Raw genomic sequence first — 214,560 nt, 5'->3', positions numbered from 1 at the left:
TTTGCACTAATCAAAATCTGCCCTCATGTAATATATTTAATTATATTTCTGAATCAAAGAGCCTGTCAGCAACAGGTCAATCTTTTTCTGAAATATCACGGTTATGAATTATAATGCTATGATGATATAATTGTAAGCTTTTATCCAAGTTAAAAACAAAGAAGTGAAAATATCATGTGTTCTACAAAAAAGTAAAGCGTTTTTTTTTTTTAAATTAGCATCAAAAATAAGTTTTGGGATGCACAAAAGCATCTTGGATTAAAATATACTGTTTATCAGTGTTATTAGGCTTTCCACTGATACACTAAATAAACAAGTTATTCAAGTAGACATATTGCGCCAGCTTGCTATTGGATTAGTGATCGGTTTATTTAAACTCACTGAATGGTGGTTGCCCCCCCCCCCCCTACAAATCCTGCACAGCCTAAAACCATTCCAATGTTTTTGTAGTTGCCTTCATCCTTAATTCCCCCAGTTGGCCTGACTTTCAAAGACCCAATTGCAAACCAAAGTTGATCCAGGTCCAATGTGAAACATGCTCGCTCCCTGTATAGTCAGTGGTTACAGATTAGTCGCGAAAGCCAGAGGAACGTTAGTGCTCTCTGACAAATGAGAAAAGCCTCCGTGGCCGTAGCCAAAGTGACAGCCCAAATGGAAGCAATTCTTCTCCAGGCGCCGGAGAGCAGCTGTGACCGAGCCCTGTGGTGCCACTTTAGATGGGGGGGGGGCATGACTGTTTGTATTGCATGCTATGTTTTAACTCGAAAGACTTTTGGTATTTAGACGTCTATGACCATCTACCGTTTACAAGATGGATTTGTGCTTTGGATGTTCACCTTGTTACATCATCATTTATGTCTTGTTATTGTGCCGATATGTTATTATGAGCACGCTGACTGAGAAAATAATTAATTAACACTGAACTCTGCATTCTTAAATTGGTTTGCAGGTGGAGGTTCACCTTGTTGTGCTAGTTTGGTCTCACAATGTTTGTAGTTAGCTGACAAGTCTGTCGTAACTTTTGTGACTTTATTTGAAAGGCTGAAAATGCCTTTTTGGGTGTCCTTGAATTAACCAAAATATTCTTGATAAGTATTTTGTATTTAGTGATGAATGATACTGAAATACGTCACACTATACTTTGATAGGGAGTTTATTCAAAGAAAATCTTCTCTGGTCTCCCACTCTTTGATTTAATTAGATAGTTACCCTGATTGAGACGCTTCAGAATTTAGCAATCACCAGCATGTTTTTCATACGTCTGTATCAGTCCCCTGCTGGGTGCTAACTGCTTGAGGGTAAAATTATCAACGGACTCATCAGTCAAGCTACTTGAGTTTTGATGTAGGAAGTGATGTCATTAAACAGAAGCTGAAAGACCTTTAAAGACTAAAACTGAGTCTTTCGCTGAAAGCCAGAGACATTTTCTAAACTCGACAGAAAAACGGATTTGCTCGTGAGCTCAAGAAATCAAAATATAATTAATTATTTGTACCGTATTTTCCGCACTATAAGGCGCACCTAAAACCTCAAATTTCCTCATAAGCCGATAGTGCGCCTTATATATGGACCAATATTGAGCCACTATAGCAGGCGTGTCCAAAGTCCGGCCCGCGGGCCAAATGTATATATCTTATATACGGACAAAGTTTTAAAATGGGCCATTCATTGAAGGTGCGCTTTATAATCCGGTGCGCCTTATATATGGACAAAGTTTTAAAATGGGCCATTTATTGAAGGTGCGCCTTATAATCCGGTGCGCTTTATAGTGCGGAAAATACGGTAGGTATATGTAGGGAGTGAGTTTTTCATGGGACGGCGTGTCTTGGTTCTGAGTAAAGAAAGGTAGAAAATAGTTGCCTTTTACCTCTGAGGTGTCATCTTCAGTGACCCATTACTGGCCAGATTAAGGTCAAGTCGACCATTTCCCCTTCTGCCTCTTTTTAAGTAGAGGGTATATAAACTGATGGCAGAGTGGAATTGAAAGAGAGCAAAGGTAGAAACGGCCATTTTGAAGATCTTTGAAAAAGTCATTTGTCCCTCTTGGGTATTTTCTCACAGCCTCGGAATTCGGATTGAATGTACTTGAAAGCATTTCAGCTGGAAAGTGTTTTTTTGTCAAAAACAAAACAAACAAAAAAATTGTGTGTGGAAATACAGTAGATCTTTTTGAAAGATGATTTAAAAAATATCCGTGCACATCAACATCATTTGTGCATCATTGGGTAAGCTCCTCCAACCAATCTGATCACACATTTAGAAGATAAGACTTCTGCTACTTTAACAACAGATTATGTCATTAAATCCTTCTCACATATAAGAAATCAGTGCCGCAGGAGTGGCAAGCCTGCCACTTGTAATTACAGAAACAATTGACACACAATTAAGTCTTTTGTTTCAGTCAGTCGTGCCGTCAATCAGCAAAGAGCTGCCGCCGTTTCACTAATGTGCGAGTGAATGGCCTTAACATTTTGCCTCTCCACGTGAAGGGCACAGTCACGAAATCTGCTAGCAATTAAGTGCACTAATGTGCTGAGTTGAGCCTAGTAACAAAATAGGCAGCAATTTCTTCTTCTCCTGATGAAATTATGCTTATCAGGTACCTTGCCTCAGCAAAGGTGAAAGGTCGGCCTGAGCAGGCGGACTGCATTGCTCCACATAATTGAGAGAAGTTTGGATTTAATTGTATAATTAATCTTGTCAAATTAAGTTACACAGAAGTCGGACTGCTAAATTAGAAGATCTAGAATATTTTAAATTGCCTTAATGTGAAATCAGGCTCCAGAATGCACTTTGTTCCCTTCTGATGGAGGCGAGCTTTTAGCCACGCTGAACACGCCATGTTGTAATAACCTGTTAACAGTTCTTATCACGTTGTTCCTTTTTGCATGATTAATTTCCTCGTAAAGTAATTGCAATTTCTGAAGGCGTCTCATTTTATCCAACAGCTTTTTGTGTGCCAGTGAAGTGAATGAATTAAGATAGAATTCATCAAGCAAAACTTTTAAAACATGGCAGTTATTGATCTTTTTAAAAGTTGAGGTTTAATTTTGGTACAGTGGCTTAATTTCTATTTACTTCATCGGAATGGATTTATTTGCTAGCTACTGTCAAAATTGATGTTCGTATTTTAAGAAGACTTTTTGCTTATTTTAGCATCATTTGTTTTGCCCCTGATCTGTCTTTAATTGTTCAGGGAACTCGCAAATGGGACTAAACAGAATGTAATTGCTGTTGTGTGATGATTACAAGGGGGAACTAATGATGTCCTAACACTGAGGTCAGGTAGGGTTTAATTAGCGGAGGCGCAATCAGTGTCACTCCTCTTGTTCTTGCAGCCTTCCTGGTTTTATGCCATCATGCTCTCCAAGTAACTTAAGAAAATGGATTGTTAATTCAAGAACCGAGAGGGGTCAGAAATTAATTTGACTCGGTTCTTTGTTTGGATTCGGGATGTTCTTTGTTCCAAAATTAGGCTGATTTGAAAATCGAATTCCATAAAAAATATTTGCTGTAATTTCACTCTAGTGTAGTGAACATTCCTGTCAGTCCAAAGATGATCTTTAAAAGGCCTCATTTTGACCTCACACTTTCAACTTTGTTTTTTTTTCTTCAGCCAGAGCCTGTACACGTCTTGAAGTACATGCTCAAAGATCAAACTGGATGCGGCCAGGGCGATAAAACATTGCCTCGCCTGACCTGTCCATTGCTCTGACTGTTTCTCCTGAGCTGTTGAATAGCAAGGTCCTTAATATGTGAGATCAAGAGGAAAATGAGGCTCTCCAAATGGAATCAAATCACACAGGCAGCGAGAGGCCACCCGTATCATTAGGGCCACAAATGAGATTGAGCAATTGGACCGCAATTCCTCTTTTTTGCTATTAGCCACTCATGGTTTGTTGTTTCCTCGGTTCACATCTCATCTACCTCCACCTGCTGCAATCCCATCCCGTTTTGATTCAGTCATTAATTTATAAAGAAAAACCGAATCACAAATTATTTACACAAATTGAATGTGAGACATAATAATCAATCCTTGCCATCTGAAGACTCATCTAAAAAAGTATACAATTATAGAGGAAATACTATGTAACTGTCAAGGAATCTTGGCCATTGGTGAAAATTAAGTGTAGAAGAAGTGCAGAAGATCGAAGTGCGCAAAGTACATTTATAAAGAGCTACGCACAGACCGGTGGAGGACGTAAACATTATGAAATGGACATTTGTAGACCACCTTCCACCACAATCGTTCTTGTCTTTGTGTGACACCCTCTGCATAGCTGTGCCGTCACCCAGTGAGATGTCAGAAAATAAAGATGAGGACACATTCAATGAATTGATTCATAAAATGCTTCAAAGACTTCGATACATCCCGTTATCATGAAATATGGTCACCACACGTCCACGGAGCTCAGAACCTGCGCCACAACTTAGACCTGCTTGTTGCTGTTCTAAAGATGAGTCTAATTTAAGACACCAAATGATCAAGTGCACTGGTAAAAGGAAAAACGTATAGCACGGCACGGTCTGTCAACTTCTCAAACATGGTAGACTTTTTCCCTACACAAAAATATGATAGTTTTTACATAGAAAATAGGGCCATTAGTGTTCTGTGCTTTGCTGAGTACCATCTTATTCACTATATCCTGACTGCTCACGTAAAGTATATCACAAATTTAACAAACCTTGCCTCATAGGGGTTTATTGATTTTGGTAATGCATCCACCCCTCTCCGCCTCAGCAACAGCCCATGCAGTTTGTATTAATTTCAACATTTTAACCCCCTTGCCCCTTTGCAGTAATTTCCATTCAGTCTGCTTTTTTTTTCTTCACAAAAGGCCCAATCCTATTTCTAAGGATTCAATATTTCTATAATAAGTTTGTAAGTATAGCCTGGAATTTGGGGTTCGGATTATTAGGATATTTAGACTCATGCCAGCCTGTGTGTAAAATTGTGAATGGTGTTCCACCTTGACCTTGTTCTGACACACAAGCTGCTCTGCATACCTGCTGACACACTCCATGTATGCACCTTCACCATCACGTATGCATGCGTAAGTCCTCATCTCCCTGCCCACTGGCTCCCAGAGACTCATCCATCGGTGATGCAGGAGGCAGGATGGACATTTTAACATGCAAAACAGGTACCACTGTGCGTACATATTGATCCTCGGAGAGCTCTCAGATCTGCTTCTTCCTTTCTTTGCTTGGCAGTGGAGGCCATTCATCACCCAGACCATGAGTGGAGAGCTCAAACAGTCGTCCCTGTCTGAAAATGGGCGGTATCGCTGAACTGGTGAGTAGTTTATCATCAGTAGGGATGAAGCGTTGACACACTGGCAAAATCTTCTGTCCTCCTTCTTCAAAGTCATCTATAGCTTGCTGGACAATGCACAGTTATGTCTCAGCCAATGTTTACCTGAACTGCTCTATTGGATTGCAGTGTTCTATTCATTTATATATTTATTTACTTTATTGATTTGTTGGGCTATATAAATTCCTAAAACAAGCTTACCTGATATGCAGGAGGGGAGGGGGGAGAGCCGCTGTTGTTGATGCACTTTCAGTCATTTATTGAATGGTATACATAGAAATTGATAGCACTCATATTTATCAAATGTTCAATGAAGACTACACTACAAAAAAAGTTATGCAGAATGTGTATCGTAAAAAATATAAATACTCCTGAATAAATAAACAGTGATTTACTTTACTGGTGAAAAATGTACTCAATTGGTCTATTTATATTCTGATTGACTTGTAACAAATGTGTTTGGCCACTTATGAGCTGAAATAGTTATTTTTAATTATTTCAGAATCTATTTTGTCCAGGCATGCACAAAGTAATATTGACCAAGAAGCACCTATTAAGTGTTAGCCTAGTGATAAGAATTCTTTGTTACACCACGAACGACTTGTATCTTGCAAAACCCGTAAGTGGGGTGAGTCAGATCTCAAGGCGCCACTTCTATATCATGTCCTCATTTCCGAATATCTTAGCCCATGTCAGAATCCGTGAAAGCCCCTATGAAAGCCATGTTGGCTATTGCACTTACAGAACTAACCATATTTCACAGCCTCGGAAAATGACTGCTGCAGCACTTGTACAACACTTACCACGGTGATGCCTTTGAGCAGTATGTCATAAAAAAAAGCTACAGCCAAAGGTAAACTGGGGCAGCTTGTGCTTCTTTCAGTGGCCACAAGGTGAACAAGAGGTCATGGGTGATGATTAAGAATAACCTGCGTTATTGTGGCATCGAGTCAGGAGGTCTTGATGTCTGAGAATATTAGCCTAAAGATTTTTGTTGTTGTTTTTAAAGCGCTGGCCTTTGAGCAGCATGTGCTGGAAAGGGGAGTGAGGTCATGTTTTGACTACACTCTTAGTGGATGCATCCATGCACTAAGATGTATGAGGGGGAGCTGGGTACCGAGGTTGTTGGGTGGGGGGGTGCAGGAAATAACATGAGCAATTTCATAAATGGAAGGGAGAGGCTGTGACTTCCTAAATCGTCTGTGAAAGACAGAGGGCGGGAGAGGTGGTGGTTGGGGGGGGGATGGTGAGCTAGTGGAGGGCTTGACAAGGAGAAAGATGGAGGGAAGCTTGATACAAAGTGTGAAGGATAAAAAAAGAGAGATAAGGATGGATGGGAGAGAAGAGGAGAACTGGGCTTTGGTGGCAAATGGATAGAACTGGCCGAGGACGGCAGCGGCAAAATGAGAAAGACAGAGGCTGGAGAGATGAAAAGATAAAGAGGGCAGCTTTCTCACCAGCTGAGTGAGCATCTTGCACTCTCTCTCCTCCCTTTTATGCCTCTGAGCCTTCCTCTATCTGTGTGTCCCATCAGCCTCAGTGTGGCATCCTCTCACATCAGATTAGCACCAGCCCAGCGAGACTGTTGAAACTCCTCTGTCAAAGTCATTTAAAATACATCAGATGCAGAGGCCACACTCGCCTCTGAACCCTCCCGCCATCTTTATTTTTCTCCATTTGTCCTTGTCATTCTGCAAACTTGGACAAAGGCTGGAGCAATTCAGATGGGATTCAAATCTCCAAATGGCAACTAAAGTCAGTATCAATCAAACATGAAGGCGAGTGGGAGGATCGAGGTGTGGCAGGCTAGCAGGATGGGAGACTGCACACTCAGGGACAATGTCAAACACAAAACGTCAACTGGATATTCAGATTCATCAAGTTGAGCATTCAAGGTCTAACATAAGACGAAGTCATCCGGTAATTCCGAACCGCTGTAATGTGAGAGCTCTAAAAGTTTTCCTTAAGTAATTTATATGTGATTGACAGTCCAGGTTATTTTTGTCGGTACGGTATAAACTCCAGTTCCCATGTGACCTCTGAAGAAAAAAGCTCCAGAAAATAGATGGATGGCTGTTTTCTGTCACTGAGATTTGTTTTCATCGCCATTTGTTTGCAGGATTATGCAAAAACTCGAGGGTGGGACCTGGGCCAAACAAGAACTCATTACCTTTTGGTGCAAAGCCAGGATTTCTTGTTCAGTTTTGTTCACACTGCAAGACAGGATATTTTTAGTCCATTTTGATGCTACATAAATCTATGGGAGTGTAAATATTTATGAAGCTGTATATTTTGGCGTTGATTGGATGAGGATGTTTATTCTCGACCGAGAACTAGGATGTTGACTTCAATCTTGACTATGTTGAACTTTCATTTGCATTCAGGTGGTGCTGAGTTCACGCAAAGCTAGGCTAACTTTCTAACAATATAATATAACTGATGCTTTATCCATCATATCAATTCAATTGGGGAATTTTCTGTACTTTCAATTTAGGGAATCTGTCCTGGGATGCTGGGCGATGTGTAATTCGTTGTTCCAAACAGTTTTTTTCCTATGGAAATTTCAGAGCAGATTGTTTCTAACTGCTACGTCACTACTGAATGGTGTTAAACAGAATCGAACATTCCGAGTCAGGGAGCGGGGACGGAGTGTCACATTGTGAACGATGAAAATGTCCAGTGAAACCTTGATGGAGCTTGCTGTGGGTAAGTGAGGACAGAGAGATTGAGTGAAAGGTGTGTATGAGGTGGGCAGAATGTGGCAGCCTGTCCTTGTGCCTCCTCCTCTCTCCAGCCTTCTCCACTGTGCTCTCAGCCTCTTTCTGCCTCATTACCCCCCTTTGCCAGACTTCTCCCTGGGCGACGCTGAAGAGAACTGTCCTCTCGCTGGCTCCAGTTTTCCTCCCCGACAGGCGCAGCTTGAGCGCTGCCTCGCCCTCCCGATATTAATCAACACACACATACGCAGTGCTTCAAGTGTGCGCTCCCACTCTCCGAGATGAGCCTGCCTGATGGACAGGCTGGTGGGCAGCCGTCTCCTCTCTCACTCCCTCACTTGCAAATGAGAAAGCCGACCTCTCGGAGGCGCAGGCAAGGGCCAGGATATTAGAAAACACTTAGGGGAAGGAAACATTGTTCATTATGCGGTGAGTGAGTGAGTGAGTGAGTGAGTGAGTGAGTGAGTGAGTGAGTGAGTGAGTGAGTGAGTGAGGTGGCTGCCCACCAGCCCGTCCGTCCGTCAGTGAGTGAGTGAGTGAGTGAGTGAGTGAGTGAGTGAGTGAGGAAACAGCTGCCCACCAGCCTATCCATCAGTGAGTGAGTGAGTGAGTGAGTGAGTGGGTGGGTGAGTGAGTGAGTGAGTGAGTGAGTGGATGAATGAATGAACGAACGAATGAATGAATGAATGAATGAGTGAGTGAGTGAGTGAGTGAGTGAGTGAGTGAGTGAGTGAGTGAGTGAGTGAGTGAGTGAGTGAGTGAGTGAGTGAGAGAGAAAAGAGACGGCTGCCCACCAGCCCATCCTTCAGTGAGTGAGTGAGTGAGTGAGTGAGTGAGTGAGAGGAGACAGCTGTCCACCAGCCTATCCATCAGTGAGTGAGTGAGTGAGTGAGTGAGTGAGTGAGTGAGTGAGTGAGTGAGTGAGTGAGTGAGTGAGTGAGTGAGTGAGAAAAGAGACGGCTGCCCACCAGCCCATCCATCAGTGAGTGAGTGAGTGAGTGAGTGAGTGAGTGAGTGAGTGAGTGAGAGGAGACAGCTGTCCACCAGCCTATCCATCAGTGAGTGAGTGAGTGAGTGAGTGAGTGAGTGAGTGAGTGAGTGAGTGAGTGAGTGAGTGAGTGGCGAAAAATGTGTATACTATTTGTATAGTATTCACCCTATTTAACCAGCCCTCACGTAAATCTGAGATTGTTGACAAAATGCCAGGTGTGCCCCAACCCAGGAGACATGGCCAGCCAGTGTGAACAGGCAAAGCGAAATCATACGGGCCTTGAACAAAGGCAAGATGCCAGCGTATATCTTTAGCTGAAGACAGAGCCGATCCTTGATGCTGCTGTGTGTGATATTAGCTGGCTGCCTTCCTTCCCGTCTGGACGAGGCTTCCGGCCCCGGCCCTCGCCTTCACATGCTGATTGGGTATGTGACCCGGTGTCCCGGTGACATATTCCCTGGCAGGGAGTCAGAATATGAAATGATCGCATTATTCACGTCCTACCTTTGACATTGTCTGAAGGCTATGCACTGAGGCGCGCACAAAAAAAGCATTAAAATCTGCCAGTGCTGTCCAACCAAGACAGCAGCAAAATATGTCCAAATGCAGAAAAGTGCTGGCTTGAACATGCACCCTGTGTGTTGGAAATGATATGTGCATCCAGTGTGTGTGTATGTGTGTGTATGTGTAGTCTGTCTCCAGGATGGGTTGCTGTACTAATAATTTGCTTCGACTGTTGTGCGTCTGTCTCATGGGTGTCCCTTGACTCATCCTGATCTGATGAGAGCATCTGGACGCTGGGGAGGCTTCCTCTCCATTCTCAAGCAGACTATGCAATTTAAACCTGCCTCAGGCATGTAGATATTACTCCCTGGTGAGAAGGCTGAAAATTAATGGAAATTGTTTTAGTGGAATCATTATTAACATTCTCCTTTGGATGCCCTTTTTGCGTCTCAGCCCCGTCGCCTCGCCTGCTTTATTCTCACGCTAATTTATGCAGCCATTGACATTCCTGGTGGTGTGTGCGTGCGCATGTGTGTATGTGTGTATGTGTGTATGTGACTGCTCGAATCTGTGAAGAATCAAAATAATTGGTAATTGCCGTGATACTTCACTGAGCATATACTTCAAATTAAATTAAAAACGTATCAATCATGCTTTTTGTTTTATTTTCTATTTTCACTGCCTTGTTTTTTTTCGAGCATATGATTTTTACTTTGATCACCTTCCCTTGGTGAGGCTTGCTTGTTTATAATGTAATATTGTACAGCATATGCAGCCATTTATGAAATCACAGGAAAATGCATTAACTCCCTCGCATACCCCAAGCTGGATTAAACACCCTTAGCTCTTCGAGTCCGCAGGGGAGAAAGGTACATTTCACACTGGTTTCTGGAGCGGCAAAAGCCGCTATTTAAACGGGGTGTAATATAACTGACATTTTCCAGTTCATTATGCAGCCCCTGACCTTCACAATGCCCGACTTGGATACTTCCCTGGCAAAGGGAAAGCCTTGGTTGTGTCTAATGGGAGATGTTTGACCTTGTCAGGGAATAAGGGGAGGTCAGGGATGAAGGTGGCTGTAATCGGTCAAGACAGATGGGACGCTGTTGAGGAAACAGAAGAAGCAGGAGCACACAAAACTTGGCAAACACTACATATTCAACATGTTTTGATCTGAGGAGGTAATACCTATACAATTTTTTAGATGTTGAAAGTATATTTCATGGGAGTTTATCTGCCGAAATACATTTAGTTATCTCGAATGGGTTCAACTAATCTTCAACTGGTTATTGCCTTCATGTCCAGCTGTATTTGAAAGACTCCTCAGGATTCAAGATAAATCCATCACACTTAGTCACAAAACGTAAGAGAAAGTAATCATATCAGGAGTCTTTCATGGATTAGGCTGCTATGAATGTGATTTATAATCTCTCATTTGTGTGAAGTACAATAATGTGCACTGGGCGCCTGGCATAGATAATCTTATTAACCAGTTGGCTTTTGTTTTCACCCGCTTTGCTTTTATTCCGTGTTAAAACATTTTGCTGCTAATTTGTGGTTGAGCATAATTGGGGTCTTACTTAAAAAAAAAAAGTATCCCCTGTTTGGCAGATGATTAGGAATTTCATCTTTGGGATTATGTATAGAGCACAGTGAAAGAAAGGCCCATTGCTTTCTATTATGGTTAAAGCCACTCAAGCTTTTTACTGAGAAAAATATTTTGAAATAGACCATTGTCATGTCACAAAGCGTTTCAGATGGTAGCTTCACCGATAGGAGGGATTGGATGGTTGATTAGTCCTGGTCCAATCGGGATGCTGTTGAGCTCATACTCATTAAACCAATCAGCAAGACAAAGAGGAATTATTTCTGAATTGTTAGGAAAAGCTCAATATTTGCTGTCATAGCCACAACAGGAAATATTTTGCATCTGAAATGAAATCAAACCTGGTTTTACGCCAAAGGGCACAAAGAAAGGCAGATAGAATCAAACGTTCACCCAGGAACCCTCATTGAACGTCACAAGCTTCTCATGAACGTCAGATGTTGCCTGAGAGCTTTCATCCTATGATGAAATAATATTTCACAATGTAAAATGATTCCTAGATATGCTAAAAATGCCAAAAAAAGAGAACATCGTGTCACTATTTGTACCTATTTCACCTATGGGGTCTCGTAAGTGATCACACAGGAATTAGAGGTTCCGATCCATCCTAATGGTGAGCAATATTTGATTTTATGTCAAAACATATTTAAAATTTAAGCATTGCCATTGTTCCTTTGGCACACTGCTCTCTCTCTGTGGGCCTTGTCACAGGAGGCGTCAAGGCATGCCGCGCCAATAGCCGAGGCCCGTTTCATTTTTCTGTCTGACATGTTAAGTGTGATGGTACAAAGAGGTTCCATTTTAATTGTTTGGACAGATCACTCATGGGAGAAGGGCTTTGATATTTGGTCTTGACAGAATAGGCACAAGCTTGCTGACTTGCTTTGGTGTCTATCTTTCCGGGCCTGGCACCAGGAAGAGTATTGTGAACATGCAGTTAGCTTTAGGTTCATATTTTTTTTCCCCTCACGTATTGTGCTTTCCATTTTCCCGTGTTGCTTAACCTGTGTTTGGCCCTTCTGTCTGCTGTATTCCTCCCTCCCTCCTTTTGTCCTTCTCACCCATCTGTTTTTAGTCTTAAAAGCACTATATAAATAAAGACGTATTGTATTTATGTCCCTCAAGTTTGTTCAATCTTCTTAGGTTCATTGATGTACAGTAGGTGTAAAAAGTCTACACACCCTGGTTCAAATGCCCAATTTGGTGATCTAAAAAAAAAAGCCCAAAATAGATCATTATAAACCTACCCACCATTGATGTAACCCACAGGTGTCAAACTCAAGGCCCGGGGTCCAGATACGGCCCACCACATCATTTTATGTGGCCCGTGAAGACAAATTGTGCATCAAATAGAATTGCAAATTGTCTTCACTTTTAATATCTTTTTTTTTTTTAAATATTTGACCAGTTTTTACTCGTCTGATTTGAAAACGAGTTATTTGTCAGTTTGTTTCGTAGCTTTTACTGTATATAATATAAGGTGCTCATACATTGCGGCCTCCAATGCGGCCTGTGAAAAAAATGAGTTTGACACCCCTGATGTAACCCCTTAATTTGAATGACACAGTTAATTTTACCGTAGTCAGGTGTCTCAATGCTTTTTCTCAAACAAAGTTGTGAGGCTATACATACAATGAACATATTATGACAGCTGAGCAGTTGCTGAGGCTTTTGTCCCTGTACATATGCTTTAAAAAAGAAGAATGGGCACTTAAGCAATGCTGTGCAGGGATTTGATCAAACAGGAGCCTACATAAAATGAAGAATCACCTGTTGATGGGCCATGATATAATAAAATATTCCATTTAAATGGGCGGCGACCATAATGTCACACACTCCATTAATATTCCCCTGCCGTTTAGCTTTCTGGTCTTCGGGAATTATTAGAGGACACAAGCAAACAACAATCCCCCCCTCTGCTTTACTTTCCCGCCTGCTCCTCATCGGCTCCCCTCAACCCTTCAACAGGGCTGCCACAAATTACCCACTTTGCCAGCAATATTATCAGGGCTTAATGCTGACCTCCATAATTAGAGTCTTAGTGTTGTTAGCCCCCATTAGGCTAACAATAGATCCTTGGAGCAAGGACACTTTGGGAAATAACATGTCTGAGAACACTTGACTTTTGTGAAGTGATAGAGGCGAGGAAAAAAAAAAAAAAAACATTTGAGGCCATTACTGATCCAAACAGCCAGAATGGTTTCATGGCAGGCTGACTCAATGAAAGCCGTGCCATCTCCATGGCAAAAACACATATTTGGACAAATATGGACTGGATGAAATGAAATGGCAAACAGACACAGTCATGCTCATCTTTCTACTGGAACGGTGACAGTGTTTTCCATCTCTGCACTCATTTCCCTTCGACAGAGACACAAATAAATATATCATCTCACCCGGCACTGCTTGCGTTTCAATCATACGGAGTTAGATACAGTAGCTTGCCACTGAGCTCCTTCTCAGGCTCCACAGAGCAAGTGAAGACTGAATTCTGTGCCCGAGCTCTGTTTGATCTCCATCATCGTCCCTCTAAGACATGTGTAACACTGTACAAGCAGCCGGCTTCATGGTGCGTAGGAAATATCAAGGAAGCTATTCATAAATATTAGATTAGATCAAAACAGCCCATTGCTCTCAGACTCTGAGCTCCTGGGTCAATCCATCCCCATGCCTTTGATTTTATGTTTCCTCTCAGACACAGCAGAGGATTGGGTGCACAGTGAAATTGAAGCCAGGAGCTGAGAAAATACTATTATAGGAAAAAAAAAAAAGTAAAACAACTTGCATGGTCCCATTTCTTCACTGCTAAGTTGTTAACATAGCACACATGTCGAGATTTATTTAACTTCTGATCAACACATTTGCTAATTCTTAATTGTCTTGTTTTGATTAACTTCCCCCAAAACACAGTAGAGGAAACCTGCAGAGATTAATAAGACAGCTTTTCCTCCAAACTATTCCGCTCTTCCCCCGGAACTGACACAAATTGGTGAAATATCACTTTGATCATGGCTTCTGAACAACAAACAAAACACAAACCTTATTAGTCTAATTCAAAAGCATTTCAAATGCCACCGTTTGTTATGAAAGCCTGCATTGTTTGTGCTTGTGTTAAATACAACACTTTGTTGGGCTGAGAATCATTGTTATAACCTTGCATATTCCGTGTAATGGCATGTATGATTCACCCCAAATACAATTCAGCTGTTCTAGTAGGCTTTTTCTTATTATGAAGGTAGTCATCATCAAGTGGAGAAAATATGGCATCGCATTACTAAGACCGAAACATCCTTCCAAAATTGATGAAAAAAGAAAAAAACTGGTGAGGGAGGCTGCCAAGAGACACACTGCTTCACTGTAGAAATGTCTGGCAAGTACTGGTTGTTTAGTACATGTGACAGCAATGATTGTCTTTTCCATATGTTGAGCCTTTGGGGTAGGGTGACATCCAAGCCCGGCTATATTTTTCATAAACACTCTTGAACCTTAGTCATCTCTGAGGTAATTATGAATGTTTCCGTAGATGGTTCTACTAGAACTGGTCTTGATGGTTCTAGTGGTCTTCTACATCTACTGGAAATAAAAAATAAATTCCCGGAAAAATCAGTAAATATTCAAAAGTCAATTATTTGACCTGGCACCATCCTGGGAGGTTCTGAAGATATTTCAGTGCCCTTGTGCCACCTCCTAGCTCCGCCAGTGTACTTTTGAATTCACTGATATTAAATTACATAGTGGCCTGGCCTAATCTCTCTTGGAGATATGTTTGATGATTTTGAGGTTGGAAATTTGGGGGTTATGTGGAATATAATAGAATTCGTATTTGTGTCTTAAGGCTCAATCGTAAAGCTGCACCAGTGTTGTCGTTGCTTTTGATAATTTTTTTTTTTTTTTTTTTATGATTGACTCTACCCCATCAGATCAGGAGGCCTTTCTATACATAAAGCCTGCATCTGACTCATTTGCTCTAAAAGATGACTCGCCTCCTCAGTGCCTTTGTAACAGAAGTACAGTATTTATTTTTCTTTGGGCAACATTAGCTCTGAAGCCATCCTGCATGTGAAGATTTCACTTACGCCAAGCAGCGTGAAGCCTACCTTGCAATGCTAGCGGATTAGCTCGCATCGGCGCACTAACATATGCAGTGACTGCCGGCGTGCTCTTTCCCCATTAGGTTGGCACATCAAAGGCGCTGGGAAGAAGTTCTTCATAGGCAGTTAAAAGTGGGCTCAGTGTGGATCTTGTAAATACCATCTTTTGAGTAGGAGCCTCTCCGGGGACACTTCACACACTCCTCCAGTCAGGAGAAAAGAAGGGATGGAAAAGGAGCAGTGACAGGCATCAGAAGGGGAGGATGGTGTGAAGATTTTTTTTTTTATATATATAAAAAAAAAATTCACGTAATGCATAACACATAATGTACATATATTACGTATCTCTCTCTCTCTCTCTCTCTCTCTCTCTCTCTCTCTCTATATATATATATATATATATATATATATATATATATATATATATATATATATGAGCGAGAGAGCGTGGGGGTGGAGGTGTTCTGAGAGCCCAGTCCCCTGTCACCATCAGGATCTGTGGATGAAGAAAATCACTCACTCTCCTCTGCGTCTCTATCTTCCTCTCCTGCTCTTCCTCCTCTTCACACTTCACATGATAGCTGACAGTGAAAGTAGAGCATCGCTGCTTGCTGCTTCTTTTGAGTCATGTTTTTCATAAGGCATAAATAGAGCATGCCGCAACTTGGGAATTCTGTGATTCTATGTTTTAGTATACAGGCAGACACAATAGCGTTTCACTCTCCTCTGGTGTTTTTCTTTTAAACACTTTATCCATCACAGCTGTTTGTAGGGCTCTAGTGAGGCCCTCAACTCTGCAAGGAACCGAAAGGAATGAGAGATGTCTTTTGTTTCTCATATCGCGTTCACTCCCAGGCCTCTTGTAGCTAGGTTTTGCAGCCTGATCAATGCAAATGTTGTTATTTACCCAAGCCTGAAATGAAAAGACTCTGGATCAATTTGATGCATTTGGTCTACTCACGGCGCCCGGCTTGCCTTTTGGCCCTCCCTAGCCAGTCAACCTGCTTCTTGAACAACATCTCCAACAGCACTAATGCAAATGAGGCAAGCAGGCGCTCCCTCGCGATCACAACCCACAACAGCGTGTGCATTCTCTCCATGTCTTTCTCTTCCCGGCAAACACACGCTTCTGTATCTATGTGAACTGTGTATGTGTGTGGGGCTGACCCACTTTCTTTGCTTGGCCAAGCTTCTGCTGCTGTCTGCTGTGCTGTTCTGTGCTCTGCTGCTAGGGGGAGATCCCTGCAGACTCCCCCCACCTCCGCAGCACAGACTCCAGCCCTCCTCCTGACAGACACTCACCCTGGCATGTTATCCCCCGTGGATTGCAGACCTCTGCCTCACTGCCAGCGCGTTTCACATGTACCTCCATGCAGATGCACAAATGCATAAGGCCCGACAGCATCCTTACCAATGAGAACACACCCACTCATGCACACATTCACAGCACATCCCACTCCTGTGCATTTCCATCCAGCGTCCTCCTTTCCTCCGTGTTTGTCTGGGGTTATTGTTTCAATCTTGCTGCATCAGGGGGCCCCTGAAGGTTATAAATTAAACATAAATGCAAATGCGCTGAGCCATTGCCGCCCTACACCTCCCTTTTCTTGCATATACAAACTCACCATTCAAACAGATCCGTGTGTCTGCGAATTAATGGCAGAACAGTGGGCTTTTTTTTTTTTTTTAATGAGCGGGTGAGGGAAATTAGAGTTGCAAAGCCACAGCGCAGCACACCCCGAACCGCAGCCGAGGCAACGACTTGAAAAGCCATCATAGAATATGCTAATGCCCGTGGTCCTCTCACTGTCAGCCTAGTGTTGCTCGAGATGAGATCAGAGCTGAGGCTTTGATCTGCCACTCTGACGGAAGCCAGAATCGGCATGTGTACAAAGCACACAGAGCAAGAAGTGTGTGTGCATTTGAGTGTGTGTGTGTGTGAGGCCCGTTCTAATCACAAAAGGTGCACGATTTCAGAGTTTGACACCTTACACGTAGCATCTCCATTGTTAAAAGTTGTCTGTGTCTTTCTCACTCTCTTTTTGTCTCGTTCTCTCACAAACACACAGTATAAAAAAAAAAAGCGATACGTGTACAATACATCTTTTTGAAATGTCCTATACAGTCAGATAACTAGCCATCTGGTCCTGTTGAGGCTATTATACACGGAACATAGTGCATGTGCATACTCAGTGAGCACTGTTGAGACCTTGTTGTTGGACCATAACCATGTTATGGCTTTTATTTTCTGCCATATGGACACATAAAGGCGAGTGGCTCGGACAGGTTCCCAGGGATGCCACTTGCTTTTATTTGACTCCAGTGAATGAGCTTCCATTTGCAGAAGTGGGACCACTGTTGTGGTCAGCTCTGTCATATAAATGTGTTTTCTTTTCCTGTTTTATGTTGGAATACAGCAACAGAATGTGTAGGAATTAGACAAAGCTCAGTGAGAATCCAGGATTAGCTCCACAAGTGGTTGTTCTTTCACTTGTAGTATTTTTTTTTAAGCCGTGACTGTACTGTGGGGTAGCATTGAAGAAAATGTGACGATGACAACACTACAAATTTGCATTATTACATTTATGGTGTTAAAATAGCTGAAAGTGGAACATTGCTGTCTTGGATGATCAATACAATAACATGTTAACATTAAAAATTAATTAACCTTACGTAACATAATTGCTGTTTTTAGTATTTTTGTCAAGTGACCTCCGAGGCAAACTCATCGTCTTTCTCCACAAAATGGGCAGCAGTGGCTAGTGGTCAACTTTTATTTTTTGATTTTGGCTTCAGCATTCATATGAGGAGTTTGCATGTTATTTGCACCTTATGAAGCTCTTGTACTAACACAAATTCTCCAGCAGGGGGCTTCCCTTTGTCGTGGACATACGATTTAGCTTCACACTGCAGTCAATTACACTTGCTTGTTTTGTGACCTAATGCAACAAGTAAGAAAAAATATTATCATTATAATCAGCATAACTTTCAGCACCGGTATCATCAACCTCATCATCATCACTGTCGTCATCATATTTGTCTTCAGCACCAGGGCCAGCAGCAGTTATCATCATTACCATGGCCATCCTCAGCACCACTCATCCCCAAATCCTTCCCCCTTCCTCCCCTCCTCCTCCACCACCCCTCTTTCATCCACAGCTCCCTCTGTTGATCAAATGCATCTGATCTCATCAAAGCAGAGCCTCTGCTTATTCAAGTCCCAGCAGACACCCAGCGTCTTTGCTAAGCACTATTTTGCATTCATGTTTGAATACCACTGATGGGTTGGAGCGTATCTTGTAGACTTTGGTTTTTGTGTGGTCTTAGCCTGCAGCCTGGGGTTGATTTATTTTATTTCATCCTCGCACCTCTTTTTGAAATAAATGTCTTTGTCAGTTCACACAAGTTGCTCTGGCAAGCAAATGAAATGAACTGAGGAGAGGTGGGGGGTAAATTGTCTTTATTCAAATAAAAGTTTCTTTGTAGTAGTTTTTGCAATGCATTTCTCTCTCTGACTCTTGTGCTAGTTTTTACACATATATGGCACCCCTACTGTTACAAGGTGACTTTGGTTCTTTGAAAGAAGACTACTACAGCATAGCATTACAGCTGCCATAAATTGTCAAATTCTTCTTATTCCAAAGGCTACACTTGGATAAAACAGTTTGCGTGTCCGACTCCTGTCAGAGCTGCAGAGAACTTGGCTTGGGTTGAAGGACATAGAAGGCGGATGGAGGGAAAACCAGAACTGGATAACCCCTTAATAGCTGGGCAAGTCCGGTTCGTGGTCCACTATCCTGTTTTTCAGTTCTCCCTCCTGCAGCACACCTGGTGCAGGTAAGTTCTGTAGAAGCTCGTCAGGGTGATCATTTGAATCAGGCGTGTGACGGAAGGAAACTTTTAAAACAGTCAGGACAGCGGCTCTTTAGGATCAGACTTGCCTACACCTTTCTTTAGCAACATAGAAGGTGGCATGTCTGCAGCAGTTCATTGTGCAATTATGGGATCAATTGTGGCATATGATGAGTTGTGAGGATGATGAATTCGAGGGCCAATGACTTGCAGAGGACTCCAAAATACTAATTTGGATTCAAAGTGAGTTTTTTTCTTCCTCCCACAAGACCAAAAAAATTGGAAACACCCTCGATTGTGGGAAGAAAATGGCCTCATTGTCATAATTTAAGTTGATGCACCTTCAAAGCAGTCATACCGGTATGCATGTCTTTATAGTGGAAGCGTGGCATTCTAAATAATGCGAACCTCTGCAGGTTTGTCATTAAGTCCCTGCAAAATTAAGATAAAAAATAGAAATAGATGCAAAAGCAGCCTACGTGGATCTAGACTCCACTCCGGATTTTCCATGTGCGTCGCACTGAAGCCTTGGAGGCGGATAAACTGGTCGAGCTTGCTCTCTCTCTCTCTCATCCCATGCTGGGCCGCAAGGGCTCCGCGAGACGCGTCCACATATCAGCAAGACCGGGATGGAGGAGAGAGGCGGAGGGGGAAGAAAGTTCACACCCGAAAAGACCAACTTTCAACATGACGCTGCACTGACACGCAGTTTTCCAACCACCAACACCACTACTACGACGAGAGCACCGGTGCAAGATTAAAGTTCGTGAAAATATCCTTCACCATATTTTTTTCTAGTTTTTTTTTCTTTTCTTTTTATTTTTTATTTGCAGCGTGTGCGCGCAAGGCTGGCGGAGGGTCGCGATCGCTGCGCGCTGAGATGTTGGAGTGAGTGAGCATGGCTGCGCAAGTCGCTCCCTCCAGAAATAACAACAAAACCAAGAAATTATCCAGCGGCTTGGGCACGGAGCTCAATTCGGGGAAATCCGGAGGAGGAGGAAGCGTACAGCAGCGCGGCGGGCAGATGCTGGGCGCCGGAGATGGGACTGTGAATAATGTAGACCATCACCACCGAACGGAGCCTGGCATGGTGCGTTCAACTTCCGCGGGTCAGGGCAAGGATGGGAATAACCTTACATCGTCAAATTCCAACGCTTCCTCCATGGAAACGGGACTGATTGCCAACCATAAGGTGAAATATGTCGGGAGCGGAGACCCCCCTCAGTCTCAGACACCGCAGCCGCAATTCGGCCAGTTTGCGCCGCATCCGCAGCGCCAGATGCACAGCAACAACAACGGACAGGGACCCCGAGGGACCGTGGACCACCACGGCGGTAAAGAGAACCTTCTGGGGGGTCAAGTGGAGTCACAGCAGCAGGTGCAGGGTAAAGGAGAAGGACATCTTAAATCAACAGAGGGGATGATGTCTTCAAGGTATGATCACTCCAACTTGGGGCCAGCCAGCAACAATTCAGAGTACAACAACAACTATTACTCATCAAGGTCTTACGAGCAACATGGCGGACAGCAGCAGCAAGGGATGGGGCTGTCATCTGCACATAATAGCATGGACAACTCCCATGAAGCAAGCTTCCAGAACAGCCAGTACAACCAGTACCCTCCCTATAATCGGGCACGGTACGGGACCTACGGCATGATGAGCCCCACTGGATGTAGGCAACCTGACAACTTGATGATGAGCAGCAACTCCTCGGCAAGCCACAGCAAGTCCACGCAGGGAGCCTCTTCCAGTGGCTTCCAAAGGTTCCCAGGACCAACTCAGCAGCAGCAGCATCCCTCGGGGGCGACCCCGACCCTCAACCAGCTGCTTACATCACCAAGTCCCATGATGAGGGGCTACGGTGGGGCCTACCAAGACTACAGTGGATCCTCCACGCAGCAAGGCCTGGGAAAAGATGTGGGCCCCCAGTATGGAGCCACCACGACCCACGGCTGGGGAGGGCAGCCCAGGAACCATCCACATTCAATCAGTCCAGGCAATGGAGGGCAAGGCCTTGGGAGGAGTCAGGTAAGGTCATAAAACCTTAACTCCATATTGCAGCTGAGTGTCTGACTGAGTGTTTGGTAGCAATTTTGGCACATTATTTATTGATGCATTCACATGTTCATTATTGTGTAACTGCATTGAACATTAACCAACATGATGAAAATATGGTGAGAAGAAAAAATCAACCATCTTTAATTTAATGTATCTAACCAAACGTATTTCAATAGTGACACATAATTTGCATACTGTAATGCTCCTAAGACAGTAGTATTTATTTTCCTTTCTTACTGGGATAATTATAAAAGGTATGACTGCTCTTCTATGTGAAATACATCACAACCATCCCTATTTCCATGACTATTAAACAAGATGTAGGAAAACATTGTACAGCAGTGTAGAGGTGCTTTTTAAATGGAACACAAATAAATTCCCAACACTTTATGTGTATGAAATGACTAAAAAGGTTAACGTGAAAACAAGTGACTGAGACATTTGCACAGTGCTGTGTATTTATATATTTTATGTAAAAATAATATAGTAGTGATCCCTAACACATCGCCAGAGGGTATATTGTGTTTAAACCACTCATCAAGCTAAGTAAAACACCTCCATAAAATATTAATTAAATGCTAGAGTTGGTGTTACATTCCTCTCCTCTTGTGCAACTGAGCTGAAAATTCAAACAGACAACCCATTGCCTGTGCCCTGAATCATGATCATTAGTGTGAAACTCTGTCCAAATTTTTAAATTAGGGTATGAAACATGAAACAATATGAAACAAATCTTCCAGGGATCCTAATTTAAAAATTTGGACACTAGTCATCAGGGCAGACAGCACATAGAAAAAAAAAATGCAAGAACGTTGTGGCTTGTATGGAACTTTAGGTGTGTTGCGTTCAAGACTGCAGAATTACTCACAACTATGTGACAACCCAAGTCGATAATGAGCATCTTTCTATGTTTTCAGTTTAACACACATGTAATATTTTGAAAAACAAATCAAATGTTTTTTTAGTCTGTTATTGTTCATCATCTGACTAATGTTGTGTTCCATAAAAAAATGTTATTCACATTGCTGCAAGCTAGCTTCTATTCTTGGCTGCAGCTGGCTGTTGAATGCCTTGCTTCAGGGCACATCAGTGGTGGGAGGGGACCAAGTGTTTCTAAATAATTACCCCCCCCCCCCCCCCCCTTTCCCGGCAATAGCTGTCAACATGGACTTCTCATCCTTGAAAGCGTCACTCTTTTGGGAGCGTTGTGCTGAAACACTGCTGGTGTAAGCAGTGTGGAGAACTCTATGCACACCCAGGGAAAACAGGAACTCTGCTGCAAAACATTTTTGTCCCCGTGAGACCCCCCCCCCCCCCCAGATTTATTTAGATGTGCTAAATTATGCACACCCCTAGATGACACATCTGGACAACTGGAGGACAAAGGGGTTAAATGCAGCGTGCAAAAAAATCCTACAGTTTTAAAACCCCTTACAGTTCCTGTTTTATTAGCTCGCGCCCGTCTGATTTAAATGTTTGTGCATTATTCAATTCTCCAGGTATGTCACATGACTTGGCAAGTAGCCCACAAGGAAGCGCAAATCTCCACAAACTTTCCAGCGTCCCGCATGCGGAACAGCTGCTTTGTATCAAGTTTACCAGGGAATTTGCGCCACCTTGTGGCTATTTGCCCAGTCACGTGATACACCGTTAATAAACTGAGTTCCTGGAGATTTGAATAATGCCCAACATATTAAGATTCATTCATATCTGCAGGCTCAGTGAGCACTTAAATCAAACAGGCGCAAGCACATCAAAAAAGAATGGTAAGAAGCTAACTGAAGATAATTGTTTGACAAAAAAGTTGTTTTCAGTAGTTTGCAGTGCTGCTGATTTAACAGTGCATGACAAAAAAGATAACAATAAGAGCGTATGCAACTTAGTTCCTACACACTGAACCCCAAAGACTCTATTTTTCTCAGTTGTGTTGTTGTGATCTTAAATGCATATTATTCCACCCATCCAAAAACAAATCTAGCTTTTTCTGTTCACACAACATTTGTGCAGCATATTCACGCCACAAAAGCCGTATGTTTAATTCATATTTGGAGCGCCAACACTGTTATTCTGTGCTCTGACAGGCAGTGTGAGAACGGCGAGCGGCATTGTGCATAATAGCGCATCTAAATTGGCCCAGTGATTTGACTGTGCTTCACTTCAGAGTGTGTTTGGTTGGAGCACGCCTCTGTCACCTGTTGGCACATTTTCCTCTTTCAAATTTAATTTCCCTCCTCACTGCCTCTCTTCAGGAGGGAGCAGTGAGCGAATCCATCGCACCTCATTTACACTTTTATTCCCCTCCTCCATGACAAATACACATATACGTACCTTTCACTCTTATCTGGACAACACTGGTGTAGCTAGAGGGGATGGCTGCAGGGGCACTGCCCCCCCTGAAATATGCTTGGAACTTCCCAGGATGTGCCAGGCCAGATAAATGACTTTTGGATTTTTTAATTTTTTTTCACTGTCCATTGTAAGGAACAGAATGAATCTTTCTCAGCAATTTTGAAAGAATTTGGGGGGTTTGTAAAAAAAAAAAGGACCCTCTGAGAACCCTAGTATCATCTTGCGCAATGGAAGAGGCTCAAGCGTGTGTTCACTGCTGCTTTAAATAGTTTGTTGCACGCCTCATATTCATGACTCAAATGTTGTCAAAAGTGGGTATCTTTTTAATACTATATTGAGGGTGGTTGAATCCAGGCTTTTCCTGTTTGCCTAATATACGTACATCGGGTAGCGTGCAAGAGCAGCTGTGCAATCCGAATGACTTATTAAAGTTTAAGTCATAGTAAATGACAATGTTTTCTGTGTCAGCCTACATGTGTAACAGCGATCTGTCTGTTATCCGCTAAACACACAGCGTAGAATAACAGTAATTAGTGAATAATAATGAGTACATCGGAAACTGCCGTTCCTTAGATCATTATAGCAGCAACTCAAAACATGACCCGGTAAAAGCGAAATGAAAGCACATTTACAGTTTCTACTAATATCCACTTTGCTTTTTTAGGATTCTCAGTCCATATCAAAGGCATTCCCAACCCAGTATGTGCTGCGCTTACCTTGAAATGATCCCTACTTGCGTTCCTTTCTACTGCATACTGTTTACATTTCTCACTTATGAATTATTAGTGTGATACGAACAAAGACTTTATAATGGGAGCAATGCATCAATGTCACATTGTATTATGCGCCTATCACGAGGCGCCTCGTGCATAGTGATGTTCTTAACCGTGGCTGCCGCGATTCAATTCCTGCAGATTTTTACAGGGCTTGGTGTTTGTTTGTGTTCTGGTTTTTCGTTCTATCCTGAGACCTGACGCGCCGTTGTCAGCACGAAACAGTCCGATTTCATTCCCGCCCCTTCCCTCATCCTTACCCCGCTCCTGTCAATCATTTGTTTATGTTGTGTCTTTGCTAGCAAGCCCAATGCTGATTAGCAAGACCGGGGTGAATTTTTAATTTGCTCTGTTCCGTCCGATAAGGGCCCTGCTCAGCGGTTTTCATCCTCCACAGATGAAACACACGGCCTGCATAGGTAATTGGCAAGATGGGGTTATTCCTTGGCTGCATACTCTTTTCGCTGCATACCAATTAATCTCTTTACTAAATACTCGCGTTTAAATATAGAATCGCATAACGCAGTGGAATCATGAGGTGTATGTACTGTACAAGCTTGTGTATTTTAAGTGGCTGATTAAATAATTGTGTTTTTTTTTATGGCTGGCCTAACTGTTTTTTTTTTTAAGAGTACATTGATGTAGTGTTGTTACGCTCTCATCAGAAGTCTCATTAGAAGGAAACAACGTAAACTTGATTTGGCAAATAACATTTAATTTAGGTACATTTAAGGTCTCTAGTGGCTTTTTAGTTTGATTTGATTGTGACATCCACTTTAACTTTGGCAGTTTGAGATTTGTGCAGGAACTGGCATTTTATTTATTACCACAACTTATTACCATGGTGTAGTTCCATCAAATCAACATAACTTGGCTGTTTAGATGTCATTTTGATCTAAAATAAAATGATACACTTGCTCAAAAAAGAAAGAACAAAATTGTTTTCTTCACCCTCCAATAAGATGTTGTTTTGTTTTAAATACTTCCGTTGTTTACAATTTGCACACATAGACTAGAAGGGAGACGCAGCTGCTAAAGAGGAAAGCTGAAGCAAGGCCACAGATGTAAGAATGTAGGCGATATTTGAAGTGAGTCACACGGAAGGCTGCTGACTTCTGAGAAATGTTCCAGGCTCAGTTTAGACCGAGAGAGGGAATCACTAACAGAACTCTGGCAAATGTCAACTTAGTTAGAATCTTCTCTCCCACTGGAGCTTATTGGGCTTCGGCCAGTGAACAATGAGAAGAGCGGGGGGGAAAGTGGTGGTCTCCTTCACACAACAGTAATTTAAATGGCTTCCATCCATAGTGTGCACGTGTGTCCGTGCTATGGTGGCGCCTCCGCCTCCCTCACACCCTGCCATAGTACCACCCTGACCTTCACATATGCTAATTAGCCATGTGGAGTGGGCTGTAGGCAAGGACCCTCCTCTCCCCCTCCATCCCAGAGGATGAGTGATATTTCTTTCTTGTCCTCCCGCGTGGGCTTATTTGTGTATTTGCAAAAGAAGTCTTTTAGAAACAGATGGTCCTATTTACAGATAGCTTTCAATTTTACAGGCGTCTTTTTTTTTTCACCCCCCCCTTCCCTTTTTGTTCAGTCAGTGTTTCCCATTTCTTTTCATGTGTCTCGGGCGCTCAGTTGCAAGCTTGGTCTCCCAAGGGACCCTCAGTCAGTTCAGAGGTATTTAGACAGCCTGCATCTCCCCCATTGAATATTTATACACCTTACTCCACACATCTGTGGACTATTGCGCTGCCATTTCTGCTTTAATATTACTTTCTTTTATGTGCTCTTTGACCACCCATGATGATAAAACAACCTTTCTTGGAATTGCAAGAATTAGTTTCATAGACCTTGCAAGAGAGAGTTATTTTTCAACGGTTACATATTTAGAGTAATACATTCATTTTTCATTTAACTATATATTTTTATTTAGATATTTATTTATGTTAATGTTCACACATTGGGCCCTGTTTTTGTGCCCGGTGCAAGTCGAGTGGAGTATTTTTTCTTTTGGCATTTTCATAGCCGAGCGCAGTAAGATATGAGCATTTGCGCCGTTGTGGGAGTAAACACAATCGACTAAATCTCCACATGCAGATGATGTAATGTTGACTCCTGCTTTTATACATATATTAAAGTTCATATAATAATAATAATAATAATGATAATGTGACATACACTGATGTTATGTTTCAGAATAGAATAGGATTGCATCCATGACATGTAGCAAGCGCAGAATTTGTCTTCGCCTGGATCAAATCCACCAAAATTGTTTTGTGCCACATCGTAGACCAGGTTTTACCGGATCTAAACTGTAGTCCACTTCCTGCTACCAAATTGTCAGGTGCGTCGGAGGTTTGTAAAAGTAAAAACCTTCGGGCTTCCAGAATGCCAAACGAAGCCTTGCACGTAATGCCAAACGAAGCCTTGCACGATCTGCCAAATTTCCAAACATGGTAAACTAGCATTGCTTCGGCATGAGTATGAAGATGCGCCAGCTTTTACACCAGTCACACGTACGCCTTGCTCTAAAATTAGGAACCATTGTATTTATATTTCCATTTTACTAATAAACTCACATGAAAACTGTAAGAAGCAGAGACGATCCCTGAATTTTAATTTCAACATATTTTTCTAAATTTTAGTTACATTCAATATAAAACTTTATGGACAATGGATTTTTGTGGGGCGGTTTTTGTGAGTGTATGTTTTGTGTGTAAATTTTATCTCCTTTTTTTGTGCTGCTGCGGCTCAGTGAAAACCGAGGCAGCCTGTTGCATAATCTGGTCACATCAGTCATTGCATATTCAACACATTGTCGCAGAGGGGCCTATTTGTATAGCTTTCAATATACAGTATTGTACGTGTTTGCTATTAAGCCTTCTTTTAAGAGGCTGCTAGAAAAAACATCACACTCCTCTGCATGTGTAGCTTCTTTCTTTCCCCCTCCAGAAATACTCAGGGCAGTGCTGCTCCTTGGTTTGAATTGATTCTAATCAGTGGTGCCATGATGAGATTGCATGAAGAAAAGAGAAAAATATCAAGACAGTCAATGTTAACAAGGACTGTCTGTTATGTTTGAGACAAAATGAGATAAACATAGGAAACGGAATGGGACAGACTATAAACTAGGCATTCTTTAATGAGTTTTATCTGCTTCTTCCGTTTGTTTCTCCAAGTCCCACTTTTTAAAAAATTGTTTGTCACTTTTCTGTGAGGTGAGTACAGACTCAAATAAACACTGCTCTTGTGGGTTGTTGTCATACCTCAGTGTGAACATTAGACGCACCATATAAAAGGAGTAGATAAGAGACAACTATTTTGTATCGCGAATGGATATTGTTTACAAGGAGATAGATGGATGTCGTGATGGCTCTGTGCGCTGAGCTGTAAATGAAGAAAAGAAAAGAAATGCGGATCGGCACAAGCATACCACGTAGCGGAGGGAAATAAACTACGGCATTCCCTTAGTCGCGATGAGAGAAATTGAACAATAGAGGCACTACAGATGGAGATGATCTGCTAAATCGGATGGCGTCATGTGTTTTGATATTGATTAATGGATGTACAAATTCTCCATTTAAAAAAAAAAAATAAAACTGTGCACAAGGGTTGGGCAGTAAATCAAAATTTAATAGCGATTTCATGACCATAATTGAAGATAAACGATTAAGCGTGTCACGTGTATGTGATTCTCCACTTCTTGAGCATGTTTTAAACTTTAAACACCCTATTTATAGTTCACAAAAATACAAAAAAAAAATGCACACATTAAATAGCTCAATACAAGACGTTACAAAATACTACCAGTGTTAATACTGCAATTTACGTAAGGTATAATGTGACTGACAGCCTAAGAGGAACTTATAATTGAATAACAGGATTTATATTCCTTCCGAAAATAAATATCCACACATAAATGCTGTAGGAACACATACAGACACTCAAAAGCACATATTTTCCCAATTTGTGAAAAACCTCAATTGCAATTTCTTCTACCTCATTGTGCGCACTCCAGGCATGTATGGCACCATACTGCCCCCGAGAGGCCAACATGCACACTGCAGAAACAGCATTATACTAAATGTGTGCATAGATGCAATAAAAGTACGATGTTGCAGCTTCTGGATACGCTGCAGATGGGAAGACGAGGTCATTTTGCTGCTGATGTTTTAGGACTGATGTCAAAAATATCTTCAAACGGCAACAATTCTTTCCTTTCCTTCCATTAGACAGCTCCCTGATATGGCTCGACTTGTGTTCCACATTCCAGACACTCCTTGAACTGAAACTGGATGAACTGGGTTTGATATTGGCAACCCAAGTGAACTTTACTGTGAAGTGTAAACGTCTTATTGCTTCATGATGTTAATTCGTCTGAAGATTGTCGATACTGTTTTGAATGAGCATATGTTGTGCACGCTCCACTGTGTGTAGCAGTGCCGTGTGGTGCACACACTCGTGTGCCTCAGTGTGTGTATGTGTGTGTGTCTCCTCTAAATGAACATCCATAGTTCATGTTGGCAAAACATGCAAAGGTTACTGTAATGTCAGACGCATGCCAGAGGGGAGTGTGGAATACCACATTAGCATAATCCATAGACAACTGTCCCATTTACCAAGCTTGCTGTGCTGGGCTGACCAGTACTGCACTGCAGGAGCACATGGCTGCATGTGTTTGCTCTCTGCATGAAACTGGAGTGAGAAACTTCATATTTCACTTGAAAATATTTTGACTACAATGGCATTTCTGTTGTTTTTGTTTTGTAGCTTTTTAGCATATTTGTACATATTTTTGTACTGCTATTGTATTGCTTATAGTACTGTATTTTCCGCACTATAAGGCGCACCGGATTATAAAGCGCACCTTCAATGAATGGCCCATTTTAAAACTTTGTCCATAAATAAAGCGCACCGGATTATAAGGCGCACCTTCAATGAATGGCCCATTTTAAAACTTTGTCCATATATAAGATATATAGATTTGGCCCGCGGGCCGGACTTTGGGCACGCCTGCTGTAGTGGCTCAGTGTTGATCCATATATAAGGCGCACCTGATTATACCTGTCGGCTTTTGAGAAAATTGGAGGTTTTTAGGTGCGCCTTGTAGTGCGGAAAATACGGTATTTTATTTTACCAGCAATTCCTTATATGCTCATGTTCTTGGCGTCAAACCGGATTGTGATCACTGTTATTTGTTCAATAAGTCTGAGGACTCACTGGAATAGTTGGAAGTTAATATTAACTCCAGAAAATTATAAAAAAATATTTTGATGATTACTTTGATCACTGTAATTGCATCTATAATATTGAGATACCAGTATAATGGCTTTTTATTTCATTATATGTAATCATAACTTTATGTAAGGCTATTATCCTTACCTTTCTTTGATGACAGGCTTTATTAATATTCACACAGTCACTGAAAAGGAAATTATTGCAATGCTAACAAAGGTGGAAACAACTCATGGATCTGTACCAAATTGTAATGAGTGCTTCATTGGCCCATGTAAAGTTTAGTGTAGCGCAATCCTGCAAACTAATAGAGAAAAGCTAATGAAAGCCTATTTTTTTATTGTGTAGTAAAAAAAAAAAAAAAACATATCTTGTTATAATATGCCCTTTGGGAATCACTAGCTTATTGAAATCAGTGAACTACTATTTGCAGCATTTACTGTTAATTATGTGTTTTATGATACTTGAGGTATATAATGCTTAGGTTGCCCTCTTGCGCTGAAGAAATGAGTCTTGCTAGGAGGAATTATTCTTGAAATAATTATATGCATCGGCTGCACAAGAAGCTCTAAAATGGAACATAATTGTGTTTTTTACAGCAGTTCTCTTCTCGGTGAAATGGTCTTGTTTTCAGGTAATGGCAGTTTGTACTTGCCTAACATGTTTTGTAATTAAGCTTCCCTCTCCTTGTCATGGTTTGCTTCAGACATCGCCGACTGACACGGATTGTCGTCATTGCTCATGTTTTGAGGCGAAAAAGGAGACTAATTCTACTCTTCCATCATTTCTGTTCCTCTCCACTTGTGTCCAACTTGCTGTGTTTTTGTCATTTTGTGCTAGTATCGGTTGACCTTGGATGGTGACTGCAGTGTCTGTCTACTCATTAAGTAGTAAAGATGAATGATTCTATTACGGCAAGAGGGGGAGAAAGAAGAGGAGACGATTAGTGGTAATTAACAGTGGAGAGGGTGAGGCGCACTGGAGGGCACCCTGACCCCAACTCTGGAGGCAGCAGAGGGTAATAACAGAGTGTGTGAGCAGATAAGATTTAGAAATATAGAATAGTATCAGCAGTTTGAATTTGGGGTATTGATGTTTGCATATTTGCATTGAGAGTTGTATTTATATTTTGAAACATAATTGCCAAAATTCATGTTTATATCTGTGCTGAACTTGGAAAATTCCAATTATTGCTGTACTAGAGCAATAGTAGTATTGGCTCCTTGTTTACGTTTTAGTCGGTCTTCATGATTTGATGGACATTTGCCTTGTAGGACATTGTCACATTTTGATGACAACTGTAGATGTCTTGCTTTGGGTTTTCAAAAAGACAACATACTAAAAAGCACCAGGGACATGAATCTATCTTTTAACACAGGGGTGTCAAACTTATTTTTGTCACGGGTCGCATCATAGTCATAGTTTACCTCAAATGGCCATTCAAATTGTCAACCCAAATAAATGTCTCATATTGTATATATAGTATAGGCTACACAACAAACTGATGCATTTCTAGTTTTCAAAACAGACTAATAAAAACTGTTCAAATATTTAAAAATGAAATCAAATCAAATATTTAAAAATAAAAATTATTTAAAAAAAAAGAATAATAATAAAAGTTGCTTTTTAAAAGTGAAAACAATTTGAAATTTTGGTATTGACATATGAATTCGATGCACAATTTCTTCGCGGGCCACCTAAAATGATTTGGCGGACCGTATCTGGCCCCCGGGCCTTGACTTTGACACGTGTTTTAACAGCTAGGACTGTAATTTGTATGTTTGTTTTGAAATGTTCAAGGAGAATCAGGGCTTCCTTTGACAACCAGATACAAATCTCTAGTTCTTACACAAATCAGATGTTTATCATAAGAAGATATTCAGTATAGCCTCTAATGGATCAGCCAGAAACAAGTGGAGAATGTCCGCTGAGATAAATTGTGGTGTTTAGATTTGTTTTCACACATGATTATTAAAAAGCAACAAACAGGTCAGTTTTCTCCTAATTACGATACGGTATTGTTTGTACAATTTTCGACAAGTTTGGGAAATTTTCTCTGTCCTGACAATTCATGAGGGGATCCAGTTGGAGTGCATCGAGGTGAAATGTCAACAGCCAGCAAAATCTGTGTTTGACTCTTGACCCTCAATATGATGTCACTCGCTCTTCTGGAGCCCTTTGACGTGGCCAGGGAGCTTATTAGGCACAAAGGTCTGGGAATGGAATAACCTCAAATGCCAAGTCAATACAACATCAACTCTGATGAACATATTGTGATTATTTTCCTTCTTAATTGGGGATTTTTCTTTCTGCCGATTTGCACTATTTTAGCACTTGAGCATCAAAAAGAAATTCAAGGTTACTCCTGCCGCTTGTCCTTCTTTTTCTCAGGAGCCGAGTTTGATTTATTCACTCTGCCTACCTTGCTCTTTTTTTCCCTCCTCCCCATCAGATCTTGAGGTAAATTGTCAGACATGTAATCCTTCGGGTACGACTAGTGGGGATCCCTTACACGTGAGTCACATACTCTTAGAAATGTGTGTGTGTGTGTGTTTGTTTGTAATAGCGGTGTCAGCAACAGCAGACAGCACCTGGTCTTGAAAATGAAAATCCATCAATAATCGATAAAGTGCTGTTCAATAGACTAAGAGATAAGACTACAGTCCCTTTCAGAATTCAGTGAGCATTTGTAAAAGCAGGAGATATTTTAAGGTATTTTGCAAATTGCCAAAGTGCTGCTGCTTCCTGGGCGTCTCGACGAAAATCACTATGCCTAGTAAATAGCCGGTTTGAGGAATATGCAATGTTGAAAAGTCAATTGTGTGTGCTAGGGCCTCTTTTCCATTTCGCTCACTCTGACACACACACACACACTGACTGTTGCCCTCTGTGTATTCACCTGTTCATTCTGTTTATGACTTCCTCAGCATCCCCTGGCTCATGTACAGGATTGTCTTTATGGTAGTCGTGGTGATGGTGGTGGTAAAGTGGGGGTGGATGTAAGGGGGAGGGGGGAGGCGGGGGGCATACCGCAGGGGCAGAAGCATACATCAAAAACTATTACCCTTAATGACCTCTTATTCCACACTGCTCGTATCCATTTCCTTTTCTTTTTCTGACATTTATTTTATGACTGCTTACATATCAAATATTTAAATAAACAGAATCTGGTGCTTGGGCTGAGGTTTGCCCAGGGGTGATGGTGGGGGAGAGCGAAGGAGGAAGGGGATGGATGATGACATTCATTTCGGAAATGAGCAAAGAAAAAAGAACCGGCGAGAAGGGAGGATAAAAAAAATGCTTCGCTTGGCTCCAATCAAAGCGGGCGGAGGAGGGCAGCATGTTTTTCCGCTTACGCCTTGCAGCGGCGCTGACAGACGGTTGTGTATGCACATTTGTACATGATTGCGGGTGTTGATGCGTGTTTGCAGACTGTCGCAAGGCTCATCCGTCAGCGTTTCCTGGGGACTCGCGAGGACGTGGGAGAAGGCCCTGGTGGCTCATAAAATGCAGCTCGCCGCACTGAAGCAATATCAATTGCACAGCAACCGCAAAGAGCGCCATGTAAAGTAACACGGGTGAAGGAAACATCAAGAGCATGACAGAGAAGGTGGAAAGGGGAGGGGGAGCACCGTTGGGATCATAGATTGTGGTATAGTTCTGGTTTAGTCCGCAGTTGAGTCCCGTTTTGTGTCAATTATTTACTGAAATTCACAATTTGCAGTCGGGCTTGATTTGTGTCAATGGTGTCACTCTCATCTTCATATCGTGCATCCTCCTTGGCTGACACTGACAGCAGTGCTATTGCTGTTGGCAAGTTCTTGCTCTTACTGTTAATCATACACATTCAGTGTCACAATTGAAAAAAAAGCTGAAGCCATTAGTTGTTTTTTTTTTCCCCCCTCTTGCCTTCTCTCTTCCATATTATTGTACTTTATTTTCCTATCAACGCGCCACCAATTTTGTTTTGATGTATGAGATTTTGTAGGGCCGTCAAAACAATCACAAAAGATGATTTTTTTAGGTGTTTTTAGGCTAAATTAGAATTACTTTAAATTAAAAAAAATCTGTATTAAACAATTTTTCAGGAGGCATTTAGGATGTTCTAGAAATCGCAAGCCCCAGGCAGCCCCTGAGAAAGGTAGAAAAGAATAAACTGGTAGCAAGAAGAGGTGGGTGTGCACTTTTGTGCAAACTCACGCTGTATAGAGAGCAGTTCTCAGGTTTAGGCACCCAGTCTTGCACCGGCTGGCGTCAGTGGGAGGCCCATTACTGTCAGAATAATCTTAAAATAATTAATTGCAAAGTCGACGCATTTTAAAGAGTATTGTAATTGAATCCTAAATTAGGCTTAGGAAAGGGGACGCGTCCTGCTTTGCTGCAAGTCTGTTCCCGTTCTCTGCTCCTGCACGCACACACATATGCACATCAGTGGGTCATGCTCACAAGCATGCAAAAACATGCAAAGGAAATGCTAATGAAATGCATATTTGGAGGCGAAAGGGGCCATCTATAATTTAGCTGTGCTCTTTGAATGTGAATGATGTGTGTGCAAGGGCTGTGATTTATTTTTGTTGTGCAGAGGGATAATTCTGTCAGAGTAGGCTTTTATTCTTGTAAACAAATGTGGGGAAAGAGCAGAATAAAAGTAGAGTAATAAAGTCAACAGAATAGTATGAATGCGATTAGCTGCTGGCATGAATAATTGGCAAGGGATGGAGGAGTTTGATGAAAGAAAGATGACAGATTGGAGACCCAGGGTATTGCCTGATGAAAGTGTGGCTTAGCCCCCAAGTACTTAAATCATTTATCTGTTTTCAGCGTTTGTATCCTTTATATACAAATATATATATAGTTTAATTAATTTGTATTTATTCTACTATTATATATTGTATTTCAATTTTTAGTTAATTTTGTTTGTTTGGTTGTTTTGCTACCTTTTTTGTCCAACTGCTTTTTATGGACTGGGTACCTGAGGCGTTCCAGGTAGATATAGCCCAGAAACCCAAATATTCTCCAAACCTGGATCATATTGGCCCCCCATGCTTGACATGAGCTGTTCAATGTGCTTTCACTTACACATGCCCCTACCCACATGGCTCATGCTGCTTGACCCCTCAAGAACTGCAGACTATTGAACTTTCGGGATCAAAGCTCCAGGGAAAGCTCTGCCCTCCATTAATGCCGGCCCTGCTCCATTATTCTGGCAGGAGCTTGGAAAGAAAGATGGCACTGGGTGGAGGGTCAGGGATACAGTTTATCAATGTAATAAGCACTCAACAGATGGAAATAGTTGAAAAGTCACTTGGATAATGTGCAGGTGAAGCATTTAGTTCAAGGTTTATAGACTCTAAAACAACAGCATTGGGAAAAAAACATAACTTGTATTTTTGTGGTTAAAACTATAATTTAAGTCGGAGGAAATAAATATTCAATGTTTAGATCAATCTTATATATATGGGAGTCATGAAGAACTTGAAGCAAGCACTCTGTACCTCTTTTTTGGAGAACTCAGTGTAGCGAGAGTCTTTTTGTTTTCCTCAAATTGATACTATATGTTAGTCTTCCATTTAAACAAATTTAGCATTCTTATAGCAGGAAGGAGTCCGACCGCTGCATTGACATGTTGGCCCCTGCTCATATTTACCAAGCTGTGCAGGGCCAGGTTCACTATCATTGAGACGTCTTTTTAAAATCAAAATACCATGGAATTATTTAGCTGTGCCTCAGGAATAGAATAGGGCTGCATGTGGATGGCAAATCCAACATTCCTCATGCTACGTTCCAAATGTTTGAAACACATTCAAGTCTGATTTGGCCCATTTCTGACAGCTCCAAACTTGGCTCCCAAGCTCCCATTCTCTCTCCCCTGGCTGACTGAGATGAATAACAGCAAACAGGACAATATTGTGGTCGAGCTGAGTATGGCTGACTCTTCTGCCTCTGTGATCCCTCTATCAATAAGGAACACAGGCCTGTCAGAAGGCCTGCCAAGCGTCTGGCAATGTGCTCTACACAACATCTGGAAACAGATGGTGCACACTGATCACAGACATACGCAAACACACAAGCGTGCGTGCACTCACACACACACACTTACATTTGAGAGATGCGAGGGCATATTTGTAAGGCATGTTATGACCTTACTGATTGGTTGACTTGTGTAAGAGCTCTGAGGTAACTTCACATTCCGCTCAACATATTTGTAGCTGAAGTTGAATCCACCTTGAAATTCAATCCATGTTTTGGGGGAAAAATATGGCTCTGAAGTTGCATAAAACTTGAGAGTTGGAGCAGTCATCATGGATGGCATAAATTTGTTTTTATATTTTGTTTTTATTTGCGTGACAGTTTATAACATTAATAAAAATGAGATATGTGAATCAAATTGGTGATGCAACTCCCTGTCGTCATTAAATTTGAGAGTGGAGATCAGTATGCATGTTGTAAGAATATGTTCATACGCACAGAAACAAACATGTCAAGATTTGACCTCACTTTGTTTTGTTTTTTGCGGTACCAGAAAATGTTGCGTCGTAAGATTGAGCGTAATAATTTCACAGATTAGTTTTAGTCATGCTAGAGTGTGTTGTTGGGTTAACCGAGCTACTGAAATGCATCAACAGGATTGGACGAGCAAAAAAAACAGCTATTATTTATTTTAAAAAACATGTAATGAATAACTAATAAAAAAAAACAACACAAAAATTATTGATCACCTCATTGTAGGCCTTTGCTTACTATGTCAGTTTTCCTTCCTTAGTTGAATTCATCCCCGTTTTCTCTCCACCATGTTATTACTGTACATGCAGCCTAGATACGTATGTTGCCACACCTGGGAAATATGTACTACCCTAATATGTCTATCCATCTATTTTCAATACTGCTTTGCCTCATTTGGGTCCAAGGTGAACTCGAGCCTATCCCAGCTGACTATGGCCAAGAGGCTGGGTTACATACTGAACGTGTTCCTAGCCAATCACAGCCTTGAATATGTCTCGTTAAAGACACACGCACACGCAAAAACATACTGTAGAAGGTCACTGAAGGTCCACTTATTCGGACCACAATCATAGTTTGGACATTTTACATTCACTGTGTGGTTCCACTGTTGTTGAATCATGTCTTGAGTAAAAGTACGTATGCCTTTGGGATTCTTAAATCTCATAATAGCTATTGGTAACAGTTGAAACAGAGGATGATGTAAACAGTAATTGAGTAATTCAACCCAGCATTGATTGTTAATTTGAATCAGTTTGCTTGTGAATATTTTTTTATATGGAGTTGTGTGCTATAGATTAAGATTTCCCACTGAGTCTTGACAGTGAAGGAGGCGGCCAATGGTGGTTTTGCAACAGAGCCCCCGCAGGCCTGGAGCCTTTTCCGCCGATCGACCCTGCTCCCCCACCTCGCGTTCCTCCAGACTTTCTGTGATTGATTCTCAGTCAAGGTCAAGGAGATGGAAGGCCTGGCTCAGACTCACAGGGCCTGGAGCCTCCCACACGGTGACCTATAGGGGCTGCAGTGGTGGGTGGGTGCGGTTTTCCGGGCCTCACTATCCAGGCCAAGGAGCTTTTTTTGGGTGGCGAAATTTACACAGCGGGGTGGGAGAGTGGAAGCTCACATTCATTACAGAAGAAAACCAAGGCCCATGTCTGCTGCAGCTGCTCCAGTGACCTCTTTGTGGAGGTGTGCGGGGTGTAGCAAGGTTGGGTATTGCTGGAGTGTGTGTGTATGTGTGCAAGTGGTCACAAGCTTGAAAGATACTTACTGCTAAGGTTATTATAGCCACAAAATAAGAAAAAAATAAAATATGTACTTTAAAACAAGAGCTTTTGAGGTTGATTTTAAATCTAATTTGTAACTTGGCCAAACGAAATAACCTACAAGCACATTTTTTATCCATCCATCCATCCATCCATCCATCCATCCATCCATCCATCCATCCATCCATCCATCCATCCATCCATCCATCCATCCATCCATCCATCCATCCATCCATCCATCCATCCATCCATCCATCCATCCATCCATCCATCCATCCATCCATCCATCCATCCATCCATCCAATCAACCATCCGACTATAACTCACAGATAAAAGCGAGTAGGCATTTAGCTTGTATATGTATAAAAGATGATCGTATCCATTTTTTTTCTTTCTATAATTCATTATTAAGGTAAATTTTCCAGCTGAGTTGTCGGGGCCCTCGTATGTCATGCTGGGCTCGATAATGAAATCAATTTGGTTTAAATTGTTTCAGGTGACTTTTAATGAGTATCTAATATCCGCCCGCGGTAAGGTCAGGATATCTGTTTATTTGTGTGCCTGTGTATGTGTTTTTTTTTCTAAAGTGATGGATCACCCACCGAAGAAATATGGATAGTTCCACCCTGGAGGACTGGGCAGTGCTCCAAAACAAACTGCCTGAATGTAAATCCTTGTTTTTAGTGGGGAGCCTCTTTAACTACATCATGTGTGTGACCTAGTTTGACAAATCTGTTTATAGGTGCGATGCATTTGGTATTTATTGATTATTTGATGAAAGACGTTTTCATTGAAAGCCTTTATCTGTTTTTTAGGGGTGCTAAAGAAAATCAAAGGCTGAATAACAAAGATGGAGGAGCGCTATTGTGTTGTGGCCTTAGATAACGCATTCATAATTCACAGTGCTCCCACTCCCCCAATGGCCAGCCTCAGGAGCTCGTTAAGCTTTGCCTTACAGGGCTGACTAATGGATGGCAGAGAAAGCCCCCTCAGGACCCTTTAGCATCATTTGTGTTGGTCTGCTCACTTAGTATTCACTTATGTATTTTCACCCTACTCTGAGCACAATATCATGAATAACCACGGCTAATTCATAAACACACTTGGCAATACAGGACTTGGCTCATTATTCAACCTGTAGAAACACACTTCCCCTCTAATACCATTCCATTAGCAAAGATGGTGATTCCCTTGAATAGGAGAGGAATCGAGCTTGCATGTTTAGTAGCTGTAATTCAGCGAGGATTACCGAAGACTCGAGTAAGCAAAAGGGCAGCACTTATGGGAAAAGAAAAAAGGTTACTATCTTCAGGAAAGATGGTTGTCTTGTTGGGACGATGACTAACAGTAGACAGCAAACACAAACAATGAATGACAAGGATAGAAAGAAATCGGGAAACTTAATAGAAGCAAACACGTGACTGTGAGTGGCTGAGGAAGCTGATACGAAATATAAATCAAAAGATAATCTTGACAATTTTACTTTAATGTTGATATTTATCACCTTCCTACCTTGTGATTGTTAGTCAATATTATTAGGCATTGTTTAAAAATCTTCAATTAGATTAATCTAATTAATAATAATATAGAATTTAAGGTAATCTGGGCTAATTCATTATTTCAATTTGGTACCTCTTTGAAAATATTCTAGGATCAAAGATATCACAATCAAATGTGAGATCTAGCTTTGATATTTGAGTTGGAACTGGAGGTACAGCTGTTGGAAGGTTACGCTGAACATTGCATTTGAGGCCCATTGTTTTCCTCCTCTTCTTTCGCTCTCTGTTTCACTCGGTTTCGTAAGAGCCTCCCTCCATGGGGTTCTGGGGGCCGAGGAGCACATTCCTCTCGTTCCTCCATGGCCACTAAATGAAATGGGTCCCAGTGTTGAAGCAGGCGGAATGCATCAGGCCTAGTTCATGTTAGTAAAAGACACCATGAAAACCAGCAGGCAGTATCCATATTAGTAAAACGCGAACTGAACAGATCTGTGGGAAATATGTGAAGTGAAAAATTGAAATGCATTTTGTATAAAACTGTACACAATTTTATTTACGTGACAAATCCAGTCGGAATACATTAAGCCTTACAAAACAGCATCTTTGAAGGAGATTTGACTAGCAAATTTGAGGTCTCCACTCGCGCTGTTTCCTCCCCACAGTTTGCTTTTATTTGTTTTCATTTTCTAATGGGGTGTCACTGGCATGTCAGATAGATCTCATTTTGTCATTGAGTCCCCCCCGCCCCCTCTCCTCTCTTCCTCCTATTTTTGTCTCCAGCTCTCATTCAGCAAAGGAAAAGGGCTCTGGTGACCCTTCGACCCCAATCTCACTTGAGACAGATGAAGCAGCCGCTCTCCTCCCTCCCCGTCTCTCCTCCTCCTCCTCCTCCTCCCTTCTCTTAATGACGTCTTTGTGATGGCCGTGACGAACCGTGCGATCTGCAACTTTCCCTCGCGTTCGCGGGAGGGGGCTGGGAAGGGTGAATTATGATCATGTGTGTGCGTGGTGTAAATATCGGTGTCAAACGCAGAGGGTACACCTCTCGCCAACACTGAGCGACACGGCGGAGAGAGCAATTATGTGCATTGCGCCAAACACAAAAGCATAAGGGTTGTCTGCATTACGCCAGCCTCTTATCTGACTTCTCTCTCGCTCTCAGTCTGCCTCTCATACTAACCTCCTCATTGCCAAACATGCACTGTTTATCTGGGAGCCTCCACCCACCTCCTCCGTCTCCTGCTCTCTCCTCGGATAATCTCATCCTCATAACCTATGCATGCATATTGAGCTAAAGGAGGGATCCAGCGAGCTCCTTGCGGACCGGAGCTTCTCACTGTTATTTGTTACGGGACTTTTTCCTAACAAGGCATGCGTTCTGAGATGCAGTTTATGATGCAAAGTGAATCTCGGAACGCCACCGTGCATACAGCCCGCCTATTTGCCGGCAAAATTGAGGCTCACTCACGCGACACATTTAGTCTTTAAGGTGGTATTAAAATAGGTTCTTGCTTAATAGAGGCCGGACAGGGAAGAGTTAACGTGCGGCGCTCTTCTGCTCTCCGCTTGATGACATCAGTATTGTCTCTGCATCCATGAAATTAATTTTTCTAATCTTAGTCAGCAGGAGCGGGGGAATTTGCACACATTAATATGGAACTCGATCTCGTCGCCCACTGCTCCTGTCTCTCTCGCTTTCTCCCTTCCTCCCCCATCTTTTCTCTCTCTCCCTTGTTCCTATTTTATGCTGTTTTCTAAAACAGGAGGCCCAAACGTAAGTGTTTTCAAGCCTCAAATGTCTAGCTTTGTTCTGCAGGCGAAGGCATCTCAAGGCCCACTGTGTAATAGGAATTGGAGAGTGCTTTGCTGCATGTTATAAATAAATAACATAAAAGACAAGAGTGATTGTCCCAGTAGACCGACGGCTCTGGCTGCAGCATGTTGATTCTCCAAAAAGAGACACAAGCTGCACAGAGCGCTATAGACAATAATTATCCTTATTTGTTTCTACTCCCAAATTCACACGGCTAAAAGGGTTTCATTACTCAGGAAAAAAAAAAAGGCAGGTAGTATTTGCTCCCAGAGAAAAAGAGATAATCAATAAAAAAGGTTTGATGTCTTTTTTTAGGTGACATCTAAAGCTGTTTTAAAACGATCTGCCCCGTAAGCACTCCTCATCTTGTTAAAGTATAAATCCAAGTAGCAAAAGAAGTACATTGAGCTTTAGAAAAAAACAAAAAAAACAATACACACTGTAACGATTGCAACACTCAACCTGAAAATGGTTTTATGGAGCTGTCCAAGAGGAAACGCTTACTTTTTCCACACAGTGTTAAACTGCCAGGTACTATAAGGAAACATAATAGCCCAATGAATTGCTCTTTGGAGGATTAAACCATTTCTGAAGTAGCTGTTGCTCAATAAAGCAGCTTGTAGCCCATAAAGAACATCATGAAGGTTACAGGAAGACCATCGTACCGATGCAAACATATGGAAACGCAAATGGAAACACTCAAATTTTGGCACTGGAAATTAGCTCTGTAGCTCAGTCTTTTCCTAGAAGGTCGATCATCTGCGTTTCCATGCAAATCAATATTCTCATTAACTCAACGAAAGAAGCACTTTGAATGAGAAATTGCATTTCCACTGTCTAAACCAGATAAGCTAACTTTTTAAGATTGCCGTGGCTAGACAGTGTGAGGGGCAGTGGTCGTGGATTGAGCAAACAGATATGGGGTCACTGTAAAAATAATAATGCTTATGTTGGATCACCCTGTTGCTGTGTTTCAGATCTGGATGTTAAAATGTGCTGGAGTGATGCAAGGGGGATGTAACTGTTCGCTTGGAATCTAAACTACAATACTCAAAATATTGTCATCCATGAATGAAGCTCATGAGTGGGCATTTCATAACGCTGATGTTCACACATCCCACAATGCACTGCACCAAATGTAAACGACGCCATTTTGGCAAGATAGAAAAGAAAGGAATTTTCACATTGGAGTCAGAACGATCATGGCATAGCTATAGTCGTCAAAGAGTCAGAGAGCTTTCCATCGTAAATCCTTCAGCTAATATTGCTATACTATCCTACCAGCGTGGCGGCGGAAAAAAATGGGGATCAGTCACGTGATATCCAAAGGAGTATTGGTCCGCATGTAAACACGTGTTTGTGGACACAGAACAGCTGTAAAGGGCTGATAGGAGAAGGGATGATTTTAACAAGTGTGAAGGACAAAATGTAGCAAACTATTTGTGAATAATAATAATAACAATAAAAATAATCATAATAATGATCATCATCATAATACAGTAGCTCAAAATAAAATGAATGGCAAGCATTGCCCAATATTATTTTTATGTCTTATTTCATCCCAGCGTGTCTCCTAATCCACGTTTGAGCCTTTTGTTTCTTTCTGCATAACAACTCGCAACATTAAAGCACGAAGGAGTGAAATCTGTTTTTCTAAAATAAAACTATTGTCAAATGAACTCCAAAAGCAATTTAACAGGTTTCACCCCGTAGTAATTTCACCATGTTCTGTGTAATGGCTTTGTTTTGCAAAGAAAAGATACAAGCTCCCCAGACAGAGAATGCAAGTGAGAGAGAGAGAGAGAGAGAGGACTTCATAAATTGAATTTTAAATTTAGCAGTTGAAATTCTATTGCCCCCAACTCTCCCCTTCCATTCAGAGCATGTGCAGATGAACCAAACAGAAAACACTTTTTTTTAATCTACTGTCCCCTCTGGCACAAACATGATTTTGTTCATGTCATATTCATATTTCCCCCCTAAGTACACTCATTTCTCTTAGGGGAGGAAAAAAGAATGTTTCAATTTGTCAAGAAATGTTTCTTGTGCTTTGAGGGAATCGGTGGGCATATCTCAAGGAAGCCTTCAGTGGGCTGAAATCTCATTTAGTGGAACTTGTCACGAGGGCAGATATGAGGCTGTGTTTGGGGAAGAGGAGAGTTAACTGGCTGCGTTGATAATGTCACATGTGGAAGATGGACTGATGTGTCTGCTTGCTTGTAATTTCACTGCAGCAGTTCTATTTGACAAATCCTCACTCTGTGTGTGTGTGTGTGTGTGTTATATTTGCGGGCATATTTGCGTTTAATCGAGCATCCACTTCTCCATTCCCAAAACCCAGAAGTTATTTTCTCATTCCAGTGCACTTTTAAGTGTTTTCACTTTTTTTTTTTTTGGCAAGCCAATGTTAGTGTCTGTATACACTTGGCAGCATGTGCGAGGGGATTTACTTGAGTTGGCTCAGTAGTTGTTACAAGTGGAGGAGCTCTTGAGATGTAGCTGGTGAACTGAGTGGTGTTTGGGGGGGTTAGCGAGTGCCATTATAGTTTAGCGGGGCAAGTGTATTTTGGTTGCATATAGTGAAAAGACAATGGAAGCATGCTACTGTTGAAAAGACTCGTCTTCTAGTGAAAACAAGATTTTTTTTCCCAATTATAACTCATTGGCCTTTACATATGAGACATACAGGAAATCATTTTGTAATGCAATTTTCTAATTCTCTTTCAGTATTGAATAGAGCTTTTCATCTGTTGGGCTTACTGTGAATTTATTTTTTATATGATACAAGAAGCTACAAATTAGACATTCATATTAAGATTCATATTTTCCCCCTTTGCTTTTTACTCTGGCTCATACCTTTAATGTACTCCCTTATGTGGATTTCTGACAAGTGCTTTTACATATTAGATATCAGCTTTTTCTTCTGGTAAATCAGAGACATTATGGCTTACAGAATGTAATGAAATGATGATGAAAGAGTTGTAATCATATCTGTACTGCTGAGGCTAATTATTTTTGATCGACGCTGTCTGAGAGGTATTTAAAATATGTCCAAGGTTGAACACAGTCTGCTCCAGAATACTTGAAAACATTGCTAACGTCGTCATATAAATAGAGTATACAAATTAGCAAAGCAGCAATATTACTGAAACTATGAAAGAGTGAATTTGAATGTTGCATCACAGATGCGCCACACTTATTTTTTAACAACTTTTTTCTCAGAAGAACAAGGAGTTGAGTGGAATAATAACTGCACCTTAAATTTTTGCTACCCATTAACTATGTGATAGAATATTAAACAGACTTCCTGGGTTTATCTAAAGCAACCTAGAAATAATTGACCTGACAGTTTCATGTAAGGAAGTAAAATGAGAAAATTGTAGAGGTGTGACGATTCATTGATTAATCAACAAGTCGTTAATTATTTTTGATAATTGATTAATAATTTATCTTTAAATGCAAAGTGTCCAAATGATAACTGCTCAAGTATAAATATCCGATTAATGTAGTTTTCCACAAAAGTTGGACAGATTATCTTTATGTGGAATCAAAATAAATCAATTGCTTTTTAAAAGAACAATCAACATTTTTGTCGATTTTTCTGGCATGCTACAGACTAAACCAATTAATGAATCATAATTAATTTATGGTTGCGCATCGTCAACCTAAAATAATGCCCTGTTTTGAAAAAACGATGGACATATATCACATTAATGATTAATCGACAAATTAATTTATATTTAATAAAATAATGGTTAGTTGCAGCCGTAGAAATGAGCATAATGCCAACCAGCTTGCTACATTTCTCAAAACAGCCTTTTTTTTTCCCTGATACACTTGTGAAATTCTGCTTGTGTTGACCTTTGCAAGATAATCCTCTCTCGCATCAGGCCTCAAACACCTCCATACTGCGAAACAACTTTCAGACCCCCTTGTGTTCTCTCCTCACGCCTTTTCTGGCTCTCTTTCACCATGGCTCTCACTAGCCAAACACCCTTTTGCACACACTTTTCCTTCACACACTGCGAAATAGCCCAAACTACTCCAAACACATGCCTCACTAGACAAAACCACTTTAAAAGCCAGACCGCCGAACGGTCTGCACGTAACCTGCTGAATAAAGTGCTTCCATCCCCTGACATGTCTTCTTGATATTAGCCTGGCAATATGAGGCAGTGGCAATTTCTTCTCCACACTCGACGAGGTGATATTGAGCTGGGGAGGAGGGAGTTGGCAGCGGTGGGGTGGTGTGTGTGCGAGTGTGTGTGTGTGTTATGCTCAGTGGAGACGAGAAAAGGAGAGAAGCAAAAGTGTGTGTAAGGAACAGTAGGAACAAAATGTCATAAATCACACATGATCCAACATAGTGGCAGTGAGACAAAAGGGTGAAAGCCTGAGAGGAGAAAGGCAGCGCAGGGGAAGTCGGCATTATCTGCCCGGCCGACACACAAACACGTCGCTACAGGTGACGGATTAGCCTGGACTGATCCCGAATTTTCCAGTGTCTCACCAAGACCCCCTCAAATCCCCCTTAAAAAGACACTGAAATACTCACTGTGAAATGAATTGATGACACCTTCTCTTGCAAGTGCTCTTTGGATTGCTTTGACTACTTGACTGTCGTGAATTTCCTCCAGGGCTTCCAACTTGAATTGCTTTGTCACTTGAAGCCGGTCCCTTATTTTATAATTCATAACAGTGGAATGTCTATTTTGTGCTGTTTTGCTGTAAGCAACAACAAGCGAGGTGGCGATGTAGTCAAGTGATTATTGGCCCTGTTGGTCTGCGGTTGTAGGCTATAAAGTTTTTTATTGCTATTGTTTCTTGTTGCTTTAAACCACTTTTACCGCCATTAAAACCTTTTCAGGCATTATAATCAAGATGCGTTATAATTAAATGGTTTCATTTTGGCCTTCTTCCAGCAAAGTTTCCTCCCCAAAGCAACGCAATAAACATCCTTGCTAAGTAATTCCATTTGTAGTTCATTCATGACCTGCAGACATCCATTTAAGGCCTCCAATCAACATGTCATTAGAAGATAAATCAATTGTTGATGTGGTTTAGAGGGTGTGCACTTAATTTACCTATGGCAAAGGCTTCAGCGTGCTTGATGACGGTTGAATTAATTTTATTATATACAATTACAATTACAATTTGCAATCGGAGACACTTAAGTTGTTTATGTTTCATTTCTCCTCCACAGGTGTCCTCATTGGACTTCATGGCAATGAAGCGCTCGCAACTTTACGGAATGGCCAATAATCCTTACTCGAGCCCACAGCAGCCAGCGGGTGGGCCTTACACTCCTAGCCAGCCGTATACTCCGCCTCCCTCGCATCGTTATCCAATGAGCATGCCGGGAAGAGGTCAAATGGGCATGGGCGGTATGCAGTATCCTCAGCAGCAGGTATGTTCACTAACCAACATTTTTTGTTGCATAAGGTAATGACAATGCTTTGTTAGTTTCTGTAGAAAGGATAATAAGAGATGATGCAATAGTCAGTTAATTGTCACTCGCTTCAGTACCAAAACTAGTTCATCAACATCGAATAGATTCACTCAGCGGTAGAAGAGAGACATCTGATCCAACTTTTCAACTGTCACACAGTAAATCATTTGACGTTAATATTGTTTTGGGGGAAAAAAAAAATCCTAAAATTTTGGTCTGTTCAGTTCTGGCCAGGGGCATTTTCTATTTGCTTTGCGTTGAAATACAATTTAATGAATTTTTCCAGTGTTAAAATGATTTACCTTTGTGTCTACTATTTTATTCAGCTCTCCACTGATATCTAAATAAACCTTTAATCAAAAATGTTTTACTTTTGAAGACACTGTTGCATATCAATCAAGATAAATAATTACAAACCTATAAATAATTAGATTTTTTAATCTATTCCTCACCCTTGGAATAAAACAAAGATTAGAAGGTTTTAAATGTGGTGTTTCTTGCTTGTGTATTACTGCTCACGTTCTGAGAGTATGTAAAGGTAATGCTAAAAAATAAATTAGATTCAAATGTAAAATATGTACATTTTGCTCGGATGACATTGGGACCATTGTTACAAGCTGAGATTTGCGATTCCTACATAAATGTATGTCACCAGAGACCCTCATTCATACATACTGTATGTCCTCATTCAGACAGAGTCCGCATTAACATTTCACAACATTAAAGTACAACATGTAATGTGGTGAGCGTGAAAAGATTTATGTTTGCGGTGCTAAAGCTGTCTTATAACAGTCGTTTGTGGTCGTTGTGGTTTTATGAAATGCTTCACCGTCAAACAAGTTGTTTTTTTCTTGCTCCTGGAAAAAACATAAATGTGACATCCATGGTTGTCATCAGGCAGTAACAATATATTCCCCCCCCCCCCCTTGAAGGCTTTATAGGTTCAATTTGAGACAAGGTCTAAATTACCAAGCAGTGTGTATCACAGCCTGTGCTGGTGTCACTTCTGGTCATCACTCACTTTTTTTTGGACTCCCACTGATGCTCGGAGTAGAGGGTGTACATTTCACCTTTATCTTTTTCCCATTAAGGGTTTCATTTCATATTTCTATGAGCTGCTTGCTTGTTATCAACAAGTGTTTTCATGTGGATTACTGCCCCATGGAGGCATCACAGTGCAACACAATGAGCTTGTGTTGGAGACAATGATGCGTCATAAATAAATCTTATTTTGTACAAGGATGTGAACATTTAGTAGAACATCCGCTTAGTATTAATTGCATTGTGTGCTAGTAGGTTTGTAGAACATTTACAGAATGAAGTCAAGCTTCTTATATTCTATTGACTTGTGTGTGCGCTCATGAGCAAGTGTGTGTTTGTAAGACTGAGAGGTGCACGGTGTCCTATGCTGCCGCTGCCTGCTATTTACTGTGACAGCTTGGTCGCTTCCATTGGACTTGGACAGCTCACACCGAGGCGAGTGAGCTTCTAAATATAGCAAGACCAGAGAGAGAACGAGCGGGAGAGGGAGAGGAAAACACATTAGCATGCAGATTTCTTGCATTTTTAATGAACATTAAGTAGATACGCGTGCTATGTATACTGCTTGTGAACAGTTAGACATTCTGAGAAAAAGGATTTGCAATAGCAGGCTTTCGAGGAATATGGAGATTTTCGCAACAAAATTCACAGCAGATGCCAGATTTGGCAGCGCTATGATTGGCGCATTGAACATTGACCTTAAATATTGATTTGTCATTGTTGTCACTATAGCAGCTACAGCAAATGATGTAACAAAAACAACTATCAGGGGCAATCCACATCATTTCCAAACGTCTCATTTATTCTGAGTATTAATTGTACTCAAGGATCTGGATTGTAGTCATAGCTTCTTTCGGAGGGCCATTATGACTGTCAACCTAAATAAATGTATGAGCACCTCGTATTATATACAGTAAAAGCTACAAAACAAACTGACAAATAACTCGTTTTCAAATCAGACGAGTAAAAACTGGTCAAATATAAAAAAAAAAGACATTATTAAAAGTGAAGACAATTTGCAATTCTAGTAATGACACGCGAATTTGATGCACAATTTGTCTTCGCGGGCCACATGAAATGATGTGGCGGGCCGTATCTGGCCCCCGGGCCTTGAGTTTGAACCCTGTGTTTTAGATTATGACTCAATTAAAAGTCAAATGTAATGATAAATGGCTGATAATCCAAATAAATCCCGGTAGGGTTTCCTCTTAACGCAAACATTAAGTAAAAGATATGCTCCATTAAAACTACTATGACAAGTACAATTGATCCCAAATAGTTTATTGAGTAAATGTAAAAAAATAAATGTAGCTTATTACTACCCACCTCTTATTAGTAGCACTACAAACTCACTGATATACTATTATGATGTCCTCACACTCCTAAACTTATTTTGCAGATACATTTTACTGAATGAAGTTGTGAGCCTGCAGGGAAAGAAGTTGCCGTGCAAGATGTGTGCATGCCATGAGAGCCGATGCCATAACATACTGTCACTCACACAGTCAAAAACACATCCGTTGAACTATTTCGCGTTGAGCCCCTCTAGCGTATTACATAGGGGAGGCCGAGCACCAGCATAGCAATCACGGCATAGCGCTATGGAACGTAATTAGTTCAAATAGAATTAGTTGTTCACTCTGGCTATAGCCATGGGAACTGTGCTTCTAAAGTTTCTAATTATCTGGTACTGGCTTTAAACGCAGCACCACCACCGCCACCGCATTGACTGCATTACTGCAGCTGCTAGAAATCTAGCGCACAGTAATGACTTTGGAGGAGGTTTAATTCCACACGCTCGCATGAGAATAATGAGCCTCACCTACAGAAACAAGGTCAGAGGTCACATCTGAGAAAAAAAAAATGATGGCGTGCTTGATATCGATCGCCAACATGACTTTTAATTACAACATGGTAAAATGGAGAAAATGTGGAGATGTGAGAGGACCCCCATAACTACCATATCTTGTCGTCACATGTTGCCAAAACAGTTCGGGATGTCAGCCTCGCTATCTTGACTGCGGCTGTATTGGCAACACAATCCCCCATGATGCATTGCGCCTCAGGGCTGAAACCCCAGCTTGTCACAGCCAAACATGCGGCGATGTTGCCAGGCAACCTGTCACAGATATGTGTCTACCTCTGTGGATTGCCTGCTGTGTGTATGCGGGCGTGCATGCGTGTGTGTGTTGGGGTTTAGTGGAAGGACAAAAGGTCCTCTGCTTTACACTATAATTAAAGGCAGCTAAAATTAGGCCTTTCTTTTTATAAATAACACATCTATAAAAGTGGAAATTGGTTAATCCTTTGTCTTCCTTACTGCGTGTGTATCGTGCAGAGAATTTTCTCTTTTTCAATTATTTATTCATAATACTGTACAGTTTGGATTGTCACAAAAGCGAGAACACTCCTCGCATTTTTGTAAATATTTTATGATCTATGTACGTTTTCATAACACAACACTGACGAAATTATACTGCTGCATTGTAAATTGCATGTATACAGCTTTTATGACCGTGTAAATGTTCAATTCCCTTAAGTTTACTCAACACAGCCAATGATGTCCAAATTGCTGGCAACAGAGGAGAAGAGTGAAAATGTCCATCTTCTCAGAAAAAATACAATAACATATACATAGCAAATATTTTTAATATGAGTAGTATACTCGATTTTGTAAGATATAGTATGTCTAGAGTTCTCATACGCTTATACAGGAAGTGTATCCTTGTGCACATTTCACATGATCCTACATGCATTCATGCACATGTTCTGACACATTCCTCACTCTGCAGCTCGCTGACATTTGGCTAAACCTCTCCTGGGTTGTTGCTTGGCTTAGTCCCGTAATAAGAGGCAAGCATGGACAAAGATCTTAGTAATGATGGCTCAGGAAACACACTGGCTCTCAGCCTGTGTATCATCCTGTTAATGCATGCCTGTGACTGTGTTAGCAATGTGTGTATCGATACTCAAGTATCGATACCTCAAGCTGAATGATTTCAGGATGTTTTTCTCAAATCAAGATCCAGTAATATAAAAAAACAATTCAGAAAATTTAATCAACACATTAAAGCTATTACTGTAATAATGGAAGTAAACCAAATGGGGGGTTCCATGCAGTCCTTTTGTGGTTATTAAATTAGTTTAATTAAGCAAAAACTACTTCTGGCTGTCATACAGTAGTATATAGATATAATTGTGTGTAAAAATATCATTTCAAACTAAAAATGAAATTGGTGGCAGTGAACATCACGAGAATGTGTGAGAACATGAGAACAAACTTGCAGTTTCTTAACCGTATTTGAGTTTATTTTGTATTTTAACCAAGTAAAGCATTTTGTGTGTGTTATCTGTGAGAAACGCTTCGTAAATAAAATGTACTTGGAAGAAGTGAAAAACAAAACAAAAGTAGAAGAAAGAGCAAAGCGTCTTTGGGATGAATGACAAGCCACATGAGAGAAGCGTCTACTCGGGAAGTGGAATGAAACTGAAATGCAAAAAAAAAAAAAAAACTCGTCCAATTTCAAGCATAATTTCCTGTGATGTCAAAGTTGGCAGACGAAGAGGAAAGGGAATTTGAAGGAAAGAGTGTTTGATGTGAAATAAGGGGAGGGTGGATTGCGTGGGAGGATGATAAATAAAAAACAAAAACAAATATCCTGGGCAATGAAGACAGAAAGAGTGTATGAGATCCCGTGTGAACGAAGAATAAAGGTGAATATGTCCAAAGGTTTTGAAGAAACAATCACCAGTATTGACTATTTGTTTCTTTTTCATGTGGAACAGAAACCATTTTCTTATATCACAGCTGGAGTGAATTTCATTTTCCATTGTAACTGGAACACATGCATGAATCTATTGTTACTTTTACAATCAACACCTTTTGCTTCCACCTTAGTAGCATATTTCCTGATAAAACACAAATAACATGATTGTAATCTGAGAAATAAGATTTCACGCTAATAATGTTGTGAGTCAGTGCGTTTTTGTTTTTTTCAAGCAACATTTTCCAATGTTTTTGTCAAAGAAGATTGTGTTCATAACTGTCCTATCCTCCTAACTGCCCATGGGGCTGTGATGTATTACCTCATTAATCAAGTGTTTTTATTGGCGGCAGCATCTCAACATTTACATATAATTTTTTCAGGGAATAGCAATTTCTACCTATTATAGACAGTGCCGTGAAAAAAAAATCATGTTTTGGCAGTAATTTTCCCACTTAAATGTTTAAGATCATCAATCAGTCAAAGTTAACCCAAATAAACAGAAAATCAGGCATGACTCCAGCAGTGGCGGAGCTAGAGGGGGCCCGTGGGGGCACTGTAATGCTGAAATATGCTTGGACTTCCCAGCTTCGAGACCAGATAATTGACTTTTGGGTATTTTCCGTTTTTTACAGGAACTATTTTACACTTTTCCACACATCAGCTGAAGACATATTTGTCAACAATCTTTATCAGCATTTTCTGAAGATATTGGTATTTTAAATTATTATTTTTTTAAATTCTTGTGTGGCTGTAATACGAAAGATGTGTTTGGGTTCTGGTGTTGAATCCATCAACATACGTACAAAGTTGGCAAACTTCTTTTAACCATCCAAAATAAAGTAATAAAAAATAAAATAAGAAGTATATGTTGATTAACTATAACAAATACATGAAATCAAATCATTATCGGTCAATATTGTTATAACATATCATCTATAGGTCTTTACGAAACAACGTAGACTACCATATTAGCTACGGATTGAGGTAGATTCCTAGATTTTCACTTTTTATAGTTTTTGTCTCAGGTGGTGAGTGCTATCAGAATGTAAAGCAATCTATCTAATGTAGGACATTAAAATCAATATTTTCTGCACAACATGCATGTTAATAATGTGTTTCATTTGGGCATAAAAGTTCTTCAAGTTTGCATCATAAAAATACAACTTGCAAAATCCTCTCCTGTCCAAACATCATCCTGTGGTATATTGACTTGAGCGCAAGAGAAATGAGTAATTTACAACATTGATTGCGTCCTGGAAGGAGGGGGTGGGGCGTTTTCACCATTGCGGGGAGCAAGGGCCACTTGGAAGCACTTAGGGCCCCCCGGGTGCCGGGGTTGTCTGGGGGGTTAATGCAGCCACCGCTATAGCCTCTTACCGATGACTGGGAAGCCCAGATAAATCAGCCCATCTGCCAGGAAGGCTGGAGGGGGTAGAAGGGATGGAGATACAAAAGGGACCACTCCAGCCCCTCCCTTTTTGAAAGGCTCTTGAAATATTGAATGCTTGCTGTTCAAAGTACCCATCTCATCCACGTGGTCACACACTTGTGCCTATGCTATTTTCCTCGAGAACTCAGACCTGCACTCCTTGCCGACACGCGGGAGCCTAGGCTTTCTCCTCTCACAATTACAGAACACATTAGGGGGGGGGGTGTAAAGGTGGGGTTGAAAAAGGACAGAGAAAAAGATTGAAAGAGTAGAGGACAGCAATTTGAAAAAGGCTGATTAATTAAAGGTTCCTCTCTGGCTGCGGAATAGATGAAGTTTCAGAATCAATTAATTAGCAAGCTAGCCTACGCACATCAATGGCTCTAATAGCCTGCTCTCATTTGTAACTTTTATTACCCCTCGACTGTGGAGTGGCTCTTAGCCAATCACACGTAACGCTGAGCCAATGCTGCATGACCATTAAGTGAAAGATGAGAGTGAAAATCTCTCCCATTTTACTCAGTTTAAGTGATGTTATTTATTTCAATAAAGCAGACAAGCAGGATTTTGTTTATGTCTTCACAACTCAGGTTGGGCATACACATACTGCTCCCCCCACATTTTTAAAATTGTTTTAGTTCACGCGTCTAAGACCGTAATAGCAGCTGCCGCTGTGTCCTCTAGTTAGTCTGTCTTTCTCAAAGTCAATCTGGGTTAAATTAGGGCCGCAATGATCATATGTCTCCCATTGAATAATGCAGTTTTCAGATATATAATCATATATATTTTTTGTGGGTTAAATAACAATTATGAACACTCAACATTAATATAAGATATTTAATGAATAAGAAATTGTCTTTTTTTTTTACATAATCAACTGCTTTTCTTGAATTTAAATTGTGCAGAGCACAAAACTGTATTTTTGCGTATAGAAACGTTATTTGATGAAATTTGGGGCTATGAGACTCAATAATGTCAGAAACACAGTAACATTTTTGCCTACTAAAACAAAGTGCTTTAGCACCGAGCTTGCCTCCACCGACGACTACTCGTGGGTTCTGCCCAGCAAAGCTTTTTAGGACTGCCTCGGCATTTGAGATATTGAAATTAATTTATGTTTTGCTACTTAGTGTGTTTTAATAAGGTGCAAAATGTAAATTTTCCCTCGCAAACTGTATTACAAAACAATTTATTTTGAACCTTGATAATAGGCGCAAGTGGGTTATGTCTTTTAAAAACACACTTCTCATTCTGTTATGCCTTGTATTAGTTGCTTGAACTGCAAACTCTATCATGCTCACCCAGGCAGGTGAGTTGATGTTTGGATTTAATACAATTAGTGTTGCATGCAGGCAAGGCTGTAATACATCACAAACTGCATGTTTCTGAGAGCTGCATACTCACTGCTCCCTCTTCTGTGCTCTATATCTGCCTATTGATAAGATAAAAGAGCAGTGAGATGAAAGAAAAATCACATGGGGGAGCATGGAAAATAAAGGGGGTGAAGAAAATCTGTGTCTTGCAAGGGGATTATCCCATTTTTTTCTCTCAATGAGAATTCATCTGATTTTTCATCCATACTAAAATATTCTTACACAGGTCAAATCTGACGGAGGAGAGATTTGCAAAAGCATCATTAAAACATATCTCAGAAGTTAAATTGAAATGATTCACCATTTGTCTGGCTTAGTGCCAAGCACAGAGATCCAGTTTAGGGCTGGCTTGGAATATAAAGGTTTGACAGTTGACCTAAGTATTATTAGCCCAAACTCTTTTTTTTTTTTTTATCAAGACGTGTTGACCTCAACTTGATTGATTTTGAATGTATTCAGAAAAAAATTATTGTTCATTCTTATAATTGGTAAATATGCATTTTAAACAATTTCAATGAAAATATGAGGTCATAAAAATGGGATGGAACGTAGCTGATTCTTGGTCAATCGAAGCGGAGACCTTAATGGCGAGTCTGCTGTGTTGCTCACTGGCGAAGTGTTAACAAAATAAAACAAACGATTATTGCTGATTGGTGACAGCAGTGCATGTGTGTAAGAGCCTTACACATTTTTCTTATCTTTCTTCTAGTGTCATAATTCAATATTCTAAATCATTGGCGAAACATAAAATTGTTTCCAAGAACAAGTATTTATCTCTTCTTACCATTCACTTACTAAAGGCTAAGATGAAAAACAGCACATTGTCAATTCATACCTCAGGGACACTTTACACAGCTCCATTGCCCAAGAGGACTGCTTTACTGATTGAGGACTCACAAACAGACTAATGTTGTAAAGATGAGAAGTGGTGCTACTGATCCTTTCAAAGTTGGCAGTGTCTGTACTGACCCCGAGCCACTTGACAGTTTAATGTGTCAGCATCATTTAACACATTGGCACATTCGAGTGCCAGCAACTTAGGCAGCTTCCATTGTAATAGCCTGTAGTGATGCTGGTTCACAAGCTTGTTTTTTTTAGTTTTGCTTTGTGCAACCCTCCATTCAACATCCTCTACTTATAAAAAGTTCAAAACAGTTGTATAGGGCAGTTTTGTGATAAGTAATAATGTCATAACCGAACTTCAAATAGCCTAAAAGCTTTCTTTAAATGAAGTAGCTGCCGACTCCTTCTGTTTTGCATACAGATCCGTTTTTGACTCTGAAATAAATCACATTTTCTTTCACCTTCCTCTCCCTCTTTCCTGCTTCACAACCAACCCGTCTGCCTGTTTTGGCCTCTGATTGGGGTCAGGAGTTTAGTGGGGAAAAAACATTTAGAGCTGATGGCAACGGGCCCAGAGCCGCTTGCAAAAACCTGCAAGAATAAATGGCGGTTCACTCACAGCAAGCATTAACACACAGTAAGCATTAACCTCCGTCAAAATGTCTTTTTTACAGCTTTGCCTGCAAGCAGTCAAAGCGATCCAACAACAAAACGCATCTGACAAACGCCTTTTATCCACCACATGATATCAATGTGACAAGCATTTGACCTTCAGCAAAACAAGGAAGGAATAAGAACAATGGTTCTTTAGAAATAAAAGCTGTATTGGAATTGGAGTAAACAAGGTGCATCACATATATGGAATATAGTTTATATCTGTCTGACTTGAACAAGTTCACTGTTATCATTTTATCATTATTGCTGCGCTACGGACTGTGTGTGTCTTCAATTACAGGTACATTACAGATTCGTAATTACACTGATCACTCCAGCGAGTCCATTATACTTCTGCTATGTAGTCCAAGGGCTTCATCTGCACTGAATTGAAAGGAAATGAAAGGGGCTGCTTTCAAGTCTGCTGGTCAGTCCCACTACGGCGCAAACACCCTTTTCTAACTGTGCCAGTCTATAAAAATGCAGAACTTCATCATGTAAACTAGATTTTTGTCTAAATAAATAACAAAGTCTAGGAAAAATTACATCTTATAATGTATTTAATGGGCTAACCGTAATCATAAAATGTCAAACAACTGCTACCTCACTACTTTGGTACATCATTAATATATATCTTTATCGGTCGGCAGAAGATGAATCTGATTTCATGTGCAGGCTCATGTTAGTGCTCTGCATATCACCAACGTACCCTCCCACCTGCGAGGACGCCTCATTCCTTCAGGAGTCAACCCCCAACCACTCTCCTCCATATACGAGGATGGAGAAGAAGGGATTGTGAGATCAAAAGGAGGTGCAGAGCATCAGGAGTGCCATCACCTTGGGGGAGAGATACAAGGACAATGACGAGTGCTGGTTATTTTCCTGATGTTTAATCATGAGCTTGTTGATGCAGATCAACCCTCCGCCCCCTCCCACACACACAACTTGACACGCTTTTTGTTTGGGGCTGACTATGACCCGGAAGACAGGCATGTTTCTGTCTCCAGTACCGTATTTTCCGCACTATAAGGCGCACCGGATTATAAGGCGCACCTTCAATGAATGGCCCATTTTAAAACTTTGTCCATATATAAGGCGCACCGGATTATAAAGCGCATAGAATAAATAACTCAACGTTGCTCAAACGTTAATGCAATCACAATATAGTAACACTCGAAATAGTGAAAACAATAACAATATATCAATAACTCAACGTTGCTCAAATCTTAATATCACACAACACACAAAATAAACACGTAAAGCTTACTTTAATAAATTAGTCCTCATCCACGAATCCATACTGGTCCATATATAAGGCGCACCGGATTATAAGGCGCACTGTCGGCTTTTGAGAAAATTAAAGGTTTTTAGGTGCGCCTTATAGTGCGGAAAATACGGTAGTTTTAATCTGCATTGGATAAAGGAAATTTCCTGATCATGCTGTTTTTGGATCTCTGTCAATCGTGTAACTGATGATGTTACAGTGCATATTTATTTGGATGTGCACATAAACACAGTCGAACTTAAGTGCCCTTTAGAGATGACAATGATTATTCTTTATAAACGCCCTTCATTTTTTTTCCGAGGTTTGTCCTCAACCTTGTGCTCGCCTCTCTTTCTTCATCCCTTTTCTTTCCTCGTTATGTCCACATATCTCACTGTCACCATCACTGCCTTATCATGTCAAACATCACTCCATGCACAACTATAAGTCAACATCCTCCCCATCTATCTCCTCTCTGCCTTGCGCACTGTCTCGAGTGTTTTTCATTTAATCTTTTAACCTGTCTGTTGTGTTTAGCCGTCTACGGTGTGTAACTGACTAGACTCAGTGTGTACCTGTAGTGTGTTTTGGGTTGGCGTGATCGCTTCACTGATTGGATGACCCGCAGTCAGTCCCCTGTCGCTTGCCGAATAGACAATATTATGTCTCTTGATCAATGGCCCAATTTAATTACAAGCTGTATGTTGTGCTGACTTTTAAAAGGTCTTTTGGGGGAACACAACCCATCATATCATTGGCAAAGTAACTCTGTTTTTATTCAGTTTTTCAAGACTTTTATGATTGAGTTTTTCGAAGTTTAGCAATGTTTTCATGTCTTTGGGGTTGTATATTACATCGCAGTCTTTTTGCAGTTCACGGTGAATTTGCTTTGCAGGATGCCTATTATGTGTCATTTCACACCTAGCATCTGTTGTCATTTCATTATATTTGACAGTGTATACATGCCAAGACACCTTGGGTGAAGCACACTGTTATTTGGTCTGCTGCACCTGAGTGGAGGGAAAGGAAAGGCAGAAAATTGTCTTCTTTTCAGCGCACAGGTGTTGCTTTTGTTGGACGCACCAGCACACCAGGCCAATTTATTTCTGCATGTATATTTTTCAGTCAAAGTGCATTTGTACACGCTGTTCTGTATGGGTACACTGCGTATAGGGGAGCGAACACGGCTGTGTATGTTATGGAAAGTCATTTCTAGTATTGTGCTGTTGGCTGGTCATTATTGTGATCTGCCATACTTATTATATATATATATATATATATATACATATATACATGTGTGTGTGTATATGTGTGTGTATTTATTTAGATATTTATTTGTATATGTATTTATTTATATATTTATTTATATATGTCTTTATTTATTTATATATTCATTTATATATGTATTTATATATTTATTTACATATGTATTTATTTATATATGTATTTATATATATATATATATATATATATTTATTTATTTACTTTAAAGCACATTTTATTTTGGTAATTACCCTTGCAAGTGAGTAAATGCATCAACCGGTCTCACCATTGAACCCACATTTTCTTACGATTATGTTTATAAGTCAAAGCGAGCCACCCCCGCTTCCCCATCCCCTGCAAAACAGCCTTTGTAATCGTACACGTCATCTTTCATTAATACACATAATTATTAATAATTACATGTGCAAAGTGCATTTCAGAGCATTACCAGCACAAAGTGTGTATGAGTGCGTGTGTGTGTGGTGCGTTGCCCTGGCTGGCAGTAATGAATCCAGTGGAGGTGTTGGCACGAGCAAGGCCACGCTATTAACCTCTCTGCCAGCGAGACTGATCTCACCCTGTCTGTCTCGAAGGCCTAATGACACACTCGCACAATGAGCGCTACACGCACACACACTCACACACTAACCTGTCCTTTCTAATCAAATTCGTATTGAAGTGGAATGTATTCTATATTGCCCAATCATCTCTATTGAAAGCATCATTGTGGCAATCTCCATGGACGATTTCTTTTCACCACCTCCTCAAAGGAGTTACTCTCCAGTACTATTTCCCAAGTATTAATCTCCATTTGCCATAGTGAGTAACATCATATCGTGGTTCACACCAGCCATCAGTTTAAACAGGACTTTTATGAGTGGGATTCCTTGCTAATATCATTCACAATAAAACTACAAATGTGCAGCATATGCTTTTGATCTTACAAGACCTTACTAGTTGTTACATTACGTTCATGATTATAGATATAAATCGTCTTGGAGTTTTTCCTCTTTGTAAAGAAGATTTAAGGGGACCTCTCAGGGTTTATCTCATGGAGGTGGACGTGAAGTAGGAGCTTTGCACCCAACACGAATTACAACCACTGTCGTTTTAATGAGATTTTGGCCGGGTTGTTGGTTGGATGGAGTAAACGATGGAATAAAAAAGTAACATGACATGAAGGGGGGAAAAAACATGACATGAAACGTGCTGTCATATTGCTTTACCGCCAGCTGTAAATGATGTTTAGTCATCTGTTTGGATTTTGTGTCTGCGTTTGTGTGTGAGCGAGACAACCCACACCTCCGCAGAAATCCTTCGAGGAGTGGCAGCACCTGGCTGCGTCTGTAGTCATAACAAATGACAAGCTGGGATTTAGACTACATTTGAATGTGCGCCAGCCTCTCTCATATTCTCTCTCCTAACGTGCATGTAATCCAGCAGCGATGCTTGGCAAGCTACTCTCAAACTGCACCGTCCTGGAAGGCCCCAGCTCATTCGCATGTCCCTCATTAGTGTTACGGCCTAGGACGGGCGCGTCGCACTATCCCATACACCTCATCCCAGCTGCGAGTTGGAGATAATTTGAAGAGGATGACACATTTGGCGAGCCAGAGGACATTACGTTAGAGTTCTTTGCAGTGCGAGTTCATTAGGCACAGGACTGCTGGGAGTCCACCGTCAGCCTGGTCTTGCTAAATTCAAATCCTTTAGCCAAGGGACATTCCGATGAATCAGAAAATGGTTACGAGCCCATTTGTGCTGCCCCGTGTGGGATGTTTGTGTGTTTATTTTGATCCTCCGTCCAGCTCGATCTCTTCTGAATGTGATTGACTGCTGTCCTGTAACTACCGTATTTTCCGCACTATAAGGCGCACCGGATTATAAGGCCCACCTTCAATGAATGGCTCATTTTAAAACTTTGTCCATATATAAGGCGCACCGGATTATAAGGCGCATAGAATGAATAACTCAACGTTGCTCAAACGTTAATGCAATCACAATATAGTAACACTCGAAATAGTGAAAACAATAACAATATGTCAATAACTCACCGTTCCTCAAACGTTAATATCACGCAACACACAAAATAAACACGTAAAGCTTACTTTAATAAGTTAGTCCTCATCCATGAATCCATATTGGTCCATATATAAGGCGCAGTGTTGGCTTTTGAGAAAATTGGAGGTTTTTAGGTGCGCCTTATAGTGAGGAAAATACGGTAGCTTCACTATGCAGGCACCTGCTTTCGAATTTTGGAATTTGTAGCTGACAACGTATCTGCATTGCTTTAGATTAAAAGGCAATGTTGAGTCTTTCTCATTCTGGGATATTTTGCCATGGCAGGTGGCGCCGTACAGCCAGCAGGGGATGGCCGGCTACAGCCAGCAGCAGCAGGCCAGCCAGCAGGGAACACCGCCCTATTTCAGTCCACCTCAACAGACCCCTCCCGGTCCCAACCGGAGCAGTTACCTGCAGTCACGACCACCGCCTCAGGTAACAACACACACGAGCATACACACTCACTGGATATACCCTAATTAGATCCAAAAGAAGAGTAAATATTCTCCACTTATCCAGATAACACTGTTTTGATGACACTACTAGATAATTTTATTGATAACATTTGTAGTATTGCTATTTAGTGTTTTTTTTTATTTATGATTATTGGTGTAACCAGTGCAAACTACAAACACAATGATAATAATGTTGTCAAATACCTCCCTGATAAAAATGTTATGGTAGACCATAAAATTCTTTTTAAAATTTGGAATAAGTTGAATAACTTATTTTTAAGGTATGCTGTGATTGTTTAGAAACATACATTTCTACTTTACTGCACATTCTTTCAATTTGTCTGCTCATACACGGCGTAGACAAAAAGTCATAGTTCATAAACAGCCGAGCACATACAAAACTAATCATAGTGACAAAGGACCTGTCACACATGTGAACTTATTCTAACTTGAATGGCCAAGTTCAATCTGATGCTCGACAGATTTTTTTTTTTCTCTCTGAGTCAGAAGCAGGGTTCAAGTTCATATTGTTTTGGAGTCTAATGTCGGCTCCCCATGTGTTTTCCATCCACTGCGCAGCCAGTGTGGAATGACTGTGGCCTGGATAGAAACAGAGCAAAATAGTGCAGGGAGAAATAACACAGTAAGATTCCAATGAAAATGGACAAGAAAAAAATAACTGACAAGACAGGGTGAATGAAGCAAAGCAGAGTAGATTTAGATGAAATCTCCAAACTCTTGTAAAAGATTAGTATTAGAGGTGTGGTTTTAATTCGTGTAAATTGACAATCCTAAACGTGAAACATGTTGTAGGAGCACAACTCTGAAATCCATGGCCAGCTTGACATTTGGCGATTGCATCTATGTGTTTTCATCATTAGCCGATGATGTGGCAACAGTTGACCCATGCTGACATTTATAGACCAGGTACAGCGCGTCCACTCGAGCATTCTGATTGGCGATAGCTCTTATTGCACCATCAGTGTTCTTTATTGGTCATCATGTGAATACCTATAGGTGACCAGTGAGCCTGTTTTTCCTCTATTTGTCATTGTCAAGCATGCTAAGTTTAATTTTATGATTTATGTCACGTCAAGCGCCTGTTAACATCAGCGAAAGGAAATCGGCATCATTAATGGGTGTTGTTATCAAGAAAGCCTTTCTGCTGGGTGTCAAAGCAGTTTTATTTTATTTTTTTTTTAAGAGAAAATGAACACTTTGAAACTGTGATGCAAATTATGGCCTTAAACCAAAATGATAATCTTTCCCTTATTGTTTTTTTACTCCCCTTGTTTTTTTCTGTGTTAAATGAAACAAATACAAGGTGCATAGAGTTGTCAGTTTCCAAAATAGGCTGCTGTTGTCATGTTTTTTTTTTTTTTGTAGGATTTCAAATAATCTGAAATGATTCATTGATAGAAAAGCATGACATTTTTCCACAGATCAAAAACTTAACTTTCCATCGATTTGAGTATTTCAGAGGGTGGAAATAATATAGAGAAAAAAGGCCTTGTTGTCCATTTAGGATTGAAGAGTAAACATGGCTTGAAATTGAACCTACACAGTTTATCTAGCCAGGATTACAAATAGAGGATTTGGTGGTCTTTCATATCAGAGCTGCTCTTTTCTTCGAGTGAGTCTTTTGTGTCAGTTTTGTGTTCGTGCGTCAGCGTGAACATAAATTGGCCAAATGTGCTGCAGCAATTCTGAGCTGTGAAAAGGTCAACTGGTGACCTTTATTTGTGATTCGGGGCTAAAATGAGGCATGATGTGAGTCGCGCTGAACAGATTACACATACGCACGTGCGCGCACACACGCACACAAAAAAAAAAGCGAACTTGCAACAGAATAGGATGTCATTGTGGTTTAGACCCATGCTTTTTGACCCGACATTAAATTGAGAAATCCAAGCTGCAACGTTCTTTATGTTGATCTTGGGGCATTCCGCGCCGCATCCCACAGCCCACTTCACTCCCATTAACCCTAGCCAGAGGACATCTTCACGCTGATGGAACCATTCCAGCTTCCTTTGACAAAGAATTAGCTCTGCAACCAAGCACTATTAGCTAGTTTAGTAGCAAATCGAACTGAAAATAGCACGTTTCTTTGAGTCAGTTGTACTGCTGTGACCTCATCTGATTGCAAGGAGCAGTGCAGGTTATAATGTCGAGGCTGAAAGGATAGATACAAAAATACTAGGGAGGTAAGATTTGAAAAAAAGCATGGTGTTTTTTTCTCTTTCAAATTGTCTCACCTCTTCCTGTCCATGTTGTGTTTGAGGAAAACCATTTTTCTTATGAGGCCTTTTCAGTTTTTATATAGTCATCCAGCACACATAAATGTATTTACAGCTTTTTAAAAAATGCATTATACACCAATATGCGTTGTGACTCCGTATTTTGTTGAAGACAGATTTAAAATAATGTGTTTTGGCTCATTTTATAAATGTTGCCATGAGGTTTTATTTGGTTTGTAGAAAAGCTAGCTCAATTGCCCCCCCCCTTCCCTACTTTAATGTTAATCATCAATGTTGTTACTATCTGTACGTTCAACCCCATAAAAATCTAAATGTGAGAGCATGCTTTAATTTCAACAATTTTCAGATATTTTTTTTTATGATGTTTCTTTTATTGAGCACTTAAGTGTGGCCGACCTAAAAACTTGACAGTGGCCAGCTGCCATGTTTTAACTCATAACAATGTCAGAACATGTTACTGGAGCTCATGTGAATCGTATTAGCACCAAGAAACCCCTAAATTGATGCTTGGGGAATAATTAACATGTAACAGAATACAGCTCAGTTATTTTATGGCCTAGTATAAACTGTAAAATATGTCAGAGCGTTGTATTTGGTTTGAATTTCAGGAGGCAAGTCATTCCACATGAAATCCATCTAGACTCAAGTAAAGCCCATCCATCCGGCTGTGAAACACATCCCACTTGTCCTTTCCTCTATTGGTCTTATCTATTTCCTGTTCCTGTCGTGACAGTCGCCTCTTGGGAGCTGTTTTCCACTGATTGGAGGAGACAAGCTCCCTTCATGGAAGCCTACTGAACTGATTCAGAGGTTTATCTTTGCCCCACATTTGTGCCGAGCACTGTAAACATAGCCAATCAGCAAAATGTATTTGCACATTAAAATAAAATGTGCTAATTAGGTGAAATGTGTCTAAGATTGTGCAAGAACACTCACACATGGAAAACATTGCTTTGGGAGAGTAGATTTTTAGTCCAATGCTTTGTGTTTTTGTCCATAAACACTCTTTAACATTTCAAGTTGAATTGCCAAAAGAGGATAATACAAATATTGTTCATGTCCAACAAACAATTTTCACACAGGAAATTAGTTAAGACAAAAAAAAATCAGCACAAGGTCAGATATGAAAAATTTTATTCCATACCCGCCTTTCACTATTCCGAAACAGTCTACGTTAAATTACTTCATTTTCTTTGGAAAAAGAATATTTTTTCTTGGATTAAAATTAGCCCAAAATAAACATTGCACTCGGTGTGCCGGTGAATCTCCTGCGTCGTTTCCCTTGCACTACCAGTTTGCCATTTTCCTTTTCTTTCCACTCCTCCACCTCCCCTGCTTTTAATCACACCGGGTTAATTAAAAGGTTGCCGAGTCTTTCGACAGCCTGGCCCCTAGCTTTACAACCCCCTTGCTGTGGTCTGCTGCCTCCTTCAGCTTCCCCCCCCCCCCCCTCTCGCTGCACACAAACATGCACGCGCGCTCGCACGGAAATTGGAGCTCACCTTGGCTATGGGGAGGTTGGACGAGGAGGTTGAAGGGACAAGACAGAGGAAATGAAAGTCAGCGAGGAGAGTGAAAAAGGGGTGGTGGTGAAAGTGGCGGATAAACCGCGCGTGGGAGGGGCGCCCAAAGTTCAGTGTCATTAATTGGTCACCATTTGAATATTAAGTGAAGAACTCTGTTAATTAGCGTGATAATAAAAGTGCTGCTGGCTGGAAGGGGATGGAAGGATGCGGGGACGATGGGTGACTGCAAAGGAGGGCAAAAAGCAGCCGAGGAGGAGAAGCAGAGTGAAGCTGGGTGTCGGGTGATAAGGAGGAGAGAGAGATGTCCGTGGGTAAAGGTCTGGCAGTGGTAATTTGCGGAGAGCTGCGTTAATTGTCATAACCTTTTAAATGGCAGAGTTTATCTGAGCCCTCTAAATGTCCCCACGTATCGCCACGGCAACCCAAGGCCTGCTGCATTCAGATTGGCTCCCTTTGACGAGCACTTAAGCTTGATGAATTTTACATATATGCATTGTAGGCAGCATGTCAAACCGTACTTACAGGACACTTGATTAGGGACAGAATCTAATCCCGTAGTGCAGTTTATATTCCCTTTAAAATTTAATAAAATTTTACAAATATTACTCCCATTGAAATAACATTAACAGATGCAACTGGAGAGCCGTCCCACTTAAGAACGATGACAATGATCTGTTTTGACTGCTGTATAAATCTGACAATGTGATGACAGGTTGTGCTTTACAGCTGTTGAAGCTAAATAATGTAAAAAAAATATTTTCCTTGCAGTATAGTGCAGTTCGAGTCTACATCACTGCTTGTTACTTCCCCTGCCTTTTCACACGTAGCTTTCAAAGTAGTCTGTGTTTTCCTTCCACTCTTGACTGACATTTGCTAATTGCTCGAGCGGAATCCACCTCTGTTATTTTTTTCGTCATTTTTTTCCCACCCTCTTTTTGATTTGTGTTTGTTTTTGTGTAGCTGTACAGCAATTCAAATGCAAATGACCAAAAATGAGAGAGGTGTTTTGGATTGGTTAGGACAGTCATAATGGCTTTGAACAAAGCAAGGCCAGTAGTTAGCAGCGCAGCACCCTGGGGACCTCATTTAGCTGCCATTTGTTAGGAAATACCGTTACATTTGTTCCTGGATACTGACTTCACAGACAAGGAAAGAAAACACACACACACAAAATGTCAAAGTTATGCTTGCCAATGTTCAACCATTGTTCTTCCATGTTTTAGCAAAAGTCACGTGGGTTTACGCCAGTTAGTGTGGGTGTCCTCTTTAATTTCGAGCCAAAGCAATTGAAGTTTGTGCACAATGGTACAGCAGTTTATGGGTGCATTGGTACTGATGACTGACAGATAATAAAAAATCTACGTTGTGATATTTTGTCCCACAACTTTAGAGCTGCCAAGTGTCCCGATTTTGGCGTATTTTGTTATGGGCTGTTTCCTTATGTTCTGCTCTTACGGATGAGTTGAGACTGTTCTGGAGAGGTGTGTGGTTTTTTTTGCATTTATAAAATATGTATTTTCACAATGGAGAAAAGATGAGATAAAATTGCCATTAAATCAATGTAAGATCTAATTTTGCACAGCACTACTTTGCTAAAATTGAGTTGGAATGTAGGTCATACATAATAGGTTAATTTATTAACTAGATGTTATAAATATCAGTGTGGTTTCTGGTGGTGTGTTTTGTTTTCCGCACTGAAGCACAAGCATTCTAGACACAATCTAAATATTCCTGACAAAATATTCACAGTTTTCCTGAAAGGTGATGATAGGGATTGTCATCTCTGAACCTTGTCAGTATATCTGACATCGTCTGAAGGGGAAGATTGGCGCACACACACAGCGTGTCCTTGTGTGTGTGTGTGTGTTTAAACTTGGTTTTATCTGTTTATATAGGCAGAAGGAAATGCTTGCTTGTACGTGGCTATACAGTGCAGTATTTGTGCCCCGTGGCTTCTTGTGCAAAGGTGTGGTGAATTGCTGCATTTGAATCGGTCTGAAGGACACACACACTCAGAAGTGGAACAGACCATGTTTCAAATGGACCCATTAAGATAGACACACACAGATATACACAGGCGGTTCCATGGCCATTTCCACTTTTAATGGTCACCTTTGCCGTGATGATAATAATAGTCTCCAGCCTGGCATGAATGGCTATCATTTGCATGAACTCCAACACTGCTTTTTAAAAAGCGGTCACCGCACATGAAAGTAGGTCTGCTGTTATATATTAGCATTGTATTCAAAATAATCAGTATGTAAAATATGGGTTGCTTTTGTAAAATAACAAACCATCACACAAAACATGAAAGAAAAAAATTTTAACCACACCATGATTCTTCATATTTTTTTGCAACACTGTCCAGGTCCAAGTCAGTGCTTCAATTATGGTTGGGTCAGTGTAATTATCATGGACGTGCATTTCAAAGTCAGTCCCAATATGGTTGTTGTGTGTTCATGTGTGCACGCGTGTCATGATTTTGCCAAATGGTGCATACGTGCATCCACAGAATGACTGACTTGTATCTTCCTGTGTGTTTATGTTCCCTCTCTCGCTTTGTGAGTTGGCGCCTCTCTCCCAAAGACACGCAATTAAGCTTAATGTTTAATGAATATTAATGGAATTAGTGTCAGATTTTGTGAGATGTGCATCTTCCAAGGTGCTGTGCAACAACAGGGACGACTAATTCATTTGGTAGTCATGAGGCTTGAGGGGGAGGAAGACACAAAGAGGAAGTGGGTGGGAGCTGTACTGATGAAGGGAGCAGTGGCACAAGGGGGAGAGAATTATATGTGGAGAGAAAAACAGACAGATGTTGACGGTAAGACAAGCGAATGGCACTTTCTAGATTGGATCAAAATATTTATTTTGAAAAACCCACCTATAACCCAACCCCCATTAATATTTTTAACTCTTAATTGGAAAGTGAAGAATGTTATTTAAAAAAAAAAACAATACATTGTGTTTGCAGTAAGCTATAGTGGTTTTTCTCTTGGCCACGCCCACCACGCCACAAAGTTGAGTGAAAATTGACTTGACAAAAAAGTGTATAAACATATCAAATAAGACAAAATCGATCAAAAAGTGATGATGAATAAATAAATCATACTGGACAGTTTTTATGTTCAAAGACGTCGGCGTTAGTATAAAAAAACATTTCCAGTTCTTCCCCCATGGTCTCTAAACATCATTACAATACAATAAAGGGTTATTCATATTTAATATATTCCATTAGATTAATATTCTTTTGTAAAGAAAAGTGATTGAGGCAGATGTATTGCAAGTAGCTCTTAATTTAAAATAGCAAATTTACGACTTGTTTTGTAGAATGGTGGCTCTGTCATGCCTAGGTAATGTTTTTTTTTTTCTTTTCTCTTATCTTGAATTCTGTTCATCGAGACAGGCAGCCGTGCCGATTGAAAAGGAGCCAACCGTTCACCTTCGCCTCTTCCTTAAATGCAGAGTTCAAAATTCAGCAGTGCAACCAGTCAAAAAGGCCAAGTGCATTTCTTAAATGATGTGAGAGATGAAAAATGTCAAACAGAGAAAAAAAAAAGAAACTGTCGCTATGTGATGGCTGGATCGCTTTTTGGATCAGCGATTCCTTTTAAATAACACGTCGTTTGAATATCAGACAGTTTCGGGGGGGACGCCTTTGACCCCATCCTTTAGGAAATGAACATTTTCATTTTGGGATTAACAAAGGCGAACATCACGCTAGCATACAAGCGGCATTTGAAAGCTGGAACGAGCAGGCCTCATATTCCAAACAAGTGTCAGCGTGCAGCATTTCTGAGCGTCTCATTCGCCGTCTTCCTGTGACTGAGATTAACGCAATGCTGCATTATTGATTTACGGTTGCATAAAGCCTCTCCCGGCTCTATATATTACACCACATTCAGTAGTCATCTATTCAATCAAATCTAATATTACACTGGCTCTGCACACAGCTGTCTAATAGCATTTAACTCACAGTTTGATTCCTCTGCATTCCCTCATGTACTTCAAACGCTTGCTTTCAATATCCTTCATTCGTTTCCACTACGCCAAGATGAAGTCTTTTGAAAAGCACCGAGGATGAATGAGTGTGCACGCTTGCGCAAAAAGTGTGTGCGGAGACAGGATTAGCCGTGGCCTTAGGCTTAAGGTATGGAGCGGCGGAGTGTATTTTAGAAGCTTCTAAATTAGCTGGGAAATGGGATTTTGAGACAATGGAGTGGGGGGGGGGCTCAAATGAAAGGATGCACTCGCAGCACTCCTTTCATTGCCTCTGATGTTTTACGACTTTTTTTTTCTTTTAATCAGCGCTCCTCTCTTCATCTTCTTGCTCTTCCCCTTTCTATGCAGCCGCAGTGTCACCTTACGTTTTCCCATCTCGCCCTCCGCCTACCCCACCCCTTCTCTCTCTCTCTGTCTCTTTCACCCGCTCTCTCTTTACAGTTGACAGCAATGATGTAAGAACACAAGTGTAAACAGTAGTACGAGGCTAACCCCACTTTGACCCACTTAAAACAGAAATCCCCTCGAGCATCCATACACGCACACGCACACACACAGACTTATATGCCTGAGTAAATATTGGACTTGTTTCAGCTTACACTTTGTGCATTTTCCATTCGGTTGTCTGTTCATTGCATTTTTTTTTCCATCCACGAAAGGTAATTTTGAGCACAGCCCTCTAAATAGTAACCTTCTACTAGCTTTAATTTTGTTTTATTTTTAATGTGGCAAAGGACGTTTTCATTTCAACCAAAGCTCTTTTTTTTCTACTGTTGGACCTATACTTTTCAGTTTTGTCAAAAGTGTCATTGAACAAGATACTGGACAGTTTTTCCTGATGCTGTCAAAATGCAGCCAGGTACAGAATTAAAATCTTTAGGCATGGAAGTCAAAACTTAGAAGGCTGAACAAATCATTATTATTATTGTTGTTATTATTATTATTATTACCGTATTTTCCGGACTATAAGGCGCACCGGACTATAAGGCGCACCTTCAATGAATGGCCCATTTTAAAACTTTGTCCTTATATAAGGCGCACCGGACTATAAGGCGCACCATTAATGCATCATGTCAGATTTTTAATCCAAATCAAATCATTCTCCATTTTATCTTTTTTATTTTAACTTCAGACGCAACAAATGACTTTAGAATCACAAAATAATGATCCATAGTCTTTTTGATTCATGATTCATAGTCTTCAGCGGGGGCACTTATGATTGATTTCATGACACAATGCTTCGGGCCAGTTTAAATTTAAGAATTTGGTCCACATATAAGGCGCACCGGATTATAAGGCGCACTGTCGGCTTTTGAGAAAATTTCAGGTTTTTAGGTGCGCCTTATAGTCCGGAAAATACGGTATTTAATTATTCCAAAAATGCTAGTGCCATGGGTTCAAGGAAAGATAAATATTATAAATATAAATATTAAATATACTATAAAGATAAATATTCTTATTATTATTATTATTTTTAATTATTCCAAAAATGCTGGTGCCATGGGTGCCACCTTGTTACTGCTTTTGGGGTTTAATTGGCCGATAATTGAAATGTGGATTTCCAGGAACTACTCTGGGGCTTTTAAGGTCATTACATTACCTTCTCTTAATAATGAATGAGTGAATACATTAACTTTTGTCTCTACGTGCGCGCAGTTGTTAGGGGAGCTCGCAAACTGTACATGCGCTAAAACTTTGGCGGAAAAAGTGGCAAGAATAGTAACTTGATAGCATATTTCACATGCAATCCGGTTTAAGTTCTGCATGAGAGTAATTCACCTCTGCTCCACAAATGACTACACTTTTAATTTGTTAATAATAGATTCACTCCAAGTATCTGGGTGTGAGGGGTAATCTCCTGCTGCAACATGATATCCGCTAGAGCTGCCGGGAGTATTGCCCAAATACTGCAGTCTAATCACACAACAGATAAGGTGGAGGACGAGGGGAAAACTGATTTTAAAAGTCAAAAAATGAAGACGTGTGGCGCATAGATGTGCATGTATGTATGACGTGCGGCGCCTGCCAAACTTTGTGTGTGTGCCTATCAGTTATCACTAATCCTTCCACTCAGAGCTCCATAACAAGATGGCATTGTGCTACTGACGCTTAACATGTTGGAGGAAGGACCTCAGTAGTGAATAAAGCGAAGAAAGAGAGGGAAGGAGACGCTGATATGAAGCGAGAGACTGAGATAGGGAAGGGGTGGGGGCAATACCTCCGACAATGGAGAGAAAATTGCATTACACTAGATAGGCTTGTGATTACAGAAGGAAAGAAAATGAACAATAGCATTGAATGCATGTGTGTTTGTGCGTGACTGTGTTTGGAGCGGTTCAGGCATGAATGATTTTGGGGGTGCGGTGTGTTGATGGACTGCTGATGTTATGGCCCTGCATGCGCTCTATCTGTGTTTGAGGGTGTACATTCTTTTCATCATCTGAAGAAGTCAAGCACTGTGATTGTGGATCAAGACTATTCAATGTCATACTGGGTGTAATAGGAATAATATTGCTGTGTGGATTTAAATGTATTCAAAATCCAATTTTTCATTTTGTTTCAGTATTTTTATTCAGTATCATTGGTATAATGATAATAATATTATTACTTGTGCATTTTTAACATGTACACAACTGTGAGTTAACTACTGAAATAATTGTATTTATTTATCTATTTACACAGGGCAGTACCAGTTTAATGAACACTAAAGATATAGACATATATACAAACATCCCAGTATAAAACGATTTTGTTTCAGTATTTTTATTCAGTATCATTGGTATAATGATAATAATATGATTACTTGTGCATTTTTAACATGTACACAACTGTGAGTTAACTACTGAAATCATTTTATTTATTTTATTTTATTTATTTATTTAGACAGGACAGTACCAGTTTGATGAACACTAAAGATATAGACATATATACAAACATCCCAGTATAAAACCAGTCGGAATTAGCCGGAGCTAAAACTCATATGAATACTAACGCTTAAAAATTTGAATCGACTTGACACCCTTTAACTTATTCATGTTTTCCAAATCTCTTTCTTTTAAGGAGTCACAGCAAGAGAATTATAGCACCAGAGGTCCAGGCCCAGCAAATTCTGGGAAGAGCAACAATGAGGATGGTGTTTCCTCCCAGGACCGCCCTTCGAGTCTGCCGGTGAGTTCCACAGCTTGAAAATATCTTGAATTTGTGTGTGTGTGTTTGTGACAGTCCTGTTGAGAGAAACGGGACTTTCAGCGTTTCTTCACTTCTGAGTTCTCGTCCAATCAAATGCATCTGTTTACCTCCTGGCTCGTATTTTGTGTTTTGCCTATGGTCAATAGCGAGGGTGGCGGAGGCATCTGTGGTCAAAGCATCACGCACTCTGTCTGGCAGTTGCACAACCCACAGGCAGAAGCATATGTACGATCACAAGCTCTCGTGCTGAAGCGCAGAGTCACGCATGGAAACCCACGCGCACTGCCTCTTGGCATTTGGGCTCGCTCAAACTTGTTAAACGGGCTGCCTGCGGGAGTCATTGAGAAAAGCATTGCTCAGGCCGGGATGGTCTATTAGTTTGAGTTGCTTTGATCGTTTTTTTTACTTTTTGCCGGAACTAATCAGTTCAGTTCTCACATGGCTCTTCTGCATTCTAAAGAATGGAATTAAACAACTACCAGAATTTGCTGGAGAGAATATGAAAAGCATGACATGGGTGGTTTAAACTTTTTATAAATGAACTCAGGACGTTTGAATTTGATCTTGCTTGCACTCACATGGAGAGAATGCAATAAATGTGGAATGCAGATAAGGACTTAAATTAGTAGAAGGGGGACGTCAGAAGATGTGGCTTCTGTCTGTATTTTCGAGCTACATTCCATTAAGAACACGAGCTTTCTTAAAACTCACCTCTGTCTTCATATCACACATTTTGTGATGTGTTTTTTACTTTCCACTCTGGTTTTCTTTCTAAAGTCACATCATAAAAGCAACTCCACTTTTTCCTGACAAATGACCTTGATGTATCCGAGTAAATTCCGAGCATCACCGAAGTAAAGGGGCGGGGCTTTTTAATAGCTATCACAATGTTCTCAGAGTGTATGGGATGGCTACAACTCTGAAAAACTGAATTGCTGCTACAGATGGATCTGGAACGGATCCCCTACGATAAGCAGAGGTTCACTGAATATGTGTTCCCCGTTTACACAGACATCTATTTTGGAATATTTCCCAACTTGATGATGGAAACAATTACATGCTGAACCAAAGTTTGCTGGAAACAGAGAAAGAACAAATTTGCTTGGCATCGCTATGTTCTTCAGCGGGCTGTCATGGTGCATTTACAACCTTTTTTTTTTTTTTTACTCATAGCTGTTTCTCTCCCACTCTCGCTCACGTTTGATGTCAGATCTAAAGCTGCTGTCATCTCTTCTTCCTCTTTCTCTGGCAGGTGGGAGGGAGAGCAGGTCGGCAAAGTGTCATGTTGTTGTTTTGGGATGCGTCTGCTGAGTGATGTGGCGGTATTTTTGAAGAGAGACTAAAGGGAACTTTGGTGACTTAATATGAATGCAAGTCACAGCGTCCCATGGGTCTTAAATAGTTGTTGTGCTTGAGCTATCTCAAATTTCATCTCATTGTACAGTGTCCATGCTGTTAATGATAATGACCCACTTACCATTTTTTACAGTCAGTGTGAAGAATTTGTGGGTTGGTTATGATTTATGAACTTGTTTAACATATAACATCGGAAATTGCCTGATTTTGCCATTGCTAAGTACAACTAAGCTAATATACTGTACATATTGTCAAACTAATACATTTGAGTTTAGAAATCCTGCAGCATAGAAGAGCCACTGAGAAGAACATCTGTTTAGGAAAGTTTTACTGTCGTTTTTTTTTTAACCGGCACCATCTTAGAGCATGTCTTTTGCAATTTGCCCCGAAGTATCGGACTTTTTCTGGAAATTCACAGAGTTCCAAAAACATTTACAAAGGTTACAAAGAGACTCTTGACTGCAATCATCTCTTGGAGTCATGCATTTTTTGTGCACTTTCAATGTGTTGGTTTGGTGAAATCTATTTTGAATAGCTGTATTTGTTCAAATTTAGACACATTTGGTTGGAAATGAAAAAAGTCTTTTCACTTAGAGTTGAATCTAAAAAACTCGACCAGTCATTCCTCTGCAGGCCATATTTCAAAATTGGTTTTCTCCCCCAAAAAAATGGAAATTTATCATTACAATTGCCCTTCCGTGGTGGCATCGAAAGAGCACGCACAAAATGCCAAACGCACTGAGTGGATGTCACAAAAAATTTCCTGACGTCGCAGCCGTGGCACTGGTTGCAGTTTACAGCGACAACATCAGTTTTGGAGTACCTCGACCTTTGTTTTACTGCACAACTAGAATGTGTGACAGTTGGATTTTATTTTACGGCAATTGCTCCATTTTCACAGTGCCTACCCAATATTGGGCCAGTAGCGGACCTGCTCTGCTATTTCCTGCTGTGTTTGCTCACTGTTATGACTGTTACTGGAAATTGAACAATCTCTGTGTTTGGCCTCAAGTTGCAAAATGGTAATAGTTCATGCATTGCAAAATCAGTTCATGGGAGGAACCCAACACGCACACACACGCACGCACGCACCCTTGTTCCAGTCACTGCATGTTCCCAGCTCTCCAGCGCTCCCCTGACAGCCTGCCAAGCTGCCGCGCCGCCTCCTATGCTCAGAGACATGGGAGTGGAAGGCCAGCCATGTGGAAAGGCAGTGAGGGAGGATGGGAGGCAAGAACAGGACGAGGAAGCAAATAAGGAGAAAGTGTGTGAAGCGTTGAAGTGAAACGTGCTTATCTTTTTGTCACTTGTGTGAGGTGATGGGGATGCTGCATACAGGCCATGGAGTTCTAGCGGTTGCACGTTTTTCCACTCAAAATCCGAGTTAAATATGTCTTTTTGAGCTCATTTGCCCCACTTGACTTAAAGGAAGTTGTCAAATACTAACTGTCCCTTCCGCTAGCGTCCAGCCCTGCTCTGAGTGTTAGGTCATGAATGATTGACAGGACACAGCTGGAGAGGCCAGCTAACCTCCTCACTCTCCTCTTTCTTTTTCTCTCACACCTCAATCACAAGACACGCACACACATCTTGGCACATAAACATGCATAAGTGCATTGATGCACGTTGCGTCAGCTTCACACGCACACACGAGTGTGTCGAATGCGCGCATGCTCTGTCGGAGCATTTCAGTTTGCCTCGCCAGTATGTGCCCTGACTGGCTCAGACACACTGCTGTGTTTTATTTTAGAATCCCCAGACAGGCCAGCAGGCAGCACACAGTAATGTCATCCAGCAGGGTTACATTCAGCCTCCACATTAACTCACTGGGGGAGTGCATGAAGGGGAGAAAGGAAACAAAGGTACAGAGGAACGACACTGACAAAGTCTCCCACTGCATTTCTCATAGCGGAATAACTGCAGTGCGAGATGTTTCTTTTATCCATTTTTATGGAGGTAGGGCATGTGAAGGAGAATGGGAGTTGGGCCGACACAGAGACAAAATGTGCCCTGAATGCTGCCGCCTATTCTTAGAAGGTGCAGCAGCGCCGAAGGCCACAGCAGCTCCCGGCCACCGCCGTCACCAACACGTCTCGTGTCCGAGAATAGGAGCGCTAATCTGAAGCCACTTTCACATGGAGAGGAATTCTCACGGTCAAACCACAGAACCAGAAGCAACTTGCAATTCGGTGTTACTTATAGTTAGTTAGTTGCTGATTTTTAGAATTGCAGTGTCATTATTTGGATTTGCATCTTAGGACTCCTTAACTTAAGACCCACATTTTCTCATGGGCAGAAAGTCCCGATTCATTTTTAGAGAGGCCAAAAGCAAGCGTGTGTATTTTTTAAAATGCTTTGGAAAAGCAGGTGTCATATTTTTTTAAATAAATACACACAATTCCTTTTGTAAAGTGCATTACAGAGCACATTAAAAAAAAAAATCCTCACTTCTTACAACTATACCATCAAAAATACTTGTCTTTTTTATCACCTGGATATTATGACTCCGTTGGTCAGAAGAAGTGGCTTCATAGAAAATGCAAACCGTCTAGTTTCCCGCTTGCACGCCGACTTGTTTTCTTCTGCTCCTCATGAATCATTTACCGCACACGCAGTTTCATGTGAAAAAATTTTTTCCTCCATCTTCAAGAGTAGTGAACGCGTGTTTTTGCCTGGGCGTACCATGTGTCCCCCCACGGCTTGGAATTATAGCAGCGCAGGAAGCAGAAATGATCTGAGGTGAAAATGTTTGCTGTGCCATCAGCATCCCTTCTGGAGTCTAATTAGAGTCACCAGCAGTTCGAATCCACGCTTGTATCTTTTACTGATACATGATACAAGTCAGGTTTGAAATGAAGAAAAGTTGAAAAGAAACTAGCCATTAGTTGGGCCTTTAGACTTCAGTGTTAACGCCGAATGCCTCCCTGTGCAAACCCACCGCTGACACTGCGCTCCTGTGGAGGAGAGACACACTAAAAGAAAATATCCCAATGGGGTAAAATATTTTCTTTTCTGAAGGCTTTTAGTTGTATCTTGATGGATAGACATGCTTCTACCTACTGGGAGCTCTGCTGGCCAGTGTAGGTTGTTAAAGCAAGCGGGTAACACTAGGCTGAGCAGCAGTAGCAGGGAGACGTGGGAGGTCATGTGTTTTACCAAACTACCCCCTGAAAGACCAGCTGGTGGATAAATGTGTATTTGTGTCTGTGTGTGTCTGCTTTTGCATTAGCTCCAGTATGTGACAGACTTTATGATTTGAGACTGAGGGGAAATGGAGAGGGATGAACTTGGTTAAGAAAACACTAGTTTGGTTCTACTGGCGCCTCTCCATCCGCTACAGGGGAGGAAGGAGAAGAGGAGGAATAAAAGAAAGCAGACTGACAAAAGAAATAAATGTCCCCTGAATAGATCCTTAAAAAAAAAAAATCCTGTGTGAGTTTTCTCCGAGTCTTCTGACAAGGGTTGTTTCTACTTTGTAGCTATAATGTACCGTATTTTCCGCACTATAAGGCGCACCAGATTATAAGGCGCACCGTCAATGAATGGCCTATTTTAAAACTTTGTCCATATATAAGGCGCACCGGATTATAAGGCGCACCTTTAATGAATGGCCCATTTTAAAACGTTGTCCATATATAAGATATATACATTTGGCCCGCAGGCCGGACTTTGGACACGCCTGCTGTAGTGGGTCAATATTGGTCCATATATAAGGCACACCTGATTATAAGGCGCACTGTCAGCTTTTGAGAAAATTGGAGGTTAATAGGTGCGCCTTGTAGTGCGGAAAATACGGTAAGCATACAAACAGGGCAATTTAGTACAGTGTGTACAAATATGAAGAAGAAATTAATATGACTTGAAAAATTGTTAAAATTGCTCAATATCTTAGATCATTTTGTTCATAATGGACACATTTTTTGCCTTTCTAAAAGAAAATGAAACCGTATTATTCTGCACCCCAATTGCAAATACTTGCTATGTAGATTTCATATTCAGCAACACTTAAAAGGGCTGATCTATCCTTTGGCTCTAAGCTTTCTTTTATGAATAGTGATTTTCTGTCATTACTACATTAATTTTTAAATTTGCAGTTAAAATGGTTTCAAGTGTTATTTAGCCACTTTGAGCAGAAGATTAGAAACATCCATTTTATTTTCATTAATAGTCGGACATGTGAAGTAGCCATTAGTAAATCACTTTGTGCGTGTGTGCGTATGTGTGCATGCACAAATGGAAGTATTTGAAGCTTGGTTTTCTTTCCCCCATAACATTTTCTCCAATTTTTTCCATTTTAGTGACATCATGAAACATTGGAAAATAATAGCAAAGATAAGCTACACCTCTCCGATTTTATTCATATCTGCTGTGTTTTGTGACCTCTCCTTCACTGCTTCCTCTGCTCCCTTCTCTCACTCCCTCTCTTCCTGGGTTTATTTTTATGTCTGATTCTGGATGCTTGGCATCCCAACGCATTGGCTAAAATGGAGGAAAAAGCCTACTGAGGACTGAAGGAGAACAGTTAATGAATGTCGAGGCGTTGGATGGAGGAAGCAGTCATTTAGAGGAGGAACGCTGCTGTCATCAGCATGGCTCCCTCTGGCTGCTAGGAGGCTGAAATGATGTCTAACTTTGAAGTTAAGGGCAGCAACCAGACTAGCGTTGCTCTAGTGAGAGTGTGTGCGTGCGTGCATGCCTGCGTGTGCACTACACGGGAGGTTTATTATGCATGATCCACACTGTGATGAGTCCTGATGGCACTATACAGTGCCGCTATTAATCTACTGTCATAAAAAATGTGTGTGCACTTCAAACTCCTTCAGACACACACACACATTAATTTATGCTGAAATGCATTCACAAACACCTTACTCACTCACGACCCAGTTCACAGCTGGATTCCAGCTTCACATCGGGCCTTTTAAAGATTAAGATAAAGTTTTTTGGTTTTTTTCTCGCTCGCTCATTATCTTTGAGAAGGTTTAGTTGGCTGCATACTGTGCTCACAGGCAAAACGCAAATAAAATTGCACACATAGATGCAAAGTTGCACAAATTGGAGATAGCTATGGTGGGCTTGTTTGGCCTACTAATACTCCACTGAGATCTCAGAATATTTTCATGGTATTGGAGAGAGGCTAAGTAGAACTGGGTAGATTAGCTGGATTAGTAGGAGTACATATCACAGTGCAAAGTTGATAAAAAAAAATACAATATAAAGATGCAGCCATTATGTGCAATCAATCAAACTACCGTATTTTCCGGACTATAAGGCGCACCTAAAAACCTCAAATTTTCTCAAAAGCCGACAGTGCACCTTATAGTCAGGTGCGCCTTATATATGGACCAAATTCTGGCCCGCGGGCCAAATGCGGCCCGCGTCTAAATTTAAACTGGCCCGAAGCATTGTGTCATAAAATCAATCATAAGTGGCCCGCTGAAGACTATGAATCATGAATCAAAAAAACTATGAATCATTATTTTGTGATTATAAAGTAATTTGTTGTGTCTGAAGTTGAAATAAAAAAGATAAAATGGAGAATGATTTGATCTAGATTAAAAATCTGACTTGATGCAACCTGGCCTGTTTACTGCAGTCACAAACACCAATATCACCCTTCTTATTCATACAACAATAACAACAATAAAACAAACTTAATACATCTAATAAAAAAATCATTCAACTTTCATAAAATTGTTAATTTGTTATTATTTTAATCTTTAACTTTAACTTTTAAAGTTTACTAATAAAGTAAGCTTTACATGTTTATTTTGTGTGTTGTGTGATATTAACATTATTGATATATTGTTATTGTTTTCACTATTTCAAGTTATTATATTGTGATTGCATTAATGGTGCACCTTATAGTCTGGTGCTTTACGTACTTTTTTTTTTTACGGTACTTTTACTATTAGATGAATCCTAGCACGTCCGTTGTGGATATTGCACATACAATTGACGGAAAAAATTGAGCTATTTTTTTTACTTTTCTACTTGAGCACAAGCATTGGAATCTGGATGGCTTTTCTCTTGGTGGCAGTCAGCCATGCTTTGATGACTGTCCAGTCCATTACCGCCTGTTCCTGACCTGCCAGCCTGATTACTAACAGGGCTTGCCACTGAACTACTGACTATCCAGTGGGACCAACGTGGCGCTTGAGTAACGTTTGCTTTGGTCACACAGTCATACTTGCCTGTCCAGTAAGTGTGGTCACAAACACTTGCGTACATGGTCATAGTCGGTGATGTCACTAATGGCCCGTTTTTGCGGTGTCATTGCTCTCCATGAGGTGTGCGGCCATCTGTCAGACTTGGCTGAATGATAAATCTTAATAGATAAATATATATATATGCATCCATAAATATACATTCATTACACTGAGTGATATTTGTAATATTCTACTTCTCTTATTTATTGTGTCATCACAAACAACTGTTTTGACAGAAAGTGTAAATTATATTCTTCTATATTTACACCATTTAATCATTTTGCACATCAACATACAAAGCACAAAGCTTTTGTATTCTCCTACGGGTTAATTTGCCTGTTGTTACTTTGCATAGCATTTGTCCTAATGGCTTGCGTTTCACCCTAATGTGTCAGATCCATTAGCAGCCACGTTGCTGCCACATCACGGCTTATTGGTTGGGGGGGAAGACCAGACGTCAGGATGAAAAAATCAAAACAAGAGATGGTGAAAGCTGTCTCGGAATTGAGTTATAGCCAATAAGATTTGTTGTTCTCTGTTTGTTATTTCTGTCTCATCTTTCCTGATTCTCATCCTTTTTCACCCTCAAGGCTTAAGCGGTGTTTAGACCTCTAATGAGCCACCAATGTTTCTTTTTCTTCTTTTCTTTTTTAGTTACTGTTGACTCGTGCAAGGTATTCATACTCTCAAGTTGACATTTACATCCTGTTACAGCAGGTTCATGCCAATGACATGCTTGGTGGAAGTAGCCATTGGGGCTCCGATTATTTATGCGCAGTGGCCCATTTTACCTTGTTATATCTTCTCCACCTTATCAATATGCATCTCGCTGGCAGCTTTGCACTTGACATGATTGCTCTGAAAGGGCAAGCATGTTTTATAATGCACGGAAACACAAAACACACATATCGTGCATGGTGTGGTTTGCTCACAGTTCAGTTATTTTACAAACACATACACACACTCATACAAAAGTGTGAGAAGGGAAATAATATTGAAGATAATCTGTTATAAGAGGTATTAAGGTCTAGATTTTATTATTTTGGGACACATTTTAGCGAGAGTTGAAGCTCACAGCTGCAAATCTCCAATCATTTTTCCCTTCCTCTTGTGATGACCAGTCCTTTTTTGTGTACTTGGTTTCTGGCATAAGAAGGCTTGAGGTTTTCTTGCTGAATTTGCACTTGTGTGCATGAGTGGGCTGGTTAAAATAATGTGGAAATCAAATTCACCTTCAAGTGTCCTCTCTCTTCTCACCACCCTTGTCTTTTTACCTTTACTTTGAAAAGACTGCAGCACTCAGTTCAAAGCAAGGCACCTGCACATGTGCGTGTGTGTGTTTGTCTATAGTTTGAGATGGAACAGGGTACAGAAGGAGAAAGACCTGCTCCTGTACTCGTCCAACATCCCATCTCCCCCCTCCATCCATTCTCATCAAAGAGGAGCGCCTGGCTTGGAGGAGCACTTGTCCTTCCACCATCAAGCCGCTCATCAATGAAAAGCAACGTGGGGCAGCGAAGAGGGGAGGCAAGGTCAGTAGCAGGAAAGAACGAAGGATAGGAAAGTTCTTCTTTGAGAAGGATAGAAATGAATTGATTGTGATGGAGAGGGCAGGTGCCTGAGGTGGGGATGCGTCAGAGAGACTGAAGAGTTCTCATTTGGGCTTGGTGACCTTTGACATCCTTCTCAAGATAGGAGGAATTGCTGGGGAAGGAAAAGAACAGAGATGGGATCCTTTTGATCAGAGCTCCATTTTCTACAAGGGGAATTTAAATGTTGTAACATGAGGGAGTGATGTAGCGTGTGTATGTGGTATTCATGCACGGGTGCTAGTTTAGGTTTGGCAATTTTAGTGCTTACTTATGATGCAATAGTTGAGTGCACATTGATTGTGAGTGTGATGGTGTGTTCTGTATGAGCTTCTGTGAGAAAAAATCAAGACACTTGCTGGTAGTAAGCAATCAAAAAAAAATAGTAGACTTTACTATAATTTGTTTTTTGTCATTTAATTGATGACAATCTCTGTTGGGGAAAAAAAAATGTCTGCTGTCATTATCGGGGAAGAAAAATAAAATACTTAAGCCAGTATCTAGTTTGACAACGTAAATAGCTCATCATAAATGAGTCATCTTTTTTTTTCTTTGAGTTTGAATCCTTTGAGTGATAGTGGTGTTATTAAGCACAATAAAAAACTGCAGCCATTCTAACCGCGTCCCACAAAAACTTAGCAGTAAAAATATTTGGACTCAAAGAGAATTTGCCTCCCTGTATTGCCTGGTCAAGAGACAGCTGAGCTTATACTTCTCTCACTCCATTTATGTTTTCCCATCTTTCCATATCATTCATAAAGCATTTACCCCATCGCCTATTTTATTTTTTATTTTTTTGTCTACACTTGTATTCCGTATACCTCCTGTCCTATATTTCAAGAAATGTTACTGCAAATTATTGCGAAACAAAAAACATTAACGACCAGATGAGAATGGTGTATTTTCTAAAACAGAATATTCTGAAATCTGAAATTTGAGTCTAAGAATGTCGACAAAGCATAGGATTTTATATGTAGATACATTTTACAGGTGCAGCCCCAGTTGTTCCATTACAAAGCTACTAAATGCATTTTTCCTTGCCAACTTCCCCAGTGTGTGATGACAATTTACTTTGCTTTTCCACCTCATAGTTGCACCCTGATTCCATCCGTCTTTCCCTTTGACCTCATTACATTGTACTTTCCTGTCCGAACCACTCAAAGACGTCATTTTCCCTTAAAGTACATTTGGCTTGGCTAAGCAGAGCTTTCTTCATTTTTTTTGTTACCACTCCCATTCAACCAGAAAACTCACCAGTCAGCCAGTCAGGGTCAAGTGGCTCCAAACAGGTTTTCTGAAGGCTGGTATTACTCAGTTTGTGTTTCCAATGTCTCATTTTTGTCCTACTTGCAAGCTAACACTAGACAAAGAGGGGTGCACAGGTGGTTTTTGAGTTTGCATTAGTGGTTCTGAGAAGAGTCCTCAAAAGTACCTTGGAAGGCCACTGAAGAAAAGGCGAGACAAGGAAAACACTCCAAAAACTAAATTTGAACCAAAATGAAATAGCTCAATTCAAGGAAAAATGCTTGTTTTTTGTCTGTCGCGATATTTCTTTTTACCAGCCAATTTTTATGTTCGAGCATTTAGTCTCCTTTGACCTTTTTTTAAATGTTAAAATGTTTTTCTTTTAATAATAATTCTATAGCTACACTATACACTCATTTTAAAGACATTGATTTTTTCATCCATGATTATGCATTTGTTTTAAGAAAAAGTAAACCAGATTTTACTATTGGCAGATATTTTTTCTTACAATTAGTAAGATATTTCATTTTTTTTTCTTCTAAGTAATTTGATTATCTTTATTTTTTAAGCTCAGTTTTGCACTGTAATGCAACATTTATGGTAGTAAACATTAAATCTTGTTATATCATACAAGCAGAATGCTCATGACATTCCCAAGTAGCATAATTTATAGGATCTGAGGATTGTTATAATATTCTGTGATGTACTAACCAGTCCATTTTTTTTAGCAACATTCCTATTTCCAAAGGATATATAATTTCTTCTTGGTATCAAAAGATAATGCTAATACTACTGTCGCAACGGTCAGCGTTTTGACAGATGTAAATAGTGTCATTGTAAATCCCCATACATGACGCACATCATTAGCGCAAAGCAGTCAATGAAAAGGCCAGACACAAATTCCCCTGCAAAGTGACGTGATTTGAATTTATTTGCGTAAAATATGGAAGGAAGATTAACGCAGCTATGGGAAATAATTGCACCTGTGATTGGAAAAAGGATTATAGAGTGAGATCCTGCTTTAATGTCTGCAGGACAGCAGAGGACGTTACTCAAACATTAGGCAGTCTCTACTTCTGCCTTTAATTTCTTACTCATCGAGGACTTGCCGGATATAATAAGATTTCTATCCCAAAAATATCTTTCTGCTCTTCAAAATTGACTCATGACATTCAGGTGTACCAAATTTCATAGTGACTGTGTGACAAAAGTCACAAAATTCCTGGCGTCTTATTTTCTTGATGTGCTTATCGGCGAACTTAAACCCCTTAAGAACGAAGCCGCTAATATGATAATCCGATAAGGCAGTAACGAGAATAAACAGCACCGTTTTTGCATATGCTGTATTAAACCTCTATTTCTGTGTTGTCTTCCATCCTCAGTTGCACGCTCCTGCACAAACGCCATCCCCTCGGGACGGCAGCAGCGGTGGCGGTAGAAAATGTCCAAATGCGACAACATAAACAAACAGGCAGACAGCTCTCTGTCTCTCCTTGTGAAGTGATAATGTGTTTCCCTCACTGTTTTTGTTCTCATGCTAATGAAGTGGACCGCATTGGTAATCACTTTCAGAACCTCCGCCAGGGAAAAGGAGAAAAGGCAAAAAACAAAGGCTCGAACAAATGAATGTTGGGCTCGTTTTTGTGTGTGTGTTTGGGAGTGTGGCGGGGAAATGGGCTGCCCCTGTTGTTGGGGGGAAAAAAAACGTGTACGTGTTTATACGACGGTCTTCCAGGCCGCCAGCAATGCCATGGCAGGGCCACCTATCACGAATGGGTGGACTAAGTCTTCAAAAAGATTACACGTATGAAGTAACTTCTGAATGGTTTGTAATTGCGAGCATCCCAGTCACAAATAAGCTTTAAGAACGCTTTGGTATTTTCTAACGAGACTGTATTAGCATAAAACAGCAAGTAAAGTACTGTGCAAAGCACTCACTTGTTGCGTTAATGACCTTTTTAATAGCTGTCATTTTAACACAAGAATAACGTCAATGTGGTTTCTTGTGACGATTGTCGGGATTGTGCAACATGTAACTGGTTACCATTAAAAAGAATTGTGCCACATGGGCCAATGAGGAACTCATTTGATTTTGGTGAGGAAAAGAGAACAGTGAAGATACAGGAAATGTTCATTATTTCACCTCACCTAATGTCCCCCAGAATTATAATTGTGATCTTAATTGACCAACAGATTATTTATGACAAATTATATCTCTTCTGTTGACATTTTGACCTTGGTGGAGATCGGAGGGATGAGCACAAAATGAGTATGAATAATAAATTGGTGTTTTCCCCTTGGTTGTAATGCAAAGCAATACAAATACATTTAGAAAATCTTTATATTTACCAAGCTATTGTTTTATAAACATTAAGAATTGTTTTTTCAGAGAAACCTGCAGTTTGCATTCATCCTCAGGGCTGGATTAAGTATTCTAGCAGGCCAGTTTTGGCCCACGGACTGTATGTTTGACACCCCTGGTCTGTGTTAATGGGAATGTTGTGTGTGGAACAAGTTTTGATTCCTTGTGCGTTAGTATTTGGTACCACAGTTTGCTCAGCTGCCCGATAATCATGCTGTCTGTCCCGAGGTGTACAAATTGGTATTGCGTCAGCTTTTTGCGAGTTTGGAGAGCTCGTCTGCGTCAGTGTGGTGAAGAGAAGTTGCAATTCAAAACTTCACTCAGAGTCACTGCTGGACAGCTTTTGTCTAAAGAGACCCACTTTATCTTGTTTACTAAGGAGAAATGCATTTAAAAGTCTAGCTAGTGTTGCGGGTTCAATTGAAGAAAACTCACTTATGCTACTGACAACATTACAAAACTGTTTCATGTTCAATGAAATTTGCACAAGTATTAAAACATTTGGAATGTGCAAAGATTGATTCCCAAAGCCAATTCAAAATATAATATGAGATCATTACGTCTACCTGTGTGGTACAAGTGCTCCCGGGGATTGTAGACAAAGAGCAAAGCCGAAAACACATCGTAGCTGTCAAGCCAATAACAAAATAACGTATGCATGGCTTATTCATGCTGAACCTGTTGAGGCTTCTCATATTCCATTCTGTATACAAATACTATATCTACTTGTGCTTTTGTTCATCCGTCTGTGCTGCAGCACAAGCTATTGATTGCACTGGGCCATTATGAACAACCAACAAGACGCATACGTACAGCCGGTAATGCATACAAATGTACTTTAATAATACGGTGGCCTGCAAGCATTTCTTTTCCTTACATAGACGTCTTTGTGCTGATGTTTACAATTGTTTGTGGCAATTTCTGTCAACCTGGGACAACCTATTGGACAAACTGTGTATTTTTATGGAGATACGATCATGAAACAACCTTCAGAAATGCTCCCTGTACATTCGCCTTTAGCTCTAGTGAAGATTGTGCAACAATGATCAAGGCTTTCATTAATGTTTCTCCGTCTTCTGAACCGCAGTAGAAGTTTGCCGCGCCTGCAGGTGAATTACATTACAAGACGATACATTCCTCTTCTCTCTCTCTCTCTCTCTCTCTCTCTCTCTCGCTCGATCACATACACACTCACACACACACATATGCACATGCTGTGCCAATGGCGTGATGTTCACGTCCCAAAGGTAATTAGACGGAGGCTGTTGCATGACTGAGCTACAACAGCTCAAATACCTGGAGCAAATCTGTTTCACCTGAATGGAAGGAACGCCCTTTTTCTATAAAAATGTGTGTGTGTGTGTTCTTTGTGATGGCACATGGTTCTAAAGTGTGTTTGACATGCTTTTATGTATGTGTCTGTTTTCACAGAGTTCACAGTTCTTTTGACATCGCTGTGATCTGAAATTTGAACAACAGGGGAGTATATACGATCATCGTGCCGCTGTCTTAAACAAACACACAAAGAAGCTGAGACGAAACGTTAGACGTGCGTCTTATTGTGGAGCTAACATGACAAGACTTATCTGCTATGCTCTTTATGAATATCACGAGATGGTCTTTAGGATAGATGGCAAGCTTTGATGACGGTTGTGTCACTGCTATGACATTTTGTCATTTGTGTACACACACGCGATCAACTACATAATACACCATGATCAAACGCGAGCACAATCACAAACGCGGGGATTTTCGTGCAAGCTGTCGCCAGCTTTCTCACACGTTTACACACATTTGAGGGGAGAAAAGTACGTGTGTGCCACGACATCTCATTTGTTCAAACATACACAGCTCAGTGGTGTGTGTTAGTGGGTGCTGTGAGCTGTGTTCAGCCTACTGAGTTTGGATCATTTATCCTCTTCCTGTTTGTGTTATCTCTTTTTCTCTGCTATGTTGGAAAAGGCTAGAATTGAGATCGCCTGACTCTTCGGGTCTTTGTCATCCCATACCAAACTGATTTCCCTTTATTTGGTGTCAATTTGCTACTTAACCACACGCCAATTGTATTTTTTTCCCCGGATTGATTCATTTGTACTTTTGAAGGATTAAATTAGATATGGCCAAAGGTGACAAGGACAACAAGCTAAATCTGCATGGCAAGGTGGCAACTGAAATCCAATTGGCAATTCTCAGAACTTTAAGGCAAACATGCTTCCTGCATGTTGTTATTTACGTGTTTTATGTTAATCGATCGGCTTAGGAAAACTTGCTTCTTTCCTTCCAGTGCTCGGTTTCAAGGCATGCATAAAATGGAGAGAACATCCACAAGAAAGAAAAAGAGATAAAAAGAATGGGAACAAATGCCAGTTTGTTTGCTTCCACCTGTCTCCATTTGCAAGAAAAAAAAAGAAAAAAGGAAAGAGACGTGCAGACGCCTGGGAAGACTTGAAAACGAGAACAGAAACAATAGGAAGAGAGGAGGGGAGGAAGAGATCAGATATGCGTGTAGCCCCAAAAGGCACATTGCTGTTTGAAGCCAAAGTGCTGGAACAAGCGGCGGCATTGACTTCATAGAAAATAGGTCTCCTGTAAAGAGGTTCCGTGGAGGGAGATGTTGGTATTCTGGGAATGCTGGAAGGGAAATATCATCCAAGAGTTCGTGCAGTACCGTGCACACACACGGCTATATTTCCTGCCATAGCTAAAGGATTTAGATATGTAAACAAGATGAAGCTTTTGAATTTCTCACCAGCTGATGTCGCCTATGCTCTTGTTAGTTTTGATAAACAATTGCCTACTACATTTGGTAAGCCTGGACAATTTAAAAAGAGATTTTTTTTTTTTAATTCTGCCTTGACAGAAAAAAATATTACAGATTTTTTTACACTCTAACCTGCTGTGTAAAACCCCAGAAATTTCCAAAGTGTGAATAGGAATTTGGGGAATTAATGGGACTATGTGGGAATTTACAGGAATTAACAAGAATAAACTGGACTTTTGCAAAACTGTAGGAAACAGCATTCAATATAATCCTGTTTAAGACAACCAGATGTCTTGAAAATGCAGTTTAAATTCTACAGCATACAGTATGTCTAATTTCTTCTAGATGAACTTTTTCTCACTTCAAATAACCAAAGCATGTGTCCTTGCATTTAAAGAAATGTTAGGACAAAGCATTGATATAAAAGCAGCCAAAAAAGAAAGAAAAAAATAATAGGCGAAGGCTGATGTGGGAGAAAAGACAAGAATGAATGAATAGAGAATGAAAAGGGAAAATCATTGAGAGAAGTGAGTGAGACTAACAAGTGAGAGAATTATTAAAATGTCTTTAGAGATAAAAGCACTAAACCATTTTCCAACACAAGCAGGGACGAGTCGGGGAAGAAAAAAAAAAATGAACTCAACTGAATTTTGGAATGGGAAGACATAGCCTTGCTGGTTTTTACCTTTTGCGAAAAATGAATGCATGATGTTTTGTGTGTTAAAAAAGCTCCAAAAGCCACCGACTGTACTTTCATCTCGTTCTTTCTTTAGTGTGTCTGTGATCTCAACTCTGGAGGATTTCACTGCAGCGCTTTTGAAATCATGTCCCCGTTCCCTCTCTCTATTTTGCTTTTCTTTAACCCTGCCCCTGTGCATCTGTGTACCTCATGCATGTGTGTGTGTGTTCCATGTCTGGCTAACAGCAGCAGCTACTCAGATGCGCCGATAGAAATCCAAAGGCGAAAAAGCTCTGAGGGCCAAACACATCCACAATGTGAAAGCAGGGACACGTTCACCCTGGGAGGTTGAGAAAGGACACGAAGATGAATTCTTTTGAGACGCCGTATAGCATTCTCACAGAACCACAACTATATAAAAGTATATCAAAACATTTTTTAAAATGTACCAACTTGCATACCATTTAATGTCTTTTGCTGAATTTTAAAACAAGTGAGTATGTCAACGAGCCCTTCACAAATATGTGCCTCGATGTTCTTTGCTGCTTGTCCCTCCGAGGGGCCATATCAGGTCTTATCTCAGAACGATGCATGCCCACTCAACTCTGACACTGAATATGCCCCACGCGCACACACTGGAGAGTGTATCCGCACATTATTCACACTAAATGACTAAATGCCTGCGTCTCTGCTCTTCAATGGTTGAATGCCGCTGAGATGTGACATTGAGAAGGCATTGTGAGGCTGCTCGAGTGGCTGTAAGGAACGTCTGTGGGCGCTGCTTCAGAGAAAGTGCTGTCACGTGTCAACCGGGAATTAGAAAGTGTTTTATTTGAGATGTGAACTTGCTCTACAAAGGGGCACCTTGATGTCAGAAAGAGCATTACTTAACATCATAGTAGAAAAAAAAAAGCCCAAAAAGAAATGTAAGATATAATTGAGGATCCACACCGTCATGGTTTACTGACCGTATTTTATAAGGCGCACCGGACTATAAGGCGCACCTTCAATGAATGGCCCATTTTAAAACTGTGTCCTTATATAAGGCGCACCGGACTATAAGGCGCACCATTAATGCATCATGTCAGATTTTTAATCCAAATCAAATCATTCTCCATTTTATCATTTTTATTTCAACTTCAGACGCAACAAATTACTTTATAATCCCAAAATAATGATCCATAGTCTTTTTGATTCATGATTCATAGTCTTCAGCGGGCCACTTATGATTGATTTCATGACACAATGCTTCGGGACAGTTTAAATTTAGGAATTTGGTCCATGTATAAGGCGCACCGGACTATAAGGCGCACTTTTGAGAAATTTTTAGGTTTTTAGGTGCGCCTTATAGTCCTGAAAATACGGTAATCATCTGCATTTGTGAAGCTAAGAAAATGCTGCTGTATGCTATTTTCCAGAGCAAAATTATTGACCCCAAAATAATTCCAGTTATACATTTAAAGTATTGTAGTACTGTATAAAAACCCAATCCTGCTCCTTTTCATTTTTTTTACTTATTGCACCAGTGACCTTGCCTTCTGAGCCATCCCCTGTTGAGACTTCTTGCCCTAAACCCTTGTGAACCTAAAATCAATAAGCTAATGGAAAATGCAAGTCCGTGGCTCTGTGTAACGATTTATGCGTGTCAGTTCAGAGGCAATTCGCCTCTCACAGCCCGTACTACAACCACACCGGTTATTGCTGTCCGGTAAAAGCGGGATTTGGGACGACTTAGCTGACTATTCCCATTGCTTCCAAGTCCTTTTGACCACAGCAGAGTGTGAAAAGAGCAAATAGTCACCTTAGCATTGCTACGGTGAGACATAGCTGAGAAAGGGAGTCAGCATTTTCTAGTGATGTGGTAGTATTCTCTGGAATCGCCCCACCCACCTCTTCTTTTCCAGAAAATGCTCACACACACCTTTGAAGGATTTATTGCAACCGATTAAATGTTGGCTGTGTCCAACATTCTACTTTTGGGGATTGTTTCTCCCTCTCTTCTCGAGCAGAAATTGGGATTATTGTGCCCCGCTTGCTTCACTCCTCCTCCAGCCATAAGAAACTTTGCTTCCGTCCCTTGTGTGCGGTGGCCCTGGTGGACAACTGCAAATCTGTCACAGTTACACAGATTAGATTAGAGAAGCGCTGAAACCAAATTGCCCTCTCCTGCTCTCCTTCCAACCCCGTGTACTTGTCCTCCTCTCTTCTGTCTTCTTTCCTTTTCCTATCGGGCTTACTGTCATTGTCCTCTGTTGTGTTTTTTAACCTTCCAGTCTTCATATTATTCCCTCGTCAGTTTGTCTACAATGCCCTGTTGCCATATGTTGGGAGTCCAGAGACCAATTGTAAGTGAAAGCTCAATGTTGTGTTGCAGTTTGTGTTTTATTTTATTGTACTTCTGTGTGAGGATATGTTTCGCGGCCGAGGCACTACCAAAGCTAAAATTATGAGCGTCTTATAAAGCGTGTGCCTGTGTGAGAGAATCAGACAGCGAAGTGAATTTAATTTTTGCAGGCTAGAAAAGGTGTGTGATGTTGACATTGGTTGAAGTTGGCTGCTTGAAAAGTTCTCTCGACCTTGGGTTACAAAAGTTTGTGCACCCCTGACCCGGAGGCCATCCCTGAATTAAGAACACAACTAAAGGAATATTCAAGGTCTTCTTTTAGTTAATAGAATGCTGAAAAATGAAGCAAGATGGAACATGTAACTGAAACGCTTTGCTTTTGAATCAAAGGAAAGATCACAAAGTGACTCTCTGCATTTTCTTGAGGGCAAGAAGTTAAATCATATCATTGAGATAAATCTAACTGTTTATATGTGAGTATTAATTGGCCGGAAGCCAATCATTCAGCAGAATTTTGTGTCGGCGCTTACGTATTTGATCTCTTGCTTAGGTGTTCATTAATTTGGCACGACAAAAGAAGTGTTGTCTCCTCTGAGAGTTGTCCTAATGCAATTTAGGTTTTGGCTCGAATCCCTTGCTACATTTCAACTGCCGCAAAAGCTAAAGCTGATGGACTGAACTAGTAATCGAATTTGCTAGCGCTGTAGTTGGATGTAAATTGGAAAGGAATAGTTGACGAACCAATGGTCAATTACCACTCCGTTCCCAAAAAATACCCAATCCCAATCATTTGTTTCAGTTTAAATTGATGTGTGTCTTTCATGATTCGGTCCAACCAACACTGTCATTTCAATTCTCATTTTAAAAGCAGAAAACACAGTTTTAAGTTGAAGCGTCAAAGAAAAATTCCCTTCGATGTGATAACCAGGCTAGGAGCCATTTTTTTGAGGCCCAGAGACCAACCGACAGTGGAGAAGGGCTGCAGTGTTTCTCTCCACCCCATACTGAGCTCCATTGATCAAAAGATGAAATGAGACTGTGAGGGTGAGAGAGTTTCGTATGAGAGGCCTAATTATGGGGGTCTGATCATTTGCATCAAAAATAATGAAAGTCTTGGAGAGACTCCCAAATCTCTCTTGAGTATTTGCAAGTCCCCCTCCCACATCCCCATATTTGTATCTCTTGGCTGCGTTCTTTCTCCCTTTTTATTTTTAATTTCAACACAATCTGACGCCTCAACCTAACATCGCCATGGAAATGTCAATACATCATTTGATAGTAACTCGCGATGAAGTCATATTTCAGCATTTAGCTCCAGCAGAAGTATGAAAAAGTGAACCGCTCATATGTCCTTCGCTGGCCTAATGGACCTAGAAATCATTCAGCCGTGAACATTATGCTAATACTCGCCAAGCTTGCACCCCTGCCTCCTATTGTGAGTGTCTGTCACTCTATTTAGCCTGATAAACAAGCCTGATTTTCAATTATCGCTATTCAAATGAGGCCTGCGGCAGTATTTGCTTAGAGGCGTCCAAATTGGGTATGTGTGTGTGTGTATTCATTGTGTGCTTGTGTGTTTATGACGACAACCTTGCATTCAATTGACCGGAAGCTTTGTTTTTCTCTTTCTCTCCATGTGCTTACAATCTAGATGGACAAAAAACAGGCCATTAAATGTACACAAAATGACATTATAGCTGTAACAACTTTGTTCATTCATCCTGAAGAACATCTTGACCTCAATGGATCCTGCTATTGGGTCTAAGGGAACTGCTTTATATTTTCTTTCACCTCAAATGTGTGTTTGGGGTTTATGTCAGCAATCTCAGATTTTCATGTGAAATTCTGAAACAATTACCGTATTTTCTGGACTATAAGGCGCACCTACAAACCTTAAATTTTCTCAAAAGCCGACAGTGCGCCTTATAGTCCGGTGCGCCTTGGACCAAATTCCTAAATTTAAACTGGCCCGAAGCATTGTGTCATGAAATCAATCATAAGTGGCCCGCTGAAGACTATGAATCATGAATCAAAAAGACTATGGATCATTATTTTGTGATTATAAAGTGATTTGTTGCATCTGAAGTTGAAATAAAAAAGATAAAATGGAGAATGATTTGATTTGGATTAAAAATCTGACATGATGCATTAATGGTGCGCCTTATAGTCCGGTGCGCCTTATATAAGGACATAGTTTTAAAATGGGCCATTCATTGAAGGTGCGCCTTATAGTCCAGAAAATACGGTACAGTTGACGGCCTGACGATGACGGACCAGCAAAATTTACCTCACCTCAGGCTAGCAGTAAACATTAAGTGTCTTCCGATGCCCTTAATCTGTTTTTTTGAAACACACCAACGGAAATAGCCCAGCCACAGACGGGAATAGCCATTCAGACAAACTATTATACTACTTATTGATCAGGTGCTGTTACTCCAAGTCAATCATGGAGGCACAATGTGACCCAAAGTAAGATAAGAGGCCAACATGATTCATCTTGCTTTCTTCTTCCCATTTCTAGAAGCCTTTCTCCTCTCCGCTCCTCTACCACCCCCTCCCGCTTTGCTTTCTGTCCTCTGTTTATGAATTCCCCTTGCTTGGCACCGAGGCCGGTGGAGAAGTTTTTAGTATGCAGCCTCTCTCAAGGACAGCGCCTTGTTAGAAAGCCCTATTGAGCTGCACAGCAATAGCTTGCCCTAGAAGAGCACTGTAGTCACTCCTGCCTCCCTCTCGCCCACCCTCATTAATGATGTATTAGTTTATTAGGCGTTGGATATTGGGCCGGGGACCCTGTGACGGACTTCATCACACCAAAGCTGTATGGAGAGGAAATAACAGCAGAAGGAATGGAGCGGGATGACATGCATACAGATTCCAGCACAACATACACATTGGTAAACGTGCATTAACGGCGCACGTACGTGTGTGTCAGTATTCATGAACACGAACTACTTACTCTGGAGTGATTTAGTTGGAGTGCCCGGATTATTAACTGTGCTGGTGTGTGCCTTAATGGCGGCGTAAACAATAGCATCAAACCAGGTAGGCAATTTCACGAATATGAGGTTGAAGCAAGGAAGGACAGCGTCACGTTTCTTCCCTTCCTTCCACTTCCTCCTCCCCACTTTTCTGCTAGTTTTTTCATCTTCCGACTTTAGCGCTCAATCTCTGTCTCTTTTGTTCCCGCATGGATGATTCTGTTTACCTACTTGTCATTGCTGAAGTGCTGGATCTCTCCATTTCGTTTTGAGGAGCGTATAGGTGTATGTGCGCACGCACGGAGACACACACACACTGGGCAGTGCCGCTACAGAAACACACACATATTTCAGCTCTCTGGCTGCAAAGTAGGCCTTGAATGCCAGCCAGCCAGCCCATCACATCTTACCATTTTTACTCTGTGTTCTTGGTCTCTCTCTCTGCACAAATATTTCATTCTCTGGTTTTTCTTGGTGCACTATCCTTGCTACTCTGCTCTCATAGGGGGAAAAGAAGTCGTATTTTAGGCCTAAATGGGAAGTTATGTACTCACAGTTTGGCTTTAGCTTTCATTTTGATGCCAAAAGAAAAGACTCAAGAATGTGTGTGTTTATCCAAATACTGTGGGATGTGTGTTTTACTAGTCCTAAAAGACAAACATATGACTCATTGGGGGGAAAAAAGCATGCAATTGTATTGAAGTTTTTAATTTTGGCTTGAGAGTATTGATTTTCATGTCCCGAAATATCTAGAAAGGCATTCCTTGACTTACTCAGAAGTCTGAGTATTGTTTTTGTTTGTTTTTTGTTCCCAGAATTTGTATCCATGTTGTCACAAAACGGAATCAGAAAATCATTTTGGATTTCAATTTGAAAATAATCAAATAGTTGAACCTTAAAATATATTGTGATATGTACCGAATCATCTTTTATTAGAGTGGCTTTAAAACTGTGAATCGTAATCCCACTGAGTCAAACCAAATCAAATCATTCCACGTTTCCAAAACAGCTTTGAGAATTTCTCACACAGATTCGTGGTCTCTGCTATAAGAGTTTAGTCATATCCTACATAACCGTAGAGAAGTGTCTCGATATTTCAGTTTTACAGTGAAGCTGCATATTAACTTGCTTGGACTACTTTTCATTTCCGCTTGGCTGATCCGATGCAAGTTCTAAAGTGTCTGCTCGAGCCTTGTGCAACAAAGTATTAGTCTCCTCTCTCCTTCGCTTTAAGGAACATGAAGTGTGTTCTGCTACAATGAGCCAACACATTTCGCAATGCAGCAGTAAGCCACGAAGGAGGAGAACATAACCCACTCAAACGTTAATTTGCAGCCCAACGTATGCCAATCATGCATTTGGAAATGAACTCTTCGTCTCGCACAACTGAAACAGTACGCTGTGTGTTTCTATTTTGTACGGTGTGTTACAGTCGCTAGACTCGCTCACATCGCGCTCATCAAGTATTTACCGCCTATTCTTTGGAGAGGATGAATAGCAAATTGCTTTTCCTCTGAAGGAGACAGTGGTGGGAACTACGCTTTTTTTGTTTTTTTTTTAATCGTCTCGTCAGACAAACTGGGGGCTTGGGGATGTGAGGTCGTTTTTAACTGCTGGGTCTTGAATTCTTCCAACATACTATACACAAATTATTCAAACTCAGAATATATAGTATAATTTTTTTTCTTTTCTATAACAATTATCCTGTTCAGAATTTTCAGTCATTTATTGTAATTCAGTCCCCGAAAATATCTCTTCACATGAAAATGGCCACTAGCTAAAATGTTTGGGTTCATGCTTTTATTTTCGCACAGTTAGTGGTGGCAAATGCGAAGCTCTCACTTGTCCCACTTCTCCATCTGCTTCCTTTTTCCTTGGCATGTCTGTTCATCTCTAATTCTTTAATTCCCCCTCTCTCCCTTTCCTTCTGTCGATTTCACTGACTTCATCATGCTTTCCCTTTTCTCGGGCTCTTACATTTTCCCCGGGAGACCGCAAAAGCAATAAACAGAGCTGTGTGACGGTCAGCCTGTGTAATGGCGAGAGTGTGAATGATGAGAAGTTTTCCTTCCAACAAACCACTAAAGCCACTAGAAGTATGAGAATGAAAAAAAATGGTCGTCCTTCGCATATTTTTCGTGTATACCAGGCGGTCGTTTAGCGCTTTTCTCGGCTGCATGAGAATGGTGAAATGTCAATGCAAATAAGAACAGAGCGATAGAGCAACATTGTCCCGCACCTGTTAGTCGACGCTGCCGGCGTTCTTTGTATGCGTGACAGGCAGCGGCCTTGACTTCCACTTGTAGTCGAAGCATTAAATGGATGTGCGGAATTGGTATTCACTGGCTTGTGGACGGGGGTTTGGGGAAAAACAGGCTGAGATTGGAAATGAATGTGAACTGCATGATAGTCGGCCTCCTTCCGTTATCCTATTGTTCCGTCGCCCTCCTCCGTTCCCATGTCACCCTCGCTCCTTCCTCCCTCTCTCGCTTTCTTCTTTCTGCAGAGGGATTTGACTCTAACTGGCCCTGGCGCCCGTAATGAAACCAAATCTATTTAAAGCCAAAAGCGATGCAAGTTTTAATTTCCTATTCCAGACTTAACCTTTTTGGCTGCGCTGCATTTTCACATCCACTTAATAACTTTTACCCTCCTCCTCCTCACCCCCGTTCATTCTCTCGCTCTCTGTCACTTCTCCTCCTCCATCACCCCTCTTCCTACCCCCCCCCCCTCCCATTGCTCTCAGTGGCTAGGCACAAGCTGCCTCTTCAAGGGCAATATCTGTCAAATGATTCCCTTGTGAAATTAAGACAGAGGCCATGAAGGAGGGAAGAGAGGGTAAAAGGGAGGTTGAGGGCTCATGGGGGGTGGGGGTGGGAGCGACTGGAAAATGTGTATGAGACAGAGGAAGTTCGAAAGTCAGGTGGAGACCTTCCTCATTACAAACTCTAGGAGGAAAGCAGGATAGTAAGTGCCAGCAGATAGAAGATGATGCTTGAGGTTTTGGATAAGGAAGCAGAGAGGCAAGAAGGGTAACACCTAAAACAATGGAAATGCAATTATTAGTTAATTGTTGTTTTGCTGCACACAGCATTCTGACTTTGACTCAGTTGTCTGGTATGATCAGTAACGTGTCCATAAAAGTCCGTCTTTCAAAATGTAATGTAATTAGCGCTAGAATTGAAATGGAACGTTTGGATTTCTCTTCATGTGTGAATTACACAACATAGGCTGCATTTGTAATATTTAAAAAAATATTAAAGTCCGTTCAAAATATTGCGTGTATTTTCCATGACCAAAATAAGATTATTTTTGCACTGAGAAATAAAGGAAGTCAATTTGAGGGGATTAAAAGAATAATTAAATGGTTTTCCCTATCCTTGTCGTGTTTTTTTTTTTTAATTGGGCAATGCAGCATTGTGAAGCAATGTGGCCTGAGGATCACGTTCCCTGCCTTGCTCACAACAAGGACAGCGCCATCTCCTGATGAGTTTTCATACTACTGCTGGGGAACAACAGCTCTGCTCCATTCTCACCTGCATCACAGTTGCAAACCAAACCTCTCCTTGTCATCTCACATCGTTTTTTTTTTTTCTTTCTATCTGCTCACTTGTATTCCCATAATGAATTGCTGACATAGAATCAAATATCAGGATCAAATATCTCAATTATCGGAGCTCACCAATAGGTGCACCCCGAGAGCTTAAATTTACAGCCTCATTCCGTAAATGTCTGAAATCAAATTAACTTTTAACAGGGAGTCATCTGTGGCTTTTGAGCATAGAGATTGAAGCCCCCGCAACACCCCCCCCCCCCCCCACCCTCGCCACGCGCACACCACATAATGAGAAGCCATTATTAGGCCTGTGATTGCAGTCAGGGTGCAGATATTAAAAGAGGCAGGAGAGGCAATAACAGCGCATTGTCTAATACCCTCATAGGTATGTCATATATTTTAAGACAGCTGGTCTGCTATTTATAATTAATAGCAATTTAGTCCCTCTTAAAAACTGGATGACACCGAGTAGTGAGATGTTATTTTATTAACTTTAGATTCAAAATCTGTGTCATGAGATCTATTGTATTCTGGATTGGCTGGTCCAATATAAATATATGTGTGTTTTGCCCACAACGTGATTCCTCTGATGATTCCTCGGTATAAAAATAACAACAGAAATGAAGTTGGCCTCTGAAGACACATGAATAAAAATAATCTGTCTTTATTTCTCATGCCTCGCAGTCATAAATCACTCCCTCCCCAAAATGACAGTCTTATAGGCGACGTATCACTGTGGCAAACAGCTCTATCTTATAATAGCAATGTAGCACATAGCAATATTATCTGCTGGGGGAGCATTGTAGTGTGTGTGTGTTTGTGCACATGTGAGTGTGTGTTTGTCATAGCTGTGCCCTGCAGCGTTAGCCAGATTACACCGGGCCCAGCGACAGTCTTATAATAAGACTTGGCCATTAAATCATATCAGCGCGGCTTTTTATATCCCAACACCTCAGCTTCGACACTATGAAAGTGTCGATCACGCAGAAGAGCGTGCGCGGGTGTGTTTTATGCGTCAGGCAGGCGTGTGTGTTTTAGCAAAAGTTGTTGCCTTTTGAGCCCGCATGCCTCGCCATCACACGCCGCTTCTTCTTCCTCTTTTATTAGATCATCCACACGCCGCTGTCACCTCTCCTTTCTACGGGCTTACATCACACACGCACACACATCCACTGACTCGAGACCTCGGCGAGGACGTTCTGCTTGGTTAGCTGGTGTTCGCTTCATCATGTCTGGTATAGGGAGAGGGCATCTGGGATGACTTTCCATCTCCAGTCACGGTGTGAATATGCAAACGCCTCTGATATTGATATGAGTGATGAATCAGTGTGTGTGTGTGTGTTGCGCGCTTATTCGTAGATGGAATTAAGATGATATTTGATGTTGCCGCTCTCATTTGCTGCGGTTCCATCTCCTTATCAGAGGGTTTCCAAATGTTACGTTGAAAAGGAGCCTCTAAATGATCCCATTTTTATCACAATTAAAATGCGCCTCTGAGCCCAAGGTTGCTGTCAGTTGAATTTGAATAAAACCAATTGTAATTATACGACTCCATCTCTCATTGCAATGTTTTATTTTCTTTCACAGCGCATACGTTAGCTTGCAATTGTCAGTCTCTGAGAAAGAAAAGGACTTTGAATGTGTTATCTAGCTCTGGCAAGTGAGTAGAGCCTCCTCCCAAGCAGAGTTGTCATGTCATGTTTGTCATCTGTGATGGATGATGTCAGGGGTCTCACAGAGGGAGTGTTAAAGAAACAATCCCACGCAGCACACGGCAGAGCGACTCAAATTCATTTGGACAAAATTGACTGGCATGTTTTTGTTCATCAACACTTTGTACGTCGACAATAGGGAGGGGGGATTTGCAGGCATCGCACTTGACGGCATAATAGTGACGTTAAATCTCGAGTGTGTATGAGATTTCGATTTCAATCTGAAATCTGCAAGGGTGTTGTCACCTGGCAATGTGCATCGGTGTATCATTTTGTTGTAATGTACGAACAACCATAAGACATATGTCATTGAAATTGAGAACAAGATTTTTTTTTCTACTACTACTAAACAAACCCAAATTATCCACATTTTTCCTTCAACAACAATTGAGCAACATCACATGAGAGGGATTGATGTTATACTTAGCAACCTTTCTTGAAAGTGATTCCGTTTGGTCAAATAAAAGCAGATGTTTGCAAATGTCTTCTTTTGATTGAACACAAAAGATGATCAGTCTTCTTTCATGAAGGACTCCAGAAATCAGAATACTCAGAGGATTTGGACCGTTATAAAGAAAACAATGGCTCAAAATGAAGACTTGATGATTAAAACTGTTGTCGATTAATTTGCTATTCGATTAGTCATTGATTAATCCGATAATTAGGATATTGTTGATTTTCCCCAAATAATTAGTTGATGATACATTTCCCACTTTCATCTTACACAAATGATCACAAAGTAGGATTTTGAAATTCCACTGTTTTCATGTACGGGCGTCTTTCCTGCCCTTCACAAATCTTCAGCGCACGATTCAATAGAAACATGTTGTGCGCACACACACACTCACACAAAATCAACCGCTAGACAGGCGGAGACACACATCCAACGTGACGCTGGAACATGCTGCACGTACAAAGCAATACACATGTAGACGGACAGCCTGACAGACAAGGAGACGTGCGAGCGTGCACACACACACACGTACACACACACACACACAACCGTACACAGCATCCCCACGTCTGGGTTAATCCAAGCTGTCAGTCAGTGCTTAAGGGCCTGCATGCTGCTGTTTGATTGTAATTGCAAAAACCCGGAGACAGTCGAGGGAGAGCCGGGGCTGTCAATAAGCTGGCATAGGAGTCCGCCCGCCTTACCCACAATGCTCAGCACGCCATGTGACTTTATGTCACCGGTTTGTCTCATGCATAACTAATGATTGTTCACTGGAGAGGGCGGGCTTATGTCTGCCACTTCCCAACATTTTTTTATCTTCAGCTGAATTCCAGACAAATGAAATTGTGCTGGAGGTGCTTGTGTAGCAAGGCCATTGTCTGAGTTTGTCTTTAAAAAAAAATCACAAGCTGTTCAAGACCCAGAGGTTCCCCCCTTTCCTCACCCTTTCCTCCTACAGCTCCATCTGTCTTCTAATTTAAGTTGGGGGGCCCGTAATAACTAACAGTGAATTATTTTAATGATGAACAAAGAGCAGGGCAAGGGCATCCAGTCACATTGAGAAACAAGAAATTGGAAAAAGGGGGGAAGAAACTGTTGTGTAAAGGGGACAGGTTTTCCAATTAGAAAGTATTTTTTTGTTTCGTTTCTGTACTCATGGACAGTCAGTCGCATTTGCTTTGTGGAGTGTGTGATGAATTACAGCCCTCCGCTGCTTCCCCTCCGTCTTTGTTGTGGTGAACCTCCGACTGTTTGTATCTCCAACGCGAATTCCCCATTCCTGTTTACCAAGCAGGCTGCTGTTTGAACTCCAATAGAAGAAATAGCTTTTGAAAAGTCTCTTTGATGGTGAGCCTAATTTATTTTCACCATTTAAAAGTTAGTTTAAACACTTGCAACTGTGGACTGACGCCAGTGTGCATGTGTGTGTGTGTGTGTGAACATGTAGATGTTTTTGGTGATTTATTGACCTCATAACTGTCAAATGCCCAAGTGGAAAAATGGCTGGATGTACAAGTGGCATATACTAATTGATCATTTTGTTTCATCCCTGGAAATTTGCTTTGCGCTATATCTGGTGGATTTGCGGCAAATCCCAAATAAACATGCACTTTAAAAAAAATAAAAAATGTTAGGACTTGAAATTAAAATTGCAATTGGAAATAAAAGGGATTGCAATAATCACAGAGCTTGTTCCGAAATGGCAAACATTAGTTATTAGAAGACATTCAGAAACGTTCATTTTAATTCATGTTATGTGAATAGCATTTAGCATAACTTCCATTGTCTTTAAAAAATAAAAATGGGGATTTGGAAAAAATATATAATAAATGCAGGTGATGGTATGGCAGCTTGCACATTTAATGACTTTATAGTTTAAGTGTTTAACGTTTTCTATTCCTTCCTGCTAAATTCTCATCAAGGAGTGATTCCACTGGTATATTCAGATTTTTATGTGTCATTTTTCGGAGTCTGCTGAGTTGTTAACTTTAGTAGTAACACAGTGATTGAGTGATTCTCCACTCAACTTGTAAATTATTTAAGTTAATTCTTTAATTGTTTAAGTTTATGGAATAAATAGTTGGATGTTGTTGTAAAAATTAGGGCCTGACTGATTTGGATTATTTTGTGAGGGCAGCTTCAGATATTTACCACTATAAAAATCAGACAACCAATTACTTAGCCGATTAATTAAAATAATATGAAATAAATGGGCTAATGTAAAACATGTTGGATTAGTTTTAACCCAACAGTTTAAAGGTTGTATTTTCCTGCTATATAATTGCAGTTCACTCTATGTAGAACATCACATATATCAAAAAAATGAAGACAAAATATGCCTGTGGACAGTCTTGAGTTTAACTTTATGCCAGTTGAAGGTCAAAGTCAGTCGTTAATTTTCATTTTTTCCACCCGCCTACACATATCTCTCTACGAGGTATGTCTCAGAATTCCACCGATCACATTATTGATCAGCAGCGGGAGCTGATGGATTACCGAGGCGGACACGCTGACAGGCATGTCCAATGGGAGCAGCGGGGGGAGTTTAGCATCTCTCCAGTCAAGCTGAATCTCCCCCTTCCCTTCCCTCAGCTCCCTACCCGCCTCCCTCCTTCTGATCAGTCATTTTGACAGTGATACATACACGAGGTTGGCTGGCTGACAAGAAATGCCACAGATCCCCGGAGTCATGGAATGAGGGATTAAACAGTGAAAGGCATCCCCTTAAAAAGAAATCAATATTTTCTCCCTCTGTGAACAGTGGGAAATGTTTAACAATATTCTTGTTTTTAAAGACACTTTTTCAGTTTGGTAAATAGTTAAAATGCTTTCAAAACCTCATAACACGATTGTAATGATCAGTTATTAGTATTACCACAACATTGCTGAAAAAAATATCAACAAAAAATGTTATATACATCTAAAACATTGCAGATTTTGTCTTGAGTCCAAAAATTACCGTAATTTTCGGACTATAAGTCGCACCGGAGTATAAGTCGCACCAGCCATAAAATGCCCAAAAAAGTGAAAAAAAACATATATATGTATATAAGTCGCTCCTGAGTATAAGTCGCCCCCCCACCCAAACTATGAAAAAAACCGCGACTTATAGTCCGAAAATTACGGTATATACATCTAAAACATTGCAGATTTTGTCTTGAGTCCAAAAATTATTAAAAAATCAGCAAAAAAATAAATAAATAAATAAAGCAGAAATCACTTTTTCCATGTTAGAAATTGTAAACAGCAATAATCAACCCTCTTATCTCAAGTTTGTGCCCCTCGTATTCAAAAATCCACTTGACACCTTAAATCTAATTATTACTTTCACCTCTTTTGCTATCTTTGGCTGCCTTCCCACCGTTTCACCAAGCTACCTTTGAGATGGAAAAATATCCACTTTATGCATCAAGTGTCAGCCATGTGTTACGGTGGACATTAAAGAGATTTGAGTAAACACGAAAAGCAACTGTGAGAACACAAAAGGATAGCACTGCAGGTGGGAACTAACCTTGCCGGGGTTTTTTCTGCTCCTGTACACACTTCAACACACCTCCAGCGCACCCGACTCTCTACATCATCCCTCTCGCTCTCTTTCTCTCTCTCTCGCCTTCCTTTTCTCAGTTCATCCTTTTAGTCACCATGTTCAGAGGACGCCACCAAAGCCTCTGAGGAACGGGGTGTATTAAAGCAAATGTTGTCTCACAAAAAACGGTCATTCTTCTTTGAGCAGGAAATCCAAAGGCTGTGCAGAAACTGTGCTTCAAAGCTGCCCGGAAAACTTCTCATAAAACAACTTTGATTGTCTGCTTCTAAAAGGGACTAGTGGGGGGATTTTCCCCCTGGTACGTCTGCGGCCTTTCTTGTATTCCTTGACTATTACTAACTTTTTCCCTTTGTTGTGTATTTAACGGTAATGGTTTATATAGCTTTGGACAGTCAAAGAATTTCCTGTAATCGGCCAATGGGGAAAAATTAGTCGTTAATTGTGAATGAATTGGTATCTATTTAATAATTGCCTTTTAGACACTGAGGGACAAGAGCCACAATAGCTAAATAATGGGAGGTGCTTGCTTAACTTGGATTACCTTCATTTTCTATCGGAAGAGATGAATGAAAATGTATCATGATCAATAGGAATCGAAGGATATTTATTAAATAATTAATGAGAATAAACAGAAAGTTGTTGTTGTGACTTTTGACTAGTTCCTTCTGGAATTGCCAATATAAGTTATATATATAAGTTAAGTATATATATTGTTTGTTTGGCACACCTTTTGTTCAACGGATGCCCAACCTGATGCAGTGGAGACATTTTTTTTTTTTTTTTTTAATCCAGACATGGGAAAAATATTTACAACTAAAAAAACCTAGAAAAGGATTCCTCAAAAGTATTTGAGATTTTTTTTTTTTTCCAAAGCAGTGAGTTTTAGAACTGTTCAAATGTCATGTCCTTCTAAAAATATTTTTTTGTATTATTCCGTCAATCGTAAACTCTTGAGCTTTATTTTCAAAGCGGCAATATTGACCTGAATGCCATTTTCCACGCTTTCATACTTTTTTATTTAAACAGAGAGAAAGAGAATTTTCAACAGCGTACACGGTGACAATCTTTGACCTTTTGAACAGAATAGGAATGCTTTTAATATTCATAGGGAAATAGAAGCGACTGTACAAAGGAGGAGAGCGTACATAAGACGAGAGAAGTTAACCTGCGTGTTCAAATGTATATTAGTTTGAAGTTAAGACTGCAGTTAGATGGAGTGTCACATCCAACCAAGTCATCCAACCTCTACCCTCCCACCCCCCCTCGCTCTTCCAAATGGCCCTGTCGGTGTGCCAAGGGTGGTGATTACAGACACTCTCCCCCAATTATGGGCTGATTATTCCGCTGCACTCTAATTGACTGGGGAGATATGCAAATGGGTGTCATTTGGGATGATAAAGGATGCGGGTGCTGGATGCCCCTTGCATTATTTAGCCTCGGCTGTACGCAGCGTGAAGGATGTGGCGTGTGCGTTAATTGCTGAGAAGAGAGAGGTTAAACTGAACGAGCAGCTGAATTAGAAATGAGGAATTTGGGCTCTTTATTTTGTTCTTTCCTTCCATCTCCCACATTTGATGCTGCATCGTGTCTGGAGTTCTCTCGGGTGCGTGGGGAGGCTTAGAATGGGTGGCTGTATGACATATACTATAATCCCATCAATATATATGTCAGAAAATATATTTTTTATTTTTATTGTTTATTTAATATTTTTACATATATTGTATTATATATATTATTATATATATCAAAGTCAAAGTCTGCTTTATTGTCAATTTCTTCACATGTCAAGACATACAAAGAGATCGAAATTGCGTTTCCTACTATCCCACGGTGACACGACATATCAAATATTATATATATATATATTATATTATATTGGTCCATGGACAAACAAAACATTCAAGTAAACAATACAAAAAGTAAAAACAAGAAGGCACATACAATGAACAACAATATATGTATATTTTTATATATTTAATTTTTTTTTTTTTTTTTTACTTTTTGTGTAAATTAGAATTAAATGATGAAAAAAATGTAATTAGCAAATCCAAGCTGAACATACTGCATGTTGTATGCAATTGGGTCTTAGAACTCCTCCTACTTGTCATATTATCAGTAAGAATCAGAAAAATTCAACATTAGTCTCTTGTTTGGAGACAAGCAGCACCAGATTTGAGTGTCTGCAGGGTTATGGGGCCACACGTGACCCTTTCAAAGTAGCCCACCCTGCATCACACTGGCAAGAGTTTTAAGTGCCTCAGCGCTTATCGCTCCGTTAGCCCACTATCTTACAACAAACAATAACAGCTTGTGCCAAGGAGTTAGTGTTACTATTACAAACAGATTATCTCAGTCCGTCCAAATCCTGAGCACACACAAATGTTTGCCCCTGCCAACAACATTCCTTGACATTTCAATTGTTGCTTTGCTTTCCCATTCAGGATGTTGTGCTGTTGTTTAGAGATTGTTTGGCCAGATTTTTTTGACCAGTTTTACTTTTTAGACGCTCTTAACGTGGTGTTCTGAGTTTGAGTTTCATAAAAACAGAACGGAGAAAAGAGTGTGTAATTTTTTAAAACGCCACTTTCCCTCTGTAAAGGTTGTCTGTCTCTAAATGTGCCAAATAAAAATGGCATTTTAACAGGGATGTGGAGATTTTTTATATCCCTTTATGAGATTATATATAAGCATTGTAGCATTGAGCTGTAAATTGTCAAGCGCACACACACACTCACACACACTTTCTGCCGCACGCAAAATTGCATTATTTCATTGATTCATTCTACTAATCTTTTTCTGAACAATTTTGAACAAGCATCAGTATTTACCCATATCACATCTAATTGTTTCACAACAAAACTGCTGAATGGCATTAAAACATTATTTTATAAATAATGTGGATTAAAATGCTATCCAGTTCCTTTTTTTCCTCTCTTTTCCCACTTAATAGCACTTAGTGAAGGCTAGTTCAGTTGCTGCTCTACAGGGGTGTTGCATTAAAAACCTCACGCACATACACGTTCACAAACGCACATTAAGAAGTCCATTCGGATTCATTTGCATGGCCTTTTATTTGGATTTTGCCTCCGACGACAGTTGGGCGGAGGATGAATAAACATCTTTATAATAGCCTTTCCCCTCAGTCTCCACAGCACAGTAAAGATGGAAAGCACGGCGTCCGGAGCCGACAAATGTGTGCATTGCTGCAATGAGCAGAGTTGTCCCTCAGGCCTACCAAGCATAGCTGTTGGACTTAATTACATTTCACATCATCATATTTACCCAGAGAAGAGAAACAAAGAATAAAGCGCACCTCTGTGTCCACAGAGGTCTTATTTCTGTACGTATATTGAGTACCACTGTGTGTATGTAACATTATAATGTGCTTTTACTTTTGACCCAGACAAAACGGGTCCTATGGATACATAAAAGGAGATCAGTAATAATATAAACTCTGGAAAAGTTCTCTTCAGTAGCTGCTGGAGAAGGCAATGCACTTTGTCTTTTCTGTATACACTTGGGTTGAGATCAGGTGCCTGACCTGGCTATGAAAAATATTTCATTTATTTTCCTTTAATTAGTCTCATTTTATGAAAGACAATTACATAAAATGGATGACTGCAGAATCCTTTTTAAATATTCAGTCATTGTAAAAATACTTGTGGACCATACTGTACGATCGTCTTTGGCACACTAAAAGTAAATAAATAGAGTGGATTGTGCAATATGCACTGAAATCTCAAGTATTTGGCACAGACGCGCACGCATGCACACACACACACACACACACACACACACACACACACACTTCATCTGTCCCCCTTGGCCGCATCAGTAGCCAAGCATGTCTCTCTGTGACAGCCCAGCCAGCCTCATTGTGTGTATGTCACAAACGCCCATAGAGTGCAGACACACACACACACACATACAGTCATTGTAGGCAGGTGCCAATGCCAGCAAGGTGAAGGGTCACGAGCAACTGCCTCTCCAATGTTGTGTGAAATGTGTCAATTGAAGTCTTGGGCCATTACGTACAGTGTGTGTGTGAGTGTGCGTGCATGTGTGTGTTTGTGGGCGGTGGCCATCTCAAAGTAACTTGCTATTATCACCTCGATATTTTTCTTATTATGACAATTACATGCTCCAGGAGTGAATTAAGCGGTACAGGACGCCAAGCAGGAGAGGTTGACAGCTATTTGGAGACTCAATACACAGAGCAATTTGCAGCCTAGAGCCAAACAAATTGGATTTAGGCCACTTTGGATCGGTGCTGCCGATTGTCGGGCGTTTGGATGCTGCAACAACATGTCTGTTTGGATGGTTAGCTGGCTGGCTGGCTGGCTGGCTGGCTGGCTGGCTTGTGTGACTGCAGTAGACACAAAAATCTGTGGCCTGTGACAAGGATTAAATGTAAAGGATGTGGGTTGGAAAACATTAAATGAAGAAGCACTGTCGGGTTTTTTTCATGATGGTGTTTCACTAATATAATGGGCGTATTTAGAATGAGCATTTATATAGTCAAAGGGTGTTAAGGTTTACCACCCTTTTATTGTAGTAGTTCTGCTACCCTTTTGGTCTTGGGCCACACAGCTGTGCTCAAGTGTGTGTACAATCCAAACGAGCCACTAAACAAATTACTGATACGCATTTCCCCACCCCTAAACTGGCACAGGAAAAGCTGGCAACAGCACCCAATTAGGCGAAATGCAATTATTCCCATCCATTCACATGATTAGCCCATGGGTTAACAACCTAGCAGCGGATCACGCTAGCTCGTGCTTACTCTATTTGGAAAAGCCATCACCATGGAGACGCTGGCTGTCATGGTAACCTGTATTGTGTAAGGCAGCATTCAAGCAAACGACTGCTGATTGGAAAACTAACTTCCAGTCTTTTTCGGAGACTGCTTGCTCCGCTCAGACAAACGGTTGACCTGATTGGCTGGGAAAGGGAGCGGTAACGAGGGCGAGACAGGAAAAGATGCAAGCAGGTGCCCCATGTGTGCAAGGGTAGATGATGCCAGACGACAGGCTGGCAGAGCGGGTGGGCACTCATCACAGCGGCATGATGCAAAACAAAAGCTTTGTGTTTCGCCGTTGAGATCGCATTAACCACAACAAGCAGCCGCGGACGGAAAGGCGCTTCTGTTAAAACAGAAATGACACCGCTACAATATGAATACAAAACGAGTCCTGAAGGGAAACTGGTTAGTGAAACGTGATTTGAGTCAACAAAATAATAATAATAATCATCATCATCTTTGGAATGTCTACTATGTATTAAAATGTTACAATATTTTTTGGAAGAGAAGGCACAATTAAAATTCTTTATTTTTGTCAAAATTAGACAGTGCACCTTATAATCAGGTATGCCAATTTGCCCTATATATGGAAATTTCCAAAAATAGAGACCGTGCCTTATTGCACTTTATAGTCCGAAAAATATGATAACAACCCCGACGTAAATAATAATGATGACCTTGATATAGATAGCTTTAATGTCAAGTCTAAGCTCCCGTTTTAGTTAACATTGTCTGAAAGCTATTAATTTCATAATTGTAATTGTTATAGAGGTATAGAACTGCACTTTATCATGCTAAGATGTGATATTTTATTTACTACATGAGAGTGTATGATGGAATGCAATACACTACTTCTGACTTAAGGCAAGGTTATGTTGTGTCATTTTATAAAATGATAGATAAGGCCTTTTCTTCTGTTTTGTTAAAGACAGATTTGCTACTCAACTACTTTTTTCATAGGGCACTTTAAAACAACCATTCCTGCAGAGAAAGTGTTTTACATAAGCGCACAACCATAGCAACAAGGATAGAGTACGATGATTCAGAAAAAAAAAAAAAAAAACAGGGTGACAAACTGATCTTGGCCGGTGTCACAATGTGGGCATGTGTCTCAGGTGGATTCAGACTGAAGGGTCAGCGAGCTTGTTTTAGCAGGTCGCATCAGCTGGCATTCACCCGCTACTCCACCTCCCTCAGCGAGTACTAGCCAGGAAACCGGGCTCACTCATAGGTGACTTCCCCCTCAAATTTAAGCTCAGGCTCAGCTGTCAGTCGGAAAATGTGTGTGTGTTTCACGTGTGTCTGCGTGTGTTAAGGGGGTAGCCGTCAAATCTCATCCCATCTATTTTTTTCCTCACATTCTAGCACTTTTGCTGTTCTGTTGCCACTCGTGGACATTCCCAAATACTTATGCACAATATTTATGAGGGTTCCCTGGATTGAGATAAAAGCACGACTAAGGACAAACACGTTGCTCTCTGCTCACCACAGGCAATCAAAACTGTCATTTTATTAGAGCCTGTTCCAATGAATATTGTTATGTTTTTCTTTCTGCTCGATTGAATGTAATTAAATTTACATAATTATGTTCCAATTTGTAGGACAGTGAACGAGTTGTTAGCACATTTGCCTCACAATTCGGAGGCATGTTCGAATCCCAGCTCTCGCCTCCTGTGTGAGGTGTGCATATTCATATTCATATTCCCATGTGCTTGGGTAGGTGTTCTCCAGGGTCCTCCAGCCTTCCTTCTACAATACATCATAAAAATATGTGCATTAGGTGCATGAGCCATGTTGTTAAGAAAATATTATTTGTGTAGTTTTTTTTTTTTTGGTATGTTACTGTATGCTTTTTTCGGCGGGGGAGGACGGGGTGAGACAGGCAATGTCAGCGTCAACTGTGACCGATTCCTTGTTGCCATCCTGAAAGTGTCTTGTCGAATGTATGAACTTTGTAGTATTAACTCACTGGGGGGAAAAAATCAAATTCAGACATTGCAGAACATAAGAGAGGAGCTATTCCTTGTCTTTAAAATGTCCCAACTTTGAATGACTTTTCCACCAGCTCCAAACGATTGACTATACCGATTATATAAGCCCACGTTATCACACATTTAAAGAATAAGGTTAGTTTTCCTCCAGAGGGCGGAAACCAAAAACTAATTCCCAGCCTGCCGTGCAATGGAGGCTATCGACTGGGTAATCTTGCGGCTGTTCATGGCCATGCATTTTTATTTTCTTAATGGTTGCATCACCTTTATTTAATGTTTTGTTCCTCTTTTGCAGGATTTGTCTGGCTCGATAGATGACCTCCCCACGGGGACGGAAGCTGGTCTGGTATCAGCTGTCAGCAGCAGTAGTACCCAAGGAGAGCAAGGAGGCGCCAGCACCCAGAGACAGTCTCCTTTCTCTCCCCACGCCTCGCCACACCTTCATAGCCAGAGGAGCGGACCTTCACCCTCCCCTGTGGGCTCACCTGCTGGCTCCACTCAGTCCCAACAGTCTCGTTCGGGCTCGGGGCCCATCTCCCCCGCCAGTGGCCCCACTGCTGGCGCCAACACACCAGGTAGAGCTGCCGAACTCACACCATATAAAACTGTAGCGCATCAATTTAGCATATCTAGACTTTGATGCGTCTCGTTCATAACAAGAGCTGATTCAGATTATTCCATTTCTTTTCAATGGTTCAAGAATTTGCTTTGTATCCTCTCTAAATCCAGCAATGCAGATCACACAGAGCACTTCATGTACGGCTAATGTTCCTTCTTTCTTTTAAATCGATTATATCTGGCGTATTACATGGACTAACCTTCCAAATTGGAATCAGTGTGTGGAACATCTCTAGTAAATTTCCACAAAAACGTTCCAGATATTTTCAGTTTTTCATAGGATTTAATTAAAAAAAGGATTGTTTGATATTATCACATAGGCTGAGTTGCTTTAAAACCAATCTTTTGAAAATGAAAATTTAATTAGTTAGTAGTACCTAAAATCGTCTTCAATTCACATTCATTGGTTGATTTGATATATTATAAAAGTCGCTCGGACGGGAATGGAACAACTGTGAGAGGGGAGCGCTATATAAATCTAGAACTGTTTCGTAATAAGTGTCTGTCTATGATCAAAGTCAAATCTGCTTTATTGTCAATTTCTTCACATGTCAAGACATACAAAGAGATCGAAATTGCGTTTCCTACTATCCCACGGTGACAAGACATATTACACCCAATTGGTCCACAGACAAACAAAACATTCAAGTAAACAATACAAAAAGTAAAAACAAGAAGGCACATACAATGAATAAATAAGAGCAATGATGGTGGGATCATTTAGCGCAAGGCTTCAATAAAATGAGTGTAGATTTAAGATGTGTGTGTTTGCACACACTCGTGCATGTCCATGCCATTCCAGACTGGCCTCCCTCATCATCCGGCCACCTCTCCGCCCCACCGAGCCGTTGAGCGACATATCAGCGCGCCTCAGCGCTGTCATTCAATGTGATGAGGCGGGGCAAAATGTCTTGCGTGAGATGCTGATGTCAGGCCTCCTCCCTCCTCCTCTTCCTCCTTACCGACGTGATTGACGCTAATGAAAACTGGGACAGTAGTTTTGCCTACGATCGTGCCGAGAATTTCGATTAAGGTGGCAAAGACGGAAAGCGGAACTGATTGCTGGGACATGATTAATAAGAAAATATTTTAAAGTATTCCCCGCGCCACATAAATAGTGATAAAGTGTGGAGCTGTGCGTAACATTTGGCGCGCCTTCTCGGCCTTACTACACTCACTTTGAATTAGATCAATGCTCAGCCAGCTTGGGAGAGACACACAGGAGAGCTAATGTGGTTAGAACATATCTGATTACTAAAGCCTCCACATTCTAACTCTTCATCACAAGTTAAGACACTTTCATTAATATGCTTGTTCGAGTTGGAGGGAGAGAAAGAGGAGGCAAAGCAATACGTTTTGTGTGTGTCTGCGCCTGTGTGTGTAATAAGTACATGCATAACTCCCGCTTCATTATTCAGTTTTATTAACAACAATCTCCACTATATCAACAAAACATTAATAAGCGACTTAATTAGTGAGTAAAACAAATTGTTTTACGCTGCATTACTGACTGGGCATCAGTTGTCAAAAAGTCATAACATATTTTGTGCCGGCGCCATTTCACTCCGCTTTATTAATGTCATTGCTGGCTCTGCTATGAAGGATTATGGCTTTTGAATGAAATTGCACTGATGATTGGGTGTTTTGACGCTTTTTATCTGATTAGACTCCATTGTGGTTGTGCTTTAAATGCCAACTTGGTTATTTGTAAATTACATTCACTCTTTCTGTAAAAACACAAAATGGCAACTAATGTTCTCTGAGATGACAACAGAAATCCATGAGATGCGTTGTTACAATTTGTTTTTTCATTTTATTATTAGTAGTGTTTAATGTGTGTTTTGCACTTTTCTAGCGGTTATAATTATTCAGATATAAAAAACATTGCCTGCACAGTTAAGGGATTTATGATAGGCCACATTTTGACCCTGGAACTAATCACAGTGCATCTGCAAATTTGTCAATTCACAGGAACCTATACTTAGTTTTTATTGTGGAAAACCAAACTATTTTCAGTTTTTGTGTCAAATATAAAAACATTGGCCTAGCAAATATGTTGAGTTGATGGAATTAGTTTTAACTCGTCAGTCCACAGCAATTTTTAATAAAATTGTTCTTTTCTCCATCTTGTGACATCTATTGGCAATTACCTTTTAATGGGCGTCAATAACTTGCAGGTTTTTATTATTCGCAACAGTGTAACATATATAATATTCCTTATTGGAAGCCAAACTTTTTATTTCCTAAACATTTATGGATGCCATGTTAAGTCTCCCAAGCATTTAAGCAGCAGAGTGATGTTGTCATCCTCTCTCACGTCACACGGCTGAGCTCTCACAGGACGACACGCACCATGGCAGCGGTCAGAGAGCAATTTCATCATGTCATCCTTTCACCTGGCTGTCAAACACCTACACACAATATATTTGAAAAATAACACAGCAGCTAGGCAGGGCATCGGCTTTGTAGCGGCACACATGGTTGCACATACAAATCACTTATGAATGCTTGCTTGCTGGGATGTGACTGTGATAGAGCTGCAGTCAGAGGTGAGCATGTGGGAGACTGACATTGCCTGGCTATCATACACCCATACACTTACACAAATCTATCAAGGCATGCCTGCCATTCCCACATTTTTGCGTTCCTCTCTCTTTCTCAGTCGCTCTGTGAAGAAAATCCAATACACTGGAACATTATCCGGCCCTCGCCTTGCTCTCCTGGAAACCAAAAAGCACACACTGGGCCAAATTGATTTTCCTGTTGCGCTAGATTTGTGACAATCGAGCAGAAATCACATTGCTCAAGCGCCAACCTCCTCAGTTCCACACGCATAAACAAACACCTTCTTCACACTGACTCGTGTTATTTAAATAATTGTACCCTTTTTTGAAACTTTGGGAAGAAGGTGAGAAGATATTTGACTCTCATCCAGATGAGTGCAAAGTGGAATGAAACACCACAGTTGGGTTGCTTGAAAAGAGTCAAAGATTCAAAGTTCTCAGTTGGAGTTGTTTGACATTAAGCAAAAAACATGTTTTTCTTATATATAGGGAGCATCTCACCTGTGACATTCAGATAAAATGATGTTTATATCGTTGGAAGTGTGTGTGGGCTTGGTTCTGACAAGGCGCCCCCATGGACTCGTTTCAACCAATAACGTGTTGAATGCTGTGCACAATGCCGTGAACACTAACTAGCTAGCTGACATTAGCTTCAATCGTATTACTATAAGCAAAATTATTATGCTAGTTTGAACTAACATGGAGAAGAAATGTGGCCATTGCCCTCAGACAGTCAGCACCAGTTTGATACCAAAACAACACTTTTTTTCAGTTTTAAATGGTTCCCAGATGTCTTAGGAACACATAATTAGAATAAAAAAAATTATATATTATATTTATATGTATCTTGCTATATCATTTGATCATTTTGCAGGCATGGCCCGATCTCAGCGCTTCCATTTCCATCCATCCGTCCATTTTCGATAATGCCTGTCCTAATTATGGACGCTGTATATGTTCCAATAAGAGTCTCATCTGTTCACACTATTTCCATCTTTTTAGGATATGAACCGTATTTTCCGCACTATAAACCGCACCGGATTATAAGGCACACCTACCAATCAAATGGCCCATTTGAAAACTTTGTTCATATATAAGGCGCACCGGATTATTAGGCGCATAGAATAAATAACTCAACGTTGGTCAAACGTTAATGCAATCACAATATAGTAACACTCGAAATAGTGAAAACAACAACAATATATCAATAACTCAACGTTGCTCAAACGTTAATATCACACAACACACAAAATAAACATGTAAAGTTTACTTTAATAAATTAGTCCTCATCCACGAATCCATATTGGTCCATATATAAGGCGTACCGGATTATAAGGCGCACTGTCGGCTTTTGAGAAAATTTGAGGTTTTTAGGTGCGCCTTATAGTGCGGAAAATACGGTAAGCAGATATACGGCACTGAGCAAACAAGGCTGAAGTGGTCCAATCAGTTCGCTCAAGGGTCCAACTTATTTTCCATTCCCTCTCCATCATTTCGATCACAGCCTGTGGTTTACTTGTAATTTGGGCAAGAAAACACATTAGTATTCCAATTTCTGATCATACGAGTACCGCCGATGTTAAGATATCTTTTCCGCACAAAGGTCAAGCACAGACGCCTGGAAGGGATTCAGCACAAATGAGAGCGGCATGCTCCAAGGTAGCCATTGTTGATAATGCTGCCAGTAAATGACTTCCCCGAGCACAGACGGAAACTCATTTGCAAGCTAAAGAATATCCAAGTGGAAAACATGCCACGGGAATGCTCATTCAAACTTATTTTTCCTCTGTTAGGGGTGCAAGTTATTACAAGAAGGCTATGAAAGAGAGTAGGGGGTTGAATTTTGATGTTGTGGGGAGGGAGCGGAACAGATTTTTTTTCTTTTTCCTGGTCGCACCACTCCCAAAGAGCCTTCATGGGAACACGCCTGTGGCACTGCCTGCCCCTCTGTCGGCCTCATATTACTTTCATCACGCTCTTTCTCTCTCCTCTGTTCCCTCTTGTGTCTCACTTTTCCTCGTATCCACCCCCTCGACCCCCTCTCTGTGTTTGTATTCGCTCGGAGCATTGCTGTGGTGTTGGCCTCCCACCGAGGAACCGGGCCCATCTTTCCATCCCCGTTCTTGCCTGTGTTTCCCCTCCTCCCTGTTTTCCTTCAATTGCTCCTGAAGCGCTCTTTTCCCTCTTCTGCCTTTCTGTTTTATCTTCTTCCTCCCTTTCCCATCTGCACATTAAACCTCCGACCATTTCCAATCTTTCTTTTTTCCCACCTCTCTGCCCCTCTGACCTAAAAACAGAAAAATGTCCTCCCCTCCAGTAACAAATTCACACAGCAAATAAATACATATTCGAGAAGCCATTTTGTAAAATATATTTTCGGACTCCATCCAAGTGGTAGATTCAAATTGGAGTACAGTGTTCAATTATTACGCTTTCCCCAACATGTACTTCCCTTTCCCTCCTCTCTATCCTGCTCGCTGAATTTTTAGCTTAAGCTGCACTTTTGTTTTACTTACACTTGCTACTCAGCGCTGAAAGTAATGAGGATCTCTGGAGAGTGAGAGCGCTTGTTTTGTGAGCCACTGCAGGCCTGCATTCGTCCCCTGCAGGGCTAGTTAAACTGGCATCAGCCGCTGGCTTGGAGAGACATTGGCTTATACCCATTGAGAGCTAAACCACCATTACTGCAGCCTCTTGTTTATTTTCCTCTCGCCAATAAAGTCAAGACGGAGATATTACCTTGTTGTGGGTGTGTTGGCTGCGGACGGTGTGTGTGTACATTTACAGCCGAAGGGTTGCATTAAGAGACAGTGCTGAAGCAGCCCTTTCTCTCTTGAGTTCACTGTCATGTCCTGACTTTTGGAAAAATGTCCCATGCTTCTTCAAAAGGGCAGGGTTTATCACCCACAAGAACATGTGGGAACCCTTAACCGGTACCCAGCTGTTTCCGGCTATGATTAAAATAATTGTTCCTCACGCCTCCTTTTAACCCTTACATATTGTTAATTTCCATGTGCACATATGTTGTGGGTCAATTCTGCCTGTGCAAAGAATATCCTCATAAAAAAATTCTGTATCAAGGAAGGATACCAGGTATCGGTACGGGGCTTATTTTTAGTTATTGTACACTTATGGAGGTTGCCGATACCAGCCACAATTACTTAAAATACTTAAAATCTGACACTGAGTAAGTCCTCCAAATCATCATCTGCAAAAAGTAATATTTTGTCATTGTTTTAATTCAATTTTATGTGTCAAACGTACTGGGTATCTGTACTCTGTATTGGACAGTGCTCAAAGATTATAAAAGAAATTATGATAAATTATATATTATATTTCATATATTACAATAAACAGATTATAATAAATATTAGCTCCGTTTTAGTGGACACGGGTCAAATTTGACGTGGTGCAGCTTCAGTGTTTAAAACCTAGTACTTGTGCAAAAATAATAATATTGTAATTTGTGTATTTGAGGTCATTTTGGAAAAGGTCATTAAATTTCAATAACCTTGAAGGATGTCAAAATGGGTCAACTCTAACCCAAACAGTATGCAAGGCAGGGGTCACCAACGTGGTGCTTGCAGACACTAAGTAGCCCCTGAGGACCACTTGAGGAGCCCGAGGGACTTTTTTTCAGGGCACTAACAGCACAGTATCTGCTCAGGTCTGGTCCAAAATTCTATATTGGACTTTTTATCATTGGCACGACATGCACCATGGCACATAGACTCATTTGTAGGCGCATACACGCCCTCGCAGTTACTCTGAAGCTTAATATTAGTCGAGCCCTGAAACAAAACAGAAATATGGCCACAAGTCCTCCCCCTCAGCTTTGAACTTAACAAGCTTTTGCGTTTGAAATCCTGATGTAAAAAAGCTTCAAAGACTACATTCCCTCTCTTCAAAAGAAAACTCCGCGTTGCCTTAATAGTACTTGCGGAAGAGGAATATAAAATGTGTTTTTGTGTTTTTTTTACAGAAGAGCATTATCTCCCCAAAATAAATGCAATGAACTTCCATTACTTTTTCACCCTGCTGCCTCATAGCGTAGGAAAAATATGGCGACATTGTGCCCATTAAGTGTCTTTATATACCAATTGAATTTGTGTTATTTGGCTCCTCAATGAAATACAAAATAACTCCTCGTTATCCTCCTGTTGACGCTCACACTCGGACTTTACCATGCAGGAAGTCTTTTTCATAAACTCCAACACATTAGGAAGATGTCTTCTTGATAAAATATAGCAAACGTTTAGTATTCGCCCGCAAACATGCATAGTTAGAATACACGAATGCATAGATCAGGGGTGTCAAACTCATTTTTTTCGCAGGCCGCATTGTAGTCATAGCTTCTTTCGGAGGGCCATTATGACTGTCAACCCAAATCAATGTATGAGCACCTCATTATATACAGTAAAAGCTACAAATGAAAACTGACAAGTAATTCATTTTCAAATCAGACGAGTAAAGACTGGTCAAATATTTAAAAGAAGAGATATTATTAAAAGTGAAGACAATTTGCAATTCTAGGAATGACACATGGATTTGATGCACAATTTGTCTTCGCGGGCCCCATAAAATGATGTGGCGGGCCGTATCTGGCCCCCGGGCCTTGAGTTTGCCATAGATTATGCAGGTCAGGTAAAAATATGCACAGTGAGTCTCCTACAATTGGATAAACACAAGCTTTTAAATGACACACACACGCTCACATGCAAAGCTAGTAAGACGGCAGAAGCATTTCCATATAAACTATTATTATTTTTCGCGTGTATACAGGAAATGATATACTGCTGACATTTAGTTCTCTCTCCCGGCAGCACATGGTGAAGAACTGCGTGTCAGAGATTCAGTGTATGAATTATTAATGGTACAGATTAAGCGTGCCAGGACTCACTGTGGAGCCTGTTTGTTTTATTTAAGCATAATTATTTAATGGCATTTCGGGTGAGGAGAGGCGGGAGGACAGGGGAGACGAGGTTGTCAGGGAGAGATAGGCTTTGTTTGGACACTAATTGGTAGTGAAATAATTACCAAGTGCTGGAAGCTGAAGTCAGGGAGGGGCTGAAGCTTTATCAAACTTGCGCTACTCCTTTCTTATCTGTTTGCGATGTTCTCCTCGTCATTGAGACTTTTTGTCTTGTATTGTTTTTCCATTTTCTTTTTGTCATCACACTTAATCATGCTCGCATAGATACAAAAGCCTCGTTGTTGTTGTTGTTGTTGTTTGTCTCATGTAAAGCAAAACATTGCATCGCTTTGTAGTACACGGTGCATAGAAGTGCACACACAAGCTCCAACACAATCTGCTGCCACTATCAGTCTGCCATCCAAGCAAACAGGGTCTGACAGCAAAGCTGATGCCTGGCATGCATCCCTGCGCGCAGGCACACACACACACACACACACACTCACACATCGGCAGGTCATTGCATTGTTTTGCAGGAAACGTCCACATTATCTGCCCAACTAAGCTAGTGTTGTTGGACAAATAGTAAGCAGTTGTTTTCTGTGTATAGGTTTATTAGCATGTTTGATTTTTATATATATAATATACTTGCCGTTTTGTGTAGCATCATTCTGGAACAAAGTAACAGAGTGTACATAATCCAACCATTTATATAGAAATATATAATGTGCATATGTCCACACTCATCCATTTAAGCATATAATAAACACAAAATACATAAACAACTGTATGAATACAAAATTGCATAAATAATTTTCACTTTTGTTTCCCATCCATTTCCATCCCGTTAGCACAGGGGCGTCAAACTCATTTTTGTCACGGGCCGCATCGTCGTCATAGTTTCTCTCGGAGGGCCATTATGACAATGCCTTATATTATATACAGTATAGGCTACACAACAAACTGATGAATAGCTAGTTTTGAAATCAGAGACTAGTAAAAACTTTCTAAAATTTCTAGCAATTTTTAAAAAAAAATTTAAAAGTGAAGACAATTTGTAATTTTAGTAATGACACAAAGTCGATGCAAACTTTGTCTTCGCGGGCCACATGAAATGATGTGGTGGGCCGTATTTGGCCCCCGGACCTTGAGTTTGACATCTATGCGTTAGCAGTTAAGTTTCTTGAATGGAAATGTTAGATTTAATTTCACTTGGATTCTTGCTGAAGGAACAACTTTTTTTCCCCGTCTAGTCAGACTTTGTTTTGATGGATTGATTACATTTTGAAGGAAAACAGTTTTGTTTTTCCGATTCTCTTTCATGAAACATTCATAAAACGCATTACGTACTACATGTGTGAACTCATATGGTGAACTTAATTTGTGTAAGGCCACAAGAAGAAAAACTGTGGTGTGCTTGTTAAATCAGTCGTTCATTTTACTGACACCGCTAAATAAAGTCAATAAATATCCAATGTGGGGTGACATCATCAGTGTTCCTGCAATACTGTCGTTGTGCTTCCACACAAACATTAGATGAAGTATTTTCATCCTCTACACACAGAGGCATGCAGATAACGTTTCCCCTGTTATCTGAGGGTTGCTTCAACGATTGCACACGGATGTTTTCCCTTCCCTCCTGCCACATGTTGACAGACTAACTAATCGAATATTCTCTCTTTGAAGCAGTGCTGCCGGATCCACTCATGTGTGAGGCAGGGGTCCGTGTGTGTGTGTGCGTCATTGAGATACATTTTTTGGCACATACCCAATGCCTTTGTGTTCATGTGTGTTTCCTTGTGTACTTTAGCGTGTTTATTTACGTGTGTGTGCAATTACTTTTATTACTTTCACGTGTGTGAGTGCCTGTGACTGTAGGCGGCCTGGCGGAATGAAATGTTGTTTATGTAGTTTTATGCGAAGCAATTATGTTGACTTAATTGGGTTTGTTTATGTGGAGTGTGCCACCTCCAGTCATGTATTAACGCTACTTTTGGCAGCTACAACACATACACACATAGGCACACATGTAAAAATTAATTGATAAATATTCGGTAGTTATACACATCGTCTCTGCTGCACGATCGCTTAACATCCACCGAAATCATTTTGTAAATGGATTTTCAGCCGAAGAGTGCCAACATTTGTTTTTTGTGAATTATGCGTCTCATAAACAGCCAGTTTGAAGGTGGGAAGCTGTTTAAAGGCCTGAATTCAAAAATAAAAGGTTACATTTGCGTCTCTCTCTCCTTGCTGCAAGCCAAATCAATCTACTACAGCCCTTGTCTGCCATTGTCCTCATCAGACTCTCAACTTCTTATTGGATTTCAATAGAACCTGCACAGCCTGAAGATGCACAAGCACAAATCGATGAGCCTCAAATGGCTCCGGGTTCCCACATGGGACGGTTCCCATGTGTTAATGCTTACGCAAAGTGCTGGCACAGGGTCAAAAGACTCAACATGTCCTTTGGAAGTGCATTTGATTGTGAACACATGGAACTGTTCGGATGATGATTGAGTTGAGTGCTCCGTGTGATTGTGAAAGCCCTCGTCTCTTGATAAAAGCGTACAATTCATTTGTATGATACACTGTAAGATTTCTGTATTTTCATATTCTGATTTTGTCTTCCTGAAGGCTCCACCTCTAACCAGCAGAGCTCTGGGAATGGATCAGATGGATCACGTCCACCAGTCACCCGCTCACCTATGGCTCAGGAGCGAGGTATGTACACAGTACAGACATCTAATGTTTCTAGTTCTTTAAAAATGTATATATATAATATAAAATGTAAATGTAAATATACATATAAATAAATAAGAATAAATAAAAATTCTTGATGTATATGTATATGTAAATATACATTGAAATAAATAAGAATAAATAAAAATGAATAAAAATAAAGAAAGAAAGAAAGAAAGAAAGAAAGAAAGAAAGAAAGAAAGAAAGAAAGAAAGAAAGAAAGAAAGAAAGAAAGAAAGAAAGAAAGAAAGAAAGAAAGAAAGAAAGAAATAATAAATGAATGAATAAATTATTCACTCACCAGTCTCTTCATATTCATATTACCATATTTTGTATGGGTAGGAAGAATAATGCAATACCTTCAGTGTGTTATTTTGATCAAAGTTTAGTTTGTAAAAGTTTAATATAAAGTTATTCTGTAGGTGCTTTTTGGTATTGACGGTCAACTCTCAATTTGTAGACACAGCAGTGTTCATCATTTTACACATTGCCACAAACACAACACCGACCGGGATCTAACGTAAACGGAATGCTCTCCCTGTGTCAGCATCAGTCAGACGGACAGGGGGAGTGGATGAGGGTGCATCTGTGGAAGGTTATTTCTCAGCAAGATGAAAATCCACTTGGAGATTTAATGCTGTTTTCTAATGCCTCTAAACTCTCCCCATTCCGGTCGAAAGAAAATACAATGCTGGTTAGAAAGTGCTGTTTTTTGTGGTTTCCCCGAGCAAGAATTACGCCCCCTCGCACACACAGTCACACACAGCTCTCACCCAAACACACCCACTTTGCTCAAGTGCTTGCCTCCCTTAAGAGCCTCTCTCGTCTCTTCATTTCGATAAATATGCTGAATGTCTCTTCCCACTTTTTTCCCATGCATCCTTTGCCGGGCTGCCTTCTTTGTTCACTCTGCCAGGAAGAGCGAGAGCTTTGTGTGTACTTATGTGAGTGTGTGCGTCTTTGTGTGCATACTCGGGGAGTGAACCAAGCAGAAAGACAGAAATCCTTGAATGTGTTATTTGCTTTTAGTGCTTTCTACACATTGTTCTTCTCCTCCATCCATTTTCCAGGCAATTTAAAGTGCGGTATTACATGCTATTTTTTTCCCTCCTCCACATCCTCCTCTCCCAACATCCTCTCATCCTAATGGAAGCAAAACATTACAATAATGTCCTCGCTCCTTAAACCTAACACTCGCAGCCTAAGCACTTTCAGGCCCCAATCACTGCTCTTTCCCTCCCACACACACTTTTTCTCCAACTGTCTTGGTCTCTGTCTCCCCCCCCATACACACACACACTGTATTTATTGCTGCCATTGTCTGTTATCTGCCCCCATACAGTCAGACGCACAATTATTTGCACACAAACAAGCACACGCAAACACATACTGACCAATGCATTAGGTACACACTCTGAGCAGTCTAATGCAAACCAATACATTATGCCAATAAAAAAAGAAAATAATGCAAAGTTTCAGCTGACAACCGTTGCATTTTATAATCGTGTAATATTTTACTCCTCTCTTGGTAATCTGTAAAAAAAAAAAGAACACATTTTTGGTGTTACTCTAAAAAACTAAGTTCATTTATTCAAAATAAAATATATAAAGTGTGCAGTTGAACCACAGAAATAAACATATTGATTTAATATTTTTTTTACAAATGTCTCTTGTCTTGGATTACACAAACTATTGCAAATCCCCAAACTCGCAAAAGAGTCTGCTCCTGGTTGCTCATGGAACAAAGTGGATGCTTATCAAAGTTTATGTTCAAGCGTACAAATCCATTTGCACCTCGTCCGACACACTGAGTCATCTAACACACAGATGCACACACTTTTTTTTTTCCTCTTTCAAGGGCCATTTAGCGACCTTTCCCCATTTGTGTTGGATCGCGAGACCTTTCTGTGGGTTTTAAAAAAAGAACATGCTGGCTTGAGAGTGTGGATCCCAGACGAGGATTGCTCCAAATGTCAATTTGAATGGTTGAGGCAAGTTTTAGCCTGAGAGGCTTTGAGGTACCCATTGACGGAGCGGCTTAGAATAATGAAGTAGCCGTGGTCAAATCAGCAGCTTATTCCGTACACGCAGAGCTCTTTGCCCACTTACACAACAATGTTTAAAGCCACCGTCTGCAGTGGGAGCTCACACAGTGTTTACTTTATTTCACAAGACATTGTGACTTAAATCCAGATTTTTCCAAAATCCTGATCCCAATGTCTTGTGTGTGAATAGAAATTCAGGTCAGGTGACACAAGGAAAAGTTTAACCCTTTTGTCAGCAAGTGACAAAAGCAATTTGAGATCATGAGTGATCAATTTTAAGAGCTAGAGTTGTGAGTAGATTTTTTTTTTTTGTACGTCTGAGGTTGCAACACGGCTTTCAATCGTAAAGGGCTTTTTTGACTTGTGTATGACAACATTACACGATGTTTGATGTGTGTGCAAAGTTTGGTGACTTTTTGTTCATATTTAGGGTCGCAAAAATGTATTTTTTTTTTGTCGAGAAGAATATAATCAGAATTTCTACAGAAACAGTAGAAACTTCATCGAAAGAGATAATACAAATGTATCCAAGACGGCTGCTATTAACTTTCAAGCGAGGTCACATGAACAAGTAGTTATTATTATCTGCCATATGCAACCCGCCCACAAAGGACATATTGCTTTGTTTCACAGCAAAGGGATAAAAGAATATCAGAGAGAGAGAAAGGAAAAAGGAAATCTTTCTTGTACGTGCACTAAAGCAAACAGAACACATATTCTTCTAACAATAACTTACTACACCATCCATCCATCCATTTTCTGAACCACTTTATCCATTATTTTGTAATCTAATTATAAATGCGAACATCAAACTAGACTAGGATAACCCAAATAAACATTTAAAATGTAGTTTGTGAGTGATTATGTTATTTAGGATGGGGGACTGTTAAAAGCTCCCTGCCTCAGTTAGTATTTCAATATGATAATTGATCCATCTACAAAATGTCTGTATTCTGAGGCTGTTTGGTCTCATACATGTAATACAGATAAAGTAATAATCAAGAGAATAATTATATTTATATACATGAATCATGGATATATGTTCTTTGAAATTAAGTTTTAATTGCGGTGTGAATTCCAGGGTTCGTGTCCAACATGCCAAGGAACCAGGCTGGCTCCCAGTTCCCATTGTATCCCGGGATGGGTCCCTACTCCCAAAGTGGCCCCACGGGCCCTTACGGAGCTCAAGACACCCAGTACGGACAGCAAGGTTAGAACACTAAAAACCCCGTAATTGTCTAACATCAACTCCTTGGAGATGTTTTAACTGCATAAAACAACTCCATCCGACTATTGAAAAGGTTTTTGTTTGAAATAATATTAATGAAATCCACTTCTTGTGTTGCCTTGTGTCGTTCAATCTTATTAAAGTCACAGAGGATTTTGGCCTCGATCTAATGACAAAATCATATTTTATTCTTTTATTGGCTTTTTTTGGAATTGGCCCTTAGTTGGCAATCACACTGGGTCTTGGCATGTCATTCCTTTTGTGTTAATGAGGAACATTAAAGGATTTATTTTGAAAGACACATCCATGCTCTTTTCAGCTCCCACTTGCTCACATACACACACACACACACACACACACATATACACTTTTTATACACGATCGTGGCTTGTCTTGTATGGTAAGTGTGACTCTCTGTGGGTTTTACTCTAAATATTAATGAGACATTTGAACTGCAGACTAACCTCTTGGCCCTCCTCATGCAAAGATGGTGAGGTAGCTCCAGAATGATGATGATTTTATCAAGGTTTAGCTGCGGAATTGTGCTATTATAGCCCATGTCACATGACACATTTTAACATCAGCTTCTCAGAAATTGTGACACTGTCTGATTGCTATGTGATGGTTCTTATTCTCCTGAGTTTAACGCTTTAAAGTGCACTTCAATACTTATAGTTTAATTGTGTAAAATTGTCCTTCATACCTTATAGTAGAGATAGACAGCACACAAATGGACTGCAGACTGGATGCAACATCAAAGTTAATATTGACAAAGTGTTAAGTGGTGAGAGAAAAATCTGCTACACAACACTGACCCGAAAAATGTTCGTTTAACCTTTTACAAATATAGGTCTCCATTACAATTCTTCACTGCAAGCCATTTTTAGATGCTCCTTTACCCCATCATGTGAAAAGAAATAATTATTTAAAATACATTCCTTGGCTTAAATGTCTTGATTTATAGATTTATGTCAATTGCAAAGAATGAGTAATAAATAATCTCGAGCCTCAGCTCCAACTTGGGGAAATACACGACCATTCAAAAGATTGGGGTCAGTTAGAAATGACCTTATTTTTAAAATAAAATAAAAAAAATAACAACAAATAAAAATTTCAATGAGGATAACCCTAAACTAATCAGGAATATACATTGTTAATGTGGTAAATGACGATTCTAGCTGTAAAAATCTGTTTTTTTAATGCACCATCTACATAGGTGTATTCCTGCAACCATCCCTCCAGTGTTCTATGCTCCATTGTGTTTGCTAATTGTGTTAGAAAGCTAACGGATGACTAGAAAACCCTCAAAAACCCTTTTGCAATTATGTTGGTTTTCATGGAAAACCAAGATGAACGTACGCTAATATCAGTTTTAATGTTCGACCTTAATATAAAGCTTTTAAACAGCTAAAAAAATTATCCAAGTGTTGAGGTCTACATCCATATGCAGGCAATTTCCTTATAGCACCAACTGGTGAATAAAATTGGAATTCCAGGACATACCCAGGACCCATATGATAGTAATGAATAGAGTGAACATCTGTTGCTAATTTTTCTTTCTTTGTGACAGCTCCATCTGCTTCCCTTCCCTTTCCCGAGTGCACCGACAAATTAATAAGCCATTATCCAATACAGAAAAGCTCTCCAAGTTCCTGAACTCTGCTCTTTGCTTTTCTTGGCTTGCCTGCTAGCCCGTGTCAGGAGAGTCCAATCAGTGACCAATCAGTGTGTAGTGTGCAGTTGAACATTTACAGCAATGATACATGCCGCACACATCCACAGATTGATATTGAAAATTGTTGGCTGATCCACAAGGTATAGTTCCGCTTTTTGCAGTTTTTATTGTTACAAGAAATCCCAATACAGCAGACAAGTATAACGGAATGTGAATTTTTTTGTTGATATCACGCTCCAATCCCAACAGCTGTTTTGCAGTCCTGTGCATGGTCTAGAGCCAGCACAGACTGACTTGGGAGGAAGATGTCATACCATTACAGGAAAAGTCCATCTGGGCTGTGCTCTTTCTTCCACCCATTGCTTCACTTCCTCCACACACCGAGCTACCTCACCCGCATCCCCCCACCCCCAACTTCTCCTCGAGGGATTAAGCACTCCACTACTAATGACCACGCAAGCAGTGCTTTTGAAACCTCAGTGCATTGGCCAACCTGCAGAGTTTCTAAATTCTAGCCACACACGCATCACCTAAGATGGACAAGTCATGACTCAAGCCACATCCTGAGGGAGGGAGTGCAGTATTTGGGAGAAAATTGTCAGTGTGTGGAACTCGTCAGACCATCTTTGGTTTGGACATGCCAGGAAAGGTGCTGAGGTGGCTGTAGCGAGATGTTGGAAGGAAAAAAAATACAACCCACACACATAGACACATTTTTGGTTTCTTTATTTGGGGATTTTGGCCTAACCCTGACCGCCATTTTTTGTGGAAGCTCATATTGAATCTTTTCTTTTTTAATTTGTAGGGTTTTAAAAAAAAAATCTATTTCCAATGCATTTCAACAGGTGTCAAGAATACACACATTTCTGCTATTTGTAGGCTGGCCTTGCAAATATCGGACATTCAATCGACAGCAATCTAATACAGGGTATCTTTCGTTTACAACGGAGTATGGCAACCTAAATTTTTATCTAAATTGGAACATGAATTGGTCTATCTAGTAAAGTCAGAATTACATACCACTTCTTTTCAGTTATCCATCTTTCATTGTCTGTCCAAAAGGGTGAACAGGATGTTCTTAACAAGACATGCATAGTGTTCCGGTGCTGCTGGCCTTGGCATCTACAGCACGTAGCCATGTTATCTGTTCTCTAATCTATATTGCTGGACCTCACAAATCAGGAAAGTACATCATGAACCATCACACATTGCTCCATCATAGCCTGCGGGGTGTGTGTGTGGGGGGGGAGTGTTCTTGGTGGCTGTTGATGAGTGTCTCGGCTGTTAGACATGCTCAGTCCATCCTGCTGAGGGAGCAATGGACAGTAATCTTTTTGGTCACACTTGAGCTCTCCCACGCGACTCCAGAGATTAAGACCAGGACTGAATATAGTGTCCGACCGATGCGTGACTTTGCTGGGAATTTCCATGTAATTGTGAACGAAGGACCATCTTTCTTCTTCTCCCTCCTCTTTATGCTATAAATAATACCATGATTCCCCAAAGGTAGCAAGTTGCCGAGAAGCAGGCAGGAAGTTGACAATGAGAACGAAAAAAGACAGAAAAAGGGACAAATGACACGAAAATTCTCTTTGTCCTTGTTTTCTACCAATCCTCAAAAATCTGTTTTAGTTTTTATGTGTTGCATGGAGCAAAAGGCAGCAAATCACACACATGTATGGAAGTACAGAAATATGGTTAAATTATATACCGTATTTTCCGGACTATAAGGCGCACCTAAAAACCTCAAATTTTCTCAAAAGCCGACAGTGCGCCTTATAGTCCGGTGCGCCTTATATATGGACCAAATTCCTAAATTTAAACTGGCCCGAAGCATTGTGTCATGAAATCAATCATAAGTGGCCCGCTGAAGACTATGAATCATGAATCAAAAAGACTATGGATCATTATTTTGTGATTATAAATTAATTTGTTGCATCTGAAGTTGAAATAAAAAAGATAAAATGGAGAATGATTTGATGTGGATTAAAAATCTAACATGATGCATTAATGGTGCGCCTTATACAAGGACAAAGTTTTAAAATGGGCCATTCATTGAAGGTGCGCCTTATAGTCCGGAAAATACGGTAATTGACTGGGTGTCGTCCTTCACCCAAAATCAGCTGCTCCAGATCACGTGAACCCAATGATCATCGAATCTGAGTGGTACCAAGCCCGGAAAAAAAACTATCATACCTGGCCTACAATTTCATTATTATACTTTCAGTAAGTGTCGTATCTGTCCTTGAAGACAATCTCTTGACAAAGTCACAATCCTTCAAGATGTGAGTGATTCTTGTCGGGATAGAGTGAGACTTTCAGAAAAGCTTAGCGTGAACGCTGTCTAGAAGCTGCTTTGTCTTTCTTTTGTCTGCTGAGCCAACATCATCCATGACTGGAGCTATTTAGAAGGTGCTACATCAGGGCAGCACTCTGTTTAATGACATTTTCTTTTATTTCCACTACCACAAAGCTCTGCTGTGAGATTTGGCTCCAAATAAAGACTTGTGAACACTTTTCAGACACGATAAGTCACTTTTGAGACACGTTCGCTAAGATAGGAAAAGAATGGAGATGGTCCAAATGGTACTTAGTAATCTTCGCAACTCCGTGGGAGTTATTCTGCAAGTTAAGTCTGTCTCAGGGGCCAGGAAATCTAAAATGTCCACCCAGCGTATGGCACCAAGCCATAACCTGGGGCTAAACAGCTGTCCAAAGACAGACGGCTGTGAGAGGTTCTTGACTGCGGCCTTATTCATCTGTGGCAAACTGTCCACCCGGGCTGATAGGAAAGACGCCACGAGGCTCCATTCCCAGAAATCTCCTCATTGTCTGAGCCAGTGCAAGAAAATATGTCTCTCATTATTGCAAATCTCAGACATGGTAATAATGCATTTTTATTCCGGAGACTGCCATGGAAATAAGAAATTACTGTATAACTTTCAGATTCTTCATCGAGTCAGGAAATTTTTTTTAGTCATTGATTGATAATTAAGAAATATAGAAATGTATACTCGAGATCCGTCATTGTGTGCATTGAGCGGTAACCCCTTCCTTCAAATCTTTCCTCACAAAGCAGTGACAGGCGTCAGCTTACCGGCTCAGCAAAACCCGCTCAAAAATAATTCGCTTCTTCTGCCCCCGTTTCCAATCGTGGATTTGGTTCGAATTTCTGGACAAATTCGACCACAGCTGTTCGCTTTAGGGGGAAGACTTTTATTTTGATCCAATACAAATCCTGTCTCTGTGCTTTGGAGGACAGACATTTTACCCCGCCTGTGTTACTCTCACTCTCTCTGCCTGTTAGACTTGCAGGCTTATGTCATGGAGAAAGAGAAGCCTTTTCCATTTTCTGAAACATTTTGTGGAATATTGTCATTTGGAACACCAGTGGAGGAAAAGTCTTCAGGTTTTAAAGGGACTTGATCCCCTTTTCCAGACATATTCTCAGAGGATTAAGCAGGGAGGGCCTACTAAAGTACCCATAATCAAATCAAAAATAAATAGCCTCCATCACAATGAAAGATGCCGCATTTCCATTCTATACTTTTCAAGGGATTTGTCCCAGGGTGGAAGATCTTGGTGAAAAGAGCCCAGTAGCTACAGGGCGTCACGTAATGGTCTCTGCGTGCGAGCGAGCTTTTGTGCATGTGTGTGTGTGTACTGCACTTATTGTGTTTTACTGTGACCGAATGTATGTACACATTGTCTTTGACAGGCTGGTGATTTTCTGTCAGCTCTCATTGCAGCAAATGCTGGAGTGAAACTGGGCTTTTAGAGCCAAAATGGAGGGGTTTAAGTGTGCCTTAGGAAAGCCTCTGGCTTGGCAGGCATGCAGCACACCAGGGTAGCAAGAAAGCATTTACTGCAGATTAAAGCTTGTCTCAAGTGTTTCGCAAAGTCAGCCTTAAGCTTGGCAATCGTTCCCTAGGCGAATCGGCAACCTGCTGCGATGAAGAATGTCGCCAGGCCAACAACCGCAAATGATTTCTGGCCCTCCAGTGGAGGTTGTGATGGCCGTGAATCGGAATTAAACTCAGTTCTTTACACTTTTCATTCTTCACCCGTGGAGGGATTACTAGTTTGATGGATGGTTTTGTCACTGATAGAGGTGTAAGGATGTCTAGCCAGTAAGTGATGTGTCCTACTGCTTGTATGTGCTGAGAAAAGAGAGAATGTGAAAAAGTGCATTTTATTCAACTGACCTTGTCTTCACTAGGGAACTACCCTCGGCCTTCCAACTACAGTGGCACAAACAACAGTCTGGCAATGAACTCAAGCAGCCCCATGCACGGCCACGGCCCTGGTCAGACCATCCCCGGAGGACGTAATCATGGACCGGGAAACCAAAACAGAGGGTATCCCACCGTGGCACCCAGCTCCCCCAGCATGCCTCAGCCAGCGGGACCGGGAATGGGCCCTCCTCCTTTGGGCACTTCCAACCGCAAGACACTGGAGGTGGCAGCAGCAGCCCCCATGCCAGGCCCAAACAATGCAACGCATAGCAGGTACTTGCAATTAACTATATCCTGAAAGTGAGTAAAGAAAATTGTCATACCCACAGACATGAGCTGTGATTGGATGATCATGATGCAGTGATTGCTGCATCCATACATTTTTGTCTTTGAGTTTGTTTCTAGCAGAAAAAAGTCCAATACTTCACCTATACTAAAATAATATAGTATTTCCCCTCTTACTAAAGGGAGGCTATGAACGAAAGAGTTCATTCTCAGGGGTGCAACACTATCATGAACCATTTGTCAACTATCCCTATTTTCACAAAACTAGTAAAAAAGCGTGACATTTTGATAGCAGACACTGTACACCGAGTGTCATTTCTTGCACAGAGAAATGATGGCTTGTGCGAAGCTTTGAATGCCGCACTGTCGAGACATAAAAAAAGAAGTAAACCACAGGTTACACAATGAAAACGCAAGAGACAGAAAAGCCGCCGAGCAACTTCACACGAATGCAAAGCACTTTGATGCCATAACAGTATACGAGTTTTGGGATATTATTTTTCCATCGGGGCTGAATATATATTTAGTGTTTGCAATGGTGGGGCTGTTTTGGGATCTTATGTGTGGTTGTAAACTCCTGCTGAACCTAGCCAAGGGAACTTGTGCAAACATGGCCACCTCGAGAGAAGAAGGGCTGAGTTTCCTCCTGTTGGTTTTGTAAAAACACATCAAGAAGGGAGGCAAAGAAGGTAAATTGACATTTGTGAGCATTTATTCATATTTCAAATTTGAGGTTGATTTTTGAAATCAGCGCAAATGACAAAAACACTGTATACATATACCGTATTTTCCGGACTATAAGGCGCACCTAAAAACCTAACATTTTCTCAAAAGCCGACAGTGCGCCTTATAGTCCGGTGCTCCTTATATATGGACCAAATTCCTAAATTTAAACTGACCCAAAGCATTGTGTCATAAAATCAATCATAAGTGGCCCGCTGAAGACTATGAATCATGAATCAAAAAGACTATGGATCATTATTTTGTGATTATAAAGTAATTTGTTGCGTATGAAGTTGAAATAAAAAAGATAAAATGGAGAATGATTTGATTTGGATTAAAAATCTGACATGGTGCATTTTATAGTCCGGTGCGCCTTATATAAGGACAAAGTTTTAAAATGGGCCATTCATTGAAGGTGCGCCTTATAGTCCGATGCGCTTTATAGTCCGGAAAATACGGTATGTGCTCTATGTTGGCTATGTTCGCATTTCTTTGGAGCTTCATTAGGTAAATTGGATGTTATTTTCACTGCAGCATCATTGGAGTAAAACCACAACTGAAGTAAATGTTTTGAAAAAAGAAACTCTTAAATCTGCTCGCCATAACTGTTGTTCTGATGTGCTGTCAATCATTCCGCGCTTGTGTTTTCCCTCCCCCTCACCTGTTTTTTTTTTTTTTTTTTTTTACCAGTGCTCCCAACTGTATCCCCCTCTCCGTCTCTGCTCTGTTATCCTACCCTAGACTCTTTTATCCCGTTCTGTCTTTCTTCCTCCCAATTTGCTTTTTTGTTCCTCGCTGTTTCCAGAGCTGCCTTGTTATGTTTTCCTCCCTCAGATCCCACTTTAAAACATCTGAGGGAGATCAGGGGAAAATTGGCCTTCGAAAACCTACAGTTAAAGGCTCCAGTGCCCCGTTTGCTCTCCCGGATCTCAGTGCAACATTCCGAAACGTTCAGACCTAGTTCCTCCCCGTCTGAGAAACAAGTTGTTAGCCGTTGCACATGTCGGCTTTCCCACTTTGATGAGTCGACCCCGAGTGAACTGCACAGCTGCCTGCTCCCTTTGTTATAGGCAGAGATACAAAAACAGACATCATTGAGATTCAAATTGTATGTTTAGCGTACAAGGACTTATCCTCGGTTTGTAACCCGAACGGATACTAATTTGTACCCTTGACGTTTCTTCCTTACATGCATAATATTGCACATCGACAGAATTACAACAATCAATTAATCAAATGCCGATATGGAGGAATTTTGTTTTTGGCTTTTTATGAAGGGCTTTGGAGATATGATGGCAAATTATGGAAAGGAGAGCAGCCAGAATAATTGAAAGGTATAAGCTTTTGTTGGCAGCATCTTCTAAGGACAGAATTGGCTTTTCAAATGACTTTAACGCTGCCGGCGATACTCTACAAAAAGTTCCTGGAGCTGTAGGAAAGGGCGCTGTCGATAAAATAAGCACTTAGCAGAAGAAGAGCAAAGCTTAGCGAGGAAAGAAAAGCTATAAATCAAAGGAAAATTGCAGGGAGAAAAATGTAAGAAGAGAGGAAAGAAGTGCTCCGAGGCAAATCCTTGCCAAATAATTCATTTCTGACCTCCTTAGTAAGTAAATTTCCTAAATAAATAAGAGGAGTACTTGAATGTCAGGAATGGGTATCGTGCCTTTGGCACTTTGTCGCTTGCAGTCTTGGCAGGCTTGTGCAGCGCTGTGTTTTCATTAGATGGGCCAAATAAATGGATTCTCCTCCATTCATTCTGAGCTGTTTGATGTTTGAGGGGGGGCGGGGGGAGTAGCAGAGTAGAGCGAAGAGAAGAGCAGCTTTTCTCAGGATTTAATATGTTAAAAGCTGCCTTTATTTGTGTGCAGGTGTGCACAGGGGTCCGTTTTTGTGTGTGTGTGTGTGTGTGTGTGTGTGTGTGTGTGTGTGTGTGTGTGTGTGTGTGAGTGTGTGTGTGTGTGTGTGTGTGTGTGTGTGTGTGTGTGTGTGTGTGTGTGTGTGTGTGTGTGTGTGTGTGTGTGATTTGACGCCACGAGACCGCTTGCCCTTAGAACAGATTGGCTCCATATATAATTCATGGCCTCCGGCCGATCCAGTCCATCCAGCAACCTTCTTTGTCTGGCTCTTTTTCTGACACTTTCATGCACGCACACACAGTTTTGGATCGATGGGTTGCCATCTTCACGCTTCTCGTGGTCCCACTGCATGCGCTGTCTCGTCCAGTTAGCAGCGCTGGGAGGCTTCAGCCTGGCCTGTCACCACCCAGAAAGGATGCAAGGCGCTGCCACTTGTAGAGAAAAGGAGTCAGATGGTTGGCTGGCACCTCGTAACCATGGCGATCCCTTGGCAACAGCACACACGCCACTGTGCATCAACACAAAGACGGGCACACAAACACTCACTGCACTGCCCCGCGGAGTGAAAATGGACTTATCTGATGTCCTTCACACTTTTTGTGGTTTGAGTATTGTTTGTGTTTCAGGTCACATTTTGTGATATTTTCTGAATGGTTGCTGGATTTAAAATGTCGATCTAAATGTTTGATGTAGTGTCATAAAAAAAGTGTATATTTGACTTTTTCTAAACATTTCTACTTTTTTGCAGTTTCCCAAAGTTGGTTGATGGCCAGACACCCGAAATGATTAGCTTAATGATGCTTAACCTATAAAAAAATAGATTATTTTGATAATTTAATTATGATTCAACTGTGTTTATTATAAATAGTATAATTTACATCTGTGTATAACTGCACTGCCTCAGAGCAGATTTTTCATGTTTCTTTTTTGCCTAAATAAGGAAGTAACTAAAGGTCTCAGTATGATGCAGTGCAGTTTTACAACCACAAACCACAAGCAATTTGTCAGGATCCCAAATAGCAGGCATTAAATTGCTTGTTCAGATTGTGCACGCTGTTGATGGGTGTGTTGCATATGATGAAGAAACCTAAATGCGAGCACGAAATTGCATTCAAACAGGTTGTGTGTGCTGTTAGCAAAAGGTGTAAACATGGTAGGAGACAGTCAAATATAAAAGAGAGTTGTATGATTTACTTTCATTGATGACCTTCCGAATTGTCCCTCTTTCCTTTTCTTCTCAACTCCATTGCTTTATTTTCTTTCCATCTTTCAATCCCTCCCTTTTCTGCACCAACTATTTTCCCCTCACTGGTGCAAAGGTGCCTGAGAGCAAGATGAATTCGTTTTGCTCATTTTTTTTTCCCCCCTGCCTGATAGTTATGCATGCATATATTAAGTGTGATTAAACACTGTGCGGCGCCTCCATCAAGTGCTCGCTAATGGCCTTTTTTTATGACATGAATTAGTCATAATGGGACAGCGGCACAGTCAAAAGCTTCCAACCACTGTTGTTGTTGATTTGATTGTTTGACCGCTCACATGAGACCATGTCTGCTATTGTTATGAGTGGGTGCAGAAGGGCTGGAAAAAGTAGATTCCGAGGCACTTAGCTGCAAAGAAAACATTTTTAATGCGAGAGGTCGAAAGATCAAAACTTACATTTCTGTGTGTTGACTCACTGAGGGCTTATTAAGGAAGGTAGGCAGGCAACGATGGAGTTTATATAGCCCCGATCATTGGGAATTGGGCTCAGATAAACATGGCTTTGGTGCTAGTTGGTGTCTTTTCCACAGGGGCCCCCAGTACACCTCGTCTCCTCCAATAGAGGGATTACATATGTATCATCACCCGTGCTCTATGACTAATTACATCTGTGAGATGAGATTATAGGGAGGTTTACCATGCCAATCCCTCCTCTTAGGCTAAATGTATCAGTTCCAACATGAGGCATTACGCTGTGTATGAAACGGAGTCTGATGCCAGTGAGAAATGATCTGAATGGCATAAACCCAAAGAGAGTTTTTGCTCGTCGACAAAAAAAAAAACGTAAAATCTCTGCTTGTGTTCTTCTGTACCAACTTTCTCTCTTTTCATGTTTCTTCATCTTATGCTTTTGAGATGTGAGTGTGTATGCGTGTGCGTGCGTGTGTGTTGTTTGAGGTCTTATTTATTACCGTATTTGCCGCACTATAAGGCGCACCGGATTATAAAGCGCACCTTCAATGAATGGCCCATTTTAAAACTTTGTCGATATATAAGGCACACCGGATTATAAGGCGCACCTTCAATGAATGGCCCATTTTAAAACTTTGTCCATATATAAGATATATACATTTGGCCCGCGGGCCAGACTTTGGACACGCCTGCTGTAGTGGCTCAATATTGGTCCATATATAAGGCGCACCTGATTATAAGGCGCACTGTCGGTTTTGAGAAAATTGGAGGACTTTAGGTGCGCTTTATAGTGCGGAAAATACGGTAATTATTTCTTATTTACCGAGGTTTTGCATCAATATTTTTGTCTATGTAGTGTCATGTCCTGCACTCTGCTGTCACCATATTTGCTCTACAGTTTTCCTATGAGACCATTTTCTACTGTGTCCTCATATCATGTTACATCTTTCCACTTTCACTTTAATATGGTCATCCGTGAGATTATCTTAGCTTCAGACCCCGATAGGCCAAATTGTTGCAAACAGTCTTCTATTTCAACTTCTATGTCGGTGGCTTAGGACTGCCCAGCATGTAATGAAAGATGCTGCCTTTAATCTCAACCCTCAGCCCAACCACACACACACACTTACACACACACACACACGCCGGGCCTAGCATTCAGCAGGTTGCAGATAAGCCCCTCTTATGTCGCTTGCAACGCTGCATGATGAGCCGTGAGACGAGGGAAGCTGAAGGGAGGGCGATTGAGCGGAATTGATTTTTTTTCTCCGTTACCATGGAAGCAAATAATATGCGCCACTCCAAAATCACACCTTAATTAGGTAAATTATGACCTGTGGGAGGGGAGGAAGAGGATCTGCAGAGAAGACGATAAGGGAGATAAAAAGAGATGCAGCTCAGCCGTCTGCAATCTTGTACAGGAACTGTGGTTGATCAGTTGTCATCTCTGTTTAGAGATAAAAGTTGCAACAACATCATGTGACATATGTTCTTGTGCATTTTTACAGACTGTCATCATAGCTAAAAGCTTGTTTCCTACAAAATGATCCAAATTATTAACTTGTCCTGTTTTGTATAGGCAGGGCAGCTATCAAGGACCGAGCGTCAGCCAGCCAAGCACCACAGTTCCCTACAGCCGACCAGCGGGCAACAATGTTTCAGCCATGGGCAACGCACAAGGTCCAGCCTACAGTGTGCTGCCTTCAGGTATGATGGCTAAAGATAACTAGCTATTGTGTTTATGAGTCCATATTTTCATTTTTATTTTTCATGTTGACAAAATTTATAATTATAATTGCATCCGTCCTCAGTTCAGGTATATTCAATTTTCTATATTTCTAATTGATTAGAAAGCTTTGGTTTAAGATTGAAATTACCATCACAATAGATTATACTGTAACTTGATCTTAAAACATTTTGTTTATTTACCCGACTTAAAATGGTATTAACGATTATTACTTTGATATTTTGAGTTCATCCAACTTTTTTTTTTTACAGTATTTCTTTTATATAAAAATACCTGTTAAATTGTGAATAATTTTGCACACAGCACAACCTGCTTTTGCCACTTCAACAAAAAAATATGCATGCATCCTTTTTACATAACAGTTCAAAGCTACTTTGCAAGAAGTAAGCTTTATTTTGAAGGGTTCTGATCCTAAGTGCTCCGCTGACCTACTTCTTAATGTAACATAGAATACTGCAAATTACTGGAATTAAAATTGCCCCTTGTAATTCAGGCCAGTCAAGATAAACCTCCCGATGTTGCATGTGATTATGTTGAATTTACACACATCTCAAAGAATGATGAGTGGAAGGGTCGAAGTTGAGGGCCAATGCCTCTCCACCAGGCCATCCAGCAACAATGGTTATTTTTTCAGCACTTGGTTTTTACGTGGAGAATGTCAATGTAGAAGTTTCTTTCAGCCCTTCTCCTTGGTGCATTGTGACTAAAGGCACCTCTAAGGGCATTGAATGAATAGGCCCCTTTTATTCAAAGCCAAATATTAGAATGTTTGATATTTGAGGAACTTGAAATGAGTACCAAGGTTTCACAGCAGTTTGCCCAACAAGCAGTAAAAAGCCATTAGTCTGTTAAGTCTTGCAGTGCTGCAGGAAAAAGAAAAAAAAAAGAAAGCCTGGCAACCAAGGATTCTTTATTTTGTTTTATGAGAAACGTACAGCTCCCACTATGAAATGTAGTCATTGACAATCTTTTAGCTCCTCTTCAACTTGAACCCAAAGGCAGTTATGCCAATGTCTTTGAAATGATAAGAAAAACGTCTATCGTGTGAATGCAAACCCCGCCCCCATCGCCCATTGTGGCTTCACTTTGAAGGCGAACTTTTTTATTTGGATTTCTCCCAACAAAATCAAAAGACTGCACCGGCTTTGTCTTGAGCAGCCATCTTTTAAGGAATATTTTCTTTTCCTGCACTTGTAAAGAAATAGCAGACATAGTTGAGAGCGAGGCTTTGAGAGAAACATGTCGATACAATGAAAGGCGAATGTCTACTATGACGTCATACAAGCCATTATGCTGAAGCTTTCACACCTCATAAAGGACTACCATTTTTTTCAGAAATGAATGAATCGCACAAAAACAGCAGCGGCGGAAGCAGCAAATCACTTGAGAGAGCATCGAGCGATCATGGTAAAAATCATTGATAATTTGTTTGAGGAAACTTTTTTGGTAAGTCTTTCATTATCTTCTTTAAATGTTTTATTTTTCCTTTGTGAAGGAGCCATTGGAATGGCTGGGGATAGGGTGATGAGTCCAGATGTGAAAATGAAAGCAGATGCAAAAGATGACAATGGCCCCGCCAACGACACTCACAAGCCAAAGGTAACAGAAATTATATTTATGCCCCCTCCCTCCCCCCTCTCACTTTTATCCTCTTTTTGTTTGTTCTTGTGCCCTTAATGAGTTCTGATCATGCTGGCTCAGTGCAGTGTGTTGTTTCCCTGTTGTTTTCTCACCATCCTTAATGATTTGTTTAACATTTACCATTCCTAATGTTTTCCTCGCTTTGTTTTGGCCGCCAGCTCTCTCTAGCCGGTGTTTTGGCAGCCCATGCTGAACACGAGAGCTTGGCATCTGCAGCACACACAGGCGCTTGGACACAAAACGTGCATAGAAACACAAAAAGTCACACAGCATCCTTTGACTTAAACATGGCTTTAGCTGCACACTCCCAAACACAATGCTGACCTCACATTTTGCCTCAGAGTTGCACCTTGACTTGGCTCAGCTCAGCTCAGCAACAACAAAACTGCTCTTTGCTCTTTCCTCCCTCCTCTCAATTGTTTTCATGCACCTCCATACATCCGCTACACGTCTCTTTCCTCCAAATCCCTGTCTTTTCTTTTGCTGATTACGGTAGTAAGGGATTTTTGAATTATTTAAAGGTATTTACAACAAGCCAGCGCGACCCCTCGTGCCTCCTAAAGAGATGATCTGTCTGCCAGGATTGAGTGCAGAAACACAAAGACAAGAGAGCCAGAGAAGACAGACTCAGGGAAATAGAAAGCAGGGGAAAGCAGGGAAGATAAGCTTTTGCTGACTTGGACATTCCATAGAAAGACCCGGAGCGCTTGTCAAGCTGTTGTTCCGTCTATAGCGGTGTCGTATTCATGCACATGCCTGCACACATATGCGTCTTTTTACTGGCAGATGACACACACTGATCTAAATTAAATTCAAATTCAATTTGGATATGCATGTACAGTACATGCAAAGAACACACATCTGTGTTGTATTTTCAATATACACTTGCGTATTTTATTTCAAATACATCTGGCAAAATTAGGTACTTATAAAATCGAAAAATATTTTTATTATATTCAAAACTAACTCGCCCCATAAAGCAAGATTTGGTCTTTCCAATTCTTAGTCTCAATCTCATTCAATTGTGCAAGTTGTTGGCCTGTCGGTGTCAATGCCCAAAGAGTTACGTAAACTCATATATTTGCTTTAAAGTTTAGTTTCCCATTAAAGTTGAACATAATGTATCATTACTTGCTTATATTTCAAAATGTTAACATGAATGGACCATGTCAAACTCATATATTTGCTTTAAAGTTTAGTTTCCCATTAAAGTTGAACATAATGTACTTGCTTATATTTCAAAATGTTAACATGAATGGACCATGTCCACATTATATATACATTTTGAACCATGAACCAATAAAAAAAAATTGTCATAAACCTCGATTAAAAAAGTCAAATTATTTTTCCCAGATGGCTTGCGTTGCACTGCATTCTCCGCTGTTTACCGGTACATTCACTATAACTCTCACAACTGTTGCACAATGCCATTTTTGCACACGCCAATATTGCACATCCCTCACTTTGTAGTTGTATATATTGTGTATATATTTTGTTTTATATTTTGTGTTTTTACATTGGATCCGACTGCCCTCATTTATATATTTAAGATTCGGTATGATCCAATGATCCAATTTTTCTTTTTTAATCTTCCTTACCTTGTCTGGCATGCTAACGGACAGCGAAAGAATTTCATTGTACAAAGAAAAGTGCTTTCCTTTTGTACACATGACAATAAACGCATTAAATCTTGAATCTTTTGACAAACACAAAATTCACAGTCACACCTACGGACAACAAGCATGTTTTTGGATGTACCTTTAGCCACTTAAAGTATATTTCTCTGTCTCTCTCCACACCAGTTACAAGACGGTCACACTAACAGCACCTCCGGCCCCCAGCAGTGTGCGTCTCAGCCGACCACGCCAAGCAGCGCTCTGCCGGTCCCCTCCCCACTGTCGCCCAGCCCAGCCAGTTTGTCCTCCTACCACGGAGATGATAGCGACAGCATAAGCAGCCCTCCTTGGCCAATCAAGGCCCCTCCAAGTCCAGTAAGTAGCTTGGTCAATTGATTGGTCTCACAACAGGAGGACAGTTAAAACCTGTTTTGTTGGGGTTTTTTTTTTCCTTAATTGTATCATGACATATTTATTGCAAATGGAAAATAATCATTGCTCAGTTGGTGGGTCCCTTCACACAAAAAACACAGCCCCTTTAGGCAATGTCACAAGTCCATGTTGTGAACTGTATGAACTAAATTCTTTCAATAAAGTGTTTGTTTTAGTATGTCTGTATAACCGAGAGCCATGTTGTAATGAAACTTAATGACTCCGATGGGGAGAAAGAATTGTATAAGTACAAGGTACAGCAAATAGACTGTGTAATTGCCTCTATACAATTCATATAAAATATAGGTCATTTAAGAGGCAAGAAGTATGACCATTCTTATTATTGTAGGGATCCGAGAGCTATATACATTAACTACCAGTTTAAATCACTTTCATTTTTCAATCCCCCTTCTTTTTTTACTCTCTATATTTTTTGACAGAAAGCCAACCCAAACTCATCATCGTCCAGTGGCGAGCGAGTCTCGCGATTATACGAGCTGGGTGTAGAGCCAGAGCGGCGGATGTGGGTGGAGCGTTATCTGTCCTTCATGGAGGAGAGAGGAACGCCTGTTTCCCAGCTGCCTATTGTTGGGAAGAAACCTTTGGATCTCTGGAAACTCTACATTGCTGTTCGGGAGATTGGAGGCCTTGCCATGGTAATTCTTGTTTGATGACAAACACCATCACAGACTATTTCAAAATTGATTCAGTGGAATAAAAATGATAATCCTCAAGGAAAAATGTCCACAGTCCACATTGGCCCATCTTACACACTGTGTTCATCTGTGAGGAAATAGAAACAAAATCATTATTTTAGTATATCATTACAAATCATTATTTAGTATATCATTCCAAATCATTATTTTAATATATCATTATTTTAGTACAGGGGTGTCAAACTCATTTTTTCACGGGCCGCATTGTAGTCATAGCTTCTTTCGGAGGGCCATTATGACTGTCAACCCAAATAAATGTATGAGCACCTCATATTATATACAGTAAAAGCTACAAAACAAACTGACAAATAACTCGTTTTCAAATCAGACGAGTAAAAACTGGTCAAATATTTAAAAAAATAAAAAATTATTAAAAGTGAAGACAATGCAATTCTTGTAATGACACACGAATTTGATGCACAATTTGTCTTCGTGGGCTACAGAAAATGATGTGGCAGGCCGTATCTGGCCCCCAAGCCTTGAGTTTGACACCTGTGTTTTAGTATATCCACTTTTGTGACATTTTTGGTGTGCAGTGAGATTTTCTTATGTGGTCTTTAGGTCTTGGCTCAATAAAAGTTGCGAAACATGGGTCAGAAATGACTGCTGAAATGTAGTTCAACACAACCATAAACCATACATAACAATACATAAAAAAAATAGATGGCAAAAAATAATATTTTGTCACCCTCCACAGGTAAACAAGAACAAGAAATGGCGGGAGCTGTCCAACACGCTGAGTGTGGGAACATCAACCAGCTCAGCAAGCTCACTCAAGAAGCATTATATCCAGTTCCTGTTTGCCTATGAGTGTAAAATGGAGCGAGGCGAAGAGCCTCCAGCCGACAGCAGCAGCAGCAGCAGTGGAAGCGTGGCTGCAGGGGACAGCAGGAAGCAAGTCAAGATCCAGCCTCCATCACCTGGTAAGGATTGTTCATTTCTCATCACTTCCCCCAACTGCATGCCAGTTTATCAAGTTTCAAGTCTCAATGGTCTTGCAGTGTTGTCAACTTGGTCAACTGCAGCTTATTCAAGATCGAGTGCATCTATGATGAAATATTGTAAATAAACAACATTTGATGAGATCATTTACCAGTTAATGAAGGTCAGCTACGATAGCATCCTCATTTAGACCTAAAGCCTAAGACTTGCCTTTTTTGGATTATTGTGTGATTGAGGTTAAGGGAGGTTATGCTGGTCATATGTTTGGTATTGTGAACAATTATGACATGAGGATCAGGAGTGGAGAGGAAAGAAAAGAGTTGGTGCATTAAGGGCATGCCTCTAATTTGCAACTGAGATGAGAAAGGTGACCCCGGCTTTGTGAAAGAACTTTAGAGTACTTCACCTGCATGAGATACTGCAGATTGCTTTTCCTGCTGGTGGAAAAGAGCATTGGCTCCATTTGCACAGATTACACGTACTGTATTCGTGGGCCACACACAAACACATTCCCTCGGGTTTATAGGGTCCATATTTCAGCCTCATCTCCTATGTCTTGTCCTAAAGCAAAACAATATATATAATCATATAATGGGACTATCAGAGTTAATATTTCCATGTGACATAAAACATAGAAATGATATAGAGTAGTACATGTTCATTTGCTTGTGCACATGAAAGATGACCAACATTACTTTGATGTCAGAAATTATTTTATTGTTGGTAGTATACCATCATAACTGTTGTGGAAAAAATAATGTGAAAAGATTTAGCTTTTCAAGACTCAACTAGCAGCTACTCATGGTACATAGTAGTAAGAGAAGAAAGGATGCCAAGTCGCTGCAGTTTACAGTACATTGTGTTACTCCGACATTGTTAGTGACGCAACTTTATGACAACACAAATGAGATTTGTTTGTGATGGAAGGGGGCAAAAAAAAAGTTTCAGATCCAAAACAGGGGGAAAAAAAGGTTTGGGAAAAATTGCATGTAAAAGGTTGATAATGATTGCCGGTTATTAGGATTTTAAATAAATAAATAGTTCCCTACATCAACTTTAATAGACGTTTGATACTTTGAAGTTATTATATTTAGTGTAACTTGTGCACTATGAGTTTTTAATCCTTTTAACTTTACATCATGCGCCATCTGCCTTCCGAAATCCTTGCCAGTCTATTTATAGACTTGACAGAGCAATGATGTCACAGATGGAGTGTGTCCAGCGGGTTGGTAGCGCGGGCAGAGCGTGTTTGTGTGGAGGAGTCATTAATGAGGCCTGGAATGTATAATGTAAACAAACCTGACCTCCCCGTCACCTTTCATTCACAAAAATGGCCCGGCTGACTGACTCCCACCCATAGCCCCGCCTCTCTGCCACTATCCCAGTGGATTATGTCACCCGCTGACAGATGCACACACACACACACACACACACTGCACATAAATGTCAAGCACGTGACTCAAACGCACACATTTGTCATTCTTCTCCCTCGAAATGTGGAGCAAAAGGGCACTCGGGTTCACGCTGGCGTCCATCTCCCCTCCGCCTTCTTCACCTCACAGCTGAATATTCTGTGTCAGCCTGTGTGCTCTTGAAGAATGGTCAACTTCTGAACCTTGGTTAAAGTAGCTCTTGTTTACATGCGGTATGTGAGCGAGAGATCTTCCACCTATTATAAAATAATCATCTCGCCCTCTATTTCAGCCTCTTTTTCCTTCTCTCTGTCTCCTATCATGTAGAGGCAGGGAACATCATTGAATAATTTAGAATTACCAGTATGAATTTTTAAAGCTTTGGTCTCTGTTTTTTTCCGATTGGAAACGTGCGGTGCTGTAATAGGCCACCGAGGCTGTTCCCGTGGAAGGCTTCTTACGCTAAACTGCTCATTAGGCTGTTTTCATATCCTCTCTTGGTCGTTGTCATCTTTTTAGTCAAACGGTCCTCATTTTCCATTAAACTTGCTTTAGGGAATTAGTATCCCTTGGTTTTATGAGCTTGTGTTGCCAGCCTCATGTGTACCTTTACCCCTAGAATTCACAGAATTGTGGCGTAAGAACAACTAAATAGGCTAACCTAGTTTTCCCTCTGTTCCATTGTTTGTTATATTTCATTACAAAGGAGGTGCGTAGTTTTTGTATCAATAAGGCTTTACAGATTTTATTATGTATGTTTATAGCAGTGTAGTGATTTGCATATTACTATGATGTGATGATCATGGGATCAATTCACAAAACTAAATGTGAAAAATGAAGGCGTTAGTATGAGAAGAGTGCTCGGACTTAACGATGCCAGAAAATCTTGCCAGGCTTCAGTTTATTGAGCATTGACAATTTCAGATCTGAAATTACCGTATTTTCCGGACTATAAGGCGCACCGCACCGGACTATAAGGCGCACCTTCAATGAATGGCCCATTTTAAAACTTTGTCCTTATATAAGGCGCACCGGACTATAAGGCGCACCATTAATGCATCATGTCAGATTTTTAATCCAAATCATTCTCCATTTTATCTTTTTTATTTCAACTTCAGACGCAACAAATTACTTTATAATCACAAAATAATGATCCATAGTCTTTTCGATTCATGATTCATAGTCTTCAGCGGGGCACTTATGATTGATTTCATGACACAATGCTTCGGGCAAGTTTAAATTTAGGAATTTGGTCCATATATAAGGCGCACCGGACTATAAGGCGCACTTTTGAGAACATTTTAGGTTTTTAGGTGCACCTTATAGTCCGGAAAATACGGTAATAGGCGGGTATATAATTTGTTAATCTTATTTAATTTATGTAAAGTATATTCATTCATCATTTATACTGTACAATAAGAGCTATGCATGAAGCCCGTTGACATCACCTCAATCTTTGTGACTCCTACATATCAACTAATGGACAATATTGTTTTGAAATTAGAACAAATTGTAATCAGTCAAACAACTTGAGGTGTGATTGAATGTTGCGCTGTGACTTTATTTTCCTCCCAAATCTTTGCCGTTCCTGCAGAGAAATTCATCTCTGCTGTCTTATCTGCCCTTCTCCCCCACCATCGGCCTTTCATTAACAGCCATGTTGTTCCCATATAGTGATGCCCATATGTGGGCTGTTTGCTTCAGCTCACTTGTCATGTGGGTCATTACTGCCAGCGCTTTGGCCTCAATTCCAAAGTATTCTCTCTAATACGGAACCTTTGTTGAGCCAAAGCCCACGTTAGGAGTTCTGTGGACAAGCGAGCTGACTTCAGCTCATAATCATTGCCTTGCACGTTTATAATATAACTATGGCTACAGTCATAACATCCCATTGTTTCAATCTTTTAGCTAACTCAGGCGGCTCCCTCCAAGGTCCACAGACACCGCAATCTTCTGGCAGCAGCTCCATTGCAGAAGGTGCAGGGGACCTTTTACCCCCCACCCGTGCTACCACCCCTCTTGGACAGGGCACACCTGTGGCTCCAAACAGGTATCTTAAATCATTTTTTCCTCTATCTCCACATCTAATGACAACATTACTTGTAGCTAAATTCATTGCTTTTTTCACAGCGTGCAGCAGCAGTAGTCATCATTCACTACATTTCACATTTAATGTAACCGCTTTGCCTGTAAAATATCTTTTGACACATTCAAATTGATCCATGGAAGGAAGGGAGAGTTGATTTACAGACCTAAAGGTCACACGAGACAGATGCGAGGAAGCCCTTGGTACACTTGATCAGTTATGATTTGAAGATAAAGTAAAGCTTATATTCCATTTCATTGCATTTGAGGATGTTAGTCTTGCAAAAAAGACAAACTTCCTCATCTGCTTGTTGTTTTATTTTTAGGTAGGTATTCTATTCGCCCGCGGGTGTCAAACTCAAGGCCCGGGGGCCAGATATGTTCCGCCACATCATTTTATGTGGCCCGTGAAGACAAATTGTGCATCAAATTCGTGTGTCATGACTAGAATTGCAAATTGTCTTCACTTTTAATAATATCTTTTTTTTAGATATTTAACCAGTTTTTACTCGTCTGATTTGAAAACGAGTTATTTGTCGGTTTGTTTTGTAGCTTTTACTGTATATATAATATGAGGTGCTCATACATTTATTTGGGTTGACAGTCATAATGGCCCTCCGAAAGAAGCTATGACTACAATGCGGCCCGCGAAAAAAAATTAGTTCGACCCCTGTATTCGCCTATGCTCACCTACGTAATTACCAATGTAGCCCGCTACGCAAGATTCACAGCATTCAAGAAAAAAGAGCCCATTGTGTTCAACGCAAAAATATTCAGATGAGGCAATGAGTGGCTAAATATAGTATTTTATTAATGAATACACATTTGTCACACAGTTCCTCTTCCCACTTTACTCCTTCTTGTCGCTCCATTTGTAATTCCCTCCCCCTTTCCAGGAGCAGCGTGAGTGTGCAGGATCCTTTCTCAGAAGTCAGCGACCCAGCCTTCCAGAAGCGTGCTGCCTCTCTGCCACCCTCTGCGCCATACCAGCAAGGCCTCAGCATGCCTGACATGATGATGAGGATGCAATACGATGCCAAGGATCCCTTCGCTGGCATGAGGAAGAGTGAGTGAGGCCAACACAAAGCATGAATAAATATTCATGATAGAATGAAATGTTTTGAAGTCATCAAAAATCTTCAAGAATTCATACACAGCAAATTAGTACTATCAATTTTTTTAACATTGTCCATTGTTGAAAAATGAACCTTGTGTTACTGCTAATGGGATTGCCCCTGATAAAATTACTCTTGTTGTTATTTTATTATCAAGTTAAACAAAATAATAATAATAATTCAATATTGGTCAATTTCGGTTACCGCCCACACCTTCAAATTACATCAGCTGCCTTGATGTTCTTATAGCTCAGTATTTGTCTCATTTTAGCTTGTTCATTCCTTCCAACCTTCCAGACTAAAAATTGTCCGTAGGTGGGACTCACAGTGTGTATAAAGCTGTGACCCCAACGAGGGACAAGGATTATACAAAATGGATAGTTGGATTTAATGAATTTGCCTAATAACGGATTAAGATAAGTGGAAAAGTGGAGCAAATTAGTTGGGCAGATAGCAAATGTTCTTTATACAAATTTTACAACAAATAAGGCCAAAATATACAAAGTTGACCCTTTTATTTTACGGAGTATTATGGAATCAATGGTATGTTATAGTATTTTTGTGAAGCTAAAGGTTAAGAGTTTTGTAGGACATAAATTGTGTCGGCCAAAAACAGTCCCAACCAATGAACAAGTGGAAAAAATGGTGAATATATATTAGGGGATGCTGCCACCTGCTGGCACGACTCCTTTACAAAACGCATTTTAGGCCTCAGTTGAGCATTTTACTTTTTTTCAATCGTTTTACATTAAAATGGTATGTTTTACTCGTATTATCTACATTGCTACGTGTATGCACATTTGTGCATGTGACGTACTCATATACATATTTTCATTTTTTTGTGCCCTTTCAGTGGCAGGAGCGGATCCCTACATGCCTGGCCAGATGCCTCCTGGAGGTGTGCAGGAAATGTACGGACGACCCACAGCAGCACTTAGCCTGAGTCAACGGTCGCAGTACCCATACGGACCAGGCTATAACAGAAGGTGAGCATTAGAAACAAAAACATGATGAAGTCGTCATGCCTGACACTCGTTCAATCTCCGGGGTTTTGTGCAAGTATGCAGAATTTTACTCCTGATTTCATTTTCATACTCCAAGGTTGTATGACCTCAGGTTCCTTCAACTTTGTATTGGTAGAGACATAAAGTTTGACTGTTTACTCTCCAGACCGGACCACTTGATGGGGATGGAGGGCGGCCTGGGTCCCCCTGGAAATCAGAACAGCATGGCACCTCACAATGAGAGTAGCATGTATTCTTCCAACAGATACCCTTCACAGCAGAGGTCAGAACCTGTGTGTGATGTCATAGATTTGTCATGTTGCATTTTCATAACAATTTGGAAAGCAGTAAGTGTTACATTTCCACTTGTTTTATACATTGAAGACATGATGGCTACAGTCCGCAGTATCCCGGCATGCCGTATGGAATGCATCCTTCTGGGATGTACCAACAGCCACAGGTGAGATTCCGCAATTTCTGTTAAATATGTCTTCATAATCGTTAGTGTAGGATTAAAAAGTGTAAAGTTGTGAAGTTTAAATCAACATTGGCTCATTTAGAAATCAACGGGCATCTTTCGGTGTCAGTTGGCTGCACTGAGAAAAAAGAATGCCCTACTTTTCAGTTATTTGTTAAAAACAAAATTCAAACTATCATTTCATTCCACTCCACGATTTTATCACACTTGGTGTTGATTATTCACAAAACAAATCCAATTTTGTATCTTTATGCTTGACGTATGACGTGTGGCAAAAAGTTCAACGGGGGGCTAATATTTTCAGAATTATATATACTATATATGTATATATATATTATAGATACTATGATTAATTCACAACAATTGAATTATTTAATTGTTGAGATCTTGTTTACTTTAAAATTGTCAGATTCCTCAGAAATTTAGCCTCTCAATAATACTCTGATTTCTGAAGTCCTCCGTGAAAGCAGACTGATTCGCTTTAGATTGAATAAAAATAAAACACTTGCAAACAATTGCTTCTCTTTGAGTTGAGTCCAAAAGAAAAGCATTAATCAACAAAATAATCAACAGAAAGTCTATTAAAATAATCAGCAGCGCTATATACTGCACATACTGTACAAATATGTATGATTGTATGTATCCGTAATGTTTGTTCAAAAATTCGTCACAATGAAACGAATGATTGACCAATTGTGTGTTGAAACAGTTTTGCTAACATCCACCTTTGCTTCAGCAGGGCTACAAACGATCCATGGATGGTATATATGGTCCTCCACCCAAGAGGCATGAGAGTGAGATGTACGGAATGCCGTATTCCAACCAGCAGGCAGACATGTATAACCACTATGGCGGGGGCTATTCAGGCTCAGATCACAGAGCCATCCAAGGACAGTTCCCTTACCCTTATCCCCGCGATCGTATGAGTTCTTCAATGCCAGGCCAGCATGGAATGATGGGTGGGGGGCCGCCTCCTAACCACACGGCTGATGGTCCCAACATGTGGCCATCCAGGACAGACCTCAGTTATCCCTATCCCAATCGACAAGGACACCCCTCTCAAATGACCCCTTACGGCTCAATTGGCAGAGAAGACATGGATGGGCGCCCGGGGCAAGATCACTGGCACCGGCAATCTCCTTATATGTCATCAACAGGCGGTATGCCTCCCTTTTCATCACGCCACCCTCCATCGTCGTATTCAAATTCACAATCCATGGCAAACCACCTGCCCAGAGCCCCCAGTCCAGGAGCTTTCCAACGCTCCTTGGACTCACGCGTGTCACCCAGCAAAGCAGCTTTCCTGTCAGCCATGAAGATGTCAAAGCCTGGGATGTCCATGATGGGCTCTCAGGGATGCGGACCTCTGAGTCAGTTCCCTCACAACCTGAGGAGGGACCTCAACCATCCACTTGGAGCCGTGGAGGGCACCATGCCAATTCTCAGACCTCGACGCAAGCTTACCTCCAAGGACACAGGTGAGACACAGTCTCTGTTGTATTACCTGTCCAGTTTTATAGAAAAAAAATCACCCCCCAAAATTTTCTTTGTTAATTATATGTTCTGCACAGCCAGAGTAGTCGAAACACAGCGTTCTGATTAATGTTTCATTTGTGGGATATGAATCAAACAGACAAAATCCACCTGATTTTATCCATCTCAGGGGCGGCCATTTTGTCACTAGCTGTCGAATGACATAACAGTTGCCACAACCAATCAAAGCTCACCTGTTTTCTGAAGCTGAGCTGTGATTGGTTTAAAACCTGGCAACTCTTATGTCATTCAATCCACGGCAAGTGGAGAAATGGCTGCCCCATGAGATGGATAAAAACTGGTGAATTTGGCATCTTAAATCATATTCCACAAACACAATACCGTGTTTAGACTAGCTGGGGAACAAACAACATATTACTGTAAAGAAAATCGTTCATGTTCTCTAATAAAGTACGGTATATAGTAACACAGTTCTGGAAATTTCTTCTGGAGGATTTCCTGGGGCATTACTGTGCATCTATGGAAAAAGCCAGGAGTCTTTAATTTGCAGACATGAACAGGAATTGGCAATTTATTGAATTGCACTTTGTAGAATAAAACAACAAGGTAAAATGCGCTGGGTCAAATTAGCAATCATTTAATTCCTTTTGATTAAATGTCCTCTGAGTAATGTTTTTAATAGGATGGTCTGGGGTCTTGTTTTAATAACTCTTACCCCAGAGTAGTTGTTATATCTTCATGCATTTATCTGAATTAATCAACACAGATCAATTCTAAATGTTCAATTAATGATCATGTGTGTGACAATGATATCCTACCTTTGCGACCTAACCAATGATAACTTTTCTCCAACGGTTCTCATCTCAGGAATGCCTGAGGCCTGGCGTGTGATGATGTCTCTAAAGTCTGGCCTCCTAGCAGAGAGTACATGGGCGCTTGATACCATCAACATTCTGCTTTATGATGACAGCACCGTTGCTTCATTTAACCTCTCTCAGGTGAAACAGTCTCTCGACAACCCCCTCACTGATGTCCTCCTCCTTTATCTTTTATTTTAGATGTATCTGTGAAGCCACAAATGGGGGGAAAAAAGCATGTCAGAACAGTCAATCAAAAAATACTGAGAATATTCTTTGTATCTTTTTACAGATTTATGCTCACGGTTGACGTTTACATTTTCTGTTTGTGTAGTTGCCAGGGTTCCTGGAGCTCATTGTTGAGTACTTCCGCCGTTGCCTGATTGAGATCTTTGGCATCCTGCAAGAGTTTGAAGTGGGACCGGTGACAAAAGAAAGCTTGCTGGACCACAACTCTAACCAGAAGAAAGAAACTATCATGAACAATGCAATGGTACAATCTACATCTGAGTCCATCCCAACTTTGAAGATGCCAGAGGACCTACCAGGAAACACTATGAAGGAATATCTTGATGTTTCTGGAGAGCCTCTCTCACCTAAAGGGATGAATAAACCTGATCAGTGCTTAAAAAAGGATGAAGACAAAGAAAAGAAGGCAGAAATTAAACGCGAGTGTGATGCTGAGCTGCTTCTTACTGAGCTGGAACCAAAACTCCAACAAGCTAGCAAATACGACAAGTTCCCAGTAACCATTGTTGACAAAGACGTTAAAGATATGACAGATGACCTGGTTGACGAGTTCACCAGTGGGCTGCTCCACTGGCAGGGTGGCGGGGGCGACACTACAGCTCACATACAGACGTACTTTGAGCCCCGCTGTGATCCACCTACCAGAGCGGAGGGTAAGATGCTCATAGAAAACAAGGAGGACGATGAGAAGGAGCAACCGAGAAACCGTATCACGGCCACCATAGACGACGTCCTGTGCGCGCGGGTTGACGCCCTGTCGAACGCACACCCTGCTCGCTCGCTGCCGTCCTACCCTTTCAGGGTGCATCCAGATGGTGAACAGGACCACATCACCTTGCTGGAAGATGAACCACGCTGCCTGGACGAAACCCCGCTGTCCACAAGCTCACCCTGGCAGGACTCGTTGGCCAAACGCTGCCTCTGCATCTCCAACATTGTCCGCAGCTTGTCCTTCATCCCGGGGAACGACTCGGATATGTCGAGACACCCAGCCCTGGTTCTTCTTCTGGGTAGGCTCTTGTTGCTGCACCATCAGCACCCTGAGAGGACCAGGTTGTCCTCCAGCTATCAAAGAGATGAGCAGCAGGACAAGGGGCTGTCGAGCAGTCAATACGAGTGGTGGTGGGAGTGTCTGAGTCAGCTCAGGGAGAATGCGATGGTAACGCTAGCTAATATCGCAGGCCAGCTGGATCTCTCCACTTACACCGATACCATCTGCCTCCCCATCCTGGATGGCCTCCTCCACTGGATGGTGTGCCCTTCAGCTGAAGCCCAGGACCCCTTCCCTTCGGCAGTGGCCTACTCCCAGCTGACTCCTCAGAGGCTGGTTCTGGAGTGCCTTTGCAAGCTGAGCATCCAGGAAGGAAACGTGGATCTCCTCCTCGCCACGCCGCCTTTCAGTCGACAAGAGAAACTCTTCACGGTGCTGGTCCGCTACGTAGGGCAGAGAAAGGCTCAAGTGTATAGAGAGATGGCGGTGGCCATCACCTCTCACCTGGCACAAGGAGATCCCACCGCGGCTCGTGTCATAGCCATGCAGAAAGGCAGCGTGGGTAATTTGGTCGGCTTTTTAGAAGATGGCGTCAGCATGGCACAATACCACCATAACCCTCACAGCTTATTGCACATGGGACACCCTCACATGGATCCACCCAGCGTGAGCATGTTGTGTAGAGCAGCCAAAGGCCTGTTGGCCATGGCCAAAGTGGAGGAGAACAAAACGGAGTTTGTCCTCTACGAAAGCAGATTGTTAGACATTTCTATTTCTTCCGTACTGAACGCTGCAGTGGTGGCGATTATTTGCCAGGTTCTCTTTCACTTGGGGAAGTTATGACAGGAGGACTTTGTTGGCAAACATTAAGCTGGACAATTCACTTGTTTTGCTATTTTTATTCATCAAACTGATCAAACATGTTTTTTTTTATTCCACTTAAACAGAATATCTATGTATGACCTCTCAGCCCTGTTGAATGTGGGTTTGGGGTTTCATTTTAATACAAATATTTAATACCTGCTGGTGTTGGTCGTTGATATTATGTTTGACATTTTGTTTACTTTTTTCACGCAAAGCTACCGCCAGATTTTGGTGCTGACCTATGTCGAGGAGTTTGTTTTCGGTTTTATAAAAGCTAAAATATGCTCATCTACTTTTTGTTATTGGAGAGTATTTATTTTAAAAATGTGACACTGTACAGGAGTTTTAACTTTTTTGTCAGCACTTGTGGAAAAATAACACACTGACTGTTTGAATTGAAATCTTTATGTCTCGGTCGCTGGAAGAGAACTTGTGCAATAGGACTAGAACAAGTGGTCCCTTCTATGAACCAGATATTGAAAAACACACCTGCAGTGTGTATTTTAGGCCACAAGGGGGCAGCTTGCACGCGCCAATCAACTTGAGAAAAGTGCAACTGTCAAAAAGAAACGTCTAATTTATTAATCATTGCCTCAACGACTTTGGAACTTTTATCTCATCTACGCTTGTTTCATCTTGTCTGTGTTATTTCATTACTGTATACAAACTGTACAATGGAGGCACATGATTCTGTCCATCTCAATCAAGCATAGCAAGAACTGGGACGATTAACAAATGCTTTTATTGTTGTTAAACATTTGTTATTGTTATTATGAATATTTTGTTAATGGGGTCTGACATTTGAAAATGGTAACCAATGTTTCAATGTAAAAAAACAAAAAAAATACAAATAAAAGCCTGTATGCATTGTATTATAGCTGAGAAAACAATCGCTTTGGTAATCAAAACAAAAGTGCCAGGGTGAGAGGATATATATAAGTGAGGTTACATTAAAAAAAAAAGTAAACATATTTCTTTTTGTTAATGTCCTCCATTCACATTAGCGGGCATATTTTGGAATGCCCTGTAAAAGAAATGTGTTGGAAAACTTCAAAATGCTCATTGTAAAATTTGCCTTTTTCGTATGACTTCAGTATGTCTCTTTTATCTGGTATATACATTTATACTCTGTGCTGCACATGTCACAAATAAATGTACTATGGACATCACCAAGCATCACAGATACTGCATTATGGTCAGACAATCTACAGGCCAATAAAACATTAGCTATCTACAGCGGTGTCAAGTTTAAGTTACCATCCTCTTATAACTGGGGGCCATAACATGTCATTGTGAGATTTCAATTGTGTTTTTATTAAACACATGACTAAGGCTGCTCAACTATCCATCCATTTTCTAAACAGCTTGTCTTCACAATCATGAGGACGATTTTGGCTGTCACCTATCAAATAAACCTCACTAATGTTGCTCATATACTTAAATTTCTTATGTTCATTCCCCCAACTATTATTGTTGTACAATGACAAACAGATTTCTAGCAGTTTAGCAAAGAAACCCTATGGCTGTGCTTTTCCTTTTTGACAGAATTCATTTTGCCTGTCCTTTGTCTATTCCAGGATGGTTTTATTAAGAGCATTCCTTAGGAGGACAACATGCGTCACATGTAAAGAAGCAGAGGTTGAATTCCAGAGCAGGTATTATCATCGCTATAATTATTAAAGCAAGATGACTGCATACAATAAATTACAACATTCCTGAGGGTCCTTTCACTGCATGTCAAGTGAACATCAAAATGAGTGAAATAGTGGTAAGAATGTCCGGTTCTCAGTCATGGGATCTGGGTTTGCCATATTGGCTCTGATGACTACCATATTTTCCGCACTATAAGGTGCACCTTCAATGAATGGCCCATTTTAAAACTTTGTCCATATATAAGATATATATATTTTGCCCGCGGGCCGGACTTTGGACACGCCTGCTGAAGTGGCTCAATATTGGTTCATATATAAGGCGCACCTGATTATAAGGCGCACTGTCGGCTTTTGAGAAAATTGGAGGTTTTTAGGTGCGCCTTATAGTGCGGAAAATACGGTAGTTTAACGCAGAAATTCCCAACAATTGGCCTGTTTTCTATATCCATTGTACGGGTCTGGACGTTGAAAACGCAGACTCATTTTAGTGTTCCTCCGTCATTTTGAGTGGGTCACACTTCTTGCTGTGGTGATGCCGGATGTTCTTCACCTCCTACACTTTGCCTCTGAGAAGCTGAGTCATCACACTCTTACAGTGTGGATGTGATGGATGAGAGAATGTTGCGTTTGTTACCTGTAGGTAAACTGTCTTCTCACCATTAATGTAGGTAGATGTGTGAGTAATTGGGTAAGGATGATGAGGTTGATTCACAAATCAGGTTGCACCCACTGAAAAACCTTATTTGTTCGTTCATGGTAGCCAATGCCAAGCAATAATGCCTAGGCGCCATTAAGCCTCAGGTTGTTTTGGAAAACCCACTCAGAGAGAGAGAGTGTGTGTGTAAGGGTGTGAAATAGCAGACAGATGAGGCTGGTGATGCAATCAATCACAAAAAGGGGGCGGAACAGGAAATTGCAACAACACAACCTCTGCAGAGGTTGGCATGGAAGTAGGAATATGTGGTAACTGCCTGACTCATTTCTCAGCACTCTGTTTTCATTTGAAACAAGATTAGCAAGTCGCTGCCTCCATTTGCGGAACAAAATGTTTGTTCATTCTCCATAAAAAAAAATATATATTGCATAACAATTTCAACACTGTTGAGAGGACAAGAAAAAAGACAGGGAATTTCTGCTACAAAAACAACTGGCATCAATGATCATTTTTATCTTGAAAAGAAAAACACAATAGCTACAATTATTTTTCGCAAAGTGGCGTTTCCACCAAACAGTACAGTTTAGTTCATGATGCCATTTATTTAGCGTTTCCGCTAGAGCCTGAACTATAGGGATTTTTCTGATTGACATTTGGCAGAATACAATTCTGATAAACAATTGATTGGCCGGTTAATTCAAAAGAATATATAGAATGAATAAAGTATTTTCTTTTTTGGTCCACTGGCACCGCACCTACAAAAATGGACTAGTAATGGTCCAGCAACCATCTGTCTCCTGTTTGTTTTTAGTTGTGAATGAAATATTTGCTACTTTTGGTATTAAATTACAGTACATATATCACAGCAGGAAATCGCCAGTAAATCCAGATTACCCAATCCGGCCTGGTCTGCAAGAATCCCCCCAAATGATTTTGGGGTAAATTGGAAAAAAATGCAAATAAAAGATTTCAAACAATAGACAAACCGCATAGATGTCAAACTTAAACCATGTCACTGTCTCATTCTGACATGTTATGCAACATAATACGATTTTGGTTGCATGGGATCGTAAAAACTGGAATAATATAATGATATATTATGAATGTGACCCAGTTGTGCAACTTTGGGAAACCCTACATAGAGATGGTCGAAGCGGGGCGCCCCTTCGACGTTGTCTTCCAAGAGGGAGGAGCTGGCTGGGAGGCTCCGCTCTGCTCCCTTGGTGATGGTGCTAGCGAGGGTGGCACTTCAGCCCGCGTACCGGGACACAAATGTGAACGGAACGCCTCGTCCACCGGATCGTTTGAACTCTCATTTTGGGAACGTCCAACTTTTTTATTTAACACTCCATGGAATGCTGACGATTTGTGGTGGAGCATTGAGGGTCGTTTTGGGGAAACGCTGGCGCTTTTGTGGACCCGCCGCCGGAGGCTAGTCTGGATGCTGGAGCTCGCCTGCGAGCACCCCGGCCGTGTATGTCGTCTTTTTCCTCGGATTTGCCTTCGAGGTTCTTCGACGGCCAACTCCACATTCAACCATCTAAACTTCTAAAATGGTGTGTTTCACCTTGTCCTCTGCTCGGTTTAAACCTGGATAAGACAGGGAGGAGCAGCGACGACGTGACAACAATCAGACACGACGATCGGCGTTACTTTCCCTCGGTAAGGCACCGAGCGAGATCAGCCACCGTAAAGCAGCGATCACATACACATCCTGGACAAGAAAACACTACACTGCCTGTAGCACATTGTTGACAGCCTACACACGAACCTCTTTAGTTTCGATTGTGCGTAAAAGGAGTTCCATACCTGAAAACAAAAACAAGACGCGCAATTATATTTGTCTATCTGTAAAATAGCTGCTTTATCAAAATACAAACCTAAATACATTTACTAAATTGCTAGTCGTGTTAGCTTTAGCTTCACTACAGATGCTATACGAAGCTAGCCAGGTTGCTAACAAATATCTACCACATTGTTGGCAAAAGGTGCAGCCAACGTTTCATTTTCTACACATACTGAAGATCTGTCTCGTTTGAGTTGATCTCCACAATCTTTACTTTTTTAATCCCAGGTTATCTGAACTAACCTCCACTTGCATGATGTTTTCACAGTGGCGGCTCTTCTAGCCTGGGATTCTCTCGATAAGGGCATTTAAAAGAGCAATTGATGCATCTTGGAGTGTCCGAGTCAATGAGAGAGTGCGAGTACAGCCAAATAAGCACTCGCAGCTCCACTCCAATGGAGACCCCTTTCAAGAAGAAGACCCCCAAAAAGAGGAAGTGGGAATCCTTCCCTGGTCGGAATAAATTTTACTGCGATGGGAGGATAATGATGGCCAAGCAGACAGGGGTTTTCTACCTCACCCTTGTCCTTATTCTTGTCACTTGTGGACTTTTCTTCACCTTTGAGTAAGTATTCTTTTGTGATCCAATCTGCTATTAACTTGTGCACTTTGACCCAAAGGATTAGCAATTTTGTAGGTTCATCATATGTCAGTGACCCCTGCGAAAGAACATGTACACTAACCCGAGTACGGCCAACACATAGGTTTACTACAGTGCATAGTTTCTCACACCCTCTAATTACTGTCCTCACAGCAACCCGATCACCACTAGATAACAATCGTGCTCCATCAGGTGGCTTAGTTGCTCAATCGGCCCCGTCTGTCAGGGTAAAGTGCTTTGGAACCACATATAGTCTAATAGGCAAACTGCTGCGTATGCAACGGATAATGGCTACTGTTCACTATCTCATGGTAAATTTGCTCTTTGTTCCATTATGTCATAGGACCTTAAGACCAAATGTCGAGAGAAGGACCAGGACAGTCACGTCTGACATGTTGTCAGTGCTTGAGTGCAAATCATTAACAATTTGGTATTACTTTATATGACGCGTATTTTATTTGAACATGTCCGTACTGATGATCTTAACATGGTGTTCTTTTCTTGGAATGCTTCATTTTTGCGTGGTCCAGTTGATGTGTGTGATTTTTGTCTGTTCTGTCCATCTTCCCAAAAGCTTTGTTGCACGTCAATTTCCATTGTGGCAAATTTCAGTCTGGTTTTTGTATGATTTGCTTCCGTGGACATCTCCCGTCATGGCCACTTTGGGAGACAAAAAAGAAAAGAAAAAAAGACAGATGGTGCTATTAAACACTGATGTGTCTTAACCTTGGAGTTACCTTTCATTTTTATGGAGGTGGGTCAGGGCTCTTTGGTTACCTTTAGTATTAGCCGTCTATCTTTTTCATATATATGTTTCTCAAATATATATTTCTCCTGTATACACACGTACGCAAACATTTGTATTATTAGTTTGGTGTGTTTTGCTATGATTGAGGTGTGAAATTGTGTGCGTTGTGTGTGCAACCTACATTACCACAATCTATAAGTATTGACCTCTGGACTACTTAATCTTTTAATACATTGTCACCTTAACAGACCAACACAACCATGGTCAAAGAACAGTCTATCAAAAGAGCATGCGTGTCATGCTCTTTTTTTTTTTTTTTTTTTTTTGCTGCCATGTAACAAACTGTATTAAAATGTATTAGATGCTCCGAATACGACATGGATATTCTTTTCATTTTTGGTCCTGTTTTGTTGTCTTCTGTTTGTTTTCTGACTGCATTGGACATTTTTATATTGTATAGAACCGAGTAAACTCTTTCAGCTGCAGCTCTGCCCTCCCTGCCTCAACTGTCCATGGCCCAAGGCTGAACACGGTGTTCCTCACTCTCTTTTTCCCTTGCACCCGACACCAATCAGCTGAAAGGATTAGTCAGCAGATCTGCACATTGCCATCTGCGTCATTAACGTTATTGTTTCGAATGAATACACCAGACCAACTCAAGTTAATACAATCTGGGGTTTTGTTTTTTTTAATTATTTTTAGTTGTGTGATCTCACATTGACCACATTTTGTTTTCAGGCATCCCCCAACAACTCCCTGCCAATTTTGCTGTTTTATGTTTTGTATTGTTTGTTTTGTCTTGTTCTTTTTCATCAGAGGGGTGATTTTATTCTGTTTATTATTCTGTTTCAGGCTCCCACAGATGCACGTGTGCCGTCTGAACATGTTGCCTTGTCTTGCGGCATAGTTTACTTGGACAAATAATATTTTCGTTCATACCATTTTGTTATCTGAAAGTTGATTGCATGTAGCATAATGGCGCATCTGATTGTTTTTGTAATTTATTACCAAGACTTTTTTACTTCTGCCTTGAAATTGTGACACGTTTTTTCTGTCGTGGGTCCCCTCATCATAACGTGGGAGATACCTTAAACACCCGTAGACCTCCCCCCATCCAATCAATGCCAAACGCAGCTATAGTTAGTCGTCCCAGAAGTTCCCTGTTGCATGAGGCCGATCTTCCGACAAGTTTCATTGGCCAGCAGTGCACATAAAAATTGTCTTTGTAGAGTCACAATCAGAAATGTCACACCAAAGTACCGTATTTTCTGGACCGGACTATAAGGCGCACCTTCAATGAATGGCCCATTTTAAAACTTTGTCCTTATATAAGGCGCACCGGACTATAAGGCGCACCATTAATGCATCATGTCAGATTTTTAATCCAAATCAAATCATTCTCCATTTTATCTTTTTTATTTCAATTTCAGACGCAACAAATTACTGTATAATCACAAAATAATGATCCATAGTCTTTTTGATTCATGATTCATAGTCTTCAGCGGGCCACTTATGATTGATTTCATGACACACCGCTTCGGGCCAGTTTAAATATAGGAATTTGGTCCATATATAAGGCGCATTGGACTATAAGGCGCACTGTCGGCTTTTGAGAAAGTTTTAGGTTTTTAGGTGCGCCTTATAGTCCGGAAAATACGGTAATGCACATTGTCTGCAGGAACGTCAATCCTGCTTTGCAATCAAGTAATATATTCTTTTACACCCTATAGTGGGATTTTGTGGCTGTTCTGCTGAGACAGCTCACTCCTGTAGCTGTTTCCAGGGTTACCATATTCCCTTTCTGACATTGTATAGATTCTCCCCCTAGCAACATAAAATTCCCTCAATATCCTGCTTTCAATTGCATCAAAGGTTGCATCATTTGTACTGCTCGGATTGTTCCCGGATGGGAAGATCTACTGTCTCTTGCCACATATTTATTGATTTGTTTCTGTAGGAGACGCTGTCCTCAAAATTGCATCCAGCCTGCTCAAATGGCTTCCATTGAATTCCGCCATCACTTTGGATGGCATGACAGCCTATTCAATATTTTGTTGATGTATGACTCAGTGTCTCAAGACAGGTTTTGTGCTTTTGTCTCCACAACTGCTCCAGAGAAAAGTTGACTATTGTCCTTAAACTTTTAAAATGACTTATGTCATAGAGCACTTATGTAAATTAAATGTTCTGATATTTTTTTGAAGAGAATGACACACTTCAACAGTACCACTTTGGCAGACAATACAGTACAATGAAAACGGGAGACAATGCAATAGAATATATCTTGATGCTTGACTTTAATTAACATGGACTCAATGTAAATGTTGTATGTTCATTTTTGTCCCTTGCTTTCTGCTTTTGTGGAACCCAACCTGGCGAACCTAAAAATAGTTTGTGTGAATAACCGAGCCTGGCATACATAAGCGGATGTAACCGTATCACCCTATGCTCCACCCCACCTGAGGGGTTGCCATATGACAGCAAAATGTAATTTATTTGCAAGCAACAGTTACACATGATATTGGGAATTAAATGACTTACTGGTGAAGGGGCGTGGTGAGCATCGGGAATTTGATAGAATTTTTCCCGAAGCTTCGGGCGGGTCACAACGTTCCTCTCTGATGACGATCTGTCATGACCCGATCTGACTCAAATGCAAAAATTCAGCTTTGTCGTTCATTTTGCAACTCACTTCGAGTCACCTGTGATTTGTTCACAGCTATATGTACTCGTGTTGTGCAGTATTATATTTTTCTATGTAACATCTTCCCATTGATCTGATCACTCAATAATTAACTTTTTTCTTTTATTGTATGATTGACTATAAAGTAGTAATTCACAGGTCCAATTGTGACATCGTTAATCAAATCCTCAGAGACATTACAGCAGCAGTGTTTCCCACACGTTTATCTGTGGCAGGCTGCCATAAACGAGTTTTGTTCATGACTAATTTTGTGAACCTTTCTACATGTTCAATTTGTTGCCCCCGTCTCAAATGGCACAAACGCCTCCATAGCCAACTCAATAAGACACATTCAAATATAATGGGTACATCAACATGTGCCTCCACCTCTGTACATTTAAATGTGATAATTCTAAAGCATTGAAGTGTTAAAGGGATTACTTGCATGGGATTGTTTTATTAGCACAGATTACAATTTGGGTGACTGACCTGTGTGGGAATTCTATCCACTTACTGGTCTTAAGCAGCAAAGTGCCTAATCTGGATGCATTACACTTAGCGTGCATTAATTCTTTTTTACTGTACATTTATGAGAAGGTTGTTTTAGCACAGACATCGTTTATCATTTGTTCTTTTCCTAATATTATTGCTTGTCTTCTCAGTTGCCCGTTCCTGGCTGAGCATTTGACGCCGGTTATCCCAGTGATCGGAGGAGTGCTTTTTGTCTTTGTGCTGGGAACACTGCTGAGAACCAGCTTCAGTGACCCAGGGGTGCTGCCTCGGGCCACTCCAGATGAAGCAGCCGACCTGGAGAGGCAAATAGGTAAGAAAACCCTCCAATTACATTATTGGTAATGTGAGTTATTGCCACAAATAGAAGTGATGAGACGGGGGAGTACAAGGGCAAGGTTGGCACTTTTTGGAAGAAAATTAAAACTATTTGGACGCAACAGGAGCAACAGTATTTTACTCAAGAACCCTTCACCATCTCAGAGGGGCTCTGGATTGAAATTACAGCCTTTAGATTGGTAATACAAAATACATATTATTAATAATAATACTTATAATAATACAGATAATGAAAATACAAGTTGAAAAAAAGTCACCAAGACCACTCTACTACCAAAGCCATGCTGCCCGATAATCCACTCTCGCCATTAAAATTATTTCTAATACATTATAAATCCGGTTTACAATGTCTGAACATCTGGTGTATTAAAATTCTTAAGTGTGTCAGTTAAGAGTTACATATAGAAAAGTCCACTCTGTTTGCAGTATGAAGTATCTTTTTCTAATTGCCAGTCCTTCAGGTCACCAAGGCATCATTAAACAAACTCTGGAATGGTTTAATTAATCAAATTAGGAGACTAAGCTCCTAATTAGCTTTTGCTATAGTGGTGGAGCTCAGAGTGCCAAGCGGTGTGCTGCAGAAAAGCACTCTGGGATAAAAAAAGATCAAAGTGACATTTTCTGCGGATAAACAAATTTAGTAACTTGAAAACATAAACAACTTTGACCCAAATTGCAAACTGCCACCAGTGACTTTTGTGTCCACCAAGTAACTGTTGGTCAACCACAAAATATTCCTGTCACCAGTAAGGTTTTTTATGGACTCCTGGAGCCAAGTTTGCAGATGCATTTTGTTAGAGAAATGTTTATAAGGTTTTTCCCAAAGTAAACGGGAAAAATTATCACCGTCACCAACAACGGCAGACATCTAATGACACACAATTAAAAACACGTCAGACTCGAAATTTTGCAAATATATCAAGTAGGGATGGGCGAGTACAGCTACCAGGTATTGGTATAAGGCCAATAGCAGTCTTATTTGAATAGTTCATATCTTTATTTCATTTAATACTTTTTCTTATTTTGAAAACATGAGAAAAATCTAAATATCAAAAAATCCAAATACCGTAATTTTCGGACTATAAGTCGCGGTTTTTTTCATAGTTTGGGTGGGGGGGCGACTTATACTCAGGAGCGACTTATATACATATATATGTTTTTTTTTCACTTTTTTGGGCATTTTATGGCTGGTGCGACTTATACTCCGGTGCGACTTATAGTCCGAAAATTACGGTACATTTTTCATATCACTCTGCCCTATTTACCAACTTAGTGTTTATTATTTAGAACTTCAATTTACTTTGAACAAAGGCTAAAATTTTGGAAGTTGACAGTTTTATTCATCCTATTGTTCATTTATTACAAACGACTCCTAAATTCGAGTGGGTTTTTTATTTTGAACTTAAATGCTCTACTGTAGGGTGATTGTTCTGCCTTTTGTCAGAAATAAACAAAAGGTCTTTTTTTGTGAGGTTTTTTACTTTGGTTTAATTGAAAATCAATGGATTAAATAAAGTCCATTGGGTATCGGTTACTTAGTATCAGAGTGCTCATGTGTTAAATACCCATACTGGTATGGGTCTGAAAAAATTGGTGGAAGGTGACACGATACTGAGCTGTGCATCACTGTGACACTCACTCACTCACTCTGGGTTCAGTGCGTTGTCATGATTCATGAATTTTTTTTTTTTAAACGAGTTGGCTTCTACACTGTTGGTGCCACGATATATGTAATACGTCACACTCGTTCCAGGCCTCTTTGCTATCGTTTGTTCGCCTTTCAATAAACACTGCACAATGACCAGCCATCTTATGACGCGTCTTTATGTGCAGTGCTCATAGTTTGACTACACAGTGCTGGGTTGGTCTGTTATGGCATCTTAACAATGTACAAAGTGAAACTTCTGAAACTTTCCCATCCCTTTCCTCTCAGCTTTGTTGTCCAATGTGTGATGCAGCTGGCCCAAATCTTGGCATAGCGGGCAGATTTACATGCGAGACATTGCAGGCACATCTGTTTGCTCTTATCCCGATCATCCAGCCTCATTCCGAGCCCCAATAGCAATCAGCCTAGCTGTGATTTGCAAGGAAAAGACTTCATGTCCTTCATTCTTTCTCAATTTTAATTGCACTACGTTATTTGAGGTATTTAACAAAAACTATTTGATCATCAATCGGTAAGTAATAGGGGTGTAAATCCCGGGTTTTGTAACGATACGATATCGTATCGATACAAAGGATCACGATACGATATTTGCCGATATCTTAAAGCCTGCTGTGATTCATTCACGATACATCACGATATAGTGCTCTACGATCGATATAGAACAATATCCTGATTTATAACAATTCATACGCAAAATCAACAAGGTACTGCAAACTCTTTATTTAGGAAATTACAAAGTGCTTCCAAACGAATGACTTGAAAATTAGGGTTAGGGTTAGGATTAGGGTTGGGGTTAGGGTTTCTAACTAGGCTTTGAAAACTAGGGTTAGGGTTAGGGTTAGGGTTAGAGTTAGAGTTAGAGTTAGGGTTAGGGTTAGGGTTAGAGTTAGGGTTAGGGTTAGGGTTAGGGTTACTAACTAGGCTTTCAAAACTAGAGTTAGGGTTAGGGTTAGGGTTTCTAACTAGGCTTTCAAAACTAGGGTTAGGGGTTCCGACTAGGGTTTCCAAGGAGTTTTGCCATCGCTAATTAGGGTTTCAAACTAGGCTCAGGGTTTCCGACTAGGGTTTTAAACCAAGGTTAGGGTTTCAAACTAGGTTTTAAAGCTAGGGTTAGGGTTTCCAACGAGGCTTTCAAACTACTTTTAGGGTTTCTAAGATTGGGGTTTCTAACTAGGCTTTCAAAACTAGGGTTAAGGTTTTCGACTAGGGTTTCCAAAGTTGTTAGGGTTAGGATTAGGGTTGGGGTTAGGGTTTCTAACTAGACTTTCAAAACTAGGGTTAGAGTTAGGGTTAGGGTTAGGGTTAGAGTTAGGGTTAGGGTTACTAACTAGGCTTTCAAAACTAGAGTTAGGGTTTCTAACTAGGCTTTCAAAACTAGGGTTAGGGTTTCCGACTAGGGTTTCCAAGGAGTTTTGCCATCGCTAATTAGGGTTTCAAACTAGGCTCAGGGTTTCCGACTAGGGTTTTAAACCAAGGTTAGGGTTTCAAACTAGGTTTTAAAGCTAGGTTTAGGGTTTCCAACCAGGGTTTCAAACTACTTTTAGGGTTTCTAAGATTAGGGTTTCTAACTAGGCTTTCAAAACGAGGGTTAGGGTTTCCGACCAGGGTTTCCAAGAAGTTTTGCCATCGCTAATTAAAGTTTCAAACAAGGGGTAGGGTTTCCGACTAGGGTTTTAAACCAAGCTTAGGGTTACAAACTAGGTTTTAAAGCTAAGGTTAGGGTTTCCAACGAGGGTTTCAAACTACTTTTAGGGTTTCTAAGATTAGGGTTTCTAACTAGGCTTTCAAAACTAGGGTTAGGGTTTCCGACCAGGGTTTCCAAGGAGTTTTGCCATTGCTAATTAGAGTTTCAAGCTAGGGTTAGGGTGTCCGACTAGGGTTTTAAATCAAGGTCAGGGTTACAAACTAGGGGTGTAAATCGCGGGTTAGTAACGATACGATATCATATCGATACAAAGAACCACGATACGATATTTGGCGATATCTTAAAGCCTGCTGTGATTCATTCACGATACATCACGATATAGTGCTCTACGATTGATATAGAACAATATCCTGATTTATAACAATTCATACGCAAAATCAACAAGGTACTGCAAACTCTTTATTTAGGAAATTACAAAGTGCTTCCAAACGAATGACTTGAAGCCCAAAGGGGAGCGAATTTCCTCATCTTCTTGGACAGACACTAGCCATAGCACCAGCCCAGGAGCCGCGTAGTTGTCGGCTCCCCTTTCACGTGCCTGCTCTGCTCACAACACAACACGCACTGCTCCCGGAAAGAGGAAGCAAGCAACAATGAACTGGATTTCAAAATAAAGTCGCGTCTAATGTCCGAGGTCAAAAACGGGCGATATAGATCGATGTTTACGTTTAGCATCGATGCCAACAAATCGTAGAGCATTATATCGATTAATCGATGTGTATCGATGAATCGTTACACCCCTAGTTTCAAACTACCGTATTTCCCGCCCTAAAAGGCGCACCTAAAAACCTAAAATTTTCTCAAAAGCCGACAGTGCGCCTTATAGTCTGTACTGATCTCCCTGTGCGTTATGTACTTCGTGTACGTTGTCACAGTTCATCAGCCAGCCAAACTCATGTATAGAACACGTGAGCCAGGTTCAGAGCGTCTTGCTCCCTTTATTTCTGTTCAGTGCTAAACACAACGAGTGAAACTGCAAATAAAACAACAAACAGTTTCTACTATGAATATTCTTATCTTATAAACAATAATAAAGTTATCCAATAACAATAACTTACAGCCGTTGATTCCGTGGGGATAAGGAGAGGAGAAAGATTCGTTTTTGACACAAGTAATGCTAACGTCTCTACTCATCAGTTGTCAAGTCGCTTTCACAAGAACATGCGCAGCTTCCGGTGCATTTCAAAATACATTTCCGGTTTGCTTCCGAACGACAAATAACCATTGTGTATTCTTCTTTTCATAGAAAACAGTTCTTACGTCATGAAAACAATTCTGAGGGCAGAACGTAGTCCAGTGCGACTTATATATGGATCAATTGATGAATTTGTTGATCCATACTGGTTGTACACAGTGCTCTGCCAAAATGTTTCAGTACGTTTTAGTACGACTAGTAAATTACAAGGTCGCATCGCTTCCCAACATTACGGTAACTGTAGTCAGGGGGGCGTCACCGAATAGCTGTTGTACCCGCGAGGCTATTTCATTTCAAAATAGGCTGCTCCGTTAATGTTTCGAGTAAATTTACGGATTGATATGGAAGGGAAACATAGGTAAGCAGTACCAATGTGTTAGATCGAACTTTAGTCAGTTCCGATCATTTTATAGGAGATCGTTTGAGAAACGCGATTGTTTACACTTTGCTGAGGCTCATGGGAGATTGCGAGCTGAGGCTCGTGGGACTTTGCGGATGGCTAATGCTATAACGATAGCTGCTATACGTACCAGGGTATTTCATGTCAAAATAGGCTGCTCTGTTAATGTTTCGAGTAAATCTACGGATCGATATGGAAGGGAAACATAGGTAAGTAGTACCAATGCGTTAGATCGAACTTTAGTCAGTTCCGATCATTTTATAGGAGATCGTTTGAGAAACGCGATTGTTTACAGAGAGCTCGTTGGTTATTGGCTAGTGGATGCATACCGCAACCCTAGTCAACCTCAGTTTGTTGCAGTATAGCTTCTATTTTATGCGCCTTATAATCCGGTGCGCCTTATATATGGACAAAGTTTTAAAATGGGCCGTTCATTGAAGGTGCGCCTTATAATCCGGTGCGCCTTTTAGGGCGGAAAATACGGTACTTTTAGGGTTTCTAAGAATAGGGTTTCTAACTAGGCTTTCAAAACTAGGGTTAGGGTTTCCGACCAGGGTTTCCAAGGAGTTTTGCCATTGCTAATTAGGGTTTCAATCTAGGGTTAGGGTTTCCGACTAGGGTTTTAAACCAAGCTTAGGGTTACAAACTAGGTTTTAAAGCTAGGCTTAAGGTTTCCAACGAGGCTTTCAAACTACTTTTAGGGTTTCTAAGATTAGGGTTTCTAACTAGGCTTTCAAAACTAGGGTTAGGGTTTTCGACTTGGGTTTCCAAAATTAGGGTTAGGGTTAGGGTTAGGATTAGGGTTGGGGTTAGGGTTTCTAACTAGGCTTTGAAAACTAGGGTTAGGGTTAGGGTTAGGGTTAGAGTTAGGGTTAGGGTTAGGGTTAGGGTTACTAACTAGGCTTTCAAAACTAGAGTTAGGGTTAGGGTTTCTAACTAGGCTTTCAAAACTAGGGTTAGGGGTTCCGACTAGGGTTTCCAAGGAGTTTTGCCATCGCTAATTAGGGTTTCAAACTAGGCTCAGGGTTTCCGACTAGGGTTTTAAACCAAGGTTAGGGTTTCAAACTAGGTTTTAAAGCTAGGGTTAGGGTTTCCAACGAGGCTTTCAAACTACTTTTAGGGTTTCTAAGATTGGGGTTTCTAACTAGGCTTTCAAAACTAGGGTTAGGGTTTCCGACCAGGGTTTCCAAGGAGTTTTGCCATTGCTAATTAGGGTTTCAATCTAGGGTTAGGGTTTCCGACTAGGGTTTTAAACCAAGCTTAGGGTTACAAACTAGGTTTTAAAGCTAGGCTTAAGGTTTCCAACGAGGCTTTCAAACTACTTTTAGGGTTTCTAAGATTAGGGTTTCTAACTAGGCTTTCAAAACTAGGGTTAGGGTTTTCGACTTGGGTTTCCAAAATTAGGGTTAGGGTTAGGATTAGGGTTGGGGTTAGGGTTTCTAACTAGGCTTTGAAAACTAGGGTTAGGGTTAGGGTTAGAGTTAGGGTTAGGGTTAGGGTTAGGGTTAGGGTTACTAACTAGGCTTTCAAAACTAGAGTTAGGGTTAGGGTTTCTAACTAGGCTTTCAAAACTAGGGTTAGGGGTTCCGACTAGGGTTTCCAAGGAGTTTTGCCATCGCTAATTAGGGTTTCAAACTAGGCTCAGGGTTTCCGACTAGGGTTTTAAACCAAGGTTAGGGTTTCAAACTAGGTTTTAAAGGTAGGGTTAGGGTTTCCAACGAGGCTTTCAAACTACTTTTAGGGTTTCTAAGATTGGGGTTTCTAACTAGGCTTTCAAAACTAGGGTTAGGGTTTCCGACCAGGGTTTCCAAGGAGTTTTGCCATTGCTAATTAGGGTTTCAATCTAGGGTTAGGGTTTCCGACTAGGGTTTTAAACCAAGCTTAGGGTTACAAACTAGGTTTTAAAGCTAGGCTTAAGGTTTCCAACGAGGCTTTCAAACTACTTTTAGGGTTTCTAAGATTAGGGTTTCTAACTAGGCTTTCAAAACTAGGGTTAGGGTTTTCGACTTGGGTTTCCAAAATTAGGGTTAGGGTTAGGATTAGGGTTGGGGTTAGGGTTTCTAACTAGGCTTTGAAAACTAGGGTTAGGGTTAGGGTTAGAGTTAGAGTTAGAGTTAGGGTTAGGGTTAGGGTTAGGGTTAGGGTTAGGGTTAGGGTTACTAACTAGGCTTTCAAAACTAGAGTTAGGGTTAGGGTTAGGGTTTCTAACTAGGCTTTCAAAACTAGGGTTAGGGGTTCCGACTAGGGTTTCCAAGGAGTTTTGCCATCGCTAATTAGGGTTTCAAACTAGGCTCAGGGTTTCCGACTAGGGTTTTAAACCAAGGTTAGGGTTTCAAACTAGGTTTTAAAGCTAGGGTTAGGGTTTCCAACGAGGCTTTCAAACTACTTTTAGGGTTTCTAAGATTGGGGTTTCTAACTAGGCTTTCAAAACTAGGGTTAAGGTTTTCGACTAGGGTTTCCAAAGTTGTTAGGGTTAGGATTAGGGTTGGGGTTAGGGTTTCTAACTAGGCTTTCAAAACTAGGGTTAGAGTTAGGGTTAGGGTTAGGGTTAGAGTTAGGGTTAGGGTTACTAACTAGGCTTTCAAAACTAGAGTTAGGGTTTCTAACTAGGCTTTCAAAACTAGGGTTAGGGTTTCCGACTAGGGTTTCCAAGGAGTTTTGCCATCGCTAATTAGGGTTTCAAACTAGGCTCAGGGTTTCCGACTAGGGTTTTAAACCAAGGTTAGGGTTTCAAACTAGGTTTTAAAGCTAGGGTTAGGGTTTCCAACGAGGCTTTCAAACTACTTTTAGGGTTTCTAAGATTGGGGTTTCTAACTAGGCTTTCAAAACTAGGGTTAAGGTTTTCGACTAGGGTTTCCAAAGTTGTTAGGGTTAGGATTAGGGTTGGGGTTAGGGTTTCTAACTAGGCTTTCAAAACTAGGGTTAGAGTTAGGGTTAGGGTTAGGGTTAGGGTTAGAGTTAGGGTTAGGGTTACTAACTAGGCTTTCAAAACTAGAGTTAGGGTTTCTAACTAGGCTTTCAAAACTAGGGTTAGGGTTTCCGACTAGGGTTTCCAAGGAGTTTTGCCATCGCTAATTAGGGTTTCAAACTAGGCTCAGGGTTTCCGACTAGGGTTTTAAACCAAGGTTAGGGTTTCAAACTAGGTTTTAAAGCTAGGGTTAGGGTTTCCAACCAGGGTTTCAAACTACTTTTAGGGTTTCTAAGATTAGGGTTTCTAACTAGGCTTTCAAAACGAGGGTTAGGGTTTCCGACCAGGGTTTCCAAGAAGTTTTGCCATCGCTAATTAAAGTTTCAAACAAGGGGTAGGGTTTCCGACTAGGGTTTTAAACCAAGCTTAGGGTTACAAACTAGGTTTTAAAGCTAAGGTTAGGGTTTCCAACGAGGGTTTCAAACTACTTTTAGGGTTTCTAAGATTAGGGTTTCTAACTAGGCTTTCAAAACTAGGGTTAGGGTTTCCGACCAGGGTTTCCAAGGAGTTTTGCCATTGCTAATTAGAGTTTCAAGCTAGGGTTAGGGTGTCCGACTAGGGTTTTAAATCAAGGTCAGGGTTACAAACTAGGGGTGTAAATCGCGGGTTAGTAACGATACGATATCATATCGATACAAAGAACCACGATACGATATTTGGCGATATCTTAAAGCCTGCTGTGATTCATTCACGATACATCACGATATAGTGCTCTACGATTGATATAGAACAATATCCTGATTTATAACAATTCATACGCAAAATCAACAAGGTACTGCAAACTCTTTATTTAGGAAATTACAAAGTGCTTCCAAACGAATGACTTGAAGCCCAAAGGGGAGCGAATTTCCTCGTCTTCTTGGACAGACACTAGCCATAGCACCAGCCCAGGAGCCGCGTAGTTGTCGGCTCCCCTTTCACGTGCCTGCTCTGCTCACAACACAACACGCACTGCTCCCGGAAAGAGGAAGCAAGCAACAATGAACTGGATTTCAAAATAAAGTCGCGTCTAATGTCCGAGGTCAAAAACGGGCGATATAGATCGATGTTTACGTTTAGCATCGATGCCAACAAATCGTAGAGCATTATATCGATTAATCGATGTGTATCGATGAATCGTTACACCCCTAGTAAGTAACACTGGTCAACAGAACATTTTAAACAGAGATGGATATGTGTCCTTAAATTTATTTTTGATGCTGATTTAAAAAAATATATATTTACTTTTTTCAAATTTCAGTTTTTTTTTAAATATGTTTGTATTAGTTTTTATGTTTGACCTGTAAAATCTATCTAGAAAAAGTTACTTATCTCTGATTAAAATCAAGTTAAAAAAAAAATTAACCAGTGTATTTGTGTTTATACAAGTTGTTCCCCTTTTTGTTTCCTTTCGTCACACAGTACTTGTTCCTAGTATTCCCTTCTCTTCAAACAATCCGATTTTATTCATTTTCATTCTTTCATTTTTTGTCTTTAATCAGATGTTCACTGCCCTAACAAATTACTTAGACTAACTGAAACATCCTTGCATATATTAATGTAAATTACTTATAATACTAAATATAATTATAGTAAAATTGGGCTAATGTCCATCATGTACTCAATGTACAAAAGGCCTGTAATTTATTAAAGAATACATAGGTCACCAGTAATCCAAGAAAGTTAACACTGGGCATTGACCTCAATTGTGTATGTTAAGTTACTCCTATAGGTTTCAAGTTCAACACCAGTACTATTGAATTTCTTGCAAAACAACAGTAGACCTAATGTCTGAACAACAAGTGACATCATGGTATTGTCATTCTCCCTGTACGGAGCCTATTGTGATGGCTATGACTGATCGAAATTGTCTGTGCCATCTGCCAAATGTTGCCCTCACTGTGTAAACAGGCGTCCTGCTAATTCATTCACTTTGACACTTTTATGTGCTTTGGCTACTACAATTGGGGAACAACACTCCTGAGACAATAATGTCGTAAACACTGAAAGCCCATTCACACAAACTAACGGCAGGTCATCAAAAGAAGCCAGGCGCATTGATTTCAAAATAACACGAATCCTGCCATGTGGTCTTGATCAGTTCTTAGAATGACCAACCAACATAAGTTTTGCATTGTTTGGGGTGAGGAAAACCTCTGTTAATCTAAGACAGGGGTGTCAAACTCATTTCTTTCACGGGCCACATTGTAGTTATAGCTTCTTTCGGAGGGCCATTATGACTGTCAACCCAAATAAATGTATGAGCACCTCATATACAGTAAAAGCTACAAAACAAACTGACAAATAACTCGTTTTCAAATCAGACAAGTAAAAACTGGTCAAATATTATTAAAAATTAAGATGTTATTAAAAGTGGAGACAATTTGCAATTCTAGTAATGAGACACGAATTTAATGCACAATTTGTCTTCACGGGCCACATAAAATGATGTGGCGGGCCGTATCTGGCCCCCGGGCCTTGAGTTTGACACCTGTGATCTAAGAGGCTTGCTCAGAGATTCATTTGTTTAACACAAGCTAACAACAGATAACTTGCAGCAATTGTCATGGATATGCTTATCGATTGATAATGTGTCTTAAGAAAGCATAATATTCATGTTGATAAATGTAGAGCCAGATGTTATTTTGGCAGTGCTTCCCAATTTTTTTTTCTTACGCACTCCCAGGATGAACAAATATTTCGCCCCACCCCAACCTTCTTCTGTGACTATAAATAGTGTCATTTGTTTATAAAATTGGTTTAAGTACACCTCTGCAGAGGAGCTAATTAATACACCTTGTCCACTCTGACACTGCCACCTCCTGTATTGGATGTATAATTACACTTTATTTTAGTACCGCCCCAAAAAAGCTTTAGTTGTTTTTGTTTTGTATTGGAATGAACATATAGCACAATGACAATGAAAAGCACCCTGTTGATTGAAGAAATGGTCAAATGAAGGCTCACAGCTTGCCTCTCTTAAATTGGATGCAGTTATTTTTTCTTCATTTCTTTATCAATCTAATATCAGTGCTTGCCTGCTAGCTGGCAGGCCCTCTCCGCTACAACTTGCCAAATCCAAAAGACTCTCTGAAGTATTAATCAGACTGAGAGATGGCCGGAACTTCTTTCCTTCCTCCTAATACGGGCCAAGCTGGCTGCCGAACATTAGGGCAGTAATGGTGCCAGCAGAGGAAATGGCTTTTTGATGGCTTAAGGCTCAGATGGTAAAAGGATGCCAACGTCAGTCAGAGATGCTGGAAGGTTTACGTGTCATTCAAAAAAGGCGGTTTGAAGTCGATGATTTACTGCAGTACTCTATGCCAGCAGCATAAAGTGATAGCCAAAACCCACACATGTGGCCTGACTAATTGTTTAGATTTGAGAAAAAAATATTTTATGAAACAATTATAGGAGGATTTAGCCTAACGGCAGTGAAAAGTTAATGCTAATCTGATCATTTAGCTGCCATCTCTCCCAGTATGTGTTACTTTTCTTCCACCAAAAATTATGTCTTGAATGGATACGCCTAAATATCTCTGGCCTTAACATCCTCTATCCCCATATTTTGGGAAGGCATTTGCACGATTGTAATGATCATTTTCTGTAATTTCAGACAATAGAGCAAGGAAGGTTAGGTTTGATTTGAAGCAACCAGATGTATCCAAATTATAATCAAGCTGTGATCGCCATCGCCTTTATTTCAACTGATCACATTTAATAACTACCAACACAACAATAGAAAAAAAAAAATAATCCTACACTAACTCCGTGCATGTCTGAACATGCCCATAGACGAAGCTTTGGCTGGTCTTTTTATCGTGTCTGTGATTCACTTACTTCTCGTGTCCTTCAAAAAGAAACAACCTGCTCCGTTAAAAGTGACAATGGCAGTCTTCATCGTGATTTTCATTTCCTCCCAGTGTTGATAGTGGCATACCGTGAAAAAGAGAAACAAGCAGCCTTGTGTATGAAATCCGCTATGTAAATAGCACTGCCATTCCATGCCTTGTCACTTCCTGACTGCCTTGCATCAGTGCACTTGCACTGTCCTCATACACATATTTTGCCACACAATTTGTAGAATTCATTTTAATTAATATTATTGAGTATAATTTAGCAACATGTTATGCTTTTAACGAATGTTACTCCCCCCCCTCCCCACATACTTTAGGCTGAAGTAATGCCTCGCATTGAATGGAAGAGGGTGTCCAGTGGTTTACATTTTTTGAAACAAGGCCAAAATAAGCTAATTTCAGCAAGACGTGATTATTTTTTTATCCTTGTGGCGCATTTAGCAGTAAGGTACATTAAAGTTTTTAACTGTGTCATAAAATGGAATTGTTTCATTTCTATTATGATAGTCTACAAGAATAAAAGTCCTTTTGAGAACATCAGCTACTGTCTCTCGCTATTGTCCTATTCTTAAGTCCATGCGGCACTAAGATTATATTATTGTGCAAGTAATTATCATGAATAAGTAAAGTCCTCTCCAGGTATCGTGCGTACTTGCACACAATATGGATGACCTGGCGTGAGCGTAGCCTAAAAATGTCTTAGTAAGCATAATAAATTATGATTTGTTTGCAATACGTTTATCCAAGCTTTGTGGAAATACTTTCTTCTCACCTTTACATGCGCAGTTGGGTAGCAATTCGTCTCACATTGAATGCCAGAAGGCAACAATATGTGTAGTTTGGCTGACATTGAGGCCTCATCTGTGTTGTTTCATCACTTCCCAGTCTACTTGGCCTTTATCCTCTCATACAGACCACTTACTGGTCAGGGATGCGAAAATGCTTAGGTATGGAAAAAACAACTACCGGCATTGATAACTAGATACTCTTGATTAGTTGGCATACCTGTAAGAGTTGTTACTCTTGATAGACAGATCGATGAACTGAAGGTGAGATGGTACAAAGATGAAAAGCCTGTTCTTCTCTGTACATTTTTTTCTTAATTACCGTATTTTCCGGACTATAAGGCGCACCTAAAAACCTAAAATTTTCTCAAAAGCCAACAGTGCGCCTTATAGTCCGGTGCGCCTTATATATGGACCAAATTCCTAAATTTAAACTGGCCCGAAGCATTGTGTCATGAAATCAATCATAAGTGGCCCGCTGAAGACTATGAATCATGAATCAAAAAGACTATGGATCATTATTTTGTGATTATAACCTAATTTGTTGCATCTGAAGTTGAAATAAAAAAGATAAAATGGAGAATGATTTGATTTGGATTAAAAATCTGACATGATGCATTAATGGTGCGCCTTATAGTCCGGTGCGCCTTATATAAGGACAAAGTTTTAAAATGGGCCATTCATTGATGGTGCGCCTTATAGTCCGGTGCGCCTTATAGTCCGGAAAATACGGTATATAACATGTGAACACGCCAACTGCATAGTGTCAAAAGGGTGGAGCATTAATTTGCTTCGTCCGTGTGTACACACCTCAGGTTTTTGTCGTTTGTGAGAAACTGGATTTACTCATCAAACTGTACTATAACCTTCCCGCAGTAGAGACAACTTTCTGTAAATTAATCACACTGTAATCGGGTGGTGACTGGTGTGAAGCATGTGCATCAATGGCTTTTCTCATAATAAACATGAATATTTATTTAATCAAAAAAAGCTGGTCATTCTGACAAAAATTAATGTACCGTATTTTCCGGACTATAAGGCGCACCGGACTATAAGGCGCACCTTCAATGAATAGCCCATTTTAAAACGGTGTCCTTATATAAGGCGCACTGGACTATAAGGCGCACCATTAATGCATCATGTCAGATTTTTAATCCAAATCAAATCATTCTCCATTTTATCTTTTTTATTTCAATTTCAGACGTAACAAATTACTTTATAATCACAAAATAATAATCCATAGTCTTTTTGATTCATGATTCATAGTCTTCAGCGGGCCACTTATGATTGATTTCTTGACACAATGCTTCGGGCCAGTTTCAATTTAGGAATTTGGTCCGTATATAAGGCGCACCGGACTATAAGGCGCACTGTCGGCTTTTGAGAAAATTTTAGGTTTGTAGGTGCGCCTTATAGTCCGGAAAATACGGTACTTGTCATACAAGCATGGAATTTTTTTGAAACTATTTTTTTTTCATTAAAAGTGATATTCTTTGTTAAATTAGGAGCAATGCAATTACTAATGCAAATCTAATGTGTTGATTGCAATTTTATCAAATTTTGTGTTATCTCCCTGAAACATAACTGTATTTGTGCAACTTATCATCCATTTGTTACCTGTTAGCCAAATTCTCTTTCACTTACAGTGTGTTTTTTTTCCCTCTGTTGCTAAGATGTGGCGAATGGCAGCACAGGCTACAGGCCACCACCCAGGACTAAGGAGGTCGTCATCAATGGCCAAACTGTCAAGCTGAAGTACTGTTTCACTTGCAAAATCTTCAGACCTCCACGTGCCTCTCACTGCAGCCTCTGCGATAATTGTGTGGGTGAGTGAAGCACTGCAAAGATCTTTTCTTTAATTGAATGCATTCGACTTGTGCTTACGTCAGTAAACATCTATGCGATGGCTGGTTGAAGAGTGGTTTTGCTCTTTGGTTATCAATATATATTTTTGTTTTTTGATTGTAAAGTAGGTGCACAATAAGCTTTTAAATAAGTAAGCAGCCTCTCCACTGGTTGTGGACAACATTCGGAGTGAGAGTGGGAACTAATTAGAGCGCATCGTATTCAATATGTCATACTGTAGTTAGACTCTAAGTATGTGTGTGTCTGTGTGTGTGGGGGGGGTCATGCACATACCAAATTGTTCAGTAGGGAGCTATATATTTGCAAATTATCATTTTGTGGACCTTATATTTATTTTTAATACAAGTGATAGTAATAAAAAATAAAAGTTTCATGTTCCCTGATCTCTAGTCATTCTCAGATTTCAAACAATCTATGGCAGGGGTTATCAACCCTTTGCAAAAGCTGATTTATTGCAGTTGACCCCACCCATCCTCCCGGTGCCCCCACCTTCCCACCTTGCATAGATGGATAAATAAAGATAGATATTGATATATGGGCTATTATTTTTAGGCGCACGCTATTATTATTATTATGACTTCTTGCTATTTTTTTCACTCCATCCCGTAGCCTACAAAGGCCAGTGCCCACATCATCCATCCATGCCCTCAAAACGTTCTCTATCCCATCATATATAAAGGCCACAATTTAGTCACAGTCACGCTTTCACTCATTTTGCACCACTGCTATTTTTTCTATGCGCTAGCGTACAGACATTTTTTCACATTGTGTGTCTATTTTGCCTGGGCCCTGTGGGACAGTTCACTTTGCCCCACATTTTGCACAGATGTGGATTCCCACTGTGTAGTTTACAGTACATGCTCTCAAGTAACTGGGGTATTACATTCAAACAAGCAATCTGGTTTTCTTACATAAAGTCAGGAATAAGGGCCTCATGTAGCTACACTGTTTTTTTAGTGTGTGTAGTCCTATGGTATATGTCTAGTTTGCAGTATGGGGTGCGCTATATATGTAAATATAAACATATCTATATACTACATATATGAATATACTCTACATGTATGCACATATATACATACAGTGTGTGTATGTATATGTACATATGTATACGCACAGTTATTTCCATATATACACACTGTTTTTTTCTTTTACACAAATACCCTACAAATGCATTTCTGGTGATCAAAATTACAAAAATCTTTTGTGTATGGGCATCCCATTAATTAATATTATTCTTTTTCTGCTCACACAGAGCGTTTTGACCACCACTGTCCCTGGGTGGGGAACTGCGTGGGAAGGAGGAACTACCGCTTCTTCTACATGTTCATCCTTTCGCTGTCCTTCCTCACCATATTCATCTTTGCCTTTGTTATTACACACATCATTTTACGTAGTAAGTAAAACACACAAATGCACTCACCTTTGTACATAACTATTTATAAAAATGATTATTCATTTATGTCAAAACTTTATCCAACAACCAAAAATCAACCACTCAGAACTACCATCAAAACCTCTTACACAAATTTGCACAAACCCTGAACTGTGTGATGCATTTCTTTTCAATTACGTTTGTAATACTGAATCCAAAATTAAAAATACAATTAAATTTCGATTAATTGCTCAGCCCTACAGTCAGAACTGTACACAATTGCGCTTTCCTTTTTTGGAATCTGTTCCTCTCTGTTTTTACAGGCTCTCATCGAGGTGGATTCCTCAATGCCCTTAAAGCTAGCCCAGCCAGATATCCTTTTACTGCAACTTAAAGTTTGCCTGTATGTATGTCAAATGTTCTGCTATTCATTTGCTGTCCTTCACTCTCGTGACATGGTTCGCAAGTTTGTCTTGAATTATTAGTGTTATTAGTATTATAATTATAATAAAAATTATTTTTCCTTCTTATTAGCCTATCTCTAATTCTATCCAACTGCATCACTCTGAGGCTATGTTTACATTATGCCCAATTTGGATTTGTTGTTTCTCTTCAAATCAAAATCTGATTTGAAACCCAAATGCAACTTCTAATGTGAATGCAATGAATAAGTTATAGGGTGGATTGTATTTATTTTATTTCAACAGCTGAACCAACAGATTCCTATCCAGTCCAAACTATCAAACATGAACCACTATCAAATCTAGGGCGTCCAAAGCTCTCTTTTTCTGCCATCCTCTCAATGGCTGGGTGCCATAACACTTTGTCTGGCAGAGAACTGAGTGACAAACTGAGCTGAGATGGGCCTGTCCAGCAGCACTTGAATAAAATGTGTATCGGAGTCAATATAATCACAGCAGTCCTTTCTACAAAATTAATGATGTTATAAGAGTACATAGTAGGGATTACAGAATGTGCTTTAAAAGATTTACAAAAGGATATTGTAGGTCAGTTGCCCGCAAAGAAGATATTCAATGTATTCATAAGCTCAGTGATTCATGTGGAGCACAGCAAATGAACAATGTTCTGCATTCCTAGAAAAGTGACGTGATAGCAAAAATCTATTGGCATGAGGACAACAGTCCTCCAGGCTATGGGTCAATATGTTATTGGCACTAGTGTCCATGTGTGTCCATGCTGCACTGTCCATTCTGGGATTCTTTGTGTGCATTGTGTTGATGAACTCGGTAGAGAAAAAGTTCTTCCTTGACCGTACTGTTACCGTGTTGGAGGTGGTGGTGTGTTTCTTTTCTGTGTGGTCTATCGTTGGCCTTTCAGGCTTCCATACGTATCTTATCAGCTCCAACCAGACCACCAATGAAGACGTAAGTACAGAATATATATCAGTGTACTTATGTGCTTGCATATGCAATCAATTTCATGTTACTATTTACATTTAAATTTATTTGACTAGTCTGGGTGGTTTACTAGATGGTATACTTTTTTGTGGGGTGTTTTAATTACTGTCTCAATTTCCATAAATATTTGTTTAATATTAGATTGAATCGAAAGCATATTGTTCCTCTTGCATTTGTAGAAATAGTCATATATTTGAGGACCCTCTTAATTTTAGTACTAATAAAGGCGTGTACAATAATAATAATTAATATGGTCTATTTAGCTATGGTGTAATAATAATTGATATGGTCTATTTAGCCTATCAAAGCTTGAGCCAGGCGAGAGGCAAACTGCAAGTCTAGACACTCGACATGATTTTCAGCTAAAGCTGTGACTGATGTCTTCTCCAGATAAAAGGTTCATGGTCTTCTAAAAGAGGGAAGGACAACTATAATCCATACAGCCATGGCAACATAGTCACCAATTGCTGTGCAGCGCTGTGTGGCCCTCTGCCACCGAGGTATGATGTCTATCACTGAACATTTCATCAGAACTGGCCCATGATTATCTGCACGTTGTAGCTGTATAAAACATTTCACATTCGTTCAGATGTCAGGAACTGCCAAGATACCGTAGAGCTGATGTGAAGAGCTGTTTTGGCTTGAGTCACCTCCAGGCGTTTTGCCCTGCATAGCCACTGAGACTGCAAGAGCTGAATGGATTTCAAGCATATCCGCGACGAATCTCAGATCAAAGTCTATAAGAGTGACTCGATCTGATGCTTAGGCTGTTTGTGATGGGGGGTAAAAAGTGAAAAAACATGCGTGCCAAATTACAACCAATCGTGTAAGTGGATGGATTAAGTGGAAGGCCATTACTTAGTCATTTGCGCTGAACATCGCCAAAGACTCCCATTTATGACTTTTATCAGCTAGAAACATTAAGTAGCAAATATCTTGTCTTTGTAGTGTATCCGATTGGATATAGGTTAAAGTATTTGCAAATCATTGTACAGTGATCCCTCGCTACTTCGCGTTTCGTTTATCGCGGCTTCACTACATCGCGGATTTTTTTTCCAAATTAAAAAAACATTTAAAAGTCAAAATAAAACTTCTAAATTGAGGAAACATGTGTCTAACCTTTAGGACAATGTAGTATTGCTCCAAATGTTCGTTTACATTCCTTGAGAAGTCCGTTTTCGCGTGTTAGCGCGATCGCGAATGAGCGTCTTTCCGCTAACTCGTTAGCCTGCCCAGTACTTCTTGTTGGTGACCGTACTTTTCGGATTTCACTTATCGCGGGTGGTTTTTGGAACCAATTATCCGTGATAAACGAGGGATTACTGTATTCTGTTTATAGTTACATTTTACACAACATCCCATCTTCATTCATATTGCATTTTGTATTTTCAAACAATGACCAATAATGCCTTCCCAATTCCTCCCTGCAGTCTCATTGACCGACGTGGCTTCATCCAGCTGGACACTCCACAGCTGGCACCGCCAACCAATGGCATCACTGTGTACGGTTCCACACAGTCTCAACAGAGCCACATGGTAAGATGTTCACTTTTTTTTTGTCACACTTGTAGGATGACAACAGTATATAAAAATGAATATTGGGCCTCAAAGCAACATGCGTACTTTTAAAAGCATGTCCTTCACTACACATAGAAATTGCGAGGGAAGATGCTCTTTTGCGACTGACAAAATCCGGAAAGTAGCGACTGTATCTTTTATTATTTGTATATATATATTTTAAGTTTAATGCAGAATATAATCATCCACATCTCCCCCACTAAACTACTAGTGATGTTGAATGTGTGTGTGCCTTCAAAAACAGCTTTTCTTATGCATGTCAGCTCAGGAGGCAGTACGAATTGTTTTTCCCCTGACTTTATTCTTGAAGGCTGTTTTCAGATAATGTGATGGGCACCAGTCAACACTATCAAAGTGTGAAATTGGCAGATGTTTTTTTTTTCTTTTCTTTTTCTTTTTTACATGTTTTGACAAGAAATTTTGCTATCTGTGATGTCTCTGGAACCGCATGGAATTCTGATAAGCGGTTGTCATGGTAACAGCATGTGCATTGTTTTGCACGACACCTCAATGACATGCTTTTCATCTGGAAAGTAATCAGAGTGTTTTCCTTTTTCCACATTTTTATATATTATGGCCTCATTTTGTAATTGATTAAGTTTATGTTTATCTCAAAATCATAAACAAATTAAAAACTAATTAGAAATCACATGTACGTAAGTACTCACAGCTTTTAAATTTCTATCCCGTTTTGATGGTCCAATTGGAGTCCAAATTTAATACATACCTGTCTACTGTACTGTTTAAAATGCCACACAGTTGACAGTGCATGTCGGAGCACCAACCAAGCATGAAGTCAAAGGAATTGTCTGTAGACCTCAAATACAGGATTGTTTCAGGCCACAGATCTTCTGACCCAGCACAACATTTTACGTTGTCAGGAACAATAAATAGTCAAGTTCAACCATGTCGTCTGGGGACTTGTTTATGGTAGCAACTCTGTGAGCGTCTCTTTTTATGTGTGAATCACCATCGTCCTTTTTTACCGGAAATGTCATCCTCACCTCTCAGGAACATTCTGCTTGTTTTGTCATGAACATTTGCGTCTCAGCCAAATCAACAAATGTGCCACTAGAACAACTCCGAACAACATCAATATTTCCATGATGTTTGTATTAGTATTTTTCTTTGTCAATATCTTGGCACTATTGTGCAGATAAACAAAGTGTTACAAAGTGTGCTCTGAAACATGTAGTATGTTCTTTTCAGATGTGCAAGTTACCCCCGTTACAGATGATGGCTTTTGAATTGAGGAAAAATACAGATGGTTCTTTTCCAATTTGGCCTGAAGGAGACAATATACTTGATTTCTGGCAGCTAGATGACATTTTACCTCAAGTATTATTGAGTCATTAGTTATTTTTCAATGATTGCTTGCAGAGTGTATCATGTATCACAATAGACCTTTATGAAGACGGCTGGCAATTTAAGGTGGCAGTGCTGATGAGTCAGTGTAGTCAAAACAAAACTGGATGAGAAACAACTAAGGTGAAGAATCTTCGACCATGTCTTTCGATTTAAATATCTGCAATCTCATCTTTTAGGTCAGTGAGACTGAGACAAACAGGTGAGATAGCCAAACATGCTTCTTCAGGCTTTTCTCTTTGTCTGATGCTTATTCCATTTGGAGTTGGACTTTATAGCTGCTTACTGCCATTATTATGTCTCTCCATTGGGGTTACCACTAGGGTTGTTGGATTGCGGGGGCTCTTAAATTCCGAACTTTCCATGGGAATTTACAGGACTAAACAAGAAGTTTACAAAATTGAAGGTTGGCCCTTAATAGTGAACTCAAGTACCGTATTTTCCGCACCATAAGGCGCACCGGATTATAAGGCGCACCTTCAATGAATGGCCCATTTTAAAACTTTGTCGATATATAAGGCGCATTGGATTATAAGGCGCACCTTCAATGAATGGCCCATTTTAAAACTTTGTCCATATATAAGATACATACATTTGGCCCGCGGGCCAGACTTTGGACACGCCTGCTGTAGTGGCTCAATATTGGTCCATATATAAGGCGCACCTGATTATAAGGCGCACGGTCGGCTTTTGCGAAAATTTGAGGTTTTTAGGTGCGCCTTATAGTGCGGAAAATACAGTATGTTTATTTGCAGAAGGTCAAACCAGCTTCAGGTATTCTGTATAATATGTGATACTGCCCTCCCTTATTTCCATGCTCTCAATTTTACATGGATGACCGCTTATAAGAACTTTAATTACCCTCCATTTCCAATTTCCCCATCTTAACTTCCCATGGAAATTCACCCAAAAATTCACTTCAATTCACTGGAATTCTTCCACATCCTTGCTATCTGACACACTGAATGAAAATAAAAATGGTCATCCCTTAAACCTGTTCCCATGCTCCACTTTTTAGGGGGTGTAAAACCGGGCTCAATAGGCAGCAACTTATTTTTCGACTTTACCCACTTGAGCTTTTTTCTTGGTGTCCAGATTCTTTGTGGGCCTAGCATTCTAATGAGGGTACTAAAATCTTATTTCTTCTCCCCATTCCCCTCTGCAATCATCTGCTTCTCTCTTATCCGCCATCACATCTCCTCTGCCCACTCCTCGTCTGCTTTCAGTGTGACCAAGACCAGTGCATTCAGAGCACTAAATTCGTTTTGCAGGCCGCTGCCACGCCTCTCCTCCAGCAGCAGAGCAGCGAGCCAGTCATCATGACGGCCTCCCCGGAAAACGGAGTATCCCTCCCGAGCCGCACCTCACTCGGGCTGGGTGGTCCTTGCGCTTCACTGCCCCTCGGACAGCCCACGCCACCGACTTCCACGGCCAGCCTTAGCTGCCAGGAGGCCACCAACATGCTGCCCATTCACACACGTGGCCACTCGCACAACCACAGTCGCCCCCTCCAGGAGCAGGTTGCACATCACCACTTTCTCACACCAGAGGACATACCCTCACCCCCAGGTTTGCTTCCCTGCAACAGCCCCCTGGGTCACAGCCACACTGTGCAGGCCGGCTTTTACAATCCGGCCAGCCAGGACTCGCTGCACGAGGATTCTGTCAGAGGACTGGTCAAACTCAGCTCTGTCTGATCACAAAACTGAAACTACCCCAAAAACGTGCCACTTTCTGACAAGGGAGCACTCACCTTGGATTTCAGGTTCCCACCAATGCCATGGTTGGAAGTAGGAACCTGATGAGGGACCTGAACACCACCTAAGTGGGACCAAGCCACCTCAGTCAACATCTTGCCAAACCTCTCTGCTGTGTTGCCACACTTGACTCCCTCTGTACGTGGGAAATCTTTCCCTCCTCTGATGTGCGCAAGGGTTTGCTTGTCAAAGTGGTGTTTTGTCTGTTAGACGCAGACATTTCAAGCAAAAAAAAAAGAGAGACATTTTTGATGGGTCTTGACATTTTTGGTCAAAAATCTGAATTTCTGTCGGTCTCACTGTTCGTTGTTTTTTTTTTTTTTTTTTTCCATGAGATTGTCTTAAGTTTGGTTTATGTTTGACACATTTGTGAGGTCCACACAGTGAAATTACATCAGCCACCACAGTTCTGCTTGCAGGTGCACCAACAAAAATGTGTAACCTCGTAGATGGTTCCGCACCGGAAAACATGGCGGATGAACGAGAGCTGTTCACAGTACTCTTGACATTCTGCCTCTGTTTCATTCTTTTTTTTTAATTATGTATATGGTTCCCCCTTATACATATTTTTACACACTTATATTTTTTTATTGTTCCTGTAAACTGTTGTCAATTTTATTTAAAATAATAAGAATAATAAGAATATTATTCCTTCTATTGTGGTGAAGTGTTCTTCATATGCCATAGATGCTCTTCACTGCCCCCTTTGGTGTAGGAGAATATCGACTAACAGTAGGGTCAAGCCACACAGAGTATAAATGCTGCAAAAGTCGGGGGCTTGATTTCACACGTCTCATTTTGCACAAAACGTACACACGTCAAGCATAAACCAAACTTTACACCTATTTGCCTGTTGTTAATTGGACAGCAATTTTTTGTACACTCAGCGGTGACAATGATTGATGTCACTCTATTGCATATCATTCAACTTTTTTATGTCGGGAGTGTAATGACAGTTGTATTGTACCGAGGTTATCAAAAAAATATATTTCCTGTGGATATAAATAAAATCACTTTTTACCAGATGCCAAACTGTTGAAGTTCCTAACCTGTGCAGTGAGAACTTGAAATTAATGCTTTGTTGTGAACCAATTAGTGTGATGATGGTCACACGTCATGGAGGGCCTTCTCCCTTCAACAATCCATCATTATTCAGTCTAACTATTTCCGTTTACTGAACCAGTTGTCTATTAGATTGTAGTACACGTCTGACACCTTGTGGTTAAATGCACGAGGTGCAATTTGACTTTTTACTAGTATTTGAATAAAGTCCCACACATTTTACTATTGTAAAAATTGGTGCGTCCATGACGTAAAAAAAAACGCATTTACTGTTTAAATCTTTGCTCATAATTTTTTTTATCAAATCCGTATTAATATTATATTACATATGGTCCCCTTTGCAGCAGTGGAAAGAAATAAGACTTTTTTGATTACTGCTTTGTACAAAGGTGATAAACCATGTGTGAATGTGAACTGTGACGAACATTGTTCCCTTTTCATTGAAGTATTAAAGCCCCCTATAATAAGTCCCTCAAGTATGATTGTTCTCCACTATTGCAAGCAACAATGTGAGGTTTTTTTTAGGCTGATGCTGATTCTTGGCAAAAAAAACAAACAATTAATCAGCTGATCAATCTTTAAAAAATATATAATGCTTGTATGAATGTTGTGTGTGAATTAAAAATTGTCAAATATTTTGCTGATTATTTTGGCTGATGTTTGAAGGGCCATAATCAGCTGATTCAATCGGCAAGTCGATTAATCGGTCAAGCTGTAACACTGTTACCTTTGACAGTGTCATTTACACACAGCACTATTTGGATTGGACAGTAATCCAGAAAAGGCTTACTTGTTTCTTGTTTTAATAATGATTGGACACAAAATAGTGGTGAATAAAGGGCTTTCATTATCTTGAAGTGACGATCAATGATGCTGCAGTACATGCTAAAGAAAATGAGCAACAAAGGCATTGTATTCACCGGTTTGTGTTTTTTTATTATTACTACCATTATTATTATATAGTCACAAATTCGATCTGCTATACTTTATGCTTCTTGCCAGAAATATGAGAGAGTAAACATGTAAAAATGGAGGAAATTATACACTCATTTTCTCTTTCCTTGTTTTTTAGCAGCAGAGTCGGCTTCTTAAATTAGTGGTACAACCTCTGAGTCTCCATCATAAAGGTAATGTTTAAGAATTTTAACTGTCATGGCAAGTAAAAAAAACACTACTGTATATACAGTACCCAAATGAGAAAGGAAGGCATGATACAAAATTGGTTTGTGTTGCTGATGTGCCTCACATGGCTCATTTTTTTAACACAAGGGTAAAAAGAAGCTAGCCAGTGTCACTAGTGACGCAATAAGGCCTTGTTTAGACTGCTAGCCAAAATATGATTTTTAGTTCATCCAGACTGAAACAAGTCTCTTTCGTAGTCCAGACGGTCGCTAAACACATGAAATCTGGTATTTGCAAAATGGATTGAAACTACATGTATTGCAACAAGTACATTTATGGAAGTATTTTGTGTGTTGCCGCTATTATATGACGTCAAACGGTACACATGGTGGACGATCCTTCGGTTCCGACATCATTGCTACATAGCAACTTGTCAAATGGGTCAATAATGTGGCCTAGTCTGAATAGGACCAGAACCGCTCAACCTGACATCGCGTCGGGGTCACCAATTGTTGCGTTTTGTTCAAGATGTCCGTCGTTGAGCAAAGAAAACAAAGATGTGGAGTAATAGTTGGTTCTTTATTTGCAAGATCTTGGGTTGTTCTCATCTGCTGAAGCGCACTTGTACTGACTGCCGTGAAGCAACCCAAGATCTTGCAAATAAAGAACCAACTATTACTCCACATATTTGTTTTCTTTGCTCAACGATGGACATCTTGAACAAAACGCAACAATACTTGCTAAAAACAGTGCGGACAGTCAGCCCGAAAATTGAGACTTGAGACGGAATCAGATAAGCCTACAGTCTGAACACATCTTAAAAGACTGAAGTCACATCAACACAACTTCTAAAATAAATGTGTGTGATGAAACTCAAGTAAAGCAACTGTCTCGATCACCACAGTTTGACATCCATAAGCTCCAGGTCTCCCATTATCTCCAGCAGGTCGATGGTGCTCAGGTCCTGAACCCGGTGTTTAAACTCAAACAAGTGCAAGCCGTTCACCGCCAGCTTGAACTGATGTGCCTGGCAGAGGAGGAGAATCTGACAACAAAAGAAACATTTGTCAGGCCTTTTATTTTTCAAGAAATACAACAGTATAGTTTACCTCAAAATACTCTCCAGGAGAAAAGGGGAAAAAGACCAACTCCCGCTCCTCCTGACCCCAGGATTCATTCAGGTATGAGTTCCTGATGAATGTGCTGGATTTCATGCGAGGGTTCAGGTGAAGAGCAATGCTCTCTGTTCTGCTGTTGCAGAGGTTCACTGTAATACTGCAAGACATTTAGAGCAGAGCTTTAGTCAACTGGTCAGCAGCAGCAGACCATTTTGCCTTTTCTGACAAAGATGGACAACATGCAGTGTTACCTGTGAGGATACATGCTGATCTGTCCTTTGATGGTTATGTGCTGCCCAGGGCTCAGGCCTTTTAGTATACTGCCTTTGTAAGGGAGGCTCTAAGGGCAGTCGGACAACAATTGCTTGCTTAACAGCAGCATGCATACAAACATAATCAAGCCAAAAACTCTCGTACCGTATTTTTCGCACTGTCACTTCATAGTGTAAATCTCATTTTGGGGGAGGAATTATTTTACACAAACCAAGAAGAGTAGAGCTCCGACTTGTTCCCAAAATCCCCGTTCCCGAATTGTGGGTGCATACAGAAATGTACTTGGCGGCAAGCTAAATTAGCAATAGCTCACGCTCATTCATTGCCATGACGACGACTTCTTTTTTTTTCCTCCTTTGACTGTCTTTTGGCAGTTACCAAATACTCTACACAATTAAGGAATGAGGGTTTTGGGTGCCAGTCTTAGCTCTAATTTGAATACACACAAGTCGTAGTTGAGTGAAAGAGCAAACCATAAAAAAGAAAGTGTGACTTAGAGTCCGAAAAATACGGTAATTGTAAAGTAGTACAAAAGGGAGTGTCTTTTCCTGTGTTTTGGAATAGTTCATTTCCGTTAAGTGTTAAGAGCTTCAACTTTCAGTAGCAATTATGAGCAGTCAGGGAAAAGTAAGTCTTTGGCACTAAGAGAAAAACTCACCAAGTCACTAGACTCTGAGTATATTGCCTAAAAGTGACAAAAAAAACAAATTTAGTCACATTAAAGGCAAAGTGAGGTTCTCCAATGACAAAAACAAACTTACAGAGTTTGGGATGTAGCCTATAGCCTGCACTTGGACCTTCCCAGACACAGAAAATGTGTTGATCCTATTTAGTGGGATTCTATGTTTGTATTCCAGGAGGTGAGCTCCGTTTACTGCTACCTGTTGGTAAAACAACAAAAAAAGCCATCTCAAAGCAAAGACAGTGTGCTACATTGAGGAATATTTGATAAGCCTATCTGTATCATGGTTCAAGATGTCCCTATTTCTGGCATCTCTGACCTTGAAAGTGTCCTCGTGCACCAGGATGATGGTTTCGAACGGGGCCCCGCATTTATAGGGCAGCTGTTGCAGGGTCTCCTCTTGGCCCCAGCTCTCCTGCAGCAGGGAGTTGCATCGCACGCAGGGCGAGCCCTTGAAGTGAGCGCTGAAGTGCAAGGCCACGTCAGAAGGCGGCTTGGTACTGCCGCCACAGGATAGGTCAATCTGGAACCTCAAGAGACCATGCACGCCAAGGCATTACACATCTAAGATATTATATATTATTTAGATATTATTTACACATGGTTTGTCTTGGTCTAGTTTTTTTTGGGGATCACAAAACCATTTGAACAGGACTGTGCTGACCTTTGACATTCACTATTTTTGTGTACATACTTTGTGATCTTTGTGAAGATTCTTTCAGTTCCTCAGACTGTCGAGGACGTAGCTACTGTACTACACATTTCTGTGATGTCTGTCACAGGCAGAACAATTAAATGCTCCCCCACTAGATGGCAGAAGTTAGTTAACCTGTGTAACCACCGGAGACATTTTTGTTTGGTAGTGTGCCTTGAAATGGTTGTGTTTACTTCCACGCTTGGCTATTGAAACAATTGATTTGAGTTTGTGTGTGTGCATCTAAATGCACCTGTTGTGTTTGTCACAGCTCACCTGTCAGCATTTGATAGTACAGTGCCCTGAATGATGATGATCTCTCCAGGGTGCAGGCCTCCAGGAATAGATCCTGTATATGGGATCACCTGAGGTGGACAGGTTAGACCACTTAATATTGGGGAAATAACAAAATACACAGTTATTAGCGTTATTGGCAACAAGACTAGTATGTATCTGCGTCTAGTGAATCTTAAAGCAAACACTTCCCACTTATCTGATAATATTTGATCTACTATCTGATAGCCGTACTGGGACATAAACTTGCAACAATGACAATAATATAGGCATTACGCATCTCACCGGCTTCAGGACACTTAGCTTCGCGTTTGCCACCGACATTGAGCTTCCTGTGTCGGTCTACAAACAACTGCTTAGAGACAAAACAATGGAGCGAATTAAGTGATGCGATCAAAATCACCCCTTATCTCACCCAGCGTTAAATTGAGATCACAGTCGTGCAAATTGACGCCATGCAAGCTTCCAGAGACACGCATGCGCACATCTGACACGTGACCGGAAGCGCTTGTTAAAACAACAAAATCCGTTGCAGCAGTCAACCATAAGTGTGATTTGAAAGACACAATTGAATCGAATTGTTGAAATGGCACTCATTGTAAAGGAAGCCAAACTGGGACCACCCAGCTCGCCCCTTGCCCCCCCCCCCCCTGTTGCGACACCACATTGACAGTCCTCCGAGCCAATGAGCTTTGTCTGGTGTTTCTGACCAATTGCATTCGCTAGCCATACGGTTATAAATGCCTGGCAAGGCAGCTCGTGTGTAATGTGAAAATTTCAGGTCAAGCCAAGGCGTTTTCCAGCCCTGAAAACAACACAAAGAAAATGGGATTGCGTAAGTAATATAAATTACTCTTTTGTTGATATTGAGAATTAAATTACGTCATCTGACAAACATGTAAATTCAACTTTAGTTAGACTCAATGGGCAACGGTGAAATCTTAAGTTTTCTTAACGCCAAAGTACGTATCTGTGGCCAATTTGAGTTTTTAATGATCTTAAGTTTTCTTAACTCCAAAGTACGCATCTGTGGCCAATTTGAGTTTTTAATGACGCTGAACGACATTTACTGTTTTCCGATCTTTTTTATTATCGTGAACGTTTTTTTACTATTTGATTTGATCAGAAGTCCGCGAATTCAAACTGGGACATGTCTGTGCAGCGTCGCTTTCCTCTGACGTGACAAAGAGGAAAGGAAAAAACTGTGTTGGACTCGCTATATTTTTTTAGATATACAATTGGTTTGTAATTTTTATTTGTGATTATTATGGATTATGAATAAAGGGCACAAGCAATGTTCGAATGAAAGTTGCCTTCTCTTGTGTTTCAGTTTCAGCACTGGCTGTTGCTGCAGGCGTAGCGGGTGCAGCAGGTAAGAACTCCAAGGAACTTTTTTTTATTATTATTTTAACGTTATAGAACGATTTCACAGAGTATATTAAATTGAGGCCATCACTATTTCAGAGTTGTGCTCCAGTAGGCTTGTCACAAGGAAATTTTGAAGAAAAGTCATGAACAAAAATTGTGTTTTCCTGCTTTTGTCTAGGAGGAGCTATTATTTTTGCTCCCGTTGCTGTTGCCACTATTGGCTACGCAACTGCAGTGGGCGTCACTGCTGTGGTCAACGCTGGAGTAGCGACAGGCACAGCAGCAGCAGCAGGTATAAATGCATACATACATTTCTGGGTTAGCCTAGACTCAAATTCATGTGACCAAGATCCAGCTATGATCCTAGTGAAGACAAGTGCTGGATGCAGGTTATAAACAGACAATATAGAATAGTAGAAGGGCCAATATGATTCATGAGTGTGATAGAATTGATTTTTCTCTTGATTCTAAAGTGTGACCTCTCATTTTAGGTTCAGCAGCCGCTGCAAGCGCTCCTGTCGCAGGCATTGTGATGGCTCTCTTCTGAATCCTTAACACCTAAAACTTGTCCACTACTTCAAAGAATACAGTATATGTTATAAACTCTGTGCCATGTGGTGCTGAAGTGCACACTTAAATTTATGGTAGATTTGTGTTAAAGTAATTGCCAAGAGAATGTTGAAGATTGTTTTCCTTGCCTTTCAATTTGACTGAATAAATGGCTTCCTAAGTTTGTGAGCAGTACTTTTTTTGTTTAGTTGCAGTACACTGAGGCAAAGTGCTGAGAACATTCCCACATCTGGTGTTTAGAGCTGAAAGGTTTCATCTAACCCACTAAGTTTGTGATTGAAACAGAATACTGTAATGATAGATAGATAGATAGATAGATAGATATGGTACATTTAAGGGAGGGGACAACTTGTTTTGGACTGTCTATATTTATTATCTATATTTAGAACATGCATACATCTGATGTTTAGAGCTGAAAGGTTTCATCAACACCGGTAAATTTGTGAATGAAATGGAATACTGTAAACATATATATATATATATATAGTGCATTTAAGGGGAAAAAAATGTTGGACCAGCTATATTTAGTCCTCTATTAAAATATACAATTGGTTTGTCATTTTTTTCTAACCTACTTAAAACTGTCCAGTTCCAGTATGCCAATTTCTTTATCTGCAAATTCCTCTGACATGCTGTTTCGTGACCCCACCTAGACATATAGTACAGCATTGTATACATTTTTTTTTACCTCTTTAAAAAAAGATTAAAGTCCCAATGATCGTCACACACACACCTGGGTGTGGTGAAATTTGTCCTCTGCATTTAACCCATCCCCGTGTGATTTTAATCCATCCCCTGGGGGAGAGGGGAGCAGTGAGCAGCAGCGGTGCCGCGCTCGGGAATCAGTTGGTGATCTAACCCCCCAATTCCAACCCTTAATGCTGAGTGCCAAGCAGGGAGGCAATGGGTCCCATTTTTATAGTCTTTGGTATGACCCGGCCGGGGTTTGAACCCACAACCTTCCAGTCTCAGGGCGGACACTCTACCACTAGGCCACTGAGCATATTCACATAAGAAGCCCGGGTCAAAATTGTACTCTGCACATTACATGAAAAATCAGTACAAAAAAATCGGCAGTGATGTGAATGTAGCCTAGTAAATAGACAGCAATGTCCCTAAAAGCACAATCACTAAACTGCAGCTACCTAAAACATTTTTTTTTTTTCATTTCGCCTGAGTTGCGGCACATGTGAAGCTCTCTCTTTAATTCTAAAGATGGTATTGCAACATAAACCAAGAAAATTGGGGCAGAAATACGGCGGTCTTCTCTTGCAAGCTATCTTGCCCTTCCCAAGCTTGGTTTTATATTTATAGCTCTGTTGTGATTGAGTCGTTAACCTCACCCGCTCACCCCTCCCCTCCCGTCTTTTTGTAAACGCTTTCATTTCTTGTGAAACGAAACCTAACAATCGTTAGACAGAACCAATAACAGACTCTTGTGTTTCTGACCAATCAGCTTTTTGCTCTTTTGCTTAAAAAAAGGAAAACAAATGTTAGCTTAACCCTTTGCTTCCCAACACACAGTATGCATTCTCATAGCTGCTCTCCCAATAACATTCACATTACAGAAAAAAAAACTTGTATAAAAAAAATAACGTATTCCACAAATTTGTGTTTTGTATGCGCTGTGGTTGTTAGTCTCACATATGAGTTACTCCTCAAAGTGGCTACATTCTTTCTTTTCATACACATATGTCAATAAATTCAGTAAGAAACAAGTCAAAATTATATATAAGGAAAGAGAATGACAAACATATGTTCAGGTCATGTTTCACAGGTTCCTTGCCGACCTTTCATACTTTGATAGCTTAAATATTCACTTGGTTTCAGTTTTATGACTCCCTTGTGTGTCAACAGGAATGGGGTCAAAAAACAAATAAAGAACAAGATAAGAAGCACGTGAAATCGCTCTGCACTTGGATTATTCATTTAGCGGTTCATCACAGGTTTCACTTGGTACTTTTTGAGTCAAAATTTACACTTTGTACCTCATTAAAACATGTTGCTTAGCAAAACTGAACAAGTACCAGGGAGATGAGAAAGAGGATCAAATCACCAATCTTGATCTCATTCTGAAGTACTGCTATGGTTCAGAACTGTTCTTATATTTTTGGGTATAACAATTTTGTTATTTCTACATCGGAAATAATAAGATTTGATATGATGTAAGCAATATGAATGACTTAATTAACACAGCGACATATGAATCTAATTACATATATTTGTGCTGAACATAAATTTTCACTTTTTGAATTCTTGACCTCGACTTGTCCTCCACAGCCTGTGAAATTCTCCCTAGAAAGTCCCTGAGAGAAGAAAATTCCCCAAGTGCAGCTGTCCCGAGGCCGACTATTGACTTCCCCATCAGGAAATCCCCTGACGGTTCATCAGCGAGTCACACGAGGACACTCCCCCAAAAGGATGGTAAAGCCCGCTTGATTTGCAACGTTTGCTTGACTGAATTAAATCTTAGCAGTGCACTACAGTTTTTTCCAACTTGTTTGCAAGATTTCTTAGCAAGAAACTTAAGAAAAAGCCCCAGACATCTGTGAGAACCTTTTTGAATTCCTCAGATAAACTGTGTGTATCCTAATTATAATAATGTTCAAATATTAATCGTTGACGGATGACGGGATCTGACCTCAATTGGTGTGAATTGTTCTGCAACCAATAAGACTGCCTGAGTCTTATCAGCGCTTTAGCTATAAAAATGTGACGACTGTTTTGATTTTTCAGACGACAGCTGAAATTCTTTGTTAAAACAGGCAGTTGAACTAACAAAAAAAGACAACATGGGAAACGGTGAGTAACACCTTTACTGCATTTTGAATTTAACACTTTGTTTTTGTGAACATTCTGATATAGTTGAAGGATATTCTTTGCCCAATCAATTGGTGTTTAAAGTGAAGTTAGTGGGTCGCTGTCGAAAATATTTTGTCATGTCTTATTAGAAATGAAAGGAAAAGTTCAAATGTCAACGACTGCCTAAGCAGTCACTGCATCCAAAATTTAGGAGCTGGCTGTTGAACTTGAGTTATTCGTCGAGCTTTAATCCGTGCACCGTGTCAAAATTTGTTTAACCAATATAATAGCACAGGATCGGGGAAATGAGCTAAAGTTTCAACTGGACTAAAGACTGCGACTTCTCCAGTCTCCATACAGACCACATAAATGCTTCCTCATTTTACAAACTCAAGTGTGCAATTTCTTTTTCAATATAAATCAAAATGAAACATATTCTTTTTTGTAGGTCTTCCCTCTCCTGCACCAGGTAAAATTTACTGTGAAAATTACCATTCTAATTTCAGAAACTAATGCACCAAATAACTTGTTACTTCTTTTTACAGCTGTAAATCCTGTTCTGTTTGCGCCCCCGGTTGCCACGACGATCGGTTATCCCCAACCGAGCCCCATTCTTGTAACACCACCAGCCAACACTGGATTGACACCATTTCAAGGTACACTTTTGGTTTACCACGACAGATTATGGTCAAATTGTAGACAAAATGGCAGCCGTCAGATTTTTAGCACCCAAGCAGGCAACAATAGGTGCGGGCATCACCTTTAACGCTATTGCAAATGTGTATTTGTATAAATCATTTGATTTAATCTTTTTAGTATACTAAAGTGTGATCTCGTTTTGTAGGTTCACCTGCATTAAATCCAGGCCCGATGAGTCCGATGGGCCCGGGAGGGTTTCCTTGACGTCATTGGTTTTCTTTCTTTCTAACGTGTTTTTGACATTCAACTGTGACTCATATGTGGAATCATCAACTTGTATACTTGCCTTACTTTTTTTTTTTTAAATCTTTTGTTACTACAGGACTGATTCTTTGTTGCCTATGAATGTATAATATGTAGTCTTCTTTTTTTTTTTCCTGATGTGGAGTTGTAAAGGGCAATAAATGTCTTTGTGACATTTGTGAAATGCTCTTTCATTATCATAAGCACTGTAGCCACCTGTTGCCTTCCAAACAACAGAATAAAACATGACTTCCTGCGACTAGTATATCAGCGTTTTATTCAGTTAAACAGGCCAAGAGGTTAAATACTTAAATTTATGGGTAAATTTAGACTCCCCTTATTTGCATGCTTTAATTCTTGCACTGTTAACAACAGGTTGGTCCCATTTCACTGCAAGTGAAAGAATATTGTTTTTGTAATTATTTGATTAACATAGAAATGGTTACTTGTTGAAACAAAAGCGACTATTTGATAATGAGGCCTTTAGGATGTTATCATGATATAACTCAGAAGCTGCTGTGAAGAAAACAAGTCCTTAAAAAAAACAAAATGGAGAACAGTGGAATTTTCCGACGGACATAGGAATGTTGTTGACGTCAGTGGACTTGTTGAACTCTTTATCAGCCGTACCAGGCTTCCTCCCACACAAATGTCTAATGAAATGAAAATGGTTTACTTTGTAAACAATTATTGAAGGTTACTGTGCTTTTTCTGTATCTGGCTGAGGGGGGGAACGTTTGAACGTGACCTGGTAATAAATGCACACATCTCCATGCTTTAATTACTCCTCTGCACTGAGAGACGTGTTGGCATGATTAAACAGTATGAGCATATGCAATCGAAAATACACATTCTTTATACTGCTTGAATCTATAGAGACACATTAACAATAGGTAAAACCTTGCAAATACCATAAGCTCTTACAAAAATGACTAAATATTCAGTTATTGTTCGGTTGAATGTATAAAAGTATCGAGACAAAAAAAAAAAAGGCTTTCCGGTGTAAATAGGTGTTGCCAGAAGCTGCTGCAAGCAAAACAAGACCTTATAAGGAGGGAAAGGAAGTCAGAGAGGAAAAGCTGTTTACATCCATTTGAATGATTTAGGAGAATTGTGTTATTTAATGTGTTTACAAAGTCGGTGTACTCAGTACTATTTTCTCTAACCTGGTTACAATAAACTTAAAAGTAGCTGGAAATACATCATTTAAAAAGGCTGTACTTGAAACTGATAACAGGGCAGCATTACAGTGCCTGGATATGATGATCATAAAGATCAGACTGGCTGGATTTTCAGTGAGCATTAGAGTATATTAGAAAGAACGAGACAGCAACGTATTTGGCCTTCTGGAGACACTTTCACTTTTGGTTTCACCAGATATCCGATTACCCCCTAACCGCCCCCGACCCCAATTCAGAGAGCCAATCAGAGCAGTGGAAATGACCCGTCATCGCCCACCCAACAGGAAGCTAAACGACGAAAAACGGAGTGCAGCAGCTTTGCACTTGGTCAAAACGATTTCTGGTTGCTTACGACGAGAAGAGAAAACAAAAGGAAGTCGACATGGGAGGTAAGAAACGCGTTTGTCAATTATGATTCGTAGGATTAAAGTACTTCAAAAAATGGTTGCGCATATTCCAAATAAAAATTGCTAACTAGTTTCTGAATTCAAAGTTATATTCTCCCACATAAAAACATAATTTTTATTATGTCTCATCAGGCACTTCATCTGTTCCAGCCGGTAATATTTCTTTATGTTTATTTTTTTTTCCTATCACAATTTAAAGTACAGGTAAAACTATACATTTTCAACTTGCAATTTGGGTCATTATAATTTGTAGGAGCTATGCTTTATCCATCCCCTGCTGCGACCACGATTGGTTATGACGTAAACCCGAACATCAACATCCTGGCTCCATCTCCTGGAGCAGGGCCAGCTGGAGCTGCTTTAGCACCTGCAAGTAAGCATTGAGTCACTTATTTTTGAAAGACTGCTGCATCGCAGCTTAAGTTTAAGGTGATGTATGTTAAATAGATTTTTTATGTACTTTGTCATAGTTGCTGGCTCGATAATGGTTGGTAACTAGAATTATTGTTCAAAGGTTCCATGATCTTGTGGTCTTCTACTGAAAAATGCTCAGGCAATGTCATTACAGGGTTTTAGCGCCACCTTGTGGAATTTTGGGGTTTGATAAAGGTACAAAAATACATCTGAAGCCTCACGAACAGGCAAGGCACAGCCCAAAGACATTCAAAGTAAACAGAAGCAGCTTCCTAAGAATTACTAAACCTACGTATAACAACAACAATTAATGGGATAGGATCTCCCAAAAATCTGAGTTATTGAATTCTATTTCATGCTGATAGTGAGTAGTTACGGTGTTATTGTGCCAGCCACAGTTTACATTCTAATGTGTCACATCTGATTTTAGGCCCTAGCGCTGCTCCCCCACCCACCCCTGGCCATGTGATGTCCCTGTTCTGAGTCCTCACAATGGAATCTCCTCAAACCTGTTCACCATTTTCAATGGCCTGTTCTCATTACAAAGAAAACATTACAAGCTAAATTCAATGGAATCGTTTTGCTAAAGAAAATGTTATGTGGTATTTTTGTGTGAAAGTCCACAAATAAAAAATGAGACTTATATCTGTTTGAAAGAATCTTTGTTACATGTTGAGCATATAACATCCATACATGATTTGATTCTTAGGGCTTCAGTCATCTTCAGTGTTGGCTCGTGAGTGAACGATGGGTTCAAAAGAACGAATCTTTTCAGTGAACGAGAGTGAACGGATCACTTCCTAAAGTGATTCGTTCTTTTATCAGTTCATATGACTTCAACCAGTCGGTGTCGGTAATGCCCATTGAAGCTGGTGCCACCTTGCCGTAAAACAAAACGAAGAAGAAAATGACGTAACTTCCCATTCACGAACGAGTCGTGAATTGCATTTCCCGTTCACCAACGAACAAATCTGTGAGGGAACGAATCAGTGAGTGAGTGATTCGCATTTCCAGTTCATTGCCAGAACGGATCAGTGAGGGAACGAATCCTAACTTTCCCGTTCGCGAACGAGTCAATGGGTCAACTGCCTTCCTTCCCGTGCATCAACGGATTAGTCAGTGAACGTGTTGCGTCTTCCTCCTGGCGTGAACTATGTAAGCCAGAATGTAGATTTACGATTTGCCAAGGAAAGAAAGAACCACTCACTGAAACACCACTTCTTTTATGCGCGTTTTCTCCAAGCTAACGGCTAACTTTAGTGCATGAAGGGATGCGCCGTTATGCAACAACGGGGAGATTATGCTTCTCTTTGGGTAATCTTGATTTTATAACACTTATAGTAGTTTTTGACATGACATGAACTGAAAAAAGCACGAATCACTTTAGGAAGTGATTTGTTCACTCTCGTTCAATGAAAAGATTCGTTCTTTTGAACCCATCGTGTGTAGTTGTATTGAATTCTTGATTCTTGGGGATTCTTGAACGATTCGTTTGAACGACTCTTTGGAGTGAACTGATTCTAGAGATTCAGTTCACCTAAAAGAACTGGAATGCACATCACGACTTCTAAAGCTTTTTAATGCATCATTCAATACACAAGCGCAACATTTGACACAATATTACGCCCCATAAAGCGATTACCAATCAGCGTGTCATCAAATGATAATAAAGACCACTCATTACACTGAAAATAATATTTTAGAAATCAGTCTATTTGCTTATAACTTTTTTATCTTAAATGCTAGCCAGGGTGGACCACTGGTTAGATGATCCCCTTCAGTGTTCAGAGGCTCCGGTCTTCTTGTATGGAGTCAGCTGACACATTTCAAAAAGTTGCTGGTTAAATGAATTACAGAATCTACATTGTCCATTAGTGTGAATGTTTGTCTGTGTGACCTAAAACCAGTTGGGGATCAGTTCACGATGTGCCCTGCCTCCTGCCCAGGAGTCACCTGGCTGGGATAGGCACCACCACAAAGACCAAGCAGAACTGAGAATTAATTGATGGATTAATATGTTTGCTTTATATATTTTGATTACCACTCCCACAGATTTTTTTTGTTTACATTACTTTATACCTGAATTACTATCACAATGGCAAATGGTTTCCTTTTAAAAAAATGCAATGAAGAATTCCTGCACAGGTTATAGAACAATGGGCAAAACTTGTTTTATTGAGGCGGGCCGTCTCTTAGGTCGCCCATGTGATGATGATCATGTGACGTCAGGCTTTGGGTCTCTTCCGGAAAAACGAAACTAACCTCCTATCCAATGAAAAGGCTCCCAGTCGATGAAGGGAAGTTTCGTTTCTCCTGAAAAAATGCAAAGCTTTTCAGATTTTGGGGGCGTAGCAGATTGACATTTTGTTTGCCACCGGACTCACTTAAATATCGAGCCTGCTGGCTGAAAGTACACACGTCTATCCACATAAGGACAGAAAAGACAACATGGGATTGCGTAAGTATCGCTCGCTCTTTACACCCCATTATAACAGAAAATAGTTTAACATGCGTGTGTTTTTGTTTGCAGTGACGGGTCTTGCTGCGGGCGCTGCGGCCGTAGGTAAGATGTATTTTGCATAATCAAAACATATTTTGGGCTTATGCAGCCTTTTGTGGACGTGCACTAATGTGGGTGATTTAACTTTTGGGGCAGCTGGTTCGGTGATTGTGGCTCCGGTGGCCCTGGGAGTTCTCGGCTTTACTTCAGCTGGGATAGCGGCAGGTTCCATCGCCGCGAGCATGATGTCCACCGTAGCCATCGCCAACGGAGGAGGGGTGGCGGCAGGGAGCGTGGTGGCTATCTTGCAGTCTGCCGGTAAGCCGCGGAAAAACCATGCAATTCCACACTTTATATTTGATACTTTTGCTGTGCTATTAAAGTTACACTAGACTAGAGTAGATAAATGCAATGTTACTTTTCTGTAGGCATGGCTGGTATACCGGCTGCGGCCTCTGCAGCTGCAGGAGGTGCGGCAGCAGTCATTGGTGCAATCGTCTGAGGCCAAACCTTTTTGCCAAATGAATACCATTTCATATAATATCAATGATGTGATACGAATATGAATCCTAATTCAATAAATGAAATTGGCCAATTTCATACTTGGTGTCATAATAGTCTGTGGTACATTTGAGCATGTTTGATTTTGCTGATTAAAGGCAGATAAAAGTCAAAGCAAGACTCGACGACACAGCTTGGAGAATTTAAAAGTCAATAACGATGTGGAAACTGTTCTATAGTAATGAGACGAATATACCTTTTTTAAATCTCACAACATCTAGATTTGTAATAAGTTAATCAACCACAACAAGTACATGTCACCGATGTGCAAGATTAAAATAAAACTATAAAAACCGATATTTAACAAATTTATGATAGACAAACATTATAGACGGACAATTCTGGAAATAAAATAGCTTTTTTGTTTTAGTGTAATGATATTAATTCACATTAGCATAAATGTTTTGTTTTTTTACATTTTAGAGCATTTCCACCATTATACCTAAGTAGTTTCCTCTACATCCTTATGTATAGGGCCTCTTGATCAATCTGGTAACAGAGTCATTTCTTTGCAAGTCTCTGTGCAATGCCGTAGGGAACATGACAAGCCACGGTGCCAAGCTCAGCCGCCCCTTCCACGTGAAACATCTGATCGTCAAAGAAAAGGTGCGGCCTGATCTTCTCTAGCATGGGGCCTTTGGGTGCTCCTGCTAGAAAGAGCGCCTCATCAATCTCCAAACCCCACGACCGAAGCGTTTTTAAGGCTCTGGTACCGGAACTGGCGGCACTGCGAGCCGTGACCAGGTAGGTGCGGATAGGGCAGTCCATGCGAAGGCCCCTGTCAAAAAACTTCCTTTGTAGTTTTCCCAAAGCCTCCAGGAATCCCTTCAGTGGGCCCTGCAGCAAGATGGAAGAGCATAAATTTGAATTGTTAAAATCATACTGTACTTATAATAGGGATCTGCCATTCTAAATGGTGCTTTCATTATTTTTAGTATCTAATCATGACCCTCTAGCAGGAATCAAATAGTTTTATTGTAACTGCCACCCTTTCGAGGATCCAAATATGGTTCCTTTCTTCTGCAACAAATGTCCACAAATCGCATTCTATTCGAACCGTTCACTGAGTGTGTATTTTACATGGTCCAGAGGCTTGTTCTCGTGAGCCTTCTCGTGCTCAAAGAATTTGTCCAGTCCGTGGGCCTTGAAAATGCGTTCCGACTCATCTGAGAAAAGGACAGCGTCTCCGTCAAAGGCCACACGAAGCTGAGTGTCCGACACTTCTTTCATCTTCTCCGGGGTGAACATAGTGGCTGCTGCAATACCTAATACACAAACACAGTTATAGCCTTTATTTAATTCAAGCCATTAGTAATATAGTACTTTTATGGCTTTGCACGGACCTTCTTCCAATGCTTCTCGCACCTTGGTGGAGTCAGCAGAAAGGTACAAGTTTGTGTGGTAAGCTTTCAAGTAACCTATAGGACTGTTTCCTCCAGTCATGCAGAAGCGCTCGATCAATAAATCTGAAAGAGAATCAAAGAGAAACGTAGAAAAGACAAAGTGTCATGATCTGTGTTTTGGTTGACTTTTCCATTGTTTGGTTGAATTTTGTTTCATTTCATCCTGTGTGGTTTTTCCTGAATCTGTTGTTCACGTCTTGTTTTTGTGAATGTGGGTGGAGAAACGTAGAAAAGACAAAGTGTCATGATCTGTGTTTTGGTTGACTTTTGCATTGTTTGGTTGAATTTCCTTTCATTTCATCCTATGTGTGTTTTTCCTGAATGTCTTGTTCATGTCTTGTTTTTGTGAAATGTGCGTGGCATCTGATGAATAAGGTGCATTACCGCCACCTACTGTGCAAACAGTGTTGTTCAGAATATTGTTCATGCCTAGTCAGGTTTTTATTTCCACTTGTTCTAGTCAGACCTGTCTCTTGTATCAACCAATCAGATCCCTCCAGCCAATCATGTCTTGTTCAAATGTTGCTCATTGTCGCCTGCGTTTGCTTGTTTTTAATTATCTTCCGTGTTGGTTAGTAAGGCTTTTTTTAAATTATAAAAAACATGATTTTTTTTAAAGAACTTGTAGAATGAGGCTTTTTATTAAAAAAAAAAAAAAAGACCATGTATAGTACGGACTTTTTATGTATAGTAAGGCTTTTTTATTTAAAAATAAAGACCATGTATAACAGGGGGTGTCAAACTCTTTTTTTTTCGCGGGCCGCATTGTTGTCATAGCTTCTTTTGGAGGGCCATTATGACTGTCAACCCAAATAAATGTATGAGCACCTCATATTATATACAGTAAAAGCTACAAAACAAACTGGCAAATAACTCGTTTTCAAATCAGACGAGTTGTTTGAAACCCTAACTCTAACTTCCAGGGGTGTCAAACTCCAGTCCTCGGGGGCCGCGTTCCAATATGTTTTCCAAGTTACCCTCGTTAAACACACCTGAGTGAAAAGATCAGTTCATTTTCACGTTCTGCAGGAGCCAAACTTTTGACACAGGTGCACTTAACGAAGGAATCTTGGAAAACATGTTGGAATGCGGCCCTGAGGACTGGAGTTTGACACCTGTGACCTTTGACCATGATATTTCCCTAATAAAGTGGCCTGTTATTAGGTACACTTGAAAATGGCGGTGTACCTAATGGAGTGTCGGAGTGACGTCACAGATCAAACAGCCAATCAGAAAGTGGGGGTGAGGGCGGGTGTGGCACTTTTCACTTTCATTTAAGCTTTGACCATAATTTTTCCCTAATGAAGTGGCCTGTTATTAGGTACACCTGAAAATGGCGGTGTACCTAATGGAGTGTCCGTGTGACGTCACAGATCAACCAGCCAATCAGAAAGTGGGGGTGAGGGCGGGTGTGGCACTTCTCACTTTAATTTAAACTTTGACCATAATTTTTCCCTAATGAAGTGGCCTATTATTAGGTACACCTGAAAATGGCGGTGTACCTAATGGAGTGTCCATGTGACGTCACAGATCAACCAGCCAATCAGAAAGTGGGGGTGAGGGCGGGTGTGGCACTTTTCACTTTCAGTTAAACCAGAGGTGTCTACCTTCAGTCCTTGGGGGGCCGCGTTCCAATATGTTTTCCAACTTACCCTCGTTAAACACACCTGAGTGAAAAGATCAGTTCATTTTCACGTTCTGCAGAAGCCTAACTTTTGACACAGGTGCATTTAACGAGGGAACATGTTGGAATGCGGCCCCCAAGGACTGGCGTGCTTAAGTGTTAACTTTGTGGATCAGGTTGACACCCCAATATAACTTGTTTTCAAACCAGACGAGTAAAAACTGGTCAAATATTTAAAAAAAAAAGATATTATTAAAAGTGAAGACAATTTGCAATTCTAGTAATGACACACGAATTTGATGCACAATTTATCTTCGCGGGCCACATAAAATGATGTGGCGGGCCGTATCTGGCCCTCGGGCCTTGAGTTTGACACCTGTGATGTATAGTAATGCTTTTTTAAAGACCATGTATAGTAAGGCTTTTTTTTTTTAATGAAAACATGACCATATATAGTAAGGCTTTCAAAAAAAAAAAAAACAGCATGAGGAGGAATCAATTCCATGTTGCCTGCTAACAAGACACCTAGACCATCAGCAACTTGACTATGTGGGCAATGTCTGTGTTGGATCGTCCTTTTTCCTGTTGCGCTCTGAGTATTCCAGTGCTTGTTACTTTGAATCTTGTTTTTGGACTTCAATTAAGTATTGTTTGTTAGTTAAGTATTTTTTATTGTTATTAGAAACCTGTTTGCCTATTTTTTGTACATTTTATTTTAGAACTGTACATATGCACCCCTTGCCTCCTTGCACTTAGTTTCTCCACATTTTACACAAGCCCACAACTGTGACATTTTTCTCCACTCTGCTTGATCACACCAGTGATGGCTGTGGCGGTCCGCAATTCTCTTGGGGAGCATTATTTGGTGTGTGGATCATGAGAAAGAGCCTGTTAAAAAAACAGCAAACTGGGAACTGGACAGCAAGAGGGACTTAATTAAACCAAAGCAACTTTTGCACTATAGGATGAGAATCTACATCCATTTGTTTTCCTCTTCCATAAATGTCAACACAGGATACTAGGGTGTGACTTCCTGCAAAGACTGGGTCATGGCATCAGAGTGAAAGGAAGCTAAGCATGGCAGCAAATGTCATATTTAAATGTGCCCCAGAAACATTACAGACATATAATTTGAAATGAAAAGTTTTTACTCACGATGATGATTGATGGTGTTGATAAGGCGAAGGCCCACGTATGCGTGGTTGTTTGTCACGAGCACCACGTCAAACAGCTCCTCGCTCTGTGGGTAAAGCTCCCGTAGTCGGCTGTTGACAGCTTCCAGAGCCTGGGAACAAGACCAAGTGCGTATTCAAGATGGAAATATATATAAACCTCCTGAATACTCGGGGGAGATGCACGTGTGTGTTTGTTCGTTAATCCTTATTTTTCTTCACCACCTTCAGATGTACAAAGCGTGTTAAAATGCTACGGGGGCGGGTTAATGACACATTTTGTGGCATACTGAGATATTTTTGATGGCTGGATTATTACACCATATCATAACCATGTCATATGGCGATTTAATTTGTACCTCCCACCATTGAATTGCACTACACTGGGCTTTCTCTGACCTTGACGAAGGAGAAGGCAGGGCCAGGACTGAAAGGCTCACTTTCATGCTCCAGCTGGTACTTGAGATACTCCTCCATGCCTTGCCGCTCGTAGATCTGCTGCTCACGTTCCATGCTGAAGAGCACCCGCGACGACACGGCGATGGTGATAGCGTTCTCAGGTTTGGGCTGAGTGACGACAGAGTACGTGAGTCCGTTTCTGAGTCGACAACGGTACAGTTGGCAGAAGTTCTCGCTCTGAAATGTACTTTAGTGTCAAAGTAAAAATACATTTTGTCAAGCAGATATTACATTATTCGTGATTATATACGCTATTCATAAATATCTGAGTTATTTGTAGTCAAATCCTTTTTTTTTATTCTTATTGTATGAGTTACGGTATTAAATTTAAATGAATCATTGCAATCAGTGTCCTCAGACCATTTGAGTTGAACTAACTCATCAGGTTTTAGCGTAGCACTTCCCGCTATGGCCAAGAGTCATTTGTTGTTACCGAGCTGGCAGTGACAAGGTGACAGTGATTCAAAACATTTCATCCCTCTGCAGGGGCACATACCACAATGCCTGAAAGTTAACACTGCAAACATTGACTTGATTTCTTGACTGAGAGTTTGGTTGAAAGTAAGCTTCGCCATTTGAGTTGTTGGTTGGTTAAGTTGGGGTAAATGAGAAAATTAAAATAGAATAAGAAACTTTTATCTATCAATTATTGACAGTTTATCAATGCCAAATGTGTAACCGAGATGATGCGATGCATCTTGCAAGCAATGTAGCGTGTACTTTTTGATGTGGATGCATCCACAGGTTGCGCAATGGAGTCTAGGAAAATCAATCAAGCATACTCACTGGTTGAAGCTTCCGAGTCGGAGTAGAGGGCTTCCCAAGTCTCTTGGTATCCTCCCAGCTGCTATTTGCTCCATTTGGGTTCTGTCCACTGACCTTGGAAGTTTCACCATTGTTTAAATTCATTTTGGAAAAAAATCTGTTTCCTCCTGTGTCGTCTCCCCACCAAAGTGCTGTCTCACTCATGCACAAGAACAATTTGAGTTGAGTGCACGCAGCATAGAGGATCAATCAGACTGCAGCAGCACGGCTGAACACTCTGGAAAAGGAATAACACGCAGAAGCATACCAAGATGTGTGCCCTCGTTTAAGGAGAAGCCACATTCATGTTGACAGTTCTTCTTACCCGCAGCATTGCGCTTGTTCTTTTTAAGATCTTCTATGCTTTTCTTTCCTCTCTCATCCCAACTATTGGCGTGGAGTCAATTGGCATCCTCCCCCTTGTTTTAACCCTTTCAGTGTTGTGCTGCATTCCCTGGAGCAGCAGAGCATCTGACTGAGTGAGACAAGCGCTTGTTGCATGACTGAATGGATGTCGCAGAGTATTGTGACAACAATGTTTCACATTTATATATGTTGATTCGATATGTATAGTTTTGTATATATATATTTGGGGTTTTTTTTCTAACAGATTGCATGTTCGTACTATGCGTTTAGATTTTTCTACCATGATAAACTGCTGCTTAGCAGTGTGGGAAATTGAGTCCTCTATGCGTGATTTACTCCCCCCTCACAGTCCCCTCTGGCTTTTTTTTTGTCTCACCTCTTATTATGTCAGCCCCTGCAGGATGTTGCCACCAAAGCAGCACTCGGTGTTGCCAGGCAACAACCAAAGACTAGGTGGGAGGGACCACTGGAAGGGACACCCACTTCCAGGATCTGATCGCACATGGGAACAGCATTCACTTGCCATTACATTAGGTACACCTGCACAATCCAGTGACTTAGGAGAAGACTTCAGATCATTGTGGTTGGTGCACCTGAACATTGCAGCATCTAGCATCAGACAAAGAAACAGACACACATGAAACAAAGATGAAAGTGTAAAATGTGCTTTGAAACTATTAAACGTATTACAGTATAACTACAAACCAATTTAGAGCAGTACCAGGAGGACTTGTGTCGATGATGCTGAGCAGACATCTTTGTAGAGACTCAAGGATGAACAGATGCTTCATCCATTTATCCATGTCATTATTATTGTGTTCAGTCACAAATGGGCCTGGAACCAAGCTGACAGAGCATTTTTTTACATCAGGGTAATTGTGAATAAGAAGCAGATCACACAACTTTTCATGTATTGCTCAGAATGTGCAATTTTATGCTTTGTTTGTCACACGGCTCAATAAAAATAGTCAACAAATGTTGGTACTTTTTGCAACACCAAACTCTCGCCCACACCACTTGGTCTTTGGTCCTTGTTCTGATGCCAGACATTTTTCTGTTTATCTTTCCCTCTGGTCACTATTAGAAACAGGATTTTGCACACCCACCCCGAGCTTTAGTGGGATCATTAGACTGTTACACTCTGTGCAATATTTTTGTTGTCCATTGCTCTTACAATACATGTTTAAATGTATTTGTATGTTTTTAACAGTGTGTTTAAAGGCCTAAAAGGAGCAAGTAAATGTTAAAAGGGTAGAAAATACAACAAAAACGTGTCCAGAAAGTATTTAAGTACCGTATTTTCCGCCCTAAAAGGCGCACCTAAAAACCTAAAATTTTCTCAAAAGCCGACAGTGCGCCTTATAGGCCAGTGCGCCTTATATATGGATCAACTGATGAATTTGTTGATCCATACTGGTTGTACACAGTGCTCTGCCAAAATGTTTCAGTACGTTTTAGTACGACTAATAAATTACAAGGTCGCATCGCTTCCCAGCATTACGGCAACTGTAGTCAGGGGGCGTCACCGAATAGCTGTTGTACCCGCGAGGCTATTTCCTGTCAAAATAGGCTGCTCTGTTAATGTTTCGAGTAAATCTACGGATCGATATGGAAGGGAAACATAGGTAAGTAGTACCAATGCGTTAGATCGAACTTTAGTCAGTTCCGATCATTTTATAGGAGATCGTTTGAGAAACGCGATTGTTTACACTTTGCTGAGGCTCATGGGAGATTGCGAGGTGAGGCTCGTGAGACTTTGCGGATGGCTAATGCTATTGCGATAGCTGCAATACGTACCAGGCTATTTCATGTCAAAATAGGCTGCTCTGTTAATGTTTCGAGTAAATCTACGGATCGATATGGAAGGGAAACATAGGTAAGTAGTACCAATGCGTTGGATCGAACTTTAGTCAGTTCCGATCATTTTATAGGAGATCGTTTGAGAAACGCGATTGTTTACACTTTGCTGAGGCTCATGGGAGATTGCGAGGTGAGGCTCGTGAGACTTTGCGGATGGCTAATGCTATTGCGATAGCTGCTATACGTACCAGGCTATTTCATGTCAAAATAGGCTGCTCTGTTAATGTTTCGAGTAAATCTACGGATCGATATGGAAGGGAAACATAGGTAAGTAGTACCAATGCGTTAGATCGAACTTTAGTCAGTTCCGATCATTTTATAGGAGATCGTTTGAGAAACGCGATTGTTTACACTTTGCTGAGGCTCATGGGAGATTGCGAGGTGAGGCTCGTGAGACTTTGCGGATGGCTAATGCTATTGCGATAGCTGCTATACGTACCAGGCTATTTCATGCCAAAATAGGCTGCTCTGTTAATGTTTCGAGTAAATCTACGGATCGATATGGAAGGGAAACATAGGTAAGTAGTACCAATGCGTTGGATCGAACTTTAGTCAGTTCCGATCATTTTATAGGAGATCGTTTGAGAAACGCGATTGTTTACACTTTGCTGAGGCTCATGGGAGATTGCGAGGTGAGGCTCGTGAGACTTTGCGGATGGCTAATGCTATTGCGATAGCTGCTATACGTACCAGGCTATTTCATGCCAAAATAGGCTGCTCTGTTAATGTTTCGAGTAAATCTACGGATCGATATGGAAGGGAAACATAGGTAAGTAGTACCAATGCGTTGGATCGAACTTTAGTCAGTTCCGATCATTTTATAGGAGATCGTTTGAGAAACGCGATTGTTTACACTTTGCTGAGGCTCATGGGAGATTGCGAGGTGAGGCTCGTGAGACTTTGCGGATGGCTAATGCTATTGCGATAGCTGCTATACGTACCAGGCTATTTCATGTCAAAATAGGCTGCTCTGTTAATGTTTCGAGTAAATCTACGGATCGATATGGAAGGGAAACATAGGTAAGTAGTACCAATGCGTTGGATCGAACTTTAGTCAGTTCCGATCATTTTATAGGAGATCGTTTGAGAAACGCGATTGTTTACACTTCGCTGAGGCTCGTGAGACTTTGCGGATGGCTAATGCTATTGCGATAGCTGCTATACGTACCAGGCTATTTCATGTCAAAATAGGCTGCTCTGTTAATGTTTCGAGTAAATCTACGGATCGATATGGAAGGGAAACATAGGTAAGTAGTACCAATGCGTTAGATCGAACTTTAGTCAGTTCTGATCATTTTATAGGAGATCGTTTGAGAAACGCGATTGTTTACAGAGGGCTCGTTGGTTATTGGCTAGTGGATGCATACCGCAACCCTAGTCAACCTCAGTTTGATGCAGTATAGCTTCTATTTTATGCGCCTTATAAGCCGGTGCGCCTTATATATGGACAAAGTTTTAAAATGGGCCGTTCATTGAAGGTGCGCCTTATAACCCGGTGCGCCTTTTAGGGCGGAAAATACGGTAATCTGTATTCCACATTTCACTTATTGCACTTATTGATTGATGGGAGTTTACTTTAATCACGTGATCACTATGTGTTGACACGGTAGATGATTAATTTCTGAATATAGTGTCTTGGGTTCCCCTGGCTAGAAACAATTAATTAATTATAAGTAACAGCTTTTACGTATGTTTAAACAATTAAAATGTACAAAGTAAAGTATTGCAATTTTACTACAGAAATCTATGTAGAAAAGTAACATTTTAACATCTAAAATGCCACTATCTATAAATTACATTTTGGGTTCATTCAAAAGTTAATTTTCTGAATGGCCCATCAAGGATGTTGCCCTGCTGTGTCATGAATGGCACAAGGTTTGTCTCAATGGATTTGTTGTCCAATTTTTGCAGCTCAGCGCAGTTGAATTATGTTGCATTAGCATCGTAGAAAAAATTTATCAACACAACAATAAATACTAGGAGAGAAAAACATTGCATTTAAACAACTAAAATAGAGACAGAAAATTAAAAAAGATATGTGCTTTAAGAAGTCTCAGACAACCACTAGAGAGCAGTAGAGGACAAGGGAGTCTGTCTGGTGCGGTGTTCTGACCTTAAGGTCATTCCTTCTGCAGTCAAAAATACATATATATGGGAAGCAAATATATGTATACTATCTGTATAGTTTTTAATGGTACTTGGATTTCGTCATTAACTTAAATTGTAATTGGACAGACAGTGTTCTAGTGCATGTCCAGTAGTTGTTGTTTTTTATTGGTCGGCTAAAATTATAAACAGCATGGCTTTGTTTGGCTTTATTTATTTATTTATTTATTTATTTATTTAATTGTGTGCGACTGTCAGTCCGTGTCTCTCTCTCTTGCTCTCTGGATCTGTCTGGTTTTTTTTTATTTTTTTTTATGAGACCCGTACTTAAATCAAGGTTGCGCCTTTGTGTTGTGCTTGCAAGGCTGAAGACCAGAGAGGGTTAACAGGAGACAGTTAGAGAGGGTTAACAGGAGACAGTTGGGCCGCACCCACTGAGCTGATTTAAATAACGCCGGCATTTTGGCGCGAGACTAGGGAGCCAGACCACGCCCCACGCTCTGCAGCCTGGGTGGCGGGAAATGCTAGCCCAAAATATAACACACACTCACAGAAGAGCCTGCTCTCGTGGCTCACTTACTCTAGTTTACCTGCACTGTTGGGTTGCCCTGGAAACATGCCCGGTAGAATAGACGGTACTTTAGGAGAAGGAATAGTCGCAACGCCAGCCATCTTGTCTCAGTGGGTGGGGATAAAATCCAGAATGAGTGGAGTAGACTACACAACAAAGAGGGTACACTTACCCCAGATCGAAGGCCGACCCCCAAAATAAACCTGGTGGCTGAAGCCAAGACTGTGAAAATGTATTAGAACTTTAAACATACCTTCAGTTTGCCTATTTGCAAAAGTAATCGCAATCTGTGCTTGAGTGATAATTCAAAAACTTGTGTCAGAAATTTGTCTATTTTGACGGACAAATCAGGATTGAAATGACAACAGGTCCACAAAAGCAAAATAGTTATCATATTCTTGAGACGTGTTATCGGGCCTCCAAGGAACCAACCGTATGAAGGTCACACGTGGTGCACAGACCACTAAAAGCATCTGCAGAGCACTCAAGTAATTTAATTCAATTTGTTTGCATTGCTTTTCTCAAATGTGATTGTCCAGCCAGCCTGGTGTATCTGAGTCAAAGTCAACAGAACAGCAGTTCATCTCACTTCCTGCCTCCATTGGGTTCAACACAAAAACAGGAAGTGTGTGCTGGATGTGCGTTTCCTGGGCGTTTAATACACAGGTTGTATAGTGGGAGGTATTTTGATTACCTAAGCTCCACTTTTGCAGACGATGATGACTACGGACGACAACAACCCTCGCATACACAGTCCCTGCCTAATCAAAATGATTGCATGAGTTTGAGATTAGATCTGCATTCAAATGCATATTGATGCAAATACATTGTCGTCTGTAGTCTCACAACGCAGTAATTGGTCAATAAATTGCCTTTTGATGTGTTTGGGGGTGGGGAATGGGGGTCATCTGATTAGGCCTAAGGGGGGCACAAAGAACACAAACACTAAAGTAGATACCTAGTGTGTTTGTGGGGGTGGAGGCAACAAAGATGAGGTCTGCAGGGGGTTGGAGTTGGGGGAGGGCAAATCCCCTTGACTCAGCTAGTAGCTTGGGGGTGCAGAAGGCGCTGGGGGTTGGCGGCGACAACACTCAATGGGCCTACAATCAAACGGTGCGGCCCATGTCCCAACTTCAACAGAGGCAACTTTACACCGCCGAGCAGAACAATAGAACATCTGCTGGCTGACAAAGCAGAGCGGCTGTGAGTTTAACTGCTTCTCAGCCCTCAGTAACAAGTTACAACTTATTTCCATGTCTGTTAATACCTCTCATCCTCTAGCACATCAAGACACAATACAACACCTTATTAGCAATGAAACAACTGTGAGTAGCATTTTGTGTGCTGGGGATTCCCGTAAAGGTGTGAAATGTGTGTCAGTGAAAAGTTTCTGAAACTAAATATGATTTTTTTATACAGTGATGTGAAAAAGTATTGGCCATTTTCTCATTTCTCTTTTTGCATATTTATCACATTTGAATGTTTCAACTCATCAACCCAATTTCTGTTTTTAAAGTTATTTTAGGGATAGACCTGCTTGTATGTTTTTTGGTAATGCTAATACAATTTTGTTTTTCCTGCTTGGTTTACTAATGATATCAGGCTTCAAATTACGTGGCAGCCAGTGGAGCCGACCCCCCACAAAGCAGACCCATTTCCATTATAGTGTATACAATCATGATGGGAACATGAAGCTTCAATTTTGCTTTCTGAACCAGTTCTTGAATCGTAAGTTTAAATAAAAAGGTTTAGGAAATGGCAAGTCAGTTTACTTTTAGCTCAAATTTGAACAGAAGTCCACCCTAGAGGAGTCAAAAATACAGGTTCATGAAGCAAATTTGAAGCTTCAGTGTATATTATAGATCACATACTGTACAACAAAATCCACCTATTTTATGTACGCTGTGTTGTCATTAAGGTCACAGGTCATCTGGAGCCTGTTCCCACTTTCTGGCAAACTCACAGAGGTCTTGTCAACAGTCATTCTCAGGGCGCAAACAAGCACTCTCACTCACATCAACACCTTTGGAGCCTTCAAATATATATGTTTGTTTTTGGAATGTGTGATAAGGCTGGGGTGTCCAGAAAAAAAAACATCCTATTGTAACTTGTTGCCCTAAAACTGTCTTTCACATGTCATCCAACTTTCTGCTCACTGTCAGTCTATAATTATGTACAAGCCACGTGAATAGTTGTTTGACAGTAAATTACTCTAATGTAGTAATTAAGTACAGCCTAGATTGTTAAATTATGTATGTTATGTATACCAGGAAGTTATGCTTCAGCTCTTTCAAATTCTTTGCCAGGCTTCATAATCACGCGTGAGACGTTTGTCGTCATCGCTTAGAAATGACAAACACAATCCTCTTTACACGTCAAGTGTGAAATCAATTTGTAATTTAATTATGTAATTAACATTCTTAAATAGCTGAGATGATTGTATGTGTGTGTATGTGTACACATATATTTATATATAAAACTTTGTTATATATAACTTTTTTTATATAACTTTGTTATATAACTGCACTTGACAACAAATGTTCTTATACATTCAAGACATCCAATCCTCACACGTGTAAGCACAGAAGAAGCATTGACTAAAACCAAGACTAGGGGCTGTACAATGTAGTTTCATGACAGGAGTCAATTCTGTGAAGCGTGTGGCATAGCTCTGTGCGGAGGTGGGTCACAGTTAAGGTTGGTAATTTCCCACAGGAGTGCAGGACAGGCTACTTTCATTCTCTTTAAATGTAGTAATGGCACACTAGAGTCTCGACATGTCAAAAGCTCATCCCTACCAAGAGGTGGGCACCAATCATTCATATCTTCATCTCATAACTGTGTTGCCCAATGAGGTGATCCAAAAGAATATGATACGAGAGGTTGATACACAATGTTCATATATTTATGGATTAAATATGTTGTCTTCCCTGCGCCAGCTACCAAATTCACAGCCTATCAGGCACATGTCCAAAATATTCCTTCTGATGGATCAGATTAATAACATTTTAGTACATTTCAACAGGGAAACTTGACTTGAGTAAATCAAGTTTCAAGACTGGTCAATGAACGACTTAAATTGGTACGTTAAAGTACTATTGTAACTATTTATGATTGTCATTGTGTTATAAATTGCCTATCCTTTATATCCATAAATAATCTTTCGCTCATTTACAGAACCTTTCCGTCCTCTTTGTGATTGTGTCATAAGTAACATTATTTTCAGACACTGAACACTCACAGTTTGACATCTTGAAGGCCTTTTGATGGGTTCATTAATATTGTTTGCAGGCACAGATGGCAAGCAGTGTTTACACTAACAGGATTAGGATTATCACCAGATTAGACAGGCAAATTGATAGGTCTGATCCAGTGACATTGCATGGCTACATGGTTCCAATTAACACTCTGTATTTAAATCAACTATGAAAATCCAAACAAAATTAACATTGCATTGTAGACTAACACAAATCATGTAAAGCACTGACAGAGATAACAAATTCGTGAAGAATCCAAACAAAGCCCAACTGGTACTAAAACAGGAACATGTGAGACTGAGTATGTTTATTTGGTCTTGAGAGCAAGAGTGTGACTTTCCTGAAGTGAGTGCCATAACAAGCCAAACACTATTTTAACAGCAGCCCAGTGAAAGGGGAACACATGCAGCCTGTTACAACTGAATCATCACTGTTATGTAACACCGACCTTTGGACTCTTAGGGCAAGGCATGCATGGAGGAATTGAGCAAAGAAGCGTGACCCAGATCGGCAAACGTATACACACATACCTGGTGAACAACAAACTGTGGCTGTCAGATAGGAAGTCGATAAAAGAAGATAAAAACAAGGAGAGTGTGGGAGAGGCTGACAGGGAGGAGCAGTAAGACCGTGTTTAGATTAAGATTATGACCGTGAGTAGTGACTGACTGCCGGCTCAGTTCCAATGACACAATCCTGCAGGAATGTGGGTCAGTAGGCATAGCGAGAGAAAGTACAGTATGACTGGAGAAAGTTTCCTTAAACCTGTGTCTTTGCCCCCAAAAGGCCTTGAGCATCTCTTCCCGCTTGTGTTTCCCACAACTTCCTTGACCGTCAGCCTCCTGAAAATAGATTTAAGGGAAGGGCGTGCGAGCCAAAGTGTTGAGCAAGTTTCAGGACTTCTTCATCCAGCCAAGCATTCACCCGCCAAAAATCTCTTTGCACAGTGGTTAATACAATCCTGCCATTTACACACAGTGAGTTTGATGTTGCCGCAAGATAAAACTATTCATCTTCCGACTTTATCACGTGTCCCACATTTAGAAAATGGAGGTCAGTGATAAGGAAGATTGCCAAAGGAATCACGAACCAAACCACACCTGTGTGTTTGTTTATGGTTATTCTTCACGCCGCCTCCCAATGTAAACACACAATACAAGATGGGCCAGATAGAAGACAACCATGATAGAAATATTGCTTGTGTGTGTATGTGAGTGTGTGTGTTTTAAACTACGGAGACAACTACAGGGGCAAAAGACTCAGCACAAGCTAGCGGATGTTGCAAAACTTCATCCTCCTTCGTTCCAAGAATGAAGATGCAATTTATTGCATTGCGCAATTCAAAGGCTTGAAAAGGTGAAGTTGATTTTTATCAGCACTCACGTATAAGATCCATGCCTATTGGACAAATTTAAATTTGGTGTGTAAATTTGGACAAATGGTCAATCTATAAAATGATGCGTGTCTAAAATAATTGAGGTCAAAGGTCAAATCATCCCATTGTCACTCTTCTATCAGGCTTTCACTTTATATGTGATTGCACCACATCTCAATGTCACACACACATAAAAAGCACATTGTCAGGGATGAGATTGAGCGTGCGTGGAAAGAGGAAATACAAATCCTCCATCCTCCACAGTCCCACCCTGATCGCATACATCTAGTATTCAGACAAATAAGGGAAATCAATGATCCTTAAAATAATGGAAGGGAAGCAAGAAAACAAGTATTTAAGTAAAATGTTTTGCAAGCATAAAATGCTTCCTCGTGCATTCCAGATGGAGACTTAAATATTCTAGATGTGTGTATGCACAATTGTTTTCTAGCGCACGTGCATGTGAGTAAAAGCGTTCACATGTGCACTTCTGAACTTCTGCGTGGGCGAGATTCAAACTCAGGAGCCGAATTTCTGGTCTGTCAAGTTTGCAGGGTTGAACCGGCAGGTTGAACCCTAGACAACAAGATTCACTGGTACTACTTATTGTGGAAGGTCTGCTTCTTAGGTCGTTCGGCAAGATGCAGGGCCACCAAACCTTCAAAATTAAAACACAATTGCTCATTGAAACACAATATTTTGCAATTGATCTGAACAAGACCAATGCAATTTTACAGAATAAAAGAAGCCAGCACGACTCTTTTGGGTACAGGTCTTTGGATCTGAGCAGCATTGGATCAGAACAGCCTGTTACTCCACATGAATGTAAACATGAGGATATAAACATTGCGCATATTTCTTCCTGGTCTGATATCAGTCTGCATTTTCCTTTCACTTCCTGGTGTAGTTAGTACAAGTGCAAATAATATGGCCACTGACAAAATGAAGGGATGACTCATATTTTTAACGTGATGGACGGCATTGTCAGATGTCTTCACTGCATTGTTATTTCCAACATAATAAAAGAAAGAGGGGAATGTCCCCTTGTAATGATTTGGATGTCCCAACTGTTTTCGTTGAGTTTTTATAGCATCAGCACACTTTAAAACTATATATAAATCATAGTTTTTTTATTTTAGATCGATGAAATATTACGTAATGTTAATCTGTAAAGATATGGTATTTTAATGTGATTAATTAGACAATTGAACACATTTTAAATTTCTACATACATCAACAAACACCAAAAATTAAAGCGTTTTAAAATAATGTAATTAATAGCTACATAAACAGACATTTAAATGATATTTATAACACACAGTAGTCCTCAGTGAAATCTGACGGATTATCTTGTGTGAAAGCAAAACAAAACATTTGCCAACATCTGATTTGGAAAACAATGATCACCATTTTAAAAAAAATCATTAATTTAAGTGGTGTAATTTTTTGTCTACAATAAAACGCTGATAAAGTTATCTTGAGGATATGTTTTTATGTCTCCCGAACTATGAAAAAAATGTAGGAGTGTTTCTTCAAATGTAAAATTGCAGCCAAAATGTATCAATTTCAGTGTGTACTACTGAATATTTTGTACATGGTTTCTTTCAACTGCAAATATATCTCGAGGGAAAGTGCACAGGACGCAGGTGAAACACCAATAAAGCCTTGACAAAGGAAAAGTGCGTGACGGTT

At 40.6% G+C, this 214,560-nt stretch overlaps 5 protein-coding genes and 3 long non-coding RNA genes across 17 annotated transcripts; 6 read left to right on the top strand and 2 right to left on the bottom strand.

Moving 5' to 3' along the window:
- The first annotated feature begins 19,646 nt into the window (after positions 1 to 19,646).
- arid1b (AT rich interactive domain 1B (SWI1-like)) lies at positions 19,647 to 152,368 on the top strand. Of its 3 annotated transcripts, XM_037242252.1 has the most exons (23): positions 19,647 to 19,837; positions 19,909 to 21,104; positions 45,779 to 45,982; positions 60,005 to 60,154; positions 71,021 to 71,128; positions 109,032 to 109,311; positions 119,468 to 119,554; positions 122,699 to 122,827; positions 128,740 to 129,028; positions 134,873 to 135,000; positions 136,376 to 136,447; positions 136,536 to 136,639; positions 138,484 to 138,672; positions 139,170 to 139,385; positions 140,143 to 140,368; positions 143,708 to 143,849; positions 144,781 to 144,950; positions 145,853 to 145,985; positions 146,170 to 146,286; positions 146,388 to 146,463; positions 147,218 to 147,959; positions 148,843 to 148,973; positions 149,167 to 150,915. In XM_037242252.1, exons 2-23 carry the CDS (start codon positions 19,974 to 19,976, stop codon positions 150,913 to 150,915), a joined length of 6,573 nt encoding a protein of 2,190 aa, XP_037098147.1. In that variant the 5' UTR covers positions 19,647 to 19,837; positions 19,909 to 19,973. The 3 variants fall into 3 exon arrangements, with proteins under 3 accessions (XP_037098147.1, XP_037098148.1, XP_037098149.1); XM_037242253.1 differs by having other exon boundaries at positions 19,648 to 21,104; positions 149,167 to 152,368; XM_037242254.1 differs by having other exon boundaries at positions 19,648 to 21,104; positions 147,221 to 147,959.
- Positions 152,369 to 154,449: 2,081 nt separating this feature from the next.
- On the top strand, positions 154,450 to 182,906 carry zdhhc14 (zinc finger DHHC-type palmitoyltransferase 14). 6 transcript variants are annotated; one of them, XM_037242189.1, is made up of 11 exons: positions 154,450 to 154,905; positions 155,358 to 155,654; positions 159,784 to 159,944; positions 174,199 to 174,351; positions 175,644 to 175,784; positions 176,087 to 176,135; positions 177,046 to 177,148; positions 177,572 to 177,681; positions 178,612 to 178,717; positions 180,304 to 180,326; positions 181,351 to 181,580. In XM_037242189.1, the coding sequence occupies exons 2-11, from the start codon at positions 155,413 to 155,415 to the stop codon at positions 181,445 to 181,447; spliced, it is 1,185 nt and encodes a 394-aa protein (XP_037098084.1). In that variant the 5' UTR covers positions 154,450 to 154,905; positions 155,358 to 155,412; the 3' UTR covers positions 181,448 to 181,580. The 6 variants fall into 6 exon arrangements, with proteins under 6 accessions (XP_037098084.1, XP_037098082.1, XP_037098081.1 ...); XM_037242190.1 differs by having other exon boundaries at positions 154,451 to 154,905; positions 181,396 to 181,580; XM_037242187.1 differs by lacking the exon at positions 180,304 to 180,326 and having other exon boundaries at positions 154,450 to 154,799; positions 181,351 to 182,906.
- A 947-nt stretch (positions 182,907 to 183,853) lies between these two features.
- On the bottom strand, positions 183,854 to 187,708 carry LOC119116636 (galectin-8-like). The gene is made up of 8 exons (XM_037242194.1): positions 187,412 to 187,708; positions 187,109 to 187,197; positions 186,458 to 186,668; positions 186,218 to 186,337; positions 186,115 to 186,141; positions 185,435 to 185,523; positions 185,175 to 185,340; positions 183,854 to 185,110 (listed from the first exon to the last, which is right to left on the bottom strand). Exons 1-8 carry the CDS (start codon positions 187,448 to 187,450, stop codon positions 184,961 to 184,963), a joined length of 891 nt encoding a protein of 296 aa, XP_037098089.1. The 5' UTR covers positions 187,451 to 187,708; the 3' UTR covers positions 183,854 to 184,960.
- Positions 187,709 to 187,823: 115 nt separating this feature from the next.
- LOC119116639 lies at positions 187,824 to 189,227 on the top strand. The gene is made up of 4 exons (XR_005096306.1): positions 187,824 to 187,961; positions 188,457 to 188,498; positions 188,673 to 188,786; positions 188,986 to 189,227. It is a non-coding gene; the product is annotated as an uncharacterized LOC119116639 (long non-coding RNA).
- A 2,246-nt stretch (positions 189,228 to 191,473) lies between these two features.
- On the top strand, positions 191,474 to 193,067 carry LOC119116641. Of its 2 annotated transcripts, XR_005096308.1 has the most exons (5): positions 191,474 to 191,648; positions 191,801 to 191,866; positions 192,315 to 192,335; positions 192,412 to 192,522; positions 192,711 to 193,067. It is a non-coding gene; the product is annotated as an uncharacterized LOC119116641 (long non-coding RNA). The 2 variants fall into 2 exon arrangements; XR_005096309.1 differs by lacking the exon at positions 192,315 to 192,335 and having other exon boundaries at positions 191,475 to 191,648.
- A 1,174-nt stretch (positions 193,068 to 194,241) lies between these two features.
- LOC119116640 lies at positions 194,242 to 195,453 on the top strand. The gene is made up of 4 exons (XR_005096307.1): positions 194,242 to 194,378; positions 194,529 to 194,549; positions 194,650 to 194,769; positions 195,241 to 195,453. It is a non-coding gene; the product is annotated as an uncharacterized LOC119116640 (long non-coding RNA).
- Positions 195,454 to 196,820: 1,367 nt separating this feature from the next.
- Positions 196,821 to 197,910, top strand: LOC119116638 (interferon alpha-inducible protein 27-like protein 2A). Its single transcript, XM_037242195.1, has 4 exons — positions 196,821 to 197,268; positions 197,341 to 197,373; positions 197,467 to 197,628; positions 197,739 to 197,910. Exons 1-4 carry the CDS (start codon positions 197,259 to 197,261, stop codon positions 197,810 to 197,812), a joined length of 279 nt encoding a protein of 92 aa, XP_037098090.1. The 5' UTR covers positions 196,821 to 197,258; the 3' UTR covers positions 197,813 to 197,910.
- Positions 197,911 to 198,049: 139 nt separating this feature from the next.
- Positions 198,050 to 204,247, bottom strand: LOC119116635 (cytosolic 5'-nucleotidase 1A-like). Of its 2 annotated transcripts, XM_037242193.1 has the most exons (8): positions 204,076 to 204,247; positions 203,659 to 203,808; positions 203,316 to 203,571; positions 202,470 to 202,637; positions 202,054 to 202,183; positions 199,215 to 199,337; positions 198,952 to 199,136; positions 198,050 to 198,708 (listed from the first exon to the last, which is right to left on the bottom strand). In XM_037242193.1, the coding sequence occupies exons 3-8, from the start codon at positions 203,496 to 203,498 to the stop codon at positions 198,373 to 198,375; spliced, it is 1,125 nt and encodes a 374-aa protein (XP_037098088.1). In that variant the 5' UTR covers positions 203,499 to 203,571; positions 203,659 to 203,808; positions 204,076 to 204,247; the 3' UTR covers positions 198,050 to 198,372. The 2 variants fall into 2 exon arrangements, with proteins under 2 accessions (XP_037098088.1, XP_037098087.1); XM_037242192.1 differs by having other exon boundaries at positions 203,316 to 203,808.
- Between the last annotated feature and the right edge of the window lie 10,313 nt (positions 204,248 to 214,560).

Source organism: Syngnathus acus, chromosome 22, assembly GCF_901709675.1.
Source record: "Syngnathus acus chromosome 22, fSynAcu1.2, whole genome shotgun sequence".
NCBI lineage: Eukaryota > Metazoa > Chordata > Actinopteri > Syngnathiformes > Syngnathidae > Syngnathus > Syngnathus acus.
The sequence above is the reverse complement of the archived record's forward strand: the minus strand, read 5'-3'. Positions and strand labels throughout refer to the sequence as shown.

Bases quoted from the DNA above. Each gene is read 5' to 3' on its own strand.
- arid1b (XM_037242253.1), top strand. From the start codon at position 19,974: ATGGCTGCGCAAGTCGCTCCCTCCAGAAATAACAACAAAACCAAGAAA. The intron at 109,312-119,467 runs GTAGAGCTGCCG...GTCTTCCTGAAG, and splicing joins TGCTGGCGCCAACACACCAG to GCTCCACCTCTAACCAGCAG. The intron at 140,369-143,707 runs GTAAGGATTGTT...TCAATCTTTTAG, and splicing joins GATCCAGCCTCCATCACCTG to CTAACTCAGGCGGCTCCCTC.
- zdhhc14 (XM_037242187.1), top strand. From the start codon at position 155,413: ATGCATCTTGGAGTGTCCGAGTCAATGAGAGAGTGCGAGTACAGCCAA. The intron at 155,655-159,783 runs GTAAGTATTCTT...TTGTCTTCTCAG, and splicing joins GGACTTTTCTTCACCTTTGA to TTGCCCGTTCCTGGCTGAGC. The intron at 174,352-175,643 runs GTGAGTGAAGCA...CTGCTCACACAG, and splicing joins CCTCTGCGATAATTGTGTGG to AGCGTTTTGACCACCACTGT.
- LOC119116638 (XM_037242195.1), top strand. The intron at 197,374-197,466 runs GTAAGATGTATT...CTTTTGGGGCAG, and splicing joins TGCGGGCGCTGCGGCCGTAG to CTGGTTCGGTGATTGTGGCT. The intron at 197,629-197,738 runs GTAAGCCGCGGA...ACTTTTCTGTAG, and splicing joins GGCTATCTTGCAGTCTGCCG to GCATGGCTGGTATACCGGCT.
- LOC119116636 (XM_037242194.1), bottom strand. From the start codon at position 187,450: ATGTCGGTGGCAAACGCGAAGCTAAGTGTCCTGAAGCCG. The intron at 186,669-187,108 runs GTGAGCTGTGAC...TGGTCTCTTGAG, and splicing joins GTACTATCAAATGCTGACAG to GTTCCAGATTGACCTATCCT. The intron at 185,524-186,114 runs GTGAGTTTTTCT...GACTGCCCTTAG, and splicing joins ACTCAGAGTCTAGTGACTTG to AGCCTCCCTTACAAAGGCAG.
- LOC119116635 (XM_037242192.1), bottom strand. From the start codon at position 203,498: ATGAGTGAGACAGCACTTTGGTGGGGAGACGACACAGGAGGAAACAGA. The intron at 202,638-203,315 runs GTGAGTATGCTT...GTCGTCACTCAG, and splicing joins CGACTCGGAAGCTTCAACCA to CCCAAACCTGAGAACGCTAT. The intron at 198,709-198,951 runs GTAAAATACACA...ATCTTGCTGCAG, and splicing joins AGAACAAGCCTCTGGACCAT to GGCCCACTGAAGGGATTCCT.